The 288,358-nt window shown below is 42.2% G+C and overlaps 1 protein-coding gene across 1 annotated transcript; it reads right to left on the bottom strand.

Moving 5' to 3' along the window:
* Nucleotides 1-76,920: 76,920 nt before the first annotated feature.
* On the bottom strand, nt 76,921-264,833 carry LOC124594361 (glutamate-gated chloride channel-like). The gene is made up of 10 exons (XM_047132732.1): nt 264,767-264,833; nt 221,339-221,458; nt 201,781-201,872; nt 150,918-150,985; nt 133,437-133,506; nt 127,030-127,186; nt 108,727-108,809; nt 98,277-98,414; nt 90,962-91,104; nt 76,921-77,139 (listed from the first exon to the last, which is right to left on the bottom strand). Exons 2-10 carry the CDS (start codon nt 221,422-221,424, stop codon nt 76,921-76,923), a joined length of 1,056 nt encoding a protein of 351 aa, XP_046988688.1. The 5' UTR covers nt 221,425-221,458; nt 264,767-264,833.
* Nucleotides 264,834-288,358: the final 23,525 nt, after the last annotated feature.

Genomic DNA, 288,358 nt, shown 5'->3' with positions numbered 1-288,358 from the left:
AAAAAATTTAGACTTGTGCAGGTGAGAATGGCAGTGGTGAAATAAAATGTCAGTTTCCACTAAGAACTATGGAACAAGCCATGGGCTTCATTGTGGTGGAATTTATTGTAGAGGAATGCCACAAGAGGAAACTTACATAGCAGAGATAACAGGTACACCAAAGGATTTGATTACTGAAGTAAATTTTCTAAGGAAAAAAAAGGAAAGGAATAAAATGACAGTGTTCCATTTTCCTCAAGTTCTGACATCCAGATGTTCTGTACAATGATATTGTATGGAGAAGTGATGTCTATCAGGATACCAGTAGAGGAAGATTTCTCTTCCTGACTTTGTCTGAGAATGCTGCCATATCGAAAGTTCAATAAGTGGTAGTTAGCATGGATTTTTTTTCATCTTATAGAGCATTCTTAAACCCCCCAGAACCACGGATCTTGCCATTGGTGGGGAGGTGCTGCTTCAGCAATACAGATAGCCATACTGTAGGTGCAACCACAGTGGAGGGGTATCTCTTGAGAGGCCAGACAAATGTGTGGTTCCTGAAGAGGGGCAGCAGCCTTTTCAGTGGTTGCAGGGGCAACAGTCTGGATGATTGACTGATCTGGCCTTGTAACACTAACCAAAATGGCCTTGCTGTGCAGGTACTGCAAATGGCAGAAAGCAAGGGGAAACTACAGCCGTAATTTTTCCTGATGGCATGCAGCTTTACTGTATGGTTAAAATATGGATAAAATATTCTGGAGGTAAAATAGTCCCCCATTCAGATCTCCGGGCGGGGACTACTCAAGAGGACGTCGTTATCAGGAGAAAGAAAACTGGTGTTCTATGGATCGGAGTGTGGAATGTCAGATCCCTTAATCGGGCAGGTAGGTTAGAAAATTTAAAAAGGGAAATGGATAGGTTAAAGTTAGATATAGTGGGAATTAGTGAAGTACGGCAGCAGGAGGAACAAGACTTTTGGTCAGGTGAATACAGGGTTATAAATACAAAATCAAATAGGGGTAATGGAGGAGTAGGTTTAATAATGAATAAAAAAATAGGAGTGTGGGTAAGCTACTATAAACAGCATAGTGAATGCATTATTGTGGCCAAGATAGACACGAAGCCCATGCCTACTACAGTAGTACAAGTTTATATGCCAACTAGCTCTGCAGATGATGAAGAAATTGATGAAATGTATGATGAGATAAAACAAATTATTCAGATAGTGAAGGGAGACAAAAATTTAATAGTCATGGGTGACTGGAATTCGACAGTAGGGAAAGGAAATGTAGTAGGTGAATATGGATTGGGGGTAAGAAATGAAAGAGGAAGCCAGCTGGTAGAATTTTGCACAGAGCATAGCTTAATCATAGCTAACACTTGGTTCAAGAATCATAAGAGAAGGTTGTATACATGGAAGAAGCCTGGAGATACTAGAAGGTATCACATAGATTATATAATGGTAAGACAGAGATTTAGGAACCAGGTTTTAAATTGTAAGGAATTCCCAGGGGCAGATGTGGACTCTGACCACAATCTATTGGTTATGAACTGTAGATTAAAACTAAAGAAACAGCAAAAAGGTCGGAATTTGAGGAGATGGGACCTGGATAAACTGAAAGAACCACAGGTTGTACAGTGTTTCAGGGAGAGCACAAGGGAACAATTGACAGGAATGGGGGAAAGAAATACAGTAGATGAAGAATGAGTCACTTTGAGGGATGAAATAGTGAAGGCAGCAGAGAATCAAGAAGGTAAAAAGACGAGGGCTGTTAGAAATCCTTGGGTAACAGAAGAAATTTGGAATTTAGTTGATGAAAGAAGAAAATATAAAAATGCAGTAAATGAAGTAGGCAAAAAAGAATACAAATGTCTCAAAAATGAGATCGACAGGAAGTGCAAAATGGCTAAGCAGGGAAGGCTAGAAGACAAATGTAAGGATGTAGAGGCTTATCTCACTAAGGGTAAGATAGATACTGCCTACAGGAAAATTAAAGAGACCTTTGGAGAAAAGAGAACCAGTTGTATGAATATCAGGAGCTCAGATGGAAACCCAGTTCTAAGCAAAGAAGGGAAAACAGAAAGATGTAAGGAGTATATAGAGGGCCTATACAAGGGTGATGTACTTGAGGACAGTATTATGGAAATGGAAGAGGATGTAGATGAAGACGAAATGGGAGCTATGATACTGCGTGAGGAGTTTGGCAGAGAACTGAAAGACCTAAGTCGAACTAAGGCCTGGGAGTAGACAACATTCCATTAGAACTACTGACAGCCTTAGGAGAGCCAGTCCTAACAAAACTCTACCATCTGGTGAGCAAGATGTATGAGACAGGCGAAATACCCTCAGACTTCAAGAAGAATATAATAATTCCAATTTCAAACAAAGCAGGTGTTGAGAGATGTGAAAATTACTGAACCATCAGCTTAATAAGTCAAGGCTCCAAAATACTAACGTGAATTCTTTGCAGATGAATGGAAAAACTGGTAGAAGCCGACCTCGGGGAAGATCAATTTAGATTCTGCAGAAATATTGGAACACGTGAGTCAATACTGATCCTACGATTTATCTTAGGAGATAGATTAAGGGAATGCTTCTAGCATTTGTAGACTTAGAGAAAGCTTTTGACAATGTTGACTGGAATACTCTCTTTCAAATTCTGAAGGTGGCAGGGGTAAAATACAGGGAGCAAAGGCTATTTACAATTTGTACAGAAACCAGATGGCAATTATAAGAGTCGAGGGGCATGAAAGGGAAGTAGTGGTTGTAAAGGGAGTGGGACAGGGTTGTAGTCTCTCCCCGATGTTATTCAATCTGTGTATTGAGCAAGCAGTAAAGGAATCAAAAGAAAAATTTGGAGTAGGCATTAAAATCCATGGAGAAGAAATAAAAACATTGAGGTTGGCCGATGACATTGTAATTCTGTCAGAGACAGCAAAGGACTTGGAAGAGCAGTTGAACGGAATGGACAGTGTCTGGAAAGGATGATATAAGGTGAACATCAACAAATGCAAAATGAGGATAATGGAAAGTAGTTGAATGAAGTCAGGTGATGCTGAGGGAATTAGATTAGGAAATGAGACACTTAAAGTAGTAAAGGAGTTTTCCTATTTGGTGATGGTAGAAGTAGAGGATATAAAATGTAGACTGGCAAGACTCTTCTGAAGAAGAGAAATTTGTAACACCAAGTATAGATTTAAGTGTCAGGAAGTCGTTTCTGAAAGTATTTGTATGGAGTGTAGCCATGTATGGAAGTGAAACATGTATGATAAATAGTTTGTAAGAGAAGAGAATAGAAGCTTTCGAAATGTGGTGCTACAGAAGAATGATGAAGAGTAAATGGGTAGATCACATAACTAATGAGGATGTATTGAATAGAATCGGGGAGAAGAGGAGTTTGTGACACAACTTGACTAGAGGAAGGGATTGGTTGGTAGGATATGTTCTGAGGCATCAAGCGATCATCAATTTAGTATTGGAGGGCAGTGTGGAGGGTAAAAATCGTAGAGGGAGACCAAGAGATGAATACACTAAGCAGATTCAGAAGGATGTAGGTTGCAGTAGATACTGGGAGATGAAGAAGCTTGCACAGGATAGAGTAGTGTAGAGAGCTTCATCAAACCAGTCTCAGTACTGAAGAAAATGTGTGTGAAATCTTATGGGACTTAACTGCTAAGGTCATCAGTCCCTAAGCTTACACACTACTTAACCTAAATTATCCTAAGGACAAACACAAACACCCATGCCCGAGGGAGGACTCGAACCTCCGCCGGGACCAGGACTGAAGACCACAACAACAACAACAACAACAACAACAGAGCATTAAAATTGTTTTCTTTTCAGAAAATGTCCTGTTGTTAACATAAACCAGTCAAAATTTCGATACAATAGCTTACAGTAAACTATTTTCCACTTAGTGTACTCTGTAGTGTTCTTTTCCTGCAAGGGGGAAAAAGTAAAACCTCTGTTCCATTTCGTCTCCATAGTGCACTAGAGGAGATTAAAAGCAGAAATAAATGAACCATGGACCTTGCACATATTCGTGAGGTTTGCATGCCTCAGTGATACAGACAGTCATACCATAGGTGCAATCACAGCCAAGAGGTACCTGTTGTGAGGCCAGATGAACGTGTGGTTCTGGAAGAGGGGCAGCAGCTTTTTCAGTAGTTACAGGGGAAACAGTCTTTATCATTGACTGATCTAGCCTCATAACATCAGTCAAAATGGTCTTGCTGTGCTGGTACTGTGAACAGCTGAAAGCAAGGGGAAACTACGGCCATAATTTTTCCCAAGGGCATTAGCTCTCCTGTATGGTTAAATGATGACGGCATCCTCTCGGGTAAAATGTTCTGGAGGTAAAATGGTCTCCCATCTAGGCTTCCAATCAGGAACTACTAAGGAGGATCTTGTCATCACAAGAAACAAAACTGGCATTCTACAGATTGAAATGTGGAATGCTAGATCAGGCAGGTAGATTAGAAAATTTAAAAAGGGAGATGGATAGGTTAAATTTAGATATAGTGGGAATCAGTGAAGTTTGGTGGCAGGCTGAACAGGACTTCTGGTCAGGTGAATACAAGTTTATAAATACAAAATCAAATAGGGTTAACGCAGGAGTAGGTTTAATAATTAATAGGAAAATTGGAATGTGTGTAAGCTGCTATGAACAGTATTCTGATGCTTTATCATAGCCAAGATAGATGTGAGACCCACACTCACAACAGTAACACAAGTTCATATGCCAACTAGCTCCACAGATGAAGAGATTAAAGAAATTAATGATGAGATAAAAGAAGTTATTCAGATATGTAGGAAAGAAGCTCCACAGATGAAGAGATTAAAGAAATTAATGATGAGATAAAAGAAGTTATTCAGATATGTAGGAAAGATGAAAATTTAATAGTGATGGGGGATTGGAATTTGATAGTGAAAAAAGGAAGAGAAGGAAAAATAGTACGTGAATATAGACTGGGGGAAGGGAATGAAATAGGAAGCCACCTAGTAGAATTTTGCACATAGCAAAATTTAGTCATCCACAACACTTATTTTCAAAATCATGGAAGAAACCTGGAAGATTTCAGATTGATTATATAATGGTAATACAGAGATTTTAGAACCAGTTTTTTATTTTAAGATATTTTCATTGGCAGACATGAACTATGACAGCAACTCTTTGGTTATAAAATGTAGATTAAAACTGAAGAAAGTGGTATGAGGTAAGAAGTTAAGGAGATGGGACTTGGACAGATTGAAAGGATGAGGGGTTGTTGAAAGTTTCAGAGGGAGCATTAGGCAATGATTGACAAGAACAGAGAAAAGAAGTACAGTAGAAGGTGAATGCATAACTTTGAGAAATGAAATGGTGTAGGCAGGAGAGGATGAAATAGTTAAGACTAGAAAAAAATTTTGGATGACATAGGTGATACAGAATTTCACTCACATAAGGAGAAAATATAAAATGCAGTAAATGAAGCAGGTGAAAGGGAATACAAATGTCTAAAAAATGAGATTGATGGGAAATGAAGAATGGTTAAGCAGGAATGACCAGAGAACAAATTTAAGGATTTAGAAGCATATATCTCTAGGGGAAAGATAGAAGCCACCTACAGAAAAATTAAAGATGCCTTTGAAGAAAAGAGAAGCAGGTATATGAATATCAAGAGCTCAGATGGAAAATTAGTCCTAAGCAAAGAATGTTAAGCTGAAAGATGGAAGGAGTATATAGAAGTTGTGTACAAGGGAGATGTACCAGAAAATTACAAAAAGGGAGTCGAGGATGGAAACAAGAGATACAATGATACATTCACTTAAGAGACTCATAATCCATGTAAAGCAGCTAGAAAGCCAGTAAATGATCACAGGAATCAGCCTACCTCCACCTCGAACTCCTGTTGTCATTGTCTTCGGTCAGTACTTTATTGGGATAGTGAAAAAGACTGTAAGAGAAATTCCAAATTCAGGCTTAGATCCTATAGCTCATATAAAGATATGTAAACTGTTGCACTCTTAAAAACTGGAAGGAAGTTCACCCTAAGGAAACTGTAACAATAGTGAATTCATATAAGCATTCTGAGTGTGCAGATATCAATGGCATGTCCTGTACAGTCCTGAAGAAAATTGTTCTGGAGCTTCCTGAACACACAGCATAGTTTTCACAAAGGGAAGTCAACAGTTATAGCAACACTGAACTGAATTCCAAAGATAAGGCAGGGGTTTGAGGACAGAGAAATTGTAGCACTACCACTCTGTGACCTCAGCAAAGTATTTGACTATATCTCACACACATGCTGCTTAATTTGGAGTGAACATCAACAGCAGCATATGTGGGAGTCCAGTACACAAACTGTAGTTGCTGACTAAAGTTTTCCATAGTGTTTGTGTGTGTTTATAGTCCTAAGTTTCTTCCAAATGAAATTTACTTTTCTCAGTTCATTTACTTCATTTATAGTGAAGAACCATCTATCACGGGCAGAAAAGCAAATTATTTTGTATTTGATATATCTTACTTTTGTCAAATGCTTTCAAGCAATCTTTCTTTAAAAGATTGTTCATACATTCAGCATTTAAAACTTCTGAGCTGATAAACTTCCTATAGAAGCAATATAGCCTGTAAAATGATTTTAATTGTTTCCTTGTTTTCAAAACAGAGAATTTTGCAATATATTCAACTTTCTCTTCACCTGGTAAAATTCCTTTTTAATTAATGCTGCAGTTCAAAAATCTGAGTTGCTTCACAGCATATTCGGACTTTTCCAGTTTCCATTACATACCCCACTGCCCTCCCCCCCCCACCCCCACCCTCTCCCTTAATTTCTTACAAGCTTCCCCCAGTAAAGTAAAATGGTCCTTCAGTTTCTCCTGGTGATTAAAACATAATCAACATAAATGGTTAATTTACTTAGAAATTCACTCCCCAAGAAAAATCCAATGCACAAATAAATTCAGTACAGAAACATTAAACACAAAAGTACTATGCAATGTTGATAGCATCTCCCCATATAGAAATTCAGTTTACTTTCTGGATTTCTGTTCATGTGTGATTTGATGGAAGCTGTGAGTGAAGTCTAAACTAATCATGAATTTCATATGATCTAATTTATACAACAACTCATCAACATTTTATGAGTGATCATGCTGGCACTCTAACCATTTATTTAAATGTTTTCAATCCAGTATTAATCTTATTCTCCCCTCCCCCCTCCCCTCCCCCTCCCCTGCCTACATCTTTCTTTCAAGCAAGAACTAATGGGATATTGAATTCATTGTCATTCTTCTAGCATTCATAATTTTTTACTTTTTCAGGTTTATTGTCAAAACATCATAGTATTTCTGTAACAGTTCCCTTGATTGTACCTTTTGGTCAGAACTTAACTTTTCTGCTCCCTCCAATTTAACATCAACTGAGTTACCATAGGGTTCATCAATAATACATCATCGAAGTATCCCCTGTCACAAGCTAAAGTTATCCCCCCCCATTTTGCCTTTTGGATCAGTGAAAAACTAATACTTTACTAAACCAACCAAATCCTACTTTGGACTCCATGATCCGTTCCATCACCATAATGATATTTACACTCAAATTTGGAATTACAAGGCAACTTTGTATAACCTTTTATACATCCACCAGAAAAGGCTAAGAGCACTTGTTTCTTTAGAATACTATTATACTTCCCAGTTGCTTCTCTTATTTTTACACCAACAACAGGCATTTCAATAAACTCAGAACTGTATTTGATTTTATCCCTTAATTTCTCAGAAATCCCACAGACTGCACTACCAGTATAAATTAAACAATTACCTTCACAACTTCCAGTCCTTACATACATGTGAATCATATCCTTTACCCTCAGTTTCCCCGTGAACAAATCATCTATAATTTCTCCAAAACCCATATCTTTTACTTAGAGCAACACAAGAGCCTCCTTCTCTTATGCAATTTCCGTTAACATATAGGTTCACTTCTTCAAATTCTCCCTCATTACTTGACCTGTGGCTTAACTCTTCCAACCAATCACAATGAAACTTCTCACTTTTTTTATTTTAGACTTAATTCCCTAGTTTAACCTTGTATTCATTTCTTTCTTTTGTGATTTTCCCACATCACCCTCAAAATTTCAGTAAAATCATTATTCATACTTCCATTCTCCCTCTCAGTTGCTTCACTATTCTTTACTGCAAAATCTGACTCTATGATTTATGCTGTCAGTGCCTTTCTTTACACAACTTGTCTCACCATCACTATCTAATTCAGCTAACTTAAGCATCAACCATCCCATCAAGTTCTTCATTGTAATAATATCTTCAGTACAACTGTTGTCATTACTAACACCAAGATCTACAGCATCATTACAAATAAGAGTCAACACTTCACCCTCACTCACTACCTGTTTGTCACCCTACATGACCCAAATTCCTCACAATTGCTACCTGATATATCTTTCTCATGATAAATTCGTTTTCTGACTGATTAAAAATGCTTTCAAGAGTTTCTTCATTTAATTTCAACTCCTCAATAGTTTAATTACCATCCTTTCTGTTTTTTTCCCATCATTAGAGACCTCTCAAAATTTCTTGTCAAAACAAAACCTACTGATCTCATGTGCCCATCAATTATTTTGTCCTTCAACCCTGAATTCCTCCTTCCACTGTATCTCCTCCTGTTGGTATTAGGCTAATTCTGATACCAATTCCTTGCCACAAGCTGACAAGTTCCCAATGGGACAACCATTAGTTTCCTGGTTCCTGGTCCATCTCCCCTCTTATCTGATCTTTGGTTTTCCTGTGATATTTTATTTCCCTCCTATGATCTACTTCTGTTTTCAGACTCTCTGTTGCCATTTCTGTTTCTGCCATTCCAGCTATAGTATCTTCTATTCCCACCTCCTTGAAACCCATTCCTGTAGTTTCCACCATCTCTCCTCCCATGACCTTTCCCACTGTAATTATTGTAACTCTGATTCCATCCCTCTCTTCCCCCATAATGTGGACCCCACAAAACTGCTCTGATTAAAGTTTGCCTCTCATTCCTTTCAGGTGCTCTCTCTGATTTATCCACATAATTTAAAAACTGATCAGTAGAATCATCTGGTCTATAAAACAACTCCACTGTACTTTCCTAGATAATCTCCTATTTGCAGCATTTGTTTGAGTTTGTGGCGTAGAGCACCATAAAAATCGATATTTGTTCTGTGTGTAAGTGTGCTATCTTTGAGGAGAGGGCTTTGGAGAGCATGTTGGACGCTAACGGCAGTTAGCCTCTAGACTTGTATTTGTGTAGACGCTAAGTGTGAATAAATCTGTATATGAGAGAATTCTAGTTGTTGACCTACAACTGTACCATATTCCCTCACTGGTGACCCCATTTTTGTGTAATACGCGTCCGAGTTACCGCCTGAATGTTATTTACACGCCTACTGCGTAGGGTTTCTCCGCGATCGCGAGGGCCTTTGTTCAGCTCCAGACAATGGCCTTTCAGCTTCACCGCCGCCCGGATTCCAGCAACATCTCTCCAGCACTCCTGCCGTCGTAGTGGACATGCCGCAAGAATCTTCGGAATCCTTCAGCCAGAACATGCAGTGGAATTCATCGAGTGCCGCCAGTTACTTCCAACCGCCAATGGTCATGGACTCTGGCTTTGTTAGCCTGGACCTTCACACGTGTTCTCCACAGAGTGTTGGTCAGAACATTTCTACTCCTGTGTTGAACACACAATTCAATACAGTTCGTGGCGTCGAGCGAGGTTTTGCTACTTTGGAAAATCCAGTAGTAAATTCAAACTCGAATCAGTTCCCGCCACGTGTGTATCCTTCCGCGCCAGCTAGTCAACAGGTGTTCAATGCTCGCCAAACAGCAAATATCACACCGAGTGTGCATCCTAGTGGACGTGTGTGGGATCCTTGTGTTGCTTCTAATCAGGTCAACAATTCTGTGCTGGATAGTAATTACTCTGACATCTACAACCAGCCCCACCACTCACGGTCGAGTGAATACTGTGTGCATAACGGACATTCACCGGCATACTTAAGCACTTGTGGCTTCTCTCCGAGCTACCATGTCAATGAGAATGCACATTTTGACTACGATCCTCACACCGTTCGAGCGTCCGTCGCTTCTCAGCCGCCACCCCCGGCGTCAAGTGAATTTCGCGATTCCCGCATTACGGGACGCCAATAATCCGGACTCGCAATCTTCTGCATGCTCTACTTCCGTCCGAAGTAATAGGCGCACCTCCGCAGTGACTGCAGTGCCGAATCTGCCGAAATTACCAGACTTCAAACCCGCTCACCCGGAGTTCTGGTTTAACCTGGTTGAGCAAACATTCAATGTCTGTGCTTTGGACGACAACACATGCTTCGCCTGCCTCATGAACCATCTTCACGACTGCGTCGATTTAATTTATGATCTGGTCAAAGCACCCCCCCCTAGCAGGGAAGTATGCTGTGGCGAAACAAATGATACTGGAGCGCGTCTCTAAAACCAGGAGAGAAAATGTGCGACAGCTCATCTACGAAGAGCGTCTCGGCGACAGGTCTCCATCCCAGCTGTGGCGGTGCATCCATATTCTCGTCGATGAGCAAGTTATGCCTGATGACACGCTCGCAGAAATCTGGACTGAAAAGCTGCCTTTGCCTGTCCAGACTGCAATCTCTGCGTATGAAGATAGGCCAGTAAATGAACGTTTACATGCCGCCGACAGAGCATACTCCGCCAGGCAACGTGAGCTCCGTGCACTGCATTCTGGACGTGACCGTACTAAGACGCTTTCTGACGCCATGCCCTTGTCTGGTGCTGCTGATAACAAGTTTTTTAAACTAGCCGCCCTGCCTGCACCTTCATCTCCTCGCAACGACAGTGCATCGGCCTCTGTGGAAGACTCTGGGGCACATACTCCGTCACCTAGCAACTACCCACAAGGGCACAGGCCCGCCCAACCTTACTGTTTCTTCCACGCGAGATTCGGGGAGCAAGCTCGCAAATGCCAGTCACCGTGTTCTTACCCAAACTCCAACCGCAGGTAGGCTACGGTACCACCTCCTGCGATGTAAACAACGGGCACCATCCCACGTTGCACTCCGTTTCGGACAATAACAGTAAGTGTGGTCGAGTCTATGTTCACGATTTACGATCAGGTGTATGTTTTCTGGTAGACACTGGCGCAGACGTCTCTTTGCTGCCGGTTCGCCTAGCAACCAATAAAGTGCAACCACACAAAACAGTACTTCGTGCAGTGAACTTGTCTACCCTACAGTGTTCGGGTTCCACTTTGTATACAGTGAAACTTTCACCCGAGTGCAAGCTGGAGTGGACATTCTAGTATCAACAATTGAAGAACCTATTCTCGGAATTGATTTCCTCAAGCACTATCAGTTGTCACTAGATTTTGTGCAAAATACTGTGTTTTACCCCTCCCTTAACAAACATATTCCTTTCGCTTTGCCGAGTGACAGTTCGGCTAACACCAAACATGTGTGCTGTGCTAAGAAGTGTGTAAACCTATCCTTGGAGCTGCAATCTTGGACAAACAAGTGGCTAGTGGAGTGCGCCAAGTCTTCTAAGTTGCGGATGGAACGTATGGAAATGCTGCTGCATCTCCGCGACATACACCACGAGTTGGCCTCCACACAACAACGCCTCGCGGCACTACAAGCAGACGACTCGTCGGCTACAGACAAGGTCAGTCCGTGCCAATCTGGTGTTCCCGTGCCCACACACGTTAATGACAATGTTGTGAACTCTGTAAACTGTGTCAGCACCCCCTTTTGTAATGATAGGGTATGCCCGAGTGCTCATGCTCCTTGCGTTCCGAATGGAAAATTAACTTGCCAAGCTTGTGGCAATGAACTACGGCCATCTGCTGTCCGGCCACGCCCACTCGTGCCTACAGCACTCATAGCGGCATGGCCTGCTACCAAGAACCAGTGTACCAACCTCGCCCATGTTAACACGTGTGCGGCCTTTACGCAGCCTACGAGCGGGTGGCACACCTGTACTTCTGTGCCCTCAGTGCCACAGCTTGGCTCGTCCGCCACTGCCTGCTCCGCTTCACGGACATCTGACTATCGTGCCGCGCCACGTATTGCAGTACTCACTAACGGCACAGTTCATCGGTTACGTCTAACCGATGGGCCACCCATATTGCAACGTCCACGCCGCCTCAAGCCGGAATTTATGAAAATTGCAAAAGAACAATTGGACGATCTGTTACAAAAGGGAATAATTGAACCTTCTTCCGGTTGCTGGGCTAGTCCTATCCTGTTTGACCAAAAGAAAGATGGTACTTGGCGTATGGTCGGAGACTATAGGCGTTTAAATGCCCGCACCATCATTGATAAATATCCGGTCCCACACATTGCAGACTTCAATCATGCGCTCGCAGGTGCAAAGTACTTCTCTGTTTTGGACTGTAAGCACGCATTTCATCATATTCCTATGGCTCCGGAGGACATTGAAAAGACTGCCATAACCACTCCCTTCAGGCTGTTCCAATACAAATTTATGCCGTTTGGGTTGAAAAATGCACCCCAAACGTGGCAGAGTTTCATCAATCAAACTTTATCCCATCTAGACTTTTGTTTCGTATATATGGACGACATATTGGTTTTTGCTTCTACTTTAGAACAGAGTGAGGAGCGTGTTCAAGTCGTGACAGATATTTTAGCAGCCGCTGGTATTGAACTGAACAATAAAAAGACTCAATTCCACCAGTCATCCGTCACATTCCTAAGTTATGTTGTGTCATCGGATGGTCTGACACCACCACAGGACAAGATCAAGCCTGTTCTCGAGATGCTACGCCCTCAGACCTACAGGGAATTACGCAGGTTCATCAGAACAGTTAATTATTACCAGAAACATTTGCCAGCCGCTTCTGTGGTGCAGGCTCCTCTCACAGATGCTCCCGCTGGCCCACAAACTTCTGGCACCCACCAGGTACCATGGACACCAGACATGGACAAGGCATTTAATGAACTCAAACAGCTATTGGCCTCCACTGTCACTATTGCTCACCCACGGGCGGACGCCACAATGTTTATCACTACTGACGCTAGTGACAATGCTATCGGCGCAGTACTGAGTCAGACATACAACGATGTTACAACCCCCCTGCAGTTTTTCTCAAAAAAGCTAAACAACGCGCAGAAGAAATACTCAGCATTCGACAGAGAACTACTTGCTGTTTACGAGGCCATAAGACACTTCAGAACTGATGTTGAGGGACGAGAATTCTATGTGCTCACTGATCACAAGCCGTTGGTTCCTGCCATAAAAAGTCCTGCGGCTGATCCACTCCCACGACGCTTTTGTCACATCGATTACATCTTGCAATTTACAAATGACATTCGCTACATCCGAGTAGCGGACAATGTGGTCGTTGATTTTCTCTTGTGTGTTGGTGCTGTGACAACCTTAATTAACTTAACGGACCTACCTCGGTTGCAATCGGCAGACCCCGATACCATGCAGTTAATTTCAGACCACAGCTCCTCTCTCCAACCGGTACGCTCTACTTTCCCTGGCATATCTGACTTAGTGTGGTGTGATGAATCGACTGGTACGTTGCGGCCATTCATTCCTAAGCCCCTTCAACGCCAGGTCTTTGACAAACTACACACATTAGCACACCCCGGTGTCAAAGCCTCCACCCATCTGGTAGCTGAACGGTTTGTCTGGAGAAACATGCGCCGTGACTGTCAGTCTTGGGCAAGGGCATGCATGGTGTGTCAACAGAACAAAGTTTCCAGGCACACTTCTCCACCCCTTGGTTGTTTTGCCCAACCTCCAGGCCGGTTTCACCATGTTCATGTCGACCTCGTAGGCCCTTTGCCCCCCTCCGAGGGTTTCCGTTACTTGTTTACAGCCATTGACAGGATGACTCGGTTGGCTGAGGCTGTGCCTATTCCGAACATTACCTCTGAGACAGTAAGTCGAGCATTCTTAGATTCGTGGGTCTCTAGATTTGGCTCACCTGTTTACCTCACCACTGACCAGGGGCGACAATTCGAGTCTTCTGTTTTCTCTGACTTATGTAAAATGTGTGGTATTGTCAAAATTCATACTTCTGCATACCACCCCCAAAGCAATGGGCTTGTCAAGCGATGGCATCGCACCCTGAAGTCTGCCCTGCGTTGCCATGACTCACTATGGACAGAGGCACTGCCCTTCGTGCTTCTTGGCCTTCGTGCGACTTTCAAGGAAGACCTCAAGGGGTCCGTAGCCGAGTTTGTATATGGCCAACCTCTGGTTTTGCCTGGAGAATTAGTCACTCCGACCCCACTTCCACAGCCCTCTGAACTCCCTTCACTTCTCGAGCGGGTGCGCTTGCACTGCAGCAAAATTCAGCCGCCAACTCTGGCTGCTCATACACCGCGCGTGTACGTACCGTGCACGCTAGACTCTTGTGAGTACGTGTTTCTCAGAGACGACTCAGCCAAAGCCCCACTTCAGTCGCCCTACACAGGTCCTTACAAGGTTGTCAAACGCTCTGAGAATAACATGGATCTCCTCATAAAAGACTCTGTAACCACGGTCTCACTCAACCGAGTGAAACCAGCTTTCATTGAGCCCCTATTTCTCCCACTCCTGCTTCGAGCGGCCATCCATCTTCCCACACCATGCATTAGGGTATTGATTTTCCACAGCGTGTTTCTCTGCCGAGCACTGCTCCTTCTCCGCGTTCATCTAATTCGAGTGGCCAATCTTTTCGGGGCTTCACTCCTCACAGCCCTAGCAGTCGAACTGCCAACCACTCGGATTCTACCATTGTGTTACCATCTTCGTGTGACAGCTCTTTGTCACGCCGTTCAACCCACGCTGGCTCCTCGTTGCCTTCGGTCACGCTCGCTCGTCTGTCAGCTTATCGCCCGAGGTTGTCTCCTGGACAATCTAGTGCATCTGCCACCCCCCTCTTAGCAGATGCTTCCCCTTGCCATGGCTTTCCCACACCTCCCTGCCTCCCTACCATTGCTCGTACAGGTGCCATCCAAGAATTCACAACACATGTGCACCCTGATGACATACATAAATTATCTGTTGTCATAGATGGCGATACAGTGTGTGTGGTACTCGCGTGTGACAATATTGAGGGAGGAAGTGCACAATCTCGTGTGGTGCGCCGCTTTAAATTGCTGCGTGTGGCAATTTGCGTGCCTTTGTTAGGCCTTCTGGCAAGGTGATTCTCCGCCTGCCGGCTGACGAAGTGCTACACCTTCACTCCAGGACGGGACGTCGTCTTCAGCTGCTGGCGTCGCTTGTTGACTTCACCGTCGACGTACGGGCTTCACCCCCCGGTCTCATACCAGTTGACCGCTTCCGCCTGACGCAGAAGAACTGTGCGTTACCTTCCTAACTTCTCACCCCCCCCCCCCCCCCCCCCATTCACAGGGACGTACTCCATACTGCGCGGGGGGTGGGTCTATGTGGCATAGAGCGCCATAAAAATCGATATTTGTTCTGTGCGTAAGAGTGCTATCTTTGAGGAGAGGGCTTTGGAGAGCATGTTGGACGCTAACGGCAGTTAGCCTCCAGACTTGTATCTGTGTAGACGCTAAGTGTGAATAAATCTGTATATGAGAGAATTCTAGTTGTTTACCTACCACTATACCATATTCCCTCAAGTTAACCCATCAAAAGCCTTTGCAAATAATGTACGAGAAATGCAGTCAGGTACACAGTCAACAATTACCAATATTTTGACAGGAGCACAACCGGCATTTTTAAGGTGAAACTACAGGAAATAAGTGCTGTGCATGGGAATTAAAACCTCTGTTTTCAGAGGAACTCTGCAAAAGTAACATTCACACACACTGTAAACACTAGTGCCATCACAAACGAAAGATGAGCAACATCAGAAGTTATCAATAGCAAAACTGGTAATCAATCGGTGAGGTACATAAACTTTGTACCTCTATTTTTTGACAATGGAGGGACCAGGATTCCAAGCAGAATTTAAACAAAAACTGCCATCTCTATTTATAAGGTTACCTGCTAATTTAATTTCAATAGCTTCCTTAATAACACTAGCCCAGTAGCTGGAAGTGCATGCCAGAATCTTGAAGTTACTATACAATGTTCTGCTATGGCGGATTTTCTCATCTGTTGTAAGCAAGTGTGCCACTTATACTCAGTATACCAGTCCACCACAGTCCTGACAGTCCGACCAATGTGTGATATGCCACAAGTGCAAGGAATACCATGGACAACCACCTTATGCATACCAAGATCATCCTTTACAGAACCCAAAAGAGCCCTGATCTTAGGTAGTGGATGAAAAACATGCATCACATCATATTTCTGCAAAATAGGATCAATCCTGTTTGAGATGCTTCCTGCATAAGGCAGAAAGTCTGTTGACTTTGGTGCCACCTCAATATTATCAATCATCACTTACTCGATGCACAATTTGTCAAAAGCATAATTCATGTCTAATCTGTCTTTCAACATATCCATATATGTTGAGACATGCCATTTATAGGAAGCCTACTCACAGTGACTTGTATTTACAGGCTGATAGTTATCACTATCTGACTCAACTTGAAGAGGTACTTAATATCTTTGTTCATAGGGCCCACACAATATCAGATCTTGAGAGTTTTTCAGCTGAGTTAACCCATCTCAAAGTCACCTTTCATCAGATTGGTTACAGTGAAAGACAAATCAGATGTGCATTGTGCTTTTGACCAACTGTGCAAGGGGACACTGATGGTAATACTAAGGTTGTGTCAAAGTCTATGGCCTTTTTGCCTTTTGCAGGAAGCATTTAGAACAGCACTGACTGTATTTTCCAGAAATATGATGTGAAGTGTGTTCTTTGACCACCACCCAAGGTTAAGGCCTTTTTAGGTTCCATAAATGGTGATCTTGGTTTGCATAAGGCAGGTGTCCACCATATTCCTTGCAATTATGCCGTAGCATATATTGGTGAAATTCTAAGGACTGTGGAGGATCAGTATACTGAGCACAAGCAGCACATGCATTTACAACAGCCGAATAAATCTGACACTGCAGAACAACTTGAGACTCTGGCATGCACTTCCAGCTATTGAGATAGAGTTATTAAGGAAGATGTTGAAATTAAATTAGCAAGTAACCTTATGAATAGAGGTGGTGGTTTTTATTTAATCCTGCTCTCTCCCCTTAAAAGAAAAAAAAAAAAAAAAACCAGATGTATAGAGTTTATGGTACCCTACCCATTGACTATTAATTTCACTGTTGATAACTTCTGATGTTGATCATCTTTGGTTCGTGATGGTACTAGTGTTTACAGTGTGTGTGAATGTTATTTTCGCAGAGTTCCTCTGAAAATGTAGGTTTTAAATTCACTTGCACAGCTCTTACTTACTGCAATTTTGCCTTGAAAATGCTAGGCTGTGCTCCCATCAAAATATTGGCAGTTGTCAATGATGTCACGCAGCTGCATTCCTGTAAGTTATTTAAACACTGTATATACTGGGAGAAACTCAGGTCTCACACCAAAAGGCTTGTCCAAATGCCCCAAACTCCTTAACTGTTTTTCACAAAATACATTCATACGTCCACTTCCCTCACTGTAGTTATACTGGTCAATTCAAAAATTCACTCATAATCCTTACCTACTCTTATTCTGGGTAAAATTGGTTTAAAAAACCTTTTTCAAAAGCATTATATGACATATCTGAACAAGTATTCTGACTGGGCTATGAATGTCCAATCCTGTTTTGTGATTTGTTCAGCAGTCCTCACATTTAGGTGCTGAGCATTATCGTGTTGCAGCAAAACATTTCCTGGATTGTGGTGGAGCTGAAGTCGACAGAAATGCAGCTTGAATTTTGTTAATATGTTGACATATGCTTCTGAATTAATGGTACCACCTCTTGGCATCACCTAAATGAGAATCACACCTTCACAATCCGAGAACATGATGATCATGACCTTACTAGTGAAAGTAGTTTCTTTGAAATTTTTCTTCTGTGGGGAGTGGGAATGGCGCCATTACTTCGGCTGTCATTTTGCTTAGGACTCAAAATCATGTACCCAGGTTTCATCACCTGTCACAATCCAGACTAGAAGGCCTCCTCCTTAGCTTTAACATGTTACAACAAATCAAGACAAATGTTTTCTCTGTGTGATTTGTGATCAACTGTTAGACACCACAGGACCCATCTTGCACACAGTTTTTAATATCCAAGAGTGCAGATAATTACATCCACACTTCCTTTGCTGATTGACAGATCCAGCACCAACCGACAAGTCATAATGCATTTGTCCTCATGAATGACAACATCAGCTTGCTGCTACATGTCAGGTGTGATAGCCATCGAGGGTCTTCCCCACTGCTGCAAATCGTGGGGCTCCGCCGAACCGCCTCTGATTACGTCACCTTCCATGTCCAGCAACTAATTGTACTTCTGTCAGCAGCAGATGCTCCATAGATTTTGCACAAGCATTTGTGAATATTCCCCACAGTGTCTTTCTCTGCGGTGAGAAATTCAATGACAGCACATTGCTTGAAATGTACGTCCACAGACACCATCTTGAAACTGTCCTGCAGCTACGCTATCTGTCAGAAGTGACAGAAACTTGGCCCCTTCACTCAGAAGATTTCAAATAAAAATACATACATGATGTTTTGCATTCATAGCATTGTTTTCAGCTGAGAAAAAAAAATGCAGTGAATTAATTTCTGGGCAACCCTAATAAGAAAATCTCTAATGAAAAATTATAATGGCAACTTTGTAAAAAGTCTGCAGGCTGTATTTTTTCTTCACCAGAAAGCTTATAATAGAGACAACATCCTACACCACTCTGCAGCTACTAACAAAGCATTTTGTTGCAATACTTTCATGTAATTCTATGAATTTTGTACTTAGATCTAATAAATTATTTTGTGTGCATCAGTGTTATCATTGACATCTTTTCCAGATCATCTACTTTGCTATTGATTACAGAACTTTGACCTTTTCTTCTAAACATTGTTTAGTTTGAGATGTCTCTGCTCTTAAGTTCTGGTTTTCCTCTTTTATGGATTTATTAATGGTTTCTCTGTTGATTTTGACAAATTCAGTTCTATGTTTTCTATTTTGCCTGCTAAATCCACACAGTCACTCTGTTGTCTCTGTCCTGACTGTACAGTGGATATCAGTTAATTTATCTTATATAGATATCTCATTTACTGTTCACTGCATTTCACAAAATCAGATGGAGAGGGATGGTTATGTCTTTGGCTTTGTAATTCAGTTGGGCCACTTACTGTACATATGCCGCCAAAAACTTAATGAATTGTTATTGGTCTTATTGCGTAAAGAAGAAAATTTTGAAAACTGAAAAATGTTTGTAATTTGAATATGTTACCTGATAAGTTCAGAAGAGATGACAAGTGGAAATATTTGTGAAGTATGAGATTGTTGATGTTATCAAAATTATTGCCTACACTAGGTAAAATTTTTCATTCTGCTATAATAATACATTTATACAAGCAAAAAAATGAAATTTCATAAAATATGTAGTGATAAATTCTGTAAAAGATGGAAATAATTTTATGTTGTGGTTGCTTTGGATTTGATAGTACAGGATGATTATAATCAAAATTCCACTTTCAAAATGCTGTTAAAGAAGAGTCACTGTGCAGAATGATGTCATATTTGAATGGGATGTTATCAAAGGAGGAAACATCACTGGAAAAGCTCAGACATAATGAGATATCTTGAACAGAATGACCTCCTCAGAGCCAACCAGCATTGATTTTGAAAAAAATGATCATGTGAAACCCAACTTGCACTTTTCTCACATGATGTACTGAAAACTTTGAACCAAGGCAACCAGGTAGATGCAGTATTTCCCGATTTTCAAAAGGCATTTGACTCTGTGCGGCACCTACACTTACTGTCAGAAGTGCGATCATACTGGGTATCAAATGAAATTTGTAACTGGATTGAGGACATTTTGGTAGAGAGGGCACAGCATGTTATGTTGAATGGAGTCTCATTGTGACATGTAGAAGTAACATTGGGTGTGCCCCAGGGAAGTGTGTAAGGACCCTTGCTCCTGTTGTACATTAATGACCTTGCAGACAATATTAATAGTAAAACCAGGCTTTCTGCAGATGATGCAGTTATCTACGATGAAGCACCATTTAAAAGAAGCTGTCAGATCTTGATAAGAGTTCAACGTGGTGCAGACACTGGCACCTTGCTCTAAATGTTCAGAAATGTAAAATTTTTCACTTCACAAAATGAAAAAAAAGCAACATATTATCCTTTGACTATAATAACAATGAGTCACTGTTGGAATCGGCCAACTCATACAAATACCTGATTGTAACAATTTGTAGGGATGAGAAATGGAGTGATCACATAGGTTCAGTTATGGGTAAAGCAAGTGGTAGACTTCTATTTATCAGTAGAATACTGCAGAAGTGTATCAGTTTACAAAGGAGATTGCTTACAAACCACTAATGTGATCAGTTCTAGAATATTGCTCAAGTGTCTGGGACCTCTATCAGATAGGAATAACAGGTGATATTGAACATATACAGGTAAGGGAAGTATGAATGGTCACAGATTTGTTTAATCTTTGGGAGACTGTTACAGAAATACTGAAGGAGCTGAACTGGAAGACTCTTGAAGATAAACGTAAAATATCCCAATAAAGTCTATTAAGAGGGGGCAGGACATCAGACGGGCCAACATAGAGCAGGAGAGGTACCATAGGACATTTTAAGTTCCATTGTCTGTACTTTTATTTTATAAATGAATTCATGAAACTTTATCTGCATGACCAAGAAGGATTCAGGATTTACACTTAGATTTACTACACTCATTGCAGTGGAAGTTCAAAAACATGAAAAAATGAATTTTTTTACATGTGAATTTCACAATTTTTCACTTGCTATCAACTGCATTTATGCTATAAGTACACTTTCCTCCATAAGTAAGAGAGATTCTTCAATGAATTTTGCACAGAATACAACACAGTTTCAAGAACCGACTTAGATTGATTATTCTAGGAATATACTACAATAGCCTACATATCACTCACTTAGGGCTCCTGAGGATAAAATTAGAATAATTACTGCACCCACAAAGGCATTCAAAAAATCATTCTTCCCTCATTCCATATGTGAATGGAACAGGAAGACACCATAATAACCAGTACCATGGGATGTACCCTCTGCTATGGACCTCACGGTGGTTTGTAGAGTATAGATGTAGGAAGAAGAACCACTAACAAAAATTTTTCCACTAGATGGAACTTTTAGGATCATAGTGTAACTGGTTTCTAACAGTCATGGGATTGGCACAAGATATGTTCAATATGTTGTCCACCATTTTTTGCCACAAAATGAAATTGAGAAATGACAGGTCTGGGGTCACATTCAAAATGCAGTGTCCAGTGCATGCCTTCAGTTCAACTATGCAACATATTTCAGATAACCCCACAACCAGAAATTACACAGTTTAAGATCAAGTGATCTGGATGGCCAGATTGTAGGGAAATGATGGCTGATAATTCTAACATTCTGAAATCCCTCTCAAATAGCCCCTTCACTGGCTCTGTAATGCGTGAAAGAGCAACATAAAAATGATCATACCCATATATCCATGCTGTTGAAGGGCTGGACTGACATTGGTGTCTAAATATTTCTCATAGTGTTTACCAGTGACAGTATGGGTAACATGTCCCACAGGATCTATCTGCTCCAAAAAATGTGGCACTATACTTAATGATGCCATCAACCTGCACCACATAGTTATCTTTGCAGAACAAAGCAAGCCAGTGCTGGTCCCAAGCTCGGGGCCTCACCTTGCAAGTGGTGAGGAAGGAGGAGGGGGAGGAGTAACAACCTCGTTAAAAAACCTGGGTCCATATGGTGCTGGATGGTAGTATGCTGTAAGGGCCCCTCACCAAGGTAACAGGTGAAGACAGACAACAGTTGGAAAGTGGAAGAGGATTTTACAAGTCCCAATGGTGAAACAGTGGAAGAACTGTCTTCATATCTTACTTCCTGTAGTGTCTGTACTCCAGAGGGGCAGCTACAAATGGTGTTTGTTCTCCATGTTAGGAGCGGCCTAAACATATGCTGGCAGCAGCTCTAAAATGCCTTTGTGAGTGGCGATCCCACCATAATAATAGCCTATATATGAAATGGTACTTCAAAACCAGCCTCGGAAAAGGTTAGGGCATTCCCTGCAGGCAACGTGCAGTTCTTGGGTGCTGGGGGAACTGTGAGAAGTGGGTAACTATGCACCAACACAGTGAAGGTGGGTATCTTAAATGTGATGACCCTTAATGGGAAGGCAGAAGAGTTGATAGACTTCATGGAAAAGGAGAACACAGAACTGATGGAAGGGAAGAGGAAGGAGGAAAATGAGGGGAGTGGTGGACAAGAAGTCAAAAATGGAGTAGGTATCATAGTAAAACCAAACCTAGTGGAATATGTGGAAGCAGTAGAATACACAAGTGATAGGGTGATGAGGATTCAGCTGAGGACAAGGAATGTAGTGATGGACTTCATCCAAGTACATGCACCACATACAGGAAATAAAGAACATAGAGGATTTTCTAGAGGTATTAAAGAGCATAATTACAGATGTGGAAGCAATAGTAATGGATTTTCTAAATGTGCACGTAGGCAAGGAAAGGCTAGGGAAGGAGGAGATAATTGGCCCATATGGATATGGGAGGAAAAATGAGGAAGGAGAGAAACTGTTTGATTTCTGTGAAAGAAATGGGATGTTTGTGGGCAACACATGGTTCTGTAAAAAGAATAGCCAAAAGATAACGAGATATGGATGGGGTGATAGACGGATGAAGATGGTCATCGATTACTTTCTGGTGGAAAAGAAAAATCGGAGACAGTTGATGGAGGTAACTGCACTCACAGGAGAGTTTTGATGGAGACCATCGAGTGGTGGTGGCAAAGATGAGATTTGATGAATTGAAAGACATAAAGGAAGAAAGGGAAAAGAAAAGAAAAGTGTGGAAACTACAGGATGGCATAGTACAAGAAAAGTTTAAGGAGTTACTTAATTGTAAAATCCCTAACACTGGGTATGGCAATGTGGAAGAGGAATGGGGTAAGTTCGAAGAAGCATTTGTAAGCTCTGCTGAGAGGACCTGGGGCAGAGTGTTCAGAAGGGTAAAGGAAAAGGAGACACCGTGGTGGAATTCGAGGGTGAAGGAGGCAGTAAAAGAAAAGAAGAAAGCCTGGCACAAATGGAACAGAGACCAAACAGCTGAAAGTAAAAGGAAATACCAGAATAGTAAAAATAAGTGTAAGAAAATGGTAGCAGATGAAAAGAAGAAAAGCTGGGAGAAATGCACCCGAGAGTTGGAAAAAGATCGTTACGAGTGGTAAGAGGGTGATATATGGAATTACAAAGAGTATGAGGAATGAACAAACATACTCAAAGCTAGTGAAAGGGGAAAGTGGAGAGCTATTAAAGCAACCAGAGATACGGAAAATGTGGAAAGAGTACTTTGATAAATTACTAAATGTGAAGAATGGCAATGGAAAGGGAATAGAAGTATGGCAGGGGGCAAGGGTCTGGAAGAAGAGGAGGATATAATGATGTTAGAAGTGGAACTAGCTCTGAGAAAAATGAAAACAGGATGGATGAAATTACTGTGGAGGTGATAAAGGCAGCTGGACCAGTTGGACTACAGACTGACTGTATAGACTAATAAGATGCATTTGGACCCAAAAATGTGTACCTGAAGAATGGGGAAAGGGAATAATAATCCCAGTTTTCAAGAAGGGTGACAGGAAAGTATGTGACAACTATCAAGGGATGACACTCATATCCCAAGTAGCGAAATAATAGAGAGGATACTGGAAAGGCAAGTGAGAGAAAAAGTGGAAAGGCAGTTAGAAGAGTAGCAGTATGGTTTTCGTCATGGTAGATCAACAGTGGACCCAATCTTTAGTATGAGACAGTTGATGGAAAGACATTGGGAGTATGGGAAAGGCATAGTGATGACATTTCTTGACCTAGTGAAAGCATATGACAGTGTTCCCAGAGAAAAGGTATGGGCAACCTTGAAGAGAAAGGGAGTTGGAAAGCAAACACTTGAAGTCATCCAGGCAATGTATGAAAAAACCTCTAGCTGTGTGCAGACACCAGTTGGAAGGACTGAATGGTTTAAGAATGTTATGGGACTAAGACAAGGAAGTGTGATATCACCACTACTATTTATAATGATGATGGATGAAACAGTCAAAGAGACAAAAGAAGCCCATAGAGGGAGATGGATGAAGCTCTTACTATTTCCTGATGATATTGTGGTGTGGGGAACATGCAGTAAGGAAGTACAAAAACAAATAGACATCCTAAATGGAAGGGGCCGAGAAATATGGAATGACATTTAGTGTGGAGAAAAGCAAGACCATGGTGGTAACCAGAGGGGATAGAGGGAAAGGGAAAAATTCATATTAAGGGGTGGGATATTGAAATAGTGGACAACTTTAAATATTTGGGAAGTGTATTAATGGGGAATGCTCGTTTAGAGACAGAAATTAGCAAAAGAATATAACAGAGCAGTACATTTTACCAGTGTGTGAGGGACTTGGTGTGGGGAAGGGAAGTGCCAATAAGGTGTAAGCTGGTGCTATACAAGAATTACTTCACACCAATACTAATTTACAGCTCAGAGACTAGGACTATGACTAGAAGAGAGGAGAGTAGGATACAATCCAGTGAAAAGAAGTTTCTGAGAGGTATGCTAGGGCAGACAAGAAGAGATATAGTGAAAAATGAGGATGTTAGGAAGGAAATTGGAGTGGAGAAGTTGACTGAGAAAATTGAAAGATTAGATTAAAATGGTTTGGGCATGTGAAGAGGTTGGGAGAGGGAAGAATACCAAGAAGAATGAGTTCAAGATTGAGGGCAAGAGGCCAAGAGGAAGACTGAGAACAAGATGGATTGATACAGTAAAGATGAGTATGAGGAGGAGAAACCTGCTAAGGAACCAAATTTTGGAAGAAGAATGTTGGAAAGACAGAGTAAAGTGATGAAGTACTATTGTTACCCCAACCTGAGCAAATGTTGGATAAAGGGGAAATGAAGATGATGATGATGTGTAAGTGGATCTCCCATTAGCCATTTTCTGCAATTCCGTGTACTGACATATGCTTGGAGATAGAAATTCTGTCCACAGAATGTGCCATGGCCATTTATTGTCCACTTCAATTTGAGCAAGAAATTCTAGAGCCAATGTTTGTCTTACTGGTAGGTCAGCAAGAAGCAACACCTGAACATGAGTAATTTTGTGTGGATATAAATGCAGGATGTTTTGTAGAATTTTATGTGTTGTTCTCATAGGCATTCGAACATACAAGGTAGTAGCCTAAATTTTCATATGACGGATTCAGTACCATTTTTGTTTTTTGACAATGTTTCAGTTTTGAAATACCTGTTGCATGTTTTCCATGAATTGTATGATAAATTTGGGCCTTTGTAGCAGTAATATCTTTATTACCTGATTATAATTATTGTAATCACTTTTATCAGTCACAACATGCTGTGACAATATTCCTCAAAGATTTTCATCCCATTTATTTTCCAATTTTGAAGAAACTATGGCAGTAATAGGTCAGCGCAGTAGTAAATAATGTTGGTGTTTCCTTTTCTTATTTTTCACTAAATGTAGTCTGAAAAGTTCATAAAGCTAAAAAATAATTTAGAAAGTTATAAATAATAATTTATTCTTCATCACCTTAAATATTCTTTGCACATTATTTAAAGTTGATAGATCCTTTAAAAACAATGTGTATAAAGAAATATTACTAAAATATGTAATATCGACATTCCTGGTATTTCAAGAAAATTCTGTTGTAAACTGCAATTTAATTTAAAGAAAAAGACTATACCTTTATTAAATTTAAATGGAAAATTTAGAATATATGTACCTTTCCTACAATTTTTTCATTTAGAAAATCATTTGTATATTGACAAGTTCCAGTTTCAGAAAGTTTGCTTGCCAAATGTTATGTTATTTAAGACCAAATTAAGTGCTATGAAGATTTCAGCACTTCAGTTTGCTATCCGCAGTTCAGTTGATTAATAATTGTCTGGTGCACTATCAATACATCAGTTGATTTTTAGCATGGAAATGTGCAACAATTATGCTAGTCAGAAGCTTGATGTTTGTGTTTCAGATATTACTTATATTATGATTTCTTTCATCAAGTGTTTTGGTAAATCAAGATGTTTGTAAACAGTTATGAAAAATGAAATTGTTATAATAAAATGTAATGAAGTAGTGTGTTACAAGATTTTTAAAAAAAGTTGAAAAAATTGGTTGATCTGGATGTGCCTCAACACACAGAAATGGAACTACTTCTAGCACAATGAAGCCTGAGCATAAGATTAGTACTCTTTCCATAAGAAGTTAGAGAAACCATTTTAGAAAATCTCCTTTTATGTGTGAAAATAGTGTCTATCGCTAAAATAATATGTGCATGACATATATATTTTATCTACACGGATTTCTTAAGAATGTTATGCCATATATCCTAGTAATGATTAACTGTAGATTTTACTGTATCATTTCAGTTTATTTACTTCAGAACTGAGGGCATTTCACCAAGTGATTTAATTCCTTTGGTAGTTCTGGCAGTATGGGGCATCCAGGAGAACTCACCATCTGTCATTGGAGATTTCTCTCAGATCCACCCAAGTCTTGCCAACTCTCCTTGCTTCTCGTTCTGCTGTCCACTTCTGTGTACCTCTAGGCCTCCCTCTTTCTTGTTTCTTGAGGATTCCAATCCAGTCCCTTCTTCATAACTACTCCATCTGGCTCCCTCAAGGTGTACCTCAGCTATCTCTACTTTCTCTCATATATCTATTCTGCTATAGGTATCTGGTTATTATTCTGCAGAGATCCTCATTAGTTATTCTTTTCTGGCCACCAGATATTCATTATGTGCCAGAGACACCTATCACAAAAATCTGTAGCAATGAATTCATCTTCTTGTCTACATTCCAACTATGTAATGATTAGTTGTACACTTTACTACATCATTTTGATTAATTACTTCACAGCTCATGTAGTTCTGAGTAATCAGATATACTTAATCATGGTAATTTGAAGAAATCTGATGGATACAGGCAGGACCACAAGATGACTGTCAGTCAGGACATCAGTCATTGATCTGAAATTTAGTTTCAGTTCACAATGTTGGTAATTTTATTTGAGAAATAAGAATGTTGAACTTGAGAATCAGGGTTGGGCAGTTATTACAAATGCATGCAGAAATCTCAGACATGTTAGACAGAGAACAAGACAATGATTACAAGAAGAATAATCTGGCTTTCAAGGAAGACGTAAATTACTTGACAATAAAATAAGATCACAGATTTCTACCAAGAAAATTCTGGATAGACAATTACAGATTATACATATGAGGTGGAAGCAAAAATAAAATCAGTATTGATTCAGACATGCAATTTGGGCACAATGACAAAGATTTTTCAAATGGTGAATAGTGAACTAGTTAATACTTTGATCAGCCAGATGATAAAGTTGAACAAATTAATGAGCAGTGATCTGAATAATCAAATAGATTGACAATGGAGAGCAAATTAAGGAGATTCTTTGAACAAAGCCATGAATAATAAAAGAGTTGCTTTGAATGCCTTAATGAAAATTAATTAGATAGTAAAATAGATTGTTTGAGTGAGTCAATGGACAATAAAGTTAAAGAAATGAATCACAACCTGGAGTTGTATACAGAGGATCAAGAAGCTGTTTGTCAGAACCTTGAAGAAAAAATACATTATACAGTTTAAGTTGTAAATGAAAAACAATAAATTATAAGTAGGCTAGTGGAATTTGCTCTGAAGTGAATCTATCTGTAGGTTTTTAAAGGGATGGATTGTGCAAGTTCAAAGCAACACAGATACTGTGTTACAAGATTTTTAAAAAAAGTTGAAAAAATTGGTACAGTCAGCAGTAAAAGCAAATATTCACAGTAATTACAGTATCTAGGTGACTAACTTAAACTTACAGATCATGAAACATTAAGACAAACAGGTAGAAAATTTGAAGTCTGTAACATCAAACACTAACCAACATGTGTCAAAAAGGGCCAGAAACTAACCTTACCAAGTAATAATACAGGCTGGGGGTTGAGAGAAGAGAAGGAATCTCCTTTTTTCCAGAAGCCTATTATATAGTGAGTGAAACATGTGAGAAGTGAAATTTTGTTGGATGTCTGTGTAAAATAAGTTTTAAGATTTGTATGGAATGTTGTGAAAAATTTAAAAGTTATTTCAGAATATGTGTGAAAAAGACTTCTCTATAAATTTGAAGTTCTATATACAATTTTGTAACTTATTTAATTAAAGCTGTATTTTTTGAAATCTTTAACATGGTGGTGGTGGTGGTTAGTGTTTAACGTCCCGTCGACAACGAGGTCATTAGAGACGGAGCGCAAGCTCGGGTTAGGGAAGGATTGGGAAGGAAATCGGCCATGCCCTTTCAAAGGAACCATCCCGGCATTTGCCTGAATCGATTTAGGTAAATCATGGAAAACCTAAATCAGGATGGCTGGAGACGGGATTGAACCATCGTCCTCCTGAATGCGAGTCCAGTGTGCTAACCACTGCGCCACCTCGTTCGGTCTTTAACATGTTTTGTAGCATGGTAAACAACATTATATTCATTTCCAGTACTTAAATTTATGTGTATATGTAGAGTTTTTGTATATCAGTCTGTTGCTCACTTAAAAATGCCTATCTTAAATACTAATGGTAAAATGTTGGTGTTTAACATCTATTTGTGTTACATTTGATTATACAGTTAAATATTTTTCAGTATTTGTCTGCACAGCCCAGCAGTGGGTGATGTAATATAGCAAGCTGGAACTGTGCACTTGTTCTGCGTCTATTGCTAACAACTTTTTTCTTTAGTAGTTTATCCTGATTTCTGAATGATACATACATGAAAATTACATAGAACAGTTATTTTCTTATTCTAGATAAAATTCATAAAATTTGATTACTCATGAAGTTCAAGGTTTCTGATAAACTATGTATATTATCTCCAGAAGCTTCTGTAAAGCTTGGAAGGTAGAAGGTAGGAGGCGAGATACTGACAGAAGTAAAGCTGTGAGTACCGGGCGTGAGTCGTGCTTTGGTAGCTCAGATGGTAGAGCACTTGCCTGCGAAAGGCAAAGGTCCCGAGTTCGAGTCTCGGTCAGGCACACAGTTTTAATCTGCCAGGAAGTTTTATGTATATTATCTGCAAGTATTGTTTATTAACTTGAGAATAAGTATAAATATGTGGAAATTTAATTCAGAGTGAGTTAATGAATAATTCTGACTGTAACAATGTACCTCATCTGAAAGCCCTTGGGTTTGTCTTTCAATAAACTTACTGTTTTTTTTACAAAAATATCCTATTTGGATTATTTCAATTCTCTGTTTATCAGTTTTTGATCTTTCTCATTATAAATCAAAATGTGATTACAAACTTCAAAAATTATAATTATTCACATGCTCTTCTACAATTATAACCACTTGATAATGGTCCTGGCAGTTTCTGGTTTTTGTTCATTTGATTAACAATGTATAAAAGGTAACTGACACTGGTAATGAGTTAAAATACATCAGTGTGCAGTAGTTATTCAACTCATGAACATATCTAACCAGGAAAGTACTTGGGCTCGAACAAACACAAATAGACCAAAATCACGTGAGAAATAATGTAAAGGTCTCTTATTGCACTAGTGATACTCCCACATCCGCAAAACTCTGCAGTCGTCCGTTAGAGGCCTCTGCATATGCCATGCCGCATTGCACACTGACCTGCCAGTACAACAGTCGAGACCAGTATGGACAGTGCAGTGTGCCCCTGAAGTTGTGTTTTGTGACATTATTTGTGTATTGAAGTGTCAGATGGCTCGGCGATTGGTAATCAATTCTGCTAATGTATTGCGGTTGGTTGAGATGAAGTTACGAGGAACCCTTCTTCGTGAAGATGGTATTGGTGTAGAAGACAAATCATTTGCATGTTTTCTGGTATCTATTATAGTGCAGAAATATGAGCATAAGTTAGAAACAGATACTGTTGTAACACTAACACATAATGATGATGATAGGGATGATAAGGACGAACAACTCATTGCAAACGGTAGTGCTACGGCAAGTGCAGGCAGAGGCGATCGAAGCAGTGACAGTGAATACCAACCGTCTCCCAAGACGAAGGTTAAAAATGCAAGTATGATCACGGCGTTTGATGACAACACACTGGAGAACATGTACAATGATTATTACGTATGAGGTTTCGACACATACAACAAGCTTCTGAAAAGATACCCTAAACTGAAGTCTAAAAGCAATATTAAAAACATACAGGATTATGTGGCAAAGAAAAGAGAAGGAAATACAGTTTTCAAAGGAAATCGTACACTGCTGTTCAAGACCATCAAGGAGCATGTGATGGCGAAATTCGATGAAGTGCGAGAATGCCGTTCCGCCGTTCATTATTGGCATTTACAACATTGGACATTGGATGTAGCCAGAAATCTTGGGCGTACATACTTTACAGCTTCACTAGGATTTATTACTAATTTGAAAAAGAATTTAAGAAAACATCACGCCGTATCACTATGCTCCAAGCACGAAAAGATAAGGATGACGGAGAAGAGCTGATTGAAAGAGCTCAAACGTTTGTTGCTGACGTCAATGAGCATATCATGAGAGAAAAAACTGATATTAGTTCTGTATGGAACTGTGATCAGAGGCAGTTCAACTATGAACTTTCTTGTGTCAGAACACTATCCATGAAAGGGGAGAGAAACACTGTCGCGATGTTGCAATCAGTTAACTGTACAACACATAGTTACATGATCGATGTTGCTATATCAATGGATGGATGACTGGCAGACAAACTCTATATTTGCTTCCAAGAATCCAGTGGAAAGTTTGGTCCCCACATGTCAAGGGAAATAGAAACGCGGTGCCCTCCAAATGTCGTCGTCGATGCAAGTGTGAGTGGGAAGATGATGAAACAACATCTGAAGACATTTTTTCTGTCAGTTTTGAATCCACATTTGTCAAAAAAGTCATTAGTACTTTGTGACTCCTGGTCTGGACATAAGGATGAACGAGTACTACTGGAAGCACCTGGCGGAAAACATGTAGATTTAAAAATCATTCTGCCTAAAACTGCAAAATATGCACAACCTCTGGATGTGTATTTCTTCAGGCAATATAAAATATATGCCAAGAGAATAACAGATTTCATTAAACAACATTTCAGCAATATGCAGCCGAAATTGCACGACAGATTCTTTATCATGAATATGCATCCTGTCATTTACAATCAGTTATCTGCGGGAGTATACAGACCAATGCTTCATTACACATGGCAGAATGCTGGCTACGATACTGGTGAACCAGTGAACAACTTCAAAAGTGTCATTGATGTGGTGTTCAACACTGATATTATAGAATGTGCAAATACGCCATGCGATCAACTTGCATTTCTTCACTGTGCGTTTTGCAGTCATTGGTATTGCTCGGAGCATTTTATTGACATTCCGCATTTACATTTATAGTTAAGATTGCTGCATTGCATATGGCGTCTACAATTACATCTACAGTGACATATAGAGCATGAGTGCAGAGTTTTGCAGAAAAACGACACCCACCAGCACATTCAGAGGTACATAATGGTCCTGTAACCAAACGTTCATATAGATCTGTTTGTTCGAGCCCAAGTACTTTCCTGGTAAGTTAAAGTCATTCATTTCAGTCACTTAATTGTGCAGTGACTAGCCAAACAGATTTTTTTTTTCATATTGTGGCTACTTCACATATGTGTAGAGAAATTGAACAGGAAATGTGTATACACTGCCAAGTATTCTGCAGACTGTACATGCTCAGTGGTAATGTCTCATAGCACTACATAAAATGTCTTGGACTAGCTGATCATCATTGTAATACTTGTGCCAATAATTGTGAAAAGTGTCAAGCTAACTGATCAAGTGTTGCATCCATCATTCCGAACTTGTTATTAAATGAATCACAGAAAGATAACAGACTCAAGCAGAGCAGTTAATGAGGAACAATGCCATCACAGGCATGGTACATCACAGATTGATGTGTTTAGCTCATTTAATGCATTTTCTATATTTTACTTTATGCTATAAATATGTTGTTTCATACTGAATGAATTAACAGTTTTGTTATGTAAGATTTTATGGTAGCTATTGTGTTACATTGCAACAATTTTGTAATTTGATTACTACGCTATGTTTCATATTTCATGTTTGCTACATAATTGCATGATATTTAATTATTTATATAATCTTTTCTAATAGAAAAGTGTTTATATTCTTTCAACAAATTTTAAGATAGTGATTGTAACATGAGGCAATAGCATATCAGTTGTAATGTGATAAATGTAAAAAATAGACTTAAGGAGCAACAGCTACAGAATATAGTGTATTTTATAAGTGTAACTATAACCATAGTATTAAGTCTGACATTTGCAAAAGCCATCATTACGACAGCTCCACGCAAAGAAAATGTAAATAAAAAATAAATAAATAAATGATTTATTTTGTGTAAACCCTCAAGGAACATGTGTAGGGGCCTACTTTGTATGTTATGTGTGTGTTATGTTATGTATATGTTATGTGTTGAGCTATTATAGTGCTAATTCTGTTTTCATTTCCTGTGCTGCATCTTAATTCTTCTGTCCTGTCAGCCTGTCAGTGTTACCAGTATCTCTTACAAATGTTGCTGTTTATTCTCTGTTAGTCTGTAGTTAGCAGTTAGTGTTCCATTTTTCATCTTATGATTCATACAGAATGACTTTACATTTATTAAAAATTTAATACCTTATGCTTAACTAATGACAATTTTTGTGGAAATCTAAATGAGGACCTTGAAGCTTATTTTATAGGGCTATAAGACAACCACTAAATGTCAAATGCAAGCATTATCCTTTCTTCCATATTTAAAAAACTCTGCACTCTTGACTACATAAAGGAAAGTCATGTATGCTGAGAACAGGAGCATTTATTATAAATGAAAAGGATAAGTAAAGTTGTCACTGTAATGAATAACAATGGGGTAATAATATTAAAAACAAAAACCACAGAGTTCAATAATGTGTCTTCTTAGTTACGGAATAAGTGCACACCCAAGTGTCCTAGGTGGCAATCGTATGAACTTCTTTGATGTCACTTGGCGATCAACTGATTGCGCTAAAGAACACACAGTCTTTGCTGTCACCACAATCTCACCATTGGTGACAAAAAATATCAAACAGATAACACTGTTTGGTCTCTTAGGCAGCAATATTAGCTAGGAAGGAATATCTCTGTCACTATAGCCACCTTGAGATTGTAGTGAGTAAGTGTTTCGTATGCACAAGATCTTTCTATATGCTCTGTTCTTAGTAATAAAATTCATGTTAACTTCATATAATGGCTTCCATCTGCATTTCACAAGGCACCTACACCAGAATCTGTACATCTTGTTGTAGGAATTCTCCTGTGGGTTATCATAATAAGGTCACATAATGGTAAAGAAATTTGCAAATACTGTGCTCAGTTTGTATCTATTATAGGTAGTTTCACATACCTGCTTTCTTAATTATTATGTTTCTGGTTGAATTGATATTTTTTTTAGACTGTGATTGTGCTTGGTGTGGTTTCCAGTACACTTTGTTAATTATTTACACTATAAGCAATTACTTATTATTTATTTTGAAATTTTAATTATAATAAAGCCAAATGATGCAATGATGGAGGAATCAGATATGTTGATTCTAGAGTGAGGATAACCTTATATATGCCAGTTTTTCCAGGCCCCATGGCATATAAGGAGCTTCAGAGGTTTCTTGGCATGGACACGTTTTTAGATGATTTTTCAAAAATGTGGCTTCTGTTCAGGAGCCCCTCACTGCCGCACTGCAAGATGACTAAACAAAGTGTAACAAGCACATACTGTGGATGCCGCCAATGACAGCTAGCTTTGAAGACACTAAACGCGGTCTCTGCACCATCTCAACTGCTGGCACCAGCCATTTGCCCTCACCCCACCTACCGTGCTTACATGCCTACCTGTCATCACAACAGCTATTGTGTATGGCATGAATCTCATTTGTCATCCACCCCTGCTACTCAACTGACACCTACACGCACCATCATTGCTGATGCCACTCATCACTGTAGTATCTACAGTCTAGCATTTGACTCTCTGGAGCTGCATTCAGTGTCCTCATCCTAAGGTCCTCCTCTCGCAGGAGGGATCAGTGTAGTGGTTCTCTCATCTGAGGACTCGCAATCTCAACAGCATACTCTAGTACATAATCTCTCCTAGGAGTTCAATAGATAGATACTCTCCGAAGTGCTTTCACTACAGTGAGCACTCTAGGTGATAGGTATGTCTGTCTCCCACCACTGGGACTGGCCCTCTCAAGTTTATGCCTGGGAATTACCATCCACATATGAAACCCACCTTCTTCCTAGTGTTCTAGTGATATTTCTAGTAGGGAGAACTTATGGCTTGGCTACATATAAATTCTACAACATGGGGTCTAAGCATTGCATTGATGACATCAATTGGACTCTTCGGTAAGTGGGTCCTTTGTTGGCAGACACTCAGCTCTTCAACACAGAACCAGATGGGCTTTCCCACATTTAATAATAATTCATGTGTTGCAGATTCTTTTTGCCCTTTTTAGTCACTTTGGAGAGTCTGCTTTTTTTCTCTGACGGAGCCTTATTTATTAAATTCCTGCACCACATTGCAATGTAGCAAGTTATTATGGGATAACATTCAGTGCAGTATAGAACACAGCCGTGTAGCCCGGTGGCTGCAGAACTGTGTCATCACTATGACTCACAGCGCAGCGACGCTACTAGCCATGAGAACAGTCTCTGGTACCATCTAGTAGGAACGTGAATTCATACCCCCTATGAATCTAAATAAACTATAGTAATTATCATCCAATTTTGCTCAAACTTGGTATACCATCTTTTGTTATTAAGTAAAGGATCCTGTAAAATTTTCAGACTTTTACCTCTTATAGTTACGGAGATTGAGAAAATTACTTAAATGTCCAAAAACAGACACTTACGTTTCAAAACTCAGTTAGAAACTACAGCATTTTGTATTTTATTATCATCTAAGTCATAAACAGAGTTCTAAGTGTACAAAATCTCTTAATTGGAATCTTTTTTCTCAAAACTTTAATTACTCTGCATTTTGCAGTGTAAGAATTATTCAAAATTATTATCTGCTTATTATTTTTTTGTGTGTACACATAGGAGTGAATGAGGGAGTGTCTGTGGGACACACAAAAAAAACTTAATATTATTTTATGTAAAGACTTATGAAAATGAACAGTGGGAAAATAGTGTTGTAACCATGAAGCTGATGACATATGTCAATGTGTACTTGCTTTTGTAAGAGAGCAGCCAGAATAAAAGTAGGAAGTTGAATACGTTTCTAAATTTATTTAAAGATTATTTTGCATTTTGGTCTATTTTATTAAATATTATATTAGAAATTGGCATTGGAATGATGTAAATGATTTTCTGATTAGTGATTGGCTCAGGCAAGTTTTCCCATGAGAATAATCTAGAAGGATCATTCTGATTGGTCATTCAAACCATTAGCCAATCAGAATTAAGCTGTTGCTGTGCACAGAAAGTTAGATAGGCACAGAGTGGGGTGGCATCGACAGAGTCGCTCACCAACCTTCGTACGTGTAACATCATGCTAAATGTCGCCAAGAAAGTAACTTGTAAAATGAAGAACTGTTGAGTTCATTGGCGGTAGCAAGTGTCGGGACTTAGGTAGTTTAAGTTATGAACATTTTGAGGACAATTTGATTAATTAATTGATGTGATATGAGTGTGTGACTTTTTGGTCATATGGCATATTACATATACCTTATGGGTTACTTGGGCGAGCATTTCTAACATTGAAGACCACTGATTTGAACGAATGTTCAACTCACTATAGTAGTGGGTCAGAGACTGTCAGATCGAACCTTAATCAGGTTGGACTGATAGATATTCTGTCTGCTTTTTTTCATCTGAGAACATTTTCTATAAACTGTGAGTTGGGAATAGTAGAGAAGTTAACATAGTAAATTTGGACTTGATCGCAAATTTCTGAAGACTTACTGCAGGTAAACTGCATTAACCCACCACCTGAAATTTGTTAAAATGAACTTACAGGAACTAATTCTCAACTTGAGTTACATGGCCTCTGTGTGGTAGGTATTAGGTCATGGTTTCATCAACACTGCTTTAAATGGCCTAGTGAGAATCTACTGTTGCACAGTGATGGGATGTCATAAGGAAGCCATACTGAGGTAGGTGGACAATGAATGAGAGGGAATGTATGATCGATCAATGACGACAAACCCTGCCCCACCACAATTTGTGCATTAGTGTCTGGGAAAAATAGGAAAGTTCAAGTGTATACGAACTTCAAAAAGCAGCAGTGTAAATAACCTGATAAATGAAAGACCCACACATGCATAAGTGAACTTTAATAGGAAAGCAGTAGCAAAGTGGAAAAATATAGTGGCAAGAGCAACTGGTGTAAGAGGCAGCTAATGATGTCAGCAACAGCTGAGCATTGGGAGGTGGTGAGCAGCAGCAGCCAGGCATCTGCAGCAGTTGGCAGCAGAGGCCAGAGTGGGGACCCAGAAACTACACCTGTGGGGACACAGCTTGGTGAAGGGACCTGCTGTATCATCTCAATGTACTGACAATGCAACTTATTTGGTTTATGTGTGTGTGTGTGTGTGTGTGTGTGTGTGTGTGTGTGTGCAAGGAAACTGTGTAATATGGCAGAAAATAAGAACCAGGAGATAGTAAAGGAGAAAATGGGGGTAGATTTCGGTAAAGAAAAATATGTAGATGATTCAATGACTTGTGAATTTAGTTTTGATGTATTACAAGCAGTGGTTTACCTGATTCAGTGTCTTCTAATTATGTGATAGACAATGAGCTGAGCATGGTGGAAGCCAATATTAAATATATACCTGTTACTGTTAAAGAAGTAAAGCAGGAACCGGTGTCAGTTGCTCGTGAGCAAAAAGATAGAGTATCAGATATGTTAGCAAATATTTTAAAACATATGCATCAGATGAATCTCAATATGAAGGAAATGGGTTCTGATATTGATGCTAAAATGGATAAAATGGGTTCTGATATTAAAAACTCATTACGCCCTGATGTGGACACTAAAATGAATAAATTGGCTTCTGAAGTGAACACTAAAATGAGGGGGTTGCATTCTGAAGTAGAACAAGGGTTCACTAACTTCTCCACAGAAATGGAATCCAAAATGGAAAAAAAAATTTCTAAATTAAGGGATTCTTGGAAAAATGATATGACTCTGTATAAGAGGTGAGATTAGTCAGGAAGAACAAGAGTGTAATCATGCTGTTGTAAAAGTAAAAAGTGAATTATCTTCACAGATTAAGCAAGTTGCTGATGACAACAAACAGTTAATGGAACAAGTAAATTCAGAGTTAGATAATATTCATGAACAGGTTAACAATGTAGAAAAACAATGTGAGGATAGTCATATTGTATTGGAGAATCAAATTAAGGAAGGAAAAGGTGTATGTGTGAAGTCTGGAGCGCAAGTGGCTAATAAAATCACTAACCTTGAAACTAACATCAATCAATGAAGTGCAGATGTAGATGAGTGGTTGTGTAACCATGAAGGTAGACTAACCAGAGTAGAGCAAAACGTTATCATCAGTAGTGGTTGTATTGTATCAAGTGGTGTAGTAGAATAATCAACTCATCGACAATTTTTGCGGTTCAGTCCAAGTAAAAATGTACATCCAAAGGAATTTTGGAGTGATTTTGAAGACATATTGCCCAAATCTTGGAATGACAACCAGAACATTTGGTTCATTACATCAAATCTAATGGGAGAGGCTAGAATTTGGGGAAATTTGGCTTCAGATTAATATGATAAGTTAGTGGAATTTAAGCAAGACTTTTTTGAGGAATAATGGGAGAAAAGGAAGTAAATGGAAATTTTGAATAAATTCTGGTCTGGGGAAAAATATGATCCCAAGAAGGAGAGTGTTAAAAAAAATGGCACAAAAATGGGTAACGACTTTATCGAATTTGAACTCAAAAGTGGAAACAGAGCAAATTATTATGGGAATAGAGAATAAATTGCCCTTATATTGGTAGAATAAGATAATATCAGCTCCTAGATAAACATTCAATGAGCTTATGCAAAGAGATGCATTAAAAAGGAGATTACCAAGAAAACTGCAATGGTGTTTAGTATATGGACCAGATGATTCTATAGGACAATTCTTAAAATATATAGATAAATTAGACATGGTATTAGAAAGGAATGACATTGCTCTCTTGACAGCCAATGTGTTTCATTCAGCACCTCTCTCTCTCTATAGACCTACATTTTGTTTTACACCTGTTATTTAGTTATCTCTGTTTCTTTAGAAATTTCTTTACAGTGACTGTATACCACAAAGTTTCCCTCCCATTATGAACTATTCTACTGGGTACATATCTATCCAGTGCATGGTCAACTATTCTTTTAAACTTGAGCTGGAGTTCCTCTACATGCTCCTGGCCTGTGTTGAAAGTTTCAAGTTCCTTACTGAGAGATGACACTACTGATTTTTTATACTGAACTTGTATATCTTTATGCTTGTTTTACTTGTTCTTTTTACTTTGGTAATCATTGTTGCCACAACTGTGTCATGGTGACTGATATCAGTTTCAGCGGGGACACCATCAAAGAGGTTGGGTCTATTTGTTGCCGTTACAGATCCAATATATTTCCATCATGAGTGGGTTCCTAATCATCTGTTCTCGGTAGTTTTCAGAGAGGGTATGTAGCAGAGTTTTACAAGATATCTTATCACACCCACCAGTAGCAAAACTGTAATTTTTGCAATTAACTATTGGATGATTAAAGTCTCCACAAATGATTACAGTATGATGGGGGAACTTACGTACAAGTGAACTGAGGTTTTCTCTAAAGTTTTTAGTTACATCAGAAGAAGAGTCTCATGAGTGATAGAAGATACAATCATCTTTTTATGCCCACCCCTGATACTGAGTCTTGCCCAAAGAATCTCATATGCAGCTTTAATTTCTGTCTTCGGGAATTAAGATTCTTGTCTACTGTGACAAATACAACACCTCCATTCTCATTTGCCTATCTTTTTTATATAGACTTAAATGTTCCCCAAAAATCTCCCTGCTATCAATTTCATGTTACAACCTGCTTCCTGTACCTAGTGTTATTTGTGCTTCACTGTTTTTCATTAGGGGGACCCTGCAGTTCTCAACCCTATGGCACAAGTCCAGAAAGTTGCAACCTAGCTTGTCACAGAACCTTCAAAGTCTCTGGTTCCGCCCTTCCACTCAACTCAGAACCAAAGGACCATGATCAGTTCTGGGGATAATGCTGCAGTTTGTGAACTTCATTGAAACACAAGGCTGGTCCTCTCAGTCTTCTTTGTCAGTTGCTGTAATGACCCAAGAATGACCTCAGAGCCCAGACAACAGGCACTATAGTCTCCAGTTGGTTGCACCCTGTTCCCCCAATGGCTGCCAGAATAACCTCTTCAACATGTTGAATGAGGCCCCCAGGCATACGCACTGAGTGCACCTGGTGTCCTTTATTGTCCCTTGCTGCCATTTCCCTATGGGATACTGTCATTCTCTGTACATTTGCTCTGCCACCAATTAATAGACTCCAGCCCTTTTGCATTTGTCTCCTTCTGACACTGGACAAAACAGATTTTCCCAAAACTGGTGAAGAGAGATCCACTGGCTCACTTTCAGCTTCAGTGAAAGACAGCACCTTATAGTTGTTGGTTAGGGGGATTGATCCAATACCCTGAGTCCTACCTGGCCCTTTCAACCCTGTACAGGATGCCTAGATCCACCACTGACGCACCAGTCGCAGTCAAGTGGATAGGTAATGACAGATTCTGTAATTTCTGCAGAGGAGACAGGATCCACAGGAGAGGATAATACCTGAGATACCTCTGGTACAGGTATCACAGGTATACAACTCTTGGGAGCCCTCTCAGCAGACTGGCTTGCAGCAGCCGCCAATCATTTGACAATAGTTGGGGTGATTTCCTGCTGCTTATGAACGCCAACCAACTCCTCCCATGTTTGTGAACAGCTTTCACAGAGGGGCTGCATTTTGGCTGGTGCAAAGCATTACAAGGAAGTGAACAAATAACTTTAAATTAAGCCTGCTGGTTATTTTTAATCTCTTGGGCTAAGAAGTTGCTAATTCCCTATAAGAATTGAAACAGATAGACCAAACGGGATTTCTATTATGGCAACATAAAAACCTGTAGTAAAAATTACTAGTTCCCTAAAACATTTTGATGTTAATTATAGTTGTTAGCAAACTTGAAAATGGAGTTAGTTTACAGTTAATGCAGATAATATATAGGGTTACTCCTCTTTAATGGAAAACCACATGTAACATAATATGTTACTGCTACAGTAACTAAATCACAAATGCCGATTTGCTACAAATTGCTCGCAGATCAAGTAAAGGACAATGACAGCTTCTGAAAATTCACAAAAACGCTCTTGATTTGTGTTGAGATACAATGAAATTCGGAGGTGATATTCCACTATTCTTTGGCTGAACTGTAAATCACAAACACTGATTTGCTATGAAATTAATGACACATCCAAAACACTCATACCGGTAAATTACAAAAATTTAATGCTCAGACTAACCAATTTCTCACATAATTGTACAATGAAGTTAGAGAACAATTGTTTTGAATGAGGATAGGTCTTCTGTTCTTAAAGAATATACAAGAGCACAATTAACAATAACAATACTAGTTTATCGTGGCACTTGCGAATGTTTGAAATTTCACAAAAAGTATCACAATACAAATGGGTATTGGTACAATCAATGAAAGATGATGCAGAAGCAATATGAACAGTGAAGTATATGAATCCTATAACTTTAAATCAGCACACAATCATGTACACATGGTCTCACCCATGGAAAAATTCCTGAGTTGTCTTTTATTTATAAATCTAAAATTTATAATACTTTCATGTGAAACCTAACAAGGAATGATTTTATTATAAAAATGTCTATGCAGTTAGTTTTGAAAGAGTAGTTGTTGAGATCAGGATGTCTACTGTCAATGAAAAATCAGATGCCCACAATGCAATCTATAGGCATAGATCCATCCTAGTCAATCCTAAGTGATCCGGAGCTGCCAATGATGTTGAATAGATACACTTTGAAATGTTTGTTGAACACACATGTGGAATATCATCATTTATATTGAAATATATGAGACATACTGTAGTGGGACGTGAAATTGAAGCGTGACCCATCCATCAGTGTCAGCCCGGTTTGCAGGTGAATATAAGTTTAATTTAGTTTTTGTTAATGTATTTTTGTAATATTTGTAATGGTTGTGAATTGTCTAAAGTTTTTGTATTTATTTTTTATGTTTCATGTATGGAGAGGGCGGCGCAACGAATGGAGACAGCATCTTCACTGCTGGGACCAGAGAGAAAATTGCTGGCCACTATACGTTGCGGGTCGACAGCCAAAGAGCAACAGAAGATCCTGAAACCGAGTTGTTATGTTGTGCTTCTAAAAAAAAAAAAAAAAAAAAAAAAAAAAAAAAAAAAAAAAAAAAAAAAAAAAAGAATTTGTAATGTTTCTACAACAATGACGTCATAGAAAGTTTAATCATGTTGTAAATGTTCAGTTCTATCTTGTCAAAGCTCAGGTTCTCGTCTATATATAGGAAGATAAGAAACTAGTGGATGCTACTAAAGTTTAAATACGTGTTCCGAGAATTTATTTTTGAGGAATTATGTTTCGTAATTTATTTGACAAGATTATTAATTTTTGACAACGTTCATCGTGAGTTTGAATCTTGAAAGTTTATTCAATGTGGTTCTAACATTTATTAAAGCAGATCACTTGCATTAATATAATTTCTGGGAAGAAACAAAACATCTAAATTGGGAAAAAGTTTGCGCAAACAAATTGGACTGAGTGACGTAATTCTGCGCATATGACTCAAATGATGATGTTTTAATTACAGTTTCATTCAAGAACCATTCAGAGACAATTTTAAAAAGAATTTAAATAATTTTGAAGTGTGTTGTAACTGACGTAGGTGACGAAGTCTGCACATGGTCATATGTCAAAAAGAAAATCATTCATACAAAACTTGCATCGTTACACAACAATACACACTATCCTTATGCAGTGCGTACATGATAAGACTTCAACGATTAATTAGAGACCTGTTCAACTAAGATTTTTATTACTTGTAAATACATTTTGTAAGAAATTCTCAGTACTTTGAACGCTTTGATGCTTATGGTAATACACCTACACAAGTTATACATGGATTGAGCACAGAGATTTATATGCTTACATGAAATCGTGAAACTTAATAAAGCATGTGCTCTTGTTTTCTGATTGGCTGATTTGGGGGAGGAGGCCAAACAGTGAGGTCATTGGTCCCATTGGATTAGTGCTGAGCTACTGGTGATAGAATCAGTGTGCTGCTTCAGAAAAAAAAAGCATTCTTTAAGGATTGAAGGAGAAATTAGATGCCTACTGGTGGTGTGTTGCTTATGAATTCCTGTTGTACTAGTCATTCAATGGGGAAGAAAAAGAATATGGAGAAAACACATTTCATGTAACGTTTAGTGATTTATGGAAAGACATTGTGATATGCTGAGGGATAATACTCACTACCAGTTTGCAACACAAACATATGCAGACATCAGAATTATTGCTTAACATACTCCTGTTCTATTGCATACACACTATGGCAGAGTCACTTCCATAACTCTAATGTGCAATACTTTGGAGTTGTTGTAAAGTAACAAAATAAGACTGCAAATAATGATGAGTGCAATACAGATCATATCATAATATCTGATACTAACTCTCAGTGTATATGTGAACTTAGGTACCTTAATGAGCACATGTAGTAACAATATTAATGGACTGAATTAATTAAATTAAGGTACCTTGCTCTGAATAATAATGAAATACAGTAAAATTATTATGAAATGTGGTTTCTACTTTAAAATACACGTAACAATTGGTAAAACTTATATTTTCAAAATTTGTACTCAGAAATCTCATTTTAATTACATTTCAGGCATAAATGAAATGTTATTGTCATAAACTACTTCATGTAGTTTGGCAGTAAATACTGAATCATTTCAGTGTGTTATTTATTATGAAAATATCAAAACAAAAAGTAAATCCAAATTTTCTGAGCTTTTTTGAAAACTATTTAACTTTTAATTGTATACTTAAAAATTACTGTTTAAAGAACTGATGTACTCATATTTCAATTATTGTAAGGTACATAAGGACCAGTGGCAACAGCTGTAGCATGGCTAGTACTGTCTCAGATTTCATTTCTTTGTGTCAATGTTATGTCATGTTTGTGGTGTGAATAAACAAGTTATTAAGTAAATTTTCATTTCAGCCACATCATTTAGTATAATTTATTAACCAAGATGAATCAATCCTGACATCATGGAGAGCCTAAGACATTTTTACAAGTGGAGGTAATTACAGTGAAAAGATATGCACCGCAGTTGTTAGAACTGCAAGAAAAAGCAAGTATCCATTCTTGGTAAACACAAAAGATAGGTGCATTTTAATATGGACTACAAAGTTCCATATAACCCATATAAAAAGGCTAAAAAAGAATAATAAAATAATTGGTATACAAAAATACACTTACCTTATGATGAATGTTTGTATGAAAAATCCATTTTCCTCTCCTTAAGAGCACATGATCTATCAGTGATGCATTTGTTGAAGTCTATGATGGTGCAGATGTTGTCATTCTTGATGTGGAGCACTGCTGGTACTATTAACCACTCTTGACTCATAGCAGGCCTACTCCACAAAGATGTTTTTACTCTCTTCAGTCTAGAGAAAGACTGCTGCTATATCTCAGACATTGTCATTGGTATGGTAATAATTAGTTTCAGGAGTTTCATTGTTTCACTAAAAGTGTCCTGTAAATTATTTTCAAGAAGTAAGTGGAATAGCATCTGTGGGAGTTCTAAACTCATTCCCCATGTATTGCATCTGAAGCTCCATTTTCATCTTACTGCATAAAAGGTAGGAATATGTAACATTTATATGAAAAGGATAGCTGCTACTCACCATATAGCAGAGATTCTAGACACAGATAGGCACAACAAAAAGACTGCCAGAAAGTGAGCTTTCGTCCAACAAGCCTTCATTGAAAATAGAAAACATACATACACACACACACACACACACACACACACACACATACACACACACACACACACACACACACACACACACACACACACACACTCATGCAAATGCAACTCACACATGCGTGACCACAGTCTCTGGCTGCCAAATCCAGTCTGGATGATAAAAGTGCTCTTTTAGAAAAGCTCATATGGAGTTTGTGGGCATAACAGTTAGCAAAACAGGGATGATTCAAGTGCTATTTGAGAAGAGCTTATACACCACAATGATGATCACTCATAATAACTGCACCATCACAGTTCCAAGATAAAACTTTATCTGAATTATCCACAACATGTAGCAAAATTTCTTTAAGCGATTGTACTAATGTTTTTGCATCATTTTCATGAAGAATGAGGGAAGTCCAAAACCTTTCTACAGGTTTACCCTCAGACAAAACATAAATGCGGGGAACATGATGAGCTCAAGCTGCTGCAATATCATTTGTTTCATCAGCAGTAACTGACACAAAATCAGTGGCAGCAGTTTCCTTTCTTACTCAGCCTTTACAAACCTTCATCAAACAAGAAAATAAATAATTTTGAATGTGTTTAGATGTACCTATGAAAACAGCAACTTTCAAAAGGTGTTTGCAAAGTGCAGTATCAAGTTCCTCAATGAAATTTATAAGACCACAGAAAATTCCTGGATTTGTTAATCACTATGTTCATCATGTCCATAAAATGTGAGCCCAAAAGCATCACAAAATTTAATAGAATTCACAATTTTAGAGAATACTTAATTATTTTTGAGAATATGATCACTGTATCTTCCGATTGACTGCCTATAAGTATTATCCAGTTGTCGCCTAAAAAATTATCCTCCATCTGTGCTGTCATATTCAATTTAGAGTGTTCCTGTATCCTTATCTTCTGTGATAAATGTCCAAGCTCATGAATGCTTCTTAGTGTCCACATCATTTTGCACCATGCATAATGTTTTACAAGTAACAAAAACTGAAAATGGTGCAATTTGTTTGTGATATCACGACAACATATCCAATCTATTTTCCTGTAAATTCCTGGCCTAAAATGTCTTACAGTTTCTTTACTTTTATTTTTAGTTTTCTTGGCTAACATGATATCCAACACCAGTCTCCGTAAGTGCTAGATATGGATCTTATCGTAAAGAGAGACGGAAGATAAATAAGGTTCTCAAAGCCTGTCCACTGAATTATTATAGATATTGACTTAACAGTGTAGATACTGAGATTCACATCTTCAAACACACAACTACATATTGAATCCTCCTGCATGACAAACAATAATAGCTGGTGACAGTACTGGTAAATTGACTGCAGCAAATAAGATATAACTCCTTTGTGTTGTTGCTAACTAACTAACGTTGATATGGCAGTTTCATAGATATCACTGCTTGCAGGGATCAGCGGTTCAACATATATTATAAGTTATAGAATACTGTAATATTAATTGAATTCAAAATCTGCTAGTCATGTGTCATGTTGGTGGAACAACTGGGGAGGAAGAGGAACCCTGATTTGGCAGGGCTCAACAGCAAGAGAGAAAGAGAGTTCCAGTGGATACACGTTGCAGCATTTCAATGTAGAGGGGACATTTATGCCCCTGTTCCCTTCTCCACTCCTCACCAGTGAGCTTGGTGGTGTAATGAGATCTTAGGGGGTACAGATGTGGATTTTGTGCACAGGTTGAGCCAAGCATGTAAGTGGTGACTATCAGCTTTGAACATGACTGTGAGAAAAAGTGTTGAGGCTCATTTATGTTACTACCACAAATCATCATCTGTAACAGAGGCAGGAGAATGGGCTTACATAATGTGAAATTTTCTGAATATTTCGATGGGGGTTCATTGCTCTGTTGCACCATAGGACAAACCACCACTAAGTCAAAGGCATTTTCAATTTGTTACCTAGGAACTATTAGTTCACATACACACCAATACAGGTTTGGTCTTATGTTGTATGCATATAACTGAAGATTTAATTTCGTTTATGAGTAAGACAGCTTAAACTGTTAAGATAATAATAAATTATTTGTCTGTTCATCTTTGCTCAAAGATTGTAAGTAAACTGTTCAGTGTCTTTTATATCATTAAATATACACATTTTTCTTGCTTTCATTTTGTACTTTATTTTTTTGTATTAATTCTCATTTTACATGTTTTTGTAATGTAGTTCAGCTGGCACATTAACATTTAATAATATGCCTTTAACCTTTAAGAGTACTATTTCTTTGCTTACTTGCCAACATGCTTGGTAGAAATGTAGAAAATTTATTGTATTGATTTACATTTTGTGGAAGGAAGTGTAACCTTTCAAACTGTTTTTGAATCACAAATTGAATTTTGTAGTCCATACAGTTAAAAGTACAGGAAAGCTCATGGAATGTACCAACAGGATAATTGTCATTGCATTTCTCTGCTAGGACTTCATTTGTGATATTGTATATGGCTTTCTCTATGGTGAACCTTTTTCAGTAGTTGATGTACTAACATTTGCTTGTTGAACAAGTGACACTGGTAATAAGGAAAAGATATAATTTTCATAAATACTGTAAATGACTTAATCAAATACAATACATACATTTCGATACCAACATTACATGGTACAGTCAAATAATGTATGTAAAAATATACTGTCAAGATAGGTGAACAATCCAGCTATGTCATAGTAGGTAATGAAAACGTACTAAGTACACATGACTTCATATGGAAAGAGTTTAATATAAATAATAAAAGAAGAAAGAAACTTTGCACAGAACTACAGTATGCATTAACAATCAAAATGTAAACCACAGTGAAGCAAAATGTAAAGTGAAAACCACAATGAACAGTGCAAAGTAAATCTTCTTCAAAATCCATGAACTGGATCACTTAGACTCAACAGCAGAACCAACTGGTACAGCATTAAATCTCTCTCTCTCTCTTTTACACACACACACACACACACACACACACACACACACACACACACACACAGAGAGAGAGAGAGAGAGAGAGAGAGAGAGAGAGACCACAAAAAAATCAAATAGTCAAGTATATAAAAAAAATAGAAAGTGAACCAATAAGGGCTTCACAGAAATTATGAATAGTTGACCAATACTTAGCTAAAGATTTCTTCATGCCAGAGACACCAAACGAAAACAGAAACAAGAAAAATTAGTACGACAAGGATGGATAACCATTGCTACATTTGCCTGAAGGGAAATGAAATGATAGTGTGGCACTGATGGCCAAGAGTCCTCGCCTGGAGAAGTTCAGCGCTGGAGTTGCAAGTCTTCTCAGGTGAGGTCAAACTGTGTGATTTGCATGTTGATGAGTATGAGATTTGAAAAGGTTGCAGACTATATTGTGGAGAGATGTGAGTAAAGAAAAAGTTGCAAGTAACATATTTCTGTGGAATATTACAAGGCAATTTAACTTTTTTGTTTATCTTACAAGAATTTTTTTGCATCATAGAGCTAAAAAAACTTTTGTAGGCAGAAGACTACAGTCGTTGAAGTAAGTGTTGTAGGAAACACTGATGAGGAGCAGAGACACTGAAGTCTGTGTCCGCAGGGGTCATGAAAATATGTTCACAATATGAGCATGACAAAGACAGAGCCTCAGCCAAAGTGGTATTACTCCCAAAACTTTCATCCTTCCCTGCTACCTGTTTTCTTCTAGTTATCTATTCAATTTTACATGTTATCTGCTACTGATAAACTCTCTTCTATGCACAGGATAAAGTTCATTTTTGATAGATTTTAAGAATGGTTAGTGTTAAAATGAAATCTAACAGTAAGACAAGATAGCTACTTACATGTTTTGTACTCATATGCTCAACGAGAAATTTAGTGGTATTCTTGGAATGTGAAAGAACTTCTTATTATCAGCACCAAAAAAAATGTTACTGCATGAAGGAAGAATTTTAGTATATTTCTGTATGCTGTTATGTTTGAAGTCAAAAAAGTTCATATGATGAAATACTTGCTATATCTGAAAATAAATATGTTGTATTGATGAAATATTAGGTATGATAGAAAATATTTATGTTGGTTTAAAGAAATGTGACTAGTTTGGGAAACTATACATTTGTTCTAAAGGATTTTGTATTTGTTCTGAACGACTGAGTGCTGGGCAATTTCTGGTTTTGAAACTGGATGAGTACATAGATGCACATATAAAAATTTTGGCCTTAGTTGGGGAACTAATATACATTTTTCATGAGATTTGATTCAATCGAATTATTTGATAAATATTGGGCTATCAGACTTATTAGTATGTTCCTGTAACATTTTGAATGTAATCAGCAGGTAAGTATTATTGTGGAAATACCTGAAGCTTTAATGAGAAAACTTGTTGAGAATGAAGATTTTTGGGTTCATTTTTGTAAACGTTTCAACTCTATTTATTACCCCTGCAGCAATTTGAGATGAATTATCTGCAGTGGGAGGGGGGGGGGGGGGGGGGGCAGGGCAGAGGAGCAGACTGTTGTGGTGGTGGTGGGGGGTGGGGGGACTCGATTGGCACCCTGTGGCATCACTCTGTTGCAGCCCTTGGGAGAAGTGGACTGAGTGGCAGGCTGGTGGTCCTAGTGATGAACTGGTGGTTGAGAAAAACACTTTATTACTTTTCTGTTATACATTTCTCCATTGTCAGCCTGAGGCAGATATGCTGCACACCAGCACTGCATGCTGGTGACGGTCAGTGGGTGACTGGCCTCTGCCCAGTGGGACAGTATAGGTATCAGCCCTCCATGATGTTGATGTCAGACCGGGCAGCAAGCTGGTGGTCTCTTAGTAAGCCAGCGTCCAGACCCCTGTGGCACACTTTTTCTTCTTCATGAATCTGCATTCTGCTATTGAACGCCAGGCCCACATGACTTGGCATGGCTCACGCCCTCCACGGTGATGAGGGAAGACTACCATACTTGGTATATGACCTGCCACCTCCTGGCAGGAGACTGGCATCAGCAGGGACAGACAGCAGGCCTGCTGCACTGTGGAACTATGTCCCAGAGGTCTTAGTGCAGGAGGCACCTATCTTGAACTCATTTCAAACCCATGGGTGCAACTAGTGGTGCCCAGTAATCTCATCGTCTGGTCCAGCCCTGGCAGAATGGTAGTACTGCTGGCCTCCAAATTAATCTGTCTCAAAATTCACAGTTACTCATACTGCTCCAGGGTGCATTTGTTGGACTATTGCCCAGCACTCGGTCATGTAGAAGATAACAAATAACATGGTTCTATTCCTTGTGTGGTGACATCACCCTGCCCACTCTAGCTATTACTGCTGGATGGTGCAGGTTTCACACAGCATGGATAGACTGTATTGCAGTCCTTTTGTGTACATGTTGCTATAATCTTTGTATCACTATATTGCATTTACTGGCCACTGGTAGCTAATGTAATGCTCTATGGTGGATTCTTGCAAATTCTTTCAAGTTTCAGTTAACACTAGGTAGCAATGCTACAGATCATTAGAGGAAACAATGTGATTGTCAGACCACAGCTGTAAAGAATGTTGGAAAGATTAAATGATAAGGATGAATGAGGTCACTTTGAAATATGTGCTATGGGGAATGTATGTGAAATGGGAACTGTGGTCAGAACAGTTTTGTAATTAAGGTATTAGGTTGGATCTTTCAGGGTTTTGTTGAAGTACTGTGGATATATTATGTGATTTATGTTGATATGTATAATGAGTTTTGAAGTAATGGCTTGTAATAGTGATTTTCATGGAGATGATGATGATGATGATGATGGTGTTGATGATGGTTTAGGGATTTCTTGTTTCCTGAACTGCAGCATTTTATATTCATTGTGTCAATGTTGTGCATGATTTGATCAAAAAGAAATCTAATTTTGTGCTGTCATTTGCATATTTTGTCTGGTGATCCAAACATGAGTCTGTCATTTACTAATAGTGGGTTTTATAGTTCTGAAGAAGTGGGATTTTGATCAACAGCTTTGTAATGTTAACATGTTACTAGCATAAAGAATGTAAGATAACTAAATGAGTGAAATGTTGATAAATTACTTTTGTAGCTGACTATAGATAATTACAGCTTGAGTAAACTATTCAAACAATTGTTTGACATATTTGAGACAAAATTAAAGTAAAAGTGTACATAAAAGGAAATTAGGGGTAATTCAAGATCAAATGAAATAAGGGGTTGTTGCTGGTGGAAAATATGTTAAGGAATTTTGTGGTTGTATGTTAAATGAAGAGTGTACCTTGGGAAACTTGTTTGTTGGTCAGTGTAGTTCTGAAACGAAGTTCTGAGATTGTTATAGGATTAGAACACTGTTTTGCATTCAGTGTTAATTTTACCACCATTGGGAGCATGGGATGTTTAAGCCTACTACTCATGACTGGGAGAGTCCTAAAAGGATAAGAACACCTGAGCTGGTGGAGAAACTTCTTCATGCAGTTGACGATGACTCTAGTGTCAGCATAGCACAATTAGCTGCAACAAGTAATTTTGACTACATGACTGTCTGAAGAGTGCTGCATGATAACCTGCTGTAACCATACCATGGGTAGCATATGCGAACTCTAACAGCGGCTGATTTTCATACATGGGTACACTTCTGCAAATGGTACATTCAACAATCTGTTGACCCTCACATCAGTGGAAGTGTGCTGTTCCCAGATGAGACTTCATTTCAGTGTAATCAGATCATAAATTTACACAATAAATACTATGGGCTGACGTAAAACCTTAAAAAATTGTGCAATCACACCAACAACATCATCAATATTTCCTAACAGTGTTTGGGCTGGCGTTGTTTACAAATGATTTTAAGGGCCTCACATTCTTCCTCTCAGGCTCAATGGAGAAGCTTAACCTGCTTTCTCTTCTGCTAGAAGATGTGCCTTTACAAGTATAACAAAACATACACTTCATGTATGGTGGAGCTACTCTTCATTTCAGTGTTAATGTTTGTGTGCTTCTAAATAACATGGTACACAGCAGATTGATAGAGGTGGACCAATTCCTTGATCGCCATGTTCTCTGGACTTAAAACACTTTGTGCATCAGTGCTCAATGCGATAATGGGTTGATTCATGTATCCTTGCTAATGAAGGGTATTTTGAACATTTCATTTAGAAAAGTGTTTCATACTGCACTGGTACATTCTTTTCCTGAGTGGTTTCTGTGATTAAGTTGTTTTGGAGTGACAGAAACTGACCTCTGACATGGAAATAACGCACTTCTGGATTCATGCCATATATTTTCTTCCTCAAGGTGTTTTTCCTGAAAGTTTCACCATAACGTTTTGTTTTGATCTCTCTACTTAGTGTATTATTTGACTGTTTGTAGTATGTTAATTTGTGAATAATATTTTTGTGTAGATTAGTTTTACTTCACAATGTTGAAATATCATTGCATTAGAAGACATAAATTCATTTTCCTGTGTATAAATATAATGAATATGGAACTCACAAGGAGACTGTGGCAAGTGCTATAACCCAATTTCCCAGAAACTTCATTCAGTGGAAGAGGAACCAAATAAGTGAAACCTGTCTCAGATTAACCATGGATACTTGACCATTTCCAAGGAAATAACTATCAAAGTTTTTGACATAACATAGATACCTTTTAGCGCAAAAGTTGCTCAGTTCTGCTAAAGGTGTAGAGCCGTAGAGGCTAATTTGCCTCTCATTTTTGGCTCCTGTGTTTGAAGCCAGATTATTGTTTTTATTTTTTTTTATTTTTTTGCTTACCTACCCATATTCACAGAATGTTACTGCATGGGTGTTTCTTATCAAGTTAGGGAATGCAACAGCATTACATTAATTGTAAAATTACAACTGTGTTTCACAATAGGTGCCTTAAAATTAGTATATAATATATTTGTGCATGATATTTTCAATGTTTCAATTCTCATGTTCTTACATTTCATTCTTATGTCAGTTGTTAATTCTTATATTTTATTCTTATGTTTATCCTTCAGGAAGATTTGATGTATTCCTATGGATTATCCCCATTGCAGAAACATCCAAAACATACAACTTCTGAATAATATGGGCATCACATGAAGACAGGTCTACAACTGTAACATTTCTTTGTACAACTCTAACTTTGCAAAGTAACATCATTAACATAATGCTGGAGGTTTCACATGTCAACAATACTTTTGCTGCAAAACATGCAGAACTGATCACTTTTCAGAAAACTGACACTTGCAATTAATTGTTAATCAAGATACACTTCAGGAATTTCACCAAAAAACAATTTCAAATAATTTTTCCATTCAGACCTTTTTTTTTTAAAAAAAAATTATTCTCTGGATGTACCGGTACAATTAGTAGACACAGAAAGACAATGCTATTTTGATATACAATGGAAAATATTTGGATCGTAATCTTCTACAGACTTGGGCAAATAAATGAAAAACAAAAATAAATATATAGATAATAATTGAGTTTCGAACATAGGGCCCAAAAGTGTGAAGCCATGATGCTAGCCACTGAGCCATCAATTTTAGTGAATGATTTGTTCACTCAAGAGGCATAGAGCTAATTTTGAAAACTTTGACTGTCGTTTTTTCAGAAACAGTCAAATATCTGTGGGTAAGCCAAGAGATGTATTCCCTTATTTTGACTCCTCTTTCACTGAGAGAAGTTCCTGGCAAATCACGTTATGGCACCTGGCATATTCTTCTTGTCAGTATTGCACTACCACCCAAACGCATCTATGTAACCAAGTGCGTAACTATTAAGATGACTGTGGATGAATATCTGAGGTAAGCACTATTGCAACAGAGATGGTGTTTTGAAGCTACTTTTGAGCATGAGTGTGACTGAGTAAAAGGACTAGGACTTCATTGATGAGGAGACATGAAGAGAAATATGAGTAAAAAATTGTTTAAATAGAAACTTATATTAATAACCAGATACGAACTCTCAGTAAAAAATAAACTGAAAGCAGAGAGTTTACTGTTACTACCTTTTATGAACTTACTTATCAGACTTGTCATTTACTTTATGTTTCCTCAAAGCTGTTTGGCAATCTATATGCTCTTAAAGTTTTCCAGTCAGAAGTTATCATACTGCACGTAAAACAATGATCAGTAAATAATTATAAAAATTACCTCATTTTGAGTCCTATTACATATATATCATTTTGTTCTATGTCAAGTTAACATAGGCTTGCAGTTGTTTGTTCTTATCCTCCACCATTTGCACAGATACAGATATGTAACTTACTATTTTACTATATGTTTATTTACTTCTTGTATATTGCTCTAATGTTTATTACCATAATTTCTTAAGTTTCACTATAAGTTTTTAATAATTTCACTTCTCTAATTTCCTGTCTTAACTAAACCAAATTGTGGGACTCGTTTCAGATCTCTATTTGCTAAAGAAAGAGAGTATTTATGTTTTGTAATGAGTATGTATAGCACCTTAATATCTATAATATTTTTCATGCTCATCTGAAAATATTTTTTTTTTTTTGCCTCGCACACTTTTGTATATTTTCAGTTTGTCCCATGAACACTTACATAGCAGAAACAACATTATGTACTTAAAATTTTTAAATTCAAAAAGTTATGTACGACATATCACTCTGCATTTTGCTAGTCTTTTGTGATACACTTAACAAATAAAAAGATTATCAACTATTTTCTATAAAATTCATATATTTCCATTTCCTCAAGAAAATTATTGGTCATTTTGTGATATGTTGGCTAGTTAATGCAGTTGTTTTTGTCACTCTTCAAACTAATAAAACTAATTGTTTTCAAAAAATTTGTGACATGGAACATATTTCTTTTATATAAATTTTTACTTTCACAGTTGTATGGAATGATTATCTTACCTAAATTGAATCAATAAGTACCATCTTTTCATATGTATATTCCAATGCCATTTTTGTATGATTTTGGACAATTCTTGGTTTTTAGAGGGAAGCTTGGTTTTTTTTACATACTTCCTGTTGTTGCAACTTCTTTTATCTTTTTGAGACTAATGAGGTCATTTTATATGCTCGGAATGCAAAAATAAGAAAGCTTCAGAAAATCAGTCATCCTGATTCTTTCATGTTTGAGATCATAAATTGACACATAAAATTCTGATTCAAATGTTATTTCACAAGTTTTAGTTTTATTTTATACTGGTGATAACACAGTAAATATTTCTAACTTTGTAAATACTAGGAAAATTGTCTTTACTGTATTAAAGTCTTTGGTTTGAAAACATGCCAAAAAAGTAAAATAAATGGCAGCAGCAATGCTAGAGGGACAGTCGTGTAGAGGGGGGGGGGGAAGCTTGATTTCAAAGTTATATGCTAGTTATTGCAGCTCTTGGAAGTTTGAGAACGAAGTGCAATTGTTGTGCACTTTCTTATTTGTGAATCAACAGGTATGACTACATTGCTGTGGAATGAAAGGCATTGCAAAAAATCAAAAACACAAGAGTAAAAACTGTGTTGCAGTCTTACAGCAAAACTCAGACCTGGGTAATGGAAAGCTATTATGATTTATTTATGCCCATAGATGACTATCACCAGTTAATGAAAAGTAATCCACTCTTGTGTTTTACAACATTCTTGTAGTGGATTTTAAGTACACTAACATTATACAACACTCTTAACAGTGGATTTTTAACTGCAGTGCAGCATTCATGTTGATTCACTATGGTGGCATGCTAATATTTTTTCTGATTATCAACTACCATACAGCATAAGGGTTTTATAAATGCCACACTGTTACCCAGTGCATAACATACAGCATATTGTTGGTAAATTGGCAGGTGAGCAGATATTCAAAATGAATGATTTCAAGAATATTTACTGCCAAATGCAAGTGGCACCCATGGACATACCAAAAACTGCTGATACCATGCCTTTTGCACTGTTGGATTACTTACACATGCCATTTGGTATCAAGAATGATGCCAAAACATGGCACTGCTTTGGTGATGAGATGCTGGGCAGACTGGTTTTCTGTTTTGTGTATTTGGAAAAGATGTTGGTGTGCTCAAAGTAACCTTCAGAACATGATAAACTTTTACAAATGATTTTTGATAGACTTCGAAAGTACTGATTGCTGATTAATGAAAACAAATGCACTCTTCAGCAGAAGAAAGCAGAATTATTAGGGCACTTGGTTTCTCCTTCTGAAATTATTCCTTCACACTATAAGGTTGATGTAATTCATTCAGTATGGTGCCCAAATATTTTCCTACAGCTACTGCACTTCCTATGCATGATAAACTTCTAGGTGCTGTCTACCTCACATGGCACCCTCACTTGGACTTCTGAAATGTTACAGGCATTTAAGAAGGTAAAAACCAGTTTACATGATGCCAGCCTCTTAACACACCCCATCCATACTGCACCCCTTGCCATTGTAGTGGATGCTAACCAAATGCTGTTAAGGGTCACACTTCACCATGTCTCAACTGCTTGGTTTGTTTTCAAACAGAATGGAGTGCTTTTAGTGAGAGGTAGTATTTATATATGAAGCCATTAGACACTTTAGGCCACATGCAGAGCCACATCCTTTTGCTGTGTTCACTGATCATAAACCAATTCACCAAATCAATTCCACCAACTGGAATTTACGTCAATTTACAACTGACATTTGCCATGTGAGAGGGGCTGATAATGTAGTAGATGACTATATTTCTTGAATTAGTACTGTCTCTATTAACACTGACTACCAGACGGCTGGTGACACAACAGACAATTGATGTGGAATTAGGGTAACTTATCAGAAGCCAAAATACTGGTCTGAATCTGAAACAGCTTCCAATGGATGGATGTAATGCATTATGATGTTGCAATATTTCCAAAAACTGGCCTCACCCGTTTGTTCCACCAGCTTCTAGAAAACAATTTTTTGATTCTAACATACATATTTTATGGCTAATTGCACAATCTGTATGGTAACTGATAGATATGTATAGTGATGCATCAAACATGACTGCTGATAGTTGGTAAGATCTTGCTTAGCATTCCAAAAGGCTAAAGTGGAACACCATACCTGTAACGTTATAGGTTCTTCCAATGGAACTGCACAAAGCTCACCCTCAGGGGCTCAGCATTCATTTGCTGAGCACGGGCTTGTCGATCCCAGGGTATCTGAGCTGGGAAACGGTAAGTGCCGCAAGTCCACTGTCATGGTAAGCTCTGGGCATGCTTCAGTGACCACCATGCACCACAGCTGTGGAACATCTTGTGTCACAGGGAATGGAGTTCCTCAACTTTAAGGTGTGCTGCATGCCAATGAGAAGCAAGGCTGTTGTGGTTGAACAGTCCTTAGTGGGCTACCTCGAGGGAAGTGGCCACACTTTATTTGTATAAGGCTTACATAGGCAGGCAAGGCTCTGTCTAGGTGGAATTTTACTTCCTTAGCTGCTTGTGGGACTGAGATGGATTCTTCGAAGTTTTCTCTTGCTCCTTCCAGCAGAAAAGGTGGGCCACTAAAAGGTACCAACACCCAATTAATCAAAAGAGCTCTTGTAGCCAGTCCTCCTGAGTCTAGACTTATACAGAGTGGTGGTGTTTATAGTAACAGGATGCGTTTTTCATTGTATAGCAGAAAGAGGCTAGTTTTGAAAAGGTTTCGCCCTTCTATATTCAAAATGGCTTGGAGGGAATCTGTGGTTCTTTAAAGTCCTTTAAGTTCTTGCAAAATGGAACTTTGCTAGTTGAAATTTATAATTCCCAGAAAGTTCTTAATGAAAAAGCTAAATATCTTGGGAAGTATGCAACAGAGACAGAACTGCACAACATCTTGAACTACAGTGAAGGTGTTGTGACTTCTACGGATCTTGTCGACATTCCCAGAGACGAACTGAAAAATGAGTGGCTCCAAGAAATTATTGTTGCTGTACAAAATATAATGAAAAGTTTGAATGGAATCAGGTCAGATTAGACTCTTTTATACTTACTTTCAACAGCACAAAACTTCCAGGGCATATCAAGACAGGTTTCCTTTGCCTCAGTATGCTACCTAATTTCCCAAACCCAATGCACAGTGCCAGTGCTTTGGGCACACTACTGTCAGATGTAGAAAAGAAGCCACTTGTGACAAATGTGGGAAGGTTGCCTAGGAAGGAGTTGGTTCTTCATCTCCTGTGAAATGTGTGAACTGCTCTGCGGACCACCCCACCTGAAGCAGGGACTACAGTGTCTTTCTTGAAGAAAGGAAGATACAGGAAATTAAAACAACTAAACATATCTCATGTGGAGAGTCCATGCAGCCCCTGATCTTTGCTACCTCCTTTGCATCCCTTCTTAAGCAGACAGTTCCTAAAACTGATGCTGCTACTAGAACGGAGCCTTCCAGTGTCAACACTAGTACCTGCATCTGCCAATGCACTTGTTCTGCTGCCAGTATTTCGAAGACAATACCTCCATCAGGACTTCAGACAAGGCTGTGGGTGTCACTATTGTGCAACTCCCTGCCCCTCCAAAGGTTGAGGCTGGTTCACCATCCAGTGCAGCTACTACCACAATCGCGGTTATGGCCCCAAAGTCCACTCAGGGCAAAAAATCCAAGAAAAAGCATCAACCACTGACAGAGCCCAGAATTCAATTGTCCAACAAAGTTCATTTCATCCCCTCTGATGTATCTTTTGATTCTTCATCAGAGCTAATGGAACTTTATGTTGGACTGGGGCAATTACCTTGCCTCAAAGCTGAGCTACCTCATACAGTAAGCCGCCTCCCAGGTGAAAAGACGGGCTGATAGTGCAACCCACATGTTAAATGGCTCCCATCCTCCAGTGAAATGTTAATGGGTTCAGGACATAAGTGGAGGAAGTGAAGCTGCTAGCACAGGAATGCCCAGTGTGCATCTGTATGCAGGAGATGCACTTTAAAGCGTCTGATGCCCCTGTCCTGTGGGGCTATACAGTCTATCACATGGATGACCTGACTGCAGAAAGGGCCAGGGGAGGTGTTGCTGCAGTTTGCTCGCTGAATTTACCTCTGTCTGATGCAATAGACTCTGAGGCTCACACAGATCTTATGGAACAACTTCCCCACCATTTCATCTCTTGGGAGACTTCAATGCTCATATGTCTTGTGAGGCTCCACCTCCACTTGGCTCTCAGGATCAGGTTTAGTTCCAGGTGTTCTATGCTTTTGTCCTGTTTGTTTGTTCCTTGTTGCCTCATTAGCCACCTTTGTGCTCTTTGTGTCCTCTGACACTGTGCAAACTGAAATTCCTAATATACTGTTATCCTTCTTGCCTGCCTTATGCACACCTCATGTAGCATTAGGTCTTTGATGGGTGGCATCCCCTGCGCAAATATTTTCTGGTAATTTTCATAGCCCTAAGACCATTAGAGACAGCTCTGGTACAAGGTCACGCCCTGCTAAAGTGCACAGGGCCTCCAGCAGTTGTGATGCTGGTCTATCACCCAATGGTTTATCTTTGAAAAGCTTTCTGAGGCTGAAGTTCTGGTGACAAAGTATATTGACATACGAGTGCTTTCTTTAGAGTTGTGTAGCATCCCTGTCGTACTATGTATTCTATTTCTTCTATAACCACTCCATCTAGATGCGCCACAGTGATGATACATCTACTTTCATCTGCACCAATATCATGCTATTGGAAACACATTCAACACGTATAAACCATGTTAGTGGTTGGCTTGGCCAAAAGTGTGGCAACTCGATACAAACCATATTATTTAATGGATGTCTTTATACTTTAATCATCTCCATAGTGGTTTTATATGTTGACGTTGAGGACATCGGCAGCTCTTCCTTTATGTCAGTTTCTGCCTCTTGCTTGTCTTGCTCTGCCATCACATCACAGAAAACAGATATGTTGTCTTACAATTCTTCTTGTCTTTCAAGTCAGGGTCACCATTTTACCATGGATAATAGTAGAGATTGAAAGTAACAGGTGAGGAATATTTTTGTACTTTATTAACGTAAAACTAAACACAAAAATCAACAAAGGTAAATCAGAGAATAACAAGAACAAAGTTCCATCCATAATAATAGTTCCATGCTGCAACCAGTGATCATCTTCTGCTATGTCATCTACTTGTCATTTATACTTGTCCATCACTACAGAAGTCTTAGACAAAAGAAGCACTGTATCTGCTATATTTCCAGATTTATGTAAAGCTTTTGATGAAAGCACCAATGCAGCTTTGATTATAAACCTTGAACAATGTGGTGTATGTGGACAAGCAGTACAATGTACAAAACTATATGTTGGGAACAAAAAGCAATACCTGATAACAGAGTTTAGATGCAGATCTATAATCAAGGCCCATAGTTCAGAAATCTGTACCTAGCCCACTATACTGGAGTTAATGTAGTATGCTGCATGCTGACAACTTGATGTTAGTAAATTTAGAAAAAAAATCTAGAAACACTTGAAAGAAATGCTTTTATTTCAACAAATAACACAGTGTAGTGGCCTACAGATGGTGTAATTATAAATTCAAAAATAACAATAGTCGTCCTGTTGATCAATGAAGGAAAGGAAGAGCAAACAGACATATTTATGAATGACACAAAACTTGAAGTTAGTTTTGTAAAAGTTTCGGAAATTGCATTAGACAATAAGATCCAATGGAGACAACATACAGACAACATCTACTCTAAATTAAGCACTGTAATGTTTATTATTAAACAACTTGCACATTAACCCAATAATTAAATTCACTGTACAGTGTACCATGGTCTTTTGAACAATACTTAAGAGTGTATCTACTGTGTGGAGTTATCTTGAGCGGCAATAGCACAAAAATAATTTTTGTATTGCAAAAAATGACCATTAGGACCATTCTGAATAAAAATAAGTTGACTCATGCAGAACTTCCTTCCAGAATCTAAAAATATTGACTTTTCCATCTATGTAGGTATGCAGAACATCAGTTTCATTAATAAAACACAATATGTTACAAGGGAAAAATGCCGAAGTCCATTCAGATGTCACAAGAATCAAAGACTGCCTGAAGAGTGTACCATACAAGGAGTTGTCAAAAAAGGTCCTAATACTTAGAAGACCAACCTCTAAGTCTGCAGGCAGTATGAGTGACAAGGTGTTCCAGGAACTTTTTATGGATTATTTAACACAAACAATTTTTCAGTATAGAGGAGTGTGAAGGTAAGTAATGTGTAATGCTTAACTATCATTACAGATTTGTTGTAGTTACTTACATGAAAGAGTGTTCAAAAATAATACTTTTGCTTGACTATAAAGTTAGAGATAAATGTCAATTATTGTAGTAAGCCCATTATGTTTTTGTGAGTCTGTACTGCAGTCATCTCATTTAAACAATATTCAAATACCTTCTGTCTCTACATAAAAATACAGAGGTAAATGTACACTGATGCACCAAAGAAACTGGCACAGGCATGCATATCCAAATACAGAGATATGTAAACAGGCAGAACAGTGCTGTTGTCAGCAACACCTATATACGACAAGAAGCATCTGGCATAGTTGTTAGATCAGTTACTGCTGGTACAATGGCAGCTTATCAAAACTTAAGTAAGCCAGAATGTGGTATTATAGTTGGCACACGAGCGATGGTCCTCAGCATTTCCGAGTTAGCGATGAAGTGGGGATTTTCCCATATGACCATTTCATGAGTGTACTGTGAATGTCGGGAATCCGGTAAAACATCAAATCTCCAACATCGCTGTGGCCAGAAAAAGATCCTGCAAGAACGGGACCAATGATGACTGAAGAGAATCATTCAATGTGACAGAAGTGCAATCTTTCTGCAAATTGCTGCAGATTTCAATGCTGGGCCATCAACAAGCATCAGTGTGTGAACCATTCAATGAAACATTATTGATATGGACATTTGAAGCTGAAGGACCACTTGTGTATCCTTGATGGCTGCATGACACAAAGCTTTATGACTCGCCTGGGCCCATCAACATGGACATTGGACTGCTGATGACTGGAAATATATTGCCTGTTTGGACAAGTCTCATTTCAAATTGTATTGAGTGGACAGACGTGTATGGCTGTGGAGACAACCTCATGAATCCTGGACCCTGCATGTCAGTACAGGACTGTTCAAGCTGGAGGAGGCTCTGTAATGGTGTGGGGTATTTACATTTTGAGTGATGTTGGATATCTGATACATCTAGATATGACTGATAGGTGACACATACATAAGCACCCGTCTGATTACCTGCTTCCATTCATGTCAATTCTGCATTTTGATGGACTTGGGAAATTACAGCAGGACAATGTGACACCCCACACATCCAGAATTGCTACGGAATGACTCCAGGAATTCCCTTCTGAGTTTAAACATTTCTGCTGCCCACCAAACTCCCCAGACATAAGCATTACTGAGCATAACTGGGCCGCCTTGCAACGTGCTGTTCATAAGAGATCTCCACACCATCACACTCTTATGGATTTATGGACAGCTCTGCAGGATTCATGGCATCAGTTCCCTCCAACACTACTTCAGACATTAGTCAAGTCCATGTCATGTTGTGTTGCGGCACTTCTGCGTGCTCACAGGGGCCTAACACAATATTAGACAGGTGTATCAGTTCTTTGGCTTTTCAATGTATTTACCATTCTTTTGTTTTACACTGTAATATGTAGGCTAAGTATTTTAAGACATTGTATTAAGCTGACTTTCCCTATGTTACAAGTACACAGTCTGTACATAATGTGGTCAAATGTGCCAAATAAAAATTAATCCATTAACTAAGAGGCAGTTAATAAGCTGTGTTGTAAAATGTGAGTCAGTATTAGGTATTTCTGCCAATCATCTGGATTTGACAACACAAATATAAAAATGTGGGCCAGTTGCATGGTGGCTCTGGGCTGGATTTGAAGTGACACATGTTGCTGGAATACATTTATTTGTAAGTGAGTTACTGAAAGTCAAGAGAGCTTGACACCTTCTCAGTTGCTTCAAACACTTGACAGAAGAAATATTGAATGCCCAATGTAACTGGTCATTCCACCTAAGGTGGAGCAGGGTAGAGAGACTGTCAAATATTTTAAATAAGTACCTTGTTTCTTATTGTTTCTTATTTACTTCTGTAATTATGAATCTAACACACACAACACTGGTGTAATATTTTGTTCAATAGTGAAGACAACACTCCAGTTTTGGAAAAGAGTGAAATATATAAAATTACTAGTAACTGTGGCAAAATCTTTATAAATCACTCTGGCAGGGCAATATGTACCTGCTTGAAGGAACACCACAGAAGTTTGAAACTTAGAAAAGAAGACCCTCCGTTTGCAGACTGCCTGCTTAAAGAAGGTCATTGTTACAATGTGAAACATGAAGTATTACATCACATCCATAAAGAAAGCAAGGTGAACTGTGTTGAAGTAATGTAAATTAATAAATACAAGTTCTTCAGCACAGACTTAGTACTGAATGACTAGACACAGTTCCCTTACTCATCACTTCTAACTGCAGATACTACTCATAATTCTATCCAGGACATATTATAAATTACCCCTCTTGCTGACATGCCTCATTTCCTTTATTTCTCTCATTGTGTTAAAAAAATTGCTTTGTATAATCACAACTGCTTCACTCACCTGGTTAATATCACTATTATGTCTTATTTGTTTGCAGTTTAGGAATTATTAAGCACAAGATTAGTTTGTTCAGCCACATTTTTGGAATATGTCATCAACATTTAGTGTTCAGTTATTGTTTTCTATGTACAGCTGTTGTAATGTGTATATAGTTCATTAGCCAACATGTCACATATTTTATCTTATTTAAATAATCTTACATCACATTTATGCTGAAATAATCCCTCTCAATTTATTCCTAATTCTACCATTAATATTTTTCATGTCTGGAAATATACATGCACTAGTTTAAAATCTTTGATCCAACAAAATTTCACTGCACCACATACTTATCTTTGTACCTAATGATTGCATAAAGTCAAAAACCAGTTCATGTAACAAATAGTAAATATTGTAGAATATTACACTAGTGTTGTGTGTGTTTCATTTATACTGTATAAGAATTCTATCAAGAACCGACAGAACAGACAATCAATGCTGCTTCTGTATTACAGTATCTTTGACCATAGAAATTATATTAAAGCAGTAATAAAATGCACATGGTGTCTAGTACATTAATCCATACTATACAACAATCTCAAACACTTTGATTCACTTCTTTTCCAGGTTTCCTACAATCCATGGTTCACTTATACACAATGCTGTGTTTTAAACATACATTCTTACAAGGGAACCTCCCCATCGCACCCCCCTCAGATTTAGTTATAAGTTGGCACAGTGGATAGGCCTTGAAAAACTGAACACTGATCAATCGAGAAAACAGGAAGAAGTTGTGTGGAACTATGAAAAAAATAGCAAAATATACAAACTGAGTAGTCCCTGTGCAAGATAAGCAACATCAAGGAGGAAGTGAGCTCAGGACCGTCGTGGTCCGGTGGCCAGCGTGAGCAGCTGCGGTTCAAGAGGTCCTTGGTTCAAATCTACCCGAGAGTGAAGAGTTTTTTTTTGTATTTTCAGACAATTATTATCTGTCCGTCCGTCCGATGTGAGGTAACTGCGCCGTAGCATGAGGATACTACACCTAAATAAACATCGAAACACACGACGTCAGTCGACAACAGCACACGGAAGAGGAGTATTCCTGCTAACGAGGTTCTCTGGCTGGCAGTTGACTGTTCGCTACTTTGGACGGGAGTGCATTAAATACGTGAGATGTATTCCGTGGGCAATATGAATCCAGCAAATATAGCTCGCGACTTCAATAACAAGGTCAATGAATATTTTCCGAACTGTAAGTTTGCGGTGCGGTCGCAAAAAATACACACTAAACGTATTACAGTGAACAGAGACGCCAATGAAAGAAAGGACATATCATAACTTAGCGAAAATAAAGGAAGAAAAATTCTCAGACGAGGTTAGATTTGAACCCAGGACCTCTTACTCCGCAGTTGCTCATGCTAACCACGGGACCACGGCACTTCTGCACTCACACTATCCTTGATGTTGCATATCTTACGTATGGACTACTCAGTTTGTATATTTTGCTTATTTTTTCATAGTTCCACACAACTTCTTCCTGTTTTCTCGAATGATCTGTGTTCAGTTTTTCAACGCCTATCCACTGTGCCAACTTATAACTAAATCTGAGGGGGGTGCGATGGGGAGGTTCCCTTGTTAGAAATGTCTTCCTAAAATAAAGGCCTATATTCAATACTTGTAGACTTCTTTTTGTTGAGGAATATTGTCTTCTCATGTGCTGGTCTGCTTCTTATATTGTTCTTGCGTCATCCTCCATGTTTTAATTTGCCTCCAGTACTGTAACATTCCAACCCCCCATGATTATTACATTTACATTTCCCTTCACATACTGAGTTATCTAGTCAATGACTTCTGATTCTCTCTGTTTGTCTACATCTTCTGCTTGTGACATTGGTGTGTAGGCCTGAACTATAGGTGTTGATATTGATTTCCTGTTGATTCTGATGAGAATAATCCTATCACTTAACTTTTCACAGCCTAAGTACCTATTTGTAATGAATCCTATTCCTGTTGAAATATGATGTAATACTGTTGATATTATCATACTGGTATATTTGGTTGAACATAAAGACTTCCCTTTATTAATTACGTTTCACTGGCACCAATTATATCTAGAGTGTCTCTCTACATTTTTATTTTCAGATTTTCCATGCTCCAACTTATAGAACAGTTTTCCAGTCTTACTCTCATGTCAGCTCTCTCTCGGCAGTCCCTTCTTACATATGTGAATGAATGAATCCCTTGTTCGAGGAGAGTTCTTCATGTCACTTTTTCGTCACAAGGAACTTTTCCTGCAAATACATATTATGTGTCTTTAATTCAGTAGTTTCCATTGTTTACTGCATATTCATACAATTGATAAATGCTGATTATTCTGCCTTTAGAGCAGCAGTTCCCAGGTCATGGGCAAGAGGGTGGCCTGAACCTAAGTCTGCTTCTCTGAGTGACTCCTTGCACCAGAACTCTGTGGGCATCAATTATGCTAAATCTAAGTAGTGGATAGGATTGAACATGGGACCCATGATGCTTTTATTTGTTGTCAGAGACAGTACTCCTAGGGTGCAGTGTCTGTTATTTCCAGCTGAGAATAAAAAACTTGAACTTAGATTTGAAGCAAGGAATTACAATGTATTTACAATGGATTACAGATGTGTGCCAACTAGGAAAGTATTTTTCAAGAAAATTGTTTCCTTACTGCTGTCTATGTAATTTTTGGTGTGTTTATTACAGTTTCTCATAATCTTCCAACAAGTAACCAACACAGCTTTTGAATACATACAAACAATTTTGAAATGTTAATGTTCTGGATACCAGAGGTTTTGGTTGAAGGTTTCATATATCACTTGGCCTTCATTTCAATGGCCCTGTAAAAAGATTAATAATGCAAAAGGTAGTCAAAACAATGACATGCTGTTGTTATATGTCAAATGCAGGACAAGTGACAAAAAATGCTATATCATCTTCCACCAAATCTTCTGATGACTTTGGTGATCAAAATAAATATAAAAAGACTTTTTAGAGTAAGTGTTCCATCAGAAAAAAGTAGAATTAATATAAGATTACATCTGCAAATAAGTATTCCAGTGTATTAAAACTACTGCACTACATTGTTCAGTCTCTGGAAAATAAGTTACTACAGTTTATATTAGTGAAACTTAAACTAAATATTGATATTATGTGTATAACTGAATGCTGTTTACACAAAGGCAAGATTATGTCAACTGTTATTCCTGCATACAACCTTGCCAGTTAGTATCAAAGAAGCAATAGTAAATGCAGTGGAATAACTATTTTTGTAAAAAAATTATTTAAAAGTTACAGCAGTGGAAAAGTATCAAAGCTTGGCAGGAGATAAAGACTTTGAACTATGTATAGTTGATTTGACAGATGTTACTATCTTAGTTGTAACACACTATTCATCTGGGAACTGCAAAATTATCATTAAAAATTTTGAAAGATTGCTAAACTGTATAAAATGTGATAGAAATAAAGTGGTTATCTGAGGGGATTTAAATCTAGACATTTTACAATATTCCAGTCATAGAAATGTAGCCATTAATTTTGGTCTTATACAAACAGTACACTCCCCAATTAGAATTACTGCCAAAAGTAAACCTGCTGTTGAACAAATTTTTACAAGCCAATGTGACATTAACTATAACACCAATGTTATAAATATGGGTTACAGTGGTCATAAGGCTCAGCTCCAGTCTATTCAAGTAAATGCAGTGAGTAAATGGGGACCTAAGACAAAAATAACTGAACGGAGAGAGTTCAGTGATTATAATTTCAGAGTGTTTAATTTTATACTGTCAAGGGAAACATTGTAGGATGCCTTCAGCAAAATTTAAGTAAATAGCATATATATAATGTGTATCAACATTAATTTCAAATAGCATTTCCAATGAAAAAAAAGGAGTAAGATAGTTAAAAGCAAATGTTGGATAGCAAAAAGTATTACAAATTCCAGTAGAAAGAAAAATATTCTCCACTATTTTATCAAGTAAAATAACCCTATTCCAGAATTTAGAAATTATGTGAAAAAAAATGAGACGAAAGCTGTGTGGACGGTTATTAGAGTAGGAACTAACACAGAATGGTCTTTATCAAAAAATAACTCTCTGCAAATTGAAAATAACAGATCCTCAGTTCCAAAAGAGGTAGCTAATACATTTAATGTGTATTTTACTAATACAGCAAATCAGTTAATCCTCAATCAGTATGAAAACAGACCAAATAAAAAGGTCAATCAGAAACAAATATACATGTGGGCCAAATGATGTGACATATTATGCATTAAGAAAAGTCTTCTGATAAAGTAATAAAAACACTAATGTATATAGTAAATGCATCATTATCAACCGGAACCTTTCACAATAACTTAAAAACTACTAAAGTAGCAGGGGACACTGAAAATTTAAACAACTGTTGTCCAGTATCCCCAGTCAGTGTTTTCTCCAACCTATTTGAAACAATTTTCCACAACTGGCTTCAAAGTTATATTACAAAAAATTCATTACGCTCATCAAATCAGCATGGATTCAGAAAATTCAAGCCTAAAGTAACAGCTATGTATGTGTATTTAGAAGTTCTTTCTAAAGCACAGGATGACAGAGAACAAACTGCTAATGTTTTCTAGATCTCTCAAAAGCATTTGATATAATTGACCATAACTTTCTTATTCACAAATTAGCGCAAAAAGATGTCAGAGGGGTACTAAACCAGGGAATAAGATCTTACCTACAAGACAGGTAGCAAGTGGTGTTTTTAAGGCATGATGACATTAAAGAAAATGTCATTACAACAACACATCTATCCAATAAATCACCAATAAAGTATAGAGTGCTACAAGATGGTGTCCTAGGACCTCTGTTGTTCCTGCTTTACTTTATTAACGTAAAAAAATTTTTTTCTTAGTGATGTCACCAGCATTTCAATAACAGCTGCTGACAAAATCTCTATGAAAGTAGCAATAGATACTTTAATGGCCCGAGTTACTAGATGGTTCCAAAAAAATAAATAAAGGAAAAACTGCCCCCACTTTTAGAAGAATTTGATGCAATACCATACCTTGACAATACATTACTGAAATCAGGTACTGAAACTTAAGTACTGGGGATGCAGATGTAAGACAATTTAAAGTAGGATTGTCATGTGAAAGGACTTGAAAAAAAAGCTCTCAAAAGCTTATTATGTTCTTTGTGTGTTAAGCCAAAGTCCAAGCAGTTCAGCAGTCATTCAGGCATATTACGCATACTTCCATTCAGTACTCTGGCATGGGCTGATCTTCTGAGGAAAAGAGCAGTCAGAGTGATCTGCAACCTAAAGAAACTGGCAACCTGTAGACCACATGTCATATGGCTGAAAATAATGAGCCTGCCAAGCCTGTCCATAAAGGAGTGCATCCTGTTTACAAAAGAGTATATTTCAAACAGTACTGGACATTTATGCAAAATACGCACATTCATAGCCACAACACAAGGAACATCAGTAATAGCCACATATTTCAGTGCAGAACAGAATTGTTTCGGAAAATGTTTCACAGATAACAGTTGAATTATTCAACAGCCTCTCTAGTGCGTTAAAACTGCAACAACATAAAAATTTGTTTAAATATAACTTTAAGTCATTTCTGATGGCACAGTGTTTTTCCCCGTAAAGGAATTTTTAAATTATAAAAGACAGACTTGCAAACTGAATATGTAATTATGGTTAAATTCAAACTGTGTTTTTTTTGTTACTTATAATTTATGATTGTTATTTTTAAACTGAATTTTGACTTGTTCTCTCTCTCTGTCTGTCTCCTTTCTCAGATTTGACTTGTCCTATATTCATTTTACTGTTTAAGTATGTAATGAATCAAAATGGAACAAATGAGTGAAATGATACCAAAAAAAAATATTATCAATGCATGAGGTGCATGTAATCTATAGGTAAGACACTTCGAACTTACAAATTAATAATGACATACAATACTCAATATCACATAATGGAGTTACAGCACTCCAACAGAAACTGTATAACTACACTCAAGTATGGGTGTAATAACTACCTAGAGAACACACATTGGTATCTATTAGTCCATATTCAGGCAATAAAGTGCATTCTGATGCTTGGATTCATAATGCTAGTCATGTTGTCCCTGCAGAATTTCACTAAATAACCAAGCACAGAATGACTATCCCACTCTTAGATCCACAAACATTTACCATTATCATACCTGCATCTCTGTACACTACAAATATATCCACTTTGAAAGTTATCTGTGCATAAGATTCTGCTCATGTTGTTGATTCCCACTTAAGTCAATGTAATATGTAACAAATTAATGTTGTTCACTTACTCTGCCAACAAATGAGCACAAAATTATCCAAAATAATTATAAAAATGAACTATGCAATTTTTAAACAAAATTATCCATCAACAAATGGTCACAGATAACATATGCAATTTAGAGTAATTTCTTGTTATCCTATATCAAACAATATAATACTGAGACACAGTGCAGAAAAAAGTGGATGTCACTTTTGTTATGGAAGACATCCCCTCATTGCTATATCTGTAATTCTCACTGCAAGAATGTTCTTTGAAGTTATTATGTGTCATGGATGTAATCTTGCCAAGCTTCCAGGTGCATGGCTATACATCAGTGAGATTTTGGGTGACTGTTCTTCAGCCACTGCCAAGTGATATCTGTTTGCCGTGGTTGCTGACTGATCAATTAGATCTTGGTCAGTTTTGGTATGGTAAACGACTTTTACTCTTTGATTTAGTGTTTCGTGATGTGTTAGCCTTATGGCCCATCAGTAGTCAGTTAGCCCAATATCTTTGTGACAGTAAATTTAGTTTTACACTCAAATGGAACGTCATCACTCACCAAATTAAGGAGTGTTTGGAGTTTATGCGTCTAGATGACAGAGCTCGTGTTGCATACATGAAGATGTGACCAGATGGCTGCCACAGTGTACACAGTAGACTGCGACAAACATATTAAAGTTAATACTGGACGTCAGTTTAGGAAACTGATCTGTCTGTTTGGCTTGGGAGTGTCAGATCCAGGGTGGCAGCACCATGAGGTTCCAAGAGCAGAGCTTACCCTACGCCACACTATTGAGAGAGGCTTGCCAGCAGCTTGAACTCCCAGTGAGCTTGGCAGTGGAAATTTCAGATTGCTCATGAGATAAAAGTGCTTTTTATGTGATATCACGATCATCATATTAATGGCACAAAAAAGAGAAACATTCACAAAACGACTCAGTAATAGAAAAAACACCTTTGTTTTGTCCATTGTATCAAAGATGTGTAATATCATCTCAATATCATAGCAAACGCTCACATGACAGCCTGACGAAGTCATATAGAGACCACTATTTGTAAAGAAAGATGAGGTAATCATAGAAGAATTGCCGATCACTTTAACGTAGTTATCGTGTACATGTGGAGTCAGAGAATGCCATGTAACTGAAAAACTTCAGATGTATTTGGATGCGTTCGATAGGTTCTTCTGCACCAACATCGTATACATCACAGTTTACTGAATGCTGTGTGAATACATTGTGACTGTGTATTAGTTCTGTACAAACTCGCAGAAGTCGCTTCACTTGGGTAAGATCTAGTGGCCATTGCCGTATTATATGTTTAGACGATAGCTGCAGCACATCATGTGTACGTAATAACTGGCCGCAGCACTCACAGATTTTGAGTTCTGACAGGGATCCTCATTGTTCAGGTTAACAGTTTGAATGGGCAGCGTCATTTAGACAGATTGCCTAAGAATCCAATTCATCATCAAGCTCATCTTCCAAGGGACGAATAGCGTGACATAGAAGATATGGATTGCATTGCATTGTCTTCTCAGGTTATTTGTGTGTTCGCACTATGCAACAACGACTGTCCAAGTCACAGAATTCATATTTAGTTCTTGGACTTAAGTTGTACAATAAGTTAAGTATAGACTTAAAAAAGTTACCTGTCAATATCTTCAAAGCCAAGTTGTACAGAATACTAGTAAATAATCCTTTCTACACAGTAGACGAATTTCGAATTTTTAGAAACTGAAAATACCGTCTTTCAACACTGTATCTAGCGGATGGCCTTATGTAATCCAAACTAAATTGTATTTAGTAATTAATGTTAAAATGTTGTAATCCAAGCTAAATTGTATTCAGTAATTAATGTTAAAAATGTAAGTTATCTTGACGTTGTCTATTGCTTTATGAGCTGAAAGACAATAAAATTTGATTGATTGATTGATTAACAATAATGGGCACACCAGAACATGGCGTCCAACTGCCCACTACAACAGTTCTGTCATTATAGTATAAGGACATACTGTTCCTAAGGCTGAGTTTATGATGTAGACAGTTCATAGTTACCACTAAAACTATACAGATACCTAGATCTAATCTAGCGTTACGCAGACAGTTTGTAAATGAAAATTGATATAGATGCGACCTTCTGTTGCTTGATTTGTGACCATCTCGACTTTTTACAGATGGCATTCTGTAGCAATATAACGATCAATTTCACACCGTGGCCGTGGCTTAACAAGTTGTAAAGAGCACTGACTTTTTGCGAGGCCAGCACGTTCACAACAACTTAATGTCAATAGGGCATCTGTAAGACCTCAGATGGTGTGTGTTTTAGTTGTAGTAGCCTGCAAACAATGGGACGATTCTAACTACACGGTAGTTATTTATACGTTTACTGCATCTAGTCTGTAATTTCTTAAGAGTAATGGCATGTAGGAAATTCTTACTTTGGCAGTATTGTAAGTTGTTCCCACCATGGAAGGGAAATATGTTGTATCACCTGTCACACAGAGGTGGAGCAGCCATTTTTGTCAGAATATTTGCCACGCAGCAGTCATGTAGAGCGAAGTCTATTACTTGTACATCAGTTTTTTATGTCAACTTTTAACAGTGCCCAATGGATGTTGCTAGGGAAGGTATTAAGGTCTACTTTTAATTTCTTTACTTGGTACATATAAAATGTATAAACACGTTCTGGTCGAACAGAGCCTGAGATCTAGAACGATCAGATTAGTAGAAAGAAGTCGGTTTAGAATAACGTGGCTCGTTGGTATGCAGGCATGCATAGGGAGAACGGTTGTGGTGGGGGTTACGGGCAGGCACTGTAGGGTAAATGTAGAGCGCCAGAGGGGAAGTACCGTTCTAATCTGAAACTTAAAAATGCTCACATTTTTTGTAAATATTAAGTGGAGCCCCTCCACGCCCACACTTCAATGGTGACCATTTAAAAAGAGCTGTCACCTTTGCTTTGGTTAGTATCTAAAAAGAATTCCACTGAAAATGCAGGAATTTATTTTCGCCTGTTCTGTTAACCATTTGTAACGTTCAGAGAAGCATCATGAGTGGTGAATTTTGAGTAAAACCTACACATTTCTCTTGTTGTCAGATTAAAATTTGCTTCTTTTACCAAAACACAGAGACGTTTACATAGTGTGACCACACGAACATGTTGTGCAGATGCGGTTCTAAGAGAGTTCTGAAACATTGGTTTTTTAAGTTTATTAAATGAAGAAATGAGAAAAAGTAAGCTCCATAGCTTATGAAAAGCGTATCCTCGGTACAAAATAAAAGTGTGATGTCTTCACTTGTGTTGCTCCAAAACCCAAAGTGTTTCTCGTTTCACCATCTATTGATGACCCTAAAAAATTACTTTCTTTCATCGAAAAACTCTGTAGTTTGTGGAATTACACGGTAGATAACGACGTTTTGCATAATAACCATACAGCAAAATACGCTCCTCTTTGCGTACTATCAGTTTCCAACATTTCATTTCGATATCTGAAATCATTTATGAAATACAAGTAATGTTGTGGGTATTTCACTCTGGCTTTATCGCTGGTGCAGCGCGCTTGCAAATTAGTATGCTGCAGATCAATTTTCTCTAGACTTGTGACACATAGAAATCTCCACCCTAGTCTAAAGAAAAATTCATTATCTTAGCTAAATTTCATACGCAGCAACATATGACCGTAGCTCTACAGTGAATATGAAGCAGCACATAATTCATACAGTAGCAATTTTGCGGTAAAGTCCTTGCAGATCATGACGTGTGTTGCTGTTGGTGAACTCGTGGGACAGCGAGCGGACACACACACACACACACACACACACACACACACACACACACAAAGAAAAACATATTTATAAATTTCCAATTGCAGCACAACACAGCATATCGTGCGGAGTGAATTTTAATGTTTCGACACACTGTTTAAAACTCTATGCTCAAACACCAGAGCACAGGGTGTTAGGAATTTATACTGAACTAAAATGCAGCAATGTATTTACAATGAAGCTTGGTTCACTAAAAAGGTTTCACTTAATTCTTCAAAAGGAAAAAGTGATGTTTTCTGTTGAAGAATTTATAGTGGACAATTTCACAGATTTTTGCATCTTGAGAAATACAATGAGTATTGTGTAGCTGAATCAGAGGAATACGCACACTACTGTTTGTAAAAAGTGAAATACTCGGAAGTGTAACACTCCACTTTAAGAGGACAGGTAGAACAGCGGCATTCAAGTGGTGTGCATGTAGGCCAAACAGCGCCCTCTTTTGTGTGTCTGAGGCTTCGACCATAAATACCAGTAGACTGGCCTTGCTGTGCAGAAGCTATAGGGCTGGTGTGGCTCCAACATAAACCACGTGACTGTTGGCAAAACGTGGCGGGATTTCAAATCAGCGGTCTGCCATCCTATGTTTGTATCGTATTTTACCCACATTTCTCAATTGACTGCCAAACGCTTCCAACAAAAATAACTTTTTTATTTACGATAAATTATGTCAGAACTACATTTGACCCGGATTTGTTCACAATACTATTTATAAAATCTAAGAAATACATCGAACGCCCCTCTGGTGGCAGCGGAACGAAATTACTGTAAACTATCAATTAAAGTAAAATGTCGTTAAAATTATTTTAAACAGCAATAGTGGGCTCGTGTCAAAACTTTAAACTTTGGATTCGCCGCGTTTTGAGCTCTAGTCACTTATAAAAGAAAATGGGATATGGGAATTATGTCAACTATAGGTGACAAAATTGTCGACTTTAGGAGCAGGTCCTTTTTAGAGTATCAATGTTAGGTGCACTTCAAAGGTTCAGTTCCTACTATTTTTACAAAAGTTTAAACTATCACTTAAAAAAAATGATATTTTAGATGAAAGGTGAGACTTTGAAGTTTCAGAAAATAATTTTGGAGCCAACATTTATTTAATAGTATTAGAAGGTAGAAAAAAATTCTCTTCCTGTGTCGACTATAGGTGCTCTTATCTTATTATAATCTCACTGTATATACAAAAAGGCGCGTATGTGCAGATGGCTTAAAGTTTTTCCGTTTCAGGGCCTGTATCCAAAGCTGCCTTAGGGAACCTATTAATAGGAACGAGAAACAGTTATACTTACTTCTGTAACCGAATTATCACAGATACTTTCCAAAATGTAATATGAGTCTGACTTTACAGGCATCATTTTCAACACTTTAATTTACGTGATACTCTATTTCAAGTGTAAAAAACATATAAAAGTCACTTCAGCAGATTTCAAAAAACGCATCAGCACTCTCATAGAAACACTTACACGTGAAATGTAATGCCATTTCCCCCGACAAAACGCTGAGTACAGCCATAAGCGCAACACGAAACAACCATGTTTTGACAACATTCACGTGACTTTAGCCCACAGATGTTGGAGCCAAGAAAATGACGTCAGGGCCAGTCTATTATATTTATGGTCGAAGGTCTGAGGAGGCCTGTGTTACGCAAAGTTCAGTTTGTATGGATGCGTCATACGAAGTTTAAACCAGTAAAGACGTGCCACTATGCCTTGCTGACATCACAGGGTGGAATATCGGCTTGTGAGTACGATCGAATGGGCAGAATGATTGGTCTCTGGGAGGCAGATCTGTCGTTCCGTGACACTGCCGCCTGTACGGGGCGCGCTACCGTGAGGCGTATGTAGAACCATTGGAGAGAAGAACGCCATATGCAGCGCCGACAGGGAACTGATGAACACAGTGTGATCAGAGTGCGAGATGAATGCCATCTTGTCCACGTGGCCGTAATTGACAGAACAGCTTTGTCGACGCTGTTCGGCACTATGATGGAGAGCTGCAACGAGAACGGACATGTCTGCGGTGGCAGTTCGATGCTGTCTTCTGCAGGTTGGACTGATGGCACCACATACCGTTGCGTCGGCTTCCGTTGACCAGAATCCACCAACAACACAGTGCAATGGGAATGTGAACGAACACTGAAATGCTGAGTTGAAAAATGTAGCGGTTTCTGGATGAGTCCCGCTTCAACTTGTCCTAAATATGCGTTCGATGCCGCCATGGTGAACGTAATCGGGCAGACTGTATTCTTGAGCGGCATAGCAGACAAACGGCAAGTGTGATGGTTTGTGGCGCCATTGACGCTATCGCAACTCCTACGTCTTGAGCGCAATTTGAACAGTTACCACTACATCAGGAGCTTTTACAGCCCCAAGGACTGCTCGTCGTGCAGGCTGTCACACATGCCATATTTCAGCAGGATAAAGCCTGGCCGCATGTGGCGAGCGATGTGTAAGTCTTCTTTGGAGAAGGACACGTACCACTCCTTCCCTGGCCTGCCCTTTCACGTAACATGTCACCCATAGAACATGTCGGACGTACGGTCGGTCGACAGCTTGTTCCTTCAGGTGCTCCTGCAACCACAGTTGACGCTTTGTGGCTGTGGCTACAAACTGTGTGGCAGAGTATTCCCGAGCAGCAAATTCAGGAACTCTTTGATTCCATACCACAACTTCTAGCTGCTCTGATTGTCGCACATTGTGGCGCTACTCCGTACTGGACTTCTACAGTCACAGTGCATGTGCAGGTCCCTAATGATGATCATTTTTGCAGTGTCATGTCGCTAGTCTGTGAAGTAAAGGCCATTGTGATCACATTTCTCGGTCTTCGTGTTTCACTTTTTCCAAACAGTAGTGTATATAACGTTATGTAAACCTTTTTTACCTGTATTTCTTCTAAAAATGTTTCATCGTAAATTTTATCATGTCTTCTCTACAACAAATGGAATGATTTGACAGTTGTTTGTAGTGAGACGAATAAATTGCTTTAAACATAAGGGATAGCTGCCATTTCGTACGAAAGCAACGGCACCATAATATAATTCCTTCTTTATCAGTCCTCTGTCTACGGCATACTAGGAAAGGGAAAAGGGCACTGCTCTCTGCTACCGGTGGAGACTTACTGAACATTGGTCTGCACACTGCAAGCCGGTATATTCCGCTGCGTGTTCCTTAGATTCATGAAATTACTGTCTGCTTCAAAACGACGGATGACTAATTGTTTACCCTACGAGCTTAGTTATGGAGGTTCCAAGAATGAACGTGTACTCCACCGATAACATTTCAAAGGTTGTTCAAAAACATTTTTTGAGTATTTTGGTATAAAGGATCCGCGGTCTCCAGTAATTGTATTTCGTTTCATTTCTTGCTCGTTTTTATCTCTGTATCTTTACTGTGCTGAAAGAATCTGCGCAACAGTGCAAATGTCGACGGCATGTTTGGAAACGTACTTGTTCCATTCACTCACGGTACTTACTATTGGCAATAGTAATGCCCATTTCACTTTGACGCTCACGCTCGCTTTCAGTACTGCTCCGTTGTGTTTCACGATTTGCTCTTCCGGCTGTGTTAGTTGTATGTCAACTTTGATGTACAGCAGTATGGACCGATGTATTGTTGAAGAGCTTGGAGATACCCGACTCGCGTATGCGTTCGCTGAATGTGGTGGAAGAGCGGCACGACGACGCTCACTGAGCTGTCACCGCAGTGACGGAAACCACAATACGTTTGCATCTGTAGGTGGGCCCCTAAGAGAAGTTGGATAGTCACATGTTAGAATTGAAGATAGTTGAAGTAAGAGGTCTGCTTTCGCTTTTGAGAAGACACTTTCAGAGAAAGAAAGATCATCGGGATACGAAAGCGAGTAACTGATGGTTACAAAGTACTCTATAACGATTAGGTGGAGGCTGCGGGTCACTTGTACCAAAATACTCAGAAAAAAGCCCTGAACAAGGTCTGGTAGAGTTCGGATTCGCCGTGTACGGTGAGAGACGTGCGTGGTAGGAAGGATCGCCGCGCGGGGGAGCGCGGCGACGCGCGGCGCGGCTAGTTGAGCACGGAGGCCCAGTAGGTGAGGTTGAAGAGCGCGAAGGCGGCAGGGAAGCCGGCGCGGCAGACGATGTCGAGGCGGCCGCCGACCGCCGGGGAGCCCAGCCAGGCGCGCAGCCAGCCGCCCTCCGAGCGGCTCTCCTCTCCCTCGGCCTCCGCCTCCGCCTCGTCCGCCGAGGGGGCGCGCGCCGCGCCCGCCGCCTGCGACAGCAGCTTCTGCAGGCAGCCGCCGAACCACGACACATGTAGCGGACCAACGCAGTTCAAACTTCAACTACACTACTGGCCATTAACATTGCTACACCAAGAAGAAATGCAGACAATAAACGGGTATTCATTGGACAAAAATATGTTATACGAGAACTGACATGTGATTACATTTTCACGCAATTTGGGTGCGTAGATCCTGAGAAATCAGTACCCAGAACAACCACCTCTGGCCATAATAACGGCCTTAATACGCCTGGGCATTGAGTCAAACAGAGCTTGGATGGCGTGTTCAGCTACAGCTGCCCATGCAGCTTCAACACAATACCACAGTTCATCAAGGGTAGTGACTGGCGTATTGTGAAGAGCCAGTTGCTCGGCCACCATTGACCAGACGTTTTCAGTTGGTGAGAGATCTGGACAACGTGCTGGCCAGGGCAGCAGTCGAACATTTTCTGTATCCAGAAAGGCCCGCACAGGACCTGCAACATGCGGTCGTGCACTATCCTGCTGAAATGCAGGGTTTCGCAGGGATCGAAATGCCGTCAATGCCAACAAGAGGTGACCGAGACGTGTAACCAATGGCACCCCATGCCATCACCCCGGGTGATATGCCAGTATGGCGATGACGAATACACGTTTCCAATGTGCGTTCACCGCGATGTCGCCAAACACGGATGCAATCATCATGATGCTGTAAACAAAACCTGGATTGATCCGAAAAAATGACGTTTTGCCATTCGTGCAGCCAGGTTCGTCGTTGAGTACACCATCGCAGGCGCTCCTGTCTGTGATGCAGCGTCAAGGGTAACCGCAGCCATGGTCTCCGAGCTGATAGTCGATGCTGCTGCAAATGTCGTCGAACTGTTCGTGCAGATGGCTGTTGTCTTGCAAATGTCCCCATCTGTTGACTGAAGTAGCGAGACGTGGCTGCACGATCCGTTACAGCCATGCGGATAAGATGCCTGTCATCTCGACTGCTAGTGATACGACGCCGTTGGGATCCAGCACGGCGTTACGTATTACCCTCCTGAATCCACCGATTCCATATTCTGCTAACTGTCATTCGATCTCGACCAACGCGAGCAGCAATGTCGCGATACGATAAACTGCAATCGCGATAGGCTACAATCCGACCTTTATCAAAGTCGTAAACGTGATGGTACGCATTTCTCCTCCTTACACGAGGCATAACAACAACGTTTCACCAGGCAACGCCGGTCAGCTGCTGTTTGTGTATGAGAAATCGGTTGGAAACTTTGCTCATGTCAGCACATTGTAGGTGTCGCCACCGGCGCCAACCTTGTGTGAATGCTCTGAAAAGCTAATCATTTGCATATCACAGCATCTTCTTCCTGTCGGTTAAATTTCGTGTCTGTAGCACATCATCTTCGTGGTGTAGCAATTTTAATGGCCTGTACTGTAGTAACCTTTTGTACAAAACAGTATTTTTTACACCTAAATTACGTTTTTATGTAATTGGTAGACTCATTACGAAAAGGGAAAATGGAATACGCACTAACATGTGCAGGATATCATACGGACCAGATGATATATCAATGGAACTCCTAAACCTGATAGAAAATAACTAGCTCCAGATACAAGCTGATTTATCCCTCTAGTGACCAGTGGGAATTATAGTTCGCACTTATTGGTTTTCGCTGTAATAAAGTTCGGTGGTAATCCGTGTTCCCACTTCTAATTTTGCTGCCATCTCTGTTAGAGTGTGCTAACTACATGTAGATTGTCAATGGGTGCGCAAAAGCGGTTGTATTCCTACCTTGTCAGTCAATCAATGGAGAAGCGCAGTTCCCGCGTGAAAACCAGCCGCTGTTTCGACCGCTACAGCGTTTTTTGTATAGTGTGCTTTCCTTTTGCGTGTGAAGTGACTTATTTTTATTTGTATTTGAAGTGTTGTATTTATCTACTTTTATATTTACGAGGGAGATAGTATTCGTGTATTTTTGCTGGATTTGTGTGGAAATTACACAAATATTACAAGGCAAGTTAGTGGGAACGATTCTTCCCACTGAACTTGTGTTAAGTGCAATGCATATGGCTGTGCAATCGGCATCGTTGTTATTGTTTGTTTCTTATTGTTTAGAATGCCTGGACTGACGCCAGAAGAGGTTTTCAGAATTTTGTGCGCGTTACCAGAAGATGCAAAAGATTCAGATATTGATGCTCACTCTGATGATGATTTTAAGTCGCGAAAACTTCACAGATTTTGAACGAAAATAGTGATAACTTATTGTTTCAAATGAAGACAACTGTTTCTATTTCACAATAGTCACTAGTGAAATTGGAAACATGTCTCCTTGTCAGTCAAGTGTATCTTATTCAACCCCAGAAACAGCTACTGCAACATTTTCTTCTAGTGATAAAATGTGGAATGAGAATATTTCTTATTTTGAAAATCTTCCACTGACATTAGAAGAAAGCGCAGAAAATATTTCAAATTTCTCAATGTCTGATAAAGGAATAAAATATTTCGAGTCTATATTTTCAGAAGAGCTGTTGCTTCATATTTGCAATCAGACGAACTTACATGCAAGGCAGGAAAGATGTGTTGTGAAGTCAGGGAAGAAAACAACTTAAGTATCTTCCAACTGGCAGGACATTGCTGTTCCTGAGCTAAAAGCTTATTTGAGAATGCTCATTTTGATGGGTGTTCGTCAGCTACCACAGCTCGGAAATTATTGGAGCAGTGATCCTATTCTTGGAGTAACTGCTATCTCACCAGTCATGACAAAGCTTTGATACAAAAAAATGTTGAGAATCTGCATTCCAATGACAACAGCATGTGTGTCAAAAAAAGGAAAACCAGGTTATGACAAGTTACACAAAATTCGACCTGTCATCAATGCAATATCAAATAAACTTTGTAAAGCCATCTTCTGTTTTAGCAGTTGACGAATGTACGGTGGCCTTCAAAGGATATTAAAAACTCTGACAAGAAGAAGGGACAGGATGATGGGGCGTGTGTTAAGACATCAGACACACACTAAATATAACAAAATAACTATTTTACCTTAAGTTCTAGGAGAAGAAATAAAAATTTTGAGGTTTGCCGATGACACACGGCACACGGCACATACGGCAAAGGGCTTAAGATTAGTTACACTGAATGAAAACTAGATAGTGTATCGAAATGAGGTTATGAGAAAAATAAAATGAAAAGAAAGGCAATGGAGCGAAATCGAATTGTATCAGGCGACTTTTTTCTGAGTGAATTGTATTATAAAATAAGCATTAAAATTAGTAAATGAGTTTTGTTATTTGTGTTGAAAAATAACTAACGATGGCAGAGGTAAAATGGACGTAAAATGCAGACTGACAATAGCAAGGAAAGCGTTTCTAAAAAAAAGAAATCTGAAAATATCGAATATAAATTTAAGTGTTAGAAATTATTTTGCGAAAGACCACAGGGGCAAGGGGTGAAGTTCTCGGCCTGGAAGTGGGACACTGGTTCATAGATAAAAATCACACTTACTTACCGACGTCCCCTTTTAGGACAATCGACTTGTCCAATCTTTTGTCAGTGATCAGATTTCATCCCTGGAGCCTTATTCTGGAAGGTTCACCGAGATCTGCTTTTAGCATCACCTAGTCCTTGAACTGAAAAATTTTCCAGTCACAAAGCAGTATGGATGTAACAATAGATGGTGACAGATCTGGAGAGCAATTTGAATGTTCCAGCACACGTGCGTTAGGACATCTCACTTTTAGCGTTGCTGAAGTATTTTTTTTTTAATCCAGGACACTACTCGCGTATTGTTTATATCAAAGTGTTCAGCAAGGTTTCTTTGGTATTAGCAAATTATTGATTTACTTCTTGTAAGCTAATAAATAAAAATAATAATTATTATTATGATTATCCATTTAAGATCCTAAAAGATACTCGTCGTAGCTTTACTGCAGATGAAATGGACTTTGTCTTGTTACGCAGGGCTACCAGATTCTACGAACTGCTTTGATTGCTGTTTTCTTTCAGCTGTAAGTTGGTGTACCCTCGTCACGTCGATAGACAGAAAGTGACTTTTCAAGAAGGTGTGTGTGTGTGTGTGTGTGTGTGTGTGTGTGTGTGTGTGTGTGTGTGTGTGAGAGAGAGAGAGAGAGAGAGGTGGGGGTGGAGGGGGGTGGAGGGGGGTGGGTGGAAAGGAGGAATTTATGCTTCTAGCTTCTATTGGATCAAAAGCAATACTGACTGCTTTGATAACCTGTTAGGCACTCATATACATTGCCTGAGAACAAAACTAAAGTACAAAGAAAGAGAGGAGGAAGTGAACTGAAACTCCCGCAGGTTAACAGTGTATATGATTGCAAAATAGAGTCAAATTTGCAATGAACTTGACAGTGAGAGCCCACTTGTCAATGTGACGTTGCACCATATTTGGCCTGGATGTACACACTGATTCAGTTAGGAAGGTGTCATAATGCCTTTTTGTCCTCACTTGAGCCAAGCTGGCCCACAGATGTTGTAACTGGTTCAAAATCCTATACAATGGCACTGGGGCGGAGCTTACATCCGAGCTGCTCCTTCACATTCTCTACTCGGGGACAGATCTGGGGATCTTACAGATCGCAGGAGTAACTCAGTATCACACGGACAATTCACAGAGACACATGGCGTGTGGAAGAGCACTGTCCTGTTGAAAAATAGCACCATGATTTTATCACAGTGAGAGGTAACACCTGAGGACACAGGATGTCCGTGACGTACCGCTGTACTGTTAGAGTTCCCTCAGTCACTACCAGCCGTGACCTGAAGTCATATTCGAAGCCAGGAGTGGCACTTCTGTGCCTCTTCTAAACACTGGAAGAATGGGATCTTTGCCCAGGTCGTCACATACTTGCAGACGATAGTCACGGCAAGTAGTGAAGAATCAGTCCATGTTTCCTGATCGCTGCACCATTCCAAACACAGGTGTTGGTGTTGTGGTTTTACGGCAGTCTATGCACTGAACGTTAATTCTCTAGTCCGGTTTCTGCTAATCTTTGACTAAAGTTGAGGAATGACAGAGGATGTTACAGGGATTCCACTACTTATTCTCGGGTGGCAGGCAGAGATGCGGAGGGGCTATGGTGTGCTTGGTGCTCAATACGGTGGTCATCCCTTGCAGTGGCCAGATGTGGTCAAGCGGAAGTTTGGCGACGAGTACGCGTGCCTTCATGTTCATAAGCAGTCCAGCATTGGGACGTGGTCACATCCGCCGGCCGCTGTGGCCGAGCGGTTCTAGGCGTTTCAGTCCGGAACCGCGCTGCTGCTACGGTCTCAGGTTCGAATCCTGCCTCGGGCATGGAGGTGTGTGATGTCCTTAGCTTAGTTAGGTTTAAGTAGGTATAAGTCTTTGGGACTGATGACCTCAGATGTTAAGTCCCTTAGTGCTTAGAGCCATTTGAACCACGGTCACATCCAAATGCCCTACGTACCTGAATTTACACGATTCGACCAGATGGCCAAATGATGACCGACAACAAGACTCCCTTGTAACTCGTCAGATGTCGATAACGCTGTCTCAACGAGTACGTGGCATCCTTCAGAGTGATCACTCAACATATAACGCGTTTCACGTCCCTTATATTCCCTGCCAGGACTGGAACAACGCTAAACCCGACCAACACTAATCCACTCTGGTGGCCATTGTACATGTTACAGAGAGTTAAAATTCTATTAATTTGTGTACCCACCAGTGCTGTGTCCCCAGTGCTGTGTCCCTTTATACAATTACAACGAAATCCGACTATATCTTCTGGATGTCTCACTTTTTTGTCATGCAGTGCATATTTTTTTAAAATAATAAGTTTGCAAGTAAGGGTCTTTGGTTTGTGTCATCGCAATAAATCTTCTCATTTTTCTGCCACATTAATTGGCACTGAGCACGCAACGTTGCGAAAGGCATAAATTCTCGACCCAACCTTTGAAGAACTGGATAAAAATCCGCACATGGTATAAAAATGGATGTACGTATGCAGGCTTGTATGTATGATGCACATCTCCTCCTAAACCACTAGACCGATTTCAACCAATCTAGGTGCACATGTCATTTAATGTCTGGCGAGAATCGCTGTGGGGAGTTGGGGAGGGGGACGGGCGGAGGTAAGAACCACCTTACCTATAAAACAGGGGTGATGGGGTGAAAAAGTAGCGTCGCTCACAACGCACGAATTCACAGACTTTATTCATTCAATATTTGAGAATGAGTGCACATATTGACTTGCAACACATTTCGGAAACACTTTCTTGCTGATACCTCCGCCTCCCCCCACCCCCTAAAATGATGAAATGCAAGAGGTTTATCGGTTTCTACAGTTTCATTCATTATGCAGTAAAACTGCAGCATCAGGCATGACGTTTTAATTTATTACTTCTTTACTACTAGTAAAGACACGACACATTTTTCAGGCAGTAGTCACATGTATCACTGAACGTACCTGCAAAATTATGTCATTGTACTAGACTTTGTTCAGGAGATATGACGTCACAGATGTTAAACTGCGTGAAATCGAAACTTCAGGACGAAATTCATTACAGCTACACGTGGAATATGTGTACAATTATGTCTGAAATACGTGAAATATATGTGGCGTGTGTATACTCTGGCAGATCTAAAAAGCTGCTCCTTAACCCCTTGATCGATATCTGCTAAACGTCGCACATATATTACTATCTGGAAGGAAATGCTGTGGGCGGAAGAACAAGCAACCTCTCATTGGGGTAGGGGTGATAACAGAGACACAGAAGGGGGGGGGGGGGGGAGAAGGAGATGCACAAGCAGAGAGGCGGAGGAGTACATGGTCACGGATGTGGGGGAGGAGGAAATGAACACAATGAGGGGAGGGGGGAATGGAAAGAGAAAGGGAAGAGGAGGAGATGGACAGTGGAAGGAAATAAGGAGCATTAAAGACATGGGGGAGGAGTAAATGGACTGAGTAAGTAATGGGCAGAGAGGTGGGAAGGAGGAAACAAACAGAGAAAGGGAAGAGAAGATGAAGAGAGAAAGAGGGGAGGAGGAGATGGACAGAGAGAGGGGGAAGGAAATGGGCAGAGGTAGATGGTGGAGGATAGGATAAAGAGAGTGAAGAGGAGACAAGATTGGCAGAAGGAGATGGACTGAGATAAACACTTGGACGACGCCTGTACTGAGATAGTTATTTAGATAAAGAAGCCGACCGGGGTGTTGCACTCCGTTCAGCTTTTGATGGGTTGAGGTGTTGAGTTCCTAAACTTAGAACAGCGATCGGAGGGGTCGCACGACTCATTGTCCCGTCAGTGTATAACAGTAAAAGCAAGTTAATAACACTAACCATGCCGAAGGAGGAGTTGGAGTCGGCCGCCTGGCTGGGCGCCGCCTCCTGCTGCTGCTGCTGCTGCCTCGCCGCCTCCGGGTCCGCCAGCCGCGCCCGCCGCCGGCACCGCTGGTCGTACGCCAGGTACGCCACCACCAGCACCTGCGTGCCACACACCTCAGGCTGCGCTCGTCAGTTTGCTTAAAAAAGTTTAGGAATAATTAGAAAACATCAATACTACCTCCATTCAGCTTGTAACTGATTTTAGTCACGACCCACTTTGAACACCACATCTATAGTGATGGTTGTGTTGAGCCCTACACTGGGAGCCATTTGTGTAGTTCTGTAATCATTTAAACCTCACAATTGAAGTTAGTCAACGATTATTGTGTCTACGAGGGGGGTTCGGTAAGTAATGTAACGTATTTTTTTGCGAAAGCAGTTTGGTTTTATACAAGATTCCAATACATCAAGTTAATCCCCACTCTTTTGGCTAGAAAACACTATTTTTGAACAGAATCTCCATTCAGTGCGACTGCCTTAGGTCACTTTAATGGGAGGTCCTGTATGCTGGCTTGGTACCATTCTACTGTCGACACCGGAGTCAACGTCTTGCTGCATCAGTAAGTTACCCATCATCCACATATTGCTTCCCGCAGAGGGCAAACTTGATTGGGCCGAACAGATGGCAGTCGGAAGGTACGAGGTACAAGGTAGAGCGAATGAGGAAGAACAATCCAATGGTGTTCTGTTAGCTCCTGTCGGATGCGCAGGCTTGTGTGAGGTCTTAGGTTGTCATGGAGAAGGAGAAGCTCGTTTGCATTTTGGTGGCGACGAATAAGCTGAAGTCGTTCCTTCAGTTTCCTGAGGGTAGCACAGTGCACCTCAGAGTTGATGCTCGTAGCGTGAGGGAGGACATCAAATAGAAATCGCCCCCCCCCCCCCCCAGGGTCGCAGAAGACCGTCGCCATGATCTTACTGGCTGAGGGTGTGGCTTCGAAGTACTTCTTCGGAGGAGAGGTGATGTGGCGCCACTTCATAAATTGACGTTTTGTTTCGCGTTAGAAGCGGTGACCCACGTTTCATCGTTTGTCACGGTGTCCGACAAAAAAAAGTGTCACAATCAGCTTCGTAACGCACAAGGAATTCACTACGGATGGTCCCTGGTTGGTCTTTATGGTCTTCTGTTAGGCGGTGAGGCACCCAGCGCGCAAACACCTTTCAGTACTCCAACTGGTGGACAAGTGTGTCAACAGAGACTTCCCGTTGAGCAGCAAGGTGTTTGCTTCTGATCCGTCGATTACCTTGAATGAGAGTGTCCACACGTTCCAAAATTGCAGGAGTCACAGCCGTGTGTGCCCGACTGGCAAGCGGGAGATTGTACAGGGTTGCTCCACCTTGTTGCGATGATGACTGGCGTCTTGCCCAACGACTCTTCGTGCTTTTGTGACTACCAGGTCTCCTAAACATTCTGCAAGCGCCTATGAATATTTGAAATGCTCTGGTTTTCCTCCAAAAGAAACTCAGTGACAGCTCTCTGCTTTGAACACAGCACTTTGAATGCTATGGGGCCTGAAGCAGGAATATTCCACGATGTTCCACAACAAATTCCGTATTTTTTCAACCGGAACTGTGCGCGAAAAGGATCTGTTGCATTGCTTATTGTAAATCCCTCCTAGGTCACGCTGAAGGAATTAGACTAAGAGACACTGAAAATAGTAGAAGAGTTTTGATATTTGGGCAGTAAAATTAATAACGGTAACTGAAGTAAAGACGAGAAGACTATCAGCAGCAAAAAAAAAAGTTTTTCAATAATGCGGTAACACTGTATATTATGTGTAAGAAAGCCTTTCTAGGAAGTATCTGTGCGGATTGTAGCTTTACGTGGAAGTGAAACATATTGGTACGGTCGTGCTTCCTGCTGATAAGGGTAATGCTACGGTCCTTTTGACAAGGGAAGCCTACAACGAGAAGATATATAGTCAAGTAAGTGATTCTATGTACCGCAAAATCGCTAAGAACCCAAGAAACCGTGTATCCAGAAAGACTGCTACTCTTTTGAACGATACTTTTTTACCTAAACACATTATCAGGAGGCTTAGACCACTCAATGCTGTTCCACTAAGACTGTATGGGCTGTCCAAGATTCACAAGGATGGCGTCCCACTACGATTGATAGTAAGTAATACTGGTGCTTCTACTTATTCGACTGCCAAACGTCTGGCCTCCTTACTAAGCCGTATGTGGGTAAGTGCTGCCACAATATACGTAATTCCAAGGACTTTATCAATCTTTTGAAGACTGTTAATCTGAGCAGCTCGGATTAGCTTCGATGTGGTCTTTCTACGAAAGTGCCTTTATTTGACTCACTACATCTTATTGGTAACTTGTTCAGTGATGATTTGACGGCTTTGGTTGAACATACTTTCTCCTCGACTTATTTTTTAATTAATAAAGAAGTTTTTGAACGAACTGACGGTGTCGCCTTGGGAAGTCCCTTGTCCCCTGTGGTGGCCAATCTTTTTTTGGAAGACTCTGAGGAGAAAGCTCTTGAATCTGCCGTCTTAAAGCCTACGGTTTTCATGGCAGACAAGAACTGGAAAAATTCCTTTGTCATTTCAACTTTTTACATGAGAACATCAAATTTACTATGGAGATTGAGAAAGATGGGACTTTACCCTTTCTAGACGTGTTAGTACGCCGTAAGAATGATGGGTCTTTGGGACATTCGCTGTATAGGAAACCCACAGATACAGATCTGTATCTTCAGGCGACCAGCTGCCATCACCCCGCACAAACCGCCGGTGTTCTTAGTACTTTAGTTCATCGAGCGCATGTAGGATCGGATGCTGATAGCCTTCACGAAGAATCAGTGCAGCTGGAGAAGGTTTCTAAAGAGAATGGCTATACTTCGCGTCAAACACGCAAGGCCATGCACAATTATAATAACAGGAAGCAGCGCTCTAAGGAGACTGAAGACGACTATAAATCAACTGCGTGCCTTCCATATGCCGGGAACGTGTCTTCCAAAACAGGCAGACTGCTTAGGAAGAATAACATTAATGTCATCTTCCGTTCACCAGCAAAGATCAGGGCCTTAGTCGGATCAGTTAAAGATGATTTACAATTGAGGAAGGCGGGTGTTTATAAAATTCCCTGTGAGTGCGGCTCTGCATATATAGGTCAGACGACACGAATGGTCCAGGAGCGCTGTGTAGAACACGAAAGACACACGCGTCTGCGGCAACCTTTAAAATCAGCAGTAGCAGAACGTCGCATTTCCATGGGACATTCAATGGAATACAATAATACCAAAATTTTAGCACCGGGTCCAGCTTCTGGGACTCAGTAATTAAAGAATCCGTGGATATACGTCTTGCTGATAATTTAAGGAATCGTGATAACGGCTTTCAGCTGGATAAAAATTGGAATCCGACTATTAAAATCATGCGGTCACAATGGAATCGACATGCTCAGTCGATACTAAGTGATTACAATGCTCTTACTTCACACACAACTTGGCCGCCTCGCGCATGTGACCTCCTAACACATGCGCCGTAAACCGTCAGTACGATTCGCATGCGCGGAATTCGCTATAAATACCATGACTGCATCAGGTCTCTTCATTGTGCTTCAGGCTGGATCCCTGAAAGTGTTTTCTTATACGAGTGCGGTTCCGTGTCGTATCGTTGTAGTTTTCACCGCATATCAGCGTTGAATACCTGCCTTTTCGGCGTTGGTACTTTCGTAATTTTTGCCCCAGATTAGCTGGGAAGTTTTGGAGTGCGTAGTCCTCTCGTGCCGGGCCCCTAGCTATATCAGGCGGACCCATGTCTACCATGGAGGGGTCCGCAGAGCAGCCTTCGCGGCCCTCCGACACTCCCACCGCCGCCCCTCGGGGTACATCGCGTCGGAAACGCCGCTCATCCCGGCTTCTCGTCGCGCCTGATGTTCCGCCCACCTCGCAGTGGGCGAAGGATCGCTTTAATCTCGCCAACCGCCACAAATCGCCGGTGGACCACCGGCACTGGAACCGATCACCGTGACGACTGTCCACCGTCCCGTGTCAGGGTCCGTTCTTCCGTGTCGTCGTCGTCTGACGACTCACGTGACGGCTTAATAATAGATCTTTCTCGTAGTGAGGAGGCGAACGCCTCGGCTGTGTCTGACCACCACCGGGTTGTACCTATGAGTGCACCTCTTCCTACGCTGTCCCGCCACCGTGGCGAGTCTTCTGGACACCCTGACCCAGTCGGAAAGTCCTTTGGCCGTTGCTCCAGACACTCCTCCGCCAACATGGGCTGTGGTGACAGTGGACTGTGTTCCGATACCTGCCACACCCGTGGGACGCCGCACCGGACGGTTCTGTGAATGAGGAAATGGCTCATGTTCCAGACCCTCCTTCTCAAGAGACACTGTCAAGCCCTCTGAAGAAAGAGAAGATACCCTCCATTGTGGTATATAATGTCACTAATTATACAAAACTGAACACTGAGCTCCAGCGGCTCATTTTCGGCCAATTGCGAGCTGTTTACCATCATGTGAAATACCTGCTTGACAGTAGGGACGAATATCTTACCATTCTCGATTCAAATCAAAGGTGATGCCTTACTTTACCCACCAGACGTCGGGTAATCGCCGAACCAAAAACGTCATCAAGGACTTGCCACCAGAGGTTATGGCAGAGGAGGTCAAGGAGGAACTGCTTCAGCTCCATTTCGAAGATCTTTTGGTCCACCAGTACAACAAGAGGGATCCTGAGGCCCGGGTGTTGATCCCCTGCATCACCCATGTCGTCTCCCTTTCCTGCAGGAAGGACATAGAGCGGATCTACCAAATCCGGTAACTTCTGTACACGAAAGCCCGGATTGAATCGTACGAGGGTCGCAATAGGCCAGTCATCTGTCGCAAATGCCGAAGTTTACGACATACTGGGAATTACTGCTCCCTGCCATTGCGGTGTTTTAAGTGTGCCGGCCCACATTTAGTGGAGAACTGCACACTCCCCACTTCAGAGAAACCTACCTGCGCCAGGGGTTTGGGCACGGCTCACGATCCCCACAACATGGCATCCTGGAGGGGGTGTCCTGTTTACCAGAAGGTACTGAAGTCTTCTCGTCCTCCCAAAAAGAAACCAAGAACAAATCGACCTCCCCCACCGCAATGGGACACAACCAACTATCCTGTTTTGTGGAGCCAGCCTGATGCACCACTCTCAGCAGCCGCTCGGGTACCACGCACTGGATGGTTCTGTGACTCCTGTGCCCCTTTCTGCCCAGACTCCCGTGACATCCTTTGCTGATGCAGCCTGGTCTCCTCCTCATTGTCTGTCTTCCATGATGGCTTCCATGCTCACCGACTTTAGGACCCAGCTGCACCCCCTCCAGTCGACCTGTGGCTGGATCCCGGCCCTCTGCCCCTACCCCCACTCTGCCTACTACTACACCTGCCCCAGCCAGCAGCAGGGGCAAGCAGCCCACCCAGTACCATCCCCCCAGTGGTGGAGTCTGATGCTTCCTTTTGGGAGGACATGCATGAAATCCTCCAGGTCATCTCCTTTTCCATGAAACCTCACATCTGGGCTGTTATTAGTGACACTGCACACAAAATCCATCAGTCAGAGGACAGGCTCTCCAAGGTCATCGCCCTAGTGGAAGGGCTTAGTCACACCATCGCAGGCGCTCCTGTCTGTGATGCAGCGTCAATGGTAACCGCAGCCATGGTCTCCGGGCTGAGAGTCTATGCTGCTGCAAACGTCGTCGAACTGTTGGTGCAGATGGTTGTTGTCTTGCAAACGTCCCCATCTGTTGACTCAGGGATCGAGACGTGGCGGCACGATCCGTTACAGCCATGCGGATAAGACGCCTGTCATCTCGACTGCCAGTGATACGAGACCGTTGGGATCCAGCACGGCGTTCCGTATTACACTCTTGAACCCACCGATTCCATATTGTGCTAACAGTCAGTGGATCTCGACCAACGCGAGCAGCAATGTCGCGATACAATAAACCGCAATCACGATAGGTTACAATCCGACCTTTGTCAAAGTCGGAAACGTGATGGAACGCATTTCTCCTCCTTACTCGAGGCATCACAACAACGTTTCACCAGGCAACGCAGGTCAACTGCTGTTAGTGTATGAGAAATCGGTTGGAATCTTTCCTCATGTGTGCACGTTGTAGGTGTCGCCACCGGCGCCACCCTTGTGTGAATGATCCGAAAAGCTAATCATTTGCATATCACAGCTTCTTCTTCCTTTCGATTAAATTTCGCGTCTGTAGCCCGTCATCTTCGTGGTGTATCAATTTTAATGGCCAGTAGTGTAGAACAGGCACGGCACAAGCAGAACCATAGGGAAGTACAAGACCACGCCAGCGACTGCAGGGAGGCGGCCGCTGCGCACCTGGAGGACGGCGCAGGCGAGGAAGCCGAGGCAGGCGTCGCGCCAGACCCGCAGCGCGGGCGAGTAGGGCAGCGGCGGCAGCGCGGCCAGCGGCGGCGACGTCACGTAGGCGACGCCGGCGGCGGCGAGGGCGGCGGCGGCGACGCGGCCCCAGCGCCGGCGCATCCAGAAGGCGGCCCACGACGCTGCCACCAGCAGCGCGCTCGGCAGGTAGGCGCGCAGCAGCGCCGGCCGCGGGTCCCGCCACAGCCGCACCGCCGCCCGCAGGCAGCTCGTCGCCGCTGCGCACACACACACTCGGCGCTCCGCTCTCCAGCCAAAACCTCAAAACACTGCATTTACAGTACTGAGTACTCTCTTGCGCGCAGCTGTCTATTTGCAGAAACAGGAGGCCTTGGAATTCGCTTGCTTACAGGGTGATTCAGTTTAGATAAATGTAAATTAATGCAGATGAATAGGAAAAAGAATCCCGTAATTTTTGAATACTCCATTAGTAGTGTAGCGCTTGATACAGTCACGTCGATTTAATATTTGGGCGTAACATCGCAGAGCGATATGAAGTGGGACAAGCATGTAATGGCAGTTGTGGGGAAGGCGGATAGTCGTCTTCCGTTCATTGGTAGAATTTTGGGAAGATGTGGTTCATTTCTAAAGGAGACCGCTTATAAAACACTAATACGACCTATTCTTGAGTAATGCTCGAGCGTTTGGGATCCCTATCAGGTCGGATTGAGAGAGGACATAGAAGCTATTCAGAGGCGAGCTGCTAGATTTGTTACTGGTAGGTTTGATCATCACGCGAGTGTTACGGAAATGCTTCAGGAACTCGGGTGGGAGTCTCTGGAGGAAAGGTGGTGTTCTTATCGTGAATCGCATCTGAGGAAATTAGAGAACCAGCATTTGAGGCTGACTGCAGTACAATTTTACTGCCGCGAACTTATATTTCGCGGAAAGACCACAAAGATAAGATAAGAGAGATTAGGGCTCGTACAGAGGCATATAGGCAGTCATTTTCCCTCGTTCTGTTTGGGAGTGGAACAGGGAGAGAAAATGCTAGTTGTGGTACGAGGTACCCTCCTCCACGCACCGTATGGTGGATTTCGGAGTGTGTATGTAGATGTAGATAAATTCCTACCACTCTCGTTTCATGCAAACCGCAATTTTTTATCTGTCCTATTTAATTTCAGTCCAGAATATGATCTAGGATTGTAAAACTGATGGACTTTGGTTCTGTGACTCTCTTCTGCTGTCCTTATTTCAGGCGGGTATGAGTTGTGCTTTCTTACAACCGCTGGACAAAGTCTTTTATTCGAGGTACCTACGTTACGAAGGTCAGTTTAGAATGAACATAAGAAATTCAAATTACTATAAGTATTTGATACGTAGTGACACATCGATAAGAATTACATAGAATCTAAAAGAAAGTTTAAAAGTACGATCGCCGCGTAAGCACAGTGAATCACACCTATCGCAAGTAAATTAACACCTTCCAAATGGTTATATAGGCCGTACGTGACATGAAGACATTGCAATCCACTGTTTGTCACCTAGATCTCCGAACCTGACACAATTCGAGGGCTCCAAATGGGTATTTGGGATGGTAAATTCACAAGGATCTGCTCGTTCTCGAGAATATAGGCAGTCACTATTGCTCGGCAACAATCCCGACCAGGTGAATTGCAGCCATATGCTCGGCAAAACTACCGCTTACAATAGCCCGGGAATGTTTGCGGCAATACATTTCCGCGCCAGAAGTATCTACGCGGGCCGCGAAAGCGAACAACTAGAAGTGATTGCGGCTCTCCTGCTTTTGTGTTTCGCTAGTTGAAAACTTAGCGAGAAAAAGAGACCTCGGGCACTGTGGGTGCGTTCTTTTTTAAGAACGTGAACTGCTTCCGAATCTTCAACTGGAGAACTGATGCTGAATACATTTTGAGTAGATCGTAAAATGAATTGATCCAAGAACTCACAAGGACAGTACCAATAGGAAAGACTGTATACCAGCTCACAATCAGACTGACAGAGATCCTGAGGGTTTTGGCTGCTGCTGATTCACACAGAAGTTTGATGTAGGCGAAAGCATTGTACCTTGGAACACTTCTCAGGCTTTTGGCTTTAGCCAACCCTGCAATAGAAGCTTTATACATATTTTTATTCCATTTTGAAATGATAGTTTTGTTCTGCAGTCTTCTCCGAACTCACAGAAATTACCCCGAAAAAGTAACGTTATTTCAAATGTTTGTATGTTCCAGTGTACATCATGGTCGCGTATCTCGGTACAAATGTTCTCTTCAGATTTAAAAGTGATCCAATCTGGAAAACCTACTCAGTGCTGTAGCTGATAATCTATGAGTTGCATTGTTACTCTGCTACACACACATTATCGGTAAGTTAAATCAAATTAAGAGGAAATGTGATCGAAAACCAATTAAAAGTTAAAAGCCTTTTGGTATAGTAGCTGTTGGCAACTATCACAAATTTCGCGTTAGAGGAAGGGTTGAAGGAATTAATTAAAGTAATTTGCTATAAAAATCAAAATTATAGGTCAATATTTTGTTGTAATTCACCCGTACAGAAAGAGAATGATTTTTGTAAATGCAATACATCTACGACCAGTGTTATGGGACGACAAAAGTAATGTATTCAAAGATCGTAATCAACAAAAGGACAGTTGACGAGATGAAGCCCATTAACCACGAAAGCACAAGTGATAGGACTTAAGAATGTTTAGAAGTCTTAAGAAGGTATGTAGAATACAATTACGGCTCACCGCTGCAGATTCTTTGCTACGACGGTGGCAGCGAGGACGCCCTTTTTGAAATTACGGTCTTTGTATGCATTACTTTCGACGTTCCGTAGCTCCTGCCACAGATGTGCAAATCACATTCATGAATTTCATGTTTCTGTCGCTTGATCACTTCTGGATTTTCATACACGTCGAACAAATAGATGGCCTCCACGTAAGTCAAATTTCGAGCTGAAGGGAAATAATGTTAGCTATATAGGAAATGTATTCGCACTTGAGAATATGGACAACCATCAGCTGTATAAGGGAATAACAGCGAAAATTTCTGGTGTACCGGGAATCGAACCCGAGAGGTCGCTTTACCATTAGGCTATCCAAACACGTTTCATAGCCACGCCCTAACTTCCAACTTCCAACTTATCCCCCGACACCGGGCAATTTCAACTAATATATTTTCCAAGTATGGGAATATACATAATAGATGTACGAATGCCCGTTGTAGACACATAGCTGACGACATATGAAAGTTTGGGCCTGGCCGTGAAGCGTGCTCGGATAGCCTAATGGTAACACTACCGCTCGCGATAAGCGGGAAAACCGGGTTGGAGGCCCGGTCCAGCACATAGTTTCACGTCGTCATCCCATTTTACAGCTGACGGTTGCCCATATTCGCAACTGCGAATACATTACATGTATTTCATAACGGCTGTAATTGCCGCAGTGCATCGTACTTACGAGCAACAAGGCACTGCAGTGTCGAAATAATGTTGTTTCACCACTCAGAAACGAGACACAGTGATAAGAGTGAGAGGGGAGCATATAATTATAGAGACAAGGACACTGATAAATATGGCATGGCCACACGAAATATGTCCGTCCTTACCTTAGCAATATGCTATACCTTAGCAATTACCAGCAACACTTTTCTCCAGCAGCAATAGCGCCGAGAAATACCGAAATATTGCCGTATATTGCTGTTACTTTGAAGTAATGCTGACGACAACACTATTGCGGACAACAAGGTCGTAAAACGTGATCGTGAAAAGGCAGCTTAATATGTTCGTGTGGATGACTCCACGTATACACTATCTTATCCGGACGTCCATTAGTTGACATTAATATAGAGCGTGTCCAACCTTCATCTTTATGACGCTTTAAACTCTGCTGTGGACACTTTAAAAGAGGTGTCTGAATGTCTGTGGAGAATGGCGGTCCAGAGCCGAAACAAGAGAAGGCAATGATGTTGGAAATACGTCATGGAGCGAAGTCGACGTTCTAACTCTTCCCAGAGGTTTTCCATTGGGTTCAGGTTGGGACTCTGGACAGACCAGAACATTTCAGCACTGTTGTTGTCTACAAACCATTTCATCACGGATGCTGCTTTACGACCGCCTGCATTGTGATGATCATTGCCTCCGAACTGTTCCCCTACTGTACGCAATACACAGTGTTGTAAACTGCGTTCATATACTTCCGCAAAAACCGTTTTCCTAAGTGAAATAAGGGCACCTCACCCACCTCCTGCGTCATTAATTGTTGGCACTACACGTCGGGCAGGCTACATTATCCAGGCAATTATCGAACCTAAACCCTTCCATCGGATTGTCGGAAGGTACAGCGTAAGCCACCAGAGCAAATCACTCTTTCCAGGCATTCACTGTCCAGTGCCGTCGCTTTTTACACCGCTTCAAGCGTCGCTTCCTCGCTTAGCATTGAGTAGAGAGATATTTGGCTTATGAGGAACTGCTCGACAATGAACAGTCACTGTGGTCTCTGGACTGCTGGCAGCAACTTGGAACTCACGATTAACTGCTTCCGCCGTTTTCACGCTGTGTTTTACAACCTCCCTCCGTGATATTAGACGTCCTCGTCTGTACATGAAGTCTGCGTGGTCTTGTTTTAGCTGTGATTGTTCCCTTGCGTTTCCATTTCATAGTCAAATCACCAACGGTCGACTAGGTCAGCTTTAGAAGAGTTGAAAAGTCCCTAACAGATTTATTACTCCAGTGATTTCTTACTCAAGTGACTTCCAATGACTAGTCCACGGGCCGGCTGGTGTGGCCGAGCGGTTCTAGGGGCTTCAGTTTGGAACCGCGCGACCGCTACGGTCGCAGGATCGAATCCTGCCTCGGGCATAGATGTTTGTGATGTCCTTAGGTTAATTAGTTTAAGTAGTTCTAAGTTCTAGGGGGCTGATGACCTCAGGTGTTAAGTCCCATAGTGCTCAGAGCCATTTGAACCATTTGAACTAGTCCACGTTCGAAGTCACTGAGCTGTCCTGGCCGACCTATTCTGCTGTCACAGCTTTTCCACTGAGAACAGTACTACCCGCGTCATTTGCGGGCCCGCATCTCGTGAAATTTCATGCTCATAAACTGAGGATAATTGCAGAATGTGGTGCCACACAATGTGGCACTACACAAAACTGGCGCTAATAGCATAGGCACATAGGGAACGCACACGACGCAGATCTGTAAGTCCACGGTATCGGTGATAAGTTGAGAAGACCGTCCCGAAACACATGTGCTACAAAACGCCACTGTTTCCTGCGCATGTACCCCGACATCAATATGGTATTTGATCACCATGCACGCGTACACAGGCGCACAACGGGTTGGCATACTCTGGATCAGGTGGTCGAGCAGCTGCTGAGGTATAGCCTCCCACTCTTGCAGCAGTGCCTGTCGGAGCTCCTGAAGTGTCCTAGGGGATTGAAGACCTGCAGCGATACGTCGATCGAGAGCATCCCAGACGTTCTCGATGGGGTTTACGTCTTGAGAACAGGCAGGCCGCTCCATTCGCCTGATATCTTCTGTTTCAAGGTACTCCTCCACGATGGCAGCTCGGTGGGGCTGTGCGTTATCATCCACCAGGAGGAAAGCGGGACCCACTGCACCCCTGAAAAGGCGGACGTACTGTTGCAAAATGACGTCCCAATACACCTGACCTGTTACAGTTCCACTGTCAAAGACATGCAGGGGTGTACGTGCACCAATCCTAATTATACCCCACACCAGCAAACCACGACCTCCATACAGGTCCCTTTCAAGGACATTAAGGGGTTGGTATCTGGTTCCTGGTTTACGCTAGATGAAAACCCGTCTCGAATCACTGTTCAGACTATACCTGGACTCGTCCGTGAACATAACCTGGAACCAGTGTTCCAATGACCATGTACTGTGTTTTTGTCACCATGCTTTACGGGCTCTTCTGTGACCAGGGATAAGTGGAATGCACCTTTCAGGTCTCCAGGCGAATAAACCATGTCTGTTAGGTCGTCTGTAGACTGTGTGTCTCGAGACAACCGTTCCAGTGGCTGTGGTAAGGTCCCGAGCAAGGCTACCTGCAGTACTCCGTGGCCGTCTGCGGGCACTGATGGTAAGATATCGGTCTTCTTGTGGTGTTGTACACTGGGGAGTCCCGTACTGTAGCGCCTGCAAACGTTTGCTGCCTGCTGGAATCGTTGCCATAATCTTGAGATCACACTTTGTGACACACGGAGGGCCCGTGCTATGACCTGCTGTGTTTGACCAGCCTCCAGTCGCCCTAGTATTCTACCCCTCATAACGTCCTCAACATGTGTTCTTCGAGGCATTTTCAACACACAGTCGCCATTAGCAGGTCTGAAAACGTCTGGAGACTTACTCGCTGCACCGTACTCTGACATGCACCAACACACCTCTGCGCATGTGGACTGCTGCCAGCGCCACCGTGCGACGACCGCAGGTCAAATGCACCGCATGGTCATACCCCGAGGTGTTTTAAAACCGCAAATAGCCCACTAGAGCATTATTTCACCATGTATCAGCATTATCCTTAATTTTTGAGCATGGGTGTAGTTGTCAATTCCGCACTGCGTGGTGGTATTCCGATACTTTAGATCATATAGTGTGCTTCACATAAAATGTAGACTGTAAATGGCAAGGAAAACGTTTCTGAAGAAGAGAAATTTGTTAACATCGAGTATTGATTTAAGTGTCAGGAAGCCGTTTCTGAAAGTATTTGTATGGAGTGTAGCCATGTATGGAAGTGAAACATGGACAATAACTAGTTTGGACAAGAAGAGAATAGAAGCTTTCCATTTGTTGTGCTACAGAAGTATGCTGAAGATTAGATGCGTAGCTCATATAACTAATGAGGAGGTATTGAATAGGATTGGGGAGAAGAGAAGTTTGTGGCACAACTTGACTAGAAGAAGGGATCAGTTGGTAGGACATGTTCTGAGGCATCAAGGGATCACCAGTTTAGTATTGTAGGGCAGTGTGGAGGGTAAAAATCGTAGAGGGAGACCAAGAGATGAATACACTAAACAGATACAGAAGGATGTAGTTTGCAGTAGGTACTGGGAGATGAAGAAGCTGGTACAGGATAGAGTAGCATGGTGAGCTGCATCAAACCAGTCTCATGACTGAAGACCACAACAACAACAACAACAACAACAACAACAACAGCAACTGTGTACTTCAGCATATGCAGCGTCAAATCGGTTATCACTTCGATGTTGTCCATGTTACCAATTATAAAGAACATTAAAAAATTCAACCTTCTTTCACATTGTCTGGAACTCTTACCGATGTATCGCTATGCATTAGACAGTTGTAGCCGTTTATAATCCCTGTGTACATTTTGGCTAGTTACAAATTAGTCAGGCGATGTTGCAGACGACGGCCACGCCAGAGCAGAGCAGTGGAGTGGGCGCTGACTCACCTCCGCGCGCCCTGGCGGTGCAGTCGGCGGTCTGCAGGCTGGCGATGGAGAACAGCCCGGCGGAGCTGTGCTGCTTCACGAAGTGCACCTCGTCACGGTCGCTCCACGACAGCCGCAGGTCCTCCTCCGTGTACCCGTCTGCCAAGGCACACAACGTCACAACGCAGCTACAGTGGTTTCTCTGCACCAAATACAGCCTACACTAGCGTTTACAACTCACGTTTCAAAATGCGCTAACCGGCACCGCATTCTCACTGGCCTATTGCAGCCAACCTGTCCACTTGAGAAGTTTCTCATCTATTCAGAACGTACCCAGTATTTACCAGATCTTGTTGTTCTTCTTCTCCTATTATTTCACAAAGTGTAACACATTATACTGATCTTACATTCTATCTTTTTTAGCAAGTGAGTTAGGGTCTTTCTCGCTTCATCCTTGATTAATACCTATAGAAAAATTGGTTTTTTATTGTTCAATCTTATGTTTAGAAAGTTGTTTTATACAAAGGAATGCTTAAGGGAGCAACGATGCCGTGTTTCTTGACTTCCGCAAGCCGTTTGATACAGTTCCCCACAGTCTTTTAATGAACAAAGTAAGAGAATATGGACTATCAGATCAATTGTGTGATTGGATTGAAGAGTTCCTAGATAACAGAACGCAGCATGTCATTCTCAAAGGGAGAAGTTTTCCGAAGTAAGAGTGATGACCTTATGGATAACATCGGAAGTTCACTGAGGCTTTTTGCGGGTGATGCTGTAGTGTATCGAGAGGTTGTAACAATGGAAAATTGTACTGAAATGCGAATTTACGCATGGTGCAGGGAATGACAATTGAATCTCAATGTAGACAAGTGTAATGTGCTGCGAATACATAGAAAGAAAGATCCTTTATCATTTAGCTACAATATAGCAGGTCAGCAACTGGGAGCAGTTAATTCCATAAATTATCTGGGAGCAGACATTGGGAGTGATTTAAAATGGAATGATCATATAAAGTTGATCGTCCGTAAAGCAAATGTCAGACTGAGATTCATTGGAAGAATCCTAAGGAAATACAATCCGAAAACAAAGGAAGTAGGTTACAGTACACGTGTTCGCTCACTGCTTGAATACTGCTCACCCGTGTGGGATCCGTCCCAGATAGGGTTGATAGAAGAGATAGAGAAGATCCAACGGAGAACAGCGCGCTTCGTTACAGGATCATTTAGTAATCGCGATAGTGTTACGGAGATGATAGGTAAACTCCAGTGGAAGACTCTGCAAAACAGACGCTCAGTAGCTCGGTACGATCTTTTGTTGAACTTTCGAGAACATACCTTCATCGAGGAGTCAAGCAGTATATTGCTCCCTCCTACGTATCTCTCGCGAAGAGACCATGAGGATAAAATCAGAGAGATTAGTGTCCACACAGAAGCATACCGACAATCTTTCTTTCCACGTACAGTACGAGACTGGAATACAAGGGAGAACTGATAGAGGTACTCAAGGTACCCTCCGCCACACACCGTCACTTGGCTTGCGGAGTATGGATGTAGATGTAGATGTAGATTCAAATACTGCTTTACTATGAAATATTATACCAATATTGCTCACTAATACAGTGTAACTCAAGATAAATGTTAGACAAACAAATTTGTGAACCATCTGTCCTATTCCCATAAAGCATATATACTCTATGTGTATGTATATTTTTATCTACTGATTTTCGTGTAAACAGTTTTCCATTCCATTGTGACAGGGTGCTACAGCAACCAGTTCCGAATTACTTCAGAATAATATGTAATATCAATGACGTGTTTTACCATTTTGGGGCATCATCTGACTATATGAAAGTCGCTGGGTATATAACCCGTCCGTCAAAAAGCCATATAAAATGGAAAGTGGACGCAACAGTAACTGGATGTGTAATCCACCCATCATTAAAACACATATAATGCTAAGTGAACTTTGAGCACACCAGCTGACTCTGCCATAGCAGTACAAAATTGAAAACGGACATTGCGCTGTGTGTGGCTCATGATGCGTTTACTTTTGTAAGCGTATTCCTATTTTGTGCTGCTATGGCGGAGTTAACTGGCGTATTCTTGGTCCATTTCGGGTTTTATATGTTAATATGACGGATGGATTACGTATTACTTACTGTTATGTCCATTTTCCACTTTATATGTCTGACAGGTTACGTATACAGCTACTTTTACACAATTTTATGGTGCCCCAAAAGATTGTTTTTATCCTGAAATACTATGGACTTTCATTTGTATTACCATCAAACCCCTACGTTGTTGTGACCTTGGATCACAAAATAAATAAATCTAATGAGGTAACAGCACAACTGTTGTATTTGAAACCGTTTAGGAAATAAGCCAATTCTCGCGGAATATGTAGAGATTATGACGGAGAGTAAAAGAAATATAATGTTCGCTTCTGTAATATTACAGTAAGTGCAGTACCACATTGCTTTAAAATGGAACAATGAATCAAGAACACTGCTCATCGGATAATTTGAAATGTATCTACAACTTTAAGCATAAATAAATGACGCATAGCAACAAGAGCTGCTAAATAAAGGCGCTGTTTAAAGTCGCTGTATGGCGGAAAACTACCAAATGGCGATGGCAGCGCCGAACATAATATGCTATAGCAGGTAAGCGCCATCCTGCTATGAATTCTTTAATCAGGTCCACCTAATAATATATTATTAAAATAACAAGTTTAATGCTAGCTAAATTTTGTTTCAATCATTGGATAAATAGTGTGTTTTTTACCCTGCGTTTATTATGAATTCTGAGGTTTTTTAAAAACTTTTTTGGTAACTGGTTAGTAACTAAAACGGAATAAATTATTTCGACTATATGAACGTTAAGTGGACCGTTCTACGTTACTAATTAATATATTATTAGCGACAGCAGAGAGCGGATAGATGAAAAACTATATTGAGGACCTCTGCGACGTGGTACAAGAAGAAATGTGTATTGATGTGGAACTTGTGAGCGATCCAGTATTAAAAGTCTTCTTTTATGTATAGGTCCACAGTTGTAAATATGTTAAAACAACTAATTTTTCTGTGTTGGTTGTTTTTATTTTGGAATTAAAAAGAAATCACTATTCGTAGATTATTAAATGCCGACCTCTTCGACACGACGAAGTTACATCCAACAAAAATTGTTTTGTTTTCAGGTTGAGGGATACGTAACATGTGTTGGCGACCGTAATAAGTACATATGAAAAACTGCAACACTTATACATGTTTTTCTTTGTATCAGCGTACATAACATATTAAAATCCCTTAGCCAAACTATTAAAGTAGAAACACTCATTGTGTGGTCAACGTGTTAAAATCAAATAGAGTGCACGTATAACAGTCAGCGTTCGACACAGCTTTGGAAGACATGCTATCAAACAAGGCAGAACAAACAGATAAGTCCTTCGGGATTTCTAAGCTAGCTAGAGCAAGCAGTAATCACACTGTTATTCAAGTTAACGTGTTGAATCAATGTGACTGGAGATATAGCATCGAACTTTCGGAAGATAGTAATTCATACAATATCGAAGATAGCAAATGCAAGGCAAGAGAAAGAACTATCACACAGCCAGCGCACCAAAGTTGCTGATAAGAATAATACACAAAAGAATGAACTTCTTTTACATGACTATTAATTTAGCTTAGGTAAGGTCAAATATATAGAGGCAACTTTGACATTACGCTTAGTAATGAAAGCAAGGTACTAGCAAAAACAATAGACTTTCATAGAATAGCGGATCTATAAAAAAGATGTTTGCCGTTCTCAGAAAAATAGTTATAGTGAAGGACGGATAATATATGACATAAATAACGAGCAAGAGAGAATAGTAAGAACAGAAGACCAAAGAAAAAATGCTCGGATTAAAAATTGGTACTAAACCTGTGCACCGAAGAAGCAATAACGGAAACAAAAGGAAGGTCCAGGATCGGTAAATTCAAGTTTAAAAGATATCAGTGGTAAGATTCGCTGATGTCATTCCTGTGCTCAGTGACACTGAACCTATTGAATGGAACGAACGCTATAGTGGGCATAGAATATGGGTTCGGATCAAACCAAAGAAAGACGAAAGTGCTGAGGAGTAGCAGAAATGAGATTAGCGATAAACTTGACGTAACAATTGAGAACCACGTGGTAGGTGATGTGAAGGAACCTGCTGGTTTGGTCGCAAAATAACACATGACGAACGATGTAGATCTAGCACAGGCGAAGAGAGCATCCCTCGCTGGAATCAAAAATATGCTTTAATTTGGGACGACGAGTGTGAGAATATACGTTTGGAGCACGTCACTGTATGGAAGAGAGTCATGGAGTGGGGGAAAGCCGGAAAAGAAGAGAATCGAAGCGTCTGAGATGTGATGTTATAGAAGGATGCTGAAAATTTAATAGACTAATAAGAAACGAAGTGGCTCCCCGCAGAATCGGCGAGGAGTGGAATGTATGGCGAATGGACAATCAGAATGACACGAAGACAGTATATGTCTTTAGACATCAGATAACAGAAGTGATTATCAAACTTCTCTGCTTAGACACTGTAGGGTGACGACACCTCTGGCCACATCGGAAGGCGGGTGTGTATGTGTATTGGCCACTAAAAGGGAATACCAGTTTTCTTAAACCATGGTTACTTATAGAAGATTATCACTTAAAATTTTTGAATCTAAATATTGTAAGGTATAGCACCAAATATTGTAAGTGAAAAGTGTAAAATACATTGGAACTACATGTATTCTTCTGAAGGCTCAAAGAGTCATCAATTTTCCGTACCTAGACGGGGGAATGTGGCCAATACCACCATAGCAGGATGCCATGTTTGTTGTACTGATTATCAGGCACGTTTTCTGGGCATCTTCACGCCCTGCTGTCTGAAAGAAAACGAAGCGACTGCAGCACACCTCTTTGGATCCGACTTTTGTATTACGTCAAATATAACAGAAGAAAGTCGGTTTTAAATAGTGTAACTTTATCAATTCAAAATTGTCACAATGGGATAAAATGGCGGATGATACCTTTGCGTTTATAAAAGAACGTATAAGTCATTCTGATCTGTAGTATTTTTACTGAGGTGAACAACTCGACCACTTCTTCCGATAAATGGTGTGGCCACTTTCCAAGATCAGACGCTATGTCGGAATTAGTAATCCACAGAAGAAACTAACAAACTGAAATAAACAACAAGGAACTGCACTTTAGGCCAATAGCCGTTAGCTAAACATTAATAGCACTCGATCATCAGGCCATAAGCGGCCCATCGGGACCATCCAACCGCCGTGTCGTCCTCAGATGAGGATGCGGATAGGAGGGGCGTGTGGTCAGCACACCGCTCTCCCGGTCGTGACGATGGTTTTCTTTGACCGGAGCCGCTACTACTCGGTCGAGTAGCTCCTCAATTGGCATCACGAGACTGAGTGCACCACGACAAATGGCAACAGCCCATGGCGGCCCAGATGGTCACCCATCCAAGTGCCGGCCACGCCGGACAGCCCTTAACGTCGTTGATCTGACAGGAATCGGTGTATCCACTGCGGCAAGGCCGTTGCCCATTATGTAAACATTGCTATTGTAAAAAAAAGAAAAAAGCTTATATATTTCTATACAAGTGAGACGTGTGGAGGGATGCATCAAACCAGTCTTCGGATTGAAGACTACAACACCAGAAACAACAACAACAAGAATGAGGTATTTAATTAATAACACTAATTGCAGTATGAGACATGATCACAAATGTTTACTAAATGTTTTGAATGTCGTTTTTCTTTTACTCATTGCGTTGTATTACAACAACCTTAAGTTGATTTCATATTACTAGTTACAAACAAGCACCACATTTCAATATGACCGCGTATATAATGCGCATTCACGAATCCTTGTTACTACCATTTGCCATTTATACCACAACATCCGATCAGTTGAGCGGTGATACTTGCGCGCGCCCGTGAGTTGTCAGCATTGGAAGACCAATAATGAAATATCCCTCGTCTCATTCCTGTTAACCCTTCCGTGACCGCGCTACATACACTATGTGATCAGAAGTATCCGGACACCTGGCTGAAAATGACTTACAAGTTCTTGGCGCCCTCCATCGGTAATGCAGGAATTCAGTATGGTGTTGGCCCACCCTTAGCCATGATGACAGCTTCCACTCCCACAGGCATACGTTCAATCAGGTGCTGGAAGGTTTCTTGGGGAATGGGAGCCCATTCTTCACGGAGTGCTGCACTAAGGAGAGGTATCGATGTCGGCCGGTGAGACGTGCCACGAAGTCGGTGTTCCAAAACATTCCAAAGGTGTTCTATAGAATTTGTCAGGAATTTGTGGACTCCAGTCCATTATAGGGATGTTATTGTCGTGTTACGACTCCGCCTCAGGCCGTGCATTATGAACAGGTTCTCGATCGTGTTGAAAGATGCAATCGCCATCCCCGAATTGCTCTTCAATAGTGGGAAGCAAGGTGCTTAAAACATCAATGTAGGTCTGTGCTGTGACAGTGCCACGCAAAACAACAAGGGGTGCAACCCCCCTCCATGAAAAACACGACCACACCATAACATCACCGCCTCCTAATTTTACTGCTGGCACCACACACGCTGGCAGATTGTGTTCACGGGGAATTTGCCATACCCACACTCTGCCATCAGATCGCCAAATTGTGTACCGTGATTCGTCACTCCGCACAACGTTTTTCCACTATTCAATCGTCCAATATTTACGCTCCTTACACCAAGCGAGGCGTCGTTTGGCATTTACCGCCGTGATGTGTGGCTTATGAGCAGCCGCTCCACCGTGAAATCCAAGTTTTCTCACCTCCCGCCTAACAGTCATAGTACTTGCAGTGGACTCTGATGCAGTTTGGAATTGCTGTGTGAGGGTCTGGATAGATGTATCCCTATTGCACCTTACGACCCTCTTCAACTGTCGGCGCGGTCTCTGTGAGTCAACAGACGAGGTCGGCCTGTACACTTTTGTGCTGTACGTGTCCCTCCACGTTTTCACTTCACCATAACATCGGAAAGAGTGGATCTAGGGCTGTTCAGGAGTGTGGAAATCTCGCATACAGACGTATAACACAAGTGACACCCAATCACCTGACCACGTTCGAGGTCCGTGAGTTCTGCGGAGCTCCCCATTCTGCTCTCTCACGATTTCTAATAACTACTGAGGTTGCTGATACGGTGTACCTGACAGTAGGTGGCAGCACAATGCACCTAATATGAAAAACGTATGTTTCTGGGGGTGTCCAGATACTTTTGATCACGTAGTGTACCACTCAGCTCCTCACGTAAGCTCAAGGTCGAATTCACCAACATCAATTAAAATTTAGCACATATTACTGTCTCTGTAAACATTTTTGTTTGTTACTGAACAAGAAAAATACAAACTAGCGTTCAACTGTATTTGACCTTTTTTGGATTCTGCTGCTAGTTGCTAGAAACATACACTCCTGGAAATGGAAAAAAGAACACATTGACACCGGTGTGTCAGACCCACCATACTTGCTCCGGACACTGCGAGAGGGCTGTACAAGCAATGATCACACGCACGGCGCTAGCTGCGCAGCATTTGTGCACCGCCGCCGTCAGTGTCAGCCAGTTTGCCGTGGCATACGGAGCTCCATCGCAGTCTTTAACACTGGTAGCATGCCGCGACAGCGTGGACGTGAACCGTATGTGCAGTTGACGGACTTTGAGCGAGGGCGTATAGTCGGCATGCGGGAGGCCGGGTGGACGTACCGCCGAATTGCTCAACACGTGGGGCGTGAGGTCTCCACAGTACATCGATGTTGTCGCCAGTGGTCGGCGGAAGGTGCACGTGCCCGTCGACCTGGGACCGGACCGCAGCGACGCACGGATGCACGCCAAGACCGTAGGATCCTACGCAGTGCCGTAGGGGACCGCACCGCCACTTCCCAGCAAATTAGGGACACTGTTGCTCCTGCGGTATCGGCGAGGACCATTCGCAACCGTCTCCATGAAGCTGGGCTACGGTCCCGCACACCGTTAGGCCGTCTTCCGCTCACGCCCCAACATCGTGCAGCCCGCCTCCAGTGGTGTCGCGACAGGCGTGAATGGAGGGACGAATGGAGACGTGTCGTCTTCAGCGATGAGAGTCGCTTCTGCCTTGGTGCCAATGATGGTCGTATGCGTGTTTGGCGCCGTGCAGGTGAGCGCCACAATCAGGACTGCATACGACCAAGGCACACAGGGCCAACACCCGGCATCATGGTGTGGGGAGCGATCTCCTACACTGGCCGTACACCACTGGTGATCGTCGAGGGGACACTGAATAGTGCACGGTACATCCAAACCGTCATCGAACCCATCGTTCTACCATTCCTAGACCGGCAAGGGAACTTGCTGTTCCAACAGGACAATGCACGTCCGCATGTATCCCGTGCCACCCAACGTGCTCTAGAAGGTGTAAGTAAACTACCCTGGCCAGCAAGGTCTCCGGATCTGTCCCCCATTGAGCATGTTTGGGACTGGATGAAGCGTCGTCTCACGCGGTCTGCACGTCCAGCAGGAACGCTGGTCCAACTGAGGCGCCAGGTGGAAATGGCATGGCAAGCCGTTCCACAGGACTACATCCAGCATCTCTACGATCGTCTCCATGGGAGAATAGCAGCCTGCATTGCTGCGAAAGGTGGATATACACTGTACTAGTGCCGACATTGTGCATGCTCTGTTGCCTGTGTCTATGTGTCTGTGGTTCTGTCAGTGTGATCATGTGATGTATCTGACCCCAGGAATGTGTCAATAAAGTTTCTCCTTCCTGGGACAATGAATTCACGGTGTTCTTATTTCAATTTCCAGGAGTGTATTATCATAAAATAGGCTGAGAACCGCGGGGTGTACTATCACCTGATTCCAGTCGCCTGCGGCACTTGGGCTTTAGTTTGACGATCACTGGACTACAGGATTCCGTAGAGAGCAAACACAGTAAGAAAAGACAAAGACTGGAATATATCCAACAAATAACTGCGGACGTTGGTTGTTAAGTGCCACTCTAAGATGAAGAGGCGACAAAATAGAGTGGTCGTAGTGGGATTATAGAAGACTGATGACAAAGAAATGGTGAGAAATGACTGGCAACCTTAGAATCGATTATGCTGAAACGATGCTAGTAATTAGTCCCAGGGCAAACAAGCTCGACCAGTAATTACTTATTTATCATTTGCTTTTGGTTGTAGGAGTCCTAGTCACAGTAGAAGTTCAGAGAGGCTTTAACGACCGACTTGGAATGTTACAATATTTTTTAACCCATGTTGTGTTTTCTTTAGTCCTATGTAGTCGTCTCATTCTTAGATATGGTTCAGTTGTTATAATAAATGTGGTATTATTTCTACAGGGTAATTATCCATTAACTTTAAAGAATTACACACACACACACACACACACACACACAGGGGCATTTTGATGAAAAGGATATAGTTAATGACGAAGAAATATTATCTACAGAATGTTTATTAATTGATATACATAAATGTAGCAATGTATTCCCGACACCAAAAGAATTACAAAAATGTAATATGGACATGGGTTCAAAAATTCTTCGTTAGCGAGTTACGAAAGGTATTGCTTGAACTGACCTCTGAATACGCAACGCACTTCAGACGTGCATTTTTACTTACATTCTTCTTCACGTTTGTTTTTGGCATTTGTTTTTAATTCGACTAGTTGTCTTCTGTTCAACAGCAACACGTGATGCGGAATCATTCTAGGTCATCTTAATAGTCCCTGTTACCTCACAAAATTTCTTGCTGGGGAAACAAATCAAAAACGCTTAAAGATGAGGTATATCACTATACATCTAGACGTCATCCAACGGATGTGTTTTAAGCGCGATAGCTACCCACCTCAGTTTAATCTAAACATTCGCCACTATCTCGATAATCAGTTGTCAAATCTTTGGGTTGGTTGAAGGGTGGACCACCCGGTCTTCATATTTGAATCCAATGAATTTTTACCTTTGGGGAAATTTGTAATGGTTGGCGCATTACGCTCCAGTACCCAACGTCGACGTTGTGGGGAAGCGTACGCAGATGGATTTGACCGCATATGACGCACTGTATGAGTTTTCAACGGCGTACGGCAAGGTTTGGAACGCAGGCTCGGGGCAGGAATCGATGCAGAAAGGGGTCACTTCAAGCAGTTTTTTAAATGTATTTTGTTAAACTTATCGCATGCAACATCAGCAATAAACCCATGTAACTCCATAGCGAATGGTTTTCGGACGTTTGTACTTCTTGAATTGTTTTAATTTTTCGGTGTCAGGAACACATTGCTACATTTATGGACACCAATTTATAACTACCCTGTGTAATTGTTCCACGCTATTCGCAGGTCACCGTGGCAGTGTGGTTTCACACACACCTATACACACAAATTAACTTACGTCCACACGCACTCCGGCGTTGTTTCCCATTACATACTTACAACTCTGCATAGAGATAGTGCAGGTCTGTGTGTCCATCGGATACCGGCGGAAATCCATGTCACAGGCGAACGCCATCGATGTCCTGAAACAGCACAGGATGGCAGGCGTGATTTATCCGCGCTTTTCAGCATATAAAAATAATTGAGTTGTTTCTGTTTGTGCTTGTAATTTGAATTTAGTGATTATTAACATTGCTAATGGTCCCCACTAATATATAAAGCGAGGTCCTTTATTGCGGCGATTTCTCCAGTGAATCCTCAACAAAAAAGCCAGATACCAATAACGGCAAAGAATAAGCGTTCCAGTTTCCTTTAAATCAAGTCATAGCTTTTCAGACTCTGCAGAAACAATGTAAGGGGTTCACCATCCTTCTGGAGCAAATGTAAAATCGATGTATTCCTCACTTGCTAGAACGACAATTCACAAGCGCTGCCCGAGACGTAAAATATCTTTGCCCCTGTCAAAAGAGAGCTGCAGTAGAGTCGCAGGTCAGAACAGTCTCTGCCGTAGTTGCAGTCGCTCGCAGCTACAGTGTAGTTGTAGTCTGTCGCTGGTACAGCGCAGTATACAATTAGTAGTTGTTAAAGTCACAGCGCAGAACAAATTGTAAAATCTTATTATATGGAACTGAATAATAATTGTGGTCATCCGCAGAGCTAAATGATACCAAGGAATGAGACGATGATGGACATATGAATAATTGTTAATATAATGAAAAATCAACACTGTAATTAAGTCAATCATCTATTGTATGGTAAATTTTATTATTTTTATTGGCTTGCGCGTAGTTAAGTCACTTGTTTGAGATGTTAATTTGAATTTGTTTCAATCTTTCCTTTTGTGATTCGTCAGCATCAGTTGACCCAGATTTGTAATTTATTCAATTTTCCCGTGTAATGGGTTGTAGATCTTTATCAATGACGTAAAAAATTTTCAGAATATAATTGTTTTTACCAGTCAACTACAAAAGTATAATTCCCCCTTAAGTCAATGCCAGCCCCGATCCAGTAATTTATCTACACTACTGGCCATTAAAATTGCTACACCAAGAAGAAATGCAGATGATAAACGGGTATTCATTGGACAAATATATTATAATAGAACTGACATGTGATTACATTTTCACGCAATTTGGGTGCATAGATCCTGAGAAATCAGTACCAGAACAACCATCTCTGGCCGTAATAACGGCCTTGATACGCCTGGACATTGAGTTAAACAGAACTTGGGTGGTGTGCTGCCCATGCAGCTTCAACACGATACCGCAGTTTATCAAGAGTAGTGACTGGCGTATTGTGACGAGCCAGTTGCTCGGCCACCATTGACCAGACGTTTTCAGTTGGTGAGAGGTCTGGAGAATGTGCTGGCCAGGGCAGCAGTCGAACATTTTCTGTATCCAGAAAGGCCCGTACAGGACCTGCAACATGCGGTCGTGCATTATCCTACTGAAATGTAGGGTTTCGCACGGATCGAATGAACGGTAGAGCCACGGGTCGTAACACATCTGAAATTTAACGTCCACTGTTCAAAGTGCCGTCAATGCGAACAAGAGGTGTCCGAGACGTGTAACCAATGGCACCCCGGTTAGGTTAGGTTAGGTTAGGTTAGGTTTACCATCACGCCAGGTGATACGCCAGTATGGCGATGCCGAATACACGCGTCCAATGTGCGTTCACCGCGATGTCACCAAACATGGATGCGACCATCATGATACTGTAAACAGAACCTGGTTTCATCCGAAAAAATGACGTTTTGCCATTCGTGCAGCCAGGTCCGTCGCTGAGTACACCATCGCAGTCGCTCCTGTCTGTGATGCAGCGTCAAGGGTAACCGCAGCCATGGTCTCCGAGCTGATAGTCCATGCTGCTGCAAACGTCGTCGAACTGTGAGTGCAGATGGTTGTTGTCTTGCAAACGTCCCCATCTGTTGACTCAGGGATCGAGACGTGGCTGCACGATCCGTTACAGCCATGCGGATAAGAAGCCTGTCATCTCGACTGCTAGTGATACGAGGCCGTTGGGATCCAGCACGGCATTCCGTAGTACCCTCCTGAACCCACCGATTCCATATTCTGCTAACAGTCATTGGATCTCGACCAACGCGAGCAGTAATGTCACGATACGATAAACCGCAATCGCGATAGACTACAATTCGACCTTTATCAAAGTCGGAAAGGTATTGTTACGTATTTCTCCTCCTTACACGAGGCATCACAACAACGTTTCACCAGGCAACGCCGGTCAACTGCTGTTTGTGTATGAGAAATCGGTTGGAAACTTTGCTCGTGTCAGCACGTTGTAGGTGTCGCCACCGGCGCCAACCTTGTGTGAATGCTCTGAGAAGCTAATAATTTGCATATCACAGCTTCTTCTTCCTTTCGGTTAAATTTCGCGTCTGTAGCACGTCATCTTCGTGGTGTAGCAATTTTAATGGCCAGTAGTGTAAATTAAAATATTCCAGAATTTTTGTCAGATCATAGTCATGTGCTCTTTAGTAATCAGACGACCAGCTGTGTAGCTGTGTCACTAAGTAAAGGCAGTTTTTCTAGTAATTCCGATCTCAGACAAATGTTATCCAGTATTAGTAGATAGGCCAGCATTGCACTAAGCTGTGCCATTTACGAGCAGATATATAGACAGCGATATCCGGCGACACCATCACGAGGTAAGAATTTTTCAGTTTATTTCCCACGGACAGATTCAGATTGATTTCACAGGGCCATGGTGTAGTGCTGCTTACGTCAAAATGTATCAGTTTTTCATGAGTTAAGGTTTATCAGTTTTCAAACGTCAGCATTTAATTATCCAAATTTAATTATTTCTATTTTCTGTTCGGGTAGGTTACACATGATTAGTTTATATTTCTTTATTGATATGGGGAGGTTACAACAAACTGAAAACATTATACGCTTTAGTGATGTGTTATAACACACGTTTCTAATCAGAAGCGTAAAGTTTCTAGTCACCTACAACTTTACCAATATAATCGCTGTTACGTCGATCATAGTATCAATATTTCAAGCAAATTGTTTCATCACAAGCTACCAGTGAGTGTTTATGCGATGTTACGTGTAAAGTACACTGTATATATATAAAGACCTACTCACCGCGAAGGAATCACCAGAAATCGGTAGACGTGATGGATGGGATGTACATGTGCAGACAAACAAATGATCACAGTTTCAGAAAAATTGGATGATTTATTCAAAAGAAAGAACTTGACAAATTGAGCAAATTAATAACGCGTTGTTCCACCTCTGGCCCTTATGCAAACAAATATTCGGCTTGCCATTGATGACAGATTTGTTAGACACCCTCCTGAAGGATAGCGTGCCTAATTCCTTCTAATTGGCGCATTAGATCGTCAAAATACCGAAACGATTGGAGAACACTTAATGCTCCAAATATTCTCGACCGAGGAGAGATCCGGCGATCTTGTTAGCTAAGGTGGTATTTGGAAAGCAAGAAGACAGTTTAGTAGAAACTCTCGCCGCGTGACGGCGGGCATTATCTTGCTAAAATACAAGCCCAGGATGGTTTGCCGTGAAGAGCAACTGAGCGGGGCCTAGAACATCGTCGAAGTGCCGCTGTGTTGCAAGGGCGCCGCGGATGGCAACCAAAGGGTTCAAATGGCTCTGAGCACTATGGGACTTAGCATCTGAGGTCATCAGTCCCCTAGACTTAGAACTACTTAAACCTAACTAACCTAAGGACATCACACACATCCATGCCTGAAGCAGGATTCGAACCTGCTACCGTAGCAGCAGAGCGGTTCGGGACTGGCAACCAAAGGGGTCCTGCTGTAAAATGAGCTTGCGCCCCAGACTATCACTTGTTGTGCGGAGCATATGACGGACGAAAGTCAGGTTTGTATCCCATCGCTGTCCAGGGCGTCTCCAGACACTTTGTTGGTAATTCTGGGTCAGTTCGAAGCGTGACTCATCACCGAAGGCAATTCCAGTCCAGTCAATGAGATTCCAGGCCGAATATGCTCGACACCACTGCAAACGGGATTGTTGGTGTACAGAGGTCAATATAAGTCGGCGCAAGGGGCGCCTGGAGCTCAGCCCACTTTCAGTGAACAGTCCATTAATGGTCCTTGTGCTCACTGAAGCACCTGTTCCACGTCGGATCGATCATAATGATGAATCTACGGCTCTGAGGGCTACTCGGTGCTCTCGTTCTGTCTTCTCTTCATGTCGATTGTTTCCTTCTTAACGCTGTGTTCGTTCATGTTCACCCATTCGTACTAACTTCGTTGTATAGTGGCATCGGTCCTATTCAAAAGTCGAGCGATTCGCCGATTACTCCGATCGCCTTCTTAGAGTCCAACTACATGACCTCTTTCAAATGCTAACATCTGCGTTTATTGTTAACGCGCCGGTCTGCAAGGCATTGCAACTGTCCACCTGAGTACCCGGTATGAAATCTCCAAAGACGTTTCCCCTTGTATCGACATGACCTCTACTTACTACCCTATCCAGCCGCCTGGTGGAACTGCGCTGCTGTGTCACACATTCAATGTTACTTATAATCCGTCTTGATTGCAAAAATGCTTATTCATATGACCGGTTTCGGTTCCCCTAGAACCATCTTCAGATCTGAAACGATAATGATACTAATTTACTATTTCACAAATGCAAAACTTTTTCATCCTATCCAATCAACATCAAATGTACCAGATCGTACCGGCAATTTCCGTTACAGGAGTAACCCGTCCACACACAGCAACCTTCACATGCTGCGTCACATAAAATTGGTTGGCAGAACGAACGTCATTTATATTAATTATAAAACTATTACCGACAGGTGGCGTCTGGTACATTTGTTACATTTCATATGCCCATACTGTATTAAGTAGATTTTTGTAATTTACTTTTATCTCTAAAAATAATTTATTAAAATCTGTAAATATCAAGGTTAAAATCTTTACTTGTCAAAATTAAAATACAGAATAAAATTATCATTTTTGTACGATCTAAAACAAAGTGCGATTTCTATATCCATGGCGCTGGTGTAGACTTGTTTTCTTCCATGGTCTGCTTCCCTGGTTCCCGCTATTTCGATGTTGCGCCGCGAGCCATTCAGTCGTCTGAAATCCGTCGCCGTGGGTAAGAGGGCCGTGCAGGTGGGCCCCGTGCATGGGTAAAAGCTGGAAGATGCGTGCAGCGCCTAACGTAGGTTTCTTCTATTTCGCTTTGGGAGTCTGTTTTCTAGGCGTGTACTAGATCTTTTTACACCGTTTGTGGCACAGGCAAAGAGAGCATTGCTCACAAAAAGATGTGTACTAGTGCCAAACATATGCCTTAACTGGAGAAAGAAATCGCTGAGATTGTACTTGTGGGGTACAGAATTGTATGGAAATGAACACCGTAAATGAAGAGAATAGAAGGGTTTGAGACATGGCGCTAATGAAAGATTCTGAAAAACATTTGAACTGATTAAAATAGGAGAAATTACGAAGTTGACCACAGGATCAGCCACGAACGGAATACATAAAAAGCAAGAGAGGAAGGAAAAATGCCTTCTATGGCACTAGAGAGAGCCATAGAGGACAGAAATGGTAGGGAAAGGCAGAGAGTACAATATATATTGTACAATATATCTACTTTGAGATGAAGAGACCTTCACAAGTGAGGAATTAGTGGTGAATCTCAAGATACCACTCAGAACAATGACGATCCGAAATAAAAGAAAAGAATATTTATCCAGTGCCTAGCATTATAACCTTTGATACCTTTGTTCATGAGCATCCACGTACTTCACGGTTTTTCATCAAAGGAGTCCTGGAAACCACGTATCTAGCCGACTTACCACACATCCGAAAGTGTAAAATCAGCACCGATTCTAAACGAAAACTTCACTGATAGTTTAAGCTGAACCAAAGGTACATTGTGCCCGATGAAGGTCAATAAAGGTAATTTGTTTGTAAGTTCTGTATGGTTTACTTTATGATACCAAAAACTGATTGTCTATCGTTTCCCGATCACTTGCTTATGCCACCCCGTCTCCCCTCCTCTTTTCTCTCAATCCCTCTGCAAGAGAACAAGGAGATGTGCGCTTTATTTGGCTGTAGCGTGAGCGCATTAAGAGGCGAAAGCAGAGTTTTAAGACGCAGTCAAATAAAAATAAAGCTGATAAAAAAGAAACTGGCTAGGAGCGAGTAGAACTCGGGCACTTAGGGTTTCGTACACACTTAATTACGTATGCACATAGGTCATCTAATCCAGGAGGCGACAATCTCGACGATTTCTGTGTTTTCCACATTGATAGTCGCAAGATATCAATCACAGGGCTTTCAAGACTTTCGAGAATATTTTAATTTCAAGTTTGAAGTCGGAGAACAAATGACAAAAGAAATATTATTTTCCTGTGGTATAATTACAAATTAACAATTTTCAGATTTTTTTTCTGTACGTGTACAGTGAAACGTTGCATGTTGCCAGATTCCATGATTCTCAACCAACAGAGAGTATCCTATAAGTTTTGATGAGTGAATTTGCGAGTATCAAAATATATTTTGATTGCATTGACTTAGAAGCTTCAATATGTTACACCGTTAACGGACAGTAGACCTTAGTAAGTGACATGATACGTCCGGCCTTGCATGAGAGAAAGGGTTTTTTCTTCAGTCCGGAACCGCGCTGCTGCTACGGTCGCAGGTTCGAATCCTGCCCCCCGGCATGGATGTGTGTGATGTCCTTAGGTTGGTTAGGTTTAAGTAATTCTAAGTCTAGGGGACTGATGACCTCAGATGTTAAGTCCCATAGTGCTTAGAGTCATTTGAATAATTTTGAAAACAGGTTTTTACAGTCAAATAGATAGACAGACACATGGACAACAAAGTGATCCTGTGATTGCTCCGTTCTTACCGCCTGAGGTGCGGAACACTAAAAAGTAAGTAAACGGTTTATTATTTTAAAAATAATCTCCATAACTGTGTAAGGATGTGTAAGGGCTTCCCGGGGAGCTTATGCAGCGTACTCGAAACAAACTTAGCAACATGTGAGCCCGCCTCTTATTGTGAAGGTTGTTTCGACAACGCTGCATAAGCTCCCCGTGAAGCACTTACACATTTCCCATGAAATCACGATCTCCCTCCCATGCAATTTCCATATTTCTGGAGCCTTAAGAAATACATTCGTGGTCGTGGGTGAGGTGCTCCCCTGGGTAGAATCGTGGTTCCGTAGGTAACCACAGAAATTTTCCCATGAAGGTGTTGGTCGGCTTGTCTCACAGTGGGTTAAATGTATTAAAAATTACGGCGATTATTTTACAAATAATAAACAGTTTACTTACGTTTTAGCTTTCCGTACCTCAGTCGGTAAAAAGGAACCCTTATAAGATCAATTCTTTGTCCGTCTGTCTGTCTGTTTCACTGTCTGTCTGTCCGACGGTTCAGAATTCTCAGGGACGGGTAGATGCATCAAACTGAAATGTGTGTCACGTATTAATGTCTATGGTCCTTTGGCGATTTAAGAAGGTGAAGCTTCCGAGTCAGTGAACAATAAGATGCGCATGTTTTGACACTCGCAAACTCACTCATTCAAAACCTACAGGGTTCTTCTCGTTGACCTATAATCATGAAACGTGATAACACCTACATCTACATCTACGTGATTACTCTGCTATTCACAATAAAGTGCCTGGCAGAGGGTTCAATGAACCACCTCCAAGCTGTCTCTCTACCGTTCCCTTCTCGGACGGCACGCGGGAAAATCGAGCACTTAAATTTTTCTGTGCGAGCCCTGATTTCTCTTATTGTGTCGTGATGATCATTTCTCCCTATGTAGGTGGGTGCTAACAGAATGTTTTCGCAATCGGAGGAGAACACTGGTGATTTAAATTTCATGAGAAGATCCCGTCGCAACGAAAAACGCCTTTGTTTTAATGATTGACACTCCAATTCACGTATCATGTCTGTGACACTATCTCCCCTGTTTCGCGATAATACAAAACGAGCTGCCCTTCTTTGTACTTTTTCGATGTCGTCTATCAGTCCCATCTGATGCGGATCCCACACCGCACAGCAATACTCCAGAATAGGTCGGACAAGCGTGGTGTAAGCAGTCTCTTTAGTAGACCTGTTGCACCTTCTAAGTGTTCTGCCAATGAATCCCAGTCTTTGGTTTGCTCTACCCACAATGTTATCTATGTGATCGTTCCAATTTAGGTTATTTGTAATTGTAATCCCTAAGTATTTAGTTGAATTTACAACTTTCAGATTTGTGTGACTTATCGCGCAACCTACTCATGTGAATAACTTCACACTTTTCTTTATTCAGGGTCAATTACCACTTTTTGCACCATACAGATATCGTATCTAAATCATTTTCCAATTCGTTTTGGTCATCTGATGACTTTACAAGATGCCAAAAGACAGTATCATCTGCAAACAATCTAAGACAGCTACTGAGATTGCCTTCTATGTCGTTAACATAGATCAGAAACAACAGAGGTTCAAATGGCTCTGAGCACTATGGGACTTAACATCTATGGTCATCAGTCCCCTAGAACTTAGAACTACTTAAACCTAACTAAACTAAGGACAGCACACAACACCCAGCCATCACGAGGCAGAGAAAATCCCTGACCCCGCCGGGAATCGAACCCGGGAACCCGGGCGTGAGAAGCGAGAACGCTACCGCACGACCACGAGATGCGGGCATCATAAGTCCCCTAGAACTTAGAACTACTTAAACCTAACTAACCTAAGGACATCACACACACTCATGCCCGAGGCAGGATTCGAACCTGCGACCGTAGCAGTCCCGCGGTTCCGGACTGTAGCGCCAGAACAACAGAGGGCCTATAACACTTCCTTGGGGAAAGCCGGATATTATTTCTGTTTTACTCGATCAATTTCCGTCTATTACTACGAACTGTGACCTTTCTGACAGGAAATCACGAATCCAGTCGCGCAACTGAGGCGATATTCCGTAGGCACGGAGTTTGGTTAGAAGACCTTCTGGAAACCTAAAAATATGGAATCAATTTGACATCCCCTGTCGATAGAACTCATTATTTCATGAGTATTAAGAGGTAGTTGTGTTTCACAAGAACGATATTTTCTGAAACCGTGCTGACTATGTGTCAATAAATTGTTTTCTTCGAGGTACTTCATAATGTTCGAATACAGTATATGTTCCAAAACCCTATTGCAAATCGACGTTAGTGATATAGGCATGTAATTCAGCGGATTAATCCTACATCCCTTTTCGGGTATTGGTGTGACTTGCACAATTTTCCAGTCTTTAGGTACGGATCTTTCTGTGAGCGAGTGGTTGTATATAATTGCTAAATATGGAGCTATGTTATCAGCATACTCTGAGAGGAACCTGACTGATAAGAATCAAAGTATCCCACTACAACCAAAGGAACAAATACGAACATTGTTCATTTTGTAATTACACGAAACAAAAAATTATCGTTTGTTAGGAGACTGTCTGTCTACCCGTCCGTCTGTTAAGACCCCTTTTTCTCAGGCGATGCTGGACGTATCTAGTTGAAATTCATGTCTCATATTAAAGTCTATAGTTCCTTGGCGGTGTAATAAACGTTAGCCTTTAACTCAATACAGTCAAAACGTACCGCCATTTATGTCATATATTTTGGTACTCGCAAATTCACTCATCAGTATCTGCAGGATCTTCCCGTTCGTCTAGACTCATCAAATTTGACAAGAAGAAAGGTTTTACTGTAAAACTACAGAAAAAATCCTAAAATTATTAATTTTGTGTTTTAACACACGAAAAAACGTTGTCATTGTTATCAGACTGTGTGTCTGCACATCCGACTGTAAAGTCCCTGTTCTTTCAGGACCAGGTACAGTTGAAATGTATGCTACATTCTGATACCTATAGTCCTTTGGTGGTGTAAAAGTATTAAGGCTCTAAGTCAATTCTGTCAAAAGATACGGGCGTTTATGTCTCATATTTTGATAGTAGCAAAGTCACTCGTCAAAACGTATAGTGTACTCCCCCTTGGCGTAGAATCATTAAATTCGGCAAGAAGAAAGGTTTCACAGCTCAAGTAAAGGAAGAAAATCAGAAAATTGTTACCTTGTAACACACGACATAAAAATTTCTTTTGTTATTTGTTATACGACTTCAGACATGAAATTAACACATTGACGAAAGTCTTGGAATTCCTAGGACCGATATCTTGCCAATATCAGTGCCCATAGTAGGTAAAAGTAGTCGAGCTTCTCGATTCCCGAAATCGATGAAATGTCTGTACACATGATTTAGCCTGTTCGGAACCTTCAGCGTGCTAGTCGTACTCGCGTCTTGCCAATTATTTTTCCACCAGCCTTATTTTTGTTTGACTGCCCTTTATATTTTTATTTACTTTTCGCAGATCATTGTAAAGAACACCTGCGCCCAGCTTTTGCTGAGGAGCATACGAAGCCAGCTGGCAGTCATCTTTCTATGGTAGGAAGACCCGCACTATAACCTATACACAGAGAACTCGGCCCTTCAAGGAAGGACAAGGCTTGCTAACGTCAGTCGACCAGCTCTGTCCGTCAACACGTGAGCGCCAAATCCAGCAGTGAATCAGGAGCGCGCTACGTATTAAGTTAGCATTTAGTTATGAAATGACAGGTGAAGTAGTACTAGACAAGCTGAAGTCAGTCCTGGAGCTGTGACTGATACATCAAAGAATCCTAGTAATATTCAAATTAAAAGTAAATGAGACTCAAAATTAGCGGCGAGAAGTGAACGGATTTCTTTGATTGGATATCAGCCATTCCGTTGTATGCAAGTAGGAGGACGGCGTTTGGCTCTTGTCACGTCTTCCAAGATTCTGTTTTATTTTAGACTTTGTATACTAGAGACATGGGAACATCGCAAGCTACCACCCTGAGGGGAACGTAAATGCATGAATGGATTAACCTGATTTGATGTTGGCCCGTCTCTTGTAGACTAGAGACTAATCAGACTACTCTACAGAACAGTTCTTGTTTCTAATAAGATTAAAGGTTAACATGTTTCTTTGTAAATTTGTTAACTGCAATATGAACGAATTATTGTAGCTAGATTTTGTGGTGTCCTGACCCAGATAAGATATGAAAAAAAGCAAACAAAATTGCAGTGTGTTCTGCAGGTGTACGACCTGCTACAACATCGTCCAAATAGTTTGAACAGTTGGGAACTTGAGCGGTCAGCTGTTCCAAATACCGTTTGACAATGACGGCTGCGGAAGCACTGTCAAAAGGCAAACGAAAATATTTGAACAAGCCCAAATGAGTATTCGCTATATACACTTTTTAAGATCCGTCATCGGGTGGGATTTGAAGATACGCGTCTCGCAAATTAATTTTTGAAAAGTAGCGACCAGCGTCTAATCTGTTCATGAGATGCTCTGGGCGTGCCAATGGATAATTATCAATCACAGTTTGTGGGTTGACTGTAGACAAAATCAACACAGAGACGAATGTGTCCTGAAGCTTTGGGAAGAAAAACCATTGGACTTGCCCATTGACTAGCTTGTTTGGGCACAATAGCTCCGCTATCTTGCAAATACTCGTATTTAAATTCAGCAGCGACTTGGTCCCGTAATGCAATAAGAACAGTTCGGACCCGACAAAATTTCGGCTGAGCATTGTCTTTCAGATTAATATGTGCAACAAAATTGTTAGCCTTGCCTAAACCTTTAGAAAAGAGTTCCGGGAATTCTTTCAGCAAGCTAGCCACACTGTCTTTTGGTGGAATGCAGACACTGACAACTTATTGTCGTGAATGTTAAAGCCAAACAAATCAAATGAATCAAGACTAAATATGTTCGCACAATCGCGTGATTGTAGTACCGTGAAAGTCGCTGTTTGCTGTCTAGGCAGGCAAAGTATATTTTCCGAGGACGGGAATGTCTTGTCCATTATAAGCCGTCAGTTATGTGCTAGTTTTAAAGAGGCGTGGAGAGCCTAACATTTCACATGTGTGACGATTTGGCAATGTGACAGAGGCACCAGTGTCCAACTGCATCTTCGCACGTTTCCCAAAAAGAAGCAAATGAACAAAAAGTTTGTTCCACTGGCGTATCACTGAAGAAATTGCACTCGTGGGTTCGAATCCCATCCTCGTCGCCAATGTGGGATCCTGACCACTCGTGTAATATACGGTGCCTAGGAAGCTGCTTTCTCGGATAGCTAAACAACAATCCAACCAAATCTCATTAATGGGCTTTATTACAATATGTTAAATAGACAATACATAACTTTGCCTTTTTACAATGAGGTGTCACAAGCAATTGGCGACATGCTAATAATCAACGTCCTTCGATGTATACAATATCCATGCAAGCAATTAATATGGATCACAAATCACGGCTAAATCGTTTGGAACCCCGCTCTTCTTCTAGTGCGGCTCTCCTAGTGTGGCCGAGGCTAGCTGGAGCGCCGCTTGTATTCTCTTCGTATAGTGGCTGCGCCTGTCGTGGTGCGGTCCTGGTCGTCATACTTCTCGGCTGTTTCTTTCCAGGTCGATGTTGATGTTACGCCGGAACAGATCTGTTTATACTGAGCTACGTTACACAGGGTATACCTTCGAAATTCAGTTGTTTATTCAATAAATCATAACAGCTGTATTGGCACTACTTATCCCTGTAATTCTACAGCAAGGCAAACACATTATAAGGAGACGCAAAGTATTCCTTGTAATTCGTGGATAACTGATCAAACAGTTAATTCCACAACGTGTATCAGCACACTTCCCTGTGAACACTTCGAAGTTCCCGTATGTTCCCAATTAAGGAAATATTGTGTCACGACGTGAACTGTCTAGCAAAAAATAGAGTCCAAAGAGGAGCACTATAAGGCCAATTGCTGCCCAAAAATCAGTCACGCTAACATTACCAACTTGAGTCTTGGGGACAGAGCTTTTCACCTTGTCGACATTAGCATAAAGTTCTCTTCTTCATACTAAACACGGATTAGTATTCTTTGCCCCCATTCTTCCAGACTTTCTTCCTGTTGGCTGCCATTTTCGTCTCTTCACTGTCATTCCACTCTGTGCTAGTGATGTGCACCGCATAACAATTGTAAAGAACTTTTGTACCAATCGGCCAACACTAATTAAAATAGTATCATGATAAGTCGTGCTCAAACACTGATCAAAATGACAGCTAGCACTATAATTATATTGAAAATTAATAAGTTCACACTGTGGTGTGTGAATTTAATGTTTATGGATACCAATTAGTGAAAACGCCAACTCAATCGCTTTTGGCCGAGTTCCGTGTTGAGACCTGCCGGTGCCTGCTGGCTAAGCATCATGGGCCGGCCTAGCTTATATACTTATCTGCGGCAATATTTAAGCATTGTGACCATACCTAGTGGCATACCGGAGCACGTCCTGTGCAATAGCATCCCTTTCAACTTTCCGAACTGGAGATACCTCGGTTTCATTTACACACTCAGACGTCATGTCCTGCAATATTTGTGATGGACCTACCACGATATTTTTCTGAGTCAGGTAGAGAGCTCGTGGCTTAAAATTTGTACTCTCAAGTGCTTTCATGTTCACTGTCCCTCACCAGAATTTTGTAACACACTGAAACCCAAACCAGGATTTCCCAAGCGACCGTTCTGCGTATCACAGAATGTTTGTCTAAGCTATTCACAACCTCATTCTCCACAGTGTAATTACAGGTCCACTCAAAACAAATGGAAATCTTTCAAAATTACAAGTAGATTTGATCACGATCAGAGGCCCCGAAACCAAGCATTCGGTTGGAAGGCACGTCCAGGAATAGATGGACACAGGCAACAATTTAATGATAATGAAGATTAGACTGAAGTTTAAGAGAAACTTGAGAAAGAATCAATACTGAAAGACGTGGATACTGTGATACTGAGGAATGATGGGGTGTATTTAAAGTTCTCTAGAACCGCATATATTGTGATAATGAATAACACAACAGTAAATTCATTGAAGAGGAATGACCATCTCTAAAATAGGCACTCACAGAAGACGGAGAGACTGATATAGGTACCAGGTACGTAACTGCAAAGAAGAAATGCTTCAATTGATCGGTGAAAGAAGAAAGTACGAAAACCGTTAGAAAAAGAAAGGAAAACAACAATATAAGTTAAATAGGAATGAAATAAATAGAAAGTGCAGGGAAACCAAAACGAAACGGCAACAGAAAAAAACGCGAAGAAATCGAAAAAGAAACGGTAATCGGAAGGACTGGTTAAGCATATAGGAAAATCAAAAACACCTTCCATGAAGTTAAAAGCAAAGACTTCAATAACAAGAATGCAAGAGAAATTCCAGTTTTAAACCCAAAGGACAGAGCAGATGGATGGAAAGAGAACATTGAAGGCCTCTATGAGGGAGAGGAACTGGCTAACGACATGATAGAAGAAGAAATGTAGGTCTATATGAAAAAACATAGGGGATCCAATATTAGAGTTGAAAAGAACTTTGGAAGACTTGCAATAGATCAGACGGAAGGAGCAGATAACATTCTTCTGAATTCTAAAATCATTGGGGTATGTGACAGCGAAATGACTATTCGGGATGGATTGCTGAATCTATAGGTCTGGGAACATACCACCAGACTTTCACAAAAATAACATACCCATCATTACAAAGATAGCCAGGGCAGATAAGTGTGAGAACTATCGCACAATCAGCTTAATAGCCCAGTTACTGAGAAGAGTAATGTTCAGAAAAATGGAAAAGAAAATTGAGGGTCTGTTAGAGAACGATGAATTTAGCTTTGGGAAAGATAGAAGCAGTTCTGTTGTAATACTTGACAATGGAAGCTAGATTTAATAAAGATCAAGACATATTCATAATCTGTCGACCTAGAGAAAGGATTTGGCATTGTGAAATGGCGTAAGACATTCTAAATTCTCACAATAATTGGTGTAAGCTATAAGGAAAGAAAATTGATAAACAATATGTTTAAGTATTCGAGCAGAAACTTTTCGATTGCTCCTTGTAACAGATGATGGACGAGGCAGCGGGGATATACCGTATAAAGGAGACTGCTACAGACAAAGAAGGCATTCCTGGCCAAAATAAGTCTACTGATACCAAACTTAGGTCTCAGTTTAAGGAAGAAATTTCTGAAAATGCAAGTAGGGGAGTAAGGAGAGAAAGAGCACATTTTGTTAGTGTGTGTTGCTTACATTTAGTAATAGCATACATACAGGGGCAAATCTATTGTTATGCTAATTGGTTTATGATCTCATAGGGGTTGATTTATGACCCTCTGGGGATAATCTATCCTTCTGAGAACCCCCTGTACCCTCCTATCAGTCGTCCCCCTCATCTCTCAGAAAACCCCAACCCCATCCCCTCCTCTCACCGATACAAGCCCACTTTGATAACAAATTAATTGACTAATTCATTGAATCTATCAATTAATTAACGCCTACCCCTCTGGGAAATCCCCAGACCTCCTCTCCCACCTGCCACTCCCCTCCCCTCCTCCAGCTGGCAATTGGCAGGAAAAGGACTCAGTCTGTGCTGGAGAAGAAGAATCTCATGACACGAAACTAAAGTCAATGTCAATTTCATAGCAGACGATATACTGTTTATTTATAAAATTTCTTTTTCGGGGGTCGGGTCTCTTTATTTAGTCGGAAAACCTTACATTCAGCAACCACATGTCCTAATTATGTAATTACAATGCCACAGATTACAAATGTTGTGTGGTTGGAAAATTTTAGTGTGTGTGCTCACCTTGACATGCAGGAACGACTGAGGTAGTGCACGATGCAACCACCAAACGACATAACATCCCGACCCGTCGCCCCCTCCCTCCCCACAACCCTGCCAGAAAAAACTGGTGGGAAAAAGACGCAGTCCCTGCACGAGAGGAACACTCTCATGACATGAAATTCAGTTCAGTGTCAATAATATGTTACTGCTTGTTCTGTATTTAATCAGTTTGCAAGGGCAGGGCTCCCCTACTTGGTAAGAGCTCATATCTGTACGCCCTACCCCCACTTCCTATGACATTATAACTGTAAGCACCGAGAAAGAGAATGAAGTGTGGTATAGTAGCCACCGTTTGGAATCTCCTGCATGTGTGTTTTTCGTTGAGGCCCCACCACGAAGGACAAAAACCTCCCAATGTCCAAATTAGAGATCATGATACTAAATCCACCAACCATGGACTGGAATCAGCATTCTTTGATCGCGTGGTCCCAAACAAGGCACAAGTGGAGGCATTCTGTTGATCAGGAAACATCAGACTTGCTTCCTGTCTCTGTCTCCCTCAAGTGGCCACTTCCAGAGCCCATCATACACCTACAACTCGCCTCCTCCCCACCCCTCCTCCCAAGCCCTTCCAAACAAATTACTGGAAAAAAGACTCGGTGCTGGAGCGGAACGACACCAAACACGTAGATGGAGGTTTTTATCTCTTCCGAGAATACTGTGTTTTTATAGGCTTATGCTGGGGACAAAGGGAGAGATACGCAATTTCGATATCAAAAGTAGAGGAAAAGAGCTTATTTGCACTACCCTATCGAATTAATTGTTTAACAATTTACAGGAGTTAAATATATCGCTTGAAACACTCACCACCACCTTACAATGTTTCTTCTTCATATTAAAAAAGATTTTCAATGTTTGAATATCACACACAAACATTATGCAAATTTAGTATTTTAACTTCCGAGGCAACACAGATGGAGATTCGGAATGCGGACAGTTAAACTGAGCGCTAACACTCTGCCCGCTGGCGCCCTAGGCAGCAATTAGCGGTCGCACTTTTACCGCGTCGCCCATGCGAAGGCTGTGGCCCTTTCCTCCAGTAGGGGCACTGGATGTCGCCCTGCTCTACTGTTCGCCTGGGGTGACGTTGTAGCCCCACCTCTTGGCGCCTGCGCTTCCCTAGTCAGCCAGCGCAAGTACCGATGAGCTACCACCTCAACACGTCAGTAAGCACCTGTAGACGACGAGCAACTGTTTAGTTGAAATATTGTGCAACTACCACGACATTAACCGACGCGACGCCCATGAACCAATGAAGAACCAAATACGATGTTTAACCCCATACAATATTGCGGCCCCTATTTTCTGCTTGTGGCGCGAAACCACGTCGAATCTCACTGGTCACGCTCCTTTCCACGAGGCAAAAACAAATATGCCGGGTTCTTTATTTCATGCAATGTGATTGACAGTAGAATTCCACGCTGTGACGTCACCAGCTATTCGTCCATATGCGTTTTGACACCCGTCGGAGGAAGAACTGAGGGGCAGTTTTTGCTCCACGACAAATCCCCAGCTCAGTCTGCACAAGCCACAGTCAGATATGCTGCGATTTTGGGCTGTCAAATTTTATCTCATCCCCTTTATTCTCCTGACATGGCACCCAGTGACTTCTTGTTCTTTCCTCGGACGAAGAAACCATTGCGTAGCTGGCATTTCCAAAATGATAACAAGGTGGCTTTCGAAGCGGTACGTTTCGTGAACAGCGAAACCACACACCGCTACAACAAAAGTAACCGTCATCAATCGTTGCGAAAAAAATATTACATTGAAGCGTGAGCGTATAAAGAAGGACCAACACCAACACCAAATATCACTGTCGTAGCTTGATGTTTTCGAGGTGAGCCATCCGGAGTGGCCGAGCGGTTCTAAGCGCTTCAGTGTGGAACTGCGCAACCGCTACGGTGGCAGGTTCGAATCCTGCCTCGGGGATGGATGTGTTTATGTCCTTAGGTTAGTTAGGTTTAAGTAGTTCTAAGTTCTAGGGGACTGATGGCCTCAGATGTTAAGTCCCGTAGTGCTCAGAGCCATTTCAACAATATTTTTTTTTCGAGGTGATAATTAAAAACTTAATGACTTTCCCTCGTTTAGCTTGCTTTATTGCTGGGTTTTATTTACTCACACTTTCCTTACTAATGAAAGTTTCGTCGGTAAAGGACGGGATTATGGGGGCTATTTTGTTGATGAATACAAATAATCTTCTACATCAGCCACATGTTTATTTTGCCACTACGGATTTCGATGGTTCACACCATCATCGTCAAGTGGAGAATTGTTTATTTACATTTTTGGAGAAGAGTGCAGACGTCTTTTCACATTACCAGACCAAGGGCAGTGAAAGTTATGTTGCGTATTTTGAGGAGCGGTAGAGTCGTAAAAAGTAATCATATTGCTGCCTGTTTCATGTGTTCTCCACAGTACTTTATATTTACGTCGTCACCTGAAGATGATGGTGTGAACCATCGAAATACGTAGTGTCAAAATAAAGAAGTGACTGATGCAGAAAATTATTTTATTTGTATTACTTGCTTCTACAGACTGCACAAGATATGAGAACACGGTGAGTGCTGACCTGACACTGAAGCGCACCAGGCCGTCGGGTGAGATGCGCATGTAGACGTTGGGCGTGACGATGTCGTGCACGTGGCCCTGCTTCTCCTCGCTGAAGAACACGTCTGGCTGCCACGCGCGGCTCACCTCCGTCAGCGTCACGAACCGCCGTCGTCCCGCTGCGGCACGGCGCACGGCTTGTTAGTTACTAAGTTAGCCCCATCTTCTGTACATCATATTCACCATAAACATTATATGAAACGTGTCAGTTGAACAAAAGACTACACACACACACACACACACACACACACACATAGGCCGGCCGCGGTGGTCTCGCGGTTCTAGGCGCTCAGTCCGGAACCGCGCGACTGCTACGGTCGTAGGTTCGAATCCTGCCTCGGGCATGGATGTGTGTGATGTCCTTAGGTTAGTTAGGTTTAATTAGTTCTAAGTTCTAGGGGACTGATGACCTTAGATGTTGAGTCCCATAGTGCTCAGAGCCATTTGAACCATTTGAACACACACACACACACACACACACACACACACACACACACACACACATGTATATATAGCCAAAGAAACTGATACGCCTGCCTAATATCGTATAAGGCCCCTGCGAACACGCGGAAGTGTCACAACAAGACGTGGCATTGACTCGACTAATGTCTAAGTAGTACTGGAGGGAATTGACACCATGAATCTTGCAGGGCTGTCCATATATCCGTAAGAGTACGAGGGAGTGGAGATTTCTTCTGAACAGCACGTTGCAAGGCATCCCAGATATGCTCAATAATGTTCATGTCTAAAGAGTATGGTGGTCAGTGGAAGTGTTTAAACTCAGAAGAGTGTTTCAGGAGCCACACTGTAGCATCTCTGGACGTTTGGGGTGTCACATTGTTCGCTGCATTTGCCCGTCGGAATGCGCAAAGGACATGAATGGATACAGGTGATCAGACACGATGCTTACGTAAGTGTCACCTGTCAGAGTAGTACCTAGACGTGTCGGGGGTGTCATATCACTCCAACTGCACACGCCCCACAACATTACAGAGCCTCCACCAGCTCGAACAGTCCCCCACTGATATGCAGGGTCCATGGAGTCATGAGATTGCCTCCTCGATACAATTTGAAAAGAGACTACCAGGCAACGTGTTTCTGATCATCAACAGTCCAATGTAGGTGTTGACAGGCGAGGCGTAAAGCTTTGTATCGTGCAGTCATCAAGGGTACACCAGCGGGCCTTCGGCTCCGAAAGCCCTTACCGATGATGTTCGATGAAAGTTTCACGCGCTGACACTTTTTGATGGCCCAGCATTGAAATCTGCACCTATTAGCGGAGGGGTTGCGCTTCTGTCACGTTGAACGATTCTCTCTAGTCGCCGTTGGTGCCATTCTTGAAGGAACTTTTTCCGGCCGCAGCGATGTCGGAGATTTGATGTTTTACCGGATTCGTGATATTCGCGGTACACTCGTGAAATGGTCGTACGGAAAAATCCCCGTTTCATCGCTACTTCGGAGATGCTGTGTCCTATCGCTCGTGCGCCGACACTAAAATCATGTCCAGACTCACTTAAATCTTGATACCCTGCCACTGTAGGAGCAGTAACCGATCTAACAACTGCACCAGACACTTGTCTTATATAGCCGTTGCCGACCGCAGTGCCGTATTCTGCCTGTTTACATATCGGTGTATTTGAACAAGCATGCCTATACCAGTTCCTTATATATTTACTGATGTGACAAATGTCATGGGATACTCCCTAATATCATGGTGGACCTCTTCTTGCCCGGTGTACTGCAGCAACGTGACATGGAATGGGGCATGCACTCAACAAGTTGTTTAAGTCTCCTGAAGAGATATTGCCCCTTACTCCGTCTATAGCCAGCCGAGGTGGCCGAGCGGTTCTAAGCGCTACAGTCTGGAACCGCGCGACCGCTACGGTCGCAGGTTCGAATCCTGCCTAGGGCATGGATGTATGTGATGTCCTTAGGTTAGTTAGGTTTAAGTAGTTCTAAGTTCTAGGGGACTGATGACCTCAGAAGTTGAGTCCCATAGTGCTCAGAGCCATTTGCACCATTTGAACTCCGTCTATAGCCGTTCATGATTGCGAAAGTGTTGCCGGTGCAGGTTTTTGTGCACTAACTGACATCACCATAATGTCACATAAATTTTCGACGGATTTATGTCAGGAGACCTCGGTGGCCAAATCATTCGCTCCAACTGGTCTGAATGTTCTAACCAATCGCGAACAATTGTGGCGCTGTGATATGGCGCATTGTCACCCATAAAACTTCCAACGTTGTTTGCGAATATGAAGTCCATCAAGGGCAGAAAATGGTCTGCAAGCAGCCGAACATAACCACTGCCAGTCAATGATCGGTTCAATTGAATCGGGGGACCCAGTCCACTCCATGTAAACGGAGCCCCCACCATTACGGAACCTCCACCAACATGCACATTGCCTTGTTGACAACTTCGGCCCATGGCTTCTGCGCCACACTTGAACCTAACCATCAACTCTTAGGAACTGGTATTGGGACTCATCTGACCAGGTCACGGATTTCCAGTCGTCTAGCGTCCAATCGATATGAGCTCAGGAGAGGTGCCGCAGGCGATGTATTGCTGTTACCAAAGGCGCTCGCCTCGATCCTCTGATGCCATAGCCCATTAACATCAAATATCGCCTCACTGTCCTAATGGTTACCTCCGTCGTACGTCCGACATTGATTTCTGCGGTTTTTCCACTCAAGTTGCTTGTCTATTAGCGCTGACAACTCTACGCAAACGCCGTTGCTATCGGTCGTTAACTGAAAGCCGTCGGCCGCTGCGTTATTTGTAGTGAGACGTAATGCCTGGAATTTGAAATTCTCGGCACACTCTTCATACTGTGAATCTCGGAGCACTGAATTCTCTAACGATTCCCGAAATGGAATGTCCTGTGCGTGTAGCTCCAACTATTATTCCGCTTTCAACGTCTGTTACCTCGAAGAAAACGATTTATTGACACGTAGTCACCACGGATTTAGAAAATATCGTTCTTGTGAAACACAACTAGCTCTTTATACTAATGAAGTAATGAGTGCTATCGACAGGGTATGTCCAATTGGTTCCATATTTTTAGATTTCCAGAAGGCATTCCACACCGATCCTGACATGCGTCTTCTAACCAAACTGCGTGCCTATGAAATATCGCCTCAGTTGTGCGACTGGCTTCGTAATTTCCTGTCAGAAAGGTCACAGTTCGTAGTAATAGACCGAAAGTCATCGAGTAAAACAGAAATAACATCCGGCGTTTCCCAAGGAAGTGTTATAGGCCCTGTATTGTTCCTGATCTATATTAACGTCATAGGAGACAATCTCAGTAGCCATCTCAGATTGTTTTCAGATGATGCTGTCATTTACCGTCTTGTAAAGTCATCAGATGACCAAAACAAACTGCAAAATGATTTAGTTAAGATATATGTATGGTGCGAAAAGTGGCAGTTGACCCTGAATAATGAAAAGTGTGAAGTTATTAACATGAGTACTAAAAGAAATCCGCTAAATTTCGATTACGCGGTAAGTCACACAAATATGAAGGGTGTAAATTAAACCAAATACATAGGGATTACAATTACGAATACCATAAATTGGAACGATCACATAGATAATGTTATGGGACTGCGATTGATTGGCAGAACACTTAGAAGGTGCAACAGGTCTACTAAAGAGACTGCTTACACCACGCTTGTCCGCCCTATTCTGGGGTATTGCTGTGCGGTGTGGGATCCGCAACAGATGGGACTGACGGATGACATCGAAAAAGTACAAAGAAGGGCAGCTCGTCTTGTATTATCGGGAAGTAGGGGAGATAGTGCCACAGACATGATACGTGAATTGGAGTGGCAATCATTAAAACAAAGGCGTTTTTCGTTGCGACGGGATCTTCTCATGAAATATGATTGCGAAAAGCAGAGTAATCACGTAGATGTAGATGCAGATGAGATGTGTGAATGCGTCGACTTTCAGGGGAACAGCTCCTTGACACATGTACTGTGTGATGGAGACGAGCTGGTGGCGCTCCATTATTCTCTGGGAACTCGGACCTTTGCCTTTCGCGGGATAGTGCTGTGAGGACGTGGCGTGAGTCGTGCTTGGGTAGCTCAGTTGGTAGAGCACTTGCCCGCGAAAGGCAAACGTCCCGAGTTCGAGTCTAGGTCCGGCACACAGTTTTAATCTGCCAGGAAGTTTCATATCAGCGCACACTCCACTGTAGGGTGAAAATTTCAGTCTACAAATAACTTAAATTGGCACGATCACAGAGATAATATTGTGGGTAGAGCAAACCAAAGACTGCGATTGGTTGGCAGAACACTTAGAAGGTACAACAGGTCTACTAAAGAGACTGCTTACACCACGCTTGTCCTCCCTGTTCTGGGGTATTGCTGTGCAGTGTGGGATCCACAACAGATGGGACTGACGGATGACATCGAAAAAGTACAAAGAAGGGCAGCTCGTCTTGTATTATCGCGAAGTAGGGGAGATAGTGCCACAGACATGATACGTGAATTGGAGTGTCAATCATTAAAACAAAGGCGTTTTTTGTTGCGACAGGAACTTCTCATGATATTTAAATCACCAGTTTTCTCCTCCGATTGCGAAAACATTCTGTTGGCACCCACCTACATAGGGAGAAATGATCATCACGATAAAATAAGAGAAATCAGGGCTCGCACAGAAAAATTTAAGTGCTCGTTTTTCCCGCGCGCTGTTCGAGAGTGGAACGGTAGAGAGACAGCTTGAAGATTGTTCATTGAACCCTCTGCCAGGCACTTTATTGTGAATAGCAGAGTAATCAGGTAGATGTAGATGTAGATGTAATCCCCGTCGTGCGGCCCAAATCACGTTGGAAACGTGTACGCGATACTGCGGCTATGTGCATATGTACACATAGTGTATGTGTACATCTCGTTATCCCATGACTTTTGCCACCTGACTGTAAATCGATAACGAATAAATGTATCAATATGTGGTTTCACCAAGTTATAGCGGACAGTATGGTGAATATCAAGACGTTTGTAAGTAAACTTTGTTTTTCTAGTAGGGCTGTATACTTCATTGTTTCATTTGAAAGAAGCTTCTAAGTATGTTATCAGTTTTCTGTATCACACTTAAACATACAGCTGTAATTTAAGCATGCCATAGATGGGATGCAGTCATAAGAACATGCAATGAAAATGATTGTGGGAGTTTTTCCAGGGTTTTAAACAATGGTAAAGATTTTTCCTTTTAACAAGTTCTTGTTTATTAGCAGAAATGATAAACAGTGAAAAACACTTCTTTTTAGGATACCGAATGAAGTTATACCTACTTGCCTTCGATGCATTTTGCATTTACGATGAACTACTCGGATACGTGTAGATGAAATCCTCTTAATGGAATGATAATCACATAAACTCATGTGTTCGGTTTGGCGTCGCGTCTGTGTAAGTATCAGTCATTTGCAGATCGCAAGAAATGTGTAAATATGAGTGTTCCTATAGAGTTTGTAGGAATTCTCACTTTCATGTTAAACTACATTATAATAACAAAAGAAAATATGAAAGCAAAGCTATTAGAATGATATTACGTAGTTGCAGTGTTCCAATATAAACCGATTGCTCTCAGTGTTTTATGACAAATTTCTTAGCAAGCTGACTTCAGAGAAAATGATTAAAGCAGGAGAAGCTCCATACATTACCAGGAAAGTATTATTTTTATATCTCAGCAAACAACGGTGCGTCCATACTTAAAAATACCACTGAACATTTACTTCCTCAAGCATTGTAAACCGAAACAGCGAAACCGAGAATTTTAGTAACATCAGTAAGATTAGCAATTAATGAATAATGAGAAACCAAAAAAACTAATAACAAATAAAAAGCAGTTTTGGATCTGAAAAAATGGGGTAGCAAGTAACGAATGGGAATAGTTTCACCACGAAGAAAATGTTCCCGACCTGCGTGGCATATTACGTCGCCTGTGATCGCATTCGCGTCCGTGGCAGATATTATTAGGTCCCATTACAGATCTTACTACAACCTATGTTATCGTGGGAATCTTCTTCAATAATGCTGGTGCCACTTATGAGCTGTGTCAAGTTCATCCCGAGCAGCGACAATAATTCGTCCATTTATTCATTCAGTCTTTATTATTCATTACATAAAGGTACTCCAATACCTTGCCAATGTACAAGCGAAAGACAGACATTTAAGAGATGCTCTGCCAACTGTCGTTTTTCAGGAAAAGGAAGTTAAACTAAGGAAGTTTAAGAATCTGCTATCCACGAATAGTAAACAATATCATTACTAAGGAACCTTAGTAGTTCATAGACAGGCCCGTATTTATATTATTTACGAGGGAGCGCACGTGGAGGAATATGGGACGAAACCAGAGAGTACACTTACTGTCCATGTCGTCGTACCTGAGGCGGGGGTCGTGCCACGTCAGAACCACCGTCAGCTGGGCAGTGAAGTCCTGCAACATAAAAAAAAGACACAGAAGAATTACAGACATTGGCTGCTAGTGGGCACTGATTTAAATCAATGGGGAAGGTTGAAAATTACTGCCAGGCCGGTATTTGAACCCGGTTCTCTTGCTTACTAAGCGGATGATCTGACCACTGCGCTATCCGGGTTCAGTGGTCCTTGCAACTACACGGGCTGCACTAGCATTGTCCCCATAAGACTCAAATCCTCAACTTATACACACACTAACAACGTAGTGCTTCTTGCCATTAGCCTCACTACTCGGGGCATTTCGCCGATTCCCAAAAGGGTTCGAGCCTGGTGTGCATCAGCGCTAAAGAGATCATAGGGTTTTGGACCAATGTTCACAGCCGCCAATGTTACGCCTCAAGGACAATTCCCTTTTATTGGACAGCTTCTACTCGACCCTGACCTCAATGATTGTTTCAAGGTACATCACGTTGTGGAAACGATAGCAGCCATACAATTTAAGCATCTATATGTGACAGGGCTGGATTGTTTACACGACTTCTGAAGAACTGGAGGTAGGATACATTTCTTACATTTATTATCTAGTTATGGCACGTCACATAGCAACAAGGATGGAGCGCACAGTGCGCTACTTGAACTGTAACTAATGAATTGCCACAGTGGCTATTTAATCACAAATGTTTCTCTACAATGTTCTGCAAAGTATTACGTAACTACCCACTGCCGGCAGGCTAATCTCACGGTGTTTCCATCGCTGCCATCAACGACGCAGACTCCTAGTTTCATGCTAACTTCTGCTTTTGATTTCCTCTGACCGTGCCTTTTTGGAAGAAACCATTCTAGTATTCGCTAAATCAGAATGGCAGGTAAGGCATTTGATCCTCGCAGCCCCTAAGGGCACATGTACACTACTGCCCATTAAAATTGCTACACCAAGAAGAAATGCAGATGATGAACGGGTATTCATTGGACAAATATATTATACTAGAACTGACATGTGATTACATTTTCACTCAATTTGGGTGCATAGATCCTGAGAAATCAGTACCCACAACAACCACGTCTGGCCGTAACAACGGTCTTGATACGCCTGGGCATTGAGTCAAACAGAGCTTGGATGGCGTGTACAGGTACAGTTGCCCATGCAGATTCAACACGATACCACAGTTAATCAAGAGAAGTGACTGGCGTGTTGTGACGAGCCAGTTGCTCGGCCACCATTGACCAGACGTTTTCAGTTGGTGAGAGATCTGGAGAATGTGCTGGCCAGGGCACCAGTCGAACATTTTCTGTATCCAGAAAGGCCCGTACAGGACCTGCAACATGCGGTCGTGCATTATCCTACTGAAATGTAGGGTTTCGCAGGGATCGAATGGAGGGTAGAGCCACGGGTCGTAACACATCTGAAATGTAACGTCCACTGTTCAAAGTGCCGTCAATGCGAACAAGAGGTGACCGAGACGTGCAACCAATGGCACCCCATACCATAACGCCGGGTGATACGCCAGTATGGCGATGACGAATACACGCCTCCAATGAGCGTTCACTGCGATGTCGCCAAACACGGATGCGACCATCATGATGCTGTAAACAGAACCTAGATTCATCCGAAAAAATGACGTTTTGCCATTCGTGCACCCAGGTTCGTCGTTGAGTACACCATCGCAGGCGCTCCTGTCTGTGATGCAGCGTCAAGGGTAACCGCAGCCATGGTCTCCGAGCTGATAGTCCATGCTGCTGCAAACGTTGTCGAACTGTGAGTGCAGATGGTTGTTGTGTTGCAAGCTTCCCCATCTGTTGACTCAGGGATCGAGACGTGGCTGCACGATCCGTTACAGCCATGCGGATAAGATGCCTGTCATCTCGACTACTAGTGATACGAGGCCGTTGGGATCCAGCACGCCGTTCCGTATTACCCTCCTGAACCCACCGGTTCCATATTCTGCTAAAAGCCATTGGATCTCGACCAACGCCAGCAGCAATGTCGCGATACGATAAACCGCAATCGCAATAGACTACATTCCAACCTTTGTCAAAGTCGGAAACGTGATGGTACGCATTTCTTCTCCTTACACGAGGCATCACAACAACGTTTCACCAGACAACGCCGGTCAACTGCTGTTAGTGTATGAGAAATCGGTTGGAAACTTTCCAACTGTCAGCACGGTGTAGGTGTCGCCACCGGCGCCAACCTTTGTGAATGCTCTGAAAAGTTAATCATTTGTATATCACAGCATCTTCTTCTTGTCGGTTAAATTTCGCGTCTGTAGCCTACAAACTCCGTTTTTTATATGCACGATGTGAAGATATGTTTCAACAAGTGAACTCGTGCTTTAGAATGAACTCATCGCCATCTGAACCGGCAGAAGAATCAACATAAGCATTTGAATGTCATCACTACGAAACTGCACAGTCATTTCACATACGAAGGAATAGAAGTCTATACTTGGCCTTAAAGATTCACTACCCTACACACGGGTGCTGCCTCTTCGGGATATTGAAGTGTGATAAAGCACCTGGTTTTTGATAAAGACCAACACATCTGTGAAATGAACCCGAATTCATCAGTGTGAAGAGAGAAACTGTTCACAAATTTGCTACCCAGTGCACACTGACGAGCTAAAGGATTTCGCCATCCGCTGGAAACTGTGTTGGTCCAGCTTTGTAACGCGATATAGAAGCTATTCAGCGTAAATGAATGCGAAATTGTGTTGTTAAGTTTCTGGAGATATGTGGCACCAGGTGTCTATGTACATGTCGCCCAACGTCCGTGAATTACAAGCCGCTGGCTTGTGGGTGTGGATCTCGCACCTGATTGCGTCCCAGGTATATGTGTCATGCTACTTCAACCACCGTAACACGATTCTGACCTTGTGACACGGACAATTGACCTATTGCAACATCCCATCGCTGTCGGGGAGGACAGCAAGCATGAAACGATGCAGGTGGTCAGCAATAATGTTCACGCAATGCGCGGCACCCTTGGAGCCGTCGATTACTACGACATGTACCATGGAAGCGGAGGTGAACCTTGCCCATAGCACAATACTGCTCCCAGCAGCCTTTGTCCAGGTCACGGTGCATGTTTAAAGCAGCCGTTCGCCATGGTGACGGCGTATCTGTACACGACCACCGACCTGGTATAACAAACGTGAATCATCCGACTAGGCGACACCTCTCCAATGATCCAATATCCAATCTCGAAGATGTCATCTCATTCCTGCTGCAGTCACCATTAACGGTTTCGTTGGATCAACAGGGGAACACGGACGGGTCGTCTGCAGTGTAGCCACATGTTTAACAATGTGCACTGATTGTTGTGTCCGAAACACTTCCGTTCGCACCAGCATTGCACGTTGTGCTCAGACCTGCCAAAGATCGTCGCCTGTCCTGATTTACAAAGCGGGCAAATCTTCGAGCTCTACTTCCCGTGATGGGGCATGGATGTCCGTCCACCAGTCCCGATTGGGGGTGTCCGTTCCCAGGCGCCGAGCCGTAACAATCGCTTATGACAGAAACTTACGCCTTTTACAGCCCCCCATATTGTCACTAGAATTCCTCAATTGTGACTCCTCCGCTTATACACGAGGGGCGTTCGACAAGCAATGCAGCACATTTTTTTCTGAATGCAGATTGGTTTTATTCAGGATTCCAAGAAAACTTATTACTCCTAGCTCTTTCGGCTACAAAATCCTGTTTTTCAACATGGATTCCGTTCAATGCCACGACCTTAACACCATCTGTTAGGGCCTATATTCCCGCATGGTACCACTTTACCGGTACATGTCGAAGCCAACGTCTTCCTGCATCAATAACCTCCCTATCATCCACGTACTGCTTTCCGCGGATTACATCCTTTTTTGGGACAAACAGATGGACGTCGGAATAATCGGGATCTGGGCTGTAGGGCGTATGAGAAAGAACAGTCTAACGAAGTTTTGTGAGCTACTATCGGGTACGCAAACTTGTGTGAGGCCTTGCGTTGTCATGGAAAAGTTCGTTTGCATTTTTGGGGCGACGAAGGCGCTGAAGTGGTTTCTTGAGTTTCCTGAGGGTACCACAATACCCTTCAGAAGTCATAGTTGCACCGTGAGGGAGGATATTAAAGTAAAGATACCCTTCAGAGTCGCAAAATACCGTCACCATGACTTTACCGGCAGAGGTTCCAGTTTTGAACTTTTTCTTCGGAGGAAAGGTATCTCTCTACTCCATTGGTTCGAAGTAATGAGCCCATGTTTCGTCGCCTGTGACGATGTTCGACAAAAAATTGTCTCGATTATCCACGTAACAGTCGAGCGATTCCTCACAGAGGGTTCTTCGTTGGTCTTGATGGTCTTCTGTTAGGCGATGAGGAACACAGTGGGCACACAACTTTGAGTACCTCAACTGGTGGACGAGTGTGTCAGCGCTAGCAACACAGTCGTCCAGTTGTTCAGCGAGGTGTTTGATTGTGATCTGTCGATAACCTCGAATGAGAGTGTCCGCAATTTCCGACATTGCAGATGTCAAGTAGCAGTTGTGTGCAGCTGGCCGGCACGCGGGAGCCAGGTTGGCACGACTTGTTGCGATGATGGAGACGCCTCGCTCAACGACTCACCATGCTTTTTTTCACAGCTAGGTCTCAGTAGGTGTTCTGCAAGCGCCTATGAATATCTGCGATGCTCTGGTATTCCGTCAAAAGAAACTCAGTGACAGCTCTCTGCCTGGAACGCATTACAGACGCCAATTAGAAGGCTACGTATAGCGCCGCCACTTATCGGACTTTTGATATTATAGGGACTAAAATGGAGATATTCCACGCTTGTCCCACAACAAATTCTGAATTTTGTCGATCAAACTCGGCCAAGTAAAAAAAAAAAAAAATTTGTTGCGTTACTCATTTGAACAGCCCTCATAATCTCTTATCGTGTTAGGTGAGCCCAACGCCACCAGGCGGCATTCAGTCTCGTGGGAGTGTGGGAGGGGCAGTGATCATATTGTTTTGGCACATCAGTGTGCATCACTGCAAATGCTCACTGCTATGGCAATTCACAAAGCATTCATATGACATGCTTGAAGCCTTACACACGTGTCTCGATTCCAATACAGTTTAAAGATGCCATCCTAATTTGCACGACAGAGTCGTGATCTTCATAATGCATTTTTTTAACACCACAGCTGTTCGTTTGAGATCAGATGATTAACCTAGCGTGTTCACAAACTTCAGTTTGAAAGCCCATATCGTTTGAGAGGAACATTTAAACACATCGTGCCTTTATCCATTTACTACCAGAAAGGCTACAGATTTTCCTGTGATCGTCGCATATGGTCGCCAGAACAAGCAGATTAGAGCGAGACACATGCAGGACATCGAGCATTGTTTGTAAAATAATTTTTTTTCATATAGCAGAATATGTAACTGTAATGTGCCGACACTCTAGACCAGGGGTGTCCAAGCCGCGGCCCGCAAGGCAAATGTTAGTGCGGCCCAGTTACGCGATCCGGAAAAAAATCCATAAAATTCCGTTGATGTAATCTTATGATAAATTGAATATTTTTAACTTGAAATATTCGTCACAATGTGCTATTCTCTTATCGGTCCACACCGTTGTCTCTCTCTCAACCCTCTTTTATTCCGCAGTTACTGGTAGTATTAAGTTTATTATGTGTGTGCCCCAAATACTCGTCTTCTTCCGTTGTGGTCTAGGTAAGCAAAAAGATTGGGTCTTGGGACACCTGTAATTTCATCAGCGCAACTCCTGGAATCTTTTTGTGGTGACGTTCCAGTACCAGACAACAATGTCGCCTATTAGAGAGACGACTTTTATTATTATTTCACGACCGAATGCGATAAAGAACACATACAATCTTCGTTAAATGGTTATAAATGTAATTCAGTTACATGTCTAACTGCTATTTTAGAATTACTACCGCCGACAAATACTTGTAGTTCATTACAACAATATTATGAAAAGGGTAGATTTGTGGTTATCACGTATCGTAGGGCGGTAATAACACACTTTAGATGTCGTTAACACATTTATTTAGCACTGAAGTAAGCGAGAGCAACATGGCAGTACAAAGGTTGCACGTTGACAGCATAGAACAAAGGTAGTACAAAGACGCTAGAGTCCAAAGATATGGCGCTTTACGCCAGGGGCGCCACAGAGAAGGCCCCCCCCCCCCCCCTTGCAATGTGGAGGGAAGCTTCCTCACTCGAACTCGTAATCATCTTGTCAGCGTGGCGGCTGAAGACGGCGTCCAGCACGAGAAGTGGGTGCGTCGGAAACGGCGCTGCCAGAGTCTCGTTCGTCGGACAGCTGCGTAGGCGGTGGAACGTCGCTCGAAGCGTTTGGGGCTTCGGGAGGCGGAACGGCACCGACGGCAGGCGGATCAGAAGCGTCGGAAAGCGGGTAGGAGAGGGACCACGCTGGTTTTAATCGGTTAACGGAAACTGTTGGAGGTCGTCCATTTAGATGAATTACAAACGTATTCACTCCAAGATGTAAGACGCTGTCTGGGCCCAAATAAGGTGGTTGCAAGGCCGCTCATACGGAGTCGCCGCCCAGCATCTCGATTTCATGTGATGCAAGGTCCTTGTGAACGATCACTGGCGGCGTGGAATAAGGGCGAGGCAGGAGGGTGCGCAGGCAATCGACGTGCACACATACCCATTCCATAAGGGCCGCAAGATCGAAGCGGCAGATGGCTGTGTGTCCTCCACGAACTCTGATGGAAGGAGGATGAGCTCTCTGTATAAAATCTCCGCCAGCAATGCATTCAGGTCTTCCCTATGGGTGGAGAGGATGCTGAGTAAGACCCAAGGAAGGGCCTCAGACCATAATCCACCATGGCACATGAGCGTGGCTGTGAGAGTTCGGTGCCATATATCGACCAGGCCGTTCGCCTGCAGGTGATAGCCTGTGGTGTGGAATTTGGCTACACCACACAGCTCGCACAGTCGAACAAAAAGCGTGGATTCGAACTGTCATCCCTGATCAGTAGTGAGGGAAAGAGGGCAGCTGAACCTCACGACCCACGTGGATATGAAACAGCTAGCGATGGTCTGTGCTGTTATATCGTTGAGAGGGACCACCTTGACCCAACGAGTTATGCGGTCGATCATAGATAATATGTATTTGTACCTCTTGGAAGGGGGAGTGGCCCAACCATGTCAATGTGGACATATCGAAGGTGACCTCTTGGGATATCAGACTTGCACAGTGGAGGCTGCGCAGGTCTGCTGACTGGGACACATGCACAGGTCCAAGTACACCAGTCATGCTGCATGCTGGGTCAGACAAAGCGTTCAGTGACTAACCTCATCGTGGCCTTTGTTCCGGGGTGCGCCGTGTAAAGCATTGCAGATCCTGCGCCAAAGAGCGAGCAGTATCAAGGGGTGAGGAGTGCCCATAGAAACGTTGCAAAGGACTGGGGTCGTCGACTTGTGCAGGACTAGATGTTGTATAGCGAGCGATGACTCACTCTCTGAAACCAACCACTGTGTATCGGTTTCTTTGGTCTGGAGTTGGGCGAGGTCATCTAAGTTGAAGGGTGTGGTAAGCACCGACATATGAGATAGATAGTAAGCTACAGCATTCTCCGTGCTACAGATGTAGCAAGCATCCAAGGAAAGTTGACAAATATAGTCCATATGGCGGAAATGTCTCAGTGGAAGGTCCTTAGCCAGGTTGCGTATCGCGTCCATGAGAGGCTTGTGATCCGAGTAGATCTTGAAAGGTCGCCCCTCAAGGTCACTCCAGAAGTGTTTGATTCCCTAATAAATTGAGAGAAGTTCACAGTCAAAACCTGACCACTTTCACTAGCTCTTAGTTAGTTTCTTCGAACAGAAGCAGAGCAGCTGGGTGGAGTCGGCGGTGTGCTGTTGTAAAACAATGCCCACAGCTGAGTCACTGGTGTCAGTTGTACCAGGAACATGGGCCTCAGGATCGGAGTGGGCAAGTGTGGCAGCTTTGGTGAGAGCAGTTTTGAGATTATCAAACATGTCGATGATTGGTTTGGTCGAGTCCAACTTTCATTTCCCCTTGGTATTTTTGCCGGAGAGGGTGTCAGTGAGGGCCAATTGCACAGAGGCAGCCTCAGGGATATGGTGTTGGTAAAAGTTTGCCTTACCCAGAAAACGACGGAGTTGAGCATAATCCTCAGGAAGAGGCACGGTGAGAATGGTTTTGACATGAGAATCCATTGGTTGGACACCATTGGCCGAGACAGTATGGCCTAGGAATGTAACTGATGTAGAATGGAGTTGAGATTTATTGTGGTTGATTACCACGCCATTAGCTGTCATGGCTGAATGGACGGCATCGAGGTGAACCTGGTGCTCCTCGGGAGAGGAGGAAAAAATTAGAATGTCATCCAAATAAACAAAAGCAAAAGTCAGAGGTAGCAAAACGGAATCAATGAACTGTTGCCACATCTGAGCAGCATTTTTCAAGCTGTAATGCATGTAACATATTTAAATAGGCCAGAGGGTGTGATGGTGTCAGGCTTCGGAATATCGATGCATAGGTATTTGAGGGCGAAAGGGGGACAGATGCGAAGACAGTTCACTGACCTTGCCAGGCTGGAATGGTGTGGGTGGGGCCTTGGTTACAGACGACAAGGGAGGGCGTGGCGCAGCAGCCATGTGATGCGAGGAATCCCACAAAGTGAGAACATGATTATCCTGCAGAATCGCCTTTGGTGATGCAGAAATGGCAGCAGGCAGAGGAAAGCTTGACACAGGAGCAATGTAGTGTGAAGACATAGTGGATGTGAGTGTTAGTTCCTCTTGTTGTGGCCCTGCAGACAGGCTGCAAATCGTAGTCCATTCGTGTGACAATTCAACAGAGGTGCCTGCAATACGGGTGCGAAATGCCTCATTCTGTGTGTAGAGCTCATTGATTTGTGAGTGCATTTCTGACAAATCAGAGAGCCCTGCAGTAATACTCTAGAGCAGAAATGCACATGAGAAAAGCATAACCAAGGAGGCAGAGAGTGAAGTTGTGCTGAACTCATTTGACAACAGAACAGTAGAACCAGATGGATGGCGGAGCACGGTGGCCTGCAGGTCTGTTGAAAGTATGTAATGGTGTTGAAAGTCCAACACGATCACAGGTTCATCCACACTGATGATGTGGAAAGTCCAAGGAAAGGTGGCGGCTAGTGATAGGCAAAGCGACTTCTTGATGGAGCCAAGGGCTGCAATAGGAGAATGATTAGCAGTGATCAAAGCTAGGTTAGAAGGGGAAAGCATGTTGCCTGAATGCTTGGCCAGTATAATGCTGATGTCGACGCCGGTGTCGACGAGAAAGCAAGTGCCTGATGACATGATAGTCATGTAGAGGTGTCATTCCACTGGAGCTAGTGGTGCAGTGTCGAACGGTAAATGCCGTGAAGGATCGTGGAAGGATGTGATGCCTAAATGTGCCCGCCAGAATCGTTTGGGTAGGTGCAAGGCGCGCAACAGTTGTGTATGGCGTACCTGTAAGTAGCATGGTGCCAGCAGAGCTTGGAGGCAAGATGATGAGGAGTGAGAGAAGGCCGCAGCTGGCTGCATCGTTGCTTGTGGGCGCTCAGGCTGCTGCTCGGGTGGGGTCAGCTGCTGTTAGGAGGCTGCAGGCAGTACCTCCTGTAGGCAGCTAGGTGGCAGCTCCTGATAGGCCAGGGAGGTGCTGAGGCGAGTGCGCTGGCCTCTGCCAGCAGAATGTGGAACTAAAAGTGCAGGCATGCCATCTGATGGCGATGGAGATGACAGGCAGTGTCAGTGACGAATGATAGCATAGGCTTGGTCGGCCGAGCATTGACGAAACTCAAGAGGGTCAGTGACAGAGAAAGCAGGTGAAGTTGTAGGTCTGAAGGCAGTTTGACCATTCACAAGATCCAAAGCACAGTGTCAGGTAATGCTAGATCGTCAATTAATGCAAGCAGGCGTCGCCAAAGCTGTGAAGGTGTGCGGTTGTCGAGGTGCTTGTTGTGAGTAATGTGGTGGACAGCCTCTGCTGGTGGGCGAGAAAGGCGCTTGAGGAGCAATAGCAATATTTACGCCGTCAGATACTTGGGCGAGGTGGGTGGAGAGAGGAGCAGATCACTGATGAGGTCTGGATGAGCATGGAGGTGACTCACCAGGCAGACGAAACGTGTGTCATCATCCAAAATCCCATGGATATGCAGTAGGTGATCCACCAATGTGAACCAAGACTTAGGGTTGTCCATTGTCCATTTGCAAAGCAGGCAGCTTATAAAACCTGGTGGGTAACACATGTTGATGCAGCACTGGCAGGCAAAGATCTGTCATGCGGGGCAGGAAGCCCCTGACACTGGGAGTGCAGTAGTGGTCGACGGTGCGTCGCCCGAGGTGTATGTGGGGGGGGGGAGGGGGGGGGAGGGCGGCTGCTGCAAGTAGCACACGGGGTGGAGTGAGTAGGTGCAACAGATGGCATGAAGTGTCTCTATTGCAGGCCCGATGACGAACGTGGTTCGGGTGTAAGGGCCAGTGCCATTGCAAAAGTGGGCGAAAGCACGTGGGTCTCATCTGGTAACCAGTGCAGGTGGAATGGCTGGTGCCATTATGAAAGCAGGTGGAAGGCAATTGTAATGTAACCATGGTGCGATGGGAAACTGGTGTGGTCAGGCGACTGGCGTTGCTGAAATGGTGTGCAGGAGATGGGATGTTGTGACATTAGGCATATAAGAATGTGCAACCCCATGCATTGGAACTTCGTTGGCACATCAAACAAAACCAAAGGAGAAAGTGTAGCCAATGGTTAAACCACAACTTCCTTGACTGGGTTCTCATTCATGATGTCACTAGGCAGTGTGCACTGTCCACGTAGCAGCCATTGCTGTGTAGTTGCACTTAATAGTGGCCATGTTGAGCCGGTTAAGGTTATGTGGCCGCCGGCGTGGGCTGGGTGCAGACAATTGTTCATTTTCAATTAAATGCACATGAGATACACTTGGCCGCTTGTGGTCAGTGGTCACAAGCACAGATAATAGGATATGTAGTACTACCACCGAAAGACACTGGTAGATTCATTGTTCTGAAGACAATGTGGGTTGGCACATGAATTGCGTTAATGATGAATAGAAGCACGAAAAAACTCACGAACATATGACGACGATGTTAGGGTCACCACTGTGGTTATCACGTATAACAGGGCGGTAATAACACACTTTTGATATCGTTTATACATTTATTTAGCACTGAAGTAAGCGAGAACAACATGGCAGTACAAAAGTTGCGCGCCGAGAGCATAGAACAAAGGAAATACAAAGGTGCTAGAGCCCAAAGATATGGCGCTTTACGCCATAGGCGCCACATATTGCTACTCGCCGTAAAGATGACACGTTGAGTTGTAGACAAGCACAACGAAAAGATTGTTACACATTATGCGGAGTGGCCAGAGATATTGGTCATTTGTGCGTGAGGTGTGCTTCCTTGAGTGAATGTGTGTATGTTTCTTTTCTGAAGAAGACTTTGACCAAAAGCTCAATGTGTAACAGTCTCTTCGTTGTGCCGGTCTGCAGCTAAAAGTGTCGTCTTTACAATGAGTGACACTGTATCCTTTTCATAATCTGGTTGATATTCCAACCTGGACTTTCAATAGTTCACCACAGCTTGACCACAAGCTCGCTGAAAAAAGAATGTGGGAGGCAACCTGCTGTGATTTTCTTCTTGGTGGAACTACTTGACGTTCTCATAAGGTGCCGTAGTGAAGCCACTGGAACCTGGTGCAATGGTGACTGCATACAAGTTTGAGTAACGTTGCTCATAAATAGGAGTCCAGTGCGTTAACAACAATGAAAATGATTTGTCTATAACGTTAATATGATAGAATGAATCTCTCTTTTATGTTATTTTATAGGATTCCGAGTCGAGAGCCTTGTCACGCGACAGCCTGTTGTAAAAGGAAGAGACTATTTAATCACAAACATGCGACTGAAGATGCACTGGCTGCGGCTAAGGTCGGGTCATATTCATGTTGATAGTTGAAATCAGCTTGACAGGACACATGGAGGAGCGGTTTCACATTATGCTTCACAGATGGGGTTGTCTCGTGACTACCACCAGCCGCTAAGGTGACCACGTGACCGGGAAAACCCACCCGTTGGGCAGCACAATGGCCATTCGTTTCTCATGGCCGCTTTTCACGTCTGATTCAAAATTAAAGCTACCCCAGAATTAATACATATTGACCCACGTGTGTCACTGAAGAGTTGGCTGCTGATCTGATGCAAAAAGAAGGACTATTACGCACGTGAAGACGCGCCTTCGATACATGTTTTAGTTTATAAATTATTGTAACTTAAATGTTGTAAGTAACTGGTGAACCGTAAAAATGAGTATCCAAGCAGTGCATTATGCAATTGAAACAAACAAGGTGTCAACAGATACATTTTGTAGAGCTGTATAGGACTGTGTCAGTATATTTATTGAAATTATTCACATATTTAAATGAGGGGCCCGAAAGTGTATTTCACACAATTAAGAAACGCTTTTCTTACTAAATAAATAGAGAAGCTTTAAAAGTAGCGGCAATACTGTAAACTTCAGATACACATGAAATTATTTAATGTATCATTTAAATTTTTATTAATATTTACTCTTATAAATCCAAAATCCGAGGCAAACCGTAGACATTATTGTTTATAAATAAACTATGGCAGATAAAAGAAAGCTGATAACAGGATAATGTTTCTCGGAAAATTTCTGTGCGATTTAATGTATCGTATGTGCGGAAACGGTCAAAATTAAGAATTTCAGAAATTTTAATGTACAGTAGTTTAACTGACTTCAGTGGTGCTTGACCGAGGTTTCCTGGGTGAACAGCAGCAGTTTGGAGGCAGTTTATGTTCGGACGCCGTTAGAGGCGGTTAAACGTTGTTGGTCTGTGTTTCGGGAAAGTTTTATCTGATGAGCGGTTTGAATTATTCAGAGTCCCTGCATTTCGACATAGAAATTTTTCCGCGTCTGATAGACTTGTTATTCTTCGGGTTGCATGTGATACAAGCCGCACTTAGAAAGTTTCAATGTGTAGCCATTGTGGAAGTCATAGTTTGACATACTGTGGAACTTTAACGGTTTTCTAAAGATAACTCATGTAATTAATTACGGTTTACTTCAACCGCCTCCAAGATCTTACGACACACCGTCAGGTTCTGAAATTAATTTGTTGTGAACTGTGACTTTCAATTTTGTCTATGTTATTATTGCAAATAAATTCGAATTTCTTAAACTTTAAAAAGTACGAGAGTGCGTACTTGATTTTTACATAGCAAATCCCGCCTGCATTTATATTAAATACTTTTGTGGAACATAGGGTGCACCGCAACGAATATGAGTTGGCGTCTCATAGACGAAACATAGCCAAACTTGTAAGTCAAACCACAATAATGGGGGGTCATTGAAGTGTGTGTGCTGTGTAATGTGTGGGTAAATCTTTCCGTGCAGTAGCACGTGGGGGCTCCGAGATGACAGAGAACTTTGATTTTCGGCGAGTTGATGAGAGACATTGTATTTCATTCGTCATCCACACTACATGCACCATCCCATACAACCTGTACAGTCGCAGTCCTTACACCCAACTACACAAACAATGAGTATAACTGACATAACATCATAACATTGGTGCAAATTATTTACAATGGAGATAATAAAAACTGCACAGCATGACATGATACAGATGAATATATAGACTTAGATCTAATTTTTGTGTTAGAACAACTAGTTCAGAATTAAATTTTAGACAATGTTAGGTTTACCAGGATTGTTAGATGTAAGTATTGGGCACCATGCATTATTATTATAAAAAAGAAAAAATATTATTTACATTGATGTTTGACCTGTAACATACACGTTATTGCAGTGTTTATGGTGTTGTATGCCAGCCTTATTTTGCACTACTGGCATGGTAACAATACCAATTTTGGACGTTTGGGCTGATCGTGGATGTAAATAGTGAATAACTGACGAATTAGTGTGTTGACTGAGTAAGGAAGTTTGGTGTAGAAGCTTTCAGATATGGAACGGATCTCTTCTGAAACAGTTTTAATTTTTATATACTGGTAGATTCTTGAGACTATAATGAACCACAGAACGTTTAATATTATTTGCAGTGTCTTATTTTGCATAATCTGAAGTTTGCTAACATGTGTAGACGCAGCTTGCCCCATATGGGCAGTCATACAGAATTACTGGTTCTGTTATCGACTTATAAAGTAAGTCACTGTTTTTCCTATTTCCAGACGTCATTCTGTGTATTAAGGAATATAAGGCAGCTAACAAACCGTTTGCTTTATTCATTACGCCAGTTATGTGTTTCTTGTAGATAAGGCGTTTGTTCAAGCGAGCTCCAGATATTAAGTGGATTAAGTCCTAGTAATGCTTTCATTGATAATTAATCTCTCTCAAAATCGTAAAGAATATTGAAAGAAAAAACACTATAAGGTTTATTTAAGTCTTGATAAAATTTACGACGATCACCAATTTTACTTTGTAGCTGTGAGATAAGTTGTATTTTGTGCTACTGCCTGAAAGTGTCCATGTCTGTGTGTTATCAGACACTGTGAGCTCATCAATCGACCATAGACATAAGGTTCAAGGGACCCACGTCAGGGAAGCTCATAGGCGGAAGTACTGGAAGTACGACCTAAGACTATTAAACATAGAAAGTCATGATAGATGTCAGCGATTCGATGCACGCATACTATTAACAACATCTTAAAATAACGCATTTCGGCATACATTCAAAAAAGGAAACATTAATTAATGTAGAATAAATCATGAAATTTGGTACTGAGTCGCACCACATACATGTGCGACCTCTGTCGGCAAGTGACATTGTACATGGGACGCGTAATTTACGGTTAATGATACCCTATAAGGAAAAAAAATGACACGCCACGAAGAAATTATCCGAAACAGAAGGAAATCGGTAAACATGATGTACACGTGCAGAAAAACAAACGATTACAATTGCAAAAAAATGGATGTGTGTTATGTCCTTAGGTTAGTTAGGTTTAAGTAGTTCTAAGTTCTAGGGGACTGATGACCTAAGAAGTTAAGTCCCATAGTGTTCAGAGCCATTTGAACCATTTTTTTAACAAAAAATGGATTATTTATGTAAGAGAAACAGCTTCACAAATTCAGGATGTCAATAATGCTTTGGTAGACGTCTGGCCCTTATGCAAGCGTTATTCTGACTGGCATTGATTGAATGAGTCGCTGGATGTTGTGCCAAATTCTGTCCAGTTGGCGCGTAAAATCGACAAACTTCCGAGCTGATTGGTGGACCCTGCCCATAATTTTCCAAACGTTCTCAATTGGGGAGAGAGCTCGCGACCTTGCTTGAGAAGGTAGGGTTTAGCAAGCACGAAGACAAGCAGGAGAAGCTCTCGTCACACGTGGGCGGGCATCATCATGCTGAAATGTAACAGGGGGCTGAAAGCTCTTTAAAAAAATTGGAAATAGAGTAAGTCAGTCAAAGAATCTGGTGCGCCACTATTTCAGCTAGAGGCTCTCTGATGACACCAGTTTAAAAATGTCATGAGAATGTCTTCTGAGAACGTCCATGATTGAATACTCTCGTGGCTCACGACCAGCTAAAACGACTTTGGTAATAATTAGCAGAGCACTGTTTTGGAAATCACGACTCGTGAATGAACTTCGCGAATTCGGAACTGGGATTGCACAATGTTGGTAAAGAACTGGGATTGTCGAATCACAGACAGAGCTAATCCAAGTGATAAATTTTGAAAGCGTGGAAAACAGTGACATGTGACATTTTTATAGCGTTGTTGGTGCAGGTCGCAGATGTAGTGTATATACGTGAATTAGTATGTTAGCACGACGTTCAACATTTTGACATTATCAAGGTGAGGTTGCCTCGACGCTCGGAGATGGTGCGTATAACAACTGATGGCTGGGGTTTCCCATTAAGAATCTGCGTGTTGTACGAGGGTAATCCCAAAAGTAAAGTCTCCTATTTTTTTATACGTTCAGAACTCTGTTTGTTCGGCACGCTGTTATGAAGAGTGCTTCACGCGCTGTGTGTAAACATGCGCACGCTGCGCTGAGGCGCTCAGTCTTGGCTTGGCAGCCGTTGGGAATGGAGCTCCCGTTGGATGTTACCGCCAAGTGCGAATTGCGCGCAGTTATTCGGTTTTTGAATGCAAAGGGCCCTGCGCCTGCGCCAATTGATGGTAGTGTATGATGAGTCGTGCATGAATGCCAAAAATGTTCGTAAGCGGTGTAGAGAGTCTGCAGCTGGTTGGACCGAAATTCACGACGAACAAAGGAGCGGGAGACCGTTAATTTCTGAGGAGACAGTGTTGAAGGTTGAGCAAAGCATGCGTGAGGATCGGCGGATCACCCTGGATGATTCTGCACGTTGGTCCTGGGGTTTCCCGAAGCACCGCTCGCAGAATTTTAACGGAAACATTGAACTACCGGAAGGTGTGCGCAAGATGGGTGCCACGCATGCTGACAGATGACCACATGGGGCAACGAGTTGATGCTTCCCGTGCATTTCTTCACCGCCTTGGAGCCGAACAGGACAACTTTCTGGACTCAATTGTCAAGGGTGACGAAACCTGGGCATACCACTTTACAACTGAGACCAAGCAACAATCACGCCAGTGGCGGCATCCTTCTTCGTCGACACTGCGGAAATTCAAACAAACACGGTCTGCCGGTAAAGTCATGACAACCGTTTTTTGGGATCGGAATGGGGTATTGTTGGTCGACTTTATGCCCACTGCGACCACAGTTAACGCTGCCACGTACTGTGAGACTCTGAAAAAACTCAAACGGGCAATTCAGAACCAGAGAAGAGCAATGTCGAGCAAGGGCGTACACATTCTCCATGACAACGCTCGCCCACACATCGCTCGGCAAACCGTTGCTCTCCTGCAACAGTTTCAGTGGAACATAATCACCCACCCACCCTACAGTCCTGACTTGGCGCCCAGTGACTATCACCTGTTCCCTAGGTTAAAAGAACATTTGGCCAGATAGCGATTCAGCTCCGACGACGAGGTGAAATAAGAGGTTCATAACTTTACGAACAGCATGGCGGCGAGCTGGTATGACATGTGCATACAAAAACTGCCAGAGAGTCTACAAAAATGCATCTACAGAAATGGTGATTATGTCGAAGAAAAACTAAATATTCAAGCCGTAAACTGATGTAAACCATTGTAGAGATAAACTGGTCTATGTACTTATAAAAAAACAGGAGACCTTACTTTTGGGATTACCCTCGTACGAGACCGATCAATGCCGCTGCACTTAACTGCAGGAAAAGAGACGCGAGACCACTCAGTGTGCCTACACATTGTTTCCACAAACAGCTATGACTACATGTACGTGTTTAAGCAACTGTATGTATCACCAACATCTCTGTCACTATAGTTAATTCTTATCTTGCATGCGTTATGTCTCACACTTACCATATTAGCTTCGCTGACTGCCAACAGCCTGCGGAGGAGGAGATCTATTTTGACATCGACCGGTCCCCCTGAAAAGGAAGCAACGCAGTCAGTGAATGCTTCCCGTGCGGTGCCTGCTAGCTGGAATTTGCTGCAACAACGTGGCGCCTTCAAGCTTGCAGACGAACCAAAGTATGTTGCGGAGAGGCAACTACAATATTATATGTAGACACGATAACGGGTGAATAAAAACGCGCCAATGAACCAAGAATAATTACATGAATTTTAACATTACTGCATGAACTATGTAAACCCGATAGTGTCAATCGGTTTCAGTTTTTAACACGTAAACCGGGCAATATTTACAGATCTCATTGTGTTGGGAGACTTGGGTGCGTTTACATGAATAACATTGCCTATGCTGCTCCCCTGCTTGGCCACAGCTTTCTCTCTCTCTCTCTCTCTTGCTTTTTTTTTTTTTTTTTTTTTTTTTGTCTCAATCTTCTGACTGGTTTGATGCGGACCGCCACTAATTCCTCTCCTGTGCCAACTTTTTCATCTCAGAGTAGCACTTGCAGCCTACCTTCTCAGTTATTTGCTGGATCTATGTTTTTACCCTCTACACCTTTCTTTAGTGCCATGGAAGGTATATCGTGATGTCTTAACAGATTGCCTATCATCCAGCACCTCATTCTTGTCAGTGTTTTGCACATATCGCTTTCCTCTTCAATTCTGCGGAGAATATCCTCATTTCTTACCTTTCCAGTCCACCTAATTTTCAACATTCTCCTGTAGTATCACTTTTAAATGCTTCGATTCTTTTCTCTTCAGGTTTTGCTATAGTCCATATTTCACTACCATACAATGCTGTGCTCAAAGCGCACATTCTCAGAAATCTCTTTCTCAAATTAAGGCCCTTGTTCGATACTGGTAGACGTCTCTTGGCCACGAATGTCATTTTTGCCAGTGCTAGTCTGCTTTTTATATCCTCCCTGCTCCGTCCATCATGAGTTATTTTGCTGCCTAAGTAGCAGAATTCCTTAACTTGGTCTACTTCGTGATCCCCAATTCTGATGTTAAGTTTCTCACTATTCTCCATTCTGCTACTTCTTATTGCTTTCGTCTTTTTTCGACTTACTCTCAGTCCATATTCTGTACTCATTAGACTGTTCATTCCATTCGACATATCTTGTAATTCTGTAATTCTGCTTCGCTTTCACTGCGGATAGCTATGTCATCAGTGGATCTTATCATTGATATCGTTTCACTTCGTATTTTAATCCCAGCCTCGAACCTTTATTTCAGTTCTGTCATTGTTTCTTCGATGTATAGACTGAACGTAGAGGCGAAAGAGTCCGTCTTGGCCCTTCTTCAATCCGAGCACTTCGTTCTTTGTCTTCCAGTCTTATTGTTCCCTGCTGGGTCTTGTGTATATTTTGTATTACCCGTCTCTTCCAACAGCTTACTCCTATTTTTCTGTGGTTTTCGAACATCTTGCACCATTTTACATTGTCGAATGCTTTTTCCAGTTGAAATATCCTATGAACGTATCTTGTTTTTTCTTCAGTCTTGCTTCCATTGTCAGCCGTAAATTCAGAACTGCCTCTCTGGTGCCTTTACCTTTCCTAAAGGCCAACTGATGATCTAAGAGACCCTTAATTTTCTTTTCCATTCTTCTGCATATTACCCTTGTCAGCAGCTTGGATGTAGGAGCGGATGCGATAATTCTCGCACTTGTTGGCTCTTGCTACCACCACTCTCATAGGCTACATTCTTAAATAATAGTTTCATTGCCGCTTCCCACAATGATTTTAGAAATTATGGCGGAATGTTATCAGTACCTTCTGTCTATTTGATGCTAAGTCATCCACAGCTCGTTTATATTCTCACTCTAATACCGGGATCCCCTATCTCACCCCTGTCGACTCCTCTCTAATCCTACTCCTATTATACCATTTTCTGCTGGTGTTGATATTGACCTATACTCGTCTGACCAGAAATGCTTGTCTTCTTTACATTTAATTTCGTTAATCCTCACTATATCGAGCTTGAGCCTTCGCATTTCTCTTTTCACATTTTGTAACTTCCCTACCAAGTTCAAACTTCTGACATTCCACAACCCTATCCGTAGAACGTTACTCTTTCGTTGATTATTCAGTCTTTTTCTAATGGTCATCTCCCCTTTGGCAATACCCTCCCTGAGATTCGAATCATTTGCCATTGGAAAAATCATCATGACACTTTTCACTTACAGACTACATGTGTTGTGGATACACATTACGTGTCTATAATGTAGTTGTTTGCATTGCCTTCTGCACGCTTATGCCGTTGATCATTGCCGATTCTTCAGCCTTCACAGCGGCAGTTTCCCACCCCAAGCGCAAGAGAGTCCCCTGAACCTCTGCCCGTTCCTCCGACTTCTTTGACAAGGCCGTTGGTAAAACGAGGGTTACTTCGTATGCCGGAAAATTCCAGCCGCTACTGCTGCTGATATTCATTCAAAATTGAAGCAGTGAAGAGGTTCGAACCCGAGATCCAGGACGGTCTTATTAGAAGTCGAGAACACTGATCCTCCCATATTCTTTTTTCCTTCTGTTTTCTTTAACGTGTTTGTTTGCCTCTTTTTTACGTTTCGCCCTTTTTTCCCCTATACCACAGGTACTGTTTGAGTTTTCTGTTAGCCATTGAATCGAAGATTCAGGATTTCTCTTAAACATTGAATTTTCGATAATTCGAAACTTAAATGAGAAATCGCTACCTGCACAGACGTGTTGTACGGAACCTTCAATGTAATCCCAAAATTGATTAATACGGGTCAGTATTTTCTTTGATAACAGTTTTAGCAGTGTTCGAATATGCATCCTATATATTTGGAGTCATTAAGTTTTGACTTAGTTTCATTATTCTTATAAAACTTCTTGGACATAAATTGTGAAGGCTTTTGAAAGTACTTATAATTTCCAACCCAGATATACAGAAACATAGTGTAATGAAGGACAGCTCACTATTGGTGGCAATAATTTGATAAACTGTTTCGAAGGCAACTGAATTTATTTGTCTATTTGTTATTTATTTGCGTTGATGCATTTATTTTTATGTTTTTAGATTAACGTTATTATTTAGATTGTATAATTTACAGTCAACACAACGATATTGATAATTAATGATACAATGTAATGAATTACCAAGTTTTGAAATTATTACGGATTTTACACAGGAGTTACGGTTTCAGAAAATTTGTATTCTTAATCTCACTAAAGTTAACAATAGTGGGATCTCGAAGTTAACCAGAAAGCTATCACTGATGAAAGGCGGCAGCACTGTTGCACAAATTCACGCTGGTTGTGACGAAGACGAGAACAAATACGTGTTCTTAAATTCGAAATAATTTTCCTAAAGCCATAATGTGAAAATCGCATTTAATAGATTCTTGATTAATGAAGTTACCAGTCGATTTCTACTTCACGTGTCTTTTGGTTGTAATGTTAGTTCTACTGGGTGAAAAAAGGACAGGAAGAATACGTTTTGGAGGTATACCGGAAGGGAAATGAAGGAAGAAGCTAAAAGTAGCAGCATAAGCTTAGAGAATACGGCATTAGATAGCCCTATATTAATTCACATATAAACAAAATGAATATAAAATGTAGTCTCTGGTAAAACTTCTAAGATCTGCGAATGAACAGTTTAACAGGTAACGATGTGCTGTGAGTGACTGCACACGAAATAAAAATGCAAGACAATCTATTTGATTACGATCGCACAAATGTTTTTCATTTATATCAGATAGAGACTTGCATATCTTTTTCACTAGAACGACTGGATCGCTCTTAGATAAGGAAGTTCCCTCTCTCACCACTTTCGTAACAAGTAATGATATAAAGTTAATACAAAACTGGGTGAGCGCAGTTTTGTTGCGACAGAATACGATAAGATCCTGTGTAATATTCCGTAATTAAATCAGTACAATGCGAGAAAAACGAAGTTGGCAGCAAGCTTCCAGAAATTCAGTACTGCTGAGCGTATACTTATCAGACAAAACATTATGACAACCGACCTGATGTCGATATAAGCCCGACCAGGCGATAGCAACGCCGCCAGGTGAGGAATGACTGCTAGTCAGACACGCGCGGTACGTATAGTATCGGCGAGCGTGCTGTCCGTGTGTAGAATGAGTAAGGCGTACTATCTATCTGAGTTTGACTGAGCGCAGATTGTGATGGCCCGGAGGCTCGGCACGAGCATTTCGGAAACTACACGACTTGTTGGATGTTCGAGGAGTGCCGTGGTGAGGTCTTCAACACATGGCGATACCAAGGTGAAGCCACATCCAGATGTCTTGGAGTTGGGCGGCCACTCTGCATCACAGATGTCGGTCGTCGTAGGCTGGGCAGATTGGTGAAACAGGACACGTGGCGATCTGTGGCGGAACTAACATCAGATTTTAATGCTGAGCAGGGTGCAAGTGTGTCTGAACACACAATGAACCAAACATTCTCAACGATGGGCCTCCACAGTCGACGACCCATGCATGTGCTAATGTTAACACGACGACATCGGCAACTACGACTTAAAAATGGGCACTTGACGTTGGCGCAGTGGTAGAGCGTCGCATTGTCTGATGGATCGCGATATCTTCTTCATCATGCAGATGGGAGGGTGTGAATGCGTCGTCTTTCAGGGGAACAGCTCCTTGACACCTGTACTGTGGGACGGAGATGAGCTGGTGGGGCTCCATTATTCTCTGGGGAACATTCACGTGGGTATCCTTGGGTCCAGTGGAGCTCGTGTAAGACACCATGAGTACCAAAGAGTATCGTACATTGGTTCCAGAACACGTTCACTCCTTCATGCCCATCGTGTTTCCCGACGGCAGTGGCATTTTTCATCAAGATAATGCGCCATGTCACAAGGCCATAGGGAGTGATGGAATGGTTCGAGTTCCAGTTGAGGTGCTGGCACCATAACTTGGCGTATTTGAACCAGATCGAACATATCTGGGATGTGATTCAATGAGGCATCAGAGCTCATCGTCCCCCTCACGGCATTGTATGGGAATTAGGTAATTTGTGTATGCAGAAGTGGTGCCAACTTCCTCTAGCGGCCTACCAAGCCTCGTTGCTTCCATGTCATGACGAATAGCCTCTGTTATCCGTGTTAAAGGTGAACATACCGGCTATCAGGTAGGTGGTCGCAATGTTCTGGCTGATCAGTGTATATGAATACACAATAATATGTTCAACTGACTGATTTAGTCACTTTTAATTTAAACAGTAGCCTAGTACGCTTTTCAATGGTGCGGCCATCATCATCAAGTGGACTGATGTTTTCACGTAATGGAGTTTACTTGTGACATGCACATGTGACGTCTGTTTAGCAGACCGCAGTGTGACAAGAAGTTTGTGTGAGGTCTTGGAGTAGTGTATAAACAGTAGCGTTAATTCAAACCATTGAAAGGTGCTTCATACATTTCTACATGTATACAGCAGCTAAAGTTAATGCGGATCTGGAAGAATACACTTGTTTTATGCTGCCATAGTGCACCACTTACACATGTCACTGGCAGTTCAGTATCACACTATTTTGCAAGAGTTAAAACAAAAAAAGAATTAAATTCGTATTGCTGTGCTATCAACTTGTTGTTGTTGTTTTTGTTCTCAGTCCAGAGACTGGTTTAATGAGCTCTCCATGCTACTCTATCCTGTGCAAGCTTCTTCATCTACAAGTTAACTGCTGCAACCTACATCCTGCTGAACCTGCTTAATGTATTCATCTCTTGGTCTCCCTCTACGATTTCTACCCTCCACGCTGCCCTCGATTACTAAATTGGTGACCCCTTGATGCCTCAGAACATGTCCTACCAACTGATACCTTCTTCTAGTCAAGTTGTGCCACAAATTCCTTTTCTCCCTAGTTCTATTCAGTACCTCCTCTTTAGTTACGTGATCTACCCATCTAATCTTCAGCATTCTTCTGTAGCACCACATTTTGAAAGCTTTTATTTTGGTCTTGTCTAAACTATTTGTCGTCCATGTTTCACTTCCATACATGGCTATACTCCATACAAATACTTTCAGCAAAGTCTTACTGACATTTAAATCTATACTTGATGTCAACAAATTTCTCTTCTTCAGAACCATTTTCCTTGCCATTGCCAGTATACCTTTTATATCCTTTCTACTTCCACCATCATCAGTTATTTTGCTCCCCAAATAGCAGAACTCATTTACTACTTGAAGTGTCTCATTTCCTAATCTAATTCCCTCAGCATCACCTGATTTAATGGTTCGCTCCGATAGCTGAGTGGTCAGCGTGGCGAATTGCCGTCCTACGGGCCCGGGTTCGATTCCGAGCTGCGTCGGGCTTTTCTCCAGTGAGGGACTGGGTGTTGTGTTGGCTTCATCATCATTTCATCCCCATCTGGCGTGCAGGGCGCCCCAATGTAATGAGATCTGCACCAAGGCGGCCGGACCTGCCCCGCAAGGGGCCTCCCGGCCAATGACGCTCATTTTCATTTACCTCATTTAATTCGGCTACATTCCATTATCGCCGTTTTGCTTTTGTTGATGTTCATCTTATATCCTTCTTTCAAGACACTATCCATTCCGTTTAGCTGCTCTTCCAGGTCCTCTGCTGTCTCTGGCAGAATTACAATGTCATCGGCGAACCTCAAAGTTTTTATTTCTTCTCCATGGATTTTAATTCCTACTTCAAATTTTTCTTTTGTTTCCTTTACTGCTTGCTCAATATACAAATTGAATAACATCGGGGATAGGCTACAACCCTGTCTCACTTACTTCCCAAACACAGCTTCCGTATCATGCTCCTCGACTCCTCTGACTGTCATCTGGTTTCTGTACAAATTGTAAATAGCCTTTCGTTCCCTGTATTTGACCCTTGTAACGTTCAGAGTTTGAAAGAGAATATTCCAGTCAACATTATTAGAAGATTTCTCTAAGTCTACAAATGCTAGAAAAGTAGGTTTGCCTTTGTTTAATCTATCTTCTAAGATAAGTCGTAGGGTGAGTATTGCCTCACGTGTTCCATTTCTACGGAATCCAAACTGATCTTCCCTGAGGTCGGCTTCTACCAGTTTTAGCATTCGACTGTAAGGAATTCGTGTTAGTACTTTGCAGTCGTGACTTGTTAAACTGACTTCACTAATTTTCGCACTTGTCAGCGCCTTCTTTCTTTGGGATCGGAATTATTACATTCTTCTTGAAGTTGAGGGTGTTTCGCTTGTCTCATAAATCTTGGTCACCAGTTGGTAGAGTTTTGTGAGGAATTGCTCTCCCAACGCTATCAGTAGTTCTAAGGGAATATTGTCTACTCCCGGGGCCTTGTTTGGACTTAGGTCTTTGAGTGCCCTGTCCAATTCTTCAAGCAGATTCATATCTCCCATTTCATTTTCATCTACGCCCTCTTCCATTTCCGTAATATTGCCCTCAAGTTACTACACTACTAGCCATTAAAACTGCTACACGAAGAAGAAATGCAGATGATACACGGGTATTCATTGGACAAATATATTATACTAGAACTGACACGTGATTACATTTTCACGCAATGTGGGTGCGTAGATCCTGAGAAATCAGTACCCAGAACAACCACCTCTGGCCGTAATAACGGCCTTGATACGCCTCGGCATTGAGTCAGAGCTTGGATGGTGTGTACAGGTTCAGCTGCCCATGCAGCTTCAACACAATACCACCGTTCATCAAGAGTAGTGACTGACGTATTGTGACGAGCCAGTTGCTCGGCCACCATTGACCAGACGTCTTCAATTGGTGAGAGATCTGGAGAATGTGCTGGCCAGGGCAGCAGTCGAACATTTTCTGTATCCAGAAAGGCCCGTACAGGACCTGCAACATGCGGTCGTTCATTATCCTGCTGAAATGTAGGGTATCGCAGGGATCGAATGAAGGGCAGAGCCACGGGTCGTCACACATCTGAAATGTAACGTCCACTGTTCAAAGTGCCGTCAGTGCGAACAAGAGGTGTCCGAGACGTGTAACCAATGGCACCCCATACCATCACGCCGGGTGATACGCCGGTATGGCGATGACGAATGCACCCTTCCAAACTGCGTTCACCGCGATGTCATCAAACACGGATGCGACCATCATTATGCTCTAAACAGAATCTGGATTCATCCGAAAAAATGACGTTTTGCCATTCGTGCACCCAGGTTCGTCGTTGAGTACATCACTGCAGGCGCTCCTGTCTGTGATGCAGCGTCAAGGGTGACCGCAGTCATGGTTTCCGAGCTGATAGTCCATGCTGCTGCAAACGTCGTCGAACTGTTCGTGCAGATGGTTGTTGTCTTGCTAACGTCCCCATCTGTTGACTCAGGGATCGAGACGTGGCTGCACGATCCGTTACAACCATGCGGATAAGATGCCTGTCATCTGGACTGCTAGTGATACGAGGCCGTTGCACAATGATCCAAAGCACAATGTTCCGTATTACCCTCCTGAACCCACCGATTCCATATTCTGCTAACAATCATTGGATCTCGACCAACGCAAGCAGCAATGTCGCGATACGGTAAACCGCAATCGCGATAGGCTACAATCCGACCTTTATCAAAGTCTGAAACGTGATGGTACGCATTTCTCCTCCTTACACGAGGCATCACAACAACGTTTCACCAGGCAACGCCGGTCAACTGCTGTTTGTGTATGAGAAATCGGTTGGCAACTATCCTCATGTCAGCACGTTGTAGGTGTCGCTACCGGCGCCAATCTTGTGTGAATGCTCTGAGAAGCTAATAATTTGCATAGCACAGCATCTTCTTCCTGTCGGTTAAATTTCGAGTCTGTAGCACGTCATCTTCGTGGTGTAGCAATTTTAATGGCCAGTAGTGTATTATACAGAACAAAAATTCCGTTACAGTAACTTATCTCAGTGCGTGTGAACTATTTCTTGCCTGTGTCTATTATCTTTGGGAAAATATGTCTTTGCTTTGAAATTAATTTTCATTTTATTATTAGTCGCAAGTCACATCCACACGACATGGAAAATTGGACAGGATATCAAGACACTCTGTTGAGAACTCAGATTTAAAACACGTCGCGCAAGAAATGCGGGCCGTCCATCGTCAACTCAGTTTTCTCTCCATCACAAACGTCACGTATAGAGACGAAATTGTTCGTGGGTGATGGCCGGATGTCAATGTTCGGTGGGCACAGTATTCTGGCATGCGACCACGTCGCCACATCATCACACATGTTGAAGAACTAAACTGCTTTTCACCTCTTCTCCCATCCATCCCTCCCAACCCTACCACCGATCAGTCGCTATAGCCGGCGTCCGAGCCCAGCATCTATTCCCTCACTCTCCCAGGCAACTCACTGTAATGTGATAGGTTCGCGCTCAGGTACATGAGCTGGTGCCACCACTGCTGTTCCTCTGCTTGCTCCTGAAGTAACTTATTTCTGCCGTATCTCTTTCCTCTTCTCAGTCAGACTAATGCCACGTTCTCAGACCTTATTCAGGATGTAGCCGCTATCACGATTGGTCAGTGGTCCCTTTACTCGAATCTCGATACATTCTTTAGTGACACGGTCCCAGAAGCTAGACATCTGTGTCAGACCCTTACTATTGTCGTAATCAATTACATGTAATTCCGACAGACAATATTTCACGACTGCCAACTTGTTTGTTACGTTGTTGCAATCTGGTGTGCTGTTGATGTTCTTAGCAACGACTTTAAATGTACAAACTGCTTGACTTATAGTATACGTCTTGCCATAGTGACAGAGTATCTGATAGACCGCGGATTTCCATAATCTGAGGTAGTCTTTGATAGTGTCCAGCAGTGCTTGTGTTTTAGCTTATGAAAGGAAGATCGTCTTCACTTGGTATTTGTGGAGAATTCGTCCTGTCTTTCCGGATAATGCGCTAGAAAAGGGGATAAATGACCTCATCCTCCTGAGGTTCCTCTTCTGTTTCTGCCAGTTGTAAGGTGGGTGTAGGATATGGGGCTCTTCATGTCTGCTACTACTTGTAGCCATTATGTTGGAATCCTGTCCTCAGATCTTCAAGTTCTTCGCTGAGGCTTCCACTGTCAGAGAGGTTGTGAGCCCTATGTGCTAGTGTTTTGAGTGCGCCATTTCTCTGCACCAGGTCGTGGCAGCTGTCCAAAAGTAACTACATATATGTCACATTGCATCTTCGTCTGGTGTACGCTGTGTCCCAGTGTGCCGTTTGATCTTCTTTTTACCAGGACTTTCATGATAAAACTATTGTTATGGTGTATGGAAGTGATATGTTTGGGAATATCATTCATCTTGGCCCTTCCATGTGGCCATATGACGAGGGTATCGTCCCCATGCCGGAAGAAACAGGTAGGTTTCCGTCTGACTGATTCCAGGACTTCCTCCTGATAATGACAACTGGTGAAATGGTTTCGCCTTACATCTTCTCGTAGTAGCTGCAGCTGGAAAGAAATTATGTCGACGTCAAGATATGCCTAAAACGGTCGGTCGTATGTCACATTACTGGCCAATAAGGTCTAACGATGAAACTTCCTGGCAGATTAAAACTGTGTGCCCGACCGAGACTCGAACTCGGGACCTTTGCCTTTCGCGGACAAGTGCGAAAGGCAAAGGTCCCGATTTCGAGTCTCGGTCGGGCACACGGTTTTAATCAGCCAGGAAGTTTCATATCAGCGCAGACTCCGCTGCAGAGTGAAAATCTCATTCTGGAAACATCCCCCAGGCTGTGGCTAAGCCATGTCTCCACAGTATCCTTTCTTTCAGGAGTGCTAGTTCTGCAAGGTTCGCAGAAGAGCTTCTGTAAAGTTTGAAAGGTAGGAGACGAGGTACTGGAAGAAGTACAGCTGTGAGTACCGGGCTTGAGTCGTGCTTCGGTAGCTCAGTTGGTAGAGCACTTGCCCGCGAAAGGCAAAGGTCCTGAGTTCGAGTCTCGGTCGGGCACACAGTTTTAATCTGCCAGGAAGTTTCATATCAGCGCACACTCCGCTGCAGAGTGAAAATCTCATTCAAGGTCTAACGATCCTTGTAAAGGCGCTCTTGTTAAAGGAGAGACAACGTCGAAGCTCACAAGGATGTTGGTATCCTTAAGCTTAATTTTGTTAATAAGCACACAAAATCCATGGAATTGTGAATGAGGTGTCAAGACTGGCCGAAGTAAGGGGCCAAATCTTTTGGGCACATAGCCAGTGAGTACATCAGGGCACCAGTGCTGCTAACAATGGGGCATAATGGCACCCCATTTTTTTTTGAACACCCAGCAGTTCATAAGATGGTGCTTTTTGTTGTAGCTGATGCTCAAACATTGGTACAAAAGGCTCACACACTCTCTGACAATGAAAGTCTCAGCCAAGATTTTGAACATTTGAAGATAATGTTCCAATATAACAGCTACAAGGAGTGATAAATAAGCAAAGCTCTATGTTCTACAGTCACTTTGCAACTAGCAGGAACTGAAGAGGAACCTCAAGAGAATGCAGCCATTTATCACTTTTTGTTTGCGCATTATCTGGGAAGACTGGATGAATTCTCCAGGAAACACCAAGTGGAGCAGTCTTTTGCTCACATGCTAAAACAAGGGAACTGCTGGGTAGTATGAAAGACAGCCTCAGACAACGTAAATCCGTTGTCTATTAGATACCCAGTCAATGTGGCAAGACATATATGTCTTATGGTGAGCACCATTGAAGATCATTGCCGAGGACACCAACAGCACACCAGATTGCATCAACTTACCAAGCCGGCAGTCGCGCAACATTGCCTGCCGAAATTAGGCATTACTGATCACAACATAGACGTCTAACTTCTGGGTCTGCGTCATTAAGAATGTATTTAGTTTCGAGTGAGGGGACCACTGATCAATCGTGACATTCGGAATAAGACCTGAGAACGTGTAGCATGTTTCATTAAGAAGAAGTAGATACCCCACAAAGAACTGAATACGGCAGGCAAAGAAACATCAGAGGTGCCGGCAGCAAACGTATTTGGGTGCTAACCTAGGATGGAGCTGAAAAATGGTTGAAATGGCTCTGACCACTATGGGATTTAACATCTGAGGTCATCAGTCCCCTAGAACTTAGAACTACTTAAACCTAACTAACCTAAAGACATCACACGCATCCATGCCCGAAGCAGAACTCGAACCTGCGACCGTAGCAGTCGCGCGGTTCCGGACTGAAGTGCCTAGAACCGCTCCGCCACCGCGGCCGGCTGGGATGGAGCAGTGTGATGGCGGGGGAGGGAGTAGGGGAGGAGGCGCTGGGCGTGGACGGCGAATAGAATGGCAGGTTGGTAGGAGGGGGTGGGGAAGAAATGAAAGTGCCGCGCCGGCCACCAAGCGGTCCCTTCATCAGCGCACCTCTTAATGGCAACATGGTCGCTTGTCGAAATATTTTACTCCTCGGACAATGACATCTGCCTGTCTATCGGTGAACTACACAATCCAGAGACATTAACGTAACCACCCCCTATGTTCGATGTCAATGTGCAATAATCACTCACAGACATCAGGTGGCGACGCTAGCAATGGAAGGTTTACATCGGTAAAGTGTGTTTTTTTGGGGGGGGGGGCGGGGGGCGGGGGGGGGGGAGAGGGGGATATGCGGAAGACGATGCAGTTGTCATAATGCGGAAACGGAGCGCTTTATCTAACGCCCAAGAGGACATGATCACTGGCTTTCGGGCCAAGAGAGGAAGTATTTTGCAAACAGCAAGGATTGTAAATTGTTCACATGCCGCCACGGTTAAAATACACCAAGCATGACAAAATGGCGTTATCCAAAACCGTCGCTGAGGCAGCACAGGCCATAGATGACAGAGATGAACGATGGCTGTGAGGAAGTGAACGGGTGAATAGATGTGCTACTGTTTAGAAATAGACCGCCCAAATGAACCAAGAGACTACCAGCAGTGTTTCCTCAATGACCGTTCAGGTAAAGTTGCTGTGTATGGGCGTCCACAGCAGATGCCTGGTTCATACACCCTCGGTGACCGCTGTCGATCGACAACTGAGTCTGGAGTTTGAACGCCGGTACCGCAAGTCGACGTCCAGCGACTGGCAACAGGTGATCTTTCCAGATAAATCACGTTTTATTCTCCATCAGGGCTATGCGGATCGTCCATAGCTTGAATTCTATGAAAATGGTTAGAACAATAGATGTAGATTGTTGACGTAGAATGGTTCATTCACAAAGCCATGGTTCACCGTGAGATGATAGATTAAATGTCCTGTGTTGTCGTCCAGCTGGAGGACCATTCCTCTCTCCCACGTTCCTTAACGAGGTAAATAAAGTTGGCACACGGGAAAGCAATATCCAGAAAACAACCGTTTGTAATATTCTTCTTCACTAAAGCATCTGCCGTTTTGTCATGATGGCTTTGATCCATATTGCAATCACTTCTTGCGTCTTAGTCTTACTAATCAATACTTCTTTGAAAAAATACGTTACTTAATTATTGTTATAGCTCCAGTTGTTGCAATGATTCAATTTTTTAAACGCACTTTTAAAGTTTATTAGCACCAAAATTTTGTAAATCGTGGTCTGTAGTGTTTAATAAATGCAATTATTGCCAAAATATCGGATGTACAGGTGAAGGGCTACTAGGTAAGTGTTTACATTTTGAAATGTTTCAGTATAAGGTTCCTAAATCCATCTGTATAAATATGGGTGAAATTGGACGATGTATTGTACTAAATTCATTACGGAAGATATGCATGGCCAAAGTTTTTGACTACTGGGAGAGTTCTAATGGGAGGTTTCAAGTTGTCTGATCTAATGTGACAGCCAGTTCTCTAACTATTATAAGCACAGGTTGACTGGTAACTGTGAGCGGTCGTAGGATAAATCTGTCAGCCGACGATGTCCGCCAGATAGTATAAAAATGGCCTTCTTTGGGTAGAAGCGTGCAACGGACAACGGAAGTTAATGAATCAATTACTATGTAGAGTAACGCGCCGTACGCCCGGTATTAGGTAACACGTGCTACCGCGTGGAGGTGTGTGTGTGTGTGTGTGTGCGTACGTGTGTGTCTGTGTCTGTGTGTTGTAGCTGAAGTGACACGCACAGTCACGTCCTGCTAGAGTCGATCTCATAAATACAAATTGGTACGAAATATTTCACGGTGGTTACCTCCAAAAGATTCGTGACTTCTAAGTGATAGGGACTTTTAGTTGACGCCGCAAAGTTCATCCAACGAACACTATTCTTCGAAATTGTTCCTCGCCCTTCTCATGCATCCATTCGGATACTTTAATATAAAACTTCGAAAGATTTTCGTATATGGTTCACAAGTTGAAGTTGTGATAACTGTCTCAAGATTTTAAAGATGACTGAAACAGCAACTGTTAAAATTCTCCACGATAAAGGATGACAGCCAAAACAGTTGCAGGATAAAAATTTATTAAAATTCTTGACCAAGGTTTCGGTATATATAAATATACCTTCATCAGAAGTAAAAAATCTAAAATTACGTCATGCAATGGAGATCAATAAAACAATTGTGCCAAAGGTGTCGTCAATAATTAAGACATCATCTCCATTTGTACGACATGACTATAGGCACAGGGTCAATCCGAACAGTTTAACTGTTCAATTATTGACGACGCCTTTGGCACAATTGTGTTATTAATCTCTATTGCATGATGTAATTTTAGATTTTTTACTTCTGATGAAGGTATATTTATATATTCCGAAACCTTGATCAAGAATTTTAATAAATTTTTATCCAGCAACTCTTTTGGCTGTCATCCTTTATCGTGTGCTAACTGTCCCGTTTCGAAAAATTGGTCTTCTATTTTGACTCATTATGCAATGTTATTTCACAATATTGTATGTTTAAACCTAATTACGGTCACAGATAGTGAGGTTTTCGGTAGTCTTACCGGATTTTCAGAATTAAATTTATTGTACACTCTGCTAGAAAAGATGATTCAGTGTAGACGACTTTCTCTTTAGACTTAGGGATAGAATTCTAGCTCAATTCCGGAAGCGCGGTAAAGGTATTCACCCGCTATCTTATTTCCTGTTTGTTTGTATATTTCCCGGGACCTTAGGACGTAAAAAACTAGACGCATGCTAAATATGGATCATAAATCAAAATGTGACTCTGTCTTGTTGAGGTAACCATCTGCTGTTTTTTGTGAGGATGAGTTAAATGGTCAATAGGGATATGAATCTCAGTTCTTGCTCTGACTTGGTGTGTGCGTTAGCGCTGCATCAGTATTATTGGTATACCACTAATGGTATTTGCCTCCTTTATCTGTTCTATCAGGGAGATATTCCTTCAAAACTTGATCGGTAATTCGTCTGGACTGAAGCTACAGATACTCTTCTGATACTTCACTAGAGGTGAATATTACTGATTCCTTTCTGACATGTCACTAAATCATGTGCCTGGCCGTTTCACCGAACATGCAGATCAACCTACTTCTTTTAGTAGCCCTTTAGCCATTGCTGCTATAACTGTATGTTATGCTCCGCTAACAGTCGTAGTGAGATCATCTGATTAAAAAATCTGGACACCTATTGACGGACACTGTTCATCTTGCGCCTTTATGACAGCTTGGACTGTGCTGGGAACATTTTAAATGAGGTTTCTGAATGTTTAGGAATGGCAGTCTACTCATCCTTAAGAACCGAAACGAGAGAACATACTGATGTTAGAAACTGGGATCTAAGTGAAGTTGACGTCCGAACTTTTTTCCACTGTGTTCAGGACGGGACTCGGCGCAGACCAGTCCATATCAGAAATGTTATTTGTCCACAAACCACTGCCTTAAAGATGCTGGTTTTGGTGAAACTGTGATCGTTCTTTCATGTTTCCACTCCACAACGACAGTCGGTCAAAAACTGACTTTTGCAGTTTCAGGAGGACTGAAATGTCTTGATGGATTTGTTACGCAGTTGACATTCAATGACATTCGAATTGGCTGAGCTCTTCCGACCGACCTGTTCTGCTGTCACTGTTTCTCTGCTAACGACCCAATGATCTTGCCATTTGATACAATCATCGTCCCCGAACTGCTCCTCTCCTGTACGCAATACACAACCAGATAAAAATGTATTCATATCCTTCCGCATTTAGACTTGTCTTATGCGCAATGAAGGGACCACACACTAACCACGAAAACATCCTCATACGGTAACACCACCACCTCTGTACTTCACTGTTGGCACTACACTTTCATGAGGCATCCGTCAACCCAGCGGACTGCCGCAGGTTACAGCGCGTTTCATCACACCGAAACATTCGCTTCCAGTCACCCACTGTCCAGTGCGTCACTCTTCAGATCATCTCAAGCGTCACTTAGTGTTGACTGCAGAACTGTATGGCTTACGAGGAGCTGCTCTATCTTTTAACTCCATTCTTTTTCACTTCCTACACACAGTCAGTGTGCTAGCTGGAGTGCTGGTTGGTTGCTCTTTGGAACAGATGAGTGATCCCTTTCACTGCTGATTTCATGAATTTTTTTACAACAGACCACCGGAAAGCTCGTCCGTCACTGCATGAGAGTCGCCTGGTTTTGGTGAAACTGTGATCGTTCTTTCATGTTTCCGCTCCACAACGACAGTCGGTCAAGAACTGACTTTTGCAGTTTCAGGAGGACTGAAATGTCTTGACGGATTTGTTACGCAGATGACATTGAATGACATTCGAATTGACTGAGCTCTTCCGACCGACCTGTTCTGCTGTCACTGTTTCTCTGCTAACGACCCAATGATCTCCGCCTCCTTTTGCACTTGCGCGTCCGTCTCTGGTGATATCTGGTGGTCGTTTCCGTATTACATAGACATATCGCCGGCCGGTGTGGCCGAGCGGTTCTAGGCACTACAGTCTGGAACCGCATGACTGCTACGGTCGCAGGTTCGAGTTCTGCTTCGGGCATGGATGTGTGTGATGTCTTTAGGTTAGTTAGGTTTAAGTAGGTTCGAACCCTGCCTCGGGCATGGATGTGTGTGATGTCCTTAGGTTAGTTCGGTTTAAGTAGTTCTAAGTTCTAGGGCACTGATGACCTCAGATGTTAAGTCCCATAGTGCTCAGAGCCATTTGAACCAGACATATCCGGATGCTTCCGCTCAGATAGTGTACGTCTGACGAAAAGAGATATTTGATTGTGCATGTGCTTCAGGACAACGTATTCTATAGGGTTTTCAGAGGTAACCAAGATAATTACAGATAAATACGTGAATCATCTGCCTTAATCAGTAGTCCTTGGACGGTTAAAAACTTCATGTATTTCGGCGTGCCACAGAAAGATTTGTATTAATACTTATGCTTATGTTTGAGGTTTTCATTTAATGTTGCGGATATGTTACAATTGAAGATACCAACTCCAATCTTTAACCTAAACTCTATAACAACCCTGAGCTATTTCGAACACAGGCTTTCTCATACAAAGATTTCATATTTACTACGACAGCTATATAAACTAGACTCATGGATAAAAATTTTGATATACACTTCATTCTTTTATTCTTTTTTTTAGAAATCTCATCGACGTAAACGAAACTCTTGTTTCTAGTATTGTGTCAGTTACTTTTCATAGTTGCTTGAAGTTTTAGTTACTTTTTGAGGTACCTCGAGAGTTTGATTTTCAAGTATTTTCGATGAGCCTATTCACATCTCTCTAACTTTTGCTACGATATTATTCACTTGATAGAAATCGAAACTTAATTGTGTCATTATTCGAAAAAATGCAGCTAACGTATACGCAGAGATGTTTTGTGAATTTCCTCTACCAAACGTTTTCTCTTGGAAGAAAATAAAATTGCCATTTAATCAGGGACAGGCATTTGATTACTGAACTTCTTTGACAATTGTGAACCGAACTCATATGTGTCACAGAATCACCAGTAGATTTGTTTATCACACTACCTACAATAATAATGCCTATTAAAAATACAGCATACACATGTAAAACAGTGCTTGACTCTAGTAACTCCTCCAAGTGAACTTAATTTACTAACTACTTTAAGAGTGTGGTGTCGCCATTGGACGTTGTGGCAAGGTTTGAAGGCAGTTCACTTCAAATTTCTCTGGGATAACATACCTAACCCTTTTAATATAGTAATGTTATAATAGAAATTTAATTCAGCGTCAGATGACCACTGGAGTAGCTGAAATGATGTCGATATTGAAGTGACTGGAGTAGTGCCAGATACTAACACTTCCAACAGTGAATATGATATATTAGTCACTGCTGTTGGAGAGTTTTGTATAATATATCAACTATGCAATAATATAAAAAGGTCAAACATGTAAATGTAAACGAGAGTGGCGTTTTCACAACAATTTTTTCAAGTGAAAAATAATTTAACCTGTGAGTTAAGGGGATCATAGTAAGAAAAAGTTAGCTAGGAGTCGCAGTACATGGAACTACATACAAAAGTGTTTAACCATAAGAGACACTGCTGTATATCAGAGGCATAAATTAAATGTAGCAGAACTACAGCAAATATTCGCATTTTGTGCTAAAGAGAGACACAGAATAATTTGCACAGAATTCAAGGCTATCAGATTGTTAGAAGATATAAATTAGAATATTTTAATAAAAGCAAATGACCATAATGTTGGTATAGCAATACCGAGACGTGTTTGGGTGTGAAATAACATATAATATTCGACTATTACTATTAATTCATGATACTACAAGTGCAAGAAAGGAGCATTACAGAAGCCCCTTCATATTACCAATGACTCCTTTGATTTCCAGAGTAAAATAAGTAATGGTAGACGCACCTTGTTTTCGACTGTACTTTCATCAACGTACTGTTGTAGTTCACGGATGTCAGCCTACTATGTACAGACGCTCTCCACATTTTCTCAAGTCCATCGTCTGTTACAGTTAATGTATGATTTGTTGCAGTTACTTCTCCTTGCGCCAGTGTCTTCCAAGCTCATTGTTTTGTCATCTCTCTTCTTGATTTGCTCCTCCATTAGACTGACTGACCATTTTACATTACGTTAATCCTTTTCCATAGATCATGAATACGACTTTCGTAATGATGTGGAATGTGTCAGCTTAGTATAAGCTTTCATTACATATTTCTTTCACATCTAAAAATTCATCTATTGAGTAGAAAGAGATGTCGTTCAGAAATTCTTTTAATTTATTTTTAAATGCTGGCTGGCTAACTGCCAAACTTTTAATGCTGTTTTGCAAATGACCAATTTTTGTGTCAAAATCAGATCTAACCCAAAATAGTGAATAGCGTCCTTCCTTCTAGTGTTGTAGCTATACATTCAGCTATTATTTTTGAATTGGAATGAGTTATTAATAATAAGTTTCATAAGTGAATATATGTATTGCGAAGGTAATGTGAATATCCAGAGTTCCTTAAATAAATGTCGGCAAGGTGATCTTGGGTGGGCTCCAGCTGTTGTTCTGAATACACGCTTTTGTGCAATGGATACTTTTTCTCTTAATGATGAATTACCTCAAAATATGATGCCATATGGAAGCAGTGAATGAAAATAGGCATAGTAGGCCAAGTTACTGATATGTTTATCTCCTAAAGTTGCAATAACCCTAATAGCATAAGTAGCTGAATCTAGCCATTTCAGCAGAACATCAATGTGTTTCTTCCAATTAAATTTCTCATCAATGCACACACTCAGACATATTGAATAATATACATTAGCAACAGACTTCTTTTCAAAATCTATATTTGTCGGTGGTATTGCGACACTTACTGTACAGAATTGTATATACTGCGTTTTCTCAATATTTAGTGAGAGTCCATTTGCAGAAAACCACTTAATAATTTTCTGAATGACATAATTTACAATTTCCTTTTGCTAATTCTTGCTTGTTGGGTGCGATTATCATACTTGTATCAACAACAAAAAGAACTAGCTTTGCATCTTCATGAATATAGAGTGGTAAGTCATTAATATACATGAAGAACATAAGGGTCCGAAGCCTAATCCCTCTGGGACACCACTATTGATACTTCCCCAGTTAGTGGACTCTGCTGATTTTTGCATACTATCTGTACTGTTAATTTCAACCTTCTGCATTCTTCCAGATAAATATGAATGAAATCATTTATGTCAGACATAAACACCCAGCCAGTGCGGAATGAGAAACAGTTAAGAAAGTGAGATTTGAGTAATACAGCGTGCAAAATACTGCACAATGCCAAAAGCTGCCAAGTGCAAATGTGAACTGAAGCCTTTCATCACCAACCGCTGCAAGCTTGGAGGGAAGGAGCAGAATATCTAAAGAAACACCAATATCCATGGAAGATGCTTTATAAGTAAAAACAAAACACATCTGGTGTAATTCTTTGTAATTAGATTGCAGTCAGCTCAAGATGGATAACCTACAGTAACAGATTGTAACAGCGGCTATGGAAGATGGCGACGCAAACAAAAACAATACTTAAGCTTATCTAGAAGAATTTCATGATTCACACAGTCTAAAAGCTTTGAGAGATCACAAAATATCCCAATGGGCGACGTTCGGGTATTCAGAGCATTGAGTATTTGATCAGTGAAAGCATATATAGCGTTTTCTGTTAAAAAGCCCTTCTGGAAACCAAATTGACGTTTTGTTAGTACTTCATTTTTACAAATATGTGAAACTACTCTTCAATACATTAGTTTTTTCAAGGATTTTGGATAGAACTGTCAGAAGTGAGACTGGGTGGTGGTCGTTAGCATTACACCTATCCCACTTTTTTATGCAATGATTTAACAATAGCATATTTCAGTCTATCTGGGAAAATGCCCTGTTTTAATGAACTACTACATATGTGGCTGAGAATCCTACTTATTTACTGGGAACAAGCTTTTAGTACTCAGTTGGAAATGCCATTAATTTCATGTGAGCTTTTACTTTTGAGTGAATGTATTATTTTCCTAATTTCAGAAGGAGAAGTGGTTTCAGTTTCAGTTTTATCAAATTGAATAGGTATTGCATCTTCCATATACAGCATTGCATTTTGTAATGAATAGCTGAATTGTATATACTCTACAACATTTAAAAATGATTATTAAAAATATTTTCTACTTCTGACTTTTTGTTAACAAATTTTTCATTGAGTTTGATAGCATTACAGTCTTTCTGTGCTCTCAGTTGCCATATTTTCCTTTTAACAATATTCCAAACTGTTTTAATATTATTATTGGAGGTGCTTATTTCAGACATAATGTGCATAATTCTGGAGTTTTTAATAACTTTTCTTAATACAGTGCAGAAGTTTATATAATGTTTGAATCTTCCTGGATTATTACTCCTTCTAGCTATGACATACAGTTCCCTTTGCTGTTTATAGCATATTTTTATTCCTTTAGTAAGCCATTGCTTTTTAGATGGCTTCTTAAAATTATGTTTTACTGTTTTCTTAGGGGAACCGTTTTCAAATATACTCACAAAGGTACCATGAAAAAGGTTAATTTTTAAATTAGGATCAAGTTCCTTGTAAACCTCATCCCACTCTAACTGCTACAAGCTTTCCTTAAAATTTGCAGTTCTTACATTGTTAATTGAATGCACTGTTTTTGAGGACTGTTTTGCACTACTGTATGGAAATATGTCATATACTGTAACTACCTGTCATCATGATCTGACAAACTATTCTTAAGGGGAAAAGTTTTTGTTTGATTAAATTTATCTTTGTCTGTAATAACATTATCTATCAGTGTGCTGATTTCCTGCATTACCTGAGAAGGAAAATCAATAACTGACGTCAAATTGAAAAAAAAAAACAAGTAATACTTTGTCATTCTATCAGACCCTTTGAGAAAATCTACATTGAAATTCCCACAAGCAATAATTTTGCCCTTCCATCTAACAGACAACACAACAAATAATCCATGTTTTTGAGGAATAGCTGAAAAGTTCCCAATGGGGTTGGGGTTGGGTTGGGTTGTTTGGGGAAGGAGACCAGACAGCGAGGTCACCGGTCTCATCGGATTAGGGGAGGATGGGGAAGGAAGTCGGCCGTGCCCTTTCAAGGGAACCATCCCGGCATTAGCCTGGAGCGATTTAGGGAAATCACGGAAAACCTAAATCAGGATGGCAGGACGCGGGATTGAACCGTCGTCCTTCCGAATGCGAGTCCAGTGTCTAACCACTGCGCCACCTCGCTCGGTAGTTCCCAATGGAGGCCTACTCACAGTGCAATTATAAAAGTACCATTATTTAGTTTAAGCTCACAGGCACATGCTTCTGTATGTTGCTCTACACAAAATCATTTAGCTTCTAATTTTTTCACACTATGATAAATTGTAGGATAGATGGCAACTCCTCCTCTCTCGATAGAGCCTGTACTTAGATGGCCGGCCGTAGTGACCAAGCGGTTGTAGGCGCTTCAGTCTGGAACCGCGCAACCGCTACGGGGGCAAGTCTGAATCCTGCCTCCAGCATGGATGTGTGTGATGTCCTTAGGTTAGTTAGGTTTAAGTAGTTCTAAGTTCTAGGGGACTGATGACCTCAGATGTTATGTCGCATAGTGCTCATAGCCATATGAACCATTTTTTTTTCTACTTAGATGTGATGAAAGCTTATATCCATCTACATTTACCTTTCCCATATCTGTGACTATATGACGTTCAGACAGGCATTGTACAGTCATGCTCAAAAGTATCCGAACGACCTGAACTGCATTTCGCCTGATTCGCATGCAACTGGCATAATGCGGCTATCTAGCAGGTCCTCTAACCGCTCCTTGGTACAGTCGTTTGACTATTGAAAATAGTTCCAACATGTCACCACTAGAAAACATTACTCTGTCTCGCAATAACTCATGATGTAAAGTAATACCACGATACTGCAAATATCAAGGAACACCTTATCACAGATAAGGCTGTCCTTAAGGCTTGTAAGCTCACATTTATTACAATAAATGACATACCTGAAATGTTATCACTCTCATTATTACGTCAGGTAGGCAATGCACGTGATAAGTTCGTCGTATTCGTGATTTCCTCTGCAAAGTAACATACCGTACTTATTATTTAACACAAAAAATGGTTCAAGTGGCTCTGAGCACTATAGGACTTAACATCTAAGCTCATCAGTCCCCTAGAACTTAGAACTACTTAAACCTAACTAACCTAAGGACATCACACAACACCCAGTCATCACAAGGCTATTTAACACAAAATGACATTAAAAATTTAAGTTATTCACGAGCTGCTAGTTGAGAATATCTATGAACTTCAAATGACACGACGAACCGTCTCGTTCTGCATATGGATTCAAACCCAAGTCAGGCAGACTAAGCAAAGATTTCGTGACTGACGCAAACCAACAGTCATTCATGATTAGGCATACAGAGAGTATATACCTCGAATATAGACAGTATCAGTTAGCAAATATCAACTTTAAATTACATGAAACAAACATTTTTAACGGACGCGAATTCCTCCCCAGCATCTCTTGTCCCTGTTACCGAACTACGAGAGCTGTTAAATACTGATTTTTCACAAGTAACTTACTTGAAATGCCGTGAGATAAAGCTTTGTGTTGGACAGGGATTCGAACCCAGAACCTAATCGGATTGATATCGAAGCACAACCAACTGTGACATATCGGATTTTCTCGGCATTAGCTAGATGTTTTAACTGAAATGACGAGAAGAAACATTAATTTTTTCCCTTCCCAGGACTCCAATCCGGCACCTATCGCTGTTATATTCTAGAGAAAACGAACGTTAAATATGGGTTTGTTGCACCAGCAGCGACATGTGAGCATGTTTGAACCAGAAATAATATGACGAAGAGAGCCCCACACACATCGTTGTTGACTACACACAAAGAGACGTCAGCTACCGAATTTTTCTCCTCCAGCAGCTCGGAATAACATCTTGAACTTACAGTGATCTCGCAAATAGTTCTGTGTCCCACTGGGAGTCAGAACGTCAGATATCGTTAGTGTTGACAACGAATGAAAAAACATTAAAAATCAAAATTATTATCCACCAGCAGATAGGTGTTCTCATGCTAGAGCTTGATAATATATAATGAAATCCTTAGTGCCGGGCCAGGATTCTAACCCATTCACACGCAATGCGTGGAGATGTTGAGGAATCTGCAGTTTTGAACAAACAACAAATTGTAGCCGAGCTGTATTGCCACGAAGGGATCAAATTCCGCGTCAAGGGCGGTCTGAGTTGCATTCTCAGTTCAGAACCGATTTTATCGACATACAGAAGCTTAGATAAGAGATGGAATACGTGTCCAGTGGCTCTACATAGTGTTTGTTTCGTCACTAGAAATAAATAACTAGTATAAGAAATGTTACTGGTGATAGAGTTCCTACATGTCGCCACTCCAGACTTTACTGTGGTTCAACCTAACGTCTACTTGGCAGAGAAGGAATATCATCTTTTTTTATGTGAATTTCAGACCACACTGCCATTATATCTTCTTCACTTGGTGTAGTCAGAAGAGAATGGAACCTTTCTCTCCCTATCTAAAATTATTGACAGAAGTGAGAATCGAACCCAGATCATAGGTATAAGAACCTACCATCAGTCCAACAGACCTCTTTTCTGTGACTGATTTTTCTATCGCAACGCCGTTGCGTCACACCGGATGAGAATTCTGACACACAGGCTCCCTGTAGTAAATTGCAGCATATTCAGTAAATTCATTTACTTGGTTGACCGAATCGCCATGAACTAGCTGCCTCGGCTACCCAGTGCATACATTCGACTCTATTTTGTAATCACCGAAGTAAAATCACGTAACTGCCACATACAGAGAAATGCCAACAGTGTAGGATGCAGAAATTTAAATAGGAAGTGTTCCTTTCCACTTGAGCTAGTCTATTGCGCTATCTGTTTGTAAGAAACGCCGTGCAGCGCAAAAGAAAAGCTGTAACTGTTTCTCTCATTGTCTGAAGTCTAGACCCGTCCATTTGCATTATCTCGCAGCGCTGTGGTATGCAGAAGTTCTGGAGGAATTGTTGTTCAGCTCTGGAGCTGTTGGAGCTATGTGTCAGCTAGTAGCGTAATGGTAAGCGTCGTGCACCACAGATAAGATGTCGCGAGTTCGAATACATTTATTACTAATTTTTTTTAAAACGCAATTCTGCTGCCTGCTGAAGTTACCAATCTAATGGAACTTTGAACATAATTCCCTTCACTTCTCAACCCAAAATAGTCGCATGTGGAAAAAGGGCTAACTTCTGTGACATTTTGTTTTTTTCAGGTTTAATAGACAGCCAGGCAGCAGATGCATCTCGAAGCTTTTGTATTATGTATGGGGAGAGGGCATCGTGCCCAAATACTTCAGAAAAGTATTTTCTACATTAGCTGTCGTGTGGTAGTGGCATTTTATTCTTCTTCAAACATTGTTTGACAGCTTTAACTCAGAATAAGTTTTCTACAAGCATCTAATCCATAAACTGCATGTGCAGCGTCAGACTGTTATAGATAACATCAGAGAATTCGCATGTATCGTTGATGATTAATTTCGCTCTATGGTTACTATTGTTTCAACAACACTAAAGGAAACCTTACGAAAACTGTGCACTGTATTATAAGAAATGAAATAAAACTACCCACGATAACCTTACGACGAAAGTCTGTTTTAATAAAACTGAGTATCTGTACACGAGCATGCCTCTATCGACACGAATTAGTAAAATACTACTCACGTAGATTTTGATTGGATCTGGGTTTAATTGGTATGCTGTGTCATACTCAAGAGGTATGCAAATGTGGCATTTCATGAATATAGTTATGTATTTCTAGAAACCCAAAATTTGCTTGTCAGCAGCGGAAAGAGGCGTTACCTGTTGTGCAGCATTGTAAGTTTTTCACCATTGCACTATGAGCCGAAAGTATTTTCTTGCGATTTCCTTATTGATGTTTGATCTGACTGCTTGTAGTTCTTTCACAGAAGGGGTAAAAGCGTTGAAGTCAGTGAGACTGGAACTGCAAACCATAACAGAAGCTTTTCACAGGTCAGCACGTTACCACAGAGCTGGCGAACAGGTATGTGTGTGAGCTTCCTCTTACGAGACCAATAGTGGCTAGAACTCATAAACCACTACTTAAAGGACGAGATTAGTTGCGATTTCCACCTGCAACGACTTTCCTGGGCTGAAAACCGTAAGTTTACAATCTTTTGTTACACCTCAAGAGATAATAACTGAGATTATTCAATGGAAATGACAGGTAAAATCAAGTGAACTTTGAGGCTTAATTCCGTGCGCACAAGGAAGTAACTCGTCGATCACAGAGTTGCCAAACATACGTTGCCTTGTTTCCAAATCTCAGTTACAGTACCAGCAGGAAGAAGAGGAACTGATGTGATCCTACAGCGGGTTGGGAAGTAACCATAGCTGGTGTCTCCAAGTCGCAGCTGCTACGGCCTGGAATACATAATGCGACTGATTCGCATTTCTGTAACTAGGTTTAGGGACTGGAGCGTACTTACTAAAAATACTCAGAATTGACTGCAGACTAAGCATCACAAGTCAGTAACTCTCATAGTTGTTTTTATATTTCTTTCGCAAGTGTACTCAAAACTAAGAAACTCATTCACAGGCGTTGTCGTGCCTCGCCAGTAGTCGAGCACAACAAACAAAAAAAAAAAAAAAGTGTGTGTGCGTGTGTGTCTGTGTCTGTGTGTGTGTGTGTGTGTGTGTGTGACAGAGAGAGAGAGAGAGAGAGAGAGAGAGAGAGAGAGAGAGAGAGAGGGGGAGGGAGAGAGGGAGAGAGAGAGAGAAATAAAAAAGAATGAGAGAGAGAGGGAGTGTGTAAAAAATTGTTGTAAAGAAATTGAATCATGATACGTAAAGAAATCTTTCATTTAAAATGACACGTTACACTTCATTACTAAATGTCGTATTCATGATCTATGGAACAAGAATTAATCTAATCTAATCTAATCACATTATATTGATGACTAGCCATGAAGAGTCATGAATTACCGAAATTTTTCCCAATACCAGTAACCAAATCTAAACTTGAAAATAGAAGACGACAATTTTTGTAATAAACTGGGACCCCTATCAAGACCCTTTCCTCCCTGTTAGCTAACCACGAAAGATGTCTGACATACCTCCATTCTGAAGTAACAAAGTGTGCATGCATTTAAAGATGAAGTGCAATTTGTGAAGTTCTGTGACGGAGATACGAACCCAACACGTAGTCGGATTGTTGACTAAGAAAAATCAAATGTTACGTATCGGTTTTTCTTACGAGCTGCCAGGTGTTTGAATCTAAGAGACAATCGAACTGCACACCTACAGTGCATCCACGAATATAGCTTAAGTATCAGTTGCTTACTCACCAACAGTAAGATGTGTACGTGTTTGACCAGAAATAACGACACCTATTGCGATTGTTGGCAACACATGAACAGACATTAAAAATGCACGTTAATTTTCACAAGCAGGCGGGTGTGCACTTGATAGGGCTTGAAATGAAATTATGAATATTTTGTACTGGATGCTTTGGAGGAGACCTAGAGAAGATTTCAGTCCTGGGAAAAGGGACGAAATGATTGAACTATACTGTTCCGAGAGATTCAGATCCTCGAAAGAGGAGATACAAATCGAATCACAGTCCAGCACCAAATTTTTCAACGTCTCTAGTTCAATCAAGTACAAGTAAAATAAGAGACCTGTTCCTCTAAATGGCTATCGGTTCATCAAATAAAATAAAATTTTCTAATTTAAGTGAGTTTACTGGCGACTGTATTTCTGTTTGCTATGACTTCCGCTATGTCATTTCCCAACGTAAACCGGCTCTGCCCAGTTGGCCAGTTGGTAATGAAGGAACGTGATGTTTAATGCGGATTATGGATTATAACGTCTTTCTCTTGAGGTTACCAGAGGTAAAATAAATCTGTTTCTGCCTCTTAAAAGTAATTTCCTGAACCCACGCAGTGCACCTGTGATAATTCGTTCCACCAGACCATTTTGGCCACATTTCCCAGCCTCAAGAGTGTGATGAAACATAATTAGTCACGGTGGAAAAAATGCGAGTCTATTAAATGGTTAAGTAGAAGTAAGCTTCTGACGCGGAGATTATGCTATTCTCATGTCAGCAGGATGTAAAGACTCTTCTTGGCATCATAGGCTCGAAGTAAAGCCATTTTGAATTTTCACAAATTGAGCAAATTTGTTAGTTCGAGAAAATCCACTGTGAAGTGTGAAGTTACCAGATAATTCGTTTATTACCGTCATTACTACTATAATTTTATTCATACCGCTGCTGGAACACACGTGCTTGAAGATCATTTAATGCCTTTTGGTCAATATAGAAGTAGTTTCCCAAGAACAGGTTCTTTCCCTGTCTACGGAATCCTTTTCATGTTAATATCAAACATCAGCAATTACGCGTAGATTACATTAAAACTAAAGTAATTGATGAAGACATTACTTGATAACAAAAACGCGCTGCCTTTCTTCATTTACTTGCGCCTACAAATGGCTGTCGAGTACTGCCAAACCAAAAGGCAAGAGATCTTACTGCCTTCCGATATGAGTCGCTGTCAGTTCTTCCATACGATTTGATCGACATGACCTGTTTCAAGTTGTGTATGACAGACAATGTTTTAGAAAATCAATTGCTTTCCTTTGAAATAAACAGAAACATTTTCATTCTAAGCAAAATTTTCGCAGTATTAAGTCAAATTTAATATTCGCTTCTATAATGCAGGAAAGTATTTCACAGTTGCAAAATTTTCTTATGCTAGTTATTTATTTCTAGTGACGAAACAAACGCTATGTAGAGTCACTGGACACTTATTCCATCTTTTATCTGAGCTTCTGTATGTCGATAAAATTGGTTCTGAACTGAGAATGCAGCTCAGACCGCCCTTATCGCGGAATTTGATCCCTTCGTGGCAATACAGCTCGGCTACAATTTGTTCAAAACTGCAGATTCCACAACATCTGAACATATTACGTGTAAATGGGTTTGAATCCTGGCCCGGCACAAAAGATTTCATTGTGTATTATCAAGCTCTAGCATGAGAACACCTATCTGCTGGTGGATAATAATTTTTATTTTTAATGTTTTTTCATTCGTTGTCAACACTAACGATATCTGACGTTTTTGATTCCCAGTGGGACACAGGACTATTTGCAAGATCACTGTAAGTTCAAGATGTTATTCCGAGCTGCTAGTGGAGAAAAATTCGGTAGCTGATGTCTCTTTGTGTATAGTCAACAACGATATGTGTGGGGCTCTATTCCCAGTGAGCACTGAACTATTCGTAATATTAATTGCTAGTGCAAACATGCTCACATGTCGCTGCTGGTGCAACAAACCCATATTTAACGTTCGTTTTCTCTAGAATATAACAACGATAGGTGCCGGGTTGGAGTCCTGGAAAGGAAAACATTAATGTTTCTTCTCGTCATTTCAGTTAAAACATCTAGCTACTGGCTAGAAAATCCGATATGTCACAGTTGATTGTGTTTCGATATCAATCCGATTAGGTTCTGGGTTCGAATCCCTGTCCAACACAAAGCTTTACCTCACGGCATTTCAAGTAAGTTACTTGTGAAGAAGCAATACTTAACATCTCTCGTAGTTCGTTAACAGGGACAAGAGAAGCTGGGGAGGAGTTCGCGTCCGTTAAAAATGTTTGTGTTATGTAATTTAAAGTTGATACTTGCTAACTGATACTGTGTGAAATTGAGGTATATCACTCTCTGTATGCCTAATCAGGAATGACTGTTAGGTTGCGTCAGTCATGAAATCTTTGCTTAGTTTGCCTGACTTGGGTTTGAATCCATATGCAGAACGAGACGGTTCGTCGTGTCATTTGAAGTTCATACATATTCTCAACTAGCTGCTCGTGGATAACATAAATTTTTAATATCATTTTGTGTTAAATAATAAGTACTGTATGTTACTTTGAAGAGGAAATCATGAATACGACGAACTTAGTACGTGCATTACCTATCTGACGTATAATGGGAGTGGTAACATTTCAGGTATGTCATTTAGTGTAGTAAATGTGAGCTTACAAGCCTTAAGGACAGTCTTATCTGTGATGAGGTGTTCCCTGATATTTTTAGCATCGTGGTATTACATTACATCATGAGTTACTGCGATACAGAGCAGTGTATTCTAGTGGTGACTTGTTGGAACCATTTTCAATAGTCAAACGACTGTACTAAGGAGCGATTAGAGGACCTGCTAGGCAGCTGCGTTATGCCGGCTGCATGCGAATCAGGCGAAATGCAATTCAGGTCGTTCGGATACTTTTGAGTATGACTGTACATCTCTTCCACCCTCAGTTTCTAAATCTTCTAAACGAATACGAAGCTCATCTACTTTTTTTTATGCCCCTGATATTGTGATACATTATACTAACACTGTGCTTTTATGAAAATGTTGTGACTTACTAACATTATGTTTCACTGTACTTTTATGAGAATCATGTGATATTTTAACATCTCTAGTACCTGCCTGCCTGGACTTCTCATTAAAATTAATTTGATTGAATGTTGGATCATTAGACACTGTTCTTAGCATAAGAAAGAAGTACTGTCACGAGTTTCTGTGCCCCCTCGCCCCCCCCCCCCCTGTCCTAAGGATTTTGCTACTCGTATTATCCCAGCCAGTTTACGCTTCCCTCTCCCACTGAGATGCAAGCCATGCCTTGTGAAGTCCCACCTACCAATACCATCAACAGAAATCAAATCTATGCCTGACAAAGCAGCCGCCAAAAGCAGCTGGTCTAGCTCCATATTGACCCTCCTGAAAGAGTTGTTCAATTGGGGGCGATCATACCTCACGAAAGCAGGAACGAAGTTTAATTGTACATAATAAGTTTGGTCACGGAGTTCCTCCTATTCTTCAGAAGAATTTGTAAATGTCTGTAGTTTATTAATTAGTTCTTTCGATGCAATAATCAGCCATTGTGATTGCATTATGGTTGCTGCCCATTACGAGACTGAATGCCATCTGGTAGGGTTGTGAACATGACATGCGGTAAGGAAACTATGCAGGGTGGTCGAAAATCATCTGAAAAGCTTGTAACGGTGTTGGATTTAGGTTGTGCAAAGACACAACTGTTAAAAAAAACAAAAAAAACAAAAAAAACGATACGTTACGCCGTTTCCGAGCTAATTAGCACTGAAGTTAGTCAATTAGGCCGTTTCGCGCGCAAATTCGAGTGGCCCGTCAGATAAAGTTAGTGTCTGCTGATGTCATAGCGCAGATGATAACGCACAAGACTGCTCAGTCTTTGACTCTAGCTCGATCCTTGCATCAGTCCTACGTCCAATTTTTCTCTCGCTCTCTTGTTTGGTTTTAGGAAACCAGAGGAAGAATACGTCTGACTACACTGTCCCTGGAGGGCCGCTTAAATTTGCGCGCTCAACGACCTAATCGGCTAACTTCAAAGCTGATTAACTCGGAAACGCAACATCCAGATTTTTTCTTAACAATTATTTCTCAGCACAGCCCACCGTCTAACACCTTCACGCGATTATCACACTGATTCTGATTTTCCTGTATAAGTGGAGCACAGGGCACTGGGAATTAAATCTGGCGACGATACGTTCCGCAAATGGGGAAAACCGCTCACACACACACATACACACAGTCGGCGGGAATGTAAGTGATTAGAATCAAAGTCGGCTCTGACAGACAGAACGGTCATCAGAGGGCGTTAGTGTTGTTTGTGTTTAGTGTTGTTACAAGCCCGGATATATGGGACGTGAACAGCGTCAGATGTACTTGAGTTGGACAGAGTTATTTGTACCTGACAATGCTTGAAACATACTTCATGGTGGGTCTCCATTTGTCCGGCTGGTTGAAACTTACGGTATCAAGAGTTGCGGGCATTCGGATGCGACACTGGCATAAGAATACATGAGGCCAGGCATACTCGTTGTCATAGCTGCAATCGACAACGTAAATCACCACAAGGGAGGATCGCTGTTTATTTAGCTATAAAGTGTGGTGCTGGACGTGCTTTTCTGTGACAACATATGTCCACTTTATTGTTCGCTTCCGTTACAAGTCCTTTGATCGTTCCTTCTTGTTGTTGTGGTGGTCTTCATTCCAGAGACTGGTTTGAAGCAGCTCTCCATGTTACTCTACCCTGTCCAAGCCTCTTCAAATCTGAATAACCACTGTACCTTACATCCTTCTGAACGTGCTTAGCGTACTCATCTCTTGATCTCCCTCTACGATTTTTACCTTCCACGCTCCCCTCCAGTAACAAATTGGTGATCACTTGATGCCTCAGAACGTGTCCTACCACCCGATCCCTTCTTCTTATCAAGTTGGGTCACAAATTGCTCTTCTCCCCAATTCTATTCAGTACCTCCTCATTAGTATCGTGATCTACACATCTAACCTTGAGGATTCTTTTGTAGCACCACATTTCGAAAACTTCTATTCTCTTCTTGTCTAAACTTTTTATCCTCCATGTTTCACTTCCATACATGGCTCACCCCGTACAAATACTTTCAGCAAAGACTTCCTACACATAAATCTAAACTCGATGTTAACCAAGTTCTCTTTGTCAGAAACTCTTTCCTTACCATTGCCAGTCTACATTGCAAATCCTCTCTACTTTGACTATCATCAGTTATTTTGCTCCCCAAATAACAAAACTCGTTTCCTACTTCAAGTGTCTCGTTTCCTAATATCATACCTTCAGCTTCACCTGATTTAATTCGACTACATTCCATTATCATCGTTTTCCTTTTGCTGATGTTCATCTTATATCCTCCTTTCAAGACACTGTCCATTCCGTTCAGCTGCTCTTTCAAGTCCTTTGCTGTGTCTGACAGAATTACGATATCGTCCGCAAACCTCAAAGTTTTTATTTCTTTTCCACGAATTTTAATTCCTACTTCAAATTTTCCTCTTGTTTCCTTTACTGCTTGCTCAATATACAGATCGAATGACATCGAGGATAGGCTACAACCCTGTCTCACTCCCTTCTCAACAACAGCTTTCCTTTCATGCTCCTCGACTCTTATAACTGCCATCTGGCTTCTGTACAAATTGTAAATAGCCTTTCACTCTCTGTATTTGACACCTGCGATCTTCAGAATCTGAAAGAGAGTATTCTAATCAAAACTGTCGAAAGCTTTCTCCAAGTCTACAAATGCTAGAAACGTAGTTTGCCTTTCCTTAGCCTATCTTCTAAGATAAGTCGTAGGTTCAGTATTGCCTCGCAAGTCCCAACATTTCCACAGAATCCAAACTGATCTTCCCCGAGATCGCCTTCTACCAGTTTCTCCGTACGTTCATGCAGAATTGGTGTTAGTATTTTGCAACCGTGATTTATTAGACTGATGGTTCACTAATTTTCACACTAGTCAACACCTGATGTCTTTGGAAATGCAATTATTACGTTCTTCTTGAAGTCTGAGGGTATTTCGCCTGTCTCATATATCTTTATCACCAGATCAGATGGAAGAGTTTTGTCATGACTGGCTCTCGCAAGGCCATCAGTAGTTCCAATGGAATGTTATCTACTCCCGGGTCCTTGTTTCGACTTAGGTCTTCCAGTGCTCTGTCACATTCTTCACGCAGTATTATATCTCCCATTTCATCTTCATCTACGTCCTCTTCCATTTCCATAATGTTGCCGTCAAGTACATTGCCCTTGTATAGACCCTGTATATACTCCTCCCACCTTTCCGCTTTCCCTTCTTTGCTTAGGGCGGGTTTTCCGTGTAAACCTTGGTATCCATACAGGTGGTTCTCTTTTCTCCAGAGGTCTCTTTAATTTTCCTGTAGGCAGTATCCATGTTACCCCTAGTGATACATGCTTTTAAATCCTTACATTTGGCCTCTAGCCATCCCTGCTTAGCCATTTTGCACTTTGTGTCGACCTCAGTTTTGAGACGTTTGTATTCTTTTTCGCCTGGATCATTAACTGCATTTTTATATTTTCTCCTTTCATCAATTAAATTCAATATTTATTCTGTTACCCAAGGATTTCTACTAGCGCTCTTCTTTTTACCTACTTGATCCTCTGCTGCCTTCACTATTTCATCTCTCAAAGCAACCCATTCTTCTTCTGCTGTATTTCTGTTCCCTCTTCTTGTCAGTCGCTCCCTAATACTCTCTCTGAAACTCTCTATAACCTGTCGTTCTCTCAGTTTTTCCAGGTCCCATCACCTTAAATTCCTACCTTTTTGCAGTTCTTCAGTTTCAACCTACAGTTCATGACGAATAAATTGTGGTCAGAGTGCACATCTGACCCTGGAAATGTCTTACAATTTAAAACCTGGCTCCAAAATCTCTGCCTTACCATTATATCTGTCTGAAACCTTCAAGCGTCTCCAAGCCTCTTCCATGTATACAGCCTTCTTTCATGCTTCTTAAAACAAGTGTTAGCTATGATTAGCTTATGCTCTGTGTAAAACTCTACCAGGCGGCTTCCCCTTAAATTCCTTACCCCCTGTCCAATTCACCTACTACTTTTCCTCCTCTTGCTTTTCCTACAATCACATTCCAGTCCCCCATGACTACTAAATTTTCGTCTACCTTAACTATCTGAATAATTTCTTTTATCGCATCATACATTCCCTAAATCTCATCGTCTGCGGAGCCAGTTGGCATATAAATTTGTACTACTGTGGTAGGCGTAGGCTTCGTGTCTCTCTTGGCTACAATAATGCGTTCACTATGCTGTTCGTAGCAGCTTACCCGCGCTCCTATTTTTTATTCATTATTAAACCTACTCCTGCATTACCCCTATTTGATTTTGTGTTTATAACTCTGTATTCACCTGACCAGAAGTCTTGTTTCTCCTGCCACCAAACGTCACTAATTCCCACTGTATCTAACTTTAACCTATCCATTTCCGTTTTTAAATTTTCTAACCTACCTGTCCGATTAATGGATCTGACATTCCACGCTCCGATCCTCAGAAGGCCAGCTTTGTTTCACCTCATGCCGACATCCTGCTGAGTAGTCCCCGACGGGAGATCCGAATGGGGGACTATTTTACTTCCGGAATATTTCACCCACGAGGACGCCACCACCATTTAACCATACAGTAAAGCTACATGCCCTCGGGAAAAATTAGGGCTGTAGTTTCCCTTTGCTTTCAGCCGTTCGCAGTACCAGCACAGCAAGGCCGTTTTGGTTGATGTTACAAGGCCAGATCAGTCAATCACCCAGACTGTTGCCTGCAACTACTGAAAAGGCTGCTACCCGCAATGAGGAACCACACGTTTTTCTGGCATCTTAACTGATATTTATCGGTTGTCGCTGCAACTACGGTACGACTATCTGTAGCGCTGAGGCACGCAAGCCTCCCCACCAACGGCAAGGTCCATGTTTCACGGTCCATGGTCCATGGTTGATGGTAATAAGTAAGGTATCTCTTTCTCAACTCCACATCCCAGATGATGAAATCAGTAGTGGAAAAAATAATTTACAAAAGGATTTAAATTCAGCTACTTCGTTCCAGAAAGGCGTCCGTTACAAGTCCTGCTCAACAGCTACTTTTTGTGAGCCTTGTCTGAGAATTTGAAAACCTTAATTTTCTCCAATTTTGGCATTATACAAGAGAGTTAAGTACTGTCTGAAAATAAATGAGCGTCTAGGGATGACGTTTCCTTTTCAGATTCGTTACTTTGTAATCGATTTAAAAATACATTTGTTCTGATTTGAGAGCTAAGTTGTATGGTTAATTTTAGAATAAAATTGCTGAGGTGAAATTTCGGGGACGCAGTAATAAGGAAGCCTGAGTTAGGCAGGCACACATAAGGGGGCTGGCAGAGTTTCCTCTCGGCAGGGCGGCCGCCTCCTCCATCACATCAGAGCGCTGACGTCTGGGGGTGGGGGTGCACGGAACAGGCCGGGGCGCAGGAGCAGGAGGGCGGCCGGAAATTGTGTTAGCGGCGCTCGCTCGGCGCGGCGGCCCGGCCTTGTCGCTGCGAATATAACATCAATGGCGCCACATGCAGGCCGCCCCCTGCTGCTGAAGTGGCAGCCGCGACCAACGCAAGGTCTCCAGGTGAACTCCCCACCAGGAGAGGCTCTGAATGGTGTGCTACATTCTCCAGTAACGTTCATGAACAGGCTGCCATGCAGCAGAAGAGACAAAGTAAGGGGGAATATGTGTTGAATGTGCGATTTAAACTTAGACAGTTTCAAATGGTCACTTGGCTGCGTTGCTCAATGGTGTAAGCTACCAGTCCTGTTTCAGGGCTCATCACATTACGAGCAGTGGTACAACCACGATTTGGCTAACATGTATTTCATCACCAACGCTTCGTATTTCGGAGTTGAAAGTTGGTGAGGCATCACACAGTCCTCTTAACAGTTTGTTTCTGTTGATCCATCCTGGACAGGAGGCATCGGCTGGTCAAGAACTCTACTGGCCATTAAAATTGCTACACCAAGAAGAAATGCAGATGATAAACAGGTATTCATTGGACAAATATATTATTCCAGAACTGACATGTGATTACATTTTCACGCAATTTGGGTGCATAGATCCTGAGAAATCAGTGCCCAGAACAACCATCTCTGGCCGTAATAACGGCCTTGATACGCCTGAGCATTGAGTCAAACAGAGCTTGGATGGCGTGTACAAGTACAGCTGCCCATGGAGCTTCAACACGATACCACAGTTCATCAAGAGTAGTAGCTGGCGTATTGTGACGAGCCAATTGCTCGGCCACCATTGACCAGACGTTTTCAATTGGTGGGAGATCTGGTGAATCTGCTGGACAGGGCAATAGTCGAACATTTTATGTATCCAGAAAGGCCAGTACAGGACCTGCAACACGCTGTCGTGCATTATCCTGCTGAAATGTAGGGTTTCGCAGGGGTCGAATGAAGGGCACAGCCACGGGTCGTAACACATCTGAAATGTAACGTCCACTGTTCAAAGTGCCGTCAATGCGAACAAGAGGCGGCCGAGACGTATAACCAATGGCACCCCATACCATCACGCGGGGTGATTGGCCAGTATGGCGGTGACGAATACACGCTTCCAATGTGCGTTCACCGCGATGTCGCCAAACATGGATGCAATCATTATGATGCTGTAAACAGAACCTGGATTCATCCGAAAAAATGACGTTTTGCCATTCGTGCACCCAGGTTCGTCGTTGAGCACACCACCGCGGGCGCTCCTGTCTGTGATGCAGCGTCAAGGGTAACCGCAGCCATTGTCTCCGAGCTGCTGCAAACGTCGTCGAACTGTTCGTGCAGATGGTTATTGTCTTGCAAACGTCCCCATCTGTTGACTCAGGGATCGAGACGTGGCTGCACGATCCGTTACAGCCATGCGGATAAGATGCCTGTCATCTTTACTGCTAGTCATACGAGGCCGTTGGGATTCAGCACGGCATTCCGTATTACCCTATGGAACCCACTGATTCCATATTCTGCTAACAGTCATTGGATCTCGACCAACGCTAGCAGCAATGTCGCTATACGATAAACCGCAATCGCGATGGGCTACAATCCGACTTTTATCCAAGTCGGAAACGTGATGGTACGCATTTCTCCTTCTTACACGAGGCATCACAACAACGTTTCACCAGGTAACGCCGATGAACTGCTGTTTGTGTATGAGAAATCGGTGTGAAACGTTCCTCATGTCAGCATGTTGTAGGTGTCACCAACGGCGCCAACCTTGTGTGAATGCTCTGTGAAGCTAATCATTTGCACAGCATCTTCTTCCTGTCGGTTAAATTCCGCGTCTGTAGCACGTCATCTTCGTGATGTAGCAATTTTAATGGCCAATAGTGTATAAGGAAAGAGAGGCACACAGTAAGCAGTCACAATCGCATTAATGTTTAGGACGGGTGGTAGGGACAGAGCATCGAGTGACATTATACTGGGTGCACTATCCGAAAATTACCTCGAGGAATTAAACAGAGAACCGACTCATGGAGATAACATCTTGGTCCTACTGATAACAAACAGACCCGAACTTTTCGACTCTGTATGTACAGAACAGGGAATCAGTGATCATAAGGCCGTTGCAGCATCCCTGAATATGGAAGTTAATAGGAATATAAAAAAAAGGGAGGAAGGTTTATCCATTTAGCAAGAGTAATAGAAGGCAGATTTCAGACTACCTAACAGATCAAAACGAAAATTTCTGTTCCGACACTGACAATGTTGAGTGTTTATGGAAAAAGTTCAAGGCAATCGTAAAATGCGTTTTAGACAGGTACGTGCCGAGTAAAACTGTGAGGGACGGGAAAAACCCACCGTGGTACAACAACAAAGTTAGGAAACTACTGCGAAAGCAAAGAGAGCTCCACTCCAAGTTTAAACGCAGCCAAAACCTCTCAGACAAACAGAAGCTAAACGATGTCAAAGTTAGCGTAAGGAGGGCTATGCGTGAAGCGTTCAGTGAATTCGAAAGTAAAATTCTATGTACCGACTTGACAGAAAATCCTAGGAAGTTCTGGTCTTACGTTAAATCAGTAAGTGGCTCGAAACAGCATATCCAGACACTACGGGATGATGATGGCTTTGAAACAGAGGATGACACGCGTAAAGCTGAAATACTAAACACCTTTTTCCAAAGCTGTTTCACAGAGGAAGACCGCACTGCAGTTCCTTCTCTAAATCCTCGCACAAACGAAAAAATTGCTGACATCGAAATAAGTGTCCAAGGAATAGAAAAGCAACTGGAATCACTCAATAGAGGAAAGTCCACTGGACCTGACGGGATACCAATTCGATTCTACACAGAGTACGCGAAAGAACTTGCCCCCCTTCTAACAGCCGTGTACCGCAAGTCTCTAGAGGAACGGAGGGTTCCAAATGATTGGAAAAGAGCACAGATAGTCCCAGTCTTCAAGAAGGGTCGTCGAGCAGATGCGCAAAACTACAGACCTATATCTCTGACGTCGATCTGTTGTAGAATTTTAGAACATGTTTTTTGCTCGAGTATCATGTCGTTTTTGGAAATCCAGAATCTACTATGTAGGAATCAACATGGATTCCGGAAACAGCGATCGTGTGAGACCCAACTCGCTTTATTTGTTCACGAGACCCAGAAAATATTAGATACAGGCTCCCAGGTAGATGCTATTTTTCTTGACTTCCGGAGAGCGTTCGATACAGTTCCGCACTGTCGCCTGATAAACAAAGTAAGAGCCTACGGAATATCAGACCAGCTGTGTGACTGGATTGAAGAGTTTTTAGCAAACAGAACACAGCATGTTGTTATCAATAGAGAGACGTCTACAGACGTTAAAGTAACCTCTGGCGTGCCACAGGGGAGTGTTATGGGACCATTGCTTTTCACAATATATATAAATGACCTAGTAGATAGTGTCGGAAGTTCCATGCGGCTTTTCGCGGATGATGCTGTAGTATACAGAGAAGTTGCAGCATTAGAAAATTGTAGCGAAATGCAGGAAGATCTGCAGCGGATAGGCACTTGGTGCAGGGAGTGGCAACTGACCCTTAACATAGACAAATGTAATGTATTGCGAATACAAAGAAAGAAGGATCCTTTATTGTATGATTATATGATAGCGGAACAAACACTGGTAGCAGTTGCTTTTGTAAAATATCTGGGAGTATGCGTGCGGAACGATTTGAAGTGGAATGATCATATAAAATTAATTGTTGGTAAGGCGGGTACCAGGTTGAGATTCATTGGGAGAGTGCTTAGAAAATGTAGTCCATCAACAAAGGAGGTGGCTTACAAAACACTCGTTCGACCTATACTTGAGTATTGCTCATCAGTGTGGGATCCGTACCAGATCGGTCTGACGGAGGAGATAGAGAAGATCCAAAGAAGAGCGGCGCGTTTCGTCACAGGGTTATTTGGTAACCGTGATAGTGTTACAGAGATGTTTAATAAACTCAAGTGGCAGACTCTGCAAGAGAGGCGCTCTGCATCGCGGTGTAGCTTGCTCGCGAGGTTTCGAGAGGGTGCGTTTCTGGATGAGGTATCGAGTATATTGCTTCCCCCTACTTATACCTCCCGAGGAGATCACGAATGTAAAATTAGAGAGATTAGAGCGCGCACGGAGGCTTTCAGACAGTCGTTCTTCCCGCGAACCATACGCGACTGGAACAGGAAAGGGAGGTAATGACAGTGGCACGTAAAGTGCCCTCCGCCACACACCGTTGGGTGGCTTGCGGAGTATAAATGTAGATGTAGATGTAGATGTAATCTTCATTACTCTTGCATATCTGGATTTCGTCTATAAACAGCCATCCTCAGCGCTAAAATACAAGGAAAATTAGAGAATCATAATTAATTTGCTTTACATAAAACAATAGGTAAAATTCCGTTATCCATTCTAGTTAATATACCATCTGAGTTACATTCCAACAAACTCGCGGCAGTAAATGTCACCACACGATCTTACTGGTGTAGGAACAGATGGGAACGGAGGCGGGTTTTTTTCAACAAGTACAACGGCCTTAGTTTACGTCATGTAGTGCAAGTAAAGCTCTCTATATCTCGAATTAACTAACATAGTTTCATTTCAGTACTTTAGTTTAAAAACGCTGTTTTTAAGTATCTAAAATCAGCAAGCGTATTAGCATATCATTTGAAATATTCAATAAACATAAACTTAAAACGTCCTTGCTCATGTCTAAGTGGTGAGCCGAGCCCTCAAAACCTATGCAAAGAATCGTTAATAAATTCATACAGCTATCTGATACGAATTAATACATCATTTTAGAAATAAAAATTAAATATTAAAAAGATATGATGATGATCGTCTTGATAAAGTAGGAAATTGAAATTCGTCAAAAGCTAAAACCTAGCGTAGTGGCTCATATCATAGTGGCTTCGTGATCCACTAGATACTTAATATAAAGAAATATCAAAGTCTTAATAAACAATTTTTATGAAGAACTGTTGACATACCAGTAAAATAATGAAGCTCAACATGACAAGGCCGATTTGACCAGATATATTTAATAAAACATACAAACATCCTAGACTGACGTAAAATTTTGTACATAAACCTATGGTGTAGCTCCAACTCCTCAACTGCATTACGCTCTTTGCAGAAAGACGATAAAACAAATTGCTATTATACCTATCCTTTTAGGCTAGACATACGAGAGTTATAAAAAATAGTGGGATTACTGTGTGACTTTCCTTGCATCTTTTCCAAGTTATCCATCAGATGTCAAACTGTGTGGCAGGATTCGCTGGAAACAAACACTGAGCAACGTTTTCTCCACCCTGAGTTCTTGTAGGACTGATTTGTTCGTCCTTTTGCACATCCACATGATATTCTCAGCAACCTCCTGTGCGTCCACGTCTCAAAAGCATCAATTCTTTTGCGGTCACCTTCAGTTATTGTCCATGTCTCAGCGCAGTAATGGAAAACTATAAACACCAGAGATTTCAGCACTCTCAATTTAACAAGTATGTTTAGGACTCGCTCTTTCCAATTTACTTTCAGCTTCGATGCAGCATCCCTACCCAGAACAATTCCACATCGTACTTCCTGAGTAAAGCCACACTCTTCTGAACCACTGTGTCCAGGTACACAAATATTCAGATAATATACCAGTAGCCGCTAGTGACTCACCTCTGTTTATTATCATGATCTTGGTCTTTTTCTTATTAATTGACAATCCAAGTTTCTCGCTTTCTCTCTTGACTCTATCCAGTAGTTCCTTGATTTCTACTTGTGATTCTGCTCACAGTGTGGAATCATCAGAAAATCTTAATGATTCCTCGTCTTCCGATACGGATCCCGCCAGTTCAGACGTGAAGACCTTTTCTCACAACATATTCTCTATGGAAGTTCCTGAGAAAAAGTATTTCAAAAGACAGACAGCCAGAGAACAAATGACAAAAAAATACATTTTTCTCGTGTGATGTAATGATAAATTAACAATTTTCAGAGTTTTTTGCCTATTTTTTTAATGGGAAAGCACGCTTATGGCCGAATTTCATGATTCCATGTCAATGGGAAGTATCCTACACGTTTTCATTTGTGACTTTGCTAGTATCCAATATGTGACACAAATGGCCATATCTTTTGACTGAATCGACTTAGAATCTCACATTGCTACACTGCCAAGGGAACATAGACCTTAGTACGTGACATAAATTTGAACTTCATACGTCTAACCATTCCTGATGAAAAGGTGCCTTAATTTTTTACTCGTTATACAGGGTGGTCTGTTGATAGTGACCGGACCAAATATCTCACGAAATAAGCATCAAACGAAAAAACTACAAAGAACGAAACTCGCCTAGCTTGAAGGCTGAAACCAGATGGCGCTATTGTTGGCCCGCTAGATGGCGCTGCCATAGGTCAAACGGATATCAACTGCGTTTTTTAAAACAGGAAGCCCCATTTTTCTTACATATTCGTGCAGTACGAAAAGAAATACGAATGTTTCTGTTGGACCACCTTTTCGCTTTGTGATAGATGGCGCTGTAATAGTCACAAACGTGTAAGTACGTGGAATCACGTTACATTCCGCCAGTGTGGACGGTATTTGTTTCGTGATACATTACCCATGTTAAAATGGACCGTTTACCAATTGCGGAAAAGATCGATATCGCATTGATGTATGGATATTGTTATCAAAATGCCCAACGGGCGTGTGCTATGTATGCTGCTCGGTATCCTGGACGACATCATCCAAGTGTCCGGATCGGTTACCGGATAGTTAGGTTATTTAAGGAAACAGGAAGTGTTCAGCCACATGTGAAACGTCAACCACGACCTGCAACAAATGATGATGTCCAAGTAGGTATTTTAGCTGCTGTCGCGGCTAATTCGCACATCAGTAGCAGACAAACTGCGCGTGAATCGGGAATCTCAAAAACGTCGGTGTTGAGAATGCTACATCAACATCGATAGCACCCGTACCATATTTCTGTGCACCAGGAATTGCATGGAAACGACTTTGAACGTAGTGTACAGTTCTGACACTGGGCGCAAGAGAAATTACGGGACGATTTTTTGCACGTGTTCTATTTAGCGACGAAGCGTCAATCACCAATAGCGGTAACGTAAACCGGCATAATATGCACTACTGGGCAACGGAAAATCCACGATGGCTGCGACAAGTGGAACATCAGCGACCTTGGCGGATTAGTGTATGGTGCGGCATTATAGGAGGAAGGATAATTGGCCCCCATTTTATCGATGGCAATATAAATGGTGCAATGTATGCTTATTTCCTACTTAATGTTCTACCGATGTTACTACACGATGTTTCACTGCATGACAGAATGGCGATGTACTTCCAACATGATGGATGTCCGGCACGTAGCTCGCGTGCGGTTGAAGCGGAATTGAATAGCGTATTTCATGTCAGGTGGATTGGTCGTCGAAGCATGGCCGGCACGTTCACCGGATCTGACGTCCCCGGATTTCTTTCTGTGGGGAAAGTTGAAGGATATTGGCTATCGCGATCCAACGACAACGCCTGACAACATTGTCAATGCATGTGCGAACATTACGGAAGGGGAACTACTCTCTGCTGAGAGGAATGTCGTTACACGTATTGCCAAATACATTAAGCTTGACGGACATCATTTTGAGCATTTATTGCATTAATATGGTATTTACAGGTCTGTCTGTCTATCTGTTCGATTGTTAACAACCCTTTTTATCAGGAACGGATAAAGGTATCAAGTTGAAATACATGTCACATACTACAGTTGATGGTCCCTGGGCGGCGTAAAAAATTCTAGCTTTCAAGTCAATTCGGTGAAAAGATACAGTCGCTCACGTGGCATATTCAGATAATGGCGTACTCAATCAACAAAACCTGCATGGCACTTCCCGTTAACATAGAACTACGAAATTTGGCAAGAGGCAAGATGTCATAGTAAAAGCACAGAAAAAATTGGAAAATTTTACAGGTAATCACGCTGTAACAGCATGCGTTCTCAGAAGTGATAAGTTCACAAAAGTACAAGTATCACATTGAAACAACCGAAATAAACTGTTCAAACGTACCTACGTTCTGTATTTTAATTTAAAGAACCTACCTGTTACCAACTGTTCGTCTAAAATTGTGAGCCATATGTTTGTGACTATTACAGCGCCATCTATCACAAAGCGAAAAATGTGGTCCAACTAAAACATTCTTATTTCTTTACGTACTACACGAATATGTAATAAAAAATGGGGGTTCCTATGGGAACAACGCAGTTGATACCCGTTTGACCTATGGCAGCGCCATCTAGTGGGCCAACCATAGCGCCATCTGGTTTTCCCCTTCAAGCTAGTCAAGTTTCGTTCTTTGCAGTTTTTTCGTTTGACGCTTATTTCGTGAGATATTTGGCCCGGTCATGATCAATGAACCACCCTTTATAATTACAAATTAAAAATTTTCCAATTTTTTCTGTGCTTTTACTATGACATCTTGCCTCTTGCCAAATTTCGTAGTTCTATGTTAACGGGAAGTGCCATGCAGGTTTTGTTGATTGAGTACGCCATTATCTGAATATGCCACGTGAGCGACTGTATCTTTTCACCGAATTGACTTGAAAGCTAGAATTTTTTACGCCGCCCAGGGACCATCAACTGTAGTATGTGACATGTATTTCAACTTGATACCTTTATCCGTTCCTGATAAAAAGGGTTGTTAACAATCGAACAGATAGACAGGCAGGCAGACGGACAACAAACCGATGCTCTATGGATCCTGTTTTTACCGACTAATGTACGGAACCGTAAACAGAAAGTAGACTGACAAATGTACTGTAGATTACCTTTGTTAGCGCAGACACCATGACATACATCACACCCGTAAGTCTTATATTAAAGCTGGGGAGATATACTTTTTATCAATTCAAGACCTTATTAAAGTGATATACCACCCATCGAATTTCTGTACCGTGATGAATAACATCTAAATGAACCGACGCGTCGAGCCGACTTAAACCATTCCCTATTAAAGATTTGCGGTATAAGACGCATGTACTACACTACCCTTATTCTGTGTACCGGGAGGAATTCTCTGTGTGCCTATACTCTTTATGATAATATACCTGTAAACCAGGAGCAAGAGATTGTTAACATAGACGACATATGTTTAAAGTTGGAGAATCACATTTTTCGCGGTCTGTATTTGCCTTTAACGATAATCATTGTCAACTAATATTTTGTGATGTTCAAGTTAAGTGTTGAAGCTTGAAAGAGTTGCTTTCTCGAAGATAATTATGTGAGATGCGAATATTAGCTGACATTTAATTTTATGATCAACAAATTTCACTGTAAAATTTGCCATGTTAATGGGCTAATGCGTAAATTTCAATTCAGTTTTTGTCTGATTCGCTGCTTGTTATTCACCACTGTGATCCTTTTCTGGTCATTGTAATGAATTTCCTATTCAAAGGATTTGCGATCAAATATGATTAAGGGCAGAGTTAATTCAGCTGTAATATATGCGTATTTACTTGGTAGAAATTCCACCCTGCGCAAGATCCCTGTTGAATTTTATTTGCTTTCAAATCCCAATAACGCTTTTCTTAGACTGATCTTAGCGATGATACTGCAACTGAGTATATCTCGATTTTGCTCTGAAAAGGAACATCTGAAGAAAGAGTTCAGTATTTTATATTTATCGTTCTTTTGATCCCCGTGTCCTCTAATAGGTAACTCTGTTCCAGGCTGAATGTCTAACAGAATTTCCGGAACTAGTAAAAAAGGATGGATGTTTCATTTCTATAGCTTTTTCTCAGAACAACGTTGAGCGGTTTCCTGAAAGATTGCCTTTCTATATAAATTCTTCGATTTACGTCGTAATCGTAGGTAAATTTGCTGTTCAACAGTTTTCATCGCAGTCTTAGGATCACATGAATGCCGCAGTACACTATCAATTACAAACTTAGGTAAAACAAGTAACTTATGACTCGACAGTTATTACGTACGCACTGATAAAAGCACATAAAATTTTTCAGTGTAAACACTTAAATACAAGCAATAGAAACTTAAAAAATAAGTGTAACAACAGTACTGTGTGCTGTTATTATAATAGCCAGAATTTGACAGGAAAGGAAAGAACAGTTAGCGGCGTACAGTTGCTGGTGACCTGATCTCGTGATTCCATCATACGATGTAGCAACTAAGTTCGGCGGCCTCTTTCGTACTATTCCAGAGGCGTACGCCACCTGCTACCTTTTGTTTCTCTACATTTCCTTCTTTCCTTAGCCATAACAGAAGCATATTCATATTACTTCATTCCACAAGCACCCAGAGCGGCCATCTTCATAATGTAGATTCATACATTGTGGACAGAGCAGAAAATAAGTCATTGGCAAGCGACCTCCACTACGGCGTTGCCGACAAAACTATTTGGGATTCTCCCTCCATCTTCTAATCTTAGCAATGAGTGTGGGTCTGACATGGGCTTTGAACTCTTTTAAGGTTCAATGGGGAGCACTTTTTATTCCTTAAAGATATGATTCATAGATTGTTCAGAGTGAGCGAGAGGGGGCGGGCAGTTGGAAGAAAAGAACATTATAGTTATCGTATCATTGGCGAGCAGTTGTGAGAACGCGGCAGCGTTATCTGTTGTTTCTATAGAACACTAACACATGCCAGGCGGAATTACCAGTAGTCGTTACCATTACATTACAATACTGGCCATTAAAATTGCTAAACCACGAAGAAGACGTGCTACAGACGCGAAATTTTACCGACAGGGAGAAGATGCTAGATATGCAAATTATTAGCTTTTCAGAGCATTCACACAAGGTTGGCGCCGGTGGCGACACCTACAAAGTGCTGACATGAGAAAAGTTTCCAACCGACTTCTCATACACAAACTGCAGTTGACCGGCGTTGCCTGGTGAAGCGTTGTTGTGATGCCTCGTGTAAGGAGGAGAAATGCGTACCATCACGTTTCCGACATTGATAAAGGGCGGATTGTAGCCTATCGCGATTGCGGTTTATCGTATTGCGACATTGCTGCTCGCGTTGATTGAGATTCAATGACTGTTCGCAGAAAAATGCATTGGTGGGTTCCTTAGGGTAATACGGAACGCCGTGCTGGATCCCAACGGCCTAGTATCACTAGCAGTCGAGATGACAGGCATCTTATCCGCATGGCTGTAACGAATCGTGCAGCCACGTCTCGATCCCTGAGTCAACAGATGGGGACGTGTGCAAGACAACAACCATCTGCACGAACAGTTCGACGACGTTTGCAGCAGCATGGACTGTCAGCGCGGAGACCATGGCCGCGGTTACCCTTGACGATGCATCACAGACAGGAGCGCCTGCGATGGTGTACTCAGCGACGAACCTGGGTGCACGAATGGCAGAACGTCATTTTTCGGATGAATGCAGGTTCTATTTACAGCACCATGATTGTCGCATCCGTGTTTGGCGACATCGTGGTGAACGCACATTGGAAGCGTTATACGTCATCGCCATACTGGTGTATCACCCGGCGTGATGGTATGGGGTGCCATTGGTTACACGTCTCGGTCACCTCTTGTTCGCATTGGCGGCACTTTGAACACTGGATGTTACATTTCAGATGTGTTACGACCCGTGGCTCTACCCTTCATTCGATCCCTGCGAAACCCTACATTTCAGCAGGATAATGCACGACCGCATGTCGCAGGTCCTGTACAGGCCTTTCTGGATACAGAAAATGTTGAAATGCTGCCTTGGTCAGCACATTATCCAGATCTCTCACCAATTGAAAACGTCTGGTCAATGGTGGCCGAGCAACTGGCTCGTCACAATACGCCAGTCACTACTCTTGATGAACTGTGGCATCGTGTTGAAGCCGCATGGGCAGCTGTACCTGTACACGCCATCCAAGCTCTGTTTGACTCAATGCCCAGGCGTATCAAGGCCATTATTACGGCCAAAGGTGGTTTTTCTGGATACTGGTTTCTCAGGATCTATGCACCCAAATTGCGTGAAAATGTAATCACATGTCAGTTCTAGTATAATATATCTGCCCAATGAATACCCGTTTATCATCTACATTTCTTCTTGGTGTAGCAATTTTAATGGCCAGTAATGTAATTTATCGTCATTCAGAGATGACGTTTTTGTAACTATATGCAGAAGTAGCTGTACCAAGTTTTCGGAAGTAAATTGTAAATCTGAATGTACAAATGTTAACGTCGTAGTTCTGTTTTGTAAACTGTTTTTGGATCCAGAGAGAGCATGTTGCTTTGTGTGGTGTAAATTGGGTTTACCTAAGTAGATAGGTAAAGTGTCCAGTGCACGATTCTACTGGTGAATGTTGGCAACATTAATATCTATGAAAGAAACTTGAGATTCTATATGCAGTGAACGATCAATAAGAAAGGGAAGAGACACAGAAAAATGACATGTAAATGGATTTCTCTCTCTCTCTCTCTCTCTCTCTCTCTCTCTCTCTCCCTCTCCCTCTCTCTCTCTCTCTCTCTCTGGTATTGATCAAACGCAAGAGCAATAAATACTTTTAAGTACAAGAAGTACAAGTATCAGATTTCGATAGCTTGTCAGCCAAAAAATAACTGGAAGTGCCTTCAGCATACCTGCATATGTTAATTGGTTATAATCCTAACATGATTCAAGAAAGGAAAGTTGTGGTGACATAACTAAAGAGATAAAATGAGAGTGAGTGGAATGTGCTCGCAGCAAGTATAGGTACTGTGATACTCATTTCCAGTTTTTGTGCGAAGAGTGTACTGTAATGAGAATGTAGAAAATATCAGTAACTAAATGACATGTGGAAAATCTCTGGGCGACTACAAGTTTAGGAATAGTGATGCTAATTAACAGTTATATTATAAACACTCATTTTAGTCTATAGATTGTTACACAGTTATTAAGTGTGCTAAGAAGATTGTGTGTCCAGATGATTTGGCACACTTTGAAGTATGTTTTCAGTCTTAGTGACTGTTAGAATCTTGTTAACCAGAAAAAATATGTGTGACTTACATCATAAGTCAGTGCAAAGCAGGGATATTTGTTTCTTTTTTTCAGTGTTCGTTACTAACACATTATTTCAGTTTTAGTTTTAAGTAGTCAGTGTGAACCGTAGCAATGCTATGAAACCCCACAATTTCAGTATTCGTTAGGCTACACAGAGTCAATCACTATCGATACTTGTATTATTAAAGTGGTTCTAAGTAAACAAGAACCTTTTCTTTAATGTTGAGTGAATTCTAGGCATAGATGAAGAGTTCCGGAAAGAATAACGCTTAGGTGATCGACTAGTGACAGCTACTTATTTACTTCTTTAACTTTTAGTGCTACACTTACTAGCCAAGAACATTGTTTTGTTTAGAATGGGGATAGGGGACATTACAGTGCCCATATCTATTCTTTTCAGTGATACTGGATGTTAGTACATTTACAATTTTGATTACAGACTGATGCGCAGTGAACAAAAATGTTGACATCCCCAGCAGAAATGCGGAAAAAATGTATAAATTATGAAGCAGTAGGGAATCAGTATCACAGTGTAACAAAGAATGATTAAGGTGCTTTGCGTGTTGGTCAATGACTGGAGAACAAAATTGCAAACACACAGACATATATTGCACAACATGTACTAATACGTTCGATACAGAACAGGTCTGCGTGATTAGATCGTAACGTGACACAGAAATATCTCTGAAATCGATGAATTTTGTTTCTCTTTTGTTGTGAAATAAAGTGAGCCAGATCTGTGGAGCACTAAGTTTATACGAGTGTTAGAATAATCCTGTTGCGCATGTTTCGTTCAAACTAATATACTGAAATACTGTGACGACATAAAATACTTCGGTGCGGATGGTTTGTCGCTAATGATAATTATACACAAGGTGATGGTGAATGTTTGTAAAGAAACGGCACATTCATTTCAGTAAATAACATGGCGGCAGAGTTCGTACGCTGCCGTACGTTCCTAGAGAGTGATGCATGTCAAGAATATCTTCTTGTGCTTTCACCCAAAGATGAAAACTTCGGGAAAGTTTACAGACTAGTACTGGAAGATCGACAATTAAAGGTATCTGAAATTGCTTACCCCATAGCCATAATAGAAGCTCTTATGTGAGTATTAACTATAAGAATGTTCTTTCAAAATAGATTCCACATTAATTAAATTCTGGACAAAATAACAGGAGAAAATGGAATCCTAAGTAATGTTTGACTGGTTTTACAAAGAATCATTCCGATTTTAAGGGCCAATTTGTTATTTACATGGGAGGTGAGGTCACAGTTTCAAGCAAAAACGGCAAAAACAAGTAAAGTGGTAGGTGGAAGCGGGTGATTCGCCGCAAAGAGGAAGCGAAGCTTATTTCATCTGCGTGAAAGGTTATGGTCAGTGTTTTCTGAGATAAGAAAAAGTTTTTGTCATCAGCTACCTGGTAACGGGTAACACAATAACGGGCGAATACTATAAAACTCACTACAAACTAAAATACGTGAGAATATACCAGTATTGAGAAAGAAAAGCAGCTAAAATGCATATGTCCTTAATAGTGGGATAAATAAGATATTTGAAGTACGAATTGTTGGAAAGGCCACCTCGATTCGTCAGGTTTCTTACAGTCTACGTTCCACATACTCTCACATCAATGTAACAAGTTAGAGCTGCGTAAAGACATCGAACATATTAAACTCAGTAAACGCTGCCTTAACTTGAATGTGAGACCCGCAGTATGCCAGATTCATAATTAGTAGCCACAGAACCAACTTTGATCGAAACCGTTGTTTCTATTTTACGCCCACGCGTTCTTCTATTAGAAACTGGTGTACCGAAGGTTTATGTCGAATGTAAGGAAACTGCTTGGGTAAACAAGTAGTTAACAAAAATCAGAATAAATAAAGCAACTTCTTGATATTCTTAAGATGACATTTTCGTACCGTTTCCGGGGATGTAAAGTGACGAATAAGTTTGTGAAAGACTTCCATAGTGGTCGGCTGGAATAAGACGTAATTTGTATTGCTAGCGATGCTGGAAAGCCTCTCGAGCTCACTATGATGGTTCCTTTTAGTCTGTTATGAACAACAGAAGCTGGGAAGCTGGCCTGCGCCACGCGTCACTGAGTAGTCTGCTTACCTGTGCCGTTTTCTGCTGGCGGCCTCACGTTGCGGTCGTACTTGGTGGGGTTCAATATACGCTCCAGGATCTCAGACTCTCCAGTGATGGCTCTGGAAACACGAAACAAATTATAACTCGTATGGAACAACAGACTTAATGTTGTGGCACTAGTCTAAAACGCCGCAACCCAAGTCTCAAATAAACTGTAATAGGAATCTTTCTCCTTTCCCATTATTGTATACACATAAAAGCCATGTTCCAAGAATCGTAAAGTTCTTCTATTACACTACTGGCCATTAAAATTGCTACACCAAGAAGAAATGTAGATGATAAACGGGTATTCATTGGACAAATATATTATACTAGAACTGACATGTGATTACATTTTCACGCAATATGGGTGCATACATCCTGAGAAATCAGTACCCGCAACAACCACCTCTGGCCGTAATAATGGCCTTGATACGCCTGGGCATTGAGTCAAACAGAGCTTGGATGGCGTGTACAGGTACAGCTGCCCATGGAGCTTCAACACGATACCACTGTTCATCAAGAGTAGTGACTGACGTATTGTGGCGAGCCAGTTGCTCGGCCACCATTGACCAGACGTTTTCAGTTGGTGAGGGATCTGGAGAATGTGTTGGCCAGGGTAGCATTCCGTACAGGACCAGCAACATGTGGTAGTGCATTATCCTGCTGAAATGTAGGGTTTCGCAGGGATCGAATGAAGGGTAGAGCCACGAGTAGTAACACATCTGAAATGTAACGTCCAGTGTTCAAAGTGCCGTCAATGCGAACAAGAGGTGACCGAGACGTGTTATCAATGACACCCCATGCCATCACGCCGGGTGATACGCCAGTATGGCGATGACGAATACACGCTTCCAATGTGCGTTCATCGTGATGTCGCCAAACAAGGATGCGACCATCATGATGCTGTAAACGGAACCTGGATTCATCCGAAAAAATGACCTTTTGCCATTCGTGCACCCAGGTTCGTCGTTGAGTACATCATCGCAGGCGCTCCTGTCTGTGATGCAGCGTCAAGTGTAACCGCAGTCATGGTCTCCGAACTGATAGTCCATGCTGCTGCAAACGTCATCGAACTGTTCGTGCAGATGGTTGTTGTCTTGCAAACGTCCCCATCTGTTCACTCAGGGATCGAGACGTGGCTGCACGAACCGTTACAGCCGTGCGGGTAAGATGCCTGTCATCTCGACTGCTAGTGATACGAGGCCGTTGGGATCCAGCAGGGCGTTCCGTATTACCTTCCTGGACCCACCGATTCCATATCTTGGTAACAGTCACTGGATCTCGACCAACGCGAGCAGCAATCACGCGATACGATAAACCGCAATCGCGATAGGCTAAAATCCGACCTTTATCGAAGTCGGAAACGTGGCGGTACTCATATCTCCTCCTTACACGAGGCATCACAACAACGTTTCGACAGGCGACGCCGGTCAAGTGCTCTTTGTGTATGAGAAATCGGTTGGAAACTTTCCTCATGTCAGCACGTTGTAGGTGTCGCCACCGGCGCCAACCTTGTGTGAATGCTCTGAAAAGCTAATAATTTGCATATCAGAGCTTTCTTCTTCCTGTCGGTTAAATTTCGCGTCTGTAGCACGTCATCTTCGTGGTTTAGCAATTTTAACGGCCAGTAGTGTACTTCACTGCACACGTTGCTCCTTCGTTCGAAAATCATTTAGCGAAAGTTACTTTAAACGCGTAATCCAATTCTAGATAAAGTGTCTCTTATAAATTAATTCTCTTAGAAACGTGCACTGATATCGCAAAGATCCAAGTCCGCAATATTGAGCTGCTACAACTCAGTGTGGGAGAATACAGTCGTCAACCAAGACTACGTCTCTGGAGAAAGTAAGGTGAGTTGGTGATATAAAAGCGCCCTGTAGTACGAAGCTCTTTATCCCAAAACAACTCTCACACTCGATGTGCTTTGAATCTAGTTATGCCTGTTTTAGTATGGCATTTTGGAAACCAGAACGTCATTACTGGAAACATCAATTCCAAAAGTTATTTTCCAACTTTACATCGTTTAAAGATTGAGACACTTAATTAAAAATTTAAAAAAGTGCTGTAAAAGGCAAGAAAGAAATTTATTGACTGTTTAATGTAAACCGTACTCTCGAGGTATTGTTTCCAACTTTTATTCGATTAATCCGCCGTCCGCTGTGACCGAGCGGCTCTAGGCGCTTCAGTCTGGAACCGCGCGACCGCTATGGCCGCAGGTTCGAATCCTGCCTCGGGGATGGATGTGTATGATGTCCTTAGGTTAGTTAGATTTAAGTAGTTCTACGTTCTATGGGACTGATGACCTCAGATGTTAAGTCCCCTGGTGCTCAGAGCCATTTTCGATTAATCTATGGTTCGATATGGCATTTTGTAATTATACACATTAAATGTATTCCCAGTTGCGGGTATCGATAACCGTCTGCTGTATAATGGAATGATGACAGTGACGACAGTGAAAATTTGTGCCGGACCGGGACTTAGACATGGATTTCCCGCTCATCGCGAGCGGTCACCTTACGATTTGGCTATCCGAACACCACTCACGGTCAGACCGAAACTTCCATATGTCGTCAACCATATGTTTACGCACTGCACTTGTACATTCGTACAGGGGAGACACTACTGGAAATTCACTTGTTCGGTGTCGGCGGATAAATACGATGTTACAGTGCTCGCCTGTCAGAAGCAACATTGCATCGTAATTCGGAACAACAAAGGCACTGCAATATCGTATGTATTGCAACGATGGGGCACATTTGCACTGTCTGACCAGAAGTAACCCACCATCCATACGTAATGCTGAATTTACCACTGGATGTCATGAGTGGGGGACCTGCCAGTATAAAAGGATGCGTGGAGCATTGTATGAGTATGGTATTGTCAGTAGAGAAGCAGGAACAGCTGAATGGGGTGATAGCCGAGCTCCGCGTCTCCGAAGTGGACCAATCACTGCATGTCACCTGAACAATAGGTCCATCATCAATATTGCATCCTTTCTAAAGCTGCCCAAGTAGACGTTTGGTGATGCGACTGTGAGGTGGGAACGGGAATGAACAATCACAGCTTAACCAAGACCAGCCACTCTTCGCGTACTGACGGGCAGGGCCGTCGACCGTTGCGGAGGGCGGTAGTAAAAAATCGCGTGAACTCAGTGCAAGGAGTCACTCGTTATTTCCAGAGTGTTACCACCAGTCTAGTTATCACAATTACTGTGCGTAGGCAGTTTAAAGGTATAAGGTACAGTGGTCGAGCAGCTCCTCATAAACCACACATTTCTGGATTCAGTATCAACACTTTGCCGTCCGCACGTCTCGTACAAATTTATTAACTTGGCGCCGGCAGCGCCAATTCGGATTACTTGGCTTGTCGCCGGCCGCTTGTCACCTTTCGGTTGATGACAAGCTTCAAACACGTTGCCTTTTGCGCGCTTTAATTTTTCCGATTTTTCCGGAAGTCCTCTATTTTGCCGTATTTTCAAATAACTTCTCTGCGAGTTCTACACTGTTATAATAATTATCCTTGTAGAGATGATGCCACTTTCCGTAAAAAGGTGTCAATAGTTCCATCACTGTTTTTGCTAAAGGCTGTCCAGCGCCGGAATATATCTTGAATGAGGAAATGTATCCCGTACTCGAATCACACAGCATACGAATGAGTATGCCGTATTTCGTAATTTTCGACGGATTGTAAACTTTAAAATTTAACTGTCCACGCCACGGTATCATTCCTTCATCAACTGAAATGTTTTGATTTAGACTAAAAGTTTCTTTAAACTTTTGGAAAAATAATCAATTACGAATTGCACTTTGAAAAGCTGACCGGCATTATCCGGTTTATTGTTGTTGTCTGAAAAATGTGAAAATGATAATATTTGTCTGAATTGGTTGCGGGACATCGTTTCGCGAAATATCGGTGTGTGTATCAACGGATTCGTCGACCAATAATCATCGATCCTTGCTTTTTTTTATAATTCCCATAAGGATAGCAAGCCCAAACCATTTTCTAAGTTCGGGTCCCCTAACTTCGACAAATTTTGCATTTTTAAAAATCCAGGTTCATTTTATTGCAATTTTGACTGTAATACTTGTTGCTTTCATTGTTAATATATTCAGATAGATCGTTCCCAACATATAATTCTACGGTATACACGACGCTCTGTGTATCTTTGGGAAATATGTGAGGACCCAGAGATCCTTCAAATTTTATTATTGATCCTCAGTAAATCACAGTCTGTCTTCTTCGTCTGATTCATCCGAATCAGTTGGCAACCGTAGCGTTCGCCGAATTCTTCTTGGACGTATTTCACTATCTTCTGACGATTCTACTTCACTTTCATTTTTTGGATATCCAGTGTCTTCTTCCCAATCGACCAAGTCGTCCGGAACGTCCGACAAGACGTCCGCGCATTCATCGCAAATAATCGTATCGCCTCTTTCGACTCTCATGATTGAAGTGCGCAAGTACTTACAAAAACAAAAAAACTTGTTGTCATGTGTAACTTATTGTTACCTAAACAAACCACCAACACAAAGAAAAAGGTACTAAAGTGCTGTCACCGGGCACTGCGCGATACTATGCTCACGACACCACTGTGCTGTCGCCGGCCGTTGACCGCTATTTCGCGCACGACACCACTGTGGACTCGCCGGTCGGCAAAGTGTTAATCGACGCTTGAGGTGGTGTGAAGGGTGATGTCACTCGACATTGGACGGCTGTAAACGTGAGATTTGGAGTGATGAACCACTTTATAGCATGTGGCAATCCGATGGAAAGGTTTGGTTTAGCTCATACCTGGAGTGCTTTACCTGCCATCATATACAGAGCCAACATTGGAGTACAGAGAAGGTGGTGTCACAGTATGGAGTCTTTTTCATGGTTATAGTGAGGGTCTACTTATTGCACTTAAGAAAACGCTAAATGCGGAAAGGCATGAACACATTTTACTGCACTGTGTGCTGCGTACAGTAGAGGAACAGTTTGGAGACGGTGACTGTGTTTCAGCATGACAATACACAGTGTCGTAAAGCAACATTTGTGAGGGATTGGTTTGTGGATGATAGCATTCCTGAAGTAGAGTGGCCTGCCGAGAGTTCCAACCTGAACCTAAAGTAATATCTGCACGATGAGCCACAACGAGGACTTCACTCCGGTCTCCAGCGTGCAACATCGCTACTTTCTCTGGTGCAGCTCTTGACGAATAATGGGCTGCTATTTCTCCACAGACGTTCAGACACCTTACTGAATGTGTCCCCAGTAATATCAGCGATGCAGCAGAAAGGCACTATCACTGCAGCATTGGTGACTTGATTGCTTCACATTCAAGCCATGGTTTTGTTATGGCTCATGTGGTAGAAACCAGTGCTCTAGCAAATCACAGACTCGCTAAGTCCGTGTAAATACCCGTCATTTTTCAGCCACCAGTCTCGAGAGGCTACCTGCGATGTTCTACGAGTCTACATGGGTCAGCCAATGTACCACGTCCGGACTCTGCTGCAGGTTGCGCCGAGTCCGATGTTATGGAGTTGGTGGCCTCGGACAGGCGGGCCACCAGCGGGCCTACTTCAGCTGCTGACAGCCTCCTACTCTGCATGTCTACAGTTCGAACCCCGGCTGTGCAGCCGTTCTGCCCCCATCGTCCATTCAGGCAAACTCCTTGCTGCTAGTAAACCTTTCGGGATGTGAGGTCGTGGTCCAAGAAACTCTTCTGTTCCTGACGTTTCGTCCAGAACTGCGCTGGACATCTTCAGAGACGCTCCTCCTTTGAATCGGCAAGACTCAGCTGATGAGCGCCTCTGAGGATGTCCAGCGCAGTCCTGGACGAAACGTCAGGAACAGAAGAGTTTCTTGGACCACGACCTCACATCTCGGAAGGTTTACTAGTAACTATGTCATCTGGTCGTGAAAGCCTTCATTCTATAAGGGGCGTTCAAAAAGAAACGAGCCGGAGGCATAATTACAGAAAACAGTACCTGTTTGTTAGAAGTATTGGCTGTGGCTGTTGGGACACTTGTCCCACTGTGACACAAGGTGATGAATGGCTGTCTCGTAAAATTCTCGGGGCTGCGATGTTAACCAGTTCCACACATACAGCTGGACGTCGTCGTCCGAGGTGAATCGTTTGCTTCTCAGAGCCTTTTCAAGGGAACCAAAAATGGCATAATCGCTGGGAGAGAGGTCCAGACTGTATTGAGGGTGGCCGAGAATCTTGCATTTGAATTTCTGCAAGAGTGCCGCTACTGTGTTGGCCGTATGAGGCTTTGCATTGTCGTGGAGCAGAATGGCTCCATGGGTGAGATTGTCTGGTCGTGTTGATTTGATCGCTTGGCGAAGGGTGGTCAAGCTTTACGAGTAGCGCTGGGCATTCACTGTTGTCCCGTGCTGCAGGAAGTGAATCAGACGGGGGTAATATTGATCAAAGAAGAACGTCAGGAAAAGCTTTCCTGCACTAGTGTGGATGGCCTTGGCTTTTTTTGGTGGTAGTGACCCTGGTTGCTTTCACTGTAGACTTCGTCATTTTGATTCTGGTTTTAAGTCATGACACCATGACTCATCTTTAGCCACCACTCGTGCCAGGAACGCATTCCCTTCCCGAGCATAGCGCTGCAGAGGAGCAAGACAGTGGGCCACAGGTGTGGTTGAAGACTGTGGGGCAACCATTGGGCACGCACTTAACGCATGTGCAGTCGTTCCTTCATAAAGGTGTGAATACTTCCGACGCTCAATCCGACCACGGCGGTCCTGGGCAATGGGTGCATCCTCCAGCTGGACGGTGTCAATTGGTAATGCAGTGTGGTGCTCCAGACCTTGCATCATCGGCTAACGATTTTTTTTTTTTTTCTTTATTATATTTCAATTCCCCATCGGGCGGGCTGGCAGCAGCATATGCGCTGCTCTTCAGCTGAAAGACATAGAACAAAACAATAGAAGACATTTAAAAACAGCAAAGGAGAGAAGAAGGCGAACATAGATATAAAAAGGGAGAACATCATGGAAGGCAATATACAAAAAACGGGGTGACTGTAAAATGGAGATAAAAAACTGTTTAAAAGTAGCACACACAAAAAGCCACACACTGCGACGATTAAAAGAACACAAGGCACAGTATGACTGGAGCATAAAGGTGTTGACGGATGGCATAGCACACAGCGTAGCACTGACGGCGAACCTCAAGGCAGTACACAATTAAACTCACACCTCTTGACGCACACGAGAAAAGCACGAAACACAACACTGACGTGGCACACTGATGTTGATCAATACAGAGGATCTGCCAGGTTCAAGGAGATGAGGGAGACCTGAAGAAGGGAGGGAGGGGAAGAGATGGGGGAGGGGAATGGGGGGCGCTCGGAAGAGGGCCAGGTAGGGAGGGATGTGGGAAGGAGAGAGGCAAGTATGGGGTGCAGGGTCTCAGGGGAGGGGGGGATGGAGGAAAATCCGCTCTGGGAGAAGGAGGAAAGAGGAGAAGGGGGCCCTGGGGAGGGGGGGGGGGACAAGGCCGGGTTATAGTTGGAAGGAAGGGTATATGTCACGGCGAAGTTCGTCATCCGGGAGGGGGAGGCGTTGGAAATTGCCCTGATGAAGGAGATGGAGGGTGTGGAGGTGGAGAGAGGGAGGGATACAGCGATAGAGGCGCGGCAACGGGCGGGGGGTGGAGAGGAAGGAGGAAACCAGAGGGTGGGGGGGATCAACCCTGCGAACAATGTAAAGGATGCGGAGATGTTGGAGGAACAAGAGGAGGTGGGGGAAGGGGATCAGTTCATACAGGAGCCGTGTGGGGGAAGGAAGGCGGATACGGAAGGCAAGGCGGAGCGCATGGCGTTCAAGGATTTGGAGAGCCTTGTAAAAGCGGGTGGGGGCGGAGGTCCAGGCGACGCTGGCATAACAGAGGATAGGACGGATGAGGGATTTGTAGGTGTGGAGGATGGTAGAAGGATGCAATCCCCATGTCCGGCCGGACAGGAGTTTCAGCAGGCGGAGGCGGGAATGGGCTTTCTGCTGGATGGTCAGGAGATGAGGGGTCCAGGTGAGGTGTCGGTCAAGGGTGAGGCCAAGGTATTTCAGGGTGGGGGTGAGTTGGATAGGACGACCATAAAGGGTGAGGTAGAAATCTTGGAGGCGAAAGGAGCGAGTGGTACGGCCTATGATGATTGCCTGGGTTTTGGAGGGGTTGAGACGGAGGAGCCACTGGTTACACCAAGTGGTGAACTGGTTAAGGTGGGTTTGGAGGGTACGTTGAGACCGTTGAAGGGTAGGATAGAGAGCCAGGAAGGCGGTGTCATCAGCATATTGGAGAAGGTGAACTGGTGGGGGTGGCTTGGGCATATCAGCTGTATACAAGAGATAAAGGAGAGGGGAGAGGACAGAACCCTGGGGGACTCCAGCCGCGGGATAAAAGATACGGGAGTTGGTGTTGTGGAGGGTGACATAGGAAGGACGGTGCGAGAGGAAGGAAGCGACCAGACGGACAAAATTGATAGGCAGGGCGTTCGGCTAACGACACTCGTCCTTCCCTGAAGAGCTTGTGCCGCCCCTTGACCCTTGCAAGGGACATGCAGTGATCGCCGTACACTTGTGACATTCGTCGATTAATGTCCGTTCCTCCTACTCCTTCCGTTGTCAGATAACGAACGACGCCTCTTGCTCTCCTGTTGACTCCTCCATGTCACTGTTTGCAATGCGACTGGCAGCGTTGTACGATTAATGCATGCTGCTGCTAGCTCTGTATAGTAAGGCGACGTGCACGCGTGCCCTCTTGCGACGGGCTGTGAGCTACCACGCTGTGGTCGGAACCACACCTCGTTACACACGCCACGATGTTACCCTCCTGTCACCGGTTTGTGCATTCCAGACTCCGGCTCGTTTCGTTTTAAACCCCCCTTATACAAACTCCTTGCTGTCCGCCACTGCTTGTGTGTGCCGCAACTGAGAAGCCATCTCATCTACATTTACATCTACATGACTACTCTACAATTCACAAATAAGTGCCTGGCAGAGGGTTCTTCGAACCACCTTCACACTATTTTTCTAAAGTTCCACTCTGTAACAGTACGTGGGAAGAACCAACCCTTGAATGTTTCCATACGAGCTCTGATTTCTCTTATTTTGTTTTGGACATTTCTCCCTATGTAGGCTGGCGATAATAAAATATTTTCACATTCAAAGGAGGAAGTTTGTGACTGAAATTTCCTGAAAAGATTTCGCCGCAACGTAAAACTTCTTTGTTTTAAAAACTGCCATTTCAACTCGTTTATCATATCCATAAAGCTCTTCCCCTATTTCGGGATAATATAAATTGAGTTACCCTTCATCGACATTTCTCGGTGTCTTCCGTCAATGCTATCTGACGCGGAGCCCACACCGCTCTAGTAGAGGACGAACAAGCATAGTGGAGGCTTCTAAGTGTCAATCGCAGTCTTTAATTTGTCTTCCCCACAACATTATCTAGCTATGTGATCGTTCCAATTTAAGTTGTTCTTAACTATAATTTCTAAGTATTTAGCCGAACTGACAGCCTTTAAATTCGTGTGATTTATTGATCGATCGAAATTTAACATACACTATGCGATCAAAAGTATCCGGACAGCTGGCTGAAAATGACTTACAAGTTCGTCGCACCCTCTATCGGTAATGCTGCAATTCAATTTGGTGCTGGACCACCCTTAGCCTTGATGACAGCTTCCACTCTCGCAGGCATACGTTCAGTCAGATGCTGGAAGGTTTCTTGGGGAATGGCAGCCCATTCTTCACGGAGTGCTGCTCTGAGGAGAGGTATCAACGTCGGTCGGTGAGGCCTGGCACGAAGTCGGCGTTCCAAAACATCCCAAAGGTTTTCTATAGAATTGAGGTCAGGACTCTGTGCAGGCCAGTCCATTACAGGGATGTTATTGTCGTGTAACCACTCCGCCATAGGCCGTGCATTATGAACAAGTGCTCGATCGTGTTGAAAGATACAGTCCCCATCCCCGAATTTTCTTCAATAGTGGAAAGCAAGAAGGTACTTAAAACATCAATGTAGGCCTGTGCTGTGATCCTCACAAAACAAGAAGGGGTGCAAGCCCCCTACATGGAAAACACGATTACACCATAACACCACCGCCTCCGAATTTTACTGTTGGCGCTACACACGCTGGCAGATGACGTTCACCGGACATTCGCCATATCCACACCCTGCCATCGGATCGCCACGTCATTTACCGTGATTCGTCACTCCACACAACGATTTTCCACTGTTCAATCGACCAACGTTTACGCTCCTTACACCAAGCGAGGCGTCGTTTTGCATTTACCAGCGTAATGTGTGGCTCAAGAGCAACCGCTTGACCATGAAATCCAAGTTTTCTTACCTCCCGCCCTATTGTCATAGTACTTGCAGTGGATCCTGATGCATTTTTGAATTACTGTGTGATGGTCTGGATAGATGTCTGATTGTTAGACATTACAACCCTTTTCAAATGCCGGCAGTCTCTGTCAGGCCGGCCTGTACGCCTTTGTGCTGTACGTGTCCCTTCACGTTTCCACTTCACTATCACATCGGTAACAGTGGATCTAGGGATGTTTAGGAGTGTGAGAATCTCGCGTACAGACGTATAACACAAGCGACACCCAATCACCTGACCACGTTCGAAGTCCGTGAATACCGCGGAGCGCCCCATTCTGCTGTCTCAAGATGTCTAATGACTACTGAGGTCACTGGTATGGAGCACCTGGCAGTAAGTGGCAGTACAACGCACCTAATATGAAAAGCGTGTGATTTTGGGGGTGCCTGGATAGTTTTGACCACATAGTGAATTTCATTTTTGGACTCATTTGCATGACTTCAAACTTTTCCATATTGAGAGACGCTCTCTATTTCTTGCACCATCCTGTTATTGTGTCTCTGTCATTTTGCAATTGGTGTTGTACTTATTTACCAGACGGTAAATGACAGCATCGTCATCAAACAACCTAAATCGTTAGGAACAGAAGACGACCTACTACACTTCCTTCGGAAACACCCTGATATCACATCTGTTTTAGTCGATGATTCTTCTTCGATTACTGCGGGTAATGACCTTTCTGAGAGGATATGACGCATCCAGTCCCATCAGTAAAGCGATACTCCATAGATATGCAATTTGATTAGACGTCTCGTGAGAGGAATGGTGTCAAAAGCCTTCTGGGAATCTGGAAATATTGAATCATTTTGAGATCCCCTGTCGATGGCACTCGTTATGTCGTGCGAATAAAGAGCTAGCTGTATTTCACAAGAACGATATTTTCTAAATCCGTGCTCACTATGTGTCAATAGACCGTTACATTCGGGGTAATTCATTTTGTTGGAACACTATATATGATCACATGGTGTAATCTTTCACGGCTGATACTGACATCATTTAAAACTTCCGATCTAACAAGCCGATGTATAAAACTTTCTCCTAACGTTTCCTCTCTGACTGTGAGAGATATCTTCAGAGGTAAAGTGGAGAACAATATACGATCCAAAATTCTGCTGCAAGTCGACGTTAGTGATATGTCTGTAATTCAGCATGTTACTCTTATTTCCTTTCCTGGGTATTGGTGAGACTGCTAATAGGTGTCTGGCTACTTTTGATCTGATATTGTATTGCTTGTCGTTAACTGCAATATATTATTTCCATCCAAAGCTTCTGATATTCCAGAACTTTCTCATCTTTCTGTAAATTTCAGTGATCTGAATCTCTTCCACACACAAAAACAGAACGAAACTATGCGCTTTACTGATTTGAAATGGGAGGAAAAAAAATCCATAAAATAATATCCGTCGGCTCATCCTGGCAGTTGCTTAGGTTATGATGGCGACAGTGGTGTGGAGGAGAGGGAAGCTGTTATGGCAGGGGAAGTGTTGGGTGGGTGTATGTATGTAACTGAAGCCATTGTACTCAGTGACTGATTCGTCTCCATCTGTGAGCATGAAAGAACTACTGGATCGTACATCGTAGCTATTCTTGTGCAGCACGCACAGAGAAACTAATAACGGCCTTATAACATTGAAGAGAATAAGCCATCCACAGACCGCAGTCCAGAGCAGTAATAGCTGCTGTAGTAAAAGTGAGGTGGTGGTAGCAGAAATAGGGTCGACCAGTATTAGTAATAGTAAATCTAGATTTAATAGTAGTGCAAGTAACTGAAGTCGTTATTGGGGTGATAACACCAACATCAGAATCTGACAAATTTAAATGTTGAAGCATCTAGGAGTAGGGAAAATCATTGGCTCTTTTTCTGTAATAGGAAAAGAACACCTATTTAGCACAACAAATAATTCTGTAGGAAAATTGCTTAAAGAAGAGTGTGTTAAGTGATCCCCAAAATGTTAAATGGTACTAGTAGTAGTAAATAGAAATGCAGCAAAATTGTTAAAAACAAATTACGAATTTAGATTAAAATTTACAGTGATAGTGAAAAGGACGACTGTGGGGAGACACGCGTCATAGTTAAAAAGCAAACACGGCGAACGAAACCCCGCCCTTCGCCATTTCTGTGCACCTAAATGTTCAGCACATCCCTCACAACGCTCGTTCTTATTTTAACGAAGAAACGTAAGTTAGACTACAGAAACGAATAATGTCAAGTGACGTTTTGGTAGCTAATTAAGGTACTCTATCCCATTAGCAAAACTGAGTCCAGTGAAAACACTATACTTTGTTTGCGAGAAACACATTTTTATTGTAGTCTTATTAGAGCATTCCGCTGTTATCAAATCTGTTGATGGTTGATCTGGGAGAGGGAACCAAACAGCGGCGTCATGTGTCCCATAGTATTAGGGAAAGATGGGGAAGGAGGACGGCCGTGCCCTTTCAAAGAAACCGTCACGACATTTGCCTGGAGCGATTTAGGGAAACAACAGAAAGCCTAAATCAGGATGGGCGGACGCGAGTTTGAACCGTCGTCCTCCCGAATGCGACTTCAGTGCTAACCACTGCGCCACCTCACACGGTGAATCTGTTGTGATTATAAGATGGAGGAACCTGTTCTGGTTGCCATAAGCAGAGACTATCCAGTCTTGGCCAAATCTTTCGTGTGTCTTTGATCAATTTATCTTCTGAAAATTCATTTGTGTTTTCCCTTATGGATATTCACTGTTTACAACATTGTGACTACGTCCGCTGTGACCGAGTGGTTCTAGGCGCTTCAGTCCGGAACCGCGCTGCTACTATGGTCGCAGGTTCGAATCTTGCCTCGGGCATGGATGTGTGTGATGTCCTTAGGATAGTTAGATTTAAGTAGTTCTAAGTCTAGGGGACTGATGACCTCAGATGTCAAGTCCTATAGTGCTTAGGGCCATTTGAACCATTTTGACTACAAGCGCACCAAAAACTGAGATATCATGCACATCTCATCAAAGCAGAGATAGATAATAGCGGGGCTCAAGTTCGGTTGTGACAAAGATGGATCAGAAAATAGTACTAGCGTTTTATAAAGAAGCAGCCAAGGTATTTGTTTCAAGTGATTTAGAAAACCACAAAAGCCCTAGATTAAATAGCGTTGAGGAATGTTGGGTTCTTTTTTTCACATGTCTTAACCATAGCGCTACTTCGGCTATACCTGTGCGCCTTATTGTGTTGGGGCAGAGTGTACGGCCCTATAGCATCGCCTCTGACAGTATTGGGACCGCCCACACTCGGCGGAAACACCCACACTGTCTGTGCCAGCGCTACCGCCTCCAGGAAACCGGCATTACGGCTAATTACAGCACCGAGCAGACACGCTTCTCGCATTCTGAGCACCTACGTTTTCTGCGGAGCAGGGTGCAGGGTAGACTTCGGCTGGCGAGGGGGCGGCGGTGAATAGGTCATTTACTGGCAGAGCTGAGACAGAGAACACGGTTCTCGAGATAATGACGCACTCACCTCCATAGCTTAAGGAATCTTCGAAAAGTCACGAAACAACACGAAACACAAGGACAAAGTGGGCATTAAAATGCGACGTGGCAACAGTGCGGTGAGTTACACAGAAAGAGGGATATGAACTGTACAGGTACGACTGGTGAGTGGCGCTTACCATATTTGGCGTTCCGCAACCGGATGCAGACAGAACGTCTGATATTTTCATGTGGCACTATAGGATGGACAACGGCAGGAAGTGGACCAGATCTTTTGTTATGGATTGTGGGAACTTCTCTCAATGCTAGTAAAGCACCATCTGCAGGGATCTGTGGTGGCTGTGTTAGGGCTGCAATCCATCAGCTTATAGCGTCTCAGGGGTGTTTAAGAATATTCAAATGCGGGGAGTCAGTTCTCTACACTAGATGCATGACGTACTCCTTCTACAGGTGCCATTACATTCCATCACAATTAGCTTAGCTAAAGTGGTACCACAGAGATGACGCATAAAGAGTTTCAGGACACCTCTGTAGATTTTGGGCGCCACAGTAGCTCTAAGATGTCAGTAATACACGTGTTCTTCACATGATGCTGCCACAGATGAGAACAAGGGTGGTTCCTTTCCACAATAATGTCAACGAGTTCCTGGAACACTCTGGGTGAACTGGCGGCGAGAACGACTCTCCAAGCAAGATCGCGGCTAATCAGTGAACGAGACACTTCTCCACCGTTCCTGGGTACACTCTCGGTGCGCAAGACACCACAGTCACCGAGACATGCCATGCTTTGTGGGAGCGAGAATCACGTGGCGGGCTGCCCAGCGTGTAGAGCAATATAAAGGCCGACGACGCACAACCTGGCGGGAGATTACCTCGAGAGTGCCATGACGTATATAGACAAATAGGTGCTCCGTTCTTTGTAAGTCGTCCGAGGAGCCATCCTGATGTATGACCGGTCAACCACTGCCCACCAATTACTATAATTGCTCGGAGCTGGGTCCATGACGATCGATGGAAACCCAGAGGTGCTCGGTCAAGATGTGACTGGGACACCACACAAGCAAACACGTGGTTTATTTTTTTAACTGGCTTCTGCCCATATCAATGGACACAGTTATGTCACGTAACGACACAAGCGGGACATCTCTCTGACTTCATTATAAAATATGAAACACAATATATTACATAACCAAATTTTACAAATATAAGCGAACAATTGCACGGGTCTGCTGTTCACGTGTGTTGCGTGTTATCAGAACAGATTACTAACAAAAGAATTAAATATTCCCTTATATTAATCATTCCGTTATGCTATAGAATGATTTTTCTTTGCAGACATAGAATCTTATTAAAGTTCTACCAGGCGAGCTTGGAGTAAAGTTTGTTTGCTCTGGGCTGGTGTGCCAATTCGATATGTCAACATAGCGTACCACCAATGCAAAAGACCTCAGAATGGGGCAGGCGGAAAGGCAAGCGCTGCTGTTCTCTTTAAGGCACTGTGAGGTAATACTATGTAAGTTAACTGCCCGAGCACCACTACAAAATCAAACATAGACAGAAAAGAGCCATGCTCATCGACCCAGAATAAGGATGGGTCCGATAAACGAGGGCAAATGCACTCATACGGCCGGCCGCTGTGACCGAACGGTTCTAGGCGCTTCAGTCCGGAACCGCGCAGCTGCTACGGTCGCAGGTTCGAATCCTGCCTCGGGCATGGATGTGTGTGATGTCCTTAGGTTAGTTAGGTTTAAGTAGTTCTAAGTCTAGGGGACTGATGACCTCACATCTTTAAGTCCCATAGTGCTTAGAGCCATTTGAACCAATTTTTGCGCTCATACACTCAGAGACACCGCATCATGGGCGCAAAAATGGTTCAAATGGCTCTGAGCACTACGGGACTTAACTTCTAAGGTCATCAGTCCCCTAGAACTTAGTACTCCTTAAACCTAACTAACCTAAGGACATCACACACATCCATGCCCGCGGCAGGATTCGAACCTGCGACCGCAGCGGTCGCGCGGTTCCAGACTGTAGCGCCTGGAACCGCTCGGCCACTGCGCAGGTTTGGTATATTAAATAGAGAGGCTTCTGGAGTTCAAGAACACGTTCTATCGTGGTACCATTCCGTCCACATCGCTAAAACCAGAGAATGGCAGTCTTCTGAGTTTCAGTGAAACCACAACATGCTGGTCGCTACTTGTTTGCTCTCTGCAATATCGAGAAACAGCCAACGTAATACGCCCCACAACCCTGTTTTGCAGCTGCTGGGTGCACGGTCATCGCGGATGAGAAGACTGGTCGGCAGCCAGCCCTCCTCCGCCATTGTGCCATTGTGAACAATTTGCCAGCTGCTGTCTTCGCAGAGACCAGGCGAGGCGTATCCGCACAGCCTCCTGGCCAACTCGCGAGCATGTGCTTCAGTCTTCATCGATGTCTGGAGGATGACTAGGGCGCCGTCTTCACAACAACCACTATCCTGGATCTCAGTCTGCACACCATAGGCTATCTTCAAGACCGAATTTCGAGCCGCACTGGTTCACCACAAAACGTCCGCATGGGCAACGCCACCTCGCCCCGCCACCATCACCAGCACAGCACGCTGTCGTGGCACTGATCTGTGGCAGCGGCGTCACGACTCACTGATGAGGCATCAGTGCTCTTTCGCGGTATATTCGCTCACACCCGACTACCGACTGGAGCTAGGAAGACACTTATACCTTTGTGAAGTCTGCACGATAAATAAACATTGTTATTGATCCCACAGTATCACTGACGCCTCTGGGGGTGCACTGGATTACTCAGCCCCAATCAACAATGGACATCTTGATCACAGCGCATGACAAGGGTCGCAACAGTTCTGTTTCTCCACAGATGGCGACAGCACATGGCAACACTGTAAAGAAAAACCTTAGTTTCTATATCTACTTTTACTAAATGTTTTTTGTATTGCATAACAGGCTGAAGATGAGTTCCGCATCTGGCAACATGTTGCTTTCTTAAATAATTTAAATATTTCAACAACAACAAATTTTCATATTTTCTAAATATACATCATCGAATAACAGTCAAATTGGCTTCCAGTTGCGGAAATACCAACACTGCGCTATGGTCCTTTGTAACAAGAAAAGCTGCACACATATACATGTTGTTGGAGAAGTTCAGCAGCACATCTGTAACAGAGGTATCTAGTTTATTGTGCTGCCATTTTTCCGGAAACCATATACACTTTAGAGATGTACTACTCTTATCTCTCCTTTAGCATATTACTCAAGATCTTACAGATACACGAGATTAAGGATACTGTTTGGAAAGAGTGATTTTTTTGTGATCTAGTGTCATTCTGAACAACCTTAGTTGCTCAGGAACGTAGGTGTTTTGAAGTAAACCGTTCATAAGCCCTAGGAGAGTGACCTATATTTCAAGGGACTATTAAATACACTCATGATTTTTTTCCTTCTTTGGGCACCACCGTCACAATTTACTTTTCAAATGAAATCATCGTGATTACGTACGACTGGTATATATGTTCACATACGTTTTGTAATATTACGAAGACATTTCAGGCATGTCTGATGTTTACTGACTTTTTTTCACCTTGCTATCGAAATGGCTTTGCAGCCGAATTCGTGATAGTGAAATAAATAAATAATAAAAACTTGCAGTCAAATGACGGCAATACTTCACCTAAACATATACTTATAATCAAATTATTTCCCTACATCACCAATTTTGGTCAGCAAGTTAGAGTTTACAGTTTCTGTCCACCAGCTTATGATTTACTGAGTGTGTCATGTAAGCCACAAAAATTTGCGATCAAATTGTCTATTTTATCATTGACTACTGACTGAAGTAGGGTCACATGTCTCCACAGGAATTTAATGTCATACAAAAGTATGCGAGACCTTTGATGGTGATCTCTCCGTCGGATGGAACCTTAGACTAGGCAGTCTCATACGATAGTATTAGCGAGGATAAGATAACCAGTGAGTATAATTGTAAGAAGGTGAGGCGCCCTACTAATGAAAGACATTGCAACTCACAAATACTCTGAAGTGGTTTACAATCTTTCCACATCTATCTTTACATATATACTCCGCTAGCCACCAAGCGGTGTGTGGCGGAGGGCACAATTCGCGCCAAAGTCATGCCAGGGAAAAACGACTGTCTGAACGCCTCAGTACGAGCTCTTATTTCCCTTATCTTTGAATGATGATCATTGCGCGATTTGAAAGTTGGTGGTAATAATATATGTTCTACATCCTCGGCGAAGATTGGATTTCGGAATTTATTGAGCAGCTCCTTCTGTTTAGCGCGTCGTCCATCTGCAAGTGTGTCCCACTTCAAACTTTCTATGAGATTTGTAACGCTCTAGCGATAGCTAAATGTACCAGTCACAAATCTTGCCGCTCTTCTTTGGACCTTCTCAATCTCTTGAATCAGACCCAACTGGTAAGGGTCCCATACAGACGAACAATACTCCAAGACTGGACGAACTAACGTGTTGTAAGCTATTTCCTTTGTTGAAAGACGCTTCAGGATTCTACCACTAAACCGCAATCTAGAGTTCGCCTTACCCGTTACCTGTGTAATATGATCATTCCATTTTAGATCATTTCGAATAGTCACACCCAGACACTTGACTGATCATTTATTTTGTACTCATACAATAATGGGGATTCTCGCCTTGTTATACGCAGTAGGTTGCACTTACTAATATTGAGAGATAACGGCCAGTCATTACACCACGCATTTATTTTCTGCAAATCCTCATTGATTTGTTCACAACTTTCGTGTGATACTACTTTCCTGTAGACTACAGCATCACTGGCAAACAGTTTAAGGCCGCTGCCAATAGCATCAACCAGATGATTTAAGTAAATCGTAAAAAGCAGAGGACCTATTACGCTGCCCTGGGGCACACCTGAAGTTACTCTTGTTTCTGTTGAAGTTACCGCGTTCAGGACGATATACTGCTCCCCGTCTGTTAGAAAACTTTCTATCCAGCCGCATATGTCATTGGATAGACCGTAAGCGAGCAGTTTTTGTAGCAAGCGACAGTGCGGAACTGAGTCGAACGCCTTTCGAAAGTCGAGAAATATTTCATCAACCTGGGAGCCGGTATGTAGAGCCTGTTGTATATCATGCACAAAGAGGGCTAGCTGTGTCTCCCATGACCGCCGTTTCCTAAAGCCGTGCTGGTTTCTGCAGATGAGCTTCTCAGAGTCTACAAAGGTCATTATGTATGAACACAAAATATGTTCCATGATTCTACAACAAATAGATGTCAGTGAAATTTACCGGTAATTATGTGCATCCAATTTTCTACCCTTTTTATAGATTGCTAAGACCTGGGCCTTCTTCCAGTCCCGTGGAACTTTCCACCGTTCCAGTGATCTCTGATAGATGACGGATAAGAATGCTGCTATATTTGTAGCATAGTCAACATAAAATCTTACGGGGATACCGTTTGGGCCAGATGCCTTTCTGGCGTCTGAGGATCTTAACTGTTTTACAAACCCAGATACACTAAACACTATGTCAGTCATCCTTTCGTTTGTTCAATAATTGAATGGGGGAATGGTGCTGCAGTCCTCTATCGTAAACGAGTTTTTGAAAGCTAGGTTTAGAATTTCGGCCTTCTGTTTTGATTTTACTTGCAACACGGATGCCGTCCCTGGAGCCGTAAGCTGTCCGGTTAGTACTCACCTCACGCCGGGCAGCAGCAGCAGCAGCAGCAGCACCGTCGCTAATCCGGCGAGCCGCACCGCCGCCGGACACTCAGCGGCAGCCATAGTGACGTCTGCGAGCAGTCCGCCCCGCCCTCTCCTGCAGCACACAGAAGGCCGCATTAGGAGGCACCGATCTGGCAAAGGACCTCCGCGAGGTTCCGCAGGCGGCATTTGAGCTGCCTCAAGCCGAAAGTCCGAGTGGCAGTTAACCTCACGTTTCATCTAGTGATTATATCTCTACTGGTCGAGACACTATGACGTTTTAATTGGCTAGTCGCACGTTACATAGACCACATTTGCTTCATATCACAACCATGTGGGATGTTTCAGTAGTTCTAAGAAAAAGATATTGTCGTCTATACACTTAGGTGACAAAAGTCATGGGGTGTTATAAAATGACTCTTATCTTAATAATATGAATATTTATATACGTGTTTGAAGAGAGAGAGAGAGACTGATTTTTGATTGAGATTTTTGCTTTAAGTCGTAACTGGTACCTGAATTTTGGTTGCTGCCTCCTTGAATGATCAGCTTCTGCACCAGTTGGTGGCTTATTACAATTTGGAGGAAGTTATTGTTCTTTAAGGTTTAAAATACGACTCTGTTAGTTACTTGGCCGTATTGCGGATAGCTTTGAGCCCAAGTTTTCGTAGTTTTTCATACCTAAGGGACCACTGTTGTAAGTAAATAAGATCAAACAGCAATCTGCTTTTCCTGAGAAGAGGAGATTGCTTGGCACACAAACTTCTTTCAAAGTACACGTCTTGCTACATCAAAATTGGTCATTGGAGTTCAGCACCATACTATAATTAAGAAATTATGAGAGGTTGTTACTTATTGAATGAAAACTATAGAGAATGCATTTCTTTTCCTGTATTTTAGTGAACTTTGTACACGTACAATTCTGTCGATTGATAGACGGCGAAGACAATGAAGTTCACCTCCTTCTCCAAAAACAAGATATTTCTGTTCTTCACTTCCAGAAAATTTGTTTGGCAACTCTTACACATACTTTACTCGGTTTTATCACTAAAATCAATTTTTATTAAATGTAACGATACGTTCTGAACGACGGCCTAGCAACACGTCGTCTTTCCACAAGATACAGATTAACAGTCCTCTTTCTTTTTTATAGATCAATTGTCTCAATACACAAAGATTCACAACTACTATCGCTGCGGGGATTGCACGCTAAAGAGTTTGTTGCTGTCCATCTGCTCTTCACTTCATTTCAAGTACTTTTTCAATCAAATTTACATTTACGGTCTTTACATTCATTACTGAGCTTCTCAGAATAAAATCAGACACAAATTAGTTTAAAAAAGGGGCAGTGAGGCTCACATAACATTACAGTATCTCTTAATATCGTGTCGTAAAAAGGTCCGGTGTAGTGAAGCAATCCGGCATGCCATGGATTCAATAAAACGTTGCAGTCCCCCGCAAAAATACTGAGCAATGCTGCCTCTAAAGTAATTGCGTAATTGTTGGCGGTGCAGGATTGTGTGAACGAACTGCCCTCTCGATTATGTTCCATAAATGTTCCAGTGGAGGTACGTCGGATGATCTGGTTGGCCAAATGATTCGCTCGAATGATCCAGAACGATCTCCAAATCAGTTGTGAGCACTTGTTGCCGGTGATATGTTGGACTTTCATCCATAAAAATTACACCGGGAACATAAAATCCACGAATGGCTGCAAACGTTCTCCAAGTAGCCGATGGACCAGTCCATTCCACGTACTCACAGCCCACACGACTGTGGAGCCATCAGCAGCTCGTACAGTGACTTGTCGACACCTTGGTGATGTCTGCGCCACACTCGAAACCTGCCATCAATTCTTACCAACTGAAATCGGGACTCGTCCTACCAGTCCACTGTTTCCCATTCGTCTAGCGTGCAAGCGGTATTGTTGGTCTTCACTTAACGACCGAGAGCAGCGGTGTTTGCTAGAGTTTTCAGTACTAGCAGAAAAGCAACACTGTGTGAAATAATCTCATAAATCAATGTGAGACGTTTGACGAACACATCCGTTAGGATAGTGCGTCGAAATTAGGCGGTAACAGGCTGTGGTAACAGACGAGCGACGCGAGTGCGTTTGCTAACAGCACGTCATCGCCTGCAGCGCCTCGCCTGGTCTTGTGACCGCATCTGTTGGAGTGATGAGCGAAGCATACAACCACTACCACCGTCATACCTTAGCAAAAGATCTTGCTGAAAACCCAAGGAAATTCTGGTCTTACGTAAAATCGGTAAGCGGGTCGAAGGCTTCCATCCAGTCACTCACTCATCAGTCTGGCCTGGCAACGGAAGACAGCAAAACGAAAGCTGAAATTTTAAATTTAGCATTTGAGAAATCTTTCACGCAGGAGGATCGTACAAACATACCGCCGTTTAGTCTCGTATGGAGGACATAGTGATAGACATCTCTGGGGATGTGAAGCAGCTGAATGGGTTGAAAATAAATAAATCGCCAGGTCCTGATCGGTTTCCAATTCCGTTTTACAGAGAGTACTCTACTGCATTGGTTCCTTACTTAGCTTGCATTTATCGCGAATCTCTTGCCCAACGTAAAGTCCCGAGCGACTGGAAAAAAGCGCAGGTGACGCCTGTATATAAGAAGGGTAGAAGGACGGGTCGTCAAAATTACAGACCAATATCCTTAACATCGGTTTGTTGCAGGATTCTCGAACATATTCTCAGTTCGAATATAATGAATTTCCTTGAGACAGAGAAGTTGCTGTCCATGCATCAGCACTGTTTTAGAAAGCATCGCTCCTGCGAAACGCAACTCGCCCTTTTTTCACATGATATCTTGCGAACCATGGATGAAGGGTATCAGACGGATGCCATATTCCTTGACTTCCGGAAAGCGTTTGACTCGGTGCCCCACTGCAGACTCCTAACTAAGGTACGAACATATGGGATTGGTTCCCAGATATGTGAGTGGCTCGAAGACTTCTTAAGTAATAGAACCCAGTACGTTGTCCTCGATGGTGAGTGTTCATCGGAGGTGAGGGTATCGTCTGGAGTGCCCCAGGGAAGTGTGGTAGGTCCGCTGTTGTTTTCTATCTACATAAATGACCTTTTGGATAGGGTGGATAGCAATGTTCGGCTGTTTGCTGATGATGCTGTAGTGTACAGGAAGGTGTCGTCTTTGAGTGACTGTAGGAGGATAGAAGATGACTTGGACAGGATTTGTAATTGGTGTAAAGAATGGCAGCTAACTCTAAATATAGATATATGTAAATTAATGCAGATGAATAGGAAAATGAATCCCGTAATTGTTGAATGCTCCATTAGTAGTGTAGCGCTTGACACAGTCACGTCGATCAAATATTTGGGCGTAACATTGCAGAGCGATATGAAGTGGGACAAGCATGTAATGGCAGTTGTGAGGAAGGCAGATAGTCGTCTTCGGTTCATTGGTAGAATTTTGCGAGGATGTGGTTCACCAGTAAAGGAGACCGTTTATAAAACACTAATACGATCTATTCTTGAGTACTGCTCGAGCGTTTGGGATCCCTATCAGGTCGGATTGAGGGAGGACATACAAGCAATGAAGAGGCGGGCTTCTAGATTTGTAACTGGTAGATTTGGTCATCACGCGAGTGTTACGGAAATGCTTCAGGAACTCGGGTGGGAGTCTCTGGAGGAAAGGAGGCGTTCTTTTCGTGAATCGCTACTGAGGAAATTTAGAGAACCAGCATTTGAGGCTGACTGCAGTACAATTTTACTGCCGTCAACTCATATTTCGCGGAAAGACCACAAAGATAAGATAAGAGAGATTAGGGCTCGTACAGAGGCATATAGGCAGTCATTTTTCCCCTCGTTCTGTTTGGGAGTGGAACAGGGAGAGGAGATGCTAGTTGTGGTACGAGGTACCCTCCGCCACCCACCGTATGGTGGATTGCGAAGTATGTATGTAGATGTAGATGTAGATGTAGATGTTGGACCCCAGACGACTGGAAATCCGTGGTTTGGTTAGATGAATGCCGATTTCAGATGGTAAGAGCTGATGGTACTGTTCGAGAGATGTGCAGATCCTGGACCCGAGTTGTCAACAAGGTACTCTGCAAGCTGGTGGTGCCTTCATAATGGCGTCGGCTATATTTACATATAGTGGACTGGGTCCTCTAGTCATCTGAACCAATCATTAACTGGAGATGACTATTTCGACTGCTTAGAGACTTTTTGCAGGCATTTTACCTGGACTTCATGTTCCCAAACAAAGGTGGAATGTTCATGGATGACATTGCGCCATGTCACCTGGCCACAGTTCTTCGTGTTAGGTTGAAGAACATTCTGGACAATTCGAGAAATGATTTGGCCACCCAGATTGCCCAACATAAATCCCATCGAACATTTATGGGGCATAACAGAGACGTCAGTTCGTGTTCAAAATCCCGCAGTGGCAACACTTAGACAGTTATAGACGGCTATAGGCAACGTGGGTCATTATTTCTGCAGGGGACACCACGCAACGTCTTGAACCCACCACACGTCGAGTAGCTGCACTACGCCGGGCAAAAGGAGACCCGACACTATGATAGGTGGTACCCCATTACCTTTGTCTCCTCAGTGTAAGTATAAGAGTACGACATGTCTCCCCCAGGTTATCATACACCACATGCTCGCCAACAAGTCGTTTTCTGTTGCGCTAGTGCCATACAGGCTGTAATTTAATTGTTAACCATGATTATCAAAGCAGCAGGCAAAGGAGCTGACACGAAGATCAGTAAAAGGCGATGAACCAGTTCTTTGATTAATTTAAGTGGTTTATTTTGCATCTCCAGCCCTAATAATGTATCAGTTCACAAGAAAAGGAACATTCACTAACTCCCACGAGCAATAATCATCTTCCAGAATGAGATTTTCACTCTGCAGTGGAGTGTGCGCTGATATGAAACTTCCTGGCAGATTAAAACTGTGTGCCCGACCAAGACTCGAACTCTGGACCTTTGCCTTTCGCGGGCAAGTGCTCTACCAACTGAGCTACCGAAGCACGACTCACGCCCGGTACTCACAGCCTTACTTCTGCCAGTACCTCGTCTCCTGCGAACGCAGGAGAGCTTCTGTAAAGTTTGGAAGGTAGGAGACGAGGTACTGGCAGAAGTAAAGCTGTGAGTACCGGGCGTGAGTTGTGCTTCGGTAGCTCAGTTGGTAGAGCACTTGCCCGCGAAAGGCAAAGGTCCCGAGTTCGAGTCTCGGTCGGGCACACAGTTTTAATCTGCCAGGAAGTTTAATAATCATCTTTCACTTAACGCTTCCCTGCTAGAATATCATCTTCAGTCCCTGCAACCAGCCAGCTGAACGTTACTTCTCTATTTTGCTTTAACTGAAATTACAGTTTTTTCAACACTGTAACCGTGTGTCCAGCACGCTGGACATTTTATGTGTCTTCGGAAATTTTTCGCTAGTGATATTTTGTTTCTGCTGTTGATAATACTGAGACGTTCCACTCACCGCGTTATAGAGGCTGTTTATGGCAATCTCTCTCCAATGTCTTTCAGAAAGAAACCTAAGTATGAATGACATACTCAGTTTTCTGTTATGTTGTAAATAGATCAACAAACTATGTTACAGTATATGTAGTAACCTAACCCCGTTACTCCTTCATTATTGACAAGAGTAAACAATAAAGTCCAGCCGGCTGGACAGATGGTCACAGCTTTGTTTATTTTTGATCACTGCCTAATTTCTCTGACGCAGGATCTTCTGCAAAACATGTCTATGCTTCTTATTACTTGTTAGATGTATGAAATTAGCTGCTGATTGGGAATCACAATAATTCTTCCATAAATACTAATTTGTTATTAGCTTTAGAAGTTCACAATTTTTTTCTCACAACTAACGCAGGCATGAATGGACCTCTCACAGAAGCTGAAATCGAAAGAGAACTGCTAAATGTAATAGAAGAGGGCAGTGATTTTCAGATGAGGAAGACCTTGACATTACTGCAGATACAGACTTGTGTGTTACTGAAGCAGGAAATGACACTTCATTTAGCCGGTAAACTTCTCATCATTATTTTCATTTGCTACAATAGACGCTACCTGAGGTATACGTGCAAAAAGTACTGAAGGTTAGAAAAGATATTGAATTTATAATGTTTCGTAAATAAATGAGGTACTTTCTTCTGCCAGGATGAAACCGAAGATAGGAATCTATGTCAAAATACACCAGCTACAAGAAAAGAGGCTCCTCGTAAATAAGAGGCCATACCTAGACAAGTGTTTTGGAAAAATGGATCCGTTATTGATCGAACAGCCAATTTTGCCGACAAGGACTGGTCAGTGCGAGGAAGGGGACTGTGGACATCACTAGGATATTTTGAACAATATTTTGGAAGTGATATGTGGCATCTCACTGCTGAGTTGGAAAACATAAAGGCTCTTAAGGATATCCAGGATCCTCTAAATGCAACAACTAATGAAATTAAGAAGCTTGTGGGTGCACGCATAATAACAGGTTGTATGAAACTACCAAGACTAAGAACGTACTTTAGCAGAAGCTTAAGGCTCGCTGCTATAATTCCGGGGAATCGTATGTTCAAATTGAGGAACTAATTTCGCTTTGTAAATAATGTGTTTCGGATGAAATCAAGGAAAATAATAAGTTATGGAAAGTGAAACCAGTCTTTGATAGTGTTAGGGGAAAATGTTTGTCATTGCCAGCTTCCACATATTTTTCAGTAGATGAGCAAATGATTCCTTTCCATGGCAAAACATCTCTTAGACAGTAGGTAAAGAATAAGTTTGGCCATCTGGGAACGAGAGCCAGAGCTCAGTTTGGGGGATTCTGTGGTGAAGAAGCTGGTAGACCACAAAGTTGCCAGTGAGCATGTTGTGTATTTTGATCGATATTTCACATCCATTCCACTACTACAGTACTTGCTGGAAAGACAAATATAATGAAGTAGTGACCATTTTAGCTAGCCATATTCCATCTCGTCTCAGATCAAAAGTTACTGAACACAAGGAACTGATGAAGAGAGGTACAGATTCCTTTGATGAGTTCGTCAGAGAAGATGGGAACATTTTTGTTTTGATGTGTATTGATAATCGTTCCGTTACAGTAGCATCTAGTTTCTGTGGTGCTGCTCCCACTAGTGTAGTAAAAAGATGGGACAGGAAAGCAAAAGGATTCATTGGAGTACCTCAGCCCAAATGTATCTATGATTACAAGAAATCAATGGGAGGTGTGGATCTATGTGACACAATGATTTCTTACTATCGAATATTCTCATGCACAAAGAAGTGGACCATAAGAGACTACCTTCATTTAATTGACATGGCGATTTTGTGAAGTCGTGGACTGATTACAGAAAGGATCACCAGGCACAATGTGCTAACAAGAAATCAATCATGGATCTATTAGACTTTAAGATTTATATTGATGAATCCCTGAGTTTGAACTTGGGCACGACAGGACAACCGAAGGACGATTGGACATTTACTTTTCAGGCTCTGAATCTGAACCTCATGAAGCAGCTCCTAGAAAGAGCACAAAGGTATTTAAAGTTCCAAACAGAGATGTTAGGAAAGTGAGAGTAGACATTTGCCTCTCTGCCCAATTACAGACAAAAATAAATCGATGAAACGTCGAAACAAGGACTACAAAGCTAAAACCAAGTTCATGTACTCTGAATGCCAAGTATATCCGTGTATCGCTGATGAGAGAAAATGTTTCTTTGACTTCCACAACAGAAAACTGATTGTGATGTGGTACAACCGTTTCAGGATTATTGATGACTGTAAATGCTTTTCTTGTGTTGTACTTTCGTAATACTTTGTAAATAATGTATCTACATGTTAAATTAAAAATTAAAAAAATACAATTTTGTCTTATCAATGTCATGTCCATATATCATGAATAGTCACATTGAGATCCAGTGTCCAACCAGCTGAACATAGGTAAATCTCAATCTGGATTAGCAGTAATAAAAACTACCATTACAATGCTTATTTATGACGTCCATCTGCCACGCCCTTATCAAAAAAGTATTTGACATAACAGAAAAATTTTGCTTGGGTCTGAAGAGGATATACATTTTAGATAAGCAACAGACTTCCATGTCATCCCAACCGGATGTCTGTTTCGCGGGGATTTTCTGTGAAGCAGGAGGGGTTTTAGGATAACTAGTAAGTAGAGACCGGGTTATATGCATCATAAAAACCTTAAAATATGCACGCAGATATGCATACAAAATGCGTGAAAGGCGTCGAAACATGCAAGATCAAATTATAAAAAGGCATGGTAGTAGCTGGGTGCATTATATCTCAAAGTCGAACCCGCGCATATCAGTTACGATGAAGAGCGCCGGCCACGTGAATAATCGTTACATTAAGAATTCTGGTATCATTTTCTGAATACTTTCTGGTAGGTCAGGGAATGGCAGCCTATTCTTCACGGAGTGCTGCACAGAGGAGAGATATCTATGTCGGTCGGTGAGGCCTGGCATGAAGTTGGCGTTCCAAAATATCCCATAGGCGTTCCATAGGATTCAGGTCAGGACTCAGTGGAGATCAGTCCATTACAGGGATGTTATTGTCATGTAACCAATCCGCCAACAGGCCTTGCATTATGAGCAGGTGCTCGATCGCGTTGAAAGATGCAAAGGCCATCCCCGAATTGCTCTTCAGCAGCGGGAAGCAATAAGGTGCTTAAAACATCGATGTAGGCTGTGATCGTGCCACGCAAAACAACAAGGCCCCCTCTATGAAAAACACGACCACACCGTAACACCACCGCCTCCGAATTTTACTGTTGGCACTTCAGACGCTGGCAGATGACGTTCACCGGACATTCGTCATACCCACACCCTGCCTTCGCATCGCCACATTTTATACCGTGATTCGTCACTGCCCACAACGTTTTCCCACTGTTCAGTCGTCCAATGTTTACGCTCCTTACACCAAGCGTGGCGTCGTTTGGCATTTACCTGCGTGATGTGTAGCTTATGAGCAGCCGCGCGACCATGAAATCCAAGCTTTCGCACCTCCCGCCTAACTGTCGTAGTACTTTCAGTGGATCCTGATGCAGTTTGGAGTAGATGTCTGTCTATTATACATTACGACCCTCTTCAACTGTTGGTGGTCTCTGTCAGTCAACAGACGAGATCGGTCTGTACGCTTTTGTGCCGTACGTGTCCCTTCACGTTTCCACTTCACTATCACATCGGAAACATTGCACCTAGGGATGTTTAGGAGTGTGGAAATCTCGCTTACAGACGTATGACACAAGAGATACCCAATCACCTGACAACGTTCGAAGTCCGTGAGTTCTACGGAAAGCCCCATTCTGCTCTCTCGCGATGTCTTATGACTACTGAGGTCACTGATTGAAGTACATGGCAGTAGGTGGAAGTACAATGCACCTAATATGAAAAAGGTATGTTTTTGGGGATGCCCGGATACTTTTGATCACATTGTTTATACTACACACATCAAAAAATGTTTTACATCACCCCTGTTCCCAGAACTTCTGAAGATAGACGTTGACTGTGGATGTTGTAACAAAGACACAGTCCCCTTTGACTGTTCAGAGATGTCACTAAACCCGCCCAAAGATGTAAGAAACCATCTATGATCAGCGCGTATTAGACGGAGGGGTCCGGCAGCCGATCAGTTCCAGTCGTTCCACCAGGATGGAGGTGCACTGCACGTGTTGTCTGTAGTTTAACCATGCCTAGACGGTCAATACCTTGTTTAGATCTCGTCCACATTGTTGCTTTGTGCTAGGAAGGGCTCTCAACAAGGTAAGTGTCCAGGCGTCTCGGAGTGAACCAAAGTGATGTTGTTCAGACATGGAGTAGATACAGAGAGACAGGAACTGTCGATGACATGCCTCGCTCAGGCCGCCCAAGTGCTACTACTGCAGTGGATGACCGCTACCTACAGATTATGACTCGGAGGAACCCTGACAGCAATAATAATGTTTTTAGTGCAGCCACAGGGCGTCGTGTTACGACTCAAACTGTGCGCAATAGGCTGCATGATGCGCAACTTCTCTCCCGATGTCATGGCGATGTACATCTTTGAAACCACGACACCATGCATCACGGTACAGTATGGTCCATCATCGTGCCGAATGGACCGCTTAGGATTGACATCACATTCTCTTCACCGATGAGTGTCGCATATTCCTTCAACCAGACAATCGTCGGATACGTGTTTGGAGTCAACCCGTCAAGCTGAACGCCTTGGACATACTGTCCAGCGAGTGAAGCAAGGTGGAGGTTCCCTGCTGTTTTGGAGTGGCATTATGTTGGGCCGACATACGCGACTGGTGGTCATGGAAGGCGCCGTAACGACTGTACGATATGTGAATGCCATCCTCCGACCGATAGCGGAACCATATCGGCAGCATACTGGCGAGGTATTCGTCGTCTTGGACGACAATTCGCGCTCCCATCGTGCACATCTCGTGAATGACTTCCTTCAGGATAATGACATCGCTCGACTAGAGTGGCCAGCATTTTGTCCAGACATGAACCCTATTGAACCTACCAGGGATAGATTGAAAAAGGCTGTTTATGGTCGACGGGACCCACCAACCCTTCTGAAGGATCTACGCCGAATCGCCGGTGAGGAATGGGACAATCTGGACCAACAGTGCCTTGATGAACTTGTGGATAGTATGCAACGACGAATACAGCCATGCATCAATGCAAGAGGACGTGCTACTGGGTATTACAGGTACTGGTGTGTATAGCGATCTGGACCACCATCTCTGAAGGTCACGCCGTATGGTGGTACAACATACAATGTGTGGTTTTCATGAGCAATAAAAAGGGCAGAAATGATGTTTATGTTGATCTCTATTTCAATTTTTTGTACAGGTTCCAGAACACTCGGAACCGAGGTGATTCAAAACTTTTTTGGATGTGTTTGTATGGTATTACCCTGTCACTATAAAGCTTCTAGGCCTTTTGACTACAAACTGTAGTAGGCCCGTGTTATTCATAATAATAGCAATAACTGACAATGAATAGCTTCTTTTATAAAGTTTCTAGTAACAGAATGCACATCTTCGTACCTCCTAAACTGGTGCTTGAGAACTATTTAAAAATGCTGAAATATTGCAGCAACAGGCAATGTGCTGCCTCAGAAATATGTTATTTGAGGCTGTGCCTAATTAGTCATATTCAGACTGTCTATTTGTCTGCTTATCTAATAATAATTTTCCTGCTGGTATAACCCTGCTCAGTGTAGTTTTACAACATTGAATTTTTAGACCTACATTCTCACACGTCAGCTGTTGAAATCTACCACTGGGGCACGTACTTCGGTATTTTCGGCAAGTGTGTGTCTATGTGGAAATTAACTCATGCTTTGCAGACTTTTTTTTGCAATATTGTAACATCAGAAGCGTTTTTCATGTATTAGCTTCAGCAAGTGATGTAAACATCGTACTTTATCATTGCCTCAGAAAGATTTTATTTTCGCGTATGTTGTGAGTAGTTCCATTTTGTCTTTACGTTTGCTTGCTTAGCTAGCATTTATTTTCTGCAGTTATCGGCCTACTCAGGCTAGTGTTATGACATCGATTTTTAGACCTAATTTCCAGAATGTCATATAACGAAATCTACCATTCGGTCCTATAGAATTTTGGACACTAATTTCGCGAGTATGTGCATATCTGGAAATTAATTCCTGCTCCTTTTTACACCGCCGACCTTTTTTTCAATACTGTGACATAAAACAACGTTTACCATGTATTAACCTCGACTAGCGATGTAAACATTGCCCTTTATCGTAAACTGCTGTATTTTGTGGCCATGTTAGAATATTTGAAATATCTTAGTTGCAGAAATTAATTAATTTTTCGATTTGTAGCTTTTTAAAGTGCTATTGGAGCATCTATTGGTGTGATACAAATATCGAACTACGGTCGCGATTTTACAATGCAGCCATGTGCTGGTGACAAAGAACTGGGATTCGCTATTATTTCGCGTTTTCTGGGTTTGTGGGATGGTATTTAAGGTAAAAATCATGTTCAACAAATGTTAATGTTTAATCCATTATTTAAATTTTCCTAGAAAATGTTCCCCCATGAAGCATGGACCTTGCCATTGGTGTGGAGGCTTGTGTGCCTCAGCGATACAGGTAGCCATACCATAGGTGCACCTACAATAGAGGGGTATCTGTTGAGAGGCCAGACAAATGTGTCGTTCCTGAAGAGGGAGAGCAACCTTTTCAGTAGTTGCAGGGGCAACAGTCTGGATGATTGACTGATATGGCCTTGTATCATCAACCAAAACAGCCTTGCTGTGCTGGTACAGCGAACAGTTGAAAGCAAAGGGAAACTACAGCCCTAATGTTTCGCGACAGCATGCAGTTGTACTGTATGGATAAATGGTGATGGCATCCTCATGGGTAAAATATTCCGGAGGTAAAATGGTCCCCCATTCGGATCAAACTACTCAGGAGGATATCTTTATCGGGAGAAACTAATCTGACATTCCATGGATCGGAGCTTGGAATGTCAGAACCCTTAATCGGGCAGGTAGGTTACAAAATTTAAAAAGGGAAATAGATAGGTTAAAGTTTGGTACAGTGGGAATTATTGAATTTCGGTGGTAGTAGGAACAGGACTTCTCGTCAGGTGAATACGGGGCTGTAAATACAACACCAAATAGGGGTAATGCAAGAGTAGGTTTAATAATGAATAAAAAATAGGAACACTGATAAACTACTATGGACAGTACAGCACAGAATTATTGTAACCACGATAGACACGAAGCCAACACCCACCATAGTAGTACAAGTTTACATGCCAACTACTTCTGCGGGTGAGGAGGAGATTGAGGAAATACATGATGAGATAAAAGAAATTATTCAGATTGTTAAAGGAGCCGAAAAATTAATAGTCACTGGGGACTCGAATTCAATAGCAGGAAAAGCAAGAGAAGGAAAAGTAGTAGGTGAATATGGAATGGGCGAAAGGAATGAAAGAGGAAGCCACCTGGTAGAATTTTGTAGAGAGCGTAAGTTAATCATAACTGACACTTGGTTTCAGAGTCACGATCGTACGTTGTATATGTGGAAGAGATGTGGAGACACTTGGGCGATCATTGGTTGGACAGAGATTTCAGAACCAGATTTTAAACTGTAAAACATTTTCAGTGGCAGCTGTGGACTCTGACCACAATTTTTTGGCTATGAACTGCAGATTAAAACTGAAGAAACTGCAAAAAGGTAGAAATTTAACGAGATGGGACCTAAATAAACTGAAAGAACCAGAGGTTGTAGAGGGATTCAGCCGAGCATTAGGGAACTACTGACAAGAACAGGGGTACCGTATTGATAGAAGAAGAATGGATACCTTTGAGAGATGAAGTAGTGAAGGCAACAAAGGATCGAGTAGGTAAAAAGGCGAGAGCTGGTATAAATCCTCAGGTAACACAAGAGATGTTGAATTTAATTGACGAGAGGAGGAAATATAAAAATACAATAAATGATGCAGGCGAAAGGGAATACAAATGTCAAAAGAATGAGATCGACAGGAAGTTCAAAATGGCTAAACAGGAATGGATAGAGGACAAATCTAAGGATGTAGAAGATTGTGTCACTAGGAGAAAGACAGACAATGCCTTCAGGGAAATTAAAGAGACCTTTTGAGAAAAGAGAACCATCTGTGTGAATATCAAGAGCTCAGGTGGAAAACCCTCTGAATGAAGGAAGGGAAAGCAGACAGGTGGAAGGAGTACATAAAGAGTCAATGCAAGGGAGATGTAGATCAGTGTAATATTATGGAAATGGAAGAGGGCGTAGAGGAAGATGAGAAGGGAGATGTGATACTAGGTGAAGAATTTGACAAAGCACTGAAAGACTTAAGTCGATACAAGACCTAAGGCCTCAGGAGTAGACAATCTGCGTTTGTGTTACTGATAGCCTTGGGAGAACCAGCCATGACAAAACTCTTCCATCTAGTGAGCAAATACAGGATAAATACTCTCAGACTTCAAGAAGAATATAATAATCCGAATTCTAAAGAAGGCAGGTGCTGACAGGTGAGAAAATTACCAAACTATGAGATTAATAAATCACGGCTGCAAAATAATAACACAGATCCTTCACAGAAGAAAGGAAAAACTGGTAGAAGCTGATTTCAGGGAAGATCAGTTTGTATTCCAGAGAAATGTAGGAACACGGGAGGCAATACCGACCCTCCGACTTCTCATAGAAGATAGTTTAAGGAAAGGCAAACCTACGTTTCTAGCGTTTGTAGACTTAGAGAAAGCTTTTGACAATGTTGACTGGAATACGCTCTTTCAAATTCTAAAGGTGGCATGTCTAAAAAACAGGGAGCGAAAGGTTATTTACAATTTGTACTGAAACCAGATGGCAGTTATAAGAGTCGAGGGGCACAAAAGGGAGGCAGTGGTTGAGAAGGGAGTGAAATAGGGTTATAGTCTGTCCCCAAAGTTACTAAATTTGTATATTGAGCAAGTAGTAAAGGAAACAAAGAAAATGTTCTGAGTAGGAATTAAAGTACAGGGAGAAGAAATAAAAGCCTTGAGGTTTGCCGATGACATTGTAATTCTGCCAGAGACAGCAAATGAGTTGGAAGAGCAGTGGAACGGGACAGTATCTTGAAAGGAGGATATATGATGAACATCAACAAAAGCGAAACGAGGATAATGGAATGTAGTCGAATTAAAATAGGTGATGCTGACGGAATTAGATTAGGAAATGGGGCAGTTAAAGTAGTAGATGAGTTTTGCTATCTGGGAAATAAAATAACTGATGATGGTCGAAGTAGGGAGGATAAAAAATGTAGACAAAGGCAAGAAAAGTCTTTCTGAAGATGGGAAATTTTTTAACATCGAGTATGAATTTAAGTGTCAGCAAATCCTTTTCAGCAAATCCTTTCTCAAAGTATTTGCATGGGGTAGTCAGCTACGGAAGTGAAACATGGACGACAAACAGTTTAGACAAGAAAAGAATAGAAGGTTTTGAAATGAGGTGCAGCAGAAGAATGCTGAAGATTAGATGGGTAGATCACATAACTAATGAGGAGGTACTGAATATAACTGGGGAGAAGTTAATTTGTGTCACAGCCTGACTAGAAGATGAGAACGGTTGGTAGGACACATTCTGAGGAATCGAGAGATCACCAATTTAGTACTGGAGGGCAGTGTGAGGGGTAAAAATAGTGAAGGGAGACCAAGAAATGAATACAGTAAGCAGATTCATAAGGATGTAGGTTGCAGCAGTTAACTTGGAGATGAAGAAGCTTGCACAGTACAGAGTAGCATGGAGAGCTGCATCAAACTTCTCTTTGGACTGTAGACCTATCAACACGCAAATGTTGGTTTTTAATTATTTATAGAGGAATCCAGTCATCTGCTAGTGATAGGAGCAAGTAGGATGTGAAAGTGGACTTGCCCTCATCGAAGTTTTCAGAGCTTGTGGAAAAGTGATTTTGGTAAGAAACGTATTTTCAATTAATAAGAATTTCTATTTCGTTATATATACTTTGTGTGGAAATGTTGAGTTTTAATTGATTATAGAAGAATGTGGTATCGTCTCGTTGCAGTTTTCTGTGGCGAATTATATAGCTTCAAATCAAAGTTACCAGAGTGAGGACTTTTGATCCAGTCCTTAAGGCCATTTTGTCAGTCATTAATGCAATATAACTGCAGATCAGAGGCACGATGCACGAGGCACGATGCACGTGGAATCGTGGTCGTTGGCGTGGGCGTGGGGTGGAGGTGCTTAATGCAAAATTAGTAGAAGTGCAGCGGGGATAATCCTGATATAAACAAAGTATCCTTTCTTTCAGGAGTGCTAGTTCTGCAAGGTTCGCAGGAGAGCTTCTGTAAAGTTTGGAACGTAGGAGACGAGATACTGGCAGAAGTAAAGCTGTGAGACCGGGCGTGAGTCGTGCTTCGGTAGCTCAGATGGTAGAGCACTTGCCCGCGAAAGGCAAAGGTCCCGAGTTCGAGTCTCGGTCGGGCACATAGTTTTAATCTGCCAGGAAGTTTCAAAGTATCACATGCTTCTAAACTGCAGTCGAGTCTCTTTCTTACAAATGCAGGGAGCCACGGGGACACTTGGGGTGGGGGTTGCTTCATGCAAAATTCTCAGAGCTGCAGTTAGGGTGGGGATGCACACTGGGGAGGCCTACCCCTCCTTCACCTTGGTACATGGCAGGATGTCAGGATTTCTGGTCTTCCCTGGAGATCAGGAAGTGCTATTCTTGACATTAGTGAAATTTATATGCACAATTGTCTCAGCTGTCGCACTACACCACAGATAAAGCAGAGCAGTATTGATAGATAATGAGTAAGCGTTTTTTGTCAGAACTCCCCTTCCGCTACTATTTTTACTGTCTACAAATATCGCTTCACAGACGCTGCTTTATGAGAGGATGCATTGTTTTGCTGATACAGACTATCACTCTATCTGAACTGTTCCTCTTCTGTACGCAGTACACAATGCTGTGAAATGTTATGATATCCTTGTGCACTTATTGTTTTCTTAAGCTCAATAAGGGGTCCACATTCATACTCATAAAAACACCTACATACCGTAACCTCCTCTGTACTTCGCACATGTGGCAGGTGTAGCGAGATTCATCACTCCAAATCACACGTTTCCAGTCGTCCTCTATGCTGCCGCATCGCTCTTTACACCGCCTCAAGTGCCGTGCAGCATCGACACCTACTATGCGTGGCTTATCATGAGCTGCTCGACCAACGTATCCCATTTTTTTAACTTCCTATACATGGTCATTTTTCGAGCCGGATTGCTGGTAGCACTATGGAAAAACGGGAGATTCCTCCCACTGATTTCACGCGAATTCTTACAGCCACTCTGTGTAATGCTCGACGCTCCCTGTCCGTCAGTACGTAAGATGTGCCTCGTCTTGCTTTAAGTGTGGTTGATTGTTCGCCCTTTCGTCACCAAACGTCGACTTGGACAACCGAAACGTCGCTGATGGGTTTGTTCCTCAGGTGACATTACGTAGCGGTGTGCCTTTACGTTTGATCGGATAGCGTGGATGAGAATTTAATTTAAAAGTTTACGTTTCAAATACATTTGTACTAACTAAGACAAGACTTAGTACTGTAGCCTTGCTGGCTCCTTTGCGGACTTGTGTTTACTTGAACGTGTTTGCTTAAGATTTATGGAATATCTCCTAAATCGTGTCGAACTTCCCTTTGCTCAGCATAGTGCACCAACTCGACGTGGCTCGTTGGAAGTCCCCTGCAGCAATATTGAACCATGCCGCCTCTATAGTCGTCCATAACTGCGAAAAATATTGCCAGTGCGGGATTTAGTGCACGAACTGGCCTATCGATTATAACCTATACATTTCCGATGGGAATCATGTCGGGCGATTTCGGTGACCAAATCATTCGCTCGAATTATCTAGGACGTTCTTCAAACCAGTTGCGAGCAGATGTGGCCATGTGACATGACGCATCGTGTTATGGTAACATAAAGTCCAAGAACTGTTGCAAATGGCCTCCAAGAATCCGAACATAATCATGTTTAGTCAACGAGCGGTTCAGCTAGACCAGAGGATGCAGTTCATTTCATATAAACACAGCCCACATCATTATGTAGCTACCACCAGCTTTCACAGTGCCTTGTTGACAATTTGGGTCCATGGTTTCGTGGGGCCTGCGCCATGCTCAAACCCTGACATTAGCTGCTACCAACTGAAATCGCGACTCATCTGACAAAGCAACGGTTTTCCAGTCGTCTAGGGTCCAACCAGTCAACGGCCTTGCCGCAGTGGTAACACCAGTTCCCGTCAGATCACTGAAGTTAAGCGCTGTCGAGCTGGACTAGCACTTGGATGGGTGACCATCCGGTCTGCGGAGCGCTGTTGGCAAGAGGGGTGCACTCAGCCTTTGTGAGGCAAACTGAGGAGCTACATGATAGAGAAGTAGCGGCTCCGGTCTCGGATACAGACATGCGGCCGGGAGAGCGGTGTGCTGGCCCTATGCCCCTCCATATCCGCATCCAGTGACACGGCGGCCAGTCGGTACCTTTGGGCCTTCATGGCCTGTGCGGGAGGAGTTTAGTTTTTAGTTTAGGGTCCAACAGATATGGTGACGAGCCCAGGAGACGCACTGCAGTCGAAGTCGTGATGTTAGCAAAGGCAGTTGCGTCGATCGACTGCTGCCATTGCCCATTAACGCGAAATTTCACCGCACTGTCCGAAGGGATACGTTCATCGTACGTCTTACATTGATTTCTGCAATTTTTCAAGCAGTGTTGCTTGTCTGTTAGCACTGACAACTCTACGCAAACGATGCTATTCTCGCTCTTTAAGCTCTCCATGATGAGGGGTAATGCCTGAAATTTGGTATTCTCAGCACACACTTGACACTGTGGACCTCCGAATATTGAATTCCCCAGAGATTTCTGAAATGGAATTTCCCATGCGTCTAGTTCCATCAGTCATTCTGCACTCATTGTCTAATTAGCGCGGAGCGGCGATAATCACTTAAGGAACCTTTTCACATGAATCATATGAGTACAAAAAACAGTTCCGCCAATGTACCTCCCCCTTAATATCTTGTGTACGCGACACTATCGCCATCTGTATATGTGCGTACCGTTATCCCATAATTTTTGTCACCTCAGTATGATACCGTATACCTTCACCCATGTCAGTTCTCGCTATTAATAATGATACATCCTGTATAATTCTCTGGGCAAGCAATTTAGTTTTTTTCGTCTCCAGCCAGAAAGAATATAGAATATCGTATTTCTTTACAGGCTTTACTGTTGCTTTATGAATTCGTAGACTTCGGATTTATGCTGAATGAGTTGCAACGTGATGAGTGTAAAGACGCGCCGCAAATGAAGATGCCGGAGCCTGCGTCAGGAGCGGCCAGAGGAGCGGAGTTATTGATTACCTGGGGCTGCGTGCACGAGGGCGGCCGGAGGCCCATTCGAGAGCCTCGGCCGACTGTGGTGCTGGCTGCGGCTCTGCCTGTGTCCGAATGGCGCAGCCTCTCGCCCCGCCTCAAACCTCGCAGTGACGTCACAGCCGTACTGTGCCGAGGCCTCTCACCGCGGGCCGAATTAGAGCCCTGCATCTGCCGTTTGTGCCCGTTCGAACTGCTTCGTGCATGTAGTTTACAGGGAAGTCCGGCAGATGTCAATGTAGCTGCCTTCGATGCGGGGATCGACTGTATTCAACTTCCTCCACGCTCGTTCGAGCTTGCCACTTTCTAATGTCCCGACCGTCTACTCTTACCCGATCGCTACTCAGTCTTTTGCTGAAGGATCGTGTCGCGTGAGTGTAAGACGAAGGCGACTATGAGATGGAAGCTTAATTCGAAGTAATGCACGCTGAGTGCGATAGCAGATGGCCGTAGCAATTTCTGGGAGAGATTTTCGTTAGTTACTGATAAGGATGGAAATGGCTACGTTTTCTCGCTAACCACCCATCTTAAGAGACCATCAACAATACCAACTACCGTGTCGGCTGGTCCCGGCGGCGATTCGAGTCCGCCCTCAGGCATGGGTGTGTGTTTTTGTCCTTACGATACTTCAGGTTAAGTAGTGTGTTAGCTTAGGGTCTGAGGACCTTAGCAGTTAAATCCTATAAGATTTCACACACATTTGAACATTTTGAACTATCGCTTTTCGTGTATGTCTTCTACACAGTCGATATGTCAAAGACCCGGCCTTTTGTTCATTTCGTCTAGTATGCCGGTGACAGCACTGTCCCCGACCTCTACGCTACCCTTCAGAAAGCCTTCCTGCTCCATCCCAACTAGTTCACCTCCTGGTGCAACCAGTGGTTCCTCAAAATCAACGGCCGGCCTTTGTGACCAAGCGGTTCTAGGTGCTTCTGTCTGGAACCGCGCTGCTGCTACGGTCGCAGGTTCGAATCTTGCCTCGGGCAGGATGTGTGTGATGTCCTTAGGCTAGTTAGGTTTAAATAGTTCTAGGGGACTGATGACCTCAAATGTTAGGTCTCATAGTGCTTGGAGCTATTTGAACTTGATCAAAATCAACGCTACCAAAACCCAGGCAATAATTACGGCCAAATCACCTAAATCTTCCACACTAAAGTATCTCGGACTAACGGTTGATGGCTGACTAACATGGAAGTCCCATCTACTAACCATTCAACACAAAGCCCACTGTAGACTAAATTTACTAATACTTTCAACCACCCGAACACGGGGATTGCACCCTTCCACATCCTCCACACCTATGAAGCCCTGATCATACACATCCTCTGCTATGCCAATGTGACATGGACTTCCGCTCCTCCATCGTTTTATCATGTTCTACAGACCCTCGAACGCCATGGATTCCACCTAGTCTTTCGGATCCGCTTACTTCCCCACACACGTCCTCTACAACACCTCAGAATATCCTAAGTAATCTATAAATTCGGACAGTAACCAGTCCTCTAGTTTCCCCACTGTTCACTGTTCCTGGCACTCTGCCACGATTCTGCCATTCTACCACCACATTCCCCCAACACTACACCTTCACACTCAGCACATCTTCTCCCAATGAAACTTTAATTACGTTCCCTTGCCCGACCATGAAATTCGCCCGCAAATATGCCCATGCTACCAGATCTAGGAGGTCACTAAGACCCTCCGCACTGTCAGGGCTCCTTTCCCGTCCAATCCTCTCCACCCACTTCCTAAGTATTGGTTTGTAACCGCATCCCTCGCCACTCATTCCCCATCTCTCCTCTAAACATCCAACTACACAAACCTCTCCTATGCACGACCTTTAAATGCTGCATTCCATGAAACCCCTATTACTGGCACCCTACATCCACTCATCGCTACACCCGTCACTGAATCTATTTTAGTGTCTACACATCGGCCTTTATGTTTTAACTTACGCATCTGTCTATCTGTCTTTGTATATTCGTGTGCGACAGTCATTTTCCATTCATCTGTGTCTATATTTTAATAAATCTCCAAATCAGCATTTTATATTTTAAGTTATAACACTGATCATCTGTCTTTTTATTGTAAAAAACGTCAATTTTTGTCAACGGCCATGTCCAGGTTTTGTACACTGAACAGCCAAAGAAACTGGTACACCTGTCTAATATTGTGTATGACTCCCGTGAGAACTCAGAAGTGCCGCAGCATGACGAAGCATGGACACGATTAGTGACTGAGGTAGTGCTGGAGGGAACTGACACTATGAATCCTGCAGGGCTGTCCGTAAATCCGTAAGAGTACGAGGGGGTGGAGATTTCATCTGAACAGCACGATGCAAGGCATCCCAGATATACTCAATAATGTTCATGTCTGTGGAGTTCGTAGGCCAATGGAAGTGTTTAAATTCAGAAGAGCGTTCCTGGAGCCACCCTGTAGAAATCCTGGACGTTTAGGGTGTTGCATTGTCCTGCTGGAATTGCCCAAGTCTGTCGGAATGCACAATGGACATGAACGGATCCAAGTGATCAAACAGGAAACTTACGTATGTGTCACCTGTCAGAGTCGTATCTAAACGTATCAGGGATCCCATATAGCTCCAAATACACATTCCCCACGCCATTACAGAGCCTCGACCAGTTTGAACAATAGCCTGCTGAAATGCAGGGTCCGCGATTCGATGAGCTTGTCTCCATACCCGTACACGTTCATCCGCTCGATACAATTCGAAACGAGACACGTCCGACCAGGCAACATGTTCCCAGTTATCAACAGACCAATGCTAGTGTTGACGAGCCCAGGTGGGGCGTAAAGCTTTGTGTCGTGGAGTCATCAAGTGTACACGAATGGGCCTTCGGCTCCGAAAGCCCATATCGATGATGTTTCGTTGAATAGTTCGCACGCTGACACTTGTTGATGGCCCAGCATTGAAATCTGCTGCAATTTGCGGAAGGGTTACACATCCGTCACGCTGAACGATTCTCCTCAGTCATCGTTGAACCCGTTCTTGAAGAATCTCTTTCCGGCCGCAGTGATGTCGTAGATTTGATGTTTTACCGGGTTCCTGGCATTCACGGTACACTCGTGAAATGTGTAACCTCCTCCCCACTTATCGAACTTAGTGAAAAATTAAACCGCATGTACCTAATGGAAATTTGGGAAAGCAATCGTCACCGAAGTTAATTTGTTGGTAAAGCGGGAGGAAAGGTTTACATCTTAATGAAAGGAAAAATGGAAATGAAGTCGGTGGAAAGTAAATTTGAGAAAAGGGTAAAATTGATAAAGAAAGAAAATGTACAATCGTTACTTTAAGAATTAATTGGCGTTAATTGGATATTTGAGGTTTGGGGAAAATTACGGTCGCCAGTCCTATGGACAACTACTATAATGACTGAAAATGAAAGATTCCTGCACATATAATTAGCACTAACAGCGTGGCAACTGTGTTGTGTGAAAACTGAAAGTCTGTCAGAAGTAATAAATTTCGCTACACTCTGACTTAATTTAGCAAAAGAATTAATAAAACCGGAAAATTGAAAGTTAATTTAGTGACTGAAATTAATAGTGAACTTTGTTTCTGAAGCACTACGAAATTCAGTAAAATAAGGTTAGTCTTGGGCTACCTCAACAATCATATCAAAAACTACTTGAAACTACGCAATTTAGAAATAAGAGATTTAACTTTGAACTTGAATTAAATGATTCTGAACAATTAACAACAGTAAAATTTAGTACGTACCAAGCTGAGCTGCAGTCACAGGTAAGCTAAAATACGGTAACAAAACTCGCACTCTTAATTTGTGCTTGTGTAATCTAAATATTGTAGCCAGCTATGAATACCTTAACTAAACTTTGAAATGAAAGCAGTGAAATCGAATGATATTACTTTAATGCTGGCGTTTGAATTTCAACGACACTCAGGTTCATTCCGGAAAAGGAAGGGACCCTGCTTGGTAATGCAGTTGGGACAATGAGCAACAAAGGTTCATGCTACGTTGCTGTAATTTAGTGAGAAAAATTTAACAGCTTGAAAAGCTGACGTCTTCCATACAGTTCTAAAACTGAGGCTCAGGCGTGAACCCCATGCTCCCCGTAATCGCGATGTGATTGACATTCGTAATCACACTTCCATACTTATCAAGAGGTCCGAAACGAATAATACGGTCTGCTGCGCGATTACGGGCAGCATGGGGTTCACGCCTGAGCCTCAGGACGTGCGCTAGCAGCGCATGTCGGGTGTTTCAAGCGTCAACTTCGCGTCTCAATATCTCGGGATGTAATGGGAATATTGCGATGCAATCAACGCCATTGTGTACGTGCTTTGTCATGCTATGGATTGCTGAAGAAAAAATATAGGAGGTCCATTTAAAAAAAAACATAAGTTTGTGTTAAAAAACACATATGTTTTCGTTTTAGAATGTTTCCAAATACTGTACATTCATGGGCCCCAGCCCTACATTGATACCGGTGAAAGTCGTTTTCCAATAGCTGTTATTGTTCCAGAGATATTTTGGGTGGACAACATAGCTGGGACACCCTGTATACAAATAGTAAAACAATTACAATATATAAAGGCACATAAATGTCATATATTCAGGTAACAAAATAAGGAAAAAAATTGTAGTGCAATAGATGGAAATAGGAGGATATGCATTTCCGGCGTTACAAATGGTCGTACGGAAAATCCCCACTTCATTGCTACTCTGGAGATGCTGTGTCCTATCGCTAGCACGCCGACTGTTACACCACTTAAATGTTGATAACCTGCCGTTGTAGCAGCAGTAACCGAGCTAACAACGGCGTCAGGCACTTGTTGCCTTATGTAGGAGTTGCCGACCGTAGCGCCGTATTCTGTCTGTTTACATATCTCTATATTTGAATACGCGTCCCTATATCAGTTTATTTAGCGCTTCAGCGTATTATGTTTTTAAAATTTTACTATCGTGTGGCTGAAGGGCAGCAAAATGTATCCTCTGACAGTACACCCCTTGCTGATATGGGCGGGGGGATGACTGAAAATATCGTAGAGAGGTGTGTGTGTATGTTAGGAACCTTCGTCCACTTAGTTTAATATCTGTTGGAGGATTTCGCTCTTTATGTCGGCAGCTTGTAAATGTTGGTTCCGTACTTTGACAGGTGGATGTTTCCAGCGTTCTGTCTCATTCTACGACGGTGGCATCAAATATTGAAAGACAAGCCAATGCCGGACGAGGTGGCCGAGCGGTTTTAGGCGCTACAGTCAGGAACCGCGCGACCGCTACGGTCGCAGGTTGGAATCCTGCCTCGGGAATGGATGTGTGTGATGTCCTTAGGTTAGTTAGGTTTAAGTAGTTCTAAGTTCTAGGGGACTGATGACCTGAGAAGTTAAGTCCCATAGTGCTCAGAGCCATTTTTTGAACAAGACAATGAAATACGGACGAGCATGATGCCATGCCTTAGCTGCGAATGCGTGTGCATGTACAGCGGATTTGTGGACAGCTCCATATCGGAAAAGATGTTACCTATCGGTAGCAGTAAACTTTGTTTTTCAAGATTGGACACTCAGAAACAAGGTATTGGCAACAAGTAACTTCTCTGAGAATCAAAATCTGGAGAATTTATTAAGAACCGTAAAGAGGTACCGAGGAAAGGCGCTAAAATACACAATGCACTGCAATCCTTTCCGCGTTACCCACGCATTGCATATCTTTTGAAGATAGTCGTAACAGACTTTTTCAATGACGATTATTTAAAAAATGAAATTGCAGTGGCACATTCCATGATTTATGCCGCCATATATACTGTCCGTTTTATGGAAATACAAAAGAAAGATGAGTTCTTTTCAGACAAGCTTCAAGCAAGAAACGGAGACGAGGTGGAACAGGTTATGTACTAGTAGAATGCTACAGTCTGTAGTCAGCGATTACGACAAAGTCTCGGAGATACATGTGGAGAAGGGTGCCCCTCAAAAACTTAATGCTTACAAAAACGAACCTACAAAACAACTCATGCCATGTTTGGAGTAGTTCAAAGATGTCACAGAAGTGCTCGGAGGCGAGAAATATCCTATAACTCAATTTGTTTTATTGTGGGTTCATAAACTGAAAAGTCGTTGCAGCGCAAGGGCCGACGATACAGAGGCACGTTTCTTTAAACTGCTGTAAATCCACTTTACTATTTAATATGCAATGCGTGTCCAACACCAGTTTCAGTGTCACTGGTATTTGGCTGTACATTACAGATTTCACATTATTTTAATTTAACAGTAGGCTCTATGTGCGTTGAAAGAGCGTTTTTCCGTCTCACGAAAGAGAAAGTAGAAATTTGGGCGCTGCGCAGCATAGCAACAGTTGAGTGTCCAACCTTCCGACTACTGGAGATAATGTTCATTGCTGCCAGAGACGAGACAATTAAGTGGTATGCGTAAAATCTGTGACGAAATATCAGTTCCAGATAAACAATAAAATTATAACATTATAGTAATATGCTATTCTGTTTCTGTCTTCTTCTTCATCTCCTTCAAGTATGAGATCAGTTGATAATTGCGACTTCTTGATCAGCCCATCTTCTCTTGGTTGTACCTATGTTCCTTCTTCCATTAAGGATGTAATGTAGCATTTCTTTTGAAATACGTTCATCGTTTTTTCTATCTATACGTGCTTTCAGTTTTTTCTGTATTCCTTAACACTTTCATAAAAGTTGCAAATTTCTTACATTATTCCGCATAGTCTCATTTTTTAACCAGTCGCTTATTGTTAGGCCCTGGACTGTTCTCAAAAATCTCATCTCGGGTGCTTGTAGTCTACTATGAGTGCTAGAGTTCATAGTCTAGTTTTCACTTCCATATTTCCATATAGCCTACAGGGAACTGCCCTAACTTTACAAAATTGTAGCATAGGTCAATTTGTACTTTTCTCCTGACAATTCTTTTGATAGTGCCACACATCATAGTGAATCTCTCAAGCTTTTTTTCAGTATCCACATCGCCGAGATATGATATGTCATAACCTAAGTAACTGAAGGAGTCAAATTTTATGGGTTGTGTGCCTTGGTACGCCATGGACTTGATTTTATTTATCGAATTACTTCAGTTATTACTTTCTGTTTTATTACTTTGCTATTTTGTATAGTTCGAATAACGCTGTCTGTAGGTTGTCATCCTTATCGACAACTACAGTCTGGTCGTCAGCAAACATGAAGAGTTTTCATAAAATTTCTTTCTTTGAAGCTGCTCCCTATATTCAGTTTCATAATCGTCTATTTCTCTCCCTCCACAATGTCGTAGAAACTTGAATTAAAATGTAACGGTGAAATACACCATAGTTCCCACGCTTTATTGGTATTTCCTTGGGCAATATTTCGAGGCTCTAGCTTTAAATTTATCTGTGTTCCTGTTTATTCAACAGCGAAAAAATATCGCAACACCAAAAAATAATTAATGTAGACTAACGAAGTTTTTGAAATATATTTATCTACTTAACATATTTCAGTGATTAACACTGCAAGAGCACCGATTAATTAAGCGAAGATAAGCTACTGCAAAAGTGAAATGCTGGCACATAAACAACCGACGTAACCGCCAGAGAGTTGAATGCAAGCAAGCAAATGTGCATGCATTTTGTCGCACGGGTACCAGATGTTAGTTTGTGGGATGGAGTTCCACGTTTATTGCGCTTCGTCGGTCAATACAGGGAGGTTTAACGCTGTGGATGAGACTGGAGTTATCTTCCGATGATGTCCCTGGTCCCTGTGTGTGCTCGATTGGAGACAGATCTGGAGATCGAGCAAGCCAAGGCAACATGTCGACACGCTGAGAGCATGTTGGGTTCCAAAAGCGGCATGTAGGCGCGCATTATCCTGTTGGAAAACACTTCATGGAATGCTGTTCTTGAATGGCAGCACAATAAGTCGAATCAACAAACTGACGTATAATTTAGCAGTAAGGGTGCGTGGAATAACCGGGAGAGTGCTTCTTTTGTCATACGAAATCGTCCCTAAACCGTAACTCGAGGTGCAGGTCCGGTGTATCTAGCACACAGACTGGTTGCAGGCCCACGACTGGCTTTCTTCTAACCAACATATGGACATAACTGGCACCAGGCATAATCACTACTGAAGTCCTAAATGGTCGTGGTTTGGGGTCAGTGTAATGCACGATACAAAAAAATGGCTCTGAGCACTATGGGACTTAACATCTTAGGTCATCAGTCCCCTAGAACTTAGGACTACTTAAACCTAACTAACCTAAGGACATCACACACATCCATGGCCGAGGATCTGCGACCGTAGCAGTCCCGCGGTTCCGGACTGCAGTGCCTAGAACCGCACGATACAGGGCGGGCGTCTGTCTCGGATCTTTCCTTGAAGTAACCGATTTATAATAGTTCGTTGTGTCACTGTAGTGCCAGCTGCTTCTCAAATTGCTGCTGTAGATGCAGTGCGATGCGACAGTCATACGCCGAACACCACTGTCTTCCACACCACTGTCTTCCCTCACTGTAGTGCCGCGTGGCCATACGGAGACCTCTATTCTTGCGACCGTACATTCCCGTGACCACAGCCGCCAGCAGTCACGTACAGTGGCTACATTCCTGCCAAGTCTTTCTTCAATATCAGAAGGAACATCAGGCTTCTCGTAGCCCTATTACACGACTTCATTAAAACTCAATTAATTGTTGATGGTGGCGTCTTAGTCACCTTAAAGACTTTCTTGACCAACATGAACTCAACACATCCAATCTCAAAGGTAACTAACGCTCACGACTGTTACAGCGTGTATTTAAAACAAACCTGATTTGCATCCTCATAGTGGCACTACTAGCGCCAGTCTTATGTCTCTGGCGCGAAATTTTGATAGACATAATCTTTCAGATGTAGATGGAAGCCTACCAACCTTGCTTATGTCGCACAACTCCTTCTTGATGTTGCGATTTATTTCTGTCTGTGTACATAAGTACTTCGGATAACTTCTGTCAGAAGTACCTCTTTTTGCATGATATTCCACAGTCTTCCTCTGCTTACACTGCAAACGTTTCCATATAGTCTGTAAAGACTATGCAGGCTATTAAATAGTATTCTCTCCTTTCTTGTAATATTTCTTTTGACGAGAAAACATTATCTTAGCAGAGTCTTCCTTTCCGAAAAGTAGTTTTTTCTTCGAGTAATATGCTTTTTAAAATGTTTCTTATTCTCTTTATTGCTAATCGTTGCATTTATTGTGAATAGTATATTTAAAAGACTTATACTTCTAATTCACACAGTCAGTTATTGATCCTCTTTTGAAAACAGATATTCCTATTGCATTCTTCCATTCCATTGATAATTTTCTTTGCTGCCAGCATTGATGTGCAAAATCTAAAGCCGACACCTAGCTTCTTGTGATAAGTATTTAAACACTTCCATGTCTAGATTGTCCGTTCCAGGAGCTCTTCAGATCTTACTGATGTCTGTAAGGCCTCTTGAATTTGCTTCAAATCTGTTTTATCAATTTCCGGGAGACATCAGTCGATTTCTTCAAGTTCCTCATTCTCATCTGCTTTTACACAACAGTTTCTCATTTAGTATTAAATAATTGATCTACACCAGACGAGATAATTTTGTGAATCTTCCTGTGCTTGAAAAACTTGTTTTCTATTCACAATGAATTTAGGTTCACGAAGTCTGGTAACAATTATTCGTTCTGATTAACTGCTGATTCTCCATTTTGTCCTTACTGGGCTGTTTTTCTGTTACAGAATTCATGTCTCTTTCTATGACAATACAGTCTTTCTTGTTTACGGAATCAAGGACACTTTGCAAGCTCGTGTAAAACTTATCAGATACCCTTTCTCCCTTCTTCCAGGGGATATACTAATACATAGGATGTTTGGAAATTCCCTTAACAAACTTCTAGGGCATGTAGACGGGAATGAGTAAATAATATTTTGAATAGGAAACCATGTCCGGACGCTACAGAGCGTCAAAGTTATAGCTACCGGCACCTGTAAATGAACGCACGTACAGTATGTTCCGTCATGATGTTACATGCTTTCTAGGATGATGAAGAAGGATAAATATATCAATTTCAGGTGAGGGTTCTTCTACCGGAAAGAAACGATTTGAGAGTTATAAGCGAAAACCGTTCTGATACCTTTGTGGAACACGTGTACTGCTACTGTTGTTGATAAGATTGTAGGGAAGGCAAAAATAAATAAATAAATAAAAGTCTAGTAAAAATGGACTCTAAAATGCATATCTTAAGACCTATGAGCACTTGTTCAATAGAGGAGATATGTTTCCGAGTAGCGAAGATGAACAAGTGGTCATAGCTTCTCAGGTATGCATTTTAGAGTGCATATTTACTGGACACTACCACCTCTGAGAGTTTCATTCCCTGCAATCTTAGCAACAACAGTACCAGTACATGTAGTCCACTGTTAGAGGTATCAGAACGGTTTTCGCTTAAAACCTTCAACTCTTTCCCTTGTAGAACAGGGACTTATATCTCAGACTGGTACATTTACCTTTCTCCATGGCCGCGCGGTCTTGGGCGCCTTGTCACGGTCCGCGCGGCTCCCCCCGTCGGAGGTTCAAGTTCTCCCTTGGGCATGGGTGTGCGTGTTGTCCATAGCATAAGTTAGTTTACGTTAGCTTAAGTAGTGCGTTAGCTTAGGGACCACTGACCTCTGCAGTTTGGTCCCATAAGACATTACCACAAATTTCCAAATTTCCTTCTCTATGATCCTAGAAAGCGTGTAACGTCTTCACGGAATCACCTTACATGGCCATACATTTGCAGGCGCAGGTGCCTACATCTATGACTTTCCCTAGTGTCGCTGGATGACGTTTCTGGTCATGGGTCCCCATTCAAAATATTATGTACTCATTTCGCTCTACAAGTCCTAGAAGTTTGTAACGGGAATTTCCCAACGTCGTATATTGCTCATATATCCTCCAGCTATTTTAAATTTGCCTGATACAATTCTTTCTTGTATCCATCTGTAACAAACAATTTAAAATGCAGGGCATCCCCAGCTGATGAAGGTCACGATGAATGAAAACACCGCTGACAGCTGGTAAAACTTGGTTTAAATTGGCCGCGCTACTGGTTTCACGGTTTATAGCCGCATCTTCAGGTGTAATAAATATTGTTACCATAACCAATCATAGGTGAACCAAAAGTTCTTAGGTATTCAGAGAATATTGTATGTATAAAAAATAAAACTAGACGAACGAAGGCTACTTGGGAACTGTTTGCAAGAGTAGGCTATGACTAAACCGCCCACCAGTAAATCAGGAATATTTTCTGAATGGCTATACCTTGACTAAGAACCTTGGGTTCACCTATGAAGGATTAATGCAACAATTTTTGTTGCACATGAAGATGTGGCTGTAAGCTTTGAAACTGGTAGTGCGGTTAATTAAAACCAAATTTTACTAGATGTCAGCGGTATTTTCTGTGGTGTCTGGCGGTGACACCACATTTGCTAGGTGGTAGCCTTTAAATCGGCCGCGGTCCATTAGTATACGCCGGACCCGCGTGTCGCCACTGTCAGTAATTGCAGACCGAGCGCCACCACACGGCAGGTCTAGAGAGACGTCCTGGCACTCGCCCCAGTTGTACAGCCGACTTTGCAAGGAACGGTTCACTGACAAATACGCTCTCATTTTCCGAGACGATAGTTAGCATAGCCTTCAGCTACATTTGCTACGACCTAGCAAGACGCCGTATTCAATTGATATTGAGATTCTATTAATGTATCATCAAGAGCGATGTTCTACAAATGTGGATTAAAGTTAAGTATTCCAGAAGCTACGTACTTTTCTTTATAGCATTCATTACGTATCCTGTTTCAGACCTCACGCCAGCCTGCGTGAGTTTAAGCGCGTGCCTTTCGGTTTCCTCTCATTGTGTCTAGGCTGTCTTGTCTAGACACAACATTTTCATTCATCATGACCCAACTGTAGGATATTGTTGCCCTTCTCCTTATGTTTTTGTGATATCGACGATATATTCATTTAAGGCCAACTAGAAAATGCCAGCTGCACTCACCAGCCGGAAGAATGAAGTCTGTAACTTATCACCATCCCAGAGCTTATCAAGGCTGGTAACGGAATTGCATGTTTCCGTCTGACACCGTGCGGAATCTGGTGGACCCAATGGTGCATGTCTGCTGGCCACACCTCCCGCAGCTCTGTAGTATGCCCACCCTCTGCTGTCACAATATACACCGAAGGGCCAAAGAAACTGGTATAGGAATACGTATTCAAATGCGGAGATATGTAAACAAGCAGAACACGACGCTGCGGTCAGCAACGCCTACATAAGACAACAAGTGCGTGGCGTAGTTGTTAGACCGGTTACTGCGACTACAATGGCAGGTTATCAAAATTTAAGTGAGTTTCAACGTGGTGTTATGTTGCAGTCGGCGCACGAGCGATGGACACAGAATTTCCGAGATAGCGATAAAGTGGGGATTTTCCCGTAAGACCATTTTACAAGTGTACCGTGAATACCAGGAATCTGGTAAAACGTCAAATCTCCGACATCGCTGCCGTCGGAAAAAGGCACTGCAAGAACGGGACCAATGACGATTGAAGAGAATGGTTCAATGTGACAGAAGTGGAACCCTTCCACAAATTGCTGCAGATTTCGATGCTGGGCCATCAACAAATGTCATTGTGAGAATCATTCAACGAAACATCATCGAGACGGGTTTTGGAGCCTCAGGTCCACTCATGTACACTTGATGACTGCATGACACAAAGCCTTACGTCTCTCCTGAGCCCGACATTGGACTGTTGATGACTGGCAACATGTAACCCACTCGGACGAGTCTCGTTTCAAATAGTATCGAGTGGATGGACGTTAAGGATTTGGAGACAACCTCATGATTCCATGACCCTGCATGTCAGCAGGGTCGAGCTGGTCGAGGCTCTGTAATGGTGTAGGGCGTGTGCAGTTGGAGTGATATGGGATTCCTGATACTTCTAGATACGACTCTGACAGGTGACACATACGTAAGCATCCCGTCTGATTACCTACATCCATTCATGCGCATTGTGCATTCCGACCGACTTAGGCAATTCCAGCAGGACAATGCGACATCCCCCACGTCCAGAACTGCTATAGAGAAGCTCCAGGAACACTCTTCTCAGTTTAAACGCTTTCGCTGGCCACCAAACTTCCCACACATGAACATTATTGAGAATATCTGGGATGCCTTGCAGCGTGCTGTTGAGAAGAGATCTCCACCCCCTCGTACTCTTACGGAATTATGGACACCCCTGTACGATTCATGGTGTCAATTCCTTCCAGCACTACTTCAGACATTAGTCGAGTAAATGCCAAGACGTGTTGAGGCACTTCTGCGTGCTTGCGGTGTCCCTACACAATATTAGGCAGGTGTACCAGTTTCTTTGACTCCTCAGTGTAGAACAGCCAGTGGAAGCGACTCAGCCCTGGCGCGTGGAATCGTTAGGAGAACGATAGTTTTCCTTGTTTACATTGTGATAGCTGGACTATTTCTTGCTACAGTATTTGTAATAGTTTTCGTGAGCTTGAGGAAATACAAGTTAAGCGTATCTTCTGCTTGTTAACTTGTTCACTAATCATTTCTGCACCGGTCCAGCTTTCCAACGTCGGTACCACACCACTCGATAGCGTACCTTACCTTACTGTTATGTAAGAAGTCATGCACAACAGAGTTCATGCTTTTTGAGTGGCTTGGCTGTCGGCGACCCAATGCTCAATCTACTGATGAGGTTTATCTGTATTTAACGCGAATGGATGGTGATGATGATGTACTTGAGTGGCGGAAACGTAACAGTAGTCTTTCTCCCAAGCTATCTATTTTATCTAAAAGAGTGTCCTGTGTACCTGCCTCAAATGCAGCTATACTTGGAGTCAAAAATGATGGCGGGGGAGTTTAGAACTGTTTCGCGCAGCCGGCCGTCGCAGCTGAGCGGTTCTAGACGCTTCAATCCAGAACCACGCTGCTGCTACGGTCGCAGATTCGAATCCTGCCTCGGGCATGGAAGTGTGTGATGTCCTTACGTTAGTTTGGTTTAAATAGTTCTAAGTCTAGGGGACTGATGACCTCAGATGTTAAGTCCCACAGTGCTCAGAGACATTTGAACCATTTGTTTCACGCACCTACGTCACGTATTCTCCAACAGCAAATGAGTGTTCATTGGTGTTCTGAGTGCCCTGCTGTGAATGCCGTACTCAATGCGAGGATCAAACATGATGGTAATGAGTTATTTAGTGGATTACTATGCTATTTGTTGCGAGCTGTCATGGCTGATGGTGGTGCTAATCAACAAATTCTAACAAGCAAGTGAGAGACGTTATTTGCAGGATACACGCTTACAGTCCCGCGGTTTGAGGCGCTATGTCACGTATTGCGCGGCCCCTCCCGCCGGAGATTCGGCTCCTCTCTCGGGCATAGGTGTCTGTGCGTTGTTCTTAGCATAAGCTAGTTTAAGTTAGTATAAGTAGTGTATGAGTCTTGGGACCTATGACCTCAGCAGTCTGGTTTCTTAGGAATTCACAAACATTTGAACACTCTTACATCAAGCGCAAAACACGTATACAAGTATACACGTATACACCTGTTTTGCCCTTGATGTAAGCGTGTTCAAATGTTCCAATGTGTATGAATTCCTAAGGGACCAAACTGCTGAGGTCATCGGTCCCAAGATTCACACACTACTTACACTAACTTAAACTAACTTATGTTAAGTTCGTATCCCAACTGTCGCTTGGAACCGGCAACAATCCAAGCCCCGTTTGTTTCTCGGACTGCGCCATTGTTCGGATTGTATTGAAAGAAATTCCAGTGCTGCAGTGAACCTTATCTCAGACGGATGAAGCAGACTTTTTCCGTAACGAGTCGACGATATTCTAACCATTCATTGCAGTTAGGAGATAATTTTATTTTATATTTCTGAGTTTTTAGGTCATGAAATTCACATATGAAAATCTGAACCAATAAAGCGGATGATGTTACAAAAAACATCACTGTATTTCTTTCCCTTCAAGAGCGGCTAGCATTACAAAAGCTGGTAGTTTCTTAGTTTTGCTTTGAAATTTTTAACTGTTTCCAAGTATTTTTGTTGTCTAAAGCAAGCTTTCTTCTATCTTATGGGTAATAATGACGTCGCGATTAGACGCTAACATGCGTAACTAAACTGTTCTTACGGTATTACCATCAGCCGAGGCGACTAACACCAGCCTACAGACACACAGAGCTACTACAATGCTCATGGCAGTAAGGCAGCCAGTTCGACCACAGCTTGCCCGCTCCGAGCTTTCATACTTGCGCACTCCACGGCCCAGAGCGGCGAGTGAGGACGATAGAACGAAACCCCCAATTTGCAGATCTCTACTTCGGACCACTGAGCAGTACAAATACAGCGTGAGTCAGGAGGAAAGATACGTGCTTCGAGAGGTTATAGTATTGTTGCACCAGCACTGACGCGCGAATAGAACCGAAGCGACATTAGACTACGTAGTTTTGTCTTTACTAACGATTTCAGTGAGCACTTCATACAATGCCTCACTGACACGCATCCTGGGCGTTGGATCGGTCGCCATGGAGTCATTTCTTGGCCACTGAGGTCACGCGATCTTACCCCATTAGATTACTGTTTGTGTGATTGGCTTAAGAGTGAAGTCTACCGGCGCAGATTAGACACAAAGGACTAATTACACGTGTGTGCTTAAGTAAAGGACCGCACGAATGAGTTCAGATCAGCAACACACCAGCTGTCTACAAGAGCTGCGCAATGCATTAGAGTGGACAGTGGACTTCTTGAACACATTTTTTGATGTTATGTACACAAGCAAATAGAACATTAAATCACAATGTTTCGTTTATTATCACCTGCATTTGTGCTGTTCCCCATTGCTTTGATTAGTTTCCTCGGAAACTGTTAAGAACAGGAGACACATTCATATGACGATTTTTCTTCAGAATCACTAATCCTATCACCTATCAAAGGATGTACATGTCCTCCTGACTCACCCTATAAAAGGGATTGACGATTCGATACCCCCGACGAGGCAATAAGTAGGTAGGTTAGTACCAGTGGGTTCACACTTCGGTGTCATTTACTAATCTACAAGTACCACGATTAACCCCATATCGTCTGCGATAGCTGCTTGTCTCTCTTTGAGGCCTCTCGTGGTACGGAATCGTCCGCGAGAGCGAACGTCGCTGTTTGAATCCACCGCTCTTTAAAAACACCCGAGATCGACTGCGACCACTCGATATATTCCTGATTTCAATAGAGACTACTTTCAACGTTATAATCTACAATTCTACGTTATAAAATTGGTTCTGATGTAACATAACACACACTTCCGGCCACTACGTAAAATTGATTTCCACGTATATCTTTTCACTTATGTTTACTTTGTCAAATTTTTTTCGTGTGGTTTTTTTAACAAAACTGAGACTTTGTTTTTGCGACCTTATTTCAGTGCAATATGGTATGACAGTCCTACAAGACAACAGCGACCGACCATACCGGGTTCGTCTCATGGATGATTATCTTAGGTAGCGAAGAGCTGTTATGACGCAACCAGTTTTTCCGTTTGACAGTGCTAATCTTTTGATTAGGTACAAAATATCACAATAATAACGCAATTTTGTTGACTGATCTCTTTTACTAACTACTGACGTACAACATCTGCAAAGAGAGACGTTTTTCTTACAGCCCAATGGAAGCTCTCCCAGGAATTAATATGAGGCACTTTTCTAGGATTCCGCATCTCAGTCGGTATAAACGGAGTACTTAAAAAGACCTCTTTTTCTCACGAAAAGGAAAAGGAATCAAGTTGAAATTTATATCAAACATTAAGGTCTACAGTCCAATGACGGCGTAAAAATGTAAGATTCTAAGTCAATGCAATCAAAAATACGATGCTGGCAAACTCACTCGTCAATACCTATAGATGAACTATCTATATACATAATTAAATTTGTACGAAACCCCTTGGAGCTGAAGCCTTACTCGCACTTGTCCGGCTTTTTTATGTGTATCTACAATCGTCTGATAGTTACCTGTATCAGCTCATCCAAACCAAAGTGGGGCGAGTATTGATGAAGTCATTAAATCTGTTACTAGGTATGAATTAACAAAGTCTGAAATACGTGACACATTATCTCAAGTCACTGATCTCTCAAAAGTGCGCACACAGCCTCATGAGGTATGTGTATACACCGTTCTGACTTCATTTCAAATTTGACTCATCAGGTGCATTGAACTGTACCAAATTCAGTGACGTGCGAATTTAAACAAAACAGTTGACCTGCAACTGCTGCTATCAGAAGGTTAGTAATGAATCACTGATAGTGCCTTTACACAAAGGAAACGTTTTACTACCGCTGTTAACAGGTACAATGAGTGATGTCAAACAATGAAAAATCAGGAAAATGGACTGAGACGTTTGTGTGATTATTTTATTTATTTATTTGTCACGACGGTTTCGTTTTCCCTGTCTTCGCTATTGGTAGCTCCATACGGGATGTGAAACATTCAGTCAGACATGTTTCTCATATGACTGACATTTAAAGTTGAAGAAAGGTAAGGAATTCTAAATAAAACACACAGGGGCCTTTTTTTTATTCACTCCTCCTACTACTCCTTTTCACATTCGAAAAGTTACTGTCCAGTCACTGCTGACGTAGTCTTGCGACAATACAGTACATTCTGATACCACAACACGCTCTCTATTAGGATCAAACACAGCAACCTACACACCTGAGCACCTTGACACCGAGACGACTACTGCAAGACGCGACACAAGCTCGGTTTCCATCATAAGTGGTTTCGGGTGTTGATCTAAACAAATTTCTCACTGACTTTCAGGTATCATCTCGTCTGATTAGAACAAAAATTGTTATTTTATAGTCACGCAGGGTGACGCCTTCCACTAAGACATGAGGGGCGAGACTTCGCTCATTAGCTAAGCGCGTACTGCACGGGTCACATGTTAGGAACTTTTGCCTCTCGTTAGGAAACTTCTAACGTGATCCATTCTTCCATCGTAGATTCCCAACTACGCAGAAACACTGTAATGCATGATATAAATTTCTCCATGAACGAAGGGCGTGGCGTGGTGATTAACGCTAAATCTGATAAATAGATCTCCGCGAGGAGAACAAGGCAAATGCCATAACCCGATTAGCCACAAACTTCGCTCAGTGGAAGAGGAGTCAAAATAAGCGAACACGTGTCTCGGCTTATCCGTAGATATTCGACTGATTCTGAGAAAATGGCGGGCAAAGTTTCCTATGTAGGTTATATAGTTTTTAGCGAGTAAAGGCACTCACCGAACCGGTGGCAATCTGGCTCGAGTCGGGGCTTCACTATTGTGCATCCCGTGTTCGAAATCCGAGAATTTTTGATTTTTATTTATCTACCCAAGTCTGTGGAAGATTAGTATACGAATGTTTTCCAGTGTTTATTGAAATAATGTTGTCCTTATTCGTCTACTAATTGTATAACTAGCGAATAAATTTTTAAAAAAATGGTAAACGAGTGGGAAAATTATTTGAAATCGTTTTTCGTGAAATTCCTACGGTGTATCTCGATTCACAATCAGCTGCAGGCATCGGTTTTGGGAAATGTGATCCGTTATGCATTGTTTGCCGCGAAATTATTGGTGGCATGTGAAATCTTTAACAATGGTAACGATGTTTTTTTTTTCCCGAGTGAGATTCATATGAAGAAATGTCGATGTGACAATCCTGCCTTTGCGTGACGCTCATGGTGTTCACAATTTCTATGTTTGGAATGTTTCTACCATCGGTATTCTCCAGCGAAATGCATAATATCTTCTTCAAGAATAAACATAAAAATAAGATATAAGAATTGGTTCAAATGGCTCTGAGCACTATGGGACTTAACTTCTGAGGTCATCAGTCCTCTAGAACTTAGAACTACTTAAACCTAAGTAACCTAAGGACGTGAGACACATCCATGCCCGAGGGAGGATTGGAACCTGTGACCGTAGCGGTCGCGTGGTTCCACACTGTAGCGCCTAGAGCCGCTCGGCCATCCCGGCCGGTAAGATATAAGAATTAAGAAGAATGAAATATAAGAATTGAAAATTTAAAAAGGCTGTAGCCACTGATAATACCATTCGCACCTATATTATACGTATATTAAATGTATGACAATTACTGTGAAAACTTACTGTAATTTCACAATTAATATAACGCCTTTGAATCCCCTGACTAGATAAGGCACATTCGTCTGGCGACTTTCTACGTATGGATAGATAACTAAAAAAAATAAAAAAATAAAAAGGCCATATCTGGTTTTGAGCAGGGGACGTAAAAACAAACTCCACGGAACTACCCATATGCTACAAGTCAGGCTGAGTACAGTTCACGCTAAAAGGCATCTAGATTGCGTTCAAAACGTTGACGTTCGTTTTGTCAGAAACGGTCGAGTATCTACGGATAAGCCGAGACAAGTGTTCGCTTACATTGGCTCCTTATCCACTGAGTGAAGTTTCTGGGAAATAGGATTATGGCACTTTTGTCAGAAAGATTTTAATGGAAATTATTTGATGTGATAAAGGAAACGGCATCGTACTGCTCTTAAACGTAGAAGAATATGAATTCTTTGAGTCATGTGTTTTTGCGGCTTCTCCTTGCCATCGTCGGTAACTATATAGTTGACAGATAGTCTGAGGGCATTCATCAGAAAATAGTGGGCTGAATCTTAGTTACAAGTATGTGTAGGGTTGTGATGTCTTTGGGTAACCACTCAGACCGTACATGTGGTCTGGATAACAGTGACAATGTAGTAGTACACCGGCGAACTAGTGTGCACTAGCGGCTGTAGACGGGTTACATCACCTACTTCACAAGATGTGAGGAGTACCTAAACTCTCTAATGGACAATCCAGTTAACCGTCTGCTATTTATTTGGAGAACTGAGTGGGAGGATAAGGAAGAATGTTACGAGTTAACGTCACGTTACAAACGATGTCGTTAAATAAATATCACAGTTTCAATTGGGCAGTCACTGTGCTGGATATCTGCTGTGATCTTGTTGAAACAAGAATTCCAGCATTCGGCTGTCGATTCCACTAGAATATGGCTTATATTGCGAGCTATTCGCTTGTGCAGTTTAAGAGAGAACGGCTGTCAAATGTACACAGCTGGTCATTAAAACTGCATCAGGAAGGATACAAAATAACGAAGTTGTGAACATTCAGTAAAGTAGGAACTTTTTAGGTGATCTGGGAGAGAACGGGGTACGAAATTTGTTACTCAGTACTGTTCCATCCCCGACATTAACAATGCTTCCAACACGGCGGGCATAGCGTTGAAGTGAGATTTGAAATAGGGCAAAGACATCGTCCTATGCACGTCAAAACCTTTACGGCTTCTGTCCAAATTAACGACTATGATAACCAGAGACGATCGTATTGCGCACGCAATGGCACAGCACACAATGGTCGTACCTATGACAATTCATGTTTCACTGTTTGTGTGGATATTTGCTTTTGTCGCAGACAAGCCACTTTCCTGACTCATGGTACGTGACACTGTTGTGCGGTCAATGTGTCTGATCTGTGGGGAGCTAGTCATTTGGGTTCGTTGAGATCTTGCATGGCGTTGAGTATGGCGGCCCTCCAGAACCATTCGATTCCATATTCGCATAAGAGCCGTGGGATTCCTAACAACGCCATCAGCAATAAAGCGAAATGATAGTGCTGTTAGAAAAGGCTACCTCTGCCGTATACGTAGGGGTGACAAAAGTCATGGGATAGCAATGTACAGGAACACATATACAGATGGCGGCAGAATCGCGTACACAAGGTGTAAAAGAGCAGTGCATTGGTGGATATGTCATTTGTGCTCAGGTGATCCATGTGAAAAAATTTCCGGTGTGATTATGGCCGCAAGCGGAAAAACAGAGTTTGAACACGGAATAGTAGTTGCAGCTAGATGCATGGAACATTCCATCTCGGAAATCGTTTGGGAATTCAATATTTCGGAATCCACAGCGTCAGAAGTGTGCCGAGAATGCCGAATTACAAGCATTACCTCTCACCAAGGGTAACACAGAGACCAGCGGCCTTCACATGACGAGTAAGAGCAGTGGCCTTTGCGTAGAGTTGTCAGTGCTAACAGACAAGCAACACTGGATTAAATAACCTCAGAAATCAATATGGAACGAAAGACAAACGTATCCGTTAGGAAAGTGCAGCGAAATTTTGCGTTAATAGCCTACAGCAGCAGTCAACTGACGTGAGTGCTTTTGCTAACTGCGCGACATCGCCTGCATTGCATCTCTTGGGCTTGTGACCATAGAGGTTCGATCTTACACGACTGCAAAACCGTGACCTGATCAGATGACTCCCGATTTCAGTTGCTGAGAGCTGATGGCAGTGTTAGAGTGTGGTGCAGACCCAATGAAGCCATGGACACGTGTTGTCAACAAGACACTGTGTAAGCTGGTGGTGACTCCATAATGATGTGGGCTGCATTTGCATGGAATGGACTGGGTCCCTTGATCAGACGGAACCGATAGTTCACGAAGTGGTTCTGCTCGGCTACTTGGAGACAATTCGCAGGCATTCATGGACTTCATGTTCCTAAACCACAATGGAATCATTATGGATGTCAATACGCCATGTCACAGGGCCATAATAGTTCGCTATTTGTTTGAAGAACATCCTGGGCAGTTCTAGCGAATGATTTGGCCGCTCAGGTCGCCCGACATGAATCCCATCGAACATTTATGTGACATAATCGAGAGGTCAGTTCGTGCACAAAACACTGCACCGGCAAGGCTTTCGCTGTTGTGAATGGCTATAGAGGCAGCACAGAACATTTCTGCAGGGGACAACGACTTGTTGAGTCCACGGCACATCGAATCTCTGCACTACTCCGAGCAAAAGGAGTTACAACACGATATTAGGAGGTATCCTATGACTTTTGTCACCTCACTATGTACTCTAACACGTGCTGGTAGACGTTTCCTATTCTTACACGATACGTAACACGATATTCCCACAGAGCAGTCAACACTAAAATGCGGTATCTGATGAGAAACTCGCTGCGTAACTATCTCTTATTTACAAACTGTAGATGGTGTTACTACCGTCTAATTTGTGCGGTTGTGCCGAAATACTAATCATTTCATGTAGCACACTTCATGTAATGACTTACAAGATAGGGTTTTCTGAAATTCTTTCGCCAAGGTAGACGAAATAAATATTCTAGATGTCTAATCAAGAAGTACTACCAACATGATTAACTTAGAAGTAGATATCTTCGGTGTAGCGCAGATGATGCTGTCGTTTAACGTATAGTACAGGGACCAGAACATCAAAAGCAATCGCAAAATGGTTTTGATATTTGTATGGTGCGAAAATTGGCAATTTACCAGTGATAAAGGAACAGAAGGAGCAGAAGTGATATTTATTTTTCCGTAAGGAACTGTTCTATGCCGTCTACTGTTCCTAACCTATATTAATGATTATATTGTTGGCAGATACTGTCATTCACCTGCAGTACTGTCATTGGAATATCAAAAACAAACGCAAAATGATTTTGATATTTGTATGGTGCAAAAACTGGCAATTTACCAGTGATAAAGGAACAGAAGAAACGGAAGTGATATCTGTCTTTCCCCAAGGAACTGTTCTAGGCCCTCTACTGTTCGTAACCTATATTAATGATTATACTGTTGGGAGATGGTGTCATTTTCTGTGTAGTACTGGCATCACAATACCAAAAGTAATGGAAAAATGATTTTGATATTTGTATGGTGTGAAAAGTGGTAATTTACCAGTGATAATGATAAGTTTGAACTCTTCCAAACAAAACTATTAGGAATCTGTTGAATTTAGGTTACATGATTAACCGCGCAAATCTAAAGGCTGTCAATAGAACTGAATTCGTAGGATTACAATTACAGCCAACTTAAATTGAACGATTACATAAGTAATGTTGTGGGTAAGGCGGACCTAAGAGACCATTTCATTGACAGAACACTGAGAAGAAGCAACAGATCCTCTAAAGAGACTGCCTATACTACGCTTGTCCTTCCTCTGCTAGAGTATTTCTGTGCGATACGGAAGTCTGGTCAGATAGGGTTGATGGGGGACATCGAAAGAGTTCAAAGAAGGTCAGAAGTTTTATGGTATCGCGAAATAGGGAAGCAAGTGTCACGGAGTCACAGAGATCTTTTCTCGAAATTTCAGTCTCCAACGTTCTCCTCCGAATGAGAAAAATATTTTGTTGAGAACCACTTACATTGGGAGACATTATAAGTTTAATAAAATAAGAGAAATCAGAGCTCGCACGGGAAGATTTAAGTGTTAGCTTACCCGTGCGATTTCGAGAGTGGAACGACAAAGAAACGGTGCTTCGATGAACCCTCTGTCAAGCATTTAAGCGTAAATTGCAAAGTACTTACGTAGATATAGATGTAGACGACTGTTACGTGTCATGGACATAGTGTTGCAATTTTAATGACGAGCACTTTAGATGACTCATGTACGATCGTTTTATAACAAAATGTTTTACTCAGGATTCGAGAGCTGCACATCATCAATTAATGAAATTAAGAGTTGTAGTATTTCAAGAAACAGTCATTATTTATAAGCGTATATCAAGTAGCTGTCACAGGTGTGGATTAGAGGGTTATTTAATACTACACCAAACTGTATTCTCATTTAAATAAGAAACTACCAGCCTCGATTGCGGTAATGAAACCAACCTTTACCTAGGTTTCCGCCCAATTAATTGAGTCTTCTTCAGAAAATACACCTGAATCTATAGTTTGTCTAAGAGGGCATTGTCTAAAAAATGAAACAACAGCCTGAATAGGCGTAGTCACATTTTAAAAATGCGGTACATAAGTGCTAAGTCAACACCAAGACTTAAGGTCTGGCGTGCGCCTCGTCTCCATGGACGTCGTGCAGTGGTCCTCGGGAGCTCACGTGAAACTTAGGTGGACTAGATACCGCGCTGCAAATCTAAGGAGACGAGGCGCACGCCAAAGCTTAAGACTAGGTGTTGACTTAGTACTTATGTACCGCATTTTTAAGATGTTACTATGCCTTTTCAAGCAATTGTTTTATTTCTAGACCATGCCCTCTTAGACAAATTATAGATTCAGGTATATCTTCTGAAGAAGTTTCAATTAATTGGGCTGAAACCTAGGTAAAGGTTGGTTTCATTACCGCAATCGAGGCTGGTAGTTTCTTATATATTAGAGTATCACGATTTGGAAGTACGTATTCTCATTCTCTCTCGCTCTCTCTCTCTCACACACACAGACACAAAACACACACTCACATACGCACACATACACAGGCGCGAGCACAGAGTTAGTGGATCTATGGTACATACATAACGCTGAGAGACGTAAATGTGTTCTCCGCACACCATCCGCTACTGGACAGCTGGTAGAAAGCAGTTTATATGACAGCCTTAAGTTTTAAATTGTATTCCTGTGTGAATGTAGACGTGGAACGCTGACACGCTGGGCGGGCCACGTGCCTCCAGTACGTACCGTGTACCCTGTGGGTGGTGGCGGCGGCGCGCAGCTCGCACTGCAGCCCAGCCGGCTTCTGCGGCCGCTGCCGGCGCCGCGCTGACCACCGGATGCCGCCCATCATGGCGCCCGCCGACGTCCCACGCCCCGCGCCGCGGTCTGCTCTACTCCTACTCTCCTCCATACAGCTGCAATCTGCCGCCGCCATTAACCACTTTGCGCTGATCTTGTCCTCCGTACGGGCTTACGATGGCCCTCACGTCGAGTCGTTGCTCTCTCGCTGCCGAGGGCCTACGTGGGTGCTAGTGGCCACTGCCATTGACACTGTTGCCTCCTAGGCGAGCGTCATCTTAATACAGGGTGATTCAACAAGAATACCACAGCTTTAGGAATTTAAAACTCTGCAAGGACAAAAGGCAGAGCTAAGCACTATCTGTCGGCGAATTAAGGGAGCTATAAAGTTTCATTTAGTTGTACATTTGTTCGCTTGAGGCGCTGTTGACTAGGCGTCAGCGTCAGTTGATGCTAAGATGGCGACCGCTCAACAGAAAGCTTTTTGTGTTATTGAGTACGGCAGAAGTGAAGCGACGACAGTTGTTCAGCGTGCATTTCGAACGAAGTATGGTGTTAAACCTCCTGATAGGTGGTGTATTAAATGCTGGTATAAACAGTTTACAGAGAATGGGTGTTTGTGCAAAGGGAAAAGTTCTGGACGGCCGAGAACGAGTGATGAAAATGTAGCACGCATCCAGCAAGCATTTGTTCGCAGCCCAAGAAAATCGACTCGCAGAGCTAGCAGAGAGCTGCAAATTCCACAATCAACTGTATGGAGAGTCCTACGAAAAAGGTTATCGTCTGAACGTCAACTACCCGAGGCGATGGATCGGCCGCCTGGCAGCCCATGACAGAGCACTTCATCACTGGCCTCCAAGAAGCCCTGATCTTACCCCCTGCGATTTTTTCTTATGGGGGTATGTTAAGGATATGGTGTTTCGGCCACCTCTCCCAGCCACCATTGATGATTTGAAACGAGAAATAACAGCAGCTATCCAAACTGTTACGCCTGATATGCTACAGAGAGTGTGGAACGAGTTGGAGTATCGCGTTGATATTGCTCGAGTGTCTGGAGGGGGCCATATTGAACATCTCTGAACTTGTTTTTGAGTGAAAAAAAACCTTTTTAAATACTCTTTGTAATGATGTATAACAGAAGGTTATATTATGTTTCTTTCATTAAATACACATTTTTAAAGTTGTGGTATTCTTTTTGAATCACCCTGTATTGTTCCCATCGTCATCTGGTTGGGAAGATTTTAAACTTGTGTGATCACATACCAGTCCCTTCAGCCTCTTGAGCTCCAATAAAGACTCCTTTCTTGGTCAGCCCTCTTACTGCATGTGTTTCTTTCTCTCTTTAATCTCCGTCCGTGATATTTCGAGGAAGCAGTTTCAGCCATCCCCCCCCCCCCCCCCCCCCCCCCCAAACAGGCGCTGAGATAGAGTTCACTTTTGTAGGAGATCATTCTTCAGATGGCATCAACTGGTGGCAGGTTGAACAGAATGCGTAGGTGCAGCAGCCTACTAGCAGTTGTTTAGACTCTTGTTATACCTTCGCAATTGACCATCCCCTCACCTCAAAAATACACTGAGGTGATTGAAGTCATGAGATACGAATATGACGATGACATCCTCAAATCGTTAAGGCTAGCCGGCTGATGACCTCCTTCAGTGCGGATGCACACGATTTGCCTGTACTCTCACGGGACTCGGTGGATTATTTGCCGCAAGTAATGGGTGTAATGGCAGGGGCACTAGGAATGTAGTGTGTGAACTATAAGTTGAGAATGTGGGTCCCACGGGGAGCGTACCGCCGATAAGTCCCTGCAGTAGCACTACCCTCTGTGCCTTCGGTGGCTCATATGGATAGAGCGTCTGCCATGTAAGCAGGACATCCTCGGTTCGAGTCCTAGTCGGGGCACACATTTTGAACTGTCCCCGTTGATGTATATCAACGGCTGTCCGGAGCTAATGGTATTGATTTAATTGTAATTTCATGAGGTAAATTCTAATATCGTGTCGGATCTCCTTTTACCCGGCGTAATTCTGTAACTCGACGTGGCACGGATTCAACAAGCCATTTGAAGTCCCCTGCTGAAGTTTCAATCCGTGTTACCTCTGTAACCGTCCATAATTGCGAGAGGGTTGCTGGTGCATGATTTTGTGTACGAACGGACCTCTCAATTATGCCACATAAATATTCCATGCGATTCATGTTCGTCGATCTGGGTGGCCAAATAATTCGCTAAAATTGTCCAGAATGTTCTTCAAACAAGTCGCCTGGTGACATGGAGCATTATCATTCATAAAAATTACGTCGTTGTTTGGGAACATGAAGTCCATGAATGGCTGTAGATGGTCGAGATCGGTTCAGTTGGACCAGAGGATTCACTCCATTCCATATAAACTCAGCCTAACCATTATGGAACCACTACCAGCTCGCACAGTGCCTTGTTGATGACTTGGTTCTGTAGCTTCATGGGGCTTGCGCCACACTCGAGCCCTACCATAAGCTCCTACGAGCTGACCAGGCTGAGTTTTCCCAGTCGTCTAGGATCCAACAGCTATGGTCACGATCCCAGGAGAGGCGCTGCAGATGACATCATGCTGTTAACAAAGGCTCTGGCTTCGTTCTTCTACTGCCATAGCCCATCAGTACCATATTTCGCCAACCTGTTCTAACACATATCTTCGTTCGTATGTCCACTATTGATTTCTGCTGTTGTTTCACGTAGAATTGCTTGTCTATTAGCACTGACAACTCGATGCAAACGCCGCTGCTCTCGGTCGTTAAGAGAAAGCCGTCAGCCACTGCGTAGTCTGGTAATACATGAAATTTGGTATTCTTGGTACACTCATGAATCTGTGGATCTCGGGGTATTGAATTACCTAAGGATTTCCGAAATGGAATATCCCATGCATATGGCTCCAGCTACCATTCCGTCTTCAAAGTGTTAATTCACTTCGTGTGGTCATAATCACGTCGGACACTTTTTCACACGAATCACCTGAGCACAAATGGCAGCTCTGTCGATGCACTTTGTGTTACTGATACTACCATCATGTGTATATTTCCTATCGCTATGTCACTACTTTTGTCACCTAAGTGTAAGCTTCCAGAATCACCGCTTTTAACGTGCCACAGACGTCTAGGATTTTTATAATCAGTGTAATATATAAAAATGAAAGCGTCTATTCGTGACTATGCTTCCAGAATCGCCCTTTTGTGTCTGGTGCCACCTTCGTTCACCCTTTGTGCACGATAGCAGTCGTGTGGTGGTGGCTGTTGGATTGTGGAAATATGAGTGGTCGAAAAGGAAAGCTCGGTTCCCTAGTACGTTAAGTTCCCCAATCATAGTATACTGTCATCATTGGAGACTTAAGTCATGTACCAGCCAATTGGGAACATTACAGTTTTGTAAGTGATACAGTGTCAAAACCCTTCCGGAAATCCAGAAATACGGAATAGATATGAAATCCCTCGTCAACAGCACTTAACACTTCGTGCGAGTAAAGATCTAGTTCTGTTTCACAAGAACGATGTTTTCTAAATCCGTGTTGACTGTGTTTCAATAGACCGTTTTCTTCGAGATAATTCGTAATGTTCGAACACAAAATATATTCCTGAATCCTCCTTCATATCGACGTTAATTGTATGGGGCTGTAATTTAGTGATTGCTACTACTACCTTTCTTGAATATTGGTATGACCTATGCAACTCTCTAGTCTTTGGGTACGGATCTTTCGTCGAGCGAACGGTTGTATATGATTGTTAGGTATGGGGCTGTTATCAGCATACTCAGAAAGGAACATAATTGGTATACAGTCTGGGCCAGAAGACTTGCTTTTATTAACTCAAATGGCTCTGAGCACTATGCACGGCTCCAGACTGCAGCGCCTAGAACCGCACGGCCACTCCGGCCGGCTTTTATTAACTAATTTAGGTTGCTTCACTACTCCGAGGATATTTACTTCTACGTTACTCATGTTGACAGCTGTTCCTGATTCGAATTCTGGAATATTTACTTCGTCTTCTTTTGTGGAGGCATTTCGGAAGGCTGCGTTTAATAACTTTACTGTGACAGCGCTGTCTCTGATAGTATCTCCATTGCTTTCGTGCAGAGAAGACATTGATTGTGAATTGCTGCTAACATACTTCACATACGACCAGAATCTCTTTGGGTTTTCTTCCAGGGTTCAAGACAAAGTTTCGTTGTGGAAACTATTGTAAGCATCTCGCGTTGAAGTCCTCGCTAAATTTCGAGCTTCTGTACAAGATCGCCAATCTTGGGGATTTTGCGTCTGTTTAAATTTGTCATGTTTGTTTCGTTGTTTCTGCAACAGTGTTCTGACCCGTTTTGTGTACCAAGGAGGGTCAGCTCCGTCGTTCCTTAATTTATTTGATATAAGTCTATCAATTGCTGCCGATACTATTCTTTGAATTCAAGCACATCTGGAGTACACTTTATTATTAATTTGGAAGGAGTGGAGATTGTCTCTCAGGAAGGCGTCAAGTGAATTTTTATCTGCTTTTTTGACTAGGTATATTTTCCGATTTGGGGGTTACAATATTCAGTCTCGCTGCGACAACCCTGCGTTCATTAATTCCTGTATCCGTTTTGATGCTCGTTTTTAACTCAGGATAATTTGTTGCTAAGAGGTCAAGTGTGTTTTCACAACCGTTTACTATTCGCGTGGACTCATGGACTAACTGCTCGAAATAATTTTCAGAGAATGCGTTTAGCGCAATTTCGGACGATGTTTTTTGCGTACCTCAGCAATTAAACATGTATTTTCACCAGCATATCGAGCGTAAATTAAAGTCACCACCAACTATAATCGGTTACGTGTTTGAAATCAAATTCAAGTTTACTTTGAACCTTTCAGCAATTGTGTCACCTGAATTGGGAGGTCGGTAAAAGGATCCAATATTACTTATTCCGATTACCAACAATGAACTGTGCCCATATTAACTCACAGGAAATATCTACTTCAATTTCGCGACAAGATAAACTACTTCTAACAGCAACAAACACGCCACCGCCAACCGTGTTTAGCCTAACCTTTCGGAACACCGTTACGTTCTTCGCAAGAATTTCGGGTGATCTTATCTCCGGCTTTAGCCAGCTTTCAGTGCCTATAACGATTTGAGCATCAGTGCTTTCTATTAGGTCTTGGAGCTCTGGTGATTTCCCAACATAGCTACGATAATTTACAACTTTTATACCGATGGTTTCTGTATCTACGTTTTTCCTGTGTTCAGCCTGTACCCTTTGTGACTGAAGCCCTTTTTGTGTTTTTCCGAGTCTCTCTAATATAGAAAACCGCCCAGTAGACGCCACACAGCCCCTGCTACCCGTGTAGTGGACTCCTGACCTATTCAGCAGGACCCGAAACCCAACCACCCTTTGGCGCATGTCGAGGAATCTGCATCCTATATGGTCGCAGAACCGTCTGACCCTCTGATTCAGACTCTCCACTCGTCTCTGTACCAGAGGTCCGCAATGAGTCCTGTCGACTATGCTGCAATTGGTCAGCTCTGCTTTCATCTTGCAAGCAAGACTGGCAGCCTTTAGCACTTCTGTTAGCCGCTCGAAACCAGAGTGAATCTCTTCTGATCCAAAGTGATACACATCATTTGTACCGATGTGAGCCACCACCTGCATTTGGCTGCACCCTGTGCTCTTCATAGCATTCAGGAGGACCCGTTCCACGTCTGGAATGACTCCACCCAGTGTGCACATAGAGTGCACATTGGCTCTCTTCCCCTTCTTGACAACCATGTCCATAAGTTTGCTTTGGAGCTCCCAACTATCAATAACCCAACCCTCTGTGATTTTCCGTTATCTTATAGGCTGAGAGGTTTCCTCTGTACCAGGACAGGCGATGGCATCTGGCTCAGCGACACTGTCTGCCACAGACAGCACCTGGAACATGTTTGTCAGACTAACTGGGGAGGCCTTATGTGCGGCCCCCTGGGAAGTCTTCCGCCACCTGCTACGCCACAGGCCGACCTCCCACTCGACCACAGGTGAGGGCTCAACCTCAGTGCGAGCAGTAACTGGGCTGGCCACTGGTGAGGACTGATCAGACAATCCGGACATGCTGGACATCCGTTGGATCCCTATGGCTGGCTCACAACAGTGGTGCCCATCCACTGCAGCCTCAATCTGTGTAACCCAAGCCATCACAGCCTGGAGCTGAGAGCAAAGTGTCACCAACTTGGCTCGCATCTGCACACAACAATCACAGTCCCTATTTATACGAAAGGACGTGGAAAACTAGACTACCCACATAAATGGACTAATGGCACTTGCTGTAGAACTCTACTGTAGACACTGATGAAAACACAGGAACTGTGTCTAATAGATTAATACGCAGAGATTCAAAAACCTAATTACCAAAGCACTCAGGTGAAACTAAATAATTCGCCTCTGATTATGAACTTATAATATGCCACAAAATCTGTTTACTTTCGACGCAAACGTGAACGTGAGAACTGTGGCTATTATATGTTTAATTAACACGCAGAAACTCAACAAACTAAACTATTAAAGCACACAAATGATATTATAAAATTCACTCCTGGTTAAGAACTCGTAAAAGTCACAAAATCGGCTACTTCTCTGTTGCTGCGTCTGTCTCGGCCAGCTGTTGCTGCCTGACTGTTCATGGAAAAATGGCGCCATCCAATACCTGCGCCGAGGTAACTGTGGTGCACTACAGGCCGTAGATGACATGGGCAAACGACGACTGCAGGGATGTGTACGGGCGAATAGACGTGCAACTGTTGAACATCTGACTACGCAGATGAACTAATGGACTACCAGCAGCGTCTCTTCAGCATTGTTCAGCGAACGTTGATACATAGGAGCTTCCACAGCAGGGGACTGGTTCACGTACATACAATGATTGCTGTTCGTCGGCGACGAAGGCTGGAATTAGCATGCCAACACAGCAAATGGTCTTACACTACACTGTGTATTGACAGGTTGTATTTTCGGATAGATCCCGCTTTATGCTCCGTCGGTCAGATGGCCATTGGCACGTACAGTATATAACGTCTGAAATCAAACACCCGGTAGTATTTGTCGGAGCATTAGGGCCTAGACTCAGGAGAAATGTTTGGTGACATTTCCTGGGTGATCTCGCGTCATTGCGGAATGCACAATGGATCAACATATCTATACATCTATCTTTGGGTATATGTGGATTGAAGAGTACGAGGATGGGTTTACTGTACTCCCCTGGTCGCCGAACTTCCCCAATTTAAATCTAATCGAGAATTTATGGGGTGGCTTCGATCGACCTGTTCACGCCATGGATTTTCAACCGAGAAAGCTACCGCAGTTGCCCATGGCACTGGAGTCGGCATGGCTCCACATTCCTGTCAGTACCTTCCAGAACTTCACTGATTCTCTTCCTGGACGTTTCGCAATGTTCTATACTGGAAAAAGTGGTTGTCCATGCTTTTGGCAGGTGGTCACATCATTGTGAGTGAAAAGTCTATAACAGCAATAAATTCATACAACTTCGACAATGTAATAATTTACACAATACAAAAATCGAGTTGTGAAGTCACTAATATCAATATTTCTCTTATCACTACTACTGTGAATATAAGTCTTGTAGACTGTGTAGAGTGTGTAAATGAAGGGAATGCTCTTTTTTCCGCCTATGTTCGGAAGCAGTCTGTCATTTTTTTCTCTGTGTGAAGAGTTTTTCGCTTCTATTTTGCCTTATTCCAGTTACTGTCATTTCGTGGTTCTACAAGTGGACTCACAAACCACTTTAGATTTGTTGTTGCCAGCATATGCTGGATCCATAAATGGTCAGTCTGTGAATGGGAACCTTTCTCTGGAAGGAACGTTTACTGCAACTGGATTAGAACGAAGGTCATCCACGTAAGCGTTCAACATAGTGTAGTTCGTAATTTTTGAGATTACTTTCTGTTTTATTCAATCGAAGCTGAGAATCTTGGAAATGAATATGTGTAATAATGTAAACGCTTCGAGTAAAATGTTGTTTTAGTCTGCACCAAAAGGAACTCGATAAGCTGGCTGAGTCAGGGTTTGGCACTCCTGTGGCACTCCTGCTGGAGACTGGGCAACGACATCATTCCTCTTGTACTGCAGCCTCTGGACACACTTCAATAACCACTGCAAGGTGCAACACAGTGGTATGTTGTGTATCTCAAAGCCGGCGGTTCTAGGCGCTTCAGTCTGGAAACGTGCGATCGCTACGATCACAGGTTCGAAGCCTGCCTCGGGCATGGGTGTGTGTGATGTCCTTAGGTTTGTTAGGTTTAAGTAGTTCTAAGTTCTAGATGCTAAGTCCCATAGTGCACAGAGTCATTTGAAACATTTTTTTGTGTATCTCAAAGAGTGGGGTTTTGACTTAACCATCGTGTTGCGAGTCTAGGAGGGGATCTGAGCACTATGACTCCCGAAATTGGGTCCAGTGGCTAAATCGATGCGACATCCTCGCTGGGTGTGATAGTGTTGGTTTATCGAAGAAAGCATCCCACGATCTATCTGAAGTGAATTAAGGAGAACTAAGGAAAACTTAAAACAGGCTTTGCCAAGAATTCAGCTCGCTAGCTGTGCTCTGGCGTGAGTGCCATTGCGCTCAGCCTCACTGCAAATTCCCCCCACTACCACCCCAAGCTGCCTGAGCGGGAGGAGGAGGAAGAGGGGGAAATTGAGAATGTGCCACATTTAGCCTGCCGGTGTGGCCGAGCGGTTCTAGGTGCTTCAGTCTGGAACCGCGCGACTGCTACGGTCGCAGGTTCAAATCCAGCCTAGGCCATGGATGTTCTAGGGGACTGATGATCTCAGATGTTAAGTCCCATATTTCTCAGAGCCATTTTGCAACATTAAGAGGGAATGTATTCGCACTGCATACTAATTGGTTTTATATGTCACACTTCTCAAAATAGTAGATGAAAAACAGAACAAATTTTCAGTATTATTTCATTATTTTTGGCGTGGCCGAGACATAATATAATTTTTTCTCTTGTACAAACGGTCGGAATAAGCATAGACAAAGAAAATTTCGCAGATTTTTGCATTCAAGTTGCCACGTGATAATAACTTATTTAGTTTCATAATCGAAAAAACGTTTTTCGCGTACACATGTTGCTCGAAATTTTGTAGCGCTTTTGCTATCTCATTATGGAAGTGAGGAAACTCTACCTGAGAAAGACAATATAGACATACTTGACAGTTTTAATTATAGAGGGATTTGTATTTAAAACAGGAATTACCTTGCATGTCAATAAGTTACATCTGTACATGCACAACGACAATTCCCGCTGAAACGGCAGACGGTATCGGAAGCAGCCCAAAAATAGATGTGAGAATGATTGACTGTGTCCTCAAAACGTTTAGGAAACTGTCCTTGTAATATTTTAAAGGCCAGAATTCATTTTCAGACCTCGCATTTTCTTTAACGACGGCGAGCTTAGGGAATGGACTGTGTTTTCAGAATGAGTCCCTTCTACAAAGCGATTTTCTTTTTAAGTGCAGCCGCATCAAATCAGAAAGAAGTTGTTTCTCACCTTGAAGTGTTTCACTGTGTGTGGTCAAGTCCACTTAAAATGTGTGGCCTGAAATGCATTCTGGGGGTTGTAATATTCTTTTCCTTCCTCCGTTTTTCTTTATAAAATCGACAATAGCGAGTTTTAAATCGTAAATCTTTCCAGGAATGCCACTTGAATTAATAAACGTACTTTGCAGTAATGTATAAAGTCACCATATTGTTCATTTAGTTCCATCAGAAACTGCTGCTACTGCTGGTGAAATAATACGTGCAACTTAAGAAATTTTTCTGCTCGTACCACCGATTTCTTCATGTGGTCCATTCCTTCAAAGTTAGCACAAAGTCTCGTTGATGTACAGAACAATGAATCCCGCCTGACGATCACTGTAATTTTTTTCTGTTACATTGTCAACTAAATCTTTAAATTCCTTCTGTGTGGTACTATAATGTCGTTTGATAGCAAATTTGCAGCACCCATCGCTTGTGCGACTGCATAATACTATTAAGTAAGAATTCTCAACTTTTTTTCTGTTATTCTCATTGAGTTTTAAACGCTTGTGACAATAGGTCGCTAGACTACCATTTTTTGTGCAAATCGCTACTGGACCTGTGAATGTCCATCACACCACAAACAAAGAGCGAAGGGTAAAGAGCAGTGACACCACGATTCTGCCGAAATAAAGGGAGTTGCGTCGCCCGAAAAATGCCTCAACCCCATACTCAATGAAACGTTGCACGGTTCCGGGTACCTGGTCGGGCTTTGGCCCGCACGCGGCCCGCACAAACTGCACGCGTTTGGTTAGGTGCGAAGTGGCTGGTCCTGACTTAAACAGTATGATTCGGCGACCGTTGCCCGCCTGCTATCGATCACAAATTCGGTATCACCGCCACTACACCATAGCATCATTATGACGCGAGGTAGCGTTTTGTGATATCGCTTATTACTTCGGTCCTTTCTGGCGTTGACAAATGATATTTATAAAGCTCAAATCATACTTTAGTTCTTGATTGTCTAAGGCAGTAAAAAATTTGTGGACAATTTTCAGCTGGAAAACATGTGTTCTCAGTTTTGCCCAACTTATTTCAGTACATCTGTGTCACCATCAATGAGTATTTACTTGATTAAAATCAGAGAATACTATATGCTCTTCGGTAATAGTTACGAGTGAAACATGGCTCTGAGCACTATGGGACTCAACTGCTGAGGTCATTAGTCCCCTAGAACTTAGAACTAGTTAAACCTAACTAACCTAAGGACATCACACACATCCATGCCCGAGGCAGGATTCGAACCTGCGACCGTAGCGGTCTCGCGGTTCCAGACGGCAGCGCCAGAACCGCGCGGCCACTTCGGCCGGCCACGAGTGAAACATACTTGTTGTTCTACGGTGATTTTTTTCCATCTGAAGTTTAAATTTTAATGACATTCATGAAATGTTTTGACAGGCTATCATCTGCAACAACATTTTGCTTTCATTAAGATGTCCGGAAACTGATGAGAGTCACTTATTTTCACTAGTTTGTTACACAAAAGCATATTAACGGTTGTGTCCGATGTTCTCCTTACGATCATTTCCCCCATGGCAAGGCGGAACGATAAAAAAACTGCGAATTGTAGTGTTAGTAACGGCAGTATGTTTCGACTGTTAACGTGATTTCTATATTTTAAAATATGCCACTCGTTAATCATATTTGAGGTCATATACGTATGCGACTTTGAACATCGACAAGAAAAGTGGTACTGGAAGGAAAATACGTTACCAGTTACAGCTGCTATGCGAATATCTTCCTCAGAAGCTTCTCAGATGTTTCTACTATTGCACTTCTACTAATATCAAAGCACGATCTTCTTCTCTGCTAATAAATCAGCATCATATGAAGCTGAAGAACTGCTACTTGCCAGATAGAATGCTATAGATTAAGAGATTACAGGAGAAACAAGCAGTCCGCAGCCCGTGGTCTAGTGGCTAGTGGTGCTGCCCCTGGATCACGGGGTCCCGGGTTCGACTCCCGGCCGGGTTGGGGATTTTCTCTGCCGGGGACTGGGTGTTTGTGTTGTCATTATCATCATCATTCGCGTAACGGGGTGCCACAGGAAGGGCATCCGGCCGCCATTTAAATTAACCGTGCCAAATCCGACCATAACCATGCCGACCCTGCCTCAATGTTGGACAAAGACACAAGCAAAAGAAGGAGAAACAAATAACCCTGCCGATGCGCAATTCATCAGGTGATCAAACTGCATAAGATGCCCTGTTTCAATTAATTTACTTCTCTCATAGTGTAGAGCGTTCATAGTTACTAGCAGAATTTAATTTACCTGTCTAATTTTATCGCTCTTTACTATTAACACTTATATAGAATGATCGTTTTATAGTGCCTTATGGAGAACATCAGCCTCGGAGGCGAATAAGTAGTTGAAACATCCGCCTGTGGGGGAATATATCTTTTTTATAACATATAAGCTATAGCTGAAAATTGGAATTTATCTGAAAATCTAAAGTGGAAGGAGTGCCGAAATTCGAAGATTTTAATTTTTTGCTTGATTTCAGAAAGAAAATCCATCAGTCTCAAAGTTTTGTCAGTCTTGTGCAATATTTTAGGTATACATAAACAAAAAACTGAGTCCTGAGATAAACTATATGTGGTAACGGGCGAGTTGTCGCGCCCTGAAAATATTCTAAGTTCTGACGAAGCAGTGGCCCCACGGGCCGCTCGGCTGGGCGAGCACGTGGTGCTAAGCGTTAGCCAGACGGGAGGGGTGGCCGGAGCACGTGGTCCAGCCGCGTGGCCGGGAATTCCGCTGTGACGAGGACGGTGCTTTGTGTCGACGAAGGGACTGCCAAAGATGGCGGACTTTGTGAAACCTTAATTGCAGACATTTCACAGATCGTATAGAAATAAATAACAGCCAGATGAATCATGATACCTCAAAAAGAGACATGTACATTACTATTATTTCTACGAAGATTCTGATGGTGTAATCAGATTTTCAATATCTTTATTAGTTTAAAGTTTGGTATCCGACGGTAAATTATACAAGAAACACCCAGCAACGAATTTCCAAAATATAAACGCTTCATCCGATCTTGTCGATCGCCGTGTCTTTAGAAAGCTATCAGTGTAAACCTAAATTGGTATGAATTACAGGCATGTAACTTAATAGTACATGAGTTATTGGAGGTCAAAGAGGCCGATTACTATCGATCGCGAAAGGCCATAAGTACTCCACAGTAAGCGGTAGCAGCATGCTTATAAATATATTGATTCATCTATGTCTTTGTTAATATCCGATATACGCTATTCAAGAAGAAACTGGTCAATTATTTACTGTGTTTTAGAAAACACAGAAACATTAGGCTCCTGGCCTAATGTTGGATTGGAGACATGGAGGGAGCGCTCTAGCCAAACGCAGCGCTCGTTAATGGTGAGACTGTATAGAGGTGGGGGAGGAGGATCGTTAGAGAGAGGACGTGGGGGTGATTCGGGCAGTGCGGCAATTCTGGAGGACGGCACACGACACGGGATGTGCTGGACGCGACGGAACGACGGACGCGGAGTCGGCGGAAAGACTTGGAGAGTGGAGCGGTGTTTCCGTGTGGTCGCGAGAGATAGAAATACTTCGGAGTGCCGACTTGTGAACTTGTGAGATTTCCGTGGTTTCTACAGTAATGACATAGTACGCGTTTGTCGTTGTTCATAACTAATTACGTGAAGTAGGAATCTGTTGTTTCCCTGTCATTTAACTTATACACTCCTGGAAATTGAAATAAGAACACCGTGAATTCATTGTCCCAGGAAGGGGAAACTTTATTGACACATTCCTGGGGTCAGATACATCACATGATCACACTGACAGAACCACAGGCACATAGACACAGGCGACAGAGCATGCACAATGTCGGCACTAGTACAGTGTATATCCACCTTTCGCAGCAATGCAGGCTGCTATTCTCCCATGGAGACGATCGTAGAGATGCTGGATGTAGTCCTGTGGAACGGCTTGCCATGCCATTTCCACCTGGCGCCTCAGTTGGACCAGCGTTCGTGCTGGACGTGCAGACCGCGTGAGACGACGCTTCATCCAGTCCCAAACATGCTCAATGGGGGACAGATCCGGAGATCTTGCTGGCCAGGGTAGTTGACTTACACCTTCTAGAGCACGTTGGGTGGCACAGGATACATGCGGACGTGCATTGTCCTGTTGGAACAGCAAGTTCCCTTGCCGGTCTAGGAATGGTAGAACGATGGGTTCGATGACGGTTTGGATGTACCGTGCACTATTCAGTGTCCCCTCGACGATCACCAGTGGTGTACGGCCAGCGTAGGAGATCGCTCCCCACACCATGATGCCGGGTGTTGGCCCTGTGTGCCTCGGTCGTATGCAGTCCTGATTGTGGCGCTCACCTGCACGGCGCCAAACACGCATACGACCATCATTGGCACCAAGGCAGAAGCGACTCTCATCGCTGAAGACGACACGTCTCCATTCGTCCCTCCATTCACGCCTGTCGCGACACCACTGGAGGCGGGCTGCACGATGTTGGGGCGTGAGCGGAAGACGGCCTAACGGTGTGCGGGACCGTAGCCCAGCTTCATGGAGACGGTTGCGAATGGTCCTCGCCGATACCCCAGGAGCAACAGTGTCCCTAATTTGCTGGGAAGTGGCGGTGCGCTCCCCTACGGCACTGCGTAGGATCCTACGGTCTTGGCGTGCATCCGTGCGTCGCTGCGGTCCGGTCCCAGGTCGACGGGCACGTGCACCTTCCGCCGACCACTGGCGACAACATCGATGTACTGTGGAGACCTCACGCCCCACGTGTTGAGCAACTCGGCGGTACGTCCACCCGGCCTCCCGCATGCCCACTATACGCCCTCGCTCAAAGTCCGTCAACTGCACATACGGTTCACGTCCACGCTGTCGCGGCATGCTACCAGTGTTAAAGACTGCGATGGAGCTCCGTATGCCACGGCAAACTGGCTGACACTGACGGCGGCGGTGCACAAATGCTGCGCAGCAAGCGCCATTCGACGGCCAACACCGCGGTTCCTGGTGTGTCCGCTGTGCCGTGCGTGTGATCATTGCTTGTACAGCCCTCTCGCAGTGTCCGGAGCAAGTATGGTGGGTCTGACACACCGGTGTCAATGTGTTCTTTTTTCCATTTCCAGGAGTGTACTTCGGAGTGCCGACTTGTGAACTTGCGAGATTTCCGTGGTTTCCACAGTAATGACATAGTACGCGTTTGTCGTTGTTCATAACTAATTACGTGAAGTAGGAATCTGTTGTTTCCCTGTCATTTAACTTATATGTTATTTAACTGCTGGACCATCGACACCAGTAAGTGTTTGGCAGAAATATACCGCATTCTCAAAAGTACTTCTACTATCGTTAAGATAGTACCTGCAGATTGTATTTAATTGCAATCTTTCATTTATAAATTTATTTGTTACTTTCATAATTCTCAATTGCCGAGCGATAGAAACCTTCGACCATTTGATTCATGTGTATATTCTTATCGTATACTGTAGACTCAGCGATATTTGGCCTGTAATGCGGCAACTACGTATCGCAGCCCGTAGACAACGAAACCAGCCAAAACTTATAATATCGCAACGCTGCATCTGAGGGTGCGTAGTTATATTTGAAAGCCCACAACCAACAGAAGAATTTCGAAAACGCTGTAAATCTGGGAAGACATATTCCGAATTTATCTTATGTGGCACATTATCATCAGAATTGAGACTGCTCACTTTTTCAGTTGGGTGATGCTGATCGACTTTAGTAATAATATTTGCACTCTCTTCACACAAAATACGCTTATCCAGTTTTTTTTCGGATATTTATGAGCCCGTATCATGTGCTACCACTGACTGATCGTTTTCGTCCAGAACAAATGTATCACCGGAGGCAAGTTCTGAGTCAGAGTTTTCACAAAACATCTGCTCCATCATTTGCAGAACTAGTCTCCTGCTTTGTGACACATTTACAGGTACTTTTCTAGCCATTGCACTCTAAAAAACAGCCATAGTTAGTAACCAATACACACTAAGACTTCCTTGTTGAGTGGGATTAATGAAAGGAATTGTAAAACGAATAACTACTTATCTTCCTAAACTAGCAATCAACCAAGAAACAGTGGTAAAATGAATGGCCCATTATAAATGAAATCAAAATTGATTATTTGTAAAGCACACATGTATGTACATAAAATATCTCGGAAGAGTAAACTGGAGTTCATTTATATAGAGTACAACACTGAGAGAAACTGAAACCACGCTTACAAATAAGTTATGTGGTAGTTGTGAACACGTGAACAAAGTTCTACATTCCAGGTTCCTCTAAGAAAAGTCATTAAAATATAAATTAAGACATAGCGTAGGCAGGAAAATAGAAATGTCATGTAAAAGAATTTAAAAACTAAGTTGGATTATCTGCTCATGAGGCACAATAGTGCGCGTCCGGAAACATTAGTCTGTGAGGCGGCTGAGTATTTTCTCTTGCCTGGAACATCCGCCGCTCAAGCGGTGTGGATCTGGAATAGCAGTAAGTTTTTTCGGGTAAATCGGCACAATTAGGCTCGTCACCTTCACTGTGCTACGACTAAATACCGAGTGAGAATCTCATAGCCGGCTTGAACCATAAGGTGCCTCTAGCAGTTCAAACGTAATCCGCATGCGCCTGTCACAAGTATGTTCCGTTCTAAGGGTTAATAATTGCAATTGTACTGCATATACAATATAAATGAAGTTCTGAAGTTACTGTTCTTGCAATGTAGAAAATTACCATGTTGACACGATTATGTTTTGACGTTCTATAAGGGGCGATCAAAAGATATCCGTTCCATAACGTTGCTGCAGCTTATGCGAGTATGCAACGCAGTGAAGCTCCGATCTGGGTATATAATTACTGATATTTAGGCAAGGGGTTAGTGTAGTATTCGTATCTTTTCGCCGTACGTGCGGTAAATACAGAAAGGTGAACTATGGCGACGTTGTTACGAAATGTGTCCAAACAAGACTAACGTGCTGTTATTATTTTCTTTTCTGTCGAAGGACAAACACCGGTAGCGTCAATCGAACTATGAAGATTGTGTAAGGGGCAGCATGTCTGTCGGGAGCACCGCTGTGGAACGGTGCGTTACAAGGGATACTTTTGCTTCATGACAACGCACGTCGCCATATCGCAAAAGCAGAAGTAGCGTCAACTCAGGTGGGAGACGTTCGAGCACCCGCCCAACAGGTCTGATCCCTCCCCATGCGATTACCACGCCTTGTGTCCCTCAAAAATGGCCTTGAAGGGTCGCCGATTACTGTCGGGCGAGAATGTGCAGCAGGCAGTAACAAACTTCTTCACGCAGTAGGGCACAGTGTTTTACCAAACGGTCTCTTCTACCTTGTTCGTCGGTGGAATGTTTGCCTCAATGCTTACGGCTATTTTGTTTATTGGTGAACGTTTGACAGTGTTCGGAAATCTTTTGTTTTGTGTCGAGCATCTTTCAATGGTAGCTCTAATTAAAATCTGAGATATTAAAAAGTAATAAGACGTGTGTTTACACATCGTAACATATTTCACGCAAGAAGAGCTTAGTAACAGTGAAATATATTTTTCCGATAGTGAGGGGTTGGGGTTGGGTTGTTTGGGGGAGGAGACCGGACAGAGAGGTCATCGGTCTCATCGGATTAGGGAAGGATGGAGAAGGAAGTCGGCTGTGCCTTTCAAAGGCACCATACCAGCATTTGCCTGGAGCGATTTTAGGGAAATCACGGAAAACCTAAAATTTCTGATAGTGACACATATCGTGTGCAGAAGAAATAAAAGACTACGTGCTTATCTGAGACAAAGTCAGTTACCTGCAAGGAATAATGTGCAACAAATGGGACAGGATATAACAGTTCGTTTCATATGAGACTGAAAAGATAATACATGCCCGTAACGCAAAAAATAAATGATATTTTTGTCACAGCTTTGATCTGAAATGGTTTCACTTCGCCACAAAATGCTAACTTTGTAATGCCAGAGGAACTTACAAAAATTGAAAAAAAACTTGCAGAGTGATTCCCTGTTGTGTATTGTTGTACCTATTCCTCAGACGGGACAGTTCCAGATAACGTAGACGAGTAAAATCGCCTCCAAACTCACCTTGGCGTCAAACATTCCAGCACGATGAGTGGGTTGAACGTGAGCTGCGTACACCGGCAGCAGGAACTATGTTATTACGCAAGCCGTGTTGAAATTTTAACACAGTTACAGTACAACGGGAAAACGTGGGTCGTAATGTATGGCGAACATAAAGTTTCTTCCGAATTTAAACAAGATCACTTCTGAGATGGAATTGGAATTCAGTATAGTCAGTTGCGTAGCACTGTTGACACAAATTTTATGAGCCCTATTGTCTTAAAAAACACATAGTTTTCCTAGAAGAATTAAAAACGGTTCTTTCTTACAGTCACTTTAATGTCAAAACGGTCTGGGAAAAGAGGTGACCATAAATTTGTAGGAGAAGGCTTCATAGAATTTGTCAACTTAAATCTGAAAATGAATTGCAATCTTTTCTAAATTCAAGTTACCGTCCTTCTAAATTCGTATATTATGTGTTTTTCTGCACTGCCTAAGAAATCTGACACAACGTTTAAAGCACGTCACTAGTATCAGAGAAAAGCTAGTTTCTAGTTGTCATAGGGCTACTGTGATTAAATTTTAAACTTTTACACTTAATTAGCGAGGGCAATCTTAATGCAATTCCATCGGTAATTCTACGGTCATTTTCTGCCTCATCCTTACCTTACTAGTTTCCAAAAGCTTTAGCGACGACCAGGTTTGTGGTTTGCACGTATGAAAATGAGCAACTGCTTATTCCTCATATTCTAGCGTGAGTATAGAAGTGTGGCCGTGAAAGTGGAGCCCGATAAGCTGATAAGTGGGAGTCCACTTATACCTCTGCCGTGGCGTTATGCAGATGTCGTCATGTAAAGGACATCGAGGGCCACTTGAAAGACAGGCCACGGCGTGCGTGTGACGCTGCCAGTGTCAGCAGCCGTCTCCACCAGGGAGCGAGTAACTGTTTCAGACGTGCTCAATAAAACTGCGAATTTAAAATGCATACAAACTTTCGAAAGTACACGGCAAAACTAAGATCTTTAGTGGGTACCTTTTCGTTGACATATTGATCCCCTGTGGGTCCTGCACGGAGCCTAGCGTTCGCGAAGTACGGCGGACAGAGCGACTAGTGTGACGTCACAAGTTCATTGCGGGGGCCCGTATTTCTCGTGAGCGCCGAAACTCCTAAGGAGGAAAAAAAAAAAGAAAGAGTCGGTGTGTTGACCATAAGGTTTCTCGTCTTCTGCTCTGTCGACTCACACATTCATTATAATGAAAATTGTAGAACGTCAAGGAGGTCGGTACATTCAGTGAATGCATTTAGAAAAACTTAAGAGAAGAAAGGTCTTGCGTTTCAACCTGATGTTCATCTTATGGATGAGAAAGCTGTAGTGGGTTGAGCAATGTTTCGTGAGACCCTTACGTTGTGAGACGAGTGAAGTACTATAAACTTGGAACGACAACATTGTTGTTTCTTCGCCACGACTCTTTCCAGATAGAACTTTATTTGGTGAAATCTGTTACCACCTGGTATAAATGTCACAACTCATATTTTCTTTTGGCCTAGTGCAAACCAGATGAGCGAGGCGCTGCAGGGATTAAAGAACCTGTCTACTAGCGTAACAGCGGTTAGTATGGGCCGACGGGAAGTATGGGCCACTTACTATTACTCGTGTTTGCAGTTAGACAGCGAGAGCCTGCACTAGTTGGAGCAAAGCGCACACACTACTCCGCTATTTGCTACTATTTGAGTGATGTAGCTATAGAGTTTATCTCACAAATAAAAATTAGTTGTTCTTGCGTGTCGTTGTTGGTGAACAGTGTGATTTTCTGTATCGGTTGTTACTGTTGAAGGTGAGAAGTAATATTTTCATACTAGTATTAATTTTTAAGTTGTCTAATGTAGATCGTATTGTAATAATTCGAGCCGTTTTCTGATTCTGCCATGTTTCAATGTACAGTATCAGTCGGGTAGTCCAGCTTTCAAGATGGTTTCAAGAAGAAACCTGACAGTGAGGATCGAGGGGACTGGTCTGACACTGTAGTGAAGCAAGCTCCTTCAAGTGCTTTGGAATGCGAAATGAACGAAAGGGCTGCTTTCGAACATTTTAATGTTCCTAGAAGTATACTGAAAATCAATTGTAGGGAACTGGCAGATGGGATTTTTCAAACCTTCTGAAATTAAGAAAATTACATTTTCTCTCAAAAATAAGAGCTCATCTGGTTTTGGTGGTGTTTCCAACAGAGTACTGAAAATTTGTTCCCATGTAATAAGCCCAGTCTTACCTGAAAGATGTAATGCATCACTAACTCAATGCATTTTTATAGAGAGACTGAAATATGCCGTTGTTGAAGCTCTCTTTAATAAAGGTGATAAGAGAAATGTCAGTAATTACTGATCTCCAAAATTTTTGAGAAGTTAATGTATTCTAGAATAGTATCTCACTTTAGCAAAAATAGTATCCTTAGCAAATCACAGTTTGGGTTTCAGAAGGAATGCTCTTCTGAGAATGCCATTTACACGTTCACTCACCAGGTTTTACAAGCATTAAATAATAAAATGCCACCGTTTGGTATTTTCTGCGACCTTTCTAAGGCATTTGACTGTGTGAATTGCACTATTCTCCTTGATAAATTAACATGTGATGGATTGATGGTATAGCCAACCAATGGATAATGTCATATCTAACCAAAAAATGCAGAAAGCTGTACTTAATAATGCATGCAATATATTCCAAGGACGTAAATCTGACTCGGGAGATATCACGTATGAGTTTCCTTGAGGTTCATCCTAAGGCCCACTACTGTTGCTCATACATGTAAACGAACTTCCGTCTGGTATACAAGAAGCAGAACTAGTTCTTTTTGCAGATGACACTAGTGTTGTAACCAATCCAATCATACATACAGAAACAGAATAAGTGCTAAACAATGTTTTTAAAAGTATAATTGACAGGTCTCACACATAATTTTAAGAATGGTCACACCCTTAATTTTAAAAAGACCCAAAACATATTCAGTTCTGCATATCTAGAGGTAGTAAATCAAAGATAAGTGTAACACATGGTGTCAAAATAATAAACAGGGTGGAAACTTCAAAATTCTGAGGGATCCACATTGAAGAGAAATTAAGTTGGAAAAAACTTATGTTGGAACACCTAAAACCACTTAGTTCAGCCGCATTTGTGCTTAGAATCATTGCAAGTCTTGGAGAGAGACATATTAATAACTTGGCATGTTTTGCATATTTTCGTTGAATAATGTCATGTGGGACAATGTTCTGGGTTTATTCAACTTTAAGGAAGAAAGTCTTCATTGAGCAACAACAATATGTGGTGCTCACCCACTGTCATCATGTAGACATGTTTAAGGAGTTTGACATTCTGTCTACTGCTTCACAGTATATTTTATCCTTCACGAAATCTGCTGTAAATAATCCACTACAGTTCAAGAGAAGCACTGAGGTAATTAATTACAATACCAGAAGAAAAAATGGAATTCATTACTCCACATTAAGGTCGTCTTTAGGAAAAAAAGAGGTGTCCAATGTTGCAACAAAAATTTTTGATCATTTACTCAGTGATATAAAATGTATGACAGTTAGCAAAGTAAAATTTGATAACAAACTGAGAAAGTCTCTCCTTGACAAGTGTTTCCATTCGGTAGAAGTATTTCTATTATTATAATGTGTAAATGGTGGCGGATAGGAATTACTGACTCATGTCTGTATATCCTTTTTTTTCTCTTTGTAAAACGGTTGAAGTATTCAGAATGCAACCGCTTGTACAAATTAAGTTGCGATGTGAATGTATAATGACACGTTCCACGTCATTACGATCTATCGTGAAATATGATCCATGGAACATGTTACTAACTAACATTGTTTGTGTTGCATTTTTTTGAAGAAAAGTGGGTACAATTTCTCAAGATATGGTGGTACGGCCCTTGAACTAGAGACATTGAGGATCCATTACATTACAATAAAAACAGATTTTTTTTCAACGTTTTACACTGAAATTTCGACAAGCATTGTTCAGCTAGCTTGCATCGTGTGAAAGAACCACAATGTTATCCACCATAGAAAAATTCAGGTTCCTGGTGCATGTTTTTAATTTAATTAAGATTCCGTACCTCGATCGGTAAAGGCGAAACCCTTATAACATCGCTTTGTTGTCCGTCAGTCTGTCCGACTGTTAAAAACTATTTTTCTGAGGAACGCGTAGACGTATCAAATTGAAATTTATGTCACATACGCAGGCCTGTAGGCCATTGGCGGTGCAAAAAATTGAAGTTTCTAAGTCAATGCGATCAAAATAAACGGTAACTTATGTCTCACATTTTAATACTCGCAAGCTCACACATCAAAACCTATAGGATATTTTCCTTTGGCCTAGAATCATGAAAATTCGCAAAAAGGAAGGCTTAATAGTAAAACAAAAGGTAAAAACCCGTAAACTGTAAAATTGCAATTATGTTAGACGAAAAAACATTTTTTTACCATTTCTTGTCCACTCCCTGCATGTTGGTCCGTCTAACAGATCCCTTTTTCTTGGGAAGGGGTAGATGTATGAAATTCAATTTCATGTCACATACCTACAGTCCCTGGAAATGTTAAAACTTGAAGCTTGTAAGTCAGTGTAGTCAAAAGAAACATCAATTTTTGTCACATGTTTTGACACTCGCAAACTGACTCATGAAAGCCCATAGGGTACTTCCCGTTGATCTACGATGATGAAATTTTGAAATACGTAAGATTTCACAGTACACGGAAAGTAAAAATCGTATAATTGTTAATCTGTAATTATATCAGTCGAAAAAATATTTCTTTTGCCGTTTGTTATCCGACATCAAACTTGAATTTGAAAACGTCAGTAATTCCGCATCCAGGCTGACTGGGTCGCAATGGTAAAAAAACATCAGGCAAGGAATGACTTTATCGTTCATCTGAGGTGTTTCCGAATTTATCCATCATCAGATATGCAGGAGCGATTGAAGCTCGTGGATATCGCACTTCAAGTTGTACGTGACGCAGATATTCATAGACTGCGCATATTTGCCATACATCTACATTTAAGTTCCCTGCAGTCTCGCTAAATCACTTCAAAAGGATACAGACAAGCAGGTTTTCTTGTGCTAGACCACATACTGTTTGTTCCAGCGTCAAACCTATCCGAGTTAGTGCACCGTCTCCAGTGGTTAGATGTTTGTGGCTCGGCACCGCGATACTACTTGCAAGAAGCAAGAAGCCTCAAGCGATTTAAATCCGTTTCTGGTACAGAGTCACACGATCAATGTGGGGAACCTCCGACATCCATCTTCTGGGAGTGACTGGAAGTTCCGGTGGTTGAACAGCATCTTCATGAGGTAAGTCCGAGACGTTAACAATTATTTTCAGCAAGTAGCAGACTGCATATTATATTGATGGCGGCTCCTCTGCTGTCGTATTTGTTTCAGATGTGTATGTGTGAAATCTTATGGGACTTAACTGCTAAGGTCATTATTCCCTAAGCTTACACACTACTGAACACAAATTATCCTAAGGAAAAACACACACACACACACCCATGCTCGAGGGAGGACTCGAACCTCCGCAGGGACCAGCCGCACAGTCCAAGACTGCAGCGCCCGTGACCGCTCGGCTGATACCGCGCGGCTCGTATTTGTTCTCATTTTTCTTATACCCTTGGTACATTTAGTCCTTGAGCAGATCCACATGTTCACATCGTTAAATGCCATAGCGCGCTGGTACCCACAAAGTTTGAAAGGGGCCTGTTGTAGCCCCCTTCGTGTAATTGTCATTTGTAATAGCAAGTTTACCCTGAATTTGTGTAGCAGACCAGTCTACTGCTATTTTTTTGGTATATTTCTGTGCTGGGAGAAGGATTGCGTAGGGACCTATTTTTATTATTATTTTC

Source organism: Schistocerca americana, chromosome 1, assembly GCF_021461395.2.
Source record: "Schistocerca americana isolate TAMUIC-IGC-003095 chromosome 1, iqSchAmer2.1, whole genome shotgun sequence".
NCBI classification, from domain to species: domain Eukaryota; kingdom Metazoa; phylum Arthropoda; class Insecta; order Orthoptera; family Acrididae; genus Schistocerca; species Schistocerca americana.
Note: the sequence above shows the minus strand (reverse complement) of the source record. Positions and strands in the feature narration are given on the sequence as shown.

Excerpts from the sequence above, each read along its gene's own strand:
- LOC124594361 (XM_047132732.1), bottom strand. The coding sequence starts at position 221,424 with ATGGCTGCCGCTGAGTGTCCGGCGGCGGTGCGGCTCGCCGGATTAGCG. Across the intron at positions 201,873-221,338 it reads CTGCTGCTGCCCGGCGTGAG|AGCCATCACTGGAGAGTCTG; the intron begins GTGAGTACTAAC and ends TCGTGTTTCCAG. Across the intron at positions 98,415-108,726 it reads CACTATCTCTATGCAGAGTT|ACGGGTACACGGAGGAGGAC; the intron begins GTAAGTATGTAA and ends GTGCCTTGGCAG.